Source organism: Rissa tridactyla, chromosome 3, assembly GCF_028500815.1.
Source record: "Rissa tridactyla isolate bRisTri1 chromosome 3, bRisTri1.patW.cur.20221130, whole genome shotgun sequence".
Lineage (NCBI taxonomy): Eukaryota > Metazoa > Chordata > Aves > Charadriiformes > Laridae > Rissa > Rissa tridactyla.
The window spans coordinates 34,250,876-34,537,448 of NC_071468.1; the positions used below are offsets into that span (position 1 = coordinate 34,250,876).

Sequence of the window (286,573 nt, forward strand, 5' to 3'; positions counted from 1 at the left end):
GCTGCAATCTGTTGTTTATTTGGAAGGACAGAAGGAACCAATAAACTGAATGTATGAGAAGAGGCAAAAATGCAAAACACTATGCAGCCTGCCTGAAACTAAAATTCTGGGTGGTTAAACTGGACTCTGGGAAAAACACTGGGGCACAAGATGAATAAAAGCAAAATCTACTGCCAAGGAAGGCAGAAGACTCAGGAGACATTTAGATAATAGGGAAAAAAACCCCATCCCTGGAAGCTGGAGAGAAAGGGAGAGAGAACACCACCTATTTAATTCTGAAGATACTTATGAAGATAAGGCTTGCTTTTGCTGTATGTGTAAGGTCACTTCCCAGTTTTCTTTCTAAGAATTCAGTTTTGTTCATTGGTCTTCCTTTGTGGACCATCAGATCAAGGGGAACATTTGAGCATAGTCCCAGTCTTGGTAACACAAGAATAAGAGGCTGAGTACCTCCACCAAATCTGGGAGAATTGCTTTGGCTTTACGTCCATACAAGTACGAACAAAATCTTGCAGATGGAGAATTCATATAACAAATGGTTCCAGATTAAACTGTGAGTCAGATGCTAAGCAGGAGGCAGGTGTGACATACATCTGAGCAGTGGCAGACAGCCAGTCTTTAGGGGGAGAGGGTTTATCTGCCAACAAAACTAAGGGCCCAAGGGAAAAGAGAAGACCAGGGTCTGTTTTAGAGAGCTAAGAGATTTCTGGGAACAGGGATGGGCTGGCGTAACCCCTGAAACAGAGTCTAAGAAAAAGCAGGAAGAGAGATAAGTCTACCGAGGAAATCTGGGTGAGAGAGTAGTGACTGAAACTTTGAGGCTAGAAAATAATCATTTTATGATATTTTATTTACTCCTAATCCACAACCCCCAAATCTATTGGAAAGCACCTTGTTGTGACATCTCTCCCACAGTATCACAAGAATGCTCTTGCTCTTTGCCTTCCAAACTGGGATGAGTCATACCCAGGTGTAGATTCGCACAAAGCTGAAGGACGTTCAGCTGATGATAGAGTCTGATTTAGCTTGAGATGGAGGTAAGGGAGGGAGACATTCACCACTGTACCTATGGGAGAGTGAGAGAAGTTCCAGAGGTTGGCTGCTAACAGACTATGTCCTTTTTTGTGCAGAGAAACCCTTGTTAGACAGCATTGGTGGGAGGAAACCACTCTTGACTAGAAAGGGGCTTTCCTTCAGGGTAGTAACACGAGTTGTTTGTTAGCTGGAATTCCTGTTTCCCTCCACCTGAGAACCTCCTCTCCTCCATGCAATGCTGGTATGGGAGGAAGCCGATTTGTCATTTAAAAGAAAGAAACAGATGGAATATGTGGCAGGGTTAAAAAGCTCCAGCTTGTTGCCACGGTAACTGAGGGGGATATATTTTTTAATTATTATTTTAAATTCTTCATTGTCTTCATTAAAGGTAAAAACCATAGTGGAGAATAAACAAAGTGATGGCCTGCTGTGCAAATCAATCTCTCAATAAATAAAATTAAAGGAGTGCTCTGCATTGCAAATGCTGATACAGTCACCAGAAGGGTGGAAGGACTGCAGGTTATCTAAGGATGATGAATTATGCATTCTGGCACATTAAGGACACTGCAGGGTCATTTGGTACCTCTGCCCTATAACTTCTTCTGGGTGGCTTTGATTGAATCTGTTGGACCACTGGACAAAGACCCAGCCCACTTGCCTAATCAGCCTCAGGGGTCAGGAGGGAATCCTCCCCAAGATGCATCATACGGACCATTGGCCCAGCCAGCAGGTGTAGTAGCTGTTAGCTCCCTGGGAACCGTTAGGGGATGGAGGATGTCTGACACCCTGAACTGAATCCCTGAGGAGTTATGTCTAGGCAAATGATGAGTGAGCGTCTTCCACCCAAGATATCTAACAAACTTCACCCAAGATTTCTAACGAACTTCACCAATTTACCTCATACGCATCGGCAGCACTCTGCCTGGCATGAAATTCAGTTAGCCCTGCTGTGAACTATAGCAGTCACTTTTCAGTTCATAGCTACACATACTTAAGAATACGAAGGGAAGAGGTACTCTTGGCCATATGAGACAATAGGATAAATCCAGGGCTGACTATAACTCTTCTGGCTTGGAATTTGGTCCAGGCAGAGAAGTAACTAGAACATCAGTACTAAAGACTCAGCTGTGTTTTTTGTGGGACATCTCATGTTAAAGAAAACATCTCAAGCTGCTTTGACCTTACTCATTGACTCGGCCGGAGTTAGGCAGGTGTGGTTAGGCACCGACAGATTAAAGAGACAGTTACAAGGGAGAAATGTTTATGTGTCTGAGTGAAGAACAGGCCACCTTTGAAAGGAAATGTTTTCCTCTTGATGAGCCCAAGGTCAGTGAAGAAAATGTCTGAACACAGCTCTAATTTGATCAAGAGATTACATTTCATGATAACAAGTTCATACACAGAAAAATCCCTGTTATTACTCCTTCTGACTGTGTTTGTTATTGCTGATGGAACAGATTAAAAATACATCCAAGCCTGGGGAGATTCTCCCTGGGGATGACAGTGGGTAGAGGTCCTCCAGCTTTCCTGCCTCTGCCCTAGTCCTTTCCCAGACTTTTTGCATGCCCAAGCATCCAAGCGTGAGGGAGAGACAGCTCAGATGTGGGATTCAGGGCATAGGCAGCTGCTCCCTCTTTCCTCAGACAGCAGAAATGAATGTGGTCTAAATTTATCGCCACTTCTGCTGCCTGCGTTTCCAGCGAAGTCTGAGTCTCCAGGGTCTGTGGAGTTGCCACCAGCAGGGACAGGACAGCAGCCCCAGCTCTCCCCAGTCTGTGAGCTCTGGATTTGCTGGGCAGCTGCGGGCACAAATTCCCTTAGTTAAATAAAGGGACAAGGGAGTCCATGACCCTCTGTCTTTGGTGCATCCCCACTGGGAGAAGAGTGAGTAAACATCAGTAAATGATCGTCTTTTCCCCTCTGCAGATATCTCTATGTTGGCAGGACCAGGTCAACTCTTAAGGCAGAAACAGTCTTTGGAAGATGAGAGCTATTTCTGAAATCGTATAAGCAAGAATGAATCTCACAGTTTTTACTGGCTTTACTAGTAAGTGACCTGGCTCTTCCAAGTACAGGAATGAGACAGAGTTGTCCAAGGGTCTCTCCAGTCACTCTCTGGGTCCTACTTTATTCACCCCTATAAGTGGCCACTGCACGTTAAGCTGCCAGAAAGCAGCTCTAAGCAGCTCTCTTTTCTCCAGAGACAGAAATGAGGAGGTATCTGCCTGCTCGGTGTCTCATGACTACAAATGCACCGGCCAGCCAGACCGTATCGCTCCGGGAGTCTTCCTGACGCAAGGGGAATAGTATTATCCATTTTGATAGCTGTTCACATGTCATTTAATCCTGACTCTTTTAGTAGGTCTAAGTATAGTATTAAGCTAAAGAGAAAGTAGGAAATATTATACAATAATCATTAGAGATAGAATACGATAGGAGTATAGGTAGTAGTTTCGCACATATGAGTACCCATTACCAAGACAGCTTTTGTCAGCTCAGCATTAGGTAGACTAAGTGGAAGTTAAATGTCCAGGAAATATTGGAGGTGTGAAACAAATGACTTGAGGCTTTCCATGGGCAAAAGGTCAGAAGAAATGGCCTCATTGCCAAGAAGCCAGTAGATACAATTTTTTATTTAAGTTATAACATAACTGAGGACATAGTTTAGATAAAGATAAGATGGTCTGATTGTAATTATATTGCATTGTTCCTGATTTACTCGTGGTATCACATTGTAAGATTGCTAAATATATTTCTTTGTACATATTACAGGAAATTTTAGTCTCATAGAGGAGTGTTCTTCAACCCTTTCCTGCTAATGTCTGTGGGGTCACACAGTGTAGCTGGGTCCAGCTCTTCTGAATGATGTAGTGTCAGTCCTCACACACAAATCTCTTCTCCTTTAATCTAAAAATCCCTTTGATTTTCACCTGATACACGTCAGTGCTGGGCTTATCTGAGAGCTGGCTCAAGGAGGGGATTCAGCTTCTATCTGGGAAAGGATGCTTGGGTACATCTCTATTTTATCCTATCCAGCTCATCCTTAGAGTCATAGCCCCAGTTACAGAGGGAGCATTTTCTCCACCTGCTGTATGTATCTTCTCACTCTTTTCTTCCAGGAAAAATGGCAGCAGGTCATGATCTGTTTACCTAGCCACTGGTAACAAGCACAGCAACGATCACTAGTCTCCCATGGCTGTTGCTGATACCTTACAGCGTCTGATAAAAAACAATAGCGTTCTGTCAAATAAACAGAAAGGTACCTTGGGAAAATACCCTCTGTCTTCTTGAACTGGGTTTTGTGACCTGATGATCAAGTAACAGGTGCTGGTGGGCCCATCGCACAGCTACTGATGTGCCCATTGCAGATCTTACAATTTCTGGGATCAGGTGGCTCATGTGGAGCTGCTAAGAGATGGTATCCCATCCTCCCAGCATCTTCAGAATTTCAGAAATATCCCTGCTTCACAGTGGGGAGAAAAAGGGAAAACCTTCAGTCTTTCATGTTTTTTGGTGAGAGATGACAGACTGGGAGTGGACGCTCGGAATAGGTCATGTGCAGGAGACTGCAGCACTGACCAAGGATGAGTAAAACTGGTGTCCAGGTTTCCAAACTCAATTGGAGAAGCCATAGTTTTGAAAGTCGGGCCCTTCCCATTGAGCACTGCCTCATGCTGAATGTTCTGAGCATTGCGTTTATTCACTTGTACTGTCTCACATTTCCCTTAGATATCCCACCCTTGAGACAAAGAAACCGCTCCTGAGGCTGGGGTGTTCTTCTGTAGACGTTCAGTTTTTCAGAATTAATAATTGGTTACAAAAAATTTTTGGAGTTGAAAAATTCTCACCTAGGCCTGGTTATAGGGATCCCCAGTGAGCACTATTCATCCCTCCAAAGCAAGGCTGACTTTGAACTTTGACAGCGCTTCAGGATTTGGTCTTACTCGTAGAGGGAGGAGGAGATCACATCCTTTTATTTCTATGAAGTTAGTTTTAATGTTTTTCTTGGGCATGCATGTTTTATATGTAAAAAACACGCATTATATACATATATAAATGTACTATATATATTAAAATAAAATTTTAATATATATACATATACTCTATATGTATATATAAACACACAGAATCCACACTGAGCTTACCCTTCCCCGAGATCAGCATGTGGTCCCTCTGTTTAAGCATTCCTCTGGAGCAATGAAAAAAGCTCTAGGGATAGAGATAGATTAGTCTTTGTGTAAATGTTTTTCCTGGTCCTCATTTCCAGGAAGGCCCATCCTGTGCCTCCATCTGCCCTGTGAACTTGAAATTTTCCATGTGGACTCATTCCCCAGGTCCTTCCAACATGGTACTTACAGAGAAGTGCAAATGAGTGAGCTGGGAGAAGAGAATGCATTTTTGATCTCTCTTTTTCCCCTGACCAACTTCAATGAAGGAGCAGTTTTCGGAGGGTGGAGCATCTGACCTGTCTAATTTTATCTGTAAGGATGCAGATCTATCTTTTCAAAGCTGTTTTCAAAGTGACTCTGATAACAGGACTGCCTACAGATAGGGCTGCAATGATTATTCAAAGCATTAATCAGGGAAAAAAATTATGCCAGTTACTGATTAACTAATTACTGCAATCAAATATTCGCTCCTCTCTTTGGAACGATGGGCACGGCACTGGGAAAAGGTGACGACGACAACAACAACAACAACAAAAACCCTCAAAACAAAAAATAGTTGCTTTAATCTTTTGTGAGCTGGGGGGATGGCCCAGCTGCAGGAGGCTGAAGGGGCTGCGGGAGGGCAGAGGACTCCAGCTGGGCCCCTCTCTCCCTGTTTTCACTCCAGTGCACCTTCGCTTGCTCCAGCGTGCGCTTTAATGAAACGCCAGGAAGGAACAGCCAGCGCTTCATTAAGGGACAAGCGTTTGAAAGTGACCCCGGCTAATGGCAGCGAATTAGAGATTCAGCAAGGCCACTCAGCTCCCTGCTTCTGCCCTCTGAGAACCGCAGCAGAGGGCGCATCCCTGCAGCAGCGGAGGAAGATCCTGCACTTGCAGAAAGGAAACTTTCCAGGAAACTTCCCCCACGCAGATCCCCCAACTGTGCCTGGCAGAGGGTAATGCGGAGTCAAGTGGGAATACAGGAAGAGGGACACGTGGAGCCTTAGCGTCACGCTCTGAGGGTGTTGCACACACCCCAGCATGTTTCAGAGGAGGTTTGAAAAGTATAGGTGGAGGCAGTATGTTAAACAGGGGCAAGGAGATAAAACAAAAGCAAGCTGCATTATTCAGTCTAAAGGCAAATCTTGACTGAGGATCTTTCTGGCTGTGGAGCAGTCTCCCACGGAAAGGGGCGGAAGATCGTCTGTGGTTATCTTAAAACAGCCGTCACACGGTCTCAGAATGTTTGCACCACTTGCTCAGTAAGGTTAACGTGTTTCAGGATCAAGCAGCCTGTAGTACCGCTGCTTCTTCAGAAGTGAAACTCGTATCAGTCCTCTGGCAATAGCACTTTCTGTTAAACAGAGGGTAATACTGAAATATTTCGTCTGTTCAGAAGCTTTCGTACCTGGCTGAATACCAGTCCAGCTGCTGCTCTGCAGCCAGCGTATCTATTCCCTACACATCACTGCAATGGTTTTCAGTCTGAGCTCGACGGATTCCTGGGGGTCCACAGACTCCTCCTGCAGGACTCACAGATGATAACACAGAAACATGAATGTGGCCAATAGTCTTACACTTGTTCTACAGGAAATAAATAACACTTACAGTGGAATTTTTTTAAGGAGCTCATAAACTGAAAAAATGGTATCATACATTGGTGTGGACGTTTCATCTCATCTTCAAGGCTTTTTTCTAATTGTAGACATTAGACATCCTGACCGGAGACATTAGAGGAAGAAGGTGGGTCAGAAAGGGTTTTCCAGTGAAAGGAAATGTTATCATCTGAGAATTAGGTTTGTTTTCTTTGGTAACTACATTTTCACTGGTTTTCAGTGAAATGCCTCCTAGAGCACCAACACAGCCCTGGAAGGGTGACCTGAATCTCCAGCTCTCCATGTTTCATTTCCACAGTGCCTTTACGCAAGTTCCAGTGGTGGTGGGGGCATCCCATGTCTGCTGCTTTGGGCGCAATTTGGAGCCCGCGTGCATTTGTATCACTGGCAACGAGTTGCACAAAGTGGAGTTGCTCAGATGCCACTGGCAGTAGGAACATGGTCTGCAAAACTTATTGTAAAAGCAAGGGAAAAAAAGAAAAAGTCTAAACTTGGCAGTGAGGCACGAGAATGAGAAGCTGAAATACAAACCAACTGCAAAGTCAGTACAAGATTAGCAGGCGTTTTGCACTGCAATAAATGACAACCCACAAGTGGTCAGTGCATGTCAGTCCAGGAAGATACAGCAAAATCTCAAAGTTGGACAACACGCTTTGGACTATTTTTTATTTTTTTTTTGCCGTTAGTGGTGATGTAGGCGTCTTGATATTCTCTTCAGAGGTATTTGAATTTTAGAATGGCTTAAGTTTGTCTGTTAGCCAGGGGTTTAAAAAAAACCCCATAAAATAGAAAAGCCTTAGATGTTAATTGCTATTTATTCAAAATGTAATAACTGCAGAGCCTGAAATTCATACCAGATTCAGAAATGAGATCACGCTTCATAATAATTGCTATTTCATACTGTTAGCTCCTTAATGTTTTTTATTTTAAAAATCATCAAGAATTCCTTTCTAGTGCTACAGACACCCACTCAGCCACCTACTCACTCACATCCCGCATGCACACACACACACACACACACAATTTGCCCTTAAATGTTACTGAACATTTAAAATCTCTTCCCTCTTGGTAATTTTCAAAAATCAAATATTTCAAATATTTCCTTTTTTTTTTTTTAGTAGAAAAGGAAATTTTGCCTGGGACTCACCAGTAAGCTCTCCCTCTTCTGACATGTACGCAATGCATAGCATAGGACTGCAGAGGACACATCCAGGATGTGGATTTATTAGGGGCAGGTCTGGAAAGCTGACCTGACCATCAAAATGTGGGAAGCGATTATTCCATTTTATTTGGCACTTACGAGGGCATATCTGGTGCCCAGTGTCCAGTCTGGGATTTCTCAGTAAAAGAAAGAATTTGGCAAACTGGTGGGAGCCCAGTGCGGGGCCACCAGGATGGTTGGGAGCTGCAGCACGTGGTGCAGAGAGAGAGGCTGAGGGAACTCGGTGCGTTTTGTCTTAAGGAGGGAAGGAAAAGGGGAGATCTAATTGCTGTTTTCCACAGCCTTAAAGGGTTGATAGTGAAGATGCCCTTCCCAGGGGTGAAAAGGCACAAGGCAGTCATCACAAGTTGCAGCATGGGAAATTCCAGTTGGACATAAAGAAGAAATTTTTCATCATGAGTGTGGTCATGAGAGAGGTGCCCAGAGAGGCTGTGGGATCTCCATCCTCGAAGATATTCAAAACTCAGCTGCACAAGGCCTTGAGAAACCCAACTCAGATTTGAAGTTAGCCATCTTATGAGTAGGAGTTGGAAGGTCACTTTCAACCTGGATTATTCAGCAACTCTTTATTTCGCACCTTTCTCCTCCCGAGGTTGCCACTACACAGTGTTGTACCCATGGTCACATGGAAACTGCTGAGAGAAAATGCCTTTCTGAAATGCCAGCCTGCCTTCCTCTCGGGATGCAGGACCTGAAACTGAGTTGTGGAAAAACATGTTAAGAACAATTTACAAAGTGGGTGCTTTCTCCATACACATTTGATTTTGCAGGAACTTGCAGAGGATTATCTGATCCAGAGAGTTTATGAAGGGAATGCGGTAGAGCAGCTCCTTTGTCCAAGCCTCTGGAAGCTAATGCCACTTGTGACAAACATTTCAGGTCCCAGAGTGAGATTTTATCTGGATCCATCCTTTTCCATTGCAACTTCTCTTCATCCAAATACACTCATGTAATCTCAGATACAGGGATACAGCCTGTTGGTAACAGTTCTCCCCCTCCCTCCAGTTGCATGCAGTTAGCCCTAGACTACTAAGAAGAAAACTAGACCAAGCTTGCGCTTAGAGAGGGAAGAGGGCTGTAGACACCCTGCAGGTGTCTCATTCCCTACTGTATATATAAGTCTCCTTTTGTGCACAGGTATTACCTGCCCTGCATGAGCATGGCTTGTTAATTTTGGTTTATAACCGCAACTAAAAATCAAACAAGGGGAAAAAGGTTTAAAATCCAGAATGTTGAAATCCCCCCCTTTTTCCACGCACACAGACAAAATACTCCCACCTGCACACATCCCAGGTGCTGGCTCCTGCATCCTCCAGGACGCACACACAGCATCTCTGCCTGTCCTTCTCTCTCTGGCCAGTCCAGCCCACCGGCAATCTGTCTGTCCCTTCCCACTCTCCCTAATGTCCCTTTGACCCAGCCTGATCACCAGTATTCATCATGCTGGCACTGGTCTGTGCTGGGAATTCCTGAGTGGAGCCTGGCACCGGAAAGCGCCTGGGGAAGAGGAGGGCAGAGAAATTGTCTGGGGGATGCAGAGTATTTTTCAGGAGAGCTGTGGTCCGTGCACTCTCCACATGAAGAATACTTTTTTCTGCTCCTCACAGTACTCGCTAAACCCCCAGACAGAGGGGAACGTGGACTGTGTTGCAAAAAGTGCAAATTGGTTTTACTTAATTTTAAAGAGAGTATTACTGTATTACAAATCCATAATCTCTGCATGATCCTTCCCGTGGAGTCAAGGGGAGTAAGAATAGGAACTATAGCCAGGGCTACTGCTTAAGCAGACTATATCCTTCCAACAGGGCTCTGTGGGGTTATGGATATGGTTGCCCACTGAAAGGACTTCCTCGTGCCTCAGGTGTAGCTGCACACTCACCATCCTACTGGGGGAAGAGGGGAATCTTTGCCTGTCGGAGTCACATTTTGCATCTGCCCTTTATGCACTGCTCCCTTCTGAAAGACACTGTAGAAACATTAGGGATTATTAGAGAGGATGAAGCCGCATGACCGAGTATTAAATATTTATTCCCTTGTATTCTTCATTTGGATTATTTGAAAATCCTTTCCTTAATTGTCTTGCTCTGCTCCCAAAGTAGGGCTGCGCTGCTGGCTGCAGCTCCCACTCTTCATTGTTATTCTTACTTATCTCTCCTGTAGAGCAAGGCCCTGGCCAGGACTGGGGCAGATTACACAGGGGACCCTGTAGATACAAACAAGAAGACACGGTCCTTTTGCTGCTGCAAATTCACAGGCTATAAAAACAAACAGATGGAGCATGGCAAAAGGGGTCAGAATGTACAATCAAAGCAATCAGGGCTGTTGCTGGCAGCCACAGGGGCAGCATAATTCTGGGCTTTTTGTGGTGTTTTTTTTCTCTAAAGATATATTTCACTTGCACGCCATTTGGAAGGTTTGTCTGTATTGCTCAGGGATGGAGAAAGATGTGCAGGGGCACTGGAGGGACAACAGTAGAGAGGAGGTGGCAGGAGGAGGGAGCAATGGTCAAGATCAGGTAACAAACAACCTAAACAGAGCCAAGAAGAAGAAATAAGGACACGTTCAAATTGCTGAGATGAGTAAGGGAGCTGAGGGGGTGGTGTTGCTGGCCCTGCAAAAGGCTGAGGAAGGCTGCCAGGGTCAGTCCGGCTCGTTCTGATGAACTGCAAGATCCTGGAGCCTCTATTTAGTGGTTCAAAGCACCTGTGGGCCAGAAGTGAGTACCAACGCACAAGCTTTCTATAGGGCGACTATCTGCATACACTTTCCTCCTTGACTCCTGTCCCAAGACTACCATGCAAGGTGAAGACAGACCCTAAGATGATGGGCTGCCTCCAACTGTCTTTGTACATACAGGAGCACCAGGGTCCACAAGCATGGGGACAACATGGCCCCCAGGGGGTGAAACAGAAGGGACCATGAAAGCAGAGTGCGGGAGGAATAAACTGGAGATTAACCTGTGTGAATGGGAATGCCTGAAGGGAGGAGTTGAAAGGGTATGGGGACATATCACACCAGGATAAATAGGAAGGCCCTGCTCCCTCACCCCAGCTGGGAAAGGCTGGGAAGGACTGGTGGCAGGGGAAATGGAGAGAGCAGCGAGTGGGGTGCGTGGGAAGAGCTGAAGAGGCAGAGGCTTACAGTGGTAATAAAGAGGAAAATGACAGATGAAAAATAAAGCCCTAGAGAGGGATGAAACAAGTTCTTTAACTAATCAGCTTGTCCAGCTGAGCGGGAGGGTTAATCCAGCTATGACAGAGTGACTGTCATAAGACTAAGCACATGGGGCAGAGCCAGCCTGGCTGGAGGAGCACACCATCTAGTCCCCCTCCAGGGGTGGAGATGGTGGAGAAGGCAGGGCTGGGGCAGGGCTGTGAACGGCTCAAAGACTCAGAAGCTGGAGGTCTTCTCCTGCTCTGAGCAGTATGGGGCAGAACAGTCCCTATGTGGCTGTTGCCCTCCCTGCCTGAGCAGCAGGCAATGCCGGCCTTTCCTTCACAGCTGGCAGAAGGCAGTCCTCTTTGCGGCTCGCTTGTAGCTAGCATTTATGGGCTTTTCTCGGGCAAAACAGAGTGACATCTTGTAAAATCTGCCTTGGGTTACAGTGTGAAGACTGAGTTTGCCCAAGGCATCTGGGCAGGGCAGCTGGCAGAGATCTTGACTCTCTGTAGTAGGTGGATGTGGTCCCAAGGAGGCTGCTTGTGCACCAGGCTTTTCCCCCAGCTGCTCCTACAGACAGGGCATGTGCTCAGGTTACTCCAGCTGATCTCCATTTGGGGTGGTTCCCCTGTCTCAGGCTGTAATTCTGCCCCTAGGACATGTAACCAGGCAGACTGGGGAAAGGAGGGGTAGGTCAGAGTAGTTCACAGTGGGTTTAATACTTATTGTTCTCACAAATGATAATGGGTTGAGTTTGGTTAGGTTAGGTTAGGTTATTATCTTTTACAGAGTTCTCCTTCAGTTGCCCTGAGTGCCTTCAAGCCAAGTGGGTCCCATTCCCCCACCCAGTGGTGATACCACTTCAGATGGACTGGGCCACACAGGGAACTGGCTACTTCTGCCAAGCAGGGAGAAAACCACTGTTGAGGACATGGGAGGGAGCAATCTCCCAAGCCAGAAAGGAAAAGAGAAAGGGTGCTGCCTTTGGACGGTCAGTTGCCAAAGAAGAAATGTGACAGTCAGTCATTCTACTGTTTCTTTTCTTCTGTGAAAACTAAAAGGGAAAAAAGCCTCCACCAGGGAATCAGGGCAGAAATGGTTATTGTTTTGTTGTGTTGGGGTTGTGTTATGTTTTTTTTTCTAGAGCCTATAATCAGCTGTGCTAAGAAGGCAAAATCTACAACCATAATTTAGGATATGGGACTACATCCAGGTCCCTAATTATGCCTAAGGCTGACGGGTAAGATATAGGAGATGTAATTACTTGTAATACAGTATTTTTTTGCATTTGCTGCAGGAGATATGTCTGAGAATGAGAAGGCTGGAATCTGCTTTCACCCACCCTGGAATATACCCATCAATCCCCAGGAAGACTACTGCACCAGCACAACTATGAGCAGAAGTAGCCCTCCAGTACGCGGCGTTGTGGCTGGAGTGCGGTGCGCAGCGTGATGCAGTGATGGAGAGGAAATGTGGTCTGCAGCGGCTTGAAGCAAAGTGCCGGATCTTAGTAACCAAACACACACCAACCTGTCTGCACAGGGGACCGGCCCCGTGGGTGACTTTTAACACGCCAAGTGGATAACGCACAATTTTCTAATAATGGAGCCAGCAGCTGTGCGCTAGAAATGTTTTTTGAGCACAATGGCATGCTTCTGTAGCTGCAGCCCCAGAGGCACGAAGGAGTGAATTAGGATGAGAGCCTCAGCAAGGAATTCTCGCTCTGGGAGGCAGGCTGCAAGAGAGACGGCTCCTCTTTTTGCTGTTATTACTGCTTCTCTGAAAGGTTATCAGACCTTCTCCATCCTGTTGGCCTGCCAGAGGGGATGGGTACCTGACTGCTGAGGAGTTCCCCATACTCAGCTGGCACAGATCTCGTGGATTAGGTCGTCATCCACAGCCCATCCCTGGCACTGTACATGTGAGGGATGTGGGGAGGAAAAGTGGGGAATCATAGTGCTTTCACCATCTCCTGATGGGGGATAATCCCTTGAGGACTACCTAAGATTGCCATTTGTTGATCCCCAGGGTTTCTCTTCTCTACCTCAGGACCACAAACAGTGAAAAAATGGTCAGAGAATTACTCTATTTTAGCCACTTCCTTCACTGTCTGAGTTGTCAGAGCACATCTGCAAATCTGGGTCAATGCATTATCTGTCCTTCCTCCAGAAGTTTCAGAGAGATATATAAGCAATGTCAGCCTTTCCTCACAATGGGAAAAACAAAGGGCACAGACCGTGTTTTTCCTTGATCTCAGTCGCTAAGTTGGTGACAGGGCTAGGAAACAAATTTTGCAGTCCGGATATAACTTCACCATCCCCATGACGTGGTCCTCGCACTTTAATTAGAGGTGGCAGACAGCGGGTAGGAGGAAGGAGAGATACAGGGATTTGAAAGAAAAAGCTCCCAGTCTTTGTGTTCAGTCTTCAAGATTTTTGTGACAGTGAAGAACAATACTAAGGAAAAAATGCCTGGACGGCACCAGCAGGGCTGTGCAGCAGGTGGATCTCTGTCAGCTTCATAGGCATGAAGCTCTGCATTTTTGGTTCAAAGTCCAGTTACTTTTTATATAAAGTTCCAGAAAGAGCTTGGGCAAACCTGTAGCCTTGTAATAAGATATTGCTATTGCTAGTAACAGGTCACGGGCATTGCAATGAGCCTCAGAGACCTCAGGGCTGAGGTTTGCCAGGCCTGCTCGGGCTGAGCTTTTCTTGACCTCCCTTTGGATTCGTTTTACTTGGTTTAGCTGTAACAACAACTTTGCTAACTGACCAGGAAGCTACAGCCAGTTTGTTTTGCTTTTGTTTGTCTTTCCATGGTGTAACCATATTTCTGACTATAGTGTCATGACGTAGCACAGGGAAGTGTAAGTCTGGTTTGACAATAGGCCCTGGGAAGTTGGGGCACAGAAAGGGTTTAGAAGAAAGAATACAGGTGAGTCAGAGGTTGGCACTGGAAGCCACATGGCTATAAACCATCTGGCAAGAGCCAGTTAAAGAAATGCAGCTGGACACATGTCCTGGAGCTGGACAAAACCAGTTATTCCAGGCAACAAAGGAACAATTATTTAACATATGTAAAATGTGCCATACATAATAAATTTGGACATAATGTGGAGTTGCAGACAGATGACGAAAGGGCACGGTGTAAAAGCAGACATATAAAAGAGACCTAGACAGGACCTAGAGTGAGGAAGAAGAAAGCAACAACGTAGACATCATATTCTTCCCAGTGAAGGACTCCATATCATAGAATCACAGAATGGTTTGGGTTGGAAGGGACCTTAAAGATCATCTAGTTCCAACCCCCTGCCATGGGCAGGGACACCTCCCACTAGATCAGGTTGCTCAGAGCCCCATCCAGCCTGGCCTTGAACACTTCCACGGATGGGGCAGCCACCACCTCTCTGGGCAACCTGTTCCAGTGTCTCACCACCCTCACAGTAAAGAACTTCTTCCTAACGTCCAGTCTGAATCGTCCCAGTTCTAGTTTTAATCCATTCCCTCTAGTCCTACCATTACCCAACATCCTAAAAAGTCCCTCACCAGCTTTCTTGTAGGCCCCCTTAAGATACTGGAAGGCCACTATAAGGTCTCCTCGGAGCCTTCTTTTCTCCAGACTGAACAACCCCAACTCTCTCAGTCTGTCCTCATAGGAGAGGTGCTCCAGCCCTCTGATCATCCTCGTGGCCCTTCTCTGGACACGTTCCAGCACGTCCATATCTTTCTTGTAGCAGGGGCTCCAGAATTGGATGCAGTACTCCAGGTGGGGTCTCACGAGAGTGGAGTAGAGGGGGAGAATCACCTCCCTCAACCTGATGGCCACACTTCTCCTGATGCAGCCCAGGATACCGTGACAACCCCCATCCCCTTGCATCAGAGAGAAACCATCACCATCAAGACCCAGAAGAGCAGTGGAAGGGTGAGCATAACACTGGGAAAAAGGGTGCAGACTGTTAAGATTCAAATGAATTATTACTATTATTGAGGGTTTTTTTCTGTACAGAAGTATACTTCCTTTTTCTCTTATGGTCAAATCTGGAGTATTATTCTTGGATTACACTGTTAAGATTTCGATTATACTAACAACGAATTCTTGGGTTTATATATATATGTATATATATATTTCTGTGCGTGTTTCTGCTGTGCCCATAAACAAGAACTTGGATATAATATTTGATTTCAACTTCCTGCAGATGGAAGATTATTCTGGAATTTAAATGTATTCCTTTTGCTACAGACTAACTAATGCGTTCAGCCCACAGGAAAATCCAAAGAGGTGTTACATCACTAAAAGAAGAAAACTGAACTGGAAAGGGTTTAAAAGGTAAACTTTAGCTGCTCCTTTTTTTTTTCTTTACTGAAGAGAAATGAATAGAAAGACTGTTTCAGAAAGCGACCCCTGCACTTTCTCTGAAAAGACATAGTTATATCTAGGTGAACAGGAGCAAAAATCATCTGCATAAGAGCTTAGATGGAATAGTCCTCAGCCTCATGCAAATTGAAACATATGTCATTTAGCTGAGATAAATTCCTTAATACTCCTTAGTTATTTTGACACTTAAATCCTCTATCACATGCTCCTGAGAGTCCTTCTGTCTGGTGCTGGGAGGAGTCCAAGTACACTTGAGCAAGATGTGCCAGGCTCTGCAGTGGGGTTTCCAAGGTAGGAGTGACCTATGACGAATTTGCCCTGTCGCACCTCACTGAGTGAGCAAGTGGTTGTTTCTGAACAAAGGAGGCATAACTATGAACACGTCCAACCACCAGCGCTTCACTTAAGATTGTTCTTCCAAAATTACCCAGGCAGCAGGACAGCCTTACTGCCTTGCAGGAGGCTGCTCCATAGCCCTAACAGCTCTCATCGCAAGCCTGTGTGGTTCGTGAAGTCTGGTGGGATTTTGGCCGCTGCGTAAACTGGCTGCAGTGCAGGCAGGGACTTGGAGCTTGGACATTCTTTTTTTCCCCAAACTCCCTAGCTCCTCCTTGAGCTGACTGCCAAGGAGGAGAGGGGCAGGGCGGTGGGTGCTACATCTGTTTGCCGTCCATCTTCTGCTCCGGTCCTCCTTGCTCTTTCCTTGGTACTGCCAGTGATGCCGGGATGCCGGGCGAGATGGGCTGCAGCACTGCCCCTGAGTGAGCTGGGCATTCCTGTACGTGCTGGGCGCTTGCTCTGCTGCTCCCCGCTCCCTCCCGAAAGCAGTGAGCCAGATGGCCGAGCCTCTCCCGCCTCGTGCGCAGCCACCGGAGCATTCGAACCATGCAGCCTGTCACTGTAGCTGTGTGTGGAAGCGAGGGCAAGGCAGGAAACATAAGGTTTGAGCTTATCAGAGAGACTCCTTCGGATAGCAGTCGAAATGGGCAACATTTGTGCGCAGAATGAGCACGCACGTGCTGCACCATATGCATTAACCATGAGGTGGGGAGCAGGGGGATCCCGGTTGCTACTAAATCTCGGCTCACTCAGCTGGAGAGCTGTTCTGCCTCGTCCTTTTGAAGCACGTGATGGAAAGCTGGAATGCCCAGTGCCCAGCACAGAGAGCGCTGGGTTCTGCCCTCCACCCGGCTGCTGACTTGCGGAGTGACTTTGCCTATACCTGGTCAAGAGCATCCATCAATCATCTGGCTGCTTCGTTTTGGGGGGGCTACATGTGAACCCGATGCTCGCTGGGTGTCCTTCCTTTGGTATCGGAGAGCCTCTGGAGCAGAACTTGTATTTTTTAGAAGAAGCTTTTCTTCTTCTGCCACAACACACTACTTGTCAGCCAACGGAGAGGGAACGAGCACTTGTCAGCAAGCAGTGCCTTCCTGGTAGCCCAAATGTGCGTGTGTGTGTGTGTGTGTGTGTACATGAGCCAGGGAAGTGCTGTTAGGCAGTAGCTTACACTTTTCAAAAAAGAAGTCGCGTGCTACCTCAGAAAGGTCTGCTTAAATCTCTAGGTAAATAAAGACTCTAATGTCTGTTATCTGACTTCACAGCCTTTCAGTTTCATTAAGTTAATAGCCTCCATCAAGGGGCCAGCCCGGATGCTTGCAGTTGATTTAAAACCTGTGAATTCATCAATCTTAAATCGCACTTCAAGCAAAGTCGGTGTACCATGCCCTGGGGACACATGGAAACCCTTATGCTCAGCACAGGACTTTGATGCCAGCACAGGGACATGGACCAGATAACCGGGGTCCTTTGTGCAGTGCTTATCTGGGCTTGTTCAGCTGAGGACTCCATCTCACTGGTGGCCCACGTTTTCCCTGCTGCACAGCGGGATGATTTGTCTTTGCAGGCAATGTGTTAAGCAGACGGTCATGGGGGGCTGTTCTTGCAGACGGCTATTTAGGGACATATGAGCAGAGGTGGACAGGTCTGGAAGATGGGTCATGGCGCAGCTAAGCATTTTCCGTGGCAACTTCTTAGTTTTGGCCTGTCCAAATTAGCTTCCACTCTTGCAAAGACAATGCTAGCTTCTCTTCTGTCACCACATAAATAAGGCAAAGGTATCTTTCTTTGTTGTTCCCTAGAGGCTTCTGAGAGGTGGTTCTTCTGCAGAGCGCAGTGTGGCTCTCTGTCCCTGGACTTCTATGGAGATGCAATTGCTGGGCCCAGGGACAAGGGGCAAACAGGATCCTGGAGAAACCTTGGAAAGAGTATTATTCCTAATCTTGCTAGGTACAACAACATAAACTGCGTGTCCTTTGGATAGGCTTAGGCACAGGTACTTTTAGATCTGGGCCAGCAGATGAGGCCTCAGCTGGCTTGTGGTGACCCACAGACATGGACATCAGGGCACTATGAAAAGGATTGGCAATATCAGTCCCTTAGTGCACGGGGAGGACTGTTAGAAGAGAAGCAAAGCTTAAGTATACATACATATGGACAAACAACATTAATTGTATTTCATACCTTTAGTTATTTCAGCGTAAATCAAGAGGATATGTTTCTGCTGACAAGCTCTGTCCTAGTTTGACTGAGACTTACCATTTGTCACCCCTTCTCTTCTGCATGTGTGCAAGTCCTTCTGACTAACCGGATCATTGAGACAGAGCTCATCTCTTGCCACCTAGCAAAGGTTCCTCCTGTTGACTCTGAGACATTTTGGTACTCGTACAGGAAGCTTCTACTGCCACTATCAATACCAGGGGTATAAAAGTAGTCATTCTCTTGTCCAAATTTCTTCACACTTTGCAGAAATTCTTTACTGTTAATCCAGACTCACGGTGTGGATTTGGAGGTGCGGTCTGGGTTTCGGGGTGCACTGCAGAAACAGAGTCAAACCAAAGACAGAGCAAAACTCTGGAGTGAGTTCAGTCTTGGGTCCTTTGGGCTGTTGATATTGCATCTTTCACAGGAACAAAGAAACTAAAACTAAATCCGAAGAAGAAAGAGAGGAACAAAGAAACTAGAACTAATTCAGAAGAAGAAAAAGAGGGAGAGAAGGAGAGAGAGGCAGCCAACTCCACATCTAACCACATGCAAAGCTCCCTATGTGAGCTCCAGGCAATTTCTGAAAGTGTCCAGACAGAGGAGGAAGGAAGAGTGATATATGCCTGTGTTTTTATCCAACCTCTTTCTAATTTGTAGTTTGTAATGATATCTTATTTTTTATTCTTGGATGCTTTTCCTCCTTGCCAAGTCCTTGCTGCTGCCTGCATCTCATACATAGCAAGGTCCTCATCACATCAAGAATTCATAATCATCCAAAAATATTCAATAGGAATATAAAATATTTACATGTGAAAGACTGTCAGACAGAATGAATCACTTGTGTTACTCTGCTGGAAATTGTTCACTTAGAGAGGGCATGAGTTGTGCCAGGGCACAAGATAGTGTTGTCTTGAATGAGCACTGTGGGTATGATGTGGACAAGACCCCAGGGTGGTCCTCGCAGCTCCTGTCCTTGGCTGCTCTGTGGTGCGTGAGGGTGGCTGGGAGCCAGGTGTCTCTCTTCCAGGACGGGGCAGGCTCCAGGTGCCTTTGCGTAGCCGGCCAGCCCTTGTTCTGCTGAGCGCAAAGTAACGATATGAGACAGAAGGAGGCCAGGTGGCCAGGCTCGGTCCAGACATCTGACACAACCAGTATTTACATCTCAGATTCTCACCTTCTTTTAAGTGCCTTGCTGACTCTTTTTCAGCATAGGTGCACTTCCACTCTCCTCTGTTTCGTTGCTGAATCTGGCCCATGCACATACCTTTCTCCTGCACAATGAAATCCCCATAGAGGCTGTCTCCAGTCTCAGACTCCTTTCTAAGCTCTGCTCATGCTCTGGCTTTCTTGAACCAGCCCTTCTCCTGTTCAGGCTCCTAGAGACTGTCAGTTGCATCCTTTTGTAATCACCCTCTTTTTCAATAAGTGCAGCTGGATGCTCCACAGTTGCCATGGCGTGAGCTGGGAGGAACTCGCTGACTTTGGCAAGTGACCCGAGGGCACATCCACACGGCAGAGTGCGCTGAGAGGGCCCAACAGCAGCGTGCTGCATGGAAATATTAGCTCGGGTCATGGAAGTGGTACAGCAATGCCAGCAGACTGCTCCCAGCGGGACCACCTCCCTGGAGCCAGCACCACATGGTGCAGCTCCTGTGCCTTCGAAACCACAGCTAAGGCATGACGTGCAAGCTTGGAAATTTCTGCATGAGCTGCATGGCGTGACGGAGATATGCTCTCTAGCGTAAGTGAGAGCAGAAGATGCCCCGTGTTTTTTAACACGCGGTCTAGGATCCATCCATGTGCAGTATCACAGCAATGAATGTCAGTTGTAATTCCCCTACCGAGCACACCTGGTTACTGTTTGACACTAGCCAGCTAAGGTTCTTTTATAAACCCAATGCATAGAATTAAACGGCAGGAACCCAAGGGCTAACCAAACTGGATCATGCCTGGGACAGTAGTCTTGGCCATTTTATACACTGATGTAATGCTCCTGTGAAGATGAGGGGGTTCAGGGTGCCTCTCCAGAGGAAGCTGTCTAGCTCAGGTCTGTTCTAGCACAAGAACTGGCAGCAGGAAGGGAGTCTGATAAGAAAGGGTGTCTGGTAATTGCTGCTGGCTGTTGAAATGATTTGTAAATACAAGATTTCGGAAGGGAGATAAAATGCATCTCTGTAAAATGGTCATCCCTAGTGTAGTTTCTGCTCCCATTCCCATTCATGTACTAAATAGCAACAGCTGTCAGAGCTCTTCTCGGGAGGCTAAGCAGGCTCCGGTTTTCATCTGTTTGTTGATTTAACTTTGACACAAGGGAAGGACATATTCTGGAAGAAATACCATCATGTTGCAATACTGGGGCAATAAATCTAGCACTTTGGCAATATGCAAGGGGAGAAAGGTCTAAGAGGAGATTGGAATGCCTGGAAGTCTATGCAATGCAGGATTTTATTAGGACTCTATGTTCCTTGTATGAACTCTTTGGGCCCAGGGCTCCTCTGGTCTTCCTGCATTGGTATGGGACCACTATCCTGTTATGCAGACAGAGATTGACTGTTAGTTGAGTTTTACTGATCCAGTCCCCAAAAAGGCTTTAAGGGATTGGGCTAGAACGTAGGGAGGGATTCAGACTCATTTTAGCCACTAGGAGCTTGGACAAGTCACTTAATGCCTCTGTGCCTCAATTCTCTTTCTTTACACAAGGCAACATTGCCATGATGAGTTCTAAGGCTGCTTTGCTGGTGAAAAGGTGGTGGCCATCCAAACAATGTCAGTAGTTCATTAGAATTAGGGCAAAGAAAAGAATTTTGGTTGATCTGAAGTCTCCTTTCAGGAGGCATCTCTGAGGAAAAACATTGGCCCACAGAAATTGCTATCTGATATTTTCTCAGTATCTTCCCTGCTGGTTCCAAAGTCTCCTCTTGCCCCTTCTCTGATGAACTCTTGGAGCCTGAAAGATGCACGTGCACATCTTCACACACACAGGGGTTTTTCTTACAATGTCAGTATGGGAGAGACTGTAAGGATCAGAGCTGAGCAGCAAAATGGAAGAGATCTAGAGATTTGTATTTAAGAGAGGGTTTGGGGGGGTGGGGGATAACGGGGAGAAAAAAATCACTCAAGAATATATTAAAGAGAACAATCCTGTGTTGACAGAGGGATGAACTACGTGACCTAATAAAAACTGTTGTTACAGATTTTTTCACTTCTGTCACATAATAGAGGACTTCAGTCTCCAGAGCTGTCAATCCAACACCTTTCACTAGCAGAAGTATTCACTCAAAAATAATCTTGGTGAAAAGAAAGAACCTCAGTTAACTGCTTGCCTGCGGCAGATAGAATGCAGCCAGGAGGCTTGTTTGGCAAGTAATTATAAATGCACTTTTGCTGCCCAGGTGCAGGAAGCACAGCTTAAGCTCTTATTCATTAACATCATTAAAATTTCCATTTCAGCTGTCGCTCTGGCATTGACAGTGCTTACAAAATTGTGACCAGGTCAAGTCAAAATTGGCAGTGAGCCTGACGCTGGGCGCCATGAGTTCAATTGCTTAAAAGAGCCAAAAAAACACCCATAGAAATGTTAAATGATTCAGGGGTACCTCCATGCACTTTAGATGACAGGAAGGGTGGCCTTGAGGATAGAAAAAAACAGGAGAAGAAGGCTCAACAACATGGGAAATGCCGCGTCTGATCTGACCAATTATCCATTTGTTTGGTATTTTGTCTTTGATACCGGTGAGTTCCAGAAGCTACAAAGGAAGGCTCACAGGATTTCATGCTGGACAGTTAAGGATAACCATTGCTTAGGGAAATATCTTCCCTAGCACCCTCATTAGTGGTTGGCTTGCATGCTATAGTGTGAAGCTTTTATATTCATCATTTGTATCTTAACTTCTCTTATTGTAAATCTGGAAAATTTCAATATCCACAAGTATCTCCTTCTTATTTGAATCCTTCCACACCTTGCACCGCAGAGATATCTTGTAGCAGAGATTTCCACAGGTGAATGAGGATGCCTGAGGAAAAGTATTCCCTTTGATGGAATACTTTCCCTATCGCTCAGTTTAATGAAATGTGCCTTTGGTGCTGGAGTGTGAAAGACAAGGTAAATAGGAACATTGAATTTGCTTTTCTACATAATTTATTCCAACTATTTTGAATGCCTATTTTATTCATATGATTTCTAAAATAAATACACCTTCCATTTAATTTGCTTCCTACATGGAAGTCATGCTATGCCTTGAAACAATCGTGTTGACTATTTCTGGACCCCTTTGATTTCTGCTATAATTTTATTTGAATACAGAGCTGAACACAATGTTCTGGACATAATGCACTTACATACTGATCTCACACCAATTTCAGTAAGGAGCTCCACACTGTTCCATGTGCACGCCCCAACAAATGGAGAGCACTGTTTAACCGCAAAGGAGCACAGTGCCATGAGTATGTAGAAGGCAGCCTAAGACGACATCAAATCTTTCTCGTTTTGAACCTGGGAACACGTATGGATACTTCAAATGAATCCTTCCAAGGTGCACTTGTTACCAAGAAACTTTACACTGTTCTGTGGTTGATTCCTCACATCTTTCTCTAGGTTTGACAAAGAATATTTACCATTTGCAAATATTGCCACCTTACTGATATTCACCTTTACCCGTTAATCTGCAAACCAACACAGATCTTTCTAGGAGCTAGAAGCATGCTGCTGCTAATATTTTGCTGTGTTGGAAATGGCAAACTTGATGCTAAATTAAGTATTTATTTTTTCAGATGCTTAGCCAGCTTGCCTGCTTGCCGTGGCATGATGTTCTCATTAATAGAGTACCTGATTGCCTACCCTCTTGTTTGGGTCCTGTCGAGAATGTTTTGAAAATCCGAGTGAAAACAGGCAGACAATTTTCATTTGTCCCATATTTGCTGACACGCTCAAAGAGTGCTAATAGAGTGAAGTGGTTTTGCAAATGCCCTTCCAGAGTCCCTGTTATATCTGCAACTTTCAGGTATTTTGTCATTCCAGTCTTGTTTCCGTCGCAGGTAACCAACTCTCCCCTCTCTGCTTTCCCAAACACTTATTTCAGAGGGCTGCTGCTACATCTGCCGCCCCCTGATTCTCCTTAGAGCTGATATCAGCCAGGCTGTGTACTTTCTGTGGCAACTTCGCAACTCCATTCTTAAATTCATTCAGACCATCAGATGTACCGTGCGACTTCTGTCAAATCGCTTAACTATTCTGTGTGGCCGTTTCCCCTCCTCCCTTTTGTATAATAAGGTAAGAGTAGTTATCTCCCTCTCGGTGGGTTGGAGAAACTTAATTCATTCATTTTTGTAAAGTCCTTTGAGTCCTTCAGAAGGAAGTTGCTACAGAAGTGCAAAGTACTATTATTCAAGGACTTGAGCAGTGTTCCTAAGTATATACTTTGGAAAATTTCAGTCCACCTTTAAAAAAGTGACTGAATGCTTCTGTGATCAGCCCTGTTTCTAATGTATTCACATGATACTACACATATGAAAGAATTGCCTCTATTTGGATGGATGCTCTAGATTAATTGTTTTATCCTATCTTTTCCTTGCAAGCATCCCTTACATATTAATATGTAATAATGAAAGGATTATGATACCAGGCCAACTGCAACCTCTGGTTTCAATTTTTTTTTATGTAATCTCCTTTTTTTTTTCCCATCCCATTTTTAATGCCTTTCCTTTACTCTTTTGTTCTTTTCTGCTTGCTGAGTAGATTATGTGGTTTCCCCCTCGAATTTCCAATGAAGCTGAAACTAGGATATGATTTTTGCCTTTGATTATGCCTACATTGTCACAGCAGCAATCACATTACAGTGTCCCATCTTGGGGAACAAGGCTTACCCTGCCACTGCACACATTGGTTCTTGGAAGTTACTCCAGACTCAACCAACCTCCCTCACCGAGAATCTTCTCCTCATATTTTCCTTCTGTTCCTTTGCTCCTAAGTGCATGTTCCAATAATCCTTTCTTTGTATTTACGCATGGCCAAACAGCTACCTTCTGACCCGAGAAGTAATGTCTTTTCTGTTGTCATCTCAACGTCTCTGATAATTGCTGTTGCATTTTTTTCTGAGACACCTTCTTGCTATGTGGTAGAGATACTGATGACCATTAGGTCAGATCCCTGAAAACATATTGCTCGTTAACCAGATGAATGGTCCTGTTGCCATTCTGAGACTCAGCCAGATGCCCAGTCAGGATAGATGATTTTCCATCCAGCTGCACCCATCTCTGGGGCTTCTTCCAGGAGCCATTTCTGAGCTAATGGCTCTTAAAACTGGAAAATCATAGGGCTTGTTTGCCCTGAATTCCACCCACTCTGTCTGGACTATCCCCTCAGCAAGACATCCAGCTATCAATGCAATTTAAATATGTGTTCAACTGCAATTAACAAACTGTATCGGTATTGCTTCATCACATAGTGCTGCCCAAGACCAGACTGGATTTTAAGTTCGCCTTCCTCCAGTGCTCCGCAGCAGCTTCCCAGACCATGTGTTACTTCAAATTCCTTCTCTTTGCTTGAGAGGGGTGGACATACCCTCCACAGTTCTTACATCGAGGGTTTATTGATGCCCTCAGATGCTCTGGGTAGGCAGGCTGGGGACGTGGCTGCAGGGAGACCCTCTGCTCCCGAGATGCCTCTGCCACGTGCTCTCCTGCTCACACCCAGCCAAGCCACGCGGTCCTCAGGGACTGGCCAGCATTAGCTCCGCAGTAGTTGCCTTTTATAGCTTTTTGTGGTAACTTGGTAATTGACATCATCATTGAAGCTCCTTGAAGTGGTGTTTTCTGATCCCATCTATCCCTCTCACGAGAGGGATAGATGGGAGCAGGAAAAGCCAGGTGTCTGTGGCACCAAGAAGCAATTTGTAAACTGTGGGTATTTTGTCTGTTTACTTGAAAGCACAAAATTTGTCACTTGTATGTGTAATTTACTGCTAATTATGAGCTTACAATCTGCAGATAGGAAAATCAGAGCCAATGCGCATTTTCAGAGGAAAAGGAAAATTACTCCAAGTACTATATAATTATGCACTTAGCTGGGACTTGCTCCTGAGCCTTTCTAGAACATTGCTTTTCAACTTGAGCAAGTTTACATACAATTGCATTAGGATGTATGTGAGCAGGGAGGGTAGCATATGCCAGAGAGAGCAAAAAACCAGAAGACTAATCACAGAAAGAACAGGAGGATAAAACCCAAGGTGATAAACAGTTAAAATTTCCTTCTCAAAACCCAGAAGAGCCATAACACTTGGCCGAGACTGTACGGCACTTACACATCGCTGCTGTGCATCCTGCCACCCTTTCACCTTTTGCTATTCTAGCCCTGAACTCCTCACGCATGGTTCTTCCCCTCCTCTGGCCCATGCCGTAACCTCCTCCTTCCCATCCTGAGCTCCTGAATGCACTCTGCTAAACTCAGCCCCATATAGAATGGTTCGGGTTAGAAGAACCTTAAGGATCACCTAGTTCCAACCCCCCCTGCCGTGAGCAGGGACACCTCCCACTAGACCAGGCTGCTCAAAGCCCCATCCAGCCTGGCCTTGAACACTTCCACGTACATAGAATCATCAATATGTCATACCCAGTAAGTGAACATAAACAACAGAAAAGAAAACATCGTTTTCATTCCTGACTTAACGTAGTGTTGGACTGGGGTCACCAGAGCTGCCAGGCCAACGTGCTAATCTCTTGCAGCGTGCGACTGTGCACCCAGCAGCTGCAAGCTGGGCTTTGCTAATGCAGTACGCTTCGGCCTCATTTTGTCTCTCCTTTGCGAGAAAGTGAAAACCCCAAATATTTTAGTGGATTAAATCACACAGTTACTGAGTTAATAGTCTAAGGGCAAAGAAATGGGAGCCCAAGAGGTAAGAGATGTTGTCAGCTGAGATTTGAAATAGGATGAAGAGTCAGTGAAGCAGGGAGCTACAGGAAGGAAAATGTTAAATACTTAATTGAATTTGCATAAATGATTCCTTAATGATAAACTAGGGATAGGTGAAGCAGAGAAATTACAGATGGAAGAGACTTATTAGGTCATCTAGTCCATAAAGCAGTTCAGATAAAATAACAGTCTTTCCTGCTCAGCCATACCCCCACTCATTCATTCTTGCTCCTTCTGCCTTTTGCATACACATATGAACTCCCTGGATTTCTCTTGCCCCTCAAACCTACAGCAAATATTTTCAGTTGTTTTTATTATTTCTAATTTTTCTTTGAATGAAGAGAATATGGTGCAGAATTAATGAGCACCCTTGGAGATGGGTGTTGTTTGCTTGTTCCTACTCCAGAGAGAGCAGAGGCGGGGTGCATTTCTGTGTTTCCTTCGCTGTCTGTCCCTTCTGCTGCAGAACAGTCTTCTCTAGATGTGGAGCAGAGACTGACCTGAGCCCTGAGGCTGCCTGCTGGGATCCCTCGCTTGGCAGGCACCTCAGTGCCAAACAGGGCTTCTGTTTTCACTACACAGACATTTATCTACCTGGAAATGGGCAGGCACCCCAGACAAAAATCATTAGGTACGGCCCTCTAAGAGCCGTAAAATTATCAGGATTAAGGCGTCCTGCTGAGTCAGTCACAGGGACGGTCTCTGGGCACCAGAGCTCTGCCATTAAGCAGCGACAGCATCCCAAGACCCGTGCTGAGCTCTCGCCAGCAGCTCCAGCCGCTCAGAGAAATCTGGTTAACTTTTGCAACTGGTTTTCTCTGGGAGTCTGTGGGAAGGGCTGTGCCAGTTCTCCTGGGTGTCTTTCATGAGCCGGAATGTGTCTGGGAGACTGCGGGGCTGTGAGGAGGAGCACATATGTTTGGGTACTTAGCAGAATCTACAGGGATTTTCTTTGTTTTGCCCATGACAATAATCAGCCCCTGGATAAAGCGTCATCTGTCAGGTTTCACCGCAGAAATGTGAATGACTTAGGCAGTTCTTCTCCTTCCTACTCATCAGAAGGGTGGTTTGGATCAATGCCAGCTTCACTGGGGACAAGCTAACACAATAAACTAATTTTTCATGAATAACGGTTTGCAATTTTTAATGAATCTGCTTCATTCACGGTCACTCCAGTTTTGCTCTCTACTTTGTACCCACGCAGGATGAGCAGGGTGAGCTGGCAGGTCTACCTGGGGAAGCAGACATTTTAAGCAATTATTGCAGGAGAATAAGGAGACGCTAAATTTAGATTCATGGCAAAAAGGGCTTGAAGAGACAGTCTGAGATCAGAAACGCACTGGGAGATGACCTCCCCATCCAAACCTGTTTCCATTTTGCGCAGTGACTCCTTGCAAGAAACCGTCCACTCAAGGGGAACCATGGACCAGATTTATTCCAGTGACTTCAAACTATAAGTGCATTTGCGAAAGGAACAATCTGCCCATTAATGGCCTGAAAGAAAGGAGAAATTAATCAAATGAATGATTGAATATGAATTATTCTTCCAGTCCTTCAAATCTCCCAATGCAGTGCAAGTCCTTTCTAACCCAACCTCCTTGTCAAATCTTCTCCCCTTTAAAAGGCTGTTGTATTATTTGCCTAAATTATTCATGTGCTGAAATAAACGTGTTGGTTATGGAGTTGTCCCATCTTCCTTTCCTTCTGCTGAAAATATTATTTAACTTAAAGGTGGCAGTTATATAATTTAATCCTTGCCTTCTATTATTAATGAATTTTAACATGAAATATGTAGGCATTTTCCCCATTCTGCCTTATGGAGCATTGGCCATAATTATGTCAGATGGAATTTTTTTCTCTTTTTTTTTGAAGAAGTATTTATTAGAAACTGTCCTTTGTGGTGCTGACAGAGAAAGTTTAAATGGAAGGGTAATTTCTTCCTCCTTATTTTTAGCCTTCTTGTAGGCCATTTTCAAACATGGACCTTTACAGTGCCTTACGGCCTATTGGCTTGAGTCCTACGGCGCTTTCTGGGGTGATGGACCTCTGTCCCTGCAAGAAATTCTGTTAAAATCGACTGATACAATCGTGAAGGTAAGCTTGGCTAGACCCTTTCCTGAGTTTTCTCATGAATTTTCTCAGATGGGGAGAAAACGGCTACAGTTCCTCTTTTACATATCTGGAAATGGAGTGTGGGGAAATTATACGCCCATTCACAACGTGATTGCTGGCAGCAGCACCTAGAGTATCTTATTAGCAACCCCACTTCTCAGGAGCCCACCCCCCTTTTCACAGCAGCCAGCTCCCCCAGGACTCAGAGCTGTTCCTACTGGTTGTCCCTGACACCCCTGGTTCCCTGGGAGCCAGGAGCCCCAGGGCTCCCACCATTTCTCCTCCTGCTTTCTGGTGTGATTATTCTCACTCCTGTTTGCACACACAGATGGAGCTCAATGGATCCCTAATAGCATCCTTTACTTAATTAACATGCAATTAGCTTAATGAATATTTTAACCTCATTATGTAGTTACTCATCTTTATCTGTTGTGGGTAAGTCTAGTGCCCAGCTCTGGCCTGTTATAAAGACAAGCCAAATTAGTCTGGTTCTTCAATTATGTTCGAGGCGCCTGTTTATATGGTTCTTTCTCCCTCCCTTTGTTCATCACATCTACGATGGAAGAGCTGGGGACTATGGAAGCAGAACATGTCTTTTTCCTCATCTTCTCCTGAAGAACTAGAAATTTCCTTAGAGATGAGAGAGGGGCAGGGGGTGGTGATATTAAATTCTTGTGTGTGGGTGATGTATTCTACTGACTTGGTGACGATGAACCCTATCACTCTACCCATGGGACAGGCTTTCTTGGCAGCTACATCTCCCAGCTGTGGGTCTTCCCATTTTCAGCCTGCTATATGGTGTGGTGGTGTGGTCCACACTTCACAGTGTGACAAATGCCCTTCTCTATCATGTTCTTCATATCCAGGATTCGTACCTCAGCAGAAGCAACATCTGTGCCTTGCAAGCATGGGATGGTTGTCCCTCAAGCCACTGACCAGCATGTGGAAAACCCTCCTGAGGAAAGTGTCTGAGGCTGGCAAGCAAACCACAGTCCTTTGGGCCCAGACGAGGGAGGAGATGGACTGTTGCCCCGAAGTACTGTAGCGGGAGGGGAACAAGGAATGGTGTCTGCTTTCCCTCAAGGGATCTTGAGAAGATTTCACCCTCTTCCACCAGGTAGGTATCTTAGCAAAGCTTGGCAGGAGCCTGCCTTCATGTGAAGTTCCCATCGCTTCCTTCTCCAGGCTGTAAATGCAGCTGGGGAAGGGGAGGGGGGAGAAAGTTGTGGTGGGGAGGCGGGGAAGAAAGTTTATTTGAGTCAAGGGTGACCTCTTGAGCTGACTGCAAAGCAATATGAAAGACGGACTTGTTCAGTCTTACTAGATGGGCAGAGTGGTGACCTAATAGATCATGTCCTGGCTCTCTAACTGGGACACATGTGTGAGGGAAGATCTTGCTCCCACCATCCCCTGGGAAGAAAATGAAACACATCTCTGTGTTGACTTGTTTACTGCTGGCATCTCAGCAGCCCCCTCACTGACTATTCCTTCTTGTTATGACCTGGGGAAGGCGGTCATGCTTCCTACGCCATGCCTCGGGAAGTAGGTTGGTAAGAGCCATTTCGTCTCAATGGGAATCCACACATAAAGAGAGGAGTGGACTTCAAAGATCTTAACAAAAAGAAAATATCTCCAGTAAAATGCCACTGGAAAGTTAAGAAAGCAGTGAGCACTATCTCCTTCAGGCTATGTTTTTTGTTGTTTTGAGTCAGCAAGGTTAACCAGAGAAACAGAGCAGAAAGCTGAGATTATTGGGAACGACTACAGTTAAGTTTTCAAAGCCTTCCCACATACTTCAAAGGAAAACAACAAACTTTATTTACACAATGCATATTCCTGCCATTTTAACCCAGAGCTGGCTGAGCAGAGAAGGAGAGAAGTGAAATAGTAAGGGGGTGTTAGCAAAGAACAGAAGTGCAGAAATAATGAGGGATGTCTTAATGATAGGAAAGCTATGTCCCCTCCTCCTCAAAGCCAAGGGGCCTGTCCAGCAGGGCTGCCACGTGTCCTTCTTGAAGCTGCATTTTTCTGATGGGGTCCCCCTCCCTGCCAGGCCAGGCCCAGAGCTCTCAGTCAGCTATTTCCAGCTCTGACTTAGCATGTCGTGTTCAAATTCTGTCGAGGTATCACCCAGCTCCTGTCCTTACAGAGGACCAGCCGTGTTCAATGAGGTAATGAGCTGAGAAGATTTGTGGGTGTGCATATTGCAGCAGGGTCAGCCCATGCAATCCATGTAAAGAGCACTAAGTCTGCATTATTTGTCTTAATCTGGCACTCTTACAGAAGCAGCTGTTACTGGGGCTGAATATTTTATCGGCAGGACAAACACAGCTAGAACAGCCATCTATCCCAAAGTCAAGTGGGCAGACTCGTATCGCTCAGCGCTGTGACTGCTGAAGCCTAAGGATCAGGATTAACATTCATTTGCCCACATCCTTTGGCTTGACTGAAGCAGCCTTGTGCTGCAGGGAAGGTTGGTAGCTCAGTCCCCATCTCCCCCTGTAGCTACCGTGAATAGTCCCCTGTGCTTCCCCAGCACTAGGGAAGGCCCTGTGCCCCCACTCAAGGCAAAAGAAAAGTATCTTTCCAGAGACAGAGGAGGTAACTGATAAGATCCACGTGTCGCAGAACTCGAAGACCATGATCCCTGGTTATCGTTGATTTCTACGTGGGGCTTACCAAAAAGTTTCTGCTAATGTGGTGTAACTGAGCCAAGTTCTCAGACAGGGTAAACTGAAGTCAAGCCATTGACTCCAGTGGACTTGAGCCACTTCAGCCCCTGGCAAATCTTTTTGCCTTGCAACACAAGACAAAACACCCTACTATAGTCAGGAAAAGGACTCAGCATTTTGCTGCTGATGGAAACGGGGCTATATCCAGCTGGCAATAATTGTGCATGTGCCAGAAGGAGCAAAAGCCGCCTCTCCTCTAGGTCAAAAGGGTAAAAGCTTTCATTTTGGGTGTGAAAATCACACCTTGTAAGCTTTCTCATGATCCTTGGATGTGACTTCAGAGCCAGATAGGTACTGGAAACCTTTCTGTGTGCAGCACAAATGTGGATCCAACCCAGCAGACTAGCTGTTCCTTTTTAAAGGATTTGGGGTTGCCTTTGTAGAAAGTTCACAGGGATTCCACATCCACAGCACCACTCTGCATCAGCTGGCAGGCTCAGAAGAAGCCAAGGGCTGGCATCCTCACTGTTGGCCATGGCTGGGGAATAATGTCAGAGCTTTGTGTGGGAAGCTGTTCTTCTCCTACCCCCTTGCTAGAGAGATGACTTTATTCACCAGGGCTGTCAATTCAACACCTTTCAGCAGCAGGAATTCTGTTTAGAATAAAACAATAGACCCAAAGTTGATAATCAGATGCAAATTATGTACCAGTATGCAGAAGACAAAGATAAGATTTGCATAAAATGTTTGTATGACAGCAGCTAAGTATCCCTAATTTTTTCCCATAAGGTATCAAAGCACGGAGAGCAATAATTCCTCACCCAGCTCATCTCCCCTCCTCTAGCACAGCCCTCAGCCCGCAGTCTTCTGTTCGAGGGCACCGGAGAGGTGCCCCTTCCCCTCCCACGTGTCAGGGGGAGCAGCCTGCTGCGGGGAGGCTCAGGTCAGGCTGGGTGGCAGAGAGAGCAGTGTTTCTTGCTTTCCTCAGGAATCTTTTTTTCCAGGAGGGGAAGCCATTAGCTAAGAAGGTGAAATGGATTTGCTGCTGCTCTTCTGTATTAACAGAGCTTGTTCGACAACTGCTCTGTGTGGAGCTCAAAATAGTCTTTTGAGGATAGGAAGCTGCTCACCAGCTTCAAACCAACGGCTAACTCTTGTGTAAAAAGAGCAATCCAGGGTGCCATTGCTGGCATGGTTTCTCTTTTGCAAGCAGCCGTCAGTTTGTTGTGCGGTGGGACACACTGGGTGCATGTTCTGGCCAGTCTCCAGTTCAAAATGCACTCCTCCCGCTTCCACTCTCTGTTGGGGTTGGGGCCAGTGTTGGTCCGGGGCTGGGATGTCTCCCAGAGACAATGGGGACTATTCACCAGTGCTAGTGGGTAACCTGGAGTTTTAAGTGGGTTCGGCCAAATCCTGAAGTTTTGCAATGTGGCTACTGCACATCCTTGGGTTTGCAGGTGGAGCCTGCAGGTCTTCCTAAGGAGTGCAAGCAAGGTGGCTTCAATGTCAGTGTCCTCAATGGCTGCTTCTGCTCAGCTTGGCATTCGCTCAGGACTTCTGGTGCAACACTCGGAGGATGCTAGTGGCACCCGTGCTTGGAGACTGTGGGATTCCCTCCTGCACGATGCCATCCGGCCACGCTGTGCTCATCGGGGCTGGCCGCAGCTCAGACACAGGGGAAGATGGAGTGAGAGGGGAAAGGCTGCCCGTAAGTAGGGGCTGCGCGACTTGTTTCCAACCCTGAAGCTGCGTGACACAAATGAACGGGAAAACCTGGGGTTCTCCAGAGACGCCTGAACACTGCGCACGAGTCTGACTCATCTCTGGCTGCCCAGAGGCCCTTCTGTCAGGTGGAAAAGAGCTGAGCTGTGGCAGTTGCAGCAGTGGCTGCAACAGCAGCAGCGTCCTGTTCTCGTAATTCACTGCCATCTGCTTCTCTCAGCCAGAATCTATAGCTATTTCCCCCCTCCCTTTCCCCCGAGACGGTTAAAAACATGCCCTAGTTTTTGTCTTCCGTGCGGTATTTTATTTCTGATAGTTCTGGACCGGTCTCGGCTGCAGTTCAGCAAAAGAATTGCAGAGTAGTCCCACCTTTCTCCAACTCCAGCTCCATGTATTAGCTATTTTCTTCCAACAGTCATTGATATGTGTGGATGTGGCCTCTCCCCCCACCCCCTCCTTTTTCTCTATCTCTCTCTCTCTCTCCCACTGGATGTGTGTATATGTGTGAACCAGGGCAAGAAACAAAAAAGCTGATGCTTGGAACAGATTAGTTTGCATTACACAGCCGACAGGCTTTCTTGGAGAAGGCTAGATACTGGGAATTCAGCATTTCCCCTTCATCAGTGATTGATTGTCTCTGCATCGTGGGGGGATTAGAATTCTGCATTTTGAGTTACTCTTGGCAAGTCCAAAAGTCATAAAAATGCACCTGTGAAATGAAATCAGGCCTAAGAAAACTTACCCTTTCCTTCCTTGGCTTCATAAATGTGCCTTTTTCATCTGCGTTGTTGGCCACTTTACTTTAGACATACAGGGATTGTGGCCTTTTTCATCCTAAAGCATTTGATAAACAACCTTGAAAGAAGTAAATACAGTGTTTGCTGGACAGGTGAACACAGATTAAATCCTGCAGTCATGTGCCCAAGACTACAAACCACCCATTGACTGCTACTGTCTTCCAACAACTCCGCTGACAATGTTTTTGTGTCCTTTCCGCCATACAAAATATTTTTAGATTGGTATTAACCTCTCTGTACTTATGTGGGTGGATGCAGGTGTGTGTATATTATTACCCTTAGTATTAACAATTGCAAAATGTACCTGCTCCATTCACTGTATAAACAGCAGAAATTACTGAACATCAGTGAGCTCCGTGCTGAACACAGGACAGGCTGTGTACCTACAAGGAGTCCCAGCTATGAGGAACGTATAATCTTGCATTCAGGTTATTGCTTTTAAAATATAACAATAAGGTCACAATCTATTCTCTTTTAAAGGTCCATTACAGTTCCTCTACAATTTTGTGTTGTGAAATATGTTTGGCTTGAAAAAGACCAGGCCAACTCTGCAAGCAAGGGAGAATATTTGTGAAACATCTGAAGGAGAGCTTATCAAACCATATTGGAGCAGTAGTTTATTAAAGATTTAACCCCTTTGACATTTTCCTTTTTGTTTACTGTTTGCTCACATCCCTCTAGCTCACAAATATACTGTTTATTGTCCTTCAGATTTTCCGTATCATTAATTCTGGCTGGAGGCTCCAGCAACAGCTGTATTTGAAGAAACTAGGTTATAATTGAGAAAAATTATTAATGATTTTGTTGATGCCGTCTACCTTTCTTATTGATTTCACTGGAAATCATCAGCTTGATCGTATTCTCATGAAGCCGAAATGGGGAGGGGGCATACGTGTGAATGTCACGATCTGATGAAGTTTAGGTGTGCGCGCCAAGGGCACAGGAGAGGTTCTCTTCTGCTTGGGGTGAGTAAGCCACCCCCGTTCCTAACACCCCCCTTTCCAGCCTGGCACACTGAGGATGCATCATGTGTACTGACTACAGTTTATAGGGCAGAAGAATTTGTTTTATACAAGATAACCCAATTACCTGCATCCTTTCATTTAAGTGGGAGGCTACGTTTGCAGCTATAAGATAATGATTCCAGGCTGGGCTTTGCAGATGCGAGTTTCTCTACCTCATTACAGACAGGGCTGGTTTCAGACACAGGCAAAGCTATCAGCTGCCAAAGGTGGGAGCTTGCCAGGGGCAACCAGCACCCCAGTTTGCCTGGGCTGGAAGAGACGGGGATGGCTGTAGCTGCAGCAGGCACAAGCCGACTGTCCAGCCTTTCCCCCCGGCGCCGTGCGGTTTCAAGGGGGTAGAAAAGAAGAAACAGATCCCGGGAGGGACCCACTCTGCGGCTGCCACACAGCTGAATTTTGCTTGCCCAAGGGTGAAGAGAAAACCTTTGGGCTGCAAAATTAAATTTCGCCTACCCTGCTGATAAGCCTTGAGACAACTCTGATTATGGGGGTATCTTCACCTCCTTCTATTTTGACTACAAAGAGAGGCTTATTGAAAAGTTGATTTTTATCCCTGTTAAGAAAAAAGTAAAGAAGGAGAAAGACAATAAAATTCCTCTTGCTTCAAGATTTTAGATATAAGTCTCACTGACAATACAATATTTTCTGAAAGTGTTAAGTGACTTGCGGAGGAATATTTTGAATCTAAAGTCATTTACATTACCCACATTTCAATATGTTTGCAGCATCTGCCACTTGTTTTTGTGACCCTCTCTGAGTCCAACATAAACACATTATTCTGCAATGTCTTAAATAAAGGTAGGTTAGACACTGCTTCTGCAAGAGGCAATTTACTAAATCAGGGATGATAAATGTAGAACTGTGGTTTGAAAATGAAATGTGATTCTCCACCAAGACAAGCAAGGGGGAAAAAAAAGCTCTAATATGAGAAATTTCTATTGGTAATTTCTTGATCATTCAACGCTCGTTTTCCAGAGAGACAGGTATCTCTTTGTTCCTGTAAAATATTCTCTCAGGCATCTTCCATCAAAATGTCTGCTGTTTTCAGGGGCTCAGAGGTACTTTTTCCAGACGTGGTGAATGAAGAAAAGTATTTAACCCGAGATACCTCACGTGGGATGTTTGGAGCAGGGATAAGCTTACCCCCAGTGAAGCGGTCAAAATCCATGTTTTCCCCAAGACCAGGTATGTCCAGGGCAGCCGGACCAGCTCCTCAGGCACATTCACCCTCTTCCTCCCTCACTTTCCTATCAGGCCCTCCAACCTCTCTGGATCCCTGCAAGGGCAGGACCATAAGGGAAGCCTGGCAGGGTGAGAAGCAAGTGAGGGGGTGCCAAAAGGTGGGATGGAGAAAAATAAGGGCTGACTGAGCAGAAAGATGGGGCAGAGCTGCCAAGGTCCTGGGGACCCTGCTCAGCCTCCCTCCCCAAGCCTCCCCCCATGCTGCCCGTGGCCCAGGGCCATCAGTCCCTACCCCACCAACACCACAACAGTGCTGTCTTACATCCTGGCTTTCCCCAAGTTTCATTTGTCCACTTGCCCCCAACATCTTTCCAGCAGTCCTTGCTTCTCTTCCCAGGTTTCAAGCTGCCCCATTGTCCCTCTTTCATCCTTCCCCCAGGGCATTTCCCACCCCCTCCTTTCTCTGCCTGCCCCCATTATTTCCTGAGTCAGTCCTGCCCTGGCTTCCCACCTGCTGCTCTCTCTCTCCTGGATCTTGCTGGCTCCCCCAGTCCCTCCTAAACATGAGTGGAGATGTGGCTCCTGTCTCCCTCAGTCCTGATGCCAGAGGCAGGGAAAAGTCAGAGGGGGGAAATCAGAGGCATTTATTTCTCTGTGCCAGCCTCACATGCCATGAAACCTTCCAGCAAGTCAGATCTTGTGGTTTACCTGCAAATCTGAAGGCTACTGAACAGCTGTAAATCTGATCCCAAATGCGTATTGTTCCTTAAGAATAACAGTTTGTGCATCCTGATGGAATACGGCACTGCTCTGTGCGAGATACAAATGAATGGTTTATTATTGGCTTCTCAGAAATCAGGACTGGAGGTTGCTGCTCACAATGCACTCTGATTAGAACGGGAGGTCAGACCAGTAGTGTTTCCTTCTGCCTCCATCATCTGTGAATGATTTGGTCCGTATAAAAATTACGTTATTTTCCACTAATTTTCCTGCTTTACTTCGCTAATAGGGAAGACTGCTGCTGCCGTTACTCAAAACCCTCATCTGATATTCCTGGGGAAGTCTGGATGCAGGGGTTGGTTTAGCAAGGAGAATCGCTTCACCCTTCACCGGAGCACAGCCACCCCGGGGAGCTGCAGGGAGAAACTTCTTAGGAAACCCACGGGGTGAGCGTGCAACGCTTGAGACACGAGGGGACATGCATGAAAATACTGCAGCTCCTGGTGAGCCCCTAGAGGGAGGTTGCAACAGAGGGGATTACATTTTCAAGCTTTAATAAAAAGTGCCACATATACAATATGTAAACCAAGCCCTATCTTGACTCCAGCGGCCCTGTATTTGGCTTTACGTCAGGCTGACACTCTGTGTTACATTCCTCCCTCCCCCTCTGTGAGGTACTGAGCAATGGTGTGTGGTAGAGCTGGTCGCTCCCAACATCTTCACGGCTCAATGTGAGGTCACCCGTCAGGCACATCCGCTCAGCATGTCACTCCGGAGGCAGTAATAGCCACAGCCATCAGAGTCCCTGGCTCTAGTATCATGCTAGCATGATTAGCTCTTTTTCTCTTTCTTCTGAGGACTAGATGTAACTGAGAAATCAATCAGACTTCAACCTCTGCCAGCCTATAAAGGGTGGAGGAGGTGGAGGTTCCCAGCAGGTTGTACGATCTGTCGTTTCTTCTCCGGTCTGAAAGACAGGGAGAGGAGAAACGTCTTTGCTCCACGTTCCTCCTAACTTTCTTGGCATGATGAGCTAGCCAGCTAATAAGCAAGTAATTATACATCGGAATACACAGTTCAGTGGCAACGCTGTCTGCCTGCAGCCGCACTGAGAAATGAAGGAAGAAAGTATTCTGTTCCAGCTCTGCTCGTGTCTCCGCCTCGCTGTCTGAATTTGGGTGAGTCACACCTCAACTTTGCGTCTCATTCCCCCCCGCCAGCCTCACACAGGGGAGTGCTCCCTGACGCTCACTTTTGATCCGGGGTGCGATTCCTGACTGAGACAGCTATGCCGGCAAAACCCGCCTGTGTGAGTGTGGATTCATTTGCTGCTTCTCTTGGGAGCAGCGGGGAGATGGGTGCCCATCCTGGCAGGAACAGCCCTGCTCCACCAGCAGCGCTTCCGTGCTGCACAGCACCCGCACACCCGTACCGTGTCCCCAGGTAGCCCCAGCCCCGGCTTTTCTAAAATGATTAGAGCAGCCCCAATGAAAAACACATGGTTAGTGTTTCTATACTTTCCTCCCAATAGGTTTTCTTTTTTCAGTTAATTTCTTGTATGTACCATCTCATGTTACTTGGTTTTACAGTAATGGCCCTTCTGACTCTGGTTTGCCGGAGAATTGTGTTATAAATAGTCACGGTAAATTGAAACAGTCTTTCACTATAGGCTTTCTGAAATGGATCAAGATACAGAGGAAAGACAAGGATGTCACTGTGCCTTAAGGATGTGAGTATATTTAATCATAGAGGCAACATGGAATTGTGGTTCAGGCCCACCTCGAAGGTAAGGAGGGAGCAGCAACCCAGGGAGGGTGGCTGTTGTGTTTTAAAGCATGCTTGCAGCAGGCGCAGTTCCAAACATTTTCTCTTTCCACATTTCTTTTGCGACTTCTGGATTTGTGCAAAGAATTGTGTAAGATATTTTGACTTGAACAGGTGGTTTGTTAAAAATGTAGCTGTAGTGTGTCACTGGACATGAGGTGAAAGGATATGTGTGTGTGTGTATGTACATACAGGTTCATACAAAGACAAAAATCACTGGATTCTTGAGTCGAGTGCTCCAGCAGTGGTCAAAAACACCTGGAAATGAAGAGGCAATTGTAACTTGTAAGGGTACCTCATAGACTATATACAGCATCCAACAAGGAAACTACTTCTGCGCAAGTTATCCTAGAGGCTTCATTCCCAAACTCACTTAGAGGAGCTGAGCCGTATGGGCTAGTTTTGCACCACAGGCTACACTTGGGTCACAAGAAGACACTGACTTTTGGATTAACTCAGAGGGGCCAACTGTCCTTGGTTTTTTTGTGTTGCACATTTCTCTTGACACTTGGACTTCAGGCATTCAAGTTTCCTTAAAGTCATACAGGCTCAAAACACTGAGATGAAATAGTGTATATACAAGCGGTATCCGTGCACAGACTGCTGGGCAACGTAAATGAGGGCTGAGAGACTCCTAGCAGATGGGCTCAGAGAGTCCACCCTCATGGGGGTAAGACTAGCAACACTCCATCCCTTCAGACCGCCACCAGCTCACAGACCCAAAGCAGGGAATTTGGGTGGCACTGAGACATGCGCGGTCCAGTGAGGTAGCTCCTCGTCTTCTCTCCTTAAGCCTGGAAACCCTCTGATGGATTCACCCACCACCCTGGGCTATAGGTACGAGCAGAGCAAGGTGTGACAGTGAAACAGGCCATAAAAGTTATTTTGAATTAAAACACCACTGTCCACATCCAGCTTTGAGTACCTCTGGAGGAGATCGGTACACTGGGGCCACTATACTTCCAACAAGAGCTCTGGCTGCAGCATTTCCAAAACTCGGGTTGGACCTGGGCTCATTTATAATTCTCCTGGAAGGAGTCTGGGCAGGGGGAAGATGGGTCAGGACCAGAAAGTGGATTTGTGGTAGTGAAGGGAAATAGGGATCGGTTGGAGAGCTGCCAGAAAGAAAGCCGGAGCAAGCCTCCACCGGCAACTGGGCTGACTTGGATATTTCCAGCCAAAACAAGCGGCGATGCCCAAGTGAGCTGGGGACTGCGTGCCTATTCTCCTGGGTGGAGCAAAGCCCATACCAGTAAAGATCTGACTGCCCAAGCTGTTTGCATGGTGGCAGTGCACGTAGACTCCTGACAGCTTTGGATTTCAATTTTTTTTCGTTGTCATGTTACGGTGAGAGGCAGGTGGAGAGCTGTACCACTGATGGACAATGTATGATTCCCCAGAAAGCAATGGGGCTACTTCAGGCATTGAATTGCATGCTCTTGCCCGCAGCCTGCCTGGCACACTGTTGAATGTTTCTGTAACCATCTCTCCCACCTCTTGTGGTCCAGGATCAGTAGTGAGGGAAGATTCTAGTGGAAAAAATAGTTTTTTCTGCAGCTTCCCTTTTACATCCAAACCATAGATGCTCACCTTCCTGAAGTGAGGTTAGCTCCGTCTGGGGACAAACAGGGTCTGGGGAACTTCTTGTGTGCAATTTTAAGTCAATGCATTGATAATGGATCGGCTTCCCTTGCAAGGATCCCCCCAAAAAAGAGTGTGGCCACTGGGGAAGTGAAGGGAGGAGGTACCGGCTGGGGTGTTTTCTCACCAACAAGAGGTGTCAGGGCACGTGAGCCCATAGCCTTACCTGAGCACTCCCACAAAAGCGACTCTGCAGGATGGCCTCCTCACCATGTCCGGCTGTGGGAGACATAATGTGCTGTCTGTGGCCAAAGCTATCTCCACCAAGGTCCAAACAGCAACGTCCCACCTGAGAGCTGTCCTACGCAGATTTTACTTTGACTCCAGTCAACCAGTCATCCCCATGCTGTGAGTTGTGTTTAAAAGCTCTCATGGGAAATTCAAGTAGCACAGTCTCCTGGGAGTGCTGATAACTGGTTCAAACACAACCCTCTGGGTGAAGGCATCTGCTTCAGGATTAGCTCCTTTACCCTCCCCAGCACCACCACCTCCACCGCAGTGCAGAGATCACACATTTCAGATCATCTGCCTGGCACTGAGCAGATCTACCGTCGATGCGCCCTTTGCCGGCAGTGGCAGAGAGCAGGAACAGGGGAGAATCGTGCCCAAACCCTTTGTGTCTGCTCTTTGTGAAAAAGCATCCCTCTCCAGTGCACTTTGGGAGACGTGTGCTAGGAGAGGGAGGCTGAGGCAATGAAAGGAAGTGGAAGAAAGGGAGAACAAGTTCCTTTGACCAGCACCAGCTTGACATTTTCTCAACTCACTTTTTACACATGAAAGGGAGGGTGGGAAAGAAGAAGAAAGCATGAATGCAGGAGGAGAAGGAGGCAGAGAGGAAAAAAAGATCAAAGTAAGGGTGAAAGAGGAAAAAGATGCTCCCAGTGATGCTGAGACACTTGTCTGTGCCCCTATACCAGCCCCAATCTGTCCTAAAGCACAAGAGCAAAAAAAAAAAACAACCAGCAGGGTCTCTGGCAAACTAGATACATAGGCTAAAGAGCATAGAGATTGGCAGAAAATGTTCAGTTAAAAGCCTGTGTGTTTAGTGCACAGGAAGTAAGAGTGGGCACACATTGAGATCACAGGGGCAAGGGGTTGCAGTGGATCTCACATAAGCCTTAACGAGGAAACAGAAGCTTGTCAAATTATAATTGGGGAAAGCAGGAATAGCAAAATCTGCTACAGTAGCAACCAGCTGCCAGAAATCCCAGCATGGCCCTGGGACTGGCTGCATCGGGGAAGCGCAGGGGGCAGGGCGGTAAAGCTCAAGTGGGCTGAATACTCTGGGTGAGGAATAGAGATGGACTCCCTCTTCATCACTCCTTTCAGTACCAAACACTCTCTGTGATGAGGAGAGCTAATCAAAAAAGCAGAAAATACACAAGAGGCTCAGAGGTACTACCAGTGCTGTAAAATGCATCTGGGAAGAAAGCGGATACAGCATAGGTGTATTCCCCAGAGTGGAGATGAGGAGAACTGAAGACAGCAAAGCAGAGCCTTGGGGATTTATAGCCCTATCTTGACATGCTTCATACTGGAAGCAGGAGATACCTGGGAGGATCTGGGGCAGGAGCAACACCAGTGTAAAGGATGGTGGGAAGCACCGCTCTAGGCTAGGGGGATTTTTTTTTCCACAAAGAGATGCTGATTCCAGCACTTTGAAATGATGAACTAACATTTTTTAGTATTGTTTTTTACGGTTTTCCTGTGCAGACCAACTAAACAGAAAGAAACCAGACAGTGGAGAGTTTGCCTGCATGCTGTCGTTGTAGCTTGGCCCACACTTTCCCATCATCCGGTAGCTTATGCTTTGCAGAGTACTCGCTGCTGTTGCCCCTGGTTTGTTTACAGTGGTCCGCCAGGGTTCCCCCTCCCCACACACACTGTGTCTCCCCCTCTTGGGCTCTCTCGCTGCCCCAGGGGCGTCCCTTGCCCAGGCCTGTGCCACACTGTTTGCAGAGATGGCCCCAGCTCAGCCTGGCACAGAGGCATGGCAGGAGCAACCCTGCACGCTCAGCTCCTCCAGGCAGACCTGAGCTGCAGTCAGAATTCCCCGGGTTTCCCATCTCCCTGCTAGCATCTCTGCCACAGGGCTACAGAGTCCTCTGGCTTTCCCCTTCTCAACTCTCACCTCTCTTGCAGCATTTGGAGTCACCCCGGCTCTGCCCGTTGCCTCTCAGGTGCCCCGTTGTGTTCCTTTTCCCTTCTTACTTTCTATTTCTTCTCCCTTTTAGTGAGCCATAGCAAGGGAAATGCCGCAGCAAAGCTTCCAGCTGGGCTGTACTCACTTCCTTAAGTGTGTAGGGAGGGAGGGGAGAAAGAGATCAAACTTCAGGGATCCTGGAGACATCCTTGGCTGCAGTGCTGAGAAGAAAATGAACAGGAAAGAGGTGACAAGAAATGTCAGGCCACAAGCTCAAGAGATCACTGGGGCCCACAAATAGCTGCATCATCCCAGGAAAGAAATAAACGACAGGCTGCACCAGACTATAGCACGAAAACATTGACACAAAGAGAATTAATGTTCTTGCAACTGGACCTTGGCCTCACGCGGTTCTTCAATCGTCTCTTGCCTGGTGACATTGTGCTATATATGATTTGCTCTCTTTGAACACCCCGTCTGTCCCAGAGACTGTCTACCTCTTAACGTAGCTGTGAAATATAGGTGATGTGGTATGTATAAATATTTCAAAGAGACAGGACTCATTTGACAAGCAGGGTCTTGAGGAGGGACCGGAGACACCGACTCCCAGCTGGAAAGACAGGACAAATACATTCTGTGGAAACGGTCTGGGGGGAGGAAAGTCATCCCTCATCTTTGCTTTTTGGCAAGTAGAATCACTACAGAATCACTACAGGGTATGGTTTCCTTATGACAAGTAGATTGCTTAGTGAGTGTGCATAGGAGCGCTGGCCCATTGGAAACACCATAGTTATGAATGTTATGATTTATTAGGCCTCAACCAATAATTATTAATTACCTTATTTAGGACATGCAGTGATGTACTTGGTTTTTGGCAGTATTTTTTTCCACTCAGAATATCCATGGACAGATGACAGCTCTTTCTAATTATTTATTATCCAATTATTTTTCCCTTTAATTCAATGGACAGATCACAAACAGTCTCACTTTATGTTGTTTCACTGTTCCCTAATTGGATAAGTTCAAAGGTACTTTTGGCACAAATACTTTTATTTGCTAAGAGAAAGCTGGGTTATTTCACATACTTTGGCAGTTTACTTTGAAATTCATTTTTCATAAGCATTTGTGCCAGTGAAACATGAGCGTGTGCATTGAATGTTAACACAAAAAAGGGGTGTGAACCACACATTTTGGGGATTTTTTTTTTTTAAGACTCATTATCCAGATCTGTAACTCCTTCAAACTCTGAGGCTCTATTCCATAATCTAATGAGAATCACTGAAAAAAAAAAAAAAAGGAAAGGCTACAAAATGCTTCATAAATATCCTTATTTCAAAATTATGAGTAGAAAACCCAAGACTTGTGTCTCCATGATTTTTTTATCACCGTGAAGTCTCCTGGATCTGCAAACATCTCATCATCTCGTTCCCTTGTGTCGCTTTCTGCCTGCTTCATGCAGATGTGGACCATTTTACTTTGTCTCACCAGTGTCAGCTCCTGCTTCTCCCCATGCCCTGGAAAAGGGGCTGCTCTGCCTGTCCCTGGTGCTGGCTGCCTCCTTCTACCTATGTGCCCTTTATTAATGTTGCCACCACCCACGGCGGTAAGGATTAAATCCTTCTCAGAGAAGGGTTTATTGTATTAAAAAAATAAACTTGCTCACATCAGGTGCTTTCATAAGTGCCCCACTCCATGCAGTCATCTTTGGAAAGGACACCTCAGAGTGTGAAGCCCGCAGTTTCTTGGCAAGCGTTCCCTTAGCTCGGTTATAGGAAAAAAAAAAAAAAAGGAGAAAAAAAAATACAGAGGGAAAAAAAAAGAAAAAAACCAAACCCAAACAAAGCAGTTTCATACTGGCGACATCCTGACAAGTGATTCTGTGTGAGGGTGTAGCGTCCAGCAGGGAATCCGCCTGCCTTGCCTCCCGCAGGCAGGGATGCTGGTCACTGGGGGAAGCTGCCCTGTCCGTGTCGCCGCTCTCCTCCTTGGCCCACGCTATTGCTTTTCTCTCCCGCTGAGCACCATTTACAATAGAAATAATTGCTTACTAATTAGCGGCTATATCTATTAATTGCTTGTTTATGAGAGCATGACCGAGCAGCCAGCCGCTCACTGGGACATATCTCACAATTTTTTTTTTTAATTTTTATTTTAATTATATTTTTATCCAGGGAGTGAGTTGTTCGCACGGCGACTGAGTGTCTGCTGGGGTACGTCCTTCCATCCGCTTTTCCTTCGGGTGTAGCACCCATCGCTAGCCACCGTGGCGTTGGGACACCGATGGAGAGCCGCGGGGCAGGGCCGGGAGCACCCGGGACGGGGGGGACTGGGGGTGCGCGGCACAGGGGCACCCTGCGCGACGTGGGGCCGCCAAACCCACGCGTGGCCGAGGCGGGAGGGCACGCAGGGACGAGCCCTGGCGAAAAGGCGCTGTCGCTAAGGGACGGGGAGCAACAGCCCGTCCCCGGGAGCCTCCCTGGGTTTCCACGGCGCTTTACGGTCTGGGCTCATCGCTACGGCCCTCATCCAGGCCAGGGGTGGGCTCGGCGGCTTCGGAGCCCCTCAGGGCGAGCGGGTCTGGGCTCCCCCGAAACGGCGTTTATCCCTCTAGCAAAGCAGCTGGAGATAGGGATGGCAAAGCAAAGCTCCGCGCCGCCACTCCCGGGGCGCCGGCGCAGTCCCCCGCTGCCGGTGGTGATGCCCGGGGCTGTCGCGCAGCATCTCCTTCCTCCTCCCGGCCGGAGGTCTCCCCCCAGGCCCTCCGCTGGGGGGGGGGGGGAAACCCACAGCTCTCCCGCTCCGGCTTTTATGTACCAGCATCAGCACAGCCCGGGGCGGGCGGTCCCACGGGCAACGCCGGCCCCGGCAGCCACGCACCGGGCTGGGGGCCCGCACAGCACCACCGCCACACCGGGTGTCCCCCCCCGCCCAGCCGCTCCCCAGCAGCATGCACAAGGCAACCCCATCAGCCGGCAACCTACCTGAGGGGGCCCCAAAAAACTTTGCTGGCACCAGCCAGGGCCGGCACAGGAGACACACACACACACACACACCCCCCGCCCGCTCCCGGCAACCTGCGTTGTCCCCCACCACGGTCGCTGCCCATACAATCCAGGAGGCGACATCCCCCCCCAAGCTTGTCGCATCTCAGGTCCCAGCTGGGAAGCCGACCTTGCCGCGAGTGTCCTGAGGAGGAAGGGACCCCGGGCTGATGGCTGATCTCTCCGCCCGGAGCGAGTCCCTTTTCCTCCCCAGCCCTGCGGTGCTGTCTCTAGCGGGGCCGGGGCGAGGGGAGGCTGGCAGAATTGGGCAGGAGGCAGGGCTCTTCCGAGCACGGCCGCTTTAATTGGCTCCTTTTTCTGTTGTTTTTTTTTTTTCTTTTTTTCTTTTCTTTTTTTTTTTTTTTTTTTTTTCTTTTTTAACCGAAGGGGAATGAAACGGTGAAGAGGGGAGGCGAAAAACCTGGAAAGCCAAAGGGGAAGAAAATACGGCGCGGCGGGCAGAGCCGGCAGGGGTGAGGCGGCGCCGGGCCGGCGGGGAGCGGTGCGGTGTCTCCCCGGACGCCCCGTCGGGGCGCTCCCGGCAACTTTTGCAGGAGATTTTGGCGCTTCAGGAAAAAAAAAAAAAGCGGCGGAGCAGGCACCTGCCGAGCGGTTTCCAGCCGGCGTCTGGCGGAAGTAACGCAACTTTCTCCAGCTTCTCGTCCCTCCTTGTCGGCTCCCTTCCAGCTGCAGCCCCTACTCGTTCCCACCAGGAGCTCCGGCAGCCGTCGAGGAAGAGCGACACAGACCTCTCCACAGCTGCAAATCATCTGGGAGGCGGGAGGAGCAGGCAAGCGGCGGAGGCGAAGCACCCGCCCGAGCCCGGCACGCAACATCGGGGAAAGTTTTGAAGGGAGAAGGACCTGGCAGGCTGGGCAGGCGGCGAGGAGAGCCGGGCTGAGCTGCAGGCGGAGTGAGGGTGCGTGGTCTGTCTGATCTCCGTTTGCTTCTCCCTTCAGGCTGGCTGGGGCGATGCAGTGCAGCTGGGGGAGCTCTCGGGAGCCGCTTTGAAAAAAAAAAAAAAAAAAAGAAGAAAGAAAGAAAGAAAAAAAATCCTTCCTGGATTTGATTAATTACAACAATCCCCTCCCCAGAAGATCTGGAAAAGAGGAGAGAGAATCACCTATCCCTCCCTCCGCCTTTCAGCAGCTGGCTCCTACCCCCCACCCTCGCTTCCCCCCCTTTTTCTCCACCTCCTTCTCCTTCCCCCGTTCGCTCCTGGGGCTGCGGCCAGAGCCTCGTCGGGAGGAGGGAGGGCGAGGACTCTCCCAAGTTGGCCCCAGTTGGCAGCACGGGACTTCGGGCAGCGCTCGGCGGCTCCCGCTGAACAAAGAAACCCCCTTTCCCGCAGGGGCCGGGGGGCAGCGCTGGGCTGGCCCGGGCCCGGCTCCTGCCCGGCGCCGGCCCGGTGCCCCCGGGGCCCGCCTTTCCCCGTACCCCGAGTGCGGGCGAGGCTGCCCGTTTTCCTGGAGATCTTCGAGCATCCTGGCGAAGGGAAGTGGGAAGCGGCGCTCCGCTTTCCTGCCCTCCCTGCCTCCTTCTCTCGCTCTCTCCCTCCTTTTTTTTTTCCTTTCCCCTTTTTTTCTTTTTCTTTTTCAATTTTATCTCCAGGCGGCCTCCGTGTGTGTGTGGGTCCCTTCCACCGCCCCAGGGGCGCCGGTGGCCGGCGCGGAGCGGGGCGTATGGGGCGGCGTTTCGGGAGGTTTTCGCCTGCTCCTGGCTCCCCCGCCGGATGCTGCCTGGGCTGTTTTGGCTGCTTTTCTTCGCCGGCGATGAAGGCTCTGCCTTGAAGATGGAGATGATCTGTTTTTTATTCCTGTCTCTGGTGCCCGTGTACAGCAGGGGACAAGGGGTTTACGGTAAGAGACGTTGTCGCGGTGGCTGTTTTGGGAGGGGGGAGGGGGGGGAGGCGAGGGCGCAGACGGCGGCGACGGGATCAAAGTTAAAAAGGACCTGCAGGAGAAAGTAAATGATGCCGGCGAAGCTCGTCGCAGCCTGAGCGGAGAGATTTATGCAGCAATAGGGCTCGCAGCCGCCTGTAGCTACTTCATAATCCCTCGCCGTAACCCCTGGCCGCCTCCGATGTACGAGTCCGCCGAGCTGGCACGCAGGGACCGCCGGCCAGGCTGTCTCCGGGCCGGCCGCGCCTGGAGCCGGGGGGCGGGGGGGGAGCGACCCCGGGCCCCGGCCCTGCCTCCCCGCTCCCCCCACCCGCCTCGCGTGGGGATGCCGGCGTGCGAAAGGCGGCGGCGCGGCGCCGGGAGCCCCTCCGAGTTGCAGTTTCTTTGGGGCAGGGGGAGGACGGAGGGTCCCTTCCCCTCCCTTCCCCACCCTGCCCTGGCGGGGTTGCCGCCTTGCAGGAGCACCGGCACGGGGAGGCGAAGAGGAGGAGGGCGGCCGGGGCTCCGTGCCGGGGGTCCCCCTGGCTGCCGGGGGCTGCCCCCGCTCCCCGCCGCCGGCGTGCGGGGCGGTGCTCCCCGGCTCTGCCCGGCCCGGCGGGGCCGGCTCCCCCCGCACAGCCCACGGTCAGCCCCGCCGGGGCTCCCTCCCCTCCCGGGGGCGGGGGGCGAGGGGTGAGGCTGCTTTTGCACCCTATTGAACTTGCTGCCGATTTTCTTCTCAAGCCCGCGGGGATGGGTGGGGGGTGGTCTGTGGCAGAGATGATGTGGAGCTGCTTGACTGTTTTTGTTTTTTTTCCCTTCTCGTTATTATTATTTTTTTCATAATTATTTTTGCAGTTATGGTGCTTACTTCCCCTCCTTGTTTGCAGGCAGGGTAGCAAATGGCAAGCTCTGGTGTCCCCCTGAGGGGTCTGGCTCCCGCAGCCCCTCCGCATTCGAAGGCAGAGAGGAGGGCTGGGGGCAGAGGCTGGGGATGGCACCCCGTGCCCCCGCCGAGCACAAGCCCTGGGTTGAAAGAGCAGCCGAGATTTACTTTAGCCAGCCGTGCAGCCCCCCTTTCCCTCTCCCAGCCCTCTCTTAATTCTTGCTTTACAAGATCTGCATTTCCAATACACTGGGAAAAAATAAATAAAAGCAACCCACAAGACTTGCCTCTCATAACAAGCCGGCTTTATCTTGGCTTACAACTCAGTTGTGCGTTGCTGTAAAGTCCTTCTGGAAGGCATGCCTCTGCCTCTAACAAGCCAAGCTCTCTGAGCTCTGAAGAGAGACCCCAGTGAGAGAATCCAGCCCCCCCGCTCCCCCTTTTTTAACAGCACGCAGCCAGTCCCTTGTGTGAGCTCTGGCAAAGATCAGTTCAGTCTCACTGACTATGGGTAAGTCTTTGTAGGTCACTTTTTAATGATGTATTTCTTTAATGGAAACAATTCCGCCTTTCTCCTTGAGGGCTGGGATGTTAATTTGAGTTTGGGTCCGTTTTGTAAAATAACCATTTTAAATAGAGGGTATTTAGCTTCCTCTCTTTTTCTTGCTTCCTCACAGTATATGTGGTTTCTCCCAGTCTGCCTGTCCAGAGGAAAATTGTAGGACCCTATGAAGGCTGGAAGGATGAGGAGTAGAATGAGTTTGTGGTACAGAAACCTGGTCAGGGCAGGTTATTTAATCTTTTAAAACAGGTAATCTGCTTCTAGCTGAACTTTTACTATTTTGTTTTAGTGTGCTTGCTGCTGAGTAGCTGTCACTTGCTGTAGAATGGCCTCTCTGCTCAGGATTGTAGCAAGAGGGACAGAGCTTAAAACTGGTTTTGCTTAAATGTGCTTTAGAAGGTCGCCTGTTGTATTTTTTTCATCCACTTCAGTAAACTTGCATTTGATAGAGTTGCTGCTAAATTAGATCTTCAGAATAACTTACTGATGTTTTTGTCTTTTTCTCTCAGAGAGAGATTGGAGAAGCTGTGTACAAAAGAAAGCACAGATATAGATGTGCACTAAGATGAAGGCATCCTTTTAAGCCAAAATGGTACACTACTTCTATCTAGTCTCCTACTTAACTACACAAAAGAGAAATCCGGTCTCTTCCCTCCTCTCCCCTCCCCTACCTCTTCAAACTATCTATTGAGACCATCAGTAGCCTTAATACGCAGCTGTCTGAGTGCAGCCCAGAGCAGTGTCTCGCGGAATCAGCACACTGCAAACTTCTATGGTGACTAATAGTTTTCATATTGTCTTTCTCAACCCTGCCTTCAGTCCGCTATCCTGCACTGATTTCACGCCTCACGCAGCCAGCACTGTTGGTTTGGATGTGAAATTGCTGCTATCCATGGCTCGAGCAGAGCCAATACACTGTTATATTTGCAAGGATAATTAAAGCAGGATTAGCAAATAGTCCTACTGCCCCCCCCCTTTACTTTGGTTTTTCCTAAATGTTAGTCTCTTACCAAGGCTTTAATCTGTACTTGAGCGTTCTGTGTTGTGAATGTCCGTCTCATGTGGCACTTAATGTAGAAATTGTGGCAACTTGGGTATCATGTTTCAAATCTGGTTTTCTGCTTTTGAATATTTATTTATGGCAATGGAGATGGGGGGAGGCATCTATATGGATCTATAAATATATTTTACTTCAGTAAATCTGCTGAGATTAAATGAGATTAAACGAGATAAAGTATCCATGTGATGTACCCTTTAAATAATACACCCACATGGATGCGCACAAAAGACCTCTGTCTGGGAGAGCGGAGTTGTTGGAGAGGTTTATTGAGATGAATGGTATAAATAAAATGTGTGTAAGGGGGTTTCTGGGAAAGGAGCATTTGCAATGGAGGTGCAATTTAATTAGGAGTCAAGGTGCTTTTAGCCTGCTACCTGAAGAGACTTGTTATATAAATTGGCATTTGTTGTAATGACTGAAGTGCGTCTGAAACCCTCTTCTCATTAGCTGATCCCATCCTTTCAGCCTTGTTTGTTGCAGTAAGACGAGGCCAGCCTGATACAGAAGGCAGTTCAGCAGACTGCCAAGAGGCAACTTTTATTAGCCTTTGTGGTAGCCCGTTTCCCAAACTGCACGTGCCTTTCAATCCTGGTGCATTAACGCTGCTGGTCAAGATGAGGAGCAAGCTATAATACCTGTCTGGGAAATGTCAGAATTTGGGCGGAGGGACGAAGAGGTAAGGAGAAAGGGGACTTGCCCTTCCAGGCTTGGAGTTACCAGCGCTCAAAGACTCTAAGTTAGACTGAAAGGTGTCGGATGGGGGAGGGGTTCCAAAGGGAATAATATGCCTCTTGCTTCCCAGTCAGCCTTGCAGACCTGGGGACTTGCCTAGCTCTGGTTCAGAGCTTGCACAGGGCTGCCGCTTTGCTTACTCCATGCGCAGTGTGTAATTAGCATTTCTGGGTTGTCTCACAACTAGCAGAGTCCGGCGGATCAGCAGCAGCCTTTCGGGCTGTGTAAGAGAGTGGGATGTTTCATCCCCCGCATCTCGTAACTCACCTGCAGAAAAGGCGTTTCAGGAGTGGTCATCGTGCTGTGTGATGAGGGGCTACAGCAAGGTGATGGAAAGGGAATTAAAAGGAAGGCTTAGGCTGGGCAAAAGGAAAAGCTGCCGGCGCTGTGATCCGGGGGCTGGATGGGCTCCGTTACTTCAGGCACTTGAAACTGGTGGGGGTGATGCACTTGCAGTACAGAGTAGTCCTGCCCTGGCCTCTGAGGTGGGGAATAAATGACCCAGTAAAGCTCTTTCTTTAAAGAGACATCGTCACACTGAATCACCCGTGAGATGCCGTGACAGGCAGCCAAAAAATCTAGTGGAAGAATGTTTTCTTGCGTCTGTGATGGTGGAATGTCATGGTAAAACATATCCTGGGTTTAGGCCATAAACATCTGCACTTTTTCATTTTGTGTACACATGACATGATTCGTTTCCTGCTCCTTTTACCTGTAAAGCAAAAGCCTCTTTTCCTAAAGTTTTCAATGCAGCGTTGCCAAAGCAGGATTCCTCACGCCCTCTTTGAACTTGTGTATGTTTTGCTGCCAGCTTCTGGGGGCACAGGCACACTCTAATGTCACCCTTCAGCCTGGTGACCTGGGCCAGTCTCTCTCTCCTGCCCCTGCCTGTGGCTGTGTAGCCAGTGGGAACAGGAGTCCAGACGAGGAGCTCTTCGGCCTTCTTGCTGTTATCCCAGCGCACCCTGTGCCCTCAGAAATGGGCGAGCAGATCGCTGGCTGAAGTAGTGGCGGAGCTGGCTCCTGTGAGCCACTTCTTGGCTGATTCTGGTTGGAGGATCACTGTGCTCATACATTGCATTTTTTCCAAATTTTACATAGATATATATGTGTGTGTATATACATGCGTATACACACACACACGCATCCTTTGGGCTCAGCCATTTCTCCTTGTTGTCCAGCCCTTAAATCTGTGGTGGCTTAGGCTGTAGCCTTCTGGTTACAGGAATGAGTTTTGTAACTGGAGGGCTATAGGAATAGTCTCACCTAAAGACTGGGTCGGTCCGAGGTTTGCATAGCTCTTTAGCAGCTCTTTAAGGTCAAGGCATTAAATCTGTCCAGCCCTGTGCTTCAGTGTGCCTTGCTCTTCTTCAGCTTTAGTGCATCAGATTCACCCTCCTGTGACACCAGAGCCTCTGTTTTTAGGTCAGGTCAGTAGTTTCATACACCACATAAGCCCTCAATTGGCTTTAATATGCAGTACTAGAAAACTGACATTATCCTCTTGACAGGTTGTTTGCAACTTGCTGGTAGAAGTCAAAATATTTCACTATAGGTGTCATCAGAAACCACCATCCTATGCTAATTTTTGTGGGAACATGAAGACAGATGTTGAATAATTTGACATGAGCAGCATAGCTTTTAAAATTATCACCGTGTCAGGTTTGTGCTGTTTTTTTTTTTTTTTTTAAATATATATCTGTATTTCAGATGAGTTTAAGAGAGAGGGGAGGGAGATACAGTGAGTGGCTCCCAATAAGTGGAAGATGCGACAGAAGATGGCCTTGGAGGCTCAGTATTCAGAGGGCAATTCAGCAGTGGCAGTAAAGGATGCTGTGCTGCTGAGGCTGCTGTTCTTATTTTTAAGTAACAAGACTAAGTGACTTCCATGCTGGTAACTCAGAGATTTTGTGACACTTCCCATCAACCAGAAGCCCTACTGTTTTGCCCGTGTTTTGACTGGAGATACTGCTATTCTGCTTGCTTGAATAGTGCAGTTTCAGGCTTCCAATTCCTACCTCCACACGTACTGTGCTCTCTTGGTTCATTAAGCGTAGTCTGTGCCTAAGAGCCCTGCCCGCATGGCTGCGGCTCGTTATGAGGAGGGCAGAGTTGAGGGGTAGGGAAGAATTGCATTCTGCCCAATGTCAATGGGCTGGCAAAAGCAATATGGAGAGACGCATTTCTACTAGTGAAAGACTGCTTGGGGCGGAGGGTGAGTCTTGCCCCGTTTGTGGGAATGTCCTGAACCCTACCTGCGAAAGGGTTCTTTAGCCAGCATAAGGTAACCCCACAGTCAACTGGTTTGCCTGTGTAGGTCTGGAGAGACAGTTCACAGGGTGAAGTTCTCATCAACGTAGGTGAGATGTTGATATTTTTTGTGTGGAGGGGTTGCTGTGTTGTGTCCTCAGAGGGAGCTGCATCTTGCTGTGAGGAAGATGAGCGTTCAGCTTGTGATGGGCTCCTTCCAGACAAGACACAGTGGAAAATGTTGGCTTGTTCTCAGAGGTGCCATGGGTACCTGCATCTGGTAATACAATGAGGGTGTCTTTGGGCTTTACTTGGCAGCCCAGGTCTCATGTAGAGTGAAACTGTTAGGAAAACTTCGAGACCACTTTTGCTCTCGAGCAGTCAAGGCGAGCACATGAAGTGCCCGTGTCCCAGGCACCTTCTGCCAGTCACCAGCTGCTGGTGTTGCACAGGTTTAAATCCAGAAGGGGAAAACGTGCCAATGTCCCCCCGGCTTGTGGAGGAAGGGGAGGGGTATGGCGCTGACACTGCACAGCAGAACGCAGATCTGGCAGGGCCTGCGGGATCCACCAGAGAGTGACGAGCTGCGAAGAGGTGGGAGAGGAGGGCGTGCGTGTTTCATGTCTCTGTGCCCATGTTTAACTGGTGAGATCTCTGCTCTGTTAGGATCCAAGTACTCGCTTTGAAAAGAAAAAAGCTTTCATCTCCCCTTTATTTGGGGGAAGGGGTTGAAGGAACAACAGAGGTTTGTTTTTGTGTGGGTTTTTTTATAGCCAAGCACTTGTTTAGCGTTTAAAAGAAGAAATTAAATGTGTGATAACCCATGGAGCTGGCGATCAAAAGTGCCGCATTAAAGAGTTTAGGAAAGAACTTGAGAAGTGGAGCCAGGAAAGGGAGATCCCGGGCATCAGCTGATCTTGGCTCAACAAAAGTTAAGTCAGAGAAGGGCTGTTACCACCAGGTTACCTGGGACAGGAGTTGCTGGGGGTCAGAGAGTTTTCCTGCCCGGTGTCAGGTGTTTTTTGGAACGAAGGCTTGCTTTCTCCCCGCTTGCTTTCGTGGCTTCTGCCCAGGTGCGACGCGCCGGCTGCCGGCCACTCCTGCTTTCCCAAGGGAAAGGCGGCCGAAGCTGCCGGTCCTTCACCGTCCTGCCCGCGGGCTCCTCTCCAGCGGTGGCTGGGGAGCACATCTGGGCGCGGGGGGGGGGGGAGGGAGGGGGGAGGCCACATCTGGGCGGCGGGGCAGTGCCGCTCCGCCGCTGCCCGGCAGAGGGAAGTGTTGCACCGCCCCGGGGGCGGAGCGGGGGTGCCCGGGGGTGAGCCCCTTCCCCCCGAGGGGTGGGTGCCAGGGCAACCCTCCACCCTGGAAACTGAAAAGCCGCTTCGGGAGCGCCCGGCTCCCGGCGGAGCGGGGGCGCGGCGCCGCCGGACACGCGTGGGGCGGGTTGGCCGGGCGTCCCCCGGGTGAGGGGCTGGTCGGCCCCGGCTGAGCGCGGAGGAACCCCCGGGGGCAGCTCGTCCTCTCCTTTGCCACCTCGGCGGACATGGGGAAAACCCCCGCCTGTCCCGGCATCTTCCCGAGGGTGGGAGCGAGGCCGGAGTTCGTGGGAGTGAACGTCCGGGATTGAGCTGCTGCTTCTTCCAGGTTTTTGGTGCTGGCTGCTCGCGCGCTGCTCTGCTTCTCGCTCTGGTTTGGTTTAGGATCTGAAGCTCTGTCACGTTATACACAAGCGGTTAATTATTTTTTTTTCTTTTTTTTTTTTTTTTATTTTTCCATCCCCTCGCTCCTTTGTATTACTCTCGTGGAATGGGAAAGTGCTATTCTTCCCTTCCCGGACCATCTTGTTGTACATTTCCCGTAAAAGATCATACAATAAAGCGAGTGCAGGCCTCTTAAATAGCTTTTCAACCATAGTCTCCTTTTTTTTTTTTTTTTTTTTTTTTTTTCCTTTACATGTCTGTGTAGTTATAGTTTTGGGATTTTTTTTGTTCGTTTGGGGTTTTGTTTGTTTGGTTTTGGTTCTCAAAAATTAAAAATAGCATTAAAGGAGTTCCAGGGATCTGAACAGATATGAGGGAAGAAGGACCCTTGTGCGTGGCCTTGCTTTGGCAGCAGGAAAAAAGATGACAGCAAGGTGGTGGCTGGCTGTCAGGGCCTCTGAAGTGTTCAGGTGAGGGCATTAGTGCTGCAATGTATCTCCTTGGCTCTGTGAGGCAGCGGAGCTGAGGATGCCACAGCAGAGATATTTGATTGATGCTGGTGCTTTGGCTCTTGAAAAACATGACTTAGGGGCACTAGCTTAGGGCAATATTGTCTTCTGAGCATCGTGGCTGCCTACAGGGAGATCTTTCCACTGATGCACTGGCTGCACCGCATCCCAGGTCAGCTTCTGACTACTAATACCTTTAGTTTTAATGTCCAAATACTCTGGTCTGTGGCTGGTGAAGGGACATGCCTGAAGTTAACCAGAGAACTAGAGAGAGAGAGAGCGAGCTGAATATAAATGATTAGTTCTTCAAATTTTCTACTTGTTCTTCTAGCCTAGGCAATATGGTTTACTCCAGTGTGTGCTTGTGTGACTGTATTCCCAAAATCTACAGAGAGCTTTATGGTCTAGTAATGTTTAAACTCCTCTGAGAACGATGCTCCCTTTGCACGCTTTTGTAAAGCACTCTGTGTTCTCAGTATCGTGTGAGTAATGAACAGCAGCGTAGACACAGTCAAATATTTCAGTGTTTGCAAATAAGACAGGACAGCCAGTTGGGGACAGCCATAGTGCTGGAGTGGCCCGGTGATTTGGAGTCACCAACACTGCTCTGTGAGCAGGTCACGGCTCTCTGCTGGGTTGCAGACCTCCAGAGAAGAGGGTGCTGGTGAGCAGGGATCTCAAGCAGCTTTTATGGATCAGGCCAAGCCTCTCACTTTCCTCTTGCTCCTTTCACGCGTGCTGCACATCGCTCGTGGATGAGGTGTGGGCTGTTATCCCTCTGCTTGAGCTTTCACAGGGGAGATATTACTGATGTAGCTAAAAATCCGTCTGACTGTGATGTGCTGGCTTGTGGTTTCTCTCTGCTGTGAGCTGTGGTGTAGGACAAATGGTGTGCAGATACTTTTGCTGGGTTCGTGTAAATGGAAATGATGGCAGGGTGAGGATAGCAATTGACAAAGAACGGCAGTTTCTAAAGACAAATTAGTGAATGTCACCTAAAGAAGAACTGACGTAACATTGAAAGCTAAAGTCAAGCTGTGAGAAAGGCTTTAGGATGTCTGCAGGTGGACATTTAATACAAGAGTAGCTGTTTGCCGTTGCTGCTCCTGTTTCAGAAGGAAATGGTCCTTCACTAATTGGCGTAAATTGTTTTAAAATAAATGTGGATGGGAATCTTGAGCATCTCTTGTGTGCCTTTGTGATGAAATAAAAAGCAAAAACAAAGATGTGATTCAGACAGATGTTTGAGAAATGTGGCAAAATGGCTTTTGCTTACAAATGCCGTTTCACCTTCTGGTGCTTGCTCCGTGCCTTGCACGGTGGGAAAAGGCATTTGTAGAATTAGAGTGAAGAATGGCTGTCTCTCGCAAAGTTTAATAAATGGATTATTCTGACTCAGATCATCCCTCGAAATAGTGGAAATGTGAGAAATTGAGGCTCATAAAAGTAACCTGAGCAGCAAAAGCCAGCTGGGGATGGGAGACTGATCTCCCCTGCGACTCAAGTGCATCTAGCTGGGCTGTTAAGAAAACTTAGCTTTTCTGGGGCATTTCCACTGCAATTGTTAGACCCTGAACATCCCTCTCAGAGCACACAAGTAGGATTTCTTGTGGGTTTCTGTGTTTCCCATCACTGTAATATCTATGAACTTCCACCTTTACAGTGCCTCTGTTGCCTGCAGTTATTCCACTCTGCATGTGGGGAAATGAGATGGAGATTAAGTGATTTGCCCGTGGCAGAATGGAGAATCGAACATCAGCAAAGTTTTAACCATCCTTTTCTCTCTGGTAAAGTGCAGTTGGTATTAAGTGCAATCCCTGTGGCTGATAGATCCAAGGTAAATACATCCTCGATAAGAAGGAATAAGCCATTGAAAACAGTCTCTGATCCAGTTATCTCAGAATCAAGCTTTTCTTTAATAAGACAGACAAACAGGTTTGTCTTTCCGTACTAATTTAGCTCATTGTTGTTCACAGGTTAGGATTTAGTTTAGGGCTCCTTTTGGAGGTCGTACAGAAGTTGAGCCTTACTGTACCACGCTGGGGGAGAAAGAGAAATCGTTCAAACATGAGTACATACGTGGCTTTTCTGTGCGAATCTGCAGGTGGCTTGAAAAATTGCTCTGAGGGAGGTGCGGGACTGGATTAGCTCTGGAATCTTTTGACTCATTCTGCAACAATTGAAATTATTTTGCGCTTGATCAAAGAGGCAGTACTGCTTACTATGAAAAGCTGTTGTCATGAATGGAGGAGGTTAAATGACTATTGCCAGGGGAAGGACAAAAAGTCTGAGGTTGCCGTGAAGAAGCAGAGATGTGGGATGGGTGGAAAAAGGCCGGGCACCATATTGTAGGTGCATGATGAGGGAGGGTGTCTGAGACAGAGGAGAAGTTATGATAACAAGAGCGGAACTGTGGCTCTAAAATAAGGCTGGATGCCAGAGCAGAGCACAGCTTTTGAAGAAGCAAAAGGAAAGTCTGAATATTCCAACACATTTTGTTATTTTAAGTGTATGCTAAGCCGTATTCCTGTTTTTCTTACAAGTATGAAGTTAGGAAGAAGAAATCTCTAGTGTTTGTTTCCCAGATGCTAACGAAGGCCGAAAGGAATTAATGTGAGTCATTTTTTGGTTTGGGGGTTTTTTGTTGTTTTTGGTTTTTTAAAAAGAGATTTTTCTTTTATACTTACAGCAAGTAAAATTCAGGAGTATGGGTTTGAGAAGGGGATTATCTTGATCAGTCCTCAAATAATTGCTGAATAAGAAGACCTTCTTATCTCTGGAAACTGTGACTCGGAGGTGGGCAGTGATGTTAGCTGCAGGTTGGGAAGATCCCCATTTTAAGGTGTAGTGAAAGACGGCGCCTTGCTATTCCTCATAGCTCTGCAAATGAGGAATATGGGGAAACTGGATAGGAATACGGGAGCTTTCCAATGCTGTGAGACAGTAGGATTAAGGGAATGTTTTCGCAGACAAAACACCTTAAGGTTGGATGTACACTATGCCTACGCAAAAGCAGGACTGTAACTTGTGGGTGCACTCTTGAGCTAGCTTTAGATGAGCTCTTTTGGTTCCCGATCACAGGACATCCGTGACCGCGTGGAGCTCAGCCTGGCCTGTGCTCCAACCACCTCTGCCACGTCCTGAGCGGGCTCTGCGGCACGTGGGTCACCCGGCAGCAACACACTGCTCTTGACTCCTTGATAAATAAGCCGTGGGGCACCTAAGCCAGGTTTGCGCTTGCTTTTGGGTTGCAGCACGAGTAAATATCCTCGGCCTCCTGGCTGTGCAACCGGGTTGCGATCCTGCAGACCCAACTGGCTGGTTTATTGTGGGGTGCAGTCTGAAGCTGAAGGGCTACAGCAGCTTAGCTACAGCAATCCCATAGCTGCTAACTCTAGCAAGACAAATGCCAGGGTTGCTCTTGCTCTGTGGCATCTTTCGAGCAAGCATAGCTTGCGATGCGGGAACGCAAGCTGGCTTAACGCAGCTCGCTGTCGTGAAAGAGATCCTCTAGACAATGGGTCTAGAATTAATCTTTGATTTTGAAAAGCCCTTCCTGAATAACTCCTTGCATAGTCAAGCCCTGCATTTAGCTGTGATTAAGTTTCTAAATTGCTTTTCAAAATGGGATAGTCAAGCTCCTGAACCATGTAGCTGCCGCAACTGAAGACGTTACCCATAGAAACTAAGCTCCCGCTTTGGTTAAAATAGCACAATAATAGTTTGTTTTCTGGTTGGTCAAATGATAAGCAGCTCAAGACTTTCATCCTTATTCCAGCAGAAAAATGCAATTGACAGTAGAGAATGACTGTTTACTATGATGTGCATGATTAATACCATAAATCTTTCATGTTGGGATGTTGGGTGAAAGGCATGAATACCACCGCAACAAATTGAAAGGAGCACTTTGTTACATATTTGTGATTGGAAATCAGACTTGAAACTCCATGTACAAGGAGAAATTAGCCAAAGGGAACGGGAACGGTAGTTCTCGAAACTAGAAACCACTCTGGCACTTGCTAAGCCTTGGCAAAGATGCCATGCTGATTTTTGCAGATCACAATGAGCATATGTACCTACTTGTGGCTGATGGTTATTCCAAGTGGCCAGCAGTAGTGTGTGTGCTATTTGACAAACAGTTCTGCTTCTCGGATTATTATGGAGACATTTCAAAGTATGTTTGCAGCATATGGCTTGCTTAAGGAGATGGTTTTAGATAAGAGACATTCGGTAAAACACAGTAGATCAGCTGCTTATCACTCAGCTTCAGATGGGTCAGCGGGGCGTTTTGTACAGACACTTAAAAGAGCAGTAAAGAAAAATGAGGAGCGAGCCCTGCATCGCAGCATCGCTAACTTTCTTGCCTTGCGTGGAGCAGCGTGCAGGAAAGCTCCAGCAGAGCTAATTCTTCATAAGCAGATTTTAATTTAAGAATTGCATTTGATTGTCTCAGAGCAAGTCTAGAGGAAGTAGTAAGTGAGGAGGGTGGGGGAAGGAAACCACTGTATGAGCTCTTTGCTTGTTAGGCCTAAATAAAAGCTGCGCAGGAGGAAGCAGGGGAAGGTGCTAAAAAGTACTAGGATCTGTGATATGCTTGGTGAGGTAGACGGGGAAACGAGAAAGAAATGTGTCTAGCTATTGCTAGATTTAAAAAAAAAAAAAAAAATGAGAGAAAGAGAAAAGAAATGGATGCTGTTGATGGTGTGTAAATTCTAGGAGTGAGAATATTTCTCTCTTTCATTGGCCTCATGATAATACCCGTGACATTGTTGCTGTTGAAAATGAGGGATTGGAAGAGCAAGTGAGAAGCGCCGTCCCCGCCAGGCAGGAGCCTTGCCTGAACAGGATTGCACATCTCCCGGAGGGCTATAGCTGTAATTCCGGGGTCATGTAAAAAGGGGGCTAGTCTTAGCAAGAAGTCTTGCAAGAAACAGGAGTTTTTAATGTAGCTTTTGCATATGTAATCCTATACACCTTTTTTTAAGGTCCTGGATGCTGTGTGAGCGTTGCCGTTGTCTGGGGGGGAAACAGCTGTGGGTAACACGGATAGAATCATAGAATTGCCTAGGTTGGAAGGGACCTTTCAGATCATCGAGTCCAAATGCTGGAATCCAAATCCCAGGGTGGTATAGAGTGGGTGATAGCTTGTAATTAAGGGGTTCATTTGCTGAACTAACCCTTCTGATTTTTCCTGTATTTTATTTCTCCCTTTTTGTTGTATCCAGTTAAAGTTGTTATAATTAATTTTCAAGGTGTATTTGGCTGTTTGGATTTCTGTTGATATAAAGTCTTATTTCTTGCATGTGCTGTGTCACACCTGCTTGCCTTGCTGACACAGATGACTTTTTACTCCTTAGCCCAGAAGGAAGCGGTGCAGCCATTGGGGTGCGAGCAGGTGGCCACTGTGCCCGTGATCCACCACCAAAAGCTGCTGGCCAAACTCTGACTCCAGCCTCCGCTACTGGATGGTGAGGCACTGGAACAGGTTGCCCAGGGAGGCTGTGGCTGCCCCATCCCTGGAAGTGTTCAAGGCCAGGCTGGATGGGGCTTTGAGCAGCCTGGTCTAGTGGTAGGTGTCCCTGCCCATGGCAGGGCGGTTGGAACTAGCTCATCTTTAAGGTCCCTTCCAACCCAAACCATTCTGTGATTCTACTGTCTGGCTGGGAGGAATGGTTCTGTTTCTTCAGATCCTCTGTGAAAACAGAAGTTAAAAGCAGGGTGGTGGGGAATCTTAGAGGATTCGCTTTCCTGGCTACAATTTCTGGCTCGGCTGTGCTACTCATGTAGATAGCGTTTTAATTCTAAGGCAAGGGAGTTAAATCCAGATGAGCTGTTGCTTTGGTAAAAATGCGGGCCTGAAATGCTGAACGTAATGGCTTGGATCCTGTAGCTGTCAGTCTTTCTTTATGACTTTTTTTTTTAAAGACTTCAGTGCCAGCCAAATATGGGGTTTTTTATTAAAAAAAAAAAAGGAAGCCAAGTTTGTTAGTTTCTCCTAGTCTTCTGCTTGTGCAAATTGAAGGTGGTGCCATTTGTCTGCCTCATACAGACATTTTGAAAATGACGCTGGTGATTACAAGGGGGTGTTTCCGTCTGGATGTGAAGGGAGGGCATAGATAGGCAACCTCTTTTTTTTTGTCCTGTCTCAGTAGTTTACAGGTTTTCGCGGACATCAGTTGTTTGTTTGTTTTCCCCTCCCATCATGATTAAATTTTGACTCTAGTCTTTTCCAGTTTTGTGGCAGTTTCCACATCGATGCATTGGTGAGCATCTTTTCATTGACGGCTGGTTGCTGTGGTCACTGAGCTGCTGCCGCTCTCCTGGGCAACCTCTGAGCTGCTGTTGGAGAACCCGGCAGCAGATCTGTCATCAAAGCACAGAAAATCCTCGAATGTGAACCTTCTTCATAAAGCAATAGGATGCTTGCGTTGTACAACCAGAGTGCAGTGCCTCAGGACTCGGGCTGGCTAGGTAACACGCTGCCGGAGAGACCAAGCTCTGTAGTCAGGGTTTTCTGGATCTAATCTCTGAGATGGTGGCGTCTGTTGGGGGAATCCTTATTTCTCTGTGCTTGGAAGGTGTCTGGGTGCCTTGGTTTCAAAACCCCACTACTCTGAAGGACTTGGATTATGCTTGTGATTATTCCAGAATGGGATAATTCATGTTATACTTGAACTATAGCTCAACTCTCAGCAAGTCATACTTTTGTTGGTTAGTGTGGAATAATGGGGAGAAAATCAATCTTTCCTACCACAAAAGGTTTTGACTGTTTTCACTGATATGTGATATTATTTGAGCATCCTTTCCTAGAGACTGCAGGCCTGTCACTCTCGTGACTTGCTGCCTTAAAGTGAATTGGAGGTAGCTGGCATGCGTTGTTTGGGTTTGGTTTGGTTTTTTTTCCTCCATCCTTTGGTTTCCTGCAGGATTGTTGTGTTGGGATAAGAGGAATTTTTCCTTCCCATTGCTTAATTGCATTACACCGATTGAAATCTTTTCTCCTTGCCTTTGTCACTTACTTTGTTCCCTAACTTTTCTGGTGGCCTTAAAAAGTACAGCTAGGAGGAAGGGACATAAATAGAGCAAGTGTTCAGGATCTCACTCGGCTTTGGAGATAAGGGCCGGGTGGTGGGGGCTCTTTGTTCCATTGTCTCCACTGCCTTCCCCTCTGCCTTCTCTCTTCCCCTGGTTCCTGTTGTTTCACCTTCAGAATCCTTGCTGAATTCACTTTGCTTAAAATAATATTTGTTTGAACAATAAAAGCTGTATTAAAGGGATACATTATCACTTAGTTTAAATACACATATTGGCTCTGCGAGAGAGGTCTTTGCAAAGAAAGTCTAACTGTATGCTTTTGCACATAAAATGAGTATGCAAACAAAATCCTGCAAGAGGTCTGCAACTGAAGAAAGCCCTTTTCCGCTGCTTCCCCGCATGCAAATATCCAAATACAACGGCAATTCCTACCGCTGAAGCAGCAGCAAGGGAAAACCAAGTGGCATTGAAATGCTGCCAGCGATACCTTTATACTGAGTTATAGCACTGAAGGCAAACAGCAGCTGGAAGCTTGGTTTGATCTTTTTGTGTGAATAAGATTAAGTAGCAGGCATGGCGCTGGTGAGGGGCATTTTCCTGACCCTCTTCCACAAAGCTTTTGAGTGAACACTTCTGAAGCGCAGAGTATCTTCAGCCTCTGCAGAAGGAATGGTGACCGGAGAGCTCGGCAGAGCGGAGTGCTTTACCTGTGTCCTTCTCCCTTCCTGGGGTATCGGTCTACCTCGTGGTGGTGGTGTGTGTGGCTTGACCAGCTGCGCTTGTAACCGACCTCCGTTTGGCAGGGTTGATTATTTGCAACTTGACTCTCCTGATCTTAATCTGAAGGGTTGACTTTTAATGAGTTAGATACGGACCGGTGGCATATGGCAGCTGAGGGCGGGGGGAGCTGCCCTTGCAACCAAGAGGTGGTCCCCCAGGTAGTGCCTTGCATGACAACTTTCTGTCCTTCTCCTGGGTTTATGGCTGGTTTGTGGTGGCTCACATACTCTCTGTGTGGGAGGCGTAAGGGTCTGAGCAGTGCTGTAGGCCCTCACCCTGCCTCTGCTGCTTTGGTCTTCATTTTCTGAATAACTTTTATGCTGGGCAAGCTGTGTGGGTGCATACAGGCCTCCCAAAGTCGCTGTGAATCTAGGCTCTTTCCGTCAAATGTAGCCAGATTATATTGTACTTGAGAAGGACCATAATGACGTGTTTCACAGAATCACAGAATCTTCATGGTTGGAAAGGACCCTTAAGATCATCGAGTCCAACCAGACAACCTACAATCTCTGCCATTAGAGCATGCCCTGAAGTGCCACATCTAGATGTTTCTTAAACACCTCTAGGGATGGTGACTCAGCCACCTCCCTGGGCAGGCTGTTCCAGTGCCTGACCGCTCTTTCAGTAAAGTAATTCCTCCTAATATCTAACCTAAACCTCCCCTGCCGCAGCTTCAGACCATTTCCTCTGGTCCTGTCATTATTCACTTGGGAGAAGAGGCCAACACCCACCTCTCTCCAACCTCCTTTCAGGTAGTTGTAGAGGGCAATGAGGTCTCCCCTCAGCCTCCTCTTCTCCAAACTAAACATGCCCAGCTCCCTCAGCCTCTCCTCATATGACCTGGTCTCCAGACCCCTCACCAGCCTGGTAGCTCTCCTCTGGACACGCTCCAGCACTTCAATGTCCCTCTTGTACAGAGGGGCCCAGAACTGAACACGGTACTCGAGGTGAGGCCTCACCAGTGCCGAGTACAGAGGCACCATCACTTCCCTGCTCCTGCTGGCCACGCTAGTCCTGATACAAGCCAGAATGCTGTTGGCCTTCTTGGCCACGTGGGCACACTGCTGGCTCATGTTAAGCTGGCCATCCACCAGCACCCCCAGGTCCTTTTCTGCTGCGCAGCTTTCCAGCCGCTTGTCCCCAAGCCTCTAGCGTTGCTTGGGGTTGTTGTGACCGAAATGCAGGACCCGACACTTGGCCTTATTAAACCTCATACATTTGCTCTGCTAACTACTCCAGAGCAGATGGACTTCGCCGCTGTGTCCATCTCTCTCCTTTCATTCCTGTTAATAATTTTGGAGTTATTCATACGTATTTGACATTAAATGTGTCATCTCACTGGGGCGAGAACCTAGCCTGGTGGTCGTCGCGGGACTGGGAGTTTGGGTTCAAGGGCCAGCTCCTGGGTCTCTGGGGGACTGTGTGTGAGACCAGATGTGAACCGAGGCCGGGCTGCAGTCTTCCAGGGTTGCTTCTGTAGCCACACTAACAATCTCTGCTCTTGCATTTACTCTGCTGGTGTGAACTGTCATTGCTCCTTCCGTTTTAGAGCAAGAGAGAGAGAGAGCAAACTTATGTTCAGCTGGTTTTTTCTCCTCTCAAATAGCTTTTCGGATTCCCAGTGCTCCCTCACTCTACTTTTCATCCTAGAGACATCTTGCCAGCCTTACCCTCTTCTTTGGCCAACTAAGTGGGTAGATTTACACCCATGAATTCAGTCCATGATATTCCTAAGACAGGCATTATTGTTGTCTTTGCCTTTATTTTTTTTATTTATTGCCTCTTTCTTGGGCAGATACATTCCCAGATTACTTGTCCACCTTCCCGTCACCCTCCAGGGAGAAGTGCTGGCTCTAGGTCTGTCCGCGCTTGAGTGCTTCTGGAGTTGGTGTGTCTCCTGGAGCACTGCCCATCCTCGGGACGGGGGGGGGGGAGCAGTTGGGCTAGGCTGCCTGTCCCCCCAGTGCTGATGCTGAGATGAAGCCAAAACTCAACTTTGCCGTGTTCCAGGACACAACAACCTTCAGACACTAAACTTCCCAGAGTGGAGAGAGGAAGCTGTTTCCTCGTGATACTGATGTGCTCGTAATGTGCATCGCTGCCGGGTCAGTGTTGTTTTGTTTCTCGAGTAACTCATGAGTAATAAGTGCAAAACTGCAGTGCTTCTGCAGCTCCTGGGGGTGGTCGGGTTGAATAGAGATAAGTGCAGTCCTTTTTACTGAAGAAAAGATTTGCGTGAAGCCCTCATCTACTTAAAGTGTAGAGTGACCTTTCTTTCTTTCCTTCCAGTCTCTCAGGAGTGTGACTCTTCCCCTTTCATAGCTGGTCTAGTCATCCTCTCCAGTATTTGGTGGCTCTCCCCCAGGAGCATGCATGCCCACAGTGAGGTGCCTTAGGTGAGCAGTACAGTTGTAGGCACTACAGCAAAGGCATGATTCATCCATTTAGGGAAAACTGCATTGTTCTCTCTGGTAATTTGCTAGAATCCCCTGGAATCCCTGCCTGGGGAAAGCTGTGACATTTTGCATTGTTTTGGGAGCTCTGTGGCCACCTTCCCAGAAGCTCTTTCTGGGTTTTATGGCCCTCAAGGGGTGAAACAGTACAGTAACTTCATAATGGTGAAAATCACCGCTGTATACGGAGGGGAGAGGGAAATCTATGTTTGTTTTTAAAGGAAAAACAAACCCTACTGTTCTGTTTCCTTGGGACTGAGCTTGCATCTACTCTGTGGCATCTTTCCATTCCTTGTACCCTTTTTCTGGGAGAAAGTAAGGCCCAGAGGTTTAAATCTGCACCAAAGTAATTGTAATTGAGGATTCAGTCTACTGCCGGGACTGCAGCCTGGTTTAGAGGCCCTAAACCATAAAAAACCTTGTTCATCTTTGTCAACATCTCCAATAATGGAACAAATCTTAAACCAAGCAAACAAAAAAACCACAAATGCAAAGAAAAAAAACCAAACAACCCAAAACAAATAAAACCCCAAAGAAAAATACATTATTAAGAAGTCTGTTGTCCGTGACAGTCCTTGTTGGTGGTTTTGGTAATTTACCTTGCTCCTACATCTCCAAATTGAAACCTGTTAGCTTAAGTCAAGGGTGGGGGCAGGGGTGTGTATTTTTAAAGTGGTATGGCCTCTCTTCCCCACTGGGGGAGGCAAGGGCACAGAGCCACCTTGTCCATAAATAAAAGGCACCCTCTCATCTAGGTGGTGCCGATCTAGCACGTTCTTGCCTTTGTTTCCTCATGGAATAACTGAGGTTGGAAGGGACCTCTGGAAGTCCTCTGGTCCAGCCCTCTACTCAAAGAATGGCTAGTTTGATGTTAGAGCCAACTTTGAAGTTAAGGCAGGTTGCTAAGGAACTCATCCAGTTGAATTTTGAGCATCTCTAAGGATGGAAGGTCCATGAGCTCTCTGGGCCCCTCTACTGGTGTTTGACTACCTTCAGGGCAAATAATTTTTTCCTATATGGCCAATGGGGATTTCCTGGTATGCATCTGGTGGCTTTTGCCCTTCTTTTCACCATGCACGTCTGAGGAGAGTCTGACTCTGTGTCCATCTTCCCTCTCCCCTGCTCCCTCTTAATTAGGTAATAGCAATAGGATCTCCCTTTTTTTTTTTTTTTCAAGGCTTGGGGAAAACCAACCAACCAAAACAACAAACTAAACCACCTAAACTTTTCTTAGCCTTTCTTCATACACTGTATGTTCCAGCTACCTGATCATTTTGATGGTCTCCCACAAGACTTGATCCAGTAAGTACCAGTTTCCGAAGAAAACGTCTCTCCTGGTTTCTTCTGATGAGATGGTCCTTGCTACAAGGTATTTGTGGAAAGGGTTGCTTTATGGTCTATCACCATCTTTAAAGTTCTTTGATAAACACTGCTGTAATTAGCAGACTCCTGGTGTAGCCTGCCACAGGCAAGCAGGGAAGCTGAAGATGCACTGGTAGGCATTTGTACACTCTTCCATTATGTGCTGCATAATCTCTGGTAATACTTATAGTTAGTATTCTTCTGTGAGTGTAACGTAAAGGTTAAACCAACGTGGGGTTAGAGATGGTGGAACAGGGTAATAAACCCAATGACCACAAAGCACAGGGACTAAAATCTTTGTGTGTGATACATATATGTATACACACATGTGGATGTGTGTGCATGTATATGTATTACATGCATACAGATGCATTTTGCAGGATCTCTCTTGGGATACCTGGTCAGTTTGCTTGATTAGAAAGCAGGGAGTGTCCAGTAGGTGCCCTGTGTGCTGTCTGCCATGTCAAGAGAAGAGGGTCGTGTCCCCGGTGCGTAGCAGTAAATGACCGGGTAGGAAGAAAGATGTGCAGATTCTCAGGGAAGCTTTGTAAAGGAGATGTCAGGTCCCGCTCAGCCTCTTTAGTTCGAAGCCACTTGCGGTGTGCTAATGTGACAGGGGGACCTCATCTCACGTTGAATGCTCTGGGGTTTCTTTACGTTTCGAGTTCTCCATAGGCGCCCGGTCGGTGGCTTCGCTTCACAGCGTGACGTGCTGGAGCAGGAAGCTGAAGATTGAGTCTCGCTTTCTCTCTTCATTTGACACAATTGTAGGTGGCATGGAGAGCGGGATGCTGGGGTAGGAAGTAGAAGGAATTATTTTACTCCCACTGAATTTTATCTGGGCAATATGCCCTATCTGAACAGTTGGTTTAGTAGCTTTTTTTTTTTTAATGTGCTTAGTATCTGTGTTCTTTTCCTCTGTCTCTCCCCCTCTTGTAGGGCCATTTCCAGATTAAAATGAAATAGGCTCTGAACTAGCAAGAAGGGATTGGGAAGTTAGGAAGGTCGTTGTGTTCAGCTGCCAGAAACACAGTGCTGAATTGCTGTGAAAGGCATCAACTTTGCTTGTTCCCTTGCTGGTGAAGTCTTTCAAAGAATGGGATGACTTCTAGTGTCTGTCTCACCCTCTGTGCATCTGAAATCTGGCCCAGGTGTAGTTGCACATCTCCATTCCTACCAGTATCGAATGAAAGGACTGAGCTGCTTTTTATATATATATATATATATAAATTTTTTTTTAATTCCCAAGGTTGAAACCTTGCTACTGACCTCTTGGGTTTTCTGAGAGGGAGCGTGCAGCCAGTCCCCATTCCTGCCTTGCAGATTTTTTTTGTGTTGTTTGTGTACAGCTTTTTTTGAGGGAGGGTGTGTGTGAAAATCTCACTGTTGCTCTCGAGCCATCTCCTGTGAGGGAGTGGCAGTGCTGCAGTTTCTCTAGGAAATATTAATGCATGTAAACATTTTTCAAAAGGCATTACATCTTCCTGCACGTACTTTATTATATTCCCACAAATCTGACTAGATTTGATAGATAGGTAACCAGGGAGCAAGGACGGGGGAAGCATGCTAGAGAGGGAAGGAGGGAAAAGGGAGTGAAATAAACACAAACCTGCTGTAACTCAAAACAAGGCAAAATCAGATTGTGCGCTTTAGCTAATTTTCTTATTCAGGTATTGATCCAGTGGCTGCTCCAGAGTCTATTAGCAGTCAGCCAGTGAAAATATTTCCCATCGGGGGCTCTGACCTGAGACGGGGGTGAATCTATAGCAATTTGTTCAAACAGAGGAAAGCTTTTTCCTCTGATTTGTATTCCAATTTGCACAGTGTTCAGAGGGGGGGCCCATCGTGGGGTTTTGCGGGGTGGTGCTTCTCAAGTGGGAATCAAGCTTGAGCCAGGTAACTGGCTGGAAAAAAACCCAAACAAACCCTGATTAAACTCTGAGCTGGGCACCCTCCATCTGTCTCTTCGGGTTATCTGGGCACTGCGGCAGGCTCGCGCGCTAAGGGGAACGGGGCAGCCCTTTGCATCGCCTTGGCAGGGAGGAGGCCCAGACCTGCCATGTCAAAGCTGCCCCAGGGAGGAGAGGAGGTCCCTCTCCTGGGAGCAGTTGTGCCATTAGGGCATAGGCATTTGCACACGTATACTCCCCTACATCCTATTGCATTTTCATGCTGAGGTATAAGGCACCAGCCTGGCAGCAGTCCTGGAGTCTGAAGTCCTCTTTACTGCAGTTGAGTCCACATACATCTGCCTGCCCTGAAGGGCAAGGCTTGCAGGAGAGGGTTGAACCTCTTTTAAAAAGTCTATTAAAAAGCTGGGGAGAGAGGACAAAGGTGGACTCTGCCTCCTGCCTACACCTTCCCTCCATGTGCTGCCAGTACTGGCTGAAGAACAGATTTCCTCTGAGGATGGCTCACCAGCTCTTTCCACCTGTGGGCTTCAGCCTGGACCAACTGGGCTCACCACTGGTTTGATCGTGATTGTTCCTGCTGGAAAAGGCCAGTGTGGGTGCTGCTTCTTGAGTTAAGAGCCTGCTACAGGAGCTGCTGTATCCCAGCGCTTTCTTGGGGTCTGCCAGAAGTCGCCTGATAACAACAAGCTTCCACCCAAAGCTGTGCTGAGGCTGCCATAAGGACGTGGGGCTCCCCTTCTCACTCCTCCCAGTTGGCTGCTGGTTGTGTTATCGCTTCAGTGGTAATCCATGTGAGGAAATAGCCTCAGCACCCTTTAAATCCAGTTGCTCTAGCTATCGAGAGCTGCCGGAAATCTCAATAATAGTGAAAAAACGTGACAAGGTTAGTAAGGCTCGTGGTTTGCAGTGTTTGTTGGATCACCAGCAGGTCTGATGCCAGCTGCTTCCTGCTGGTCCCCGTGCCAGCCTTGAGACCTCCAGGTTTGGGGGTTTATCCCATCTATCTCGGTGACAAGGCAGTTGTAAAGTCATGGTTAGAGAAGGTGACGTGATTTGGAAAGCCCTTGTTTATGCATCAGAGCATGCACTCTGCCTCTGAGAAGGCTAGAAAAGTCAGTGTTGTATCTCGAAATAAATCATCCTGAAATATGTAAGAACTGGAGAAGACCTGTAAACTTCAGCTGACCAAGCTCCTGATCCTTAAGTCTATATTGGGTTTCCACATTAACTGGTGAAACCACGCTGCCTGTTTTCCATTACTTGCCCAAATATGAGAACCTAAGGTGGAAAAATCCTTTAAGTAAAGAGGGAAAGAGAAGAAAACCTTCCTTTCTATAAAAGCAAAGGGTAAGAGTAGGGGGGGTAATAGGATGAGTCTATTCTCTTTATGCTGTTTTTAGCTTTTAAAATTGGCTGAAATGCTCCTCAGCCTTGTTGTACTTGCTTTAATTTAGTGATGGTCACAGAAACACTTATGGGGAGGGCGGGTAGGAAGGCAGAAATAAATAAGCATCTTAAATCTGTGCAATTTTTAAACCACAAGTTTATTTTTGGCTTGGCCGTAACTTTCAGGGAACCAGCCTCGGTCGCAGGGAGAGCAGTAACTCCAGGTTTGAGAAAGAGTGGGAGAGTTTATGAGACTTTTAAAGCAGTCAAGCAGAGGTCCCTGCAGTCGATGGCATGAGGTGTATGGGGACAATGACAGCAGTGTTTTGTAATATTTAGGGGAGTATTTGACAGTACCGGGGCTGTGGAGCATGCTGTTTCTGCGTTTATAGTCAGTGGAAGGCTTGTTAGGGTGCTGGAGGGAGGGCTGGCGGAGGGCAGGCTCCTCTGCCCAGCTGGCAAGGGTGCTGGCTGCTCCGGGAGGGCTGCCGGCTACATTCCCAAGGGAAGAACAGCCCCGTTCCTCCAGCTTGTAGCATGGCTTCCTGGACAACAGGCAGAGCAAGTGCTGTGCCAGGCTTTCTGAGCAACCTGGGCTACAGGGGGACAATTGCAGTCCAAGGTGCCGCTTGCTTGACATGCACCAGTGATTGGCTCCTATCAGGTGCAGGATCTTAAGCCTTTCAGGCCAGCTAATTGGTCCAATCCCTGCCCTAAGTGTGACCGGTTCCCAGGGCTTCAGCAGGAAGAAGAATGAATCATGAAACAGAGTTGTCAAGCTGCGGGTCCTTGGCATTGCTTTGGATATGTTGCCCTTTCATTTCACTGTCTCCCTCCTCCTGGGCTGTGGCTCAGGCCGTAGGAGGGAACTGAACCGTTTCTGTTGTCTTTAACATTTTGCCTGTCCTCTGCAGCGTTGGTTCCCGCAGCAAAGAAAGCAAACTACTGTGCTGGGGAGATGGAGCCAAGCTGGTACTGAGTTGTGTGCTTGCCCCCATGGAGGATGCTGTGCACAGCAACAAGCGGCAGCCTGGCAGGAGGAGATTGCTGGGGTAGGACCACACGAAAAGGTTGTCAGGGGCTGCTTTGCTTTGGTTGTAGGGAGAAAATGCTGTGAGTTGACTCTCCCCTGCCCAAGGAAGGGAGGATACGGAGGGATGCATAGTGTTCACAAGTTATCATAAGGACTGAGGCAAGCTATTTCCTCCAGTTGACATTTAAAGTTTTGTAGCGTATATTGTGGAGTATGGCTTGGAAATGGCTGCTGGGGAAGTGCACAAGGTATCTATAGAAACCTAGTGTGTCCCTGGGATGCGCAGCAGAGTCTGTGATGGGTCCCCAGAATAACAGCTTCTTGGTGTCCCTGCTGTTGTGCAAGACTGATTCATCTTGTTTCTCCTAGAAAGCGTATCGGGCTCCGTCTGATTCAGGACTATGGAAAACAGCACCTGCTTCCCTCCACCATCTCTTTAGATATGTATTCTTGTGGGGTGTTTCTTAATGTCTTATATGGTGTGTTTTATTTTATGAGGTAACACCGCTGGCAGGGTTAGTTCCCCTGAAGTGCTAGAGGAAGCCTTCCTTGCAGGCTCCACTCACATCTGCCTATTTATGCGCTTGCCTGCCCACGTTGCTGGGGTCCTGGTGTGACTCAGGAGGGGAGGGCACCGCTTGACTCAAAGTCTCTTCCAGCTCGGAATCTCATGCTGCACAAGCCTCTCTGCATGGGTGGGCTTCAGGGGCTGCATCTCCCCCTCATCTGGGGCTGATGCCATGACACCAGAGGGATCGGCTCCCTCCGCCAGCCCTCGCTGCTGGACCTGGCAGCTCTCCTTGGGGTGAGCAGAGGTTTACATTTCAGGCCTGAGACCATAGGTTCCCATCAAATGTAGTGGTAAATTGGAGTCAGCTCAGGGAAGGTGTGTATTGTCGTCATCTGCAGTGTGTAGCGTGGCTGAAATACTGGCTTCCAGCAAGCCAGGGAAGCGCAGTGATGGGAATTTTTCCATTCTCTCCCCGTGAGCTAAGGGCGAGTTTGTGTGAGGAGCAGACGGGACTGAGGGGAGCAGATTTGCCAGGCAGATGGGCTCTAGTCCAGACAGCTGTGGTGGGTTCAAAGCTGTCTCTCTGGCCACTGCACATTGCAAGGAACTGAAGCTTTTGGGCTCCCAGCTTCAGAAGGTTTCTGCTTTCTCACCAGCCTTCTATCTGCAGAAGAGGCATGATTCAGTTCTGGAAGGGACTGGTGGGGTGGGGGGAAGAAAAAGTTTGAGAAATGCAATCTAAGAAACCCCAAGACAATTATCACGCTACAAGTTGAAACTTGCTCCTTATACCACATCCATTCCTGTTTTAAAAACTCAGTTCTGTGCTCCGTATCTAACTGCTCTTTGGTCTTTGAACAAAATACCATCCCCCAAGTGAGCAGAGTCTTGCTTTTCCCCGGGCAGGTCTGATGCTGCTCCCTGATGTTTATTCTCTGAGAGTAACCTTAATTCTCTCCGAGCAAGTGGAGCGAGTTATTTCTTTTTTTCTAACTTTCATCAGAACAAATCCCCTTATTTTCCTGCCTCATTTGGGCTTGGCAGCCAGCAGCATTAGGCAGGAAGGTGTTGGAGGAAGGAAAGCAGCGTGCGTGTCTCCAGCCAGATGAACCTGGAGTTTCTTGTCATGGTGTCCTGGGAAAGCCATTTACAGACTTGGCTGGTTCTGGTGACCTCCGGAGGCCAGAGCACTCTCACACCCATGAGCTTAGGATGGGGCTGCATCTGGGCTGAAAGTCCCTGCTGCTTCCCATGCTCCTCAACCACTGAGACACCAGCTGTCCCTTATATCTACTGAAAAGCTGCCTTCCCTGGGTCTCTAACTCATGCATTTTATGTGGGAACCAGCGTAACAGTGTCTGCCCAGCAGCACTACTGCCACCAGTACATACGCAAGGGCACTCTGAGCCCTTTGCCATTAGCTTTGTTGGTTTTTTTTTGTTTGTTTATCCTGCCTTTTCTCAGCTGCATGAAGTAGAGCTGTGAGCATCCTATGCAGTGCTGCGGGGCAAGAGTACAGGGTACAGCAGGAAATCCCTGATTTGGGAACAGATGGGAGCATCTCCCAGTGCTTTGGTAGCATCAATGGGAGGTGAATGGTGAACTGCTGTCTTGCTTACTGTGCTGGTGTGAATATCCAGTGTTGCACTAGTCTTTTGGCTTGCCTGGTTACCTAGAGATTTGAAGAAAAAAAGAAAAAAAAACAAACCAAAAAACCACTGTGGGTTTATGTTCTGTTCTAGGCTTTTTTTTTATGACTGCAGAAGGATTTTAATGTCTGATGTGAGATCACGTTTAATGTTCCTCCTTCTCCTGCCCTACTCAAGTGGTGTTTGGTACTGCAACACACCATTAAACTGCTGCTGGGCTCTGCCCCCATGTGGATGCATTTCTCTGGCAAACGGACTGATCTGCGTGATGCAGACCATGAAACAGCTGACACGTGTTTGGTTTTATGAGGAAGGAGGGAGGATGCAAAGGGAGAAGCAGTAAATGCTAACGTGCAAGGATCGACCTCTACTTCGAGCAATGTGGCTCAAGCGATGACTAGGAGTCTATTGCAGGTCGCGTGTTTAGTAGCGTGAAACCTGTTGTTGAAGAAGTTATGTGGGAGACCTTGTGCCTTCCCTGTTGAAGGATCCAGCCTATTGCAATGCGCATCACTGGGATAAGGGGAGGGCAGTGCTGGCAGCTGCTGTGGGGTATGGCCTCCCCACCTGGTTTTCATGGCTGGGCTGGCCATGCCACATGTCGAGCTGCAGCAAGTGTCCTGCATCTCCAGCTGCCCCTTCCCCTGTTTCCTTCCTCCCAGCCACCCGTGTGTTTCAGACAGTGCGAAACTGCAGCCTTTCCTGGCAGGCAGCAGGGGCTGCAGAGCTGTGGGGGTGTGAGACAGGACTCCAGGAGGCGGAGGGCCTCCATGTGTTGGGGCAGTTTGGAAGCGAAAGATCTGCAGCTTGTGGAGGCCACCGGCAAGGATGCGCTCGCAGCCTCCTGCGGGGACAAGGCGTTTGCACTCCGTGCCTCTCAAAGGGGTGCTGGTGTTACTCCAGGAGCGCTGGCTTCCGCCTCAAGGCGCTGCTTTACAGCATAAATGCCACTGCTGCCAAGGAGGTGACCAGCGGACACTATTTTAATAAACACAAAGGCGGCTTTCTGTCTCCACCTCCTACTGCCTGCTCATCGCTCCTCTCCCTTGTGTTACTCCTCAGGGGCTGTATCTCTCCAGCAGCAAATCGGGCTGCTCAGCAGTGGAGTAAACCCCTCCGTCTCGTAGCACCTCTCTTTCTAGGCTCTCGGGGTGTTGTGTGGCACGAGCTGTTGTAGCGAGCGGTTACCATGGGGTGGGGATGCACCAGGCAGCCCGTGCTAACGCGTGCTGGATACCGTACAGAAAACAGGCCCCGAGGGCCGCGGTGTTTGCTGTGCTGTGATTCCCTTTGTGGGAGGCTGGCAGACACGCGACTGGGGTTGTTGGACTGGAAATTGCAAGGCTGAGCATGAAAGAGGCTGTTCCTCACCATACATTGCTGAAGAATGCTACAGCAGTATGGGAGCAAGTGAGTGCCGTGAGCTCCTGGACTGAACCCCTGACTCCCAGAGCATCCCAGTCACAACCTTTAATCTCTCCGCGCCTGGTTTCCTGAGCTGTGCAGCTGCTGACCAGCCTGCCAGGAGGGCCACGAGCATCTCTCCCTTTGCAAATGGGGGGCCTGTGTAAGGCTGGGAGGAAGAACAGTGAACCAAATCCCTTCAGTCTGACCACTTGCCCTGCACAGAGGAGAGATGATGTGTCTGTTTCCCTCTTCTCACACCTCCCTTTCTCCAGGTACGGCCAGGTGCCACAGCGTCTCTTTCTGCTCTCTGTCTTTCGAGAGATAAGCAGCGTGCCATCAGGAAGGCCCGCTCCCCATCCTCGTTGGCCACCATCACTATGGCCAAGAGCCAACAAAAATGATGCAGTTTGTGGCTAGCGTGCCTGCTAAACAATGTAATTTCTGCACAGCAGGAGCAATGTATCACCCAGGTCCTCAGGGTCCACTGGTATTGAGTTACTGTTAATGGAGAAGGGATGCTGAATTGAATGCAGTAACGTTCCCTGAGTGCTCCCGAGGGAGGAGGAGAGACGAGGCTGTGTCCTGCCAGGGCAACAGGAATTGCATGCCAAGATCTTGCTTGAACACTCTTAATTGATCTCTAGGACTCTGGGGCATCCTTTAGGTCTGGAGCAGGCATTGCTGTGGGGTGGCACTGTGAGGTGAGCCCCACTGAGCTCACAGCCTGTGGCTTGGTGTGGCTCCAGTTTCTCCTCCCCGCTGCTGCTGGGGGAGCAGGTGGTGTCTCATGAGCTCTTCCAGCGTGGTGAGGCTTCCCCTGCCACAGAAAACATTAAATGTTGTGGCAGAAAAGATCTAGGTGCTTGTCCTCACGCCTCAGGTCTTTGTCCTGCCCTCTTCATCAAACTCCCCAGCTGCCAGGCACCTGCTGGCTCCGGCAGCAGCCTCTTGCCCTCGACTTGTGCCTCAGAAGCTCGGTGAGGAGAGCACAAAGGGGAGCAAAGCTGAGGAGTCTTCCCATTTCCCAAGGGTGCGTCGATCAAGGTGCCAAGACCCACTAGCGAAATACAAATCCATGACCTCTCTTTGCTCCTGTCAGGCACTTCACAGTCCTCGACGTGACACCGACTAAGTTGCAAAGCCGCGTCTCAGCAGGTGACAGCTGCTCCTGCTGTCTTTCTCACTCTTTCTGTCTGGTAACAGGATCTCCTTAAACACATCGTTGCGTTTGCACTGTGACAAGCAAAGCTTGCAGAGTAAAGTCAAACACCTTGATGTGAAGCTTAGGCTCAACTCTTAGATGGGAATTGTAGCTCTGTGTACACATCATCCCCTTTGCATTTTGCCCAGGAGCAATGGAGTAGCAATAAAAATATCCTTTAGGTAGCAATTCTCGTGACATTAGTCCCTAGCCTGGCTGGAAATGTCCTGATCTGTGATGTTTCTGGCCCAAGGTAATTTAGCAGAAGCTTGTGATTGCGTTGAGCTCCAGCCACCTCTGAGCTTTGCTCAGTGAGGCAGTGTTTGTGGAATCTCAAAGACTTCATTATCTTGGGGTTTGCTGGATTTTTATCTAAAGTTATGTGGGCTGGAAATCTTGCAGGCCCAGACACCTGAGATCACAAAATCAATTCTGCCGTCTATTAAATAGGTGTAATTCCCATCGACTGCGGTGAAAGTTACAATTTTGCAGCGGAAGGTGGAATTGGATCCGTATGTATTAAAGACAGAAAACCCGTCACTGGCTTCCTCTGGACCTTTTTCCAAGGTCAATGCAAGATACTTTCCAAGTGTTTATGACCAGTGCTTCACTCAGTCTACGGTGGACTGGAGATGCCACTGTCTCCTACCACCCTGCTTTACCATTAAGAAATGAAGTGGGACAGAGGGTGGAGGGCAAAGCCTACTGCCGATGGTTTCCTTTTTTGGTACATGTTTTTTTTAAGTCTCTTAGCTTGGGAAGTTTTTCATTCTATGAAGGCTTAGATTTATTTTTTTTTTGTTGGATTATATTAAGCAGTAACACTGTTGAAAGTAATTCCTCCTGGCAGACCTCCCTATCCCCCCCCCAAGCTGCCTTCAGTCCCACCTCCTCCATCTGCTACTTCAGAAGAGGACAGTGATGTTGTCAAAGCTGTGTGACTGGTATTGAACAGCAGAAATGGTGTTTGCCTTCTCTACCCCCCTGTATTCCTTCGGGTAGAGGGCTTCTTCAAGCCCATGTTGGTGTAGCACTAACACTGGGTGTAATTTATACTACATCCCCTTATTTCTGTGGGCTTAAGCACTTGCCCTGGGTTTTTTGTGTGGATGCACCTTGCTGAAGGAAAGCATGGGGATCAATTTCAGTGCAATTGGATCAGCCCAAATGCTGCCCAGCGTTAGCCCATCTCTCCTTGCTATTTAACAGTGGGGCAAGGCTGGCTATAATGGGTAGGTGAAACTGGCACTTGGCTAGGACCAGTAGGGATAATGGGGACTGTGGCCTTGGTGCCCGCTTTGTCCCTGTCAAAGCTCTTAAAGTTAGGGCTGGTGATGACTGCTGTGGGGCAAGCCAGGGGAACAGGAGAAGTAGGCTTTGCTCTCCAGGATCTGTGCTCTCCAGCTTTTTCCTGACATGTCTGTGACAGGAATAGCCAAGGCTCAGAGCTGAGTTTTTCCTCTGTTTCTGGGTAGGCTGGAGCAGGAGGGCACCAGCCTTGTCTTTACTTGTTGGCAGGTGCTTGTGAGGTTGCAAGTGGAAAAGGGCCAGTCTGGCATTGCGGGCAGCTTGTTATGAGTGGTGTTTTAGCCATGACCTGTTCCACATATGGACTTCACGTGAGCTGCAGGCAGCTGTGTAGTCTTTCAGACCTGAGTGAGAGTCTGGCTGTCCTTTAAAACAGACTAGATTTGGCTTGGCTGCTTCTCACAGCTTGTAAAATACCAGGGAAGCTTCAAAGTAACAGTGTGCCAGAACTAATGAGATTGAAGACTTTCCTGCCTCGATCACAGATTTCACAGAATCACAGAATGGTAGGGTTGGAAGGGACTCTGGAGATCATCTAGTCCAACCCCCCTGCCAGAGCAGGGTCACCTAGAGCAGGTTGCACAGGAACGCATCCAGGCGGGTTTTGAATGTCTCCAGAGACGGAGACTCCACCACCTCTCTGGGCAGCCTGTTCCAGTGCTCTGCCACCCTCAAAGTACAGAAGTTCCTCCTTATGCTTAGATGGAACCTCCTATGCTCAAGTTTGTGCCTGTAAATGCATGCTTTTCTGGTCTGTTCTCTCTGTGACACCAGCGCTGCTAAGAGCTGTACCAACATGTGCTTTGGGGATGCAGGGTTTGACCAAGCCCTTTGCCACCAAGGTCTTCTGCTAGGGCAGAAGCCCAGGGCAGTGCCGCTCTCCTACTGCATGGACTCAGAGCTGTGCAGCTGACAGCTGGCCATGGAAAACCTGCTGTTCTTCCGTGGGTACTTTGTGAAAGAGTCTTGAGGTGACAGATATGGGATATTCTGAAAAGCTACTGGCTGCAGTTGGTTGTTAGTCTGTACTTACTTTGCTGGAGGATTTAAAAAATTGTGAAGTTCAAGGACGGAAAATCTGCATATTCCCAAAGTTGAGGTCACCTGAGTGATGTGAGACAGTATGGTGTCTCTAGCATGGCGCCGCAATGTAATTGAGAGCTATGTTGGTGTAAATCCAGTGCATCTTTCTTTACCTCAAAGCTGCATCTTAAAGAGCAATGTTAGTGTGAATGAGATCAAATACATGCCTGTACCACTCTGGAAAGTTGCTGCTTCTTTGTGGTCATTAAACACCAGAATCGCTTTTTTTTCCCCACAAGTTCTGGCCAAATTCCAACTTAGGTAATTATATTCTGCTTCCCTAATTCCCTCTGAAGCTTCAAATCAGTTTAGATTGCTTTTCCCTTTCTAGCCTGAGCAATTAGATAATGTTCCTGAGCCCTGTTAACCAGCTATGTTCCACCTCAGAGGACGCTGTGTTTTATGGCTCATAGAAGCAGCCCCTTCCCCCCTCCTGTGTACTTATAAAGTCTTTTTGATATGACAAATGATAGCGAAATGTGAGGTAAAGTGACTTCTCGCAGCAGGGGTGTCTGGCATCTCCGCTCTGCTGAGGGCAAACTGAAGAAGGCGCGGAATTCTCTACTTGTTCCACAGCGTGTGCCAGCTGCCCTGGATGGTTTTGATGAGAGTAACACGCTCTACAGCAGTGCAGATGGGAAAGGGGTGTCACTCGTGTTTCAGTGGAAATGGTGGAAATGGCACTTGGAGTGACAGGCTGTAGAGCAGACAAGAGATAAAGGCTGCGTTGACGGGGAGTGCAGTGGGCATGACATGGGGAATTAGGAACTGCAATATGGGGAGGGGGAGGTGTTTGAGGCAGTTCTTCCTAATGGCTCCACACTGCATATATGCATCCAATTTTCCATGTTGCACTTCCTAGCAAAGCAGCTGGTGATGCTAATCCTTTGCCCTTATCGGTCACGTTATAGCAAGGATAAGCAGAGCATCCTCCATTGGAGCATACCCCCTCCAACTCCTTCATGTGAAACTGAAGATGGCAAGGGGACGTTTGGCTTGATCCTTTGCACCGGGCAGAGAGAAAAGGAGGGATGTTACACTGCTGCATAGTGCCACACGCATTTTGTATTCCTTTTGAGTCTCAAGTGAGTCAGTGTAGAGGGGAAGTGGTTTCTCAGGATTTAAAAGTGAGTATTGAGTGGAGCCTCTTATGTGAAGGGTGTTTGTTTCACTTCTCATGCTCCCACCCCATCCCATGGACTCCTCGAGTGGCTGTTGCCTGTCTTGTGGTGGTGTAGTCTGCTTTCCGTCATCACTTGAAGCCCTCTAAAGAGAGAGGAAGGGTGTCTTCCTTGCTGTGGTGATGTATCAGGCCCAACCAAGATTGTTGATAATCACACCTATTACTGTAATGCCTGATGTGGGCTCAGATCCCCTTCCTGTGTGCCTTCAAGTGATAAACAAAAAGATGACAAGTCTGCTATGAGGCAGATGCTCTGGGTGCTGTTTTTCCACTGTGTCTTAAACCTCTGTCTGTGGGGACAACTTGGGCTGGATGCCAGAGCAAATTCCTTGATGCAAACGTGAAAGCGGCTGCGGAGATGCTTCTCTGGGGACATTTTAAAGCTTGATCACGCTCATCACTGTGGAGTAGGCTGTAGGGAAGGCTTGCAGATGACCTGGCAAGTACCATGGGGCTCTCCTGTCAGCAATATGTGTGGTTTCTTGAGCTCTTTCTGTAGCTTATCTGAGTTGTGCTGTTGGTCCGTTTGCCTATGGAAAGTGTTGGCATATCTGCACGCAGGGAAAAAACAGTATCGCTTCTATTACTTTGGCGTTAACCAAAGAGAGTTGGCACCAGAAGAAACCATGTGGGCAAATGCAGTAAATAAGAGTGAAGCCTAATTAACAGTTGCACAAAAAAAATCTGAAGGGCTTGGACATCCTGTTGATTTTGGAGTCTGCCAGGCAGCTACTGTTGGAACCTGCATGTGTGAAGGCAGGATGGCCCGTACCACTACTCCCCAGTACAAGGGCGTGTGTGGTGGGAACTCAGTCACGTGAAGTATCTGGAGGGCTGTTTCGGTTAATGCATGTGTGGGGGTATTGGGGGGAGGGGGTACTCTGTCTGCATCTGCTGTGCTGGGGAGCAAGCTGGTACTCAAGCAGCTAGAGCAATTGCCAGAAATTTTCCTTCTCTGCTGGTAATTGTTCTCCAAGAAACTCTCCGAAGGCTTCTCCGTTCCTGTTGCACATGAAAGTGGCTGCGCTGCAAAACACTTCAGCAACCACATTTCTCATGCTGGAGAAATACAAAGCCGTTGGTATGTATTTTTACAGAGCCGTCGAGCTTAGTGGCTCTCGACGCGCAGAACTGGTAGCTCTGGGAGACCTGAATCCTGCCAAAGAAGTGATATTTCTCTTCTCCTCCAGACTACTGACTGGTGACCAGGACTTGGGGTTTATGGGAGGGGGGCCCTGTGGGTGGGTTTCCAGCTTTTGTTTTTTGGCTCCTTTCTGGATGCTAGTGGGGTCCCTGAGCATACCTGCACCTGTTTGCTCTCTGCCCATCCAATTCCCCCGGCAGCAGATGCTGCGTAAAGGGTTGTGGGGCTCAGAGCCATGCTGCTTGAGCCACGTTTGGTGTTCCTCGCTGCAGTGCGAGTCTTTCTGGGTCATTCAAGAGTTCTGGTTACTCAAAAGCAGCTTTAAGTTTAATGTGTGATTATCACCAGGAGCAAGAAAATACTTGGCACTGTCTTGTAGACTGATGGTATTGGGCTTAATTAATGGAGAGCAGTCTGTCCCCACACGCATCCGGCCCTGCCTCCTCATCCTTCCTATCAGTATCAGCTTAGGTTTGGTTTTAATTATTTTTTATTAAGTGTTGCGCAGAACAGTAAAACCCACATCAGATTACTGAGGATATTAATCCTTTGCACTTCTCTAGCACATTTCATCCGATGACAGAGGTTTGTTTTACAAACATTAATTACGAAGCTTCATAACCCCCCTGTGAGGAAGGTAATAACCACAGTAATATTTAGCACTTATATGATGTTTTGCATCTTCAAAAAGTTGTATAAACAATAAGCTTTAAAGGACTCTGCATGACACGGTCGTGCAATTATTCAAATGACACACGGGGAGATGAAGATACACCAAGGGGAGAACGCGCTTGCCCAAGGTCACACATCAAGTCAATTACTGACTAGTGCTCATAGAAGATTATTCTCAGTTTCCGGGTTTCTCTCCCCCCCTCTGTCTTCCTTGGCGGCGGCATTAAGCAGCGATACATGAGAGTGGTAGAGGGTGGAGGCCATGAGCTGAAGACCATTAGGTCCAAGTTACCGCGCAAAAATACAGGATGCCCTGTCTCCTGGGTGGGATTTGGGGTAGTTTGGCAGAAAAACTTTGTGGTTAACAGGTCCCGAAGAGCTATTTGCTGTCAGTGGTCGATGGCGGCCAGTCATTTCTGCTGCTGCATGTGAAATCCTTTGGTGTTTAGTGAGTAGCTCCCCAGCTACTTCATTGGCTCCCTGCCCCCCCTCTTTGGCAGGCAGCAACAGGGAAAGCACATGCCTGATAATGGAACTTTTTGTTCCCCACCTGTTTTAGGACATGATCAAACAGGGGGAGAAGTTTGAAGGCATGGTGACTGTAATGTGTGACGGAGTGGCTCATTTTGGGGTGTTCAGCAGTACTCGTGCTTGTTGGCCTGTGGAAGGTGGAGCAGCCCTGGTCGCACCCATTGCTGGAGCAAGGCATGACTTATTTTTTACCCCAGCCAATTTTATAAGCTTGTCCAGGCCAACTTGTGTTCCTCCAGATGAGGATTACCAGAAGTGAGTTGCAAGAGTCAAATGGTTCTTGGTTGTTTCCCCAATGTCATCTGTAACAGAAGCAATCTTTTGTCACAATAGGGCTTTGAAATGCCCCGAGATAGGCTTGCTGCCCATCTCAGTGAAACAAACAGGTGGTGCATTGGTAATTGGTGACATGTCTTGTAGGCCAAACACTGGGACATAGTTCCACTGTCCCTGTCAGCCATCAGTCTGGTGGGCTGCTGGGGAGCTACGCTTCTCTGGGACATAACCAGATCTGGAGTTTTTCCCCTTTGTGGAAAATTTGGAGCAGGCTGAAACTGGGGGCAAAACTAGCTTTTAGAAGGTAAACCAGTTCCTTGCCTGATAAGCAGCACAAGGGACTTGCTCAGCTAGGGGATGGCAGTTCAAGTTTGCACGCTATGGAGCTTCAAGTAAGTGTGTGCTTTCAGAAGCTGCGCCTCTTTCCGTCTTCAGACACTTTTTTTTCTTTTAAATGGGAAGCCCAATGTTTAGTTTTGTGTTAATTTGTCCAAGGGTGTTCTGCAGCAGGCTGGGTTCATTAGGGTCTTTAAGAAAGGAGGCTGGTTTGAGACTTTACTCTCCTTAGGAGTTTGCTTTCCTCCTGTCCCTGCCAGAGACCAAGGGACTGTTCTTTTCTTGTGGGATGGGCTGTTCTGTGTCATTCCACAAACAGCTGAAGGCTCAGGAGTGTTTTAAGTAAAATGAAATTTCTTACTTATATCAAGAGAACATCAAATGGAGCTGAGGATAACTGATTTTAAAATATGCTGAGGCCCTAGCCTGCCCTTGGCCTTGCCTAAGTAGGTCAAAGCCTTTTCTCTTGCAGAAGAGAGTTTGAGAACAAAAGTCTTTAAAGAGCTTTCCTCTTCAGACACGCTTTGGCTTTGAGGCTGGTGCCTGTCAGCATTTCAGTCTCTCAGAGCTTTGTTTCCTTAGTGTCAAAGATCATCTTGCTTCCTTTGCAAGGCTGTCAGCTAGACCCTGGCTGCTTTGATACGTCTGCGTTAGTCCCCGAATCCCCTGTTGAACAAGCTGCTCAACAATGTTTGCACAAATGCATGATCTCGGGTAGAGAATTAATCTCTGTCCCTACCTCCCGTGCAGTCAGCCAGCTGAGAAATTATTTTAAACACCATCCCATGTGCATTAGCACTTCCCCGATTTCCTCTGCAAGTCTCTGGTGTTTCAGATGATCTTTTGACTCCGCACAGATGCAGAGTAATAAATTCATAACCTTGCTTTGTGGAACTTCTGCTCCCAAGTTCATTGCTATCTGTCTCTCACCAGGGAGTAGCCAAGCCAGCATCAGCCTGCCTTGCTTCTCCTTGCCTGTGTTTCAGTTGTAATCAGGATTTTTTAGCTAAACTCTTTCCTAGTCCATTTTCCTTTTTCCCTCTTTTTTTTTTTTTTTCCTTTTCTTTTTTTCCCCACCTTCCCCCAGACATTATAATTCTTGGAGCTGCTGCAGCTGTTTGTCAGAATGAACTCCATCAGTGTAGCCAGGCTGTGGCAACGCCAGAGCTACTCTCTTTTTGCAGGGGTTGGGGGATGCTCCTGAGACCTGGCACTTGTGGTTGAGGAGACCTCTGTGTAGGAGTGGCCCGAAGCCCATCCTGTCTGCAGGAACAGCCTCGCCGTACTGCATGAGTTAATCACACAGACGTGCCTAGAGCAGCCCTGTCTTACTAAAAATAGCTGCAAGTGGAAGGGAGACTACAGAAGGCCAAAGCTGGTAACTTGGTGCCGAAGAGGCTGGAAACAGGCTTGTGTTTTATTGCCTCTGAAAACTCCCGGAGGTGCAACTTGTCCGCTGGGCGTTTAACCCCCCCCCATCACCTCCTAAGTCTCCTGAACAACAATAAGCAGAATATTGGGCTGAGGAGTACCTGCCCAGGAGAGGCAGTGTGGCCAGATGTGTTGCACGGCTGGAGAGGAGTAGATGGATAATCTGTTAAAGGGAAACGATGCAACCTCTTTGTTACGGTGTCAAGAATATTTCAGGGCATGCGGCAGATGCGGAGTGGCAGAAGGTGCTGCCTGTGTGCGGAGCCTCTTAGAGGCAAGGAGGGGTTCCCCATGTTCTGCCAAAGCGACTGGCAGGGGGTACCCCGACTCTAAGTGGGTTGCAAAAGAGCCTCCTCTTGCACTGGCGTGCAAAGGGAGATAAAGTAGCAGTTCCTGCCTCCGAATTTCCCCACCTTAAAATCAGTCATAAAAGTATAATGGGCTGACTCTGGTGCGTGCACCACTGCCCTCTCCTGTGTGCAGGGGGGGATGCTGGTTGTGAGCAAGGCTGTGTTGCGCACCTCTTGTCACTTCTGGGCAGAAGGATGGGTGCTCTGCCCTCTCCCGTGATCCTGAAGTCCTTGGGTGCTGTTGCACGTGAGGACACCCTTTGCCATGATGGCCTGCCTGGCAGGTCCAGAGCGGTGCCTTTCAGTGTTTTGTGGAAATGCAACGAGCTGCTCTGCTGTTAAGGATGAACTCAACTTTGCACATAAACTGGGAGTTTGATCTCTTTGTTACGTGTGAAAAATGCAGCTCGCCCTCTACGGATTTACAGTACTTGGTCCTCACTGGAAGAATGAATTTGCAGAGAATTTGCAAGTCAATCTATTAATTGGCTTGAATTAAGATTAATTTTTTTTTTAAGTGTCCTCAGTAAGGAATTTAGTGTTTGTCAGTCTCTTTCTTTGTCTGAAATTAACTTAATAATGCAATAGCACAGGATCTTCAAACGTGGCATGTAATTAAAATTCATTGAAATCTTATGTCTAGACTAAATTTGAAGAAAATAGGTTGTAATTAAACTAAGTTATTAACAGTTACTATATCTAATTATTCTGACTACATGGTTCTGCTCTGGGTCAGGTGGGAGATCATTATCCCAAACTCAGACCAATCCAGGACTTTAAATGAGAGCTAATTAAGAGAGAAGGTGTGCACAGTTAAAACAGCTCAAATCATACCAACTCTTTGTAGTTGTGATGCCATACACCAGCACCGTTATGACTAAGATGTATTACTGCCATTGGCTCCAGCTGAGATGAGATTGAGGTTTAAAGATAACGTGCATTTTCCCTCTTGTTCTCAACCCTTGGCAAAATGAACCAAAGAAAAATAAATACGTGGTCCCCTACCCTGCTACACCTGGAATTTTTATTTTAGTGTGATCTTCAATTCATTTCCTGGAGTAGTTATCCTTGCCCCAGGGAATTAATTGCAAGATTTCTGTGCCGTTTGTAACTCTTCAATTATCTACGTGTACTTTTTCCTTTTAGCTGTTTTCACCTGGTTGCGAGTTTTGCAATGACGCGTGAGAAGGCTTCTGCATCCACATCTGCACTGTGTGACGTGGGTGCCGGTCACCAGTAGCGGCACTTCTTACAGGGAAGGATTTTTCTTCTATTCTCTGCCCCTCCTTCCCCTCCCCTCTGTCTTTATTAGGAGAAGAGCAGAAGGGAGAGAAAACAAAGAGCTGACAGAGATGAATACGCTCTATGAATCAAAGCCTCTGGAAACGCTTCTATGAGTTAGTTACCTTCCTAGCAAGAGTAGGAGACTTGTACAGAATTTCTCTGGAACTGTTCTTTCCCATCCCTAGAAAAACACCAGAGAACTTGGACGAGACCATTTTAAATGGCATCTATCTAGCACTCCTTTGTTGCCTATTTTGCTACAGCTAATTAAGAGAGAAAAGCCTTTTAATATTTAAGCACCATTAACTCAGCTGAATTATTAAAAGTCAATTTGCATTATGTGCATAAAAGGATCAATAAACAAAGAGAATAAAACAATGGAGGTGGCTGGGGTTAGAGAGATGTCAGCTCCTCTTATCGGAACCAGAGGGAATTGCTCGCATGTCTGCCAGGTTGTGGTTGTTAATTATTGGTACTCGAGAGGGAAAGAACTGGGGACTTTCTAGGATTCTGCACACCAATGGCACTGCAGGGATGTAAAGGATGCTGTCAAGATAAAACATTACTTGGCTTGATTTCCATTGGTGTCACACAGCCCCCATTGCCTCAGCTTTGATGACAATTTGTTGGCATTTCCTTTTGGTGTTTCTCTCTCTTCCTTTGGGGTGGAGTTGAGCTGTCGTATTTACTTTTCCCTCTCCAGGTCGTTTTGCTTGCTGGCAGTAGTTTTCAGGCTTGAGTTCCTTGTGCTGGTGAAAAGGGATATGGGAGGAAATCCAGAGGAAAGCAGTTTTTCTTGAGTAAACCCTTCTGTGTTTCACAAGATGTTTTCTTCCCCCACTCCCTGTGAATCTGAATTTTTAGTGCTGTATCAGGCAGCCTTGGAGGCTAAAGTTTGGCCTTTGCATTATAAGGCGCTAGACTGGAATTAGGTACGGATTGACCCCTGGCCGTGCTTCAGGCTTCCCACCCGACGATGGACAAGCCATTTCATTTTTTTATCTTCCCCAGCTGGCAGCGTGCAATAGCAGCATTTCCCCACCTAACAGCACTGCCTGGGGGATAAAAGCATCAGTGTTTTGTGAGGGCCTGTATGGGAACCCATTTGAGCACAAAGGCTTCTTTCCACCGTGGGGCTGTATCACCAGCAGCATCCCTGTATCACCAGCAGCACCCTGTCTCTGATCCTCCACTTGCCAGGAGCAGATAAGCACCCAGAAGAAGGGTGCCAAGTCTGTGCTGTCCCCTGGGACCTTGGCCAGGGTTGCCAGTGAGTGGTTGTGCCGGGGTTTGTGCCGCTGTTGCCTGTCCCCCATGAAGTGGCTTGGGGGCTGAGAGCTCAATCCGCGCAGCTGCTTTCATCCCCTGGGAAGTGACTTTGCTGCGGGGGACCTGGGGTGCCTGTGGAATGGGTACTGCTGTGTGTCAAGCTTTGGACAGAGGCAAGTCCCTGCTGCCCGTCACTTTTCAGTAGCCAAATTGGATTTTAGGTACTTGAATTAAGGGTAACGTGTGTATTTCCAGCTCTCTCTAACTATGGTGAGAACAAAAGAGGCTTTCAGTGAAATTTTATTTCAGTGTCTTTCTTGTGGCTCTTATCACCCTCTGGCTCCTGCAGTGATTTCTCCCCCCCCGCCCCTACTCCGGTTCACAATTGAAATAGCCTTTCGCTTTCTGTGGAGGCTGGGTATAGCAGCAGGTAAACACGGTCATTTGTTGAATCTTTCCTCTCCTGCATGGAGGGAATGTTTGCACTGTCATCACGGCATGATTGCCCTCGCATCCCCAGCTCCCTCCGAGCCAGCTGGATGGGTCCCTGGAAGCAACAGAGCCATGACAGGTGACAGTTTAGCATAGATTCAGTGCCTGAGTGTTTACCCAGCTTCTCAGATGGGCTTTGTGGTCTGCACTGAGCTCTGCGCCTCTGCAGGAGCTTGCCTGGCAGCAGTGGAGCCGCTTTGGTCACGCGGACAAGGAGGTCTGCAGGAGAGCTGGGGTCACTGGCTAGTCAAAGACCCAAGCACCTTGCTTTGCTGAACCCACAGCCATGCACCCACCCTCTGGGGTCAGCAGCCCTGAGCATACAATGTCCCCTTTGGGTCTCCACATAGAGAGAAGTCCTCTCCTCAGACAGCTCTTCTCTGCCAAACCTCCTCCTGCTCCCCAGACCCCAGTTTCTGCTTTGACGTTGAAGAATTTGGGCCTCGAGGTTTAGCATCTTGAACAGCACCAGCTGGAGTTTCATGGAAATACTCCCGTTCTTACCCAGCCTGTGTCAGTGTACTCTGATTGCACGTGGGTTTCTTGTCTAATGTTTTCAGTATACTTGGAGCTTGAATCTGTCTCTCTTCCTGTGTTTCCAGGGGTGGTGTTTAGCACATACATGTGACTTCAGTGGAGTTCTCAGCAGCAAAGTCTGGAGCATCCTGCCAGCCAGGGAACCCAGTTTGAAACCACTCCCTCTACCTTTCCTTATTTTTCCTGATTCAGGAGCCACAGCTGTTGCCCGATGTATTGGTTTTTTTCCCTTTTGATATTAAAAGGAGCCTGTAGTTATTAATTGATTATAGTTCATGCAACTTTGCTGCTAATCTAGTTGACAGATGATTAGCAAATTGACATTTTTTTTCGCTCTTTGAAGGGATGAAATGTCTATGTTGTGGCCTCCTTTTATCTCCTATGTTAAATGGTCCAGTAATGAAACAACAGCTGAGTTTCAAAGTACACTGGATTATAGATCTGTGTGCATGGATCTCTTTGTTGAAGAGTCACTGTTGTACCGAAGCGGCTTGAAGTATAAAAAGGGAAACGAAGTGGAACAAGCAGCACTGACGGTGACTTTGGGAATGAGCTGATCTCGAATTCAGGGAAAAGAGGAGATGGGCAAAACCCTTGGGACCATTCGAGCAGAGCCTATTTGCTTGCAAAAGTTATTAGCAGCAGATCGTGGGGATGTTGCCTGTTGGGCTTTGCTACCTGTGCTGGCAAGCTGCAGCATGCCTGTGAAAGGCAGTTTTCCTGGCTGAGTGGGGATGTGCAGCTTCAGTGGCTCCTGCGTGCTGCGATGGAGGAGAAGAAGGGAGAACAGAAGCACAAAATGCATGAAAAGCAGCTGACTTCATCTGTCCGAGGCAGGCTTGGCTCTCCCATGAACTGGCTTCCTGGAGGCTCCTGGTGATGGGCACGCTGGAAGCTGGGAACACGAGGGCTTACAAAGGCCAGAGGCTCAGCAGGTTTTATGGGTGCCTGTAACTGTTCATCCTCCTTTAGAGGGTGGTGGGTGCATGGAGCAGCTGGAGATTGACTCAGGGGACTGAAGACCTGGTGGGGGAGGCAAGGGATAAAACCTGCCAATGGGCTTGGTGCTGGCCTTTGTCCTCTGGACACTGTTCCTGCAGCACATGGGCAGGATAAGCAGGTGTCTGTGCTGCCCATGTCCAGTTGAGCTCCTCTCTTTGCAGCCCTCTTTCCTCTGACTGGACCATTTAATTTTGAGGTGTTTTACCAGCTGACAAACAAGTCGGTCTGTCGGTGGTCTCCGGAATAGAGGATGCCCGATTCCTCCCCCAAGCTGCTTGCCTCATTTGTGTTTTCCCCTAAAATGCTTAGGGGTTTTAAGTAGCAGCCAGGCACGAAATGGGTTTTTAAGTGCAATGCTTTGAGCACTCAGCATGGCAGGGTCACCTCGTCTGAGTGTGGCTCTGTGGCTCATTGGATTTTGCAGTAAGATTTACAGATAGAGCTCGGGCTCTGAAGCTGGCACAGTAGGAAGTGGGGTGGGAAAGATGATAAAGTCTCATTGATGGCCATGATGAGACAGATGTGTTTTTTTCATTTCCTAACCAAAGGTGGGAGCTTCCAGGTCAGTATTGCTGAGGTGCAGGCTCTGACTGCCACCATACCTGGAGCCCCTAAAGATTTGAAGACAACCTACTTCATAATGCTGGCATTGAGTCATCCATGCAAATTCCACTTGGGCATATGAGTTAGGCAGTGATGCAGAGTCTATGCCACCGTAATGTTGTGTGTGTAACATCGGTCACTTGATTCTTGCCAAAGCTGCCGATTGATTTTGCTCTGCTGCTAGATGCTCTGGTCTTAGGTGGACCTATGTAAGAAAATTGTGGGAACACCTAGAAAAACTAGTGACCAGCTGCGGGCAGCGGAGTCGGGGACTGGGGGGAGTGTGTCAGTGATGATCTGGTGACTCTGATATTTTAGTAAAGCACACAATACCTCTGTAGTTTTAAATTGAACGGAGGTCTTGGGAGCAGGTGTTGCTGTCACTGGGTGGTGTACCTGCTGTTCATGACATCTCACATGATTTTGTTGCTGGCATTTTTCTAAAAGAAACAAAACTATTGAGATGCTTCAAGGAAGTGACATTGATTAAGCAAAAAGTTATTTTAAGACCGTGCAAATCATCTGGCTGAGCTTTGCAAAAGGCAACTCTGTTTCTGGAGATGTAATCAGCCAGAGATGTAAAGACATAGTCTTGGTCTCTTCCAAGTTAAAAAAAAAAAAAAAATGTCCCATGCTATTTTAAGTAGGCAGGTTTCATGCTCTGTGATTACTTTCCACAACTCTGTCATTTCTCTGAGCACTTCCCATTGAAAATTATATTCTTCTCTTCTTGTTCAAGAGTGCTATGGAATGTTGTGCAGGGGCAGACATGGTTGCTTTGCGTACCTTGGAAGTGGCTGTGTTTCTTTTGTGGGTGGGTTGGTGTTTGTGTTTTAATCATGATGAGTGTACAAATACCAAAGGAGTCAGAGACATTTTGCTGCTGAAAAATGACATGTTGCCTGCTGCAAATTTTGTCCAGGAGTACACTAAGGAGAAATTTTTTTTTTTAAATTTTGGTGGTTTTTGAGTGTACGTGGTTTGGACTGCAGTGAAAGCACTGATGCATGGGAGCAAAAGAGCCTCAGTGGAGATCTGTCTTGCTTGGGGTTGTAACCCTTAGGGTCAGCATGCAGGGAGGGCTTCCTGGTGGCTTTTGGTGTAGGACAGCCTTGTGGCAGCACAGAGCTGCCCAGGCAGCACACCATCTTGGAAGAGTCACCAGGAGGAGCTTGGGCAAGGGAGAAGCCCAAGAAGTGGGAGGAAACCTGGGACCGTGGATGCGCTTTGCTCCTCAGCTATCCCTGAGGGCTTCTGCATCGCCTCCCTCTCTGCTATGGGACCAGCCTGACCTTATGCTAAAATTTGGAGCCTAATCAGGCTAAGCTGTACCGGGCAGCTTCAGCTGTGCACCCTTCGCCGTTGTTCTGGGCAAAGAGGCCGGGAGAGGGTGAAGTGTGGAGGAGGAGGCCTCCAAGCAAGCAGCCAGGGAATGTGTTCAGAACATGGTGGTGACGGGGGTTCCCCTGGGCAGGCTGGGCAAAGCTGACCAGCGCCTGGGCTCGATTACAGCTGCCCACCGCCATCTCTTCTCCCTCTGCTATTGTGCTGGTCTTAACTGCTGATAGGTACGGGTTGGTCTTTCTTCAGCCATTAATAAGCTATTGATCCACAGCCCTGCTGACAGTGTTAATGGACACTGATTGTGTATTATTATTTCCATAATCGTCCTCAAGCTGGAGTGAATTTTCCTTTTCAAATGGCCCATCGATATCATGCCCTGCATTGTGGGCTGGAGCTGGCCTGGGTAATTTGTTTTGTCAAAAGTTTCAGCAAAGCCTGTGGTCTTCATCCACTGTGGAGCAATCGATGAGACCAGCTGAATAGTGATGGAGCACAAGGCAGCTGCCATCCCCTCCCAGAGCAGGCATGAGGAAGGTGTTTTGTTTGACTGTCAGGACGCAGCCCCTGCAGACCCTTCCCATCCTACTAGACCTTCCTCGCTCCTGCTGAGTGTTGCTAGCATGTCTCTTCCCTTTTCTTGTGTGCCGGCTTCTCTTTGTGCTCTGCTAAAGGGACATGACCCCTTCTTCAAAGGTCTTCGTGTTTGTGTGGCCCTGCTCTTCAAGCAGAGTTGTGCATTGCATGAACAGACAGGATAAAATGCTAACTAAAGCAGTGACTTCAAGGCCTGAGATGCTCCCTGGGTGCTTTGCCGTGCAGGGTCTGTAACTCATGGTGCCGCAGGGCAATTCCACCCACGGACAGGCAGCTACTGAGAGTGGTGTTCAGCAAGGAATGCCACATATGGATTTCCTTAATGAAATGGTTATTCAAGCCCACGTGCTCCATAAACACCATGTATTTTTCCCCTTTATGTGAACTCCTTTCAAGATGCGTCTCTTATGTGCCACTTGCTCAGGACGGGGAGGGTGAGGAAGGAGACAAGCATGTTCTTGAGGGGTTTAAGCAGTAGTTTAGCAGCCAGTGCCCCCCCTCCTCTTGCTCCCACGTAACCAAGCAATGTGAGTCCAGGGAGCCTGTGAGCAGGGATGGGGAAGGAACCTGGCTTCTTTGCCTAGTTTATGTGCAGAAGAGGCTGAATTATAATTGCAGCAGATGTATGGGAGGGCATCAGTTGCCTTGCGAAACCAAGTGCTTGATTAAGTCTGACGAAGAGGGAAAGCTCCAGGCGCACCTTTACTCTCTCACCACCCTACAGGAGGGTGGTAGCAGAGGTGGGTGGTTTCGGTGTCCCTGTGTGTGTAGCTGCAGGTGTTCTTCATCCCTGAGGCCATCTGCAGGATGTGTGCAGGTGGCAGAGGTGGTGATGGGGCAGAGTCTAGCGGTGATGGCTAGTGTTAGCCTGCTGAGAAGGCAGCAGTAAAGTGCAGTTGTTGCTGTGCTGCAAAAAGGGCGCGCAGACTGGCCTTGCGGTTGCTGGCTGTGACTGAGGGAGTGTCAATGCAATATCTGTCTCTTACCACCCTCTCTGTGAAGGAGGTCTCATCGTTGCCATTGTAGCGATGGGATCTCGGGCTCAAAAAGATGAATGACTAGACCTGTGAAACAAATAAAGATTACGCATTCCTCTACAAAAAAAAACATTTCTCTCTTCTTTTCTGCATTCTAATGATATTAGCAACCTCTAAGCACCAAGAGTCTCATAAACTTTCCAGATTATGGTAATAATAACATTGTACAGTACACTGCACTGGGAATAAAGTTATTTTATCCACTCCAATTTCCTTTTGTTTTAATGTGTAAATATATCAAGTGAAAGCACAGTAGGAAATCTCAGTGCAGAGGCCAAATGCATTGCAAGCCAGGCCTTTCCCAAGGAAGGACCTAATGCTGCAGGTTCAGAGCCTGAATTTTTTCCTTTGTAAAGTATCTGGCACTCAGTATTTGGCTGGACCAGTTTCTCTGGAGGACTCTGTGTTGGGGGCCTTCCCTTAGTTGATTTCTTACCTGTAAGTGGAAGGGAAATGATGATGCATCTGTCCCTCAAAATGCTGGGAAAAAGGGGTAGGGAACAACCTGTCCTCTCTGTCCCTGCAGAGGTCATCAGAGGTCTTCCCTGCAACTTTGCTTCAGGGTTTTCCAGCCTGAAGAGAGGGATTCTGCTCAAGCAGGACTTAGCAGGGCAGGTTCTATCTATGCAAGGGTCGTTCTTTGTGGAAGACGGCTGGGAATGTCTGAGATTACTGCTTCATCTCTGGCACCTGGCCTCATGCTTCAGCCTTTCTTTTCCCTCCTAAGAAGGCCCTTCTGTGAAACTGTTTCTTCTGACAGGCACGGTCCTGCCAGCCTGTTGTGCTGGCAATGCGCAAACTGTCTGCATGCTGAAATCCTCCAGGAGACCTGGGATGATGTCAAACAATAATGTATTCTTTCTGTTCAAGCACATTAAAAGTGCAATTAATCCTCACAATCTCTCTGCCCATCTGTAATACGGCATGAGGTGACTTTCCCAGCCTTTGTGTGCTGTGGCAGGCTGGGCTTGGAACGGAGACCTTCCCAGGTCTCATGTGGTGATTTAGCGCAACCCCGTAAGAGCTGGGCTGGTTCGTTGCTCAGCCCCCACCACTTCGCTAAGGTCAAGCTGTAATCCAAGGCTGAGTTTCTCAGGCTCCTATGCCACCCACCCAAGTGCTTTTCTCTCCAAGACAACCCCAAGCTTTCTGAGCTCCCTTTTAAGAGATCTGGGTTCATCTGGGGTTTAAGACATGGAAAAATGGTGGTTGTTCTGCTAGGAACCTGGTGCTGTGACTGCAAGAGAGATGTTGTAGCTTAAGCAGTGGGGATTCACTCACAGGAATGTCCCTGTCCAGTGAATACAGCTGAAAGGTATTAGTGATGGTAAGAGAAGCAAGTTAAAACATCTATGAACAAAGCTGGATGTGCACGTGCTTGCTTGTAAGCTTCATTACGGCTCAGTGGATTCAGGGAGAATTTGGGAGAGGAGGACAAAATTATGACACAGGGCTTATCCCTAGGGTTGTTGTTTTGCTGTAGACTAGTGCCCTATAATGTTTTGTAGTGCCAAATAAGCATTAGTTTAAATAATATTTCTATTGAACTTGGAGAGACACCAGCAAATAACCGCAAGGTATTTTGGCACCAGAATAGTTGCACAAAACCCCTCTAATCCTGTACCACCGTACCTAATGCCAACGGCATGCCAACAGCATTCTGGCTTGTATCAGGAATAGCGTGGCCAGCAGGAGCAGGGAAGTGATGGTGCCTCTGTACTCGGTACTGGTGAGGCCTCACCTTGAGTACCGTGTTCAGTTCTGGGCCCCTCTGTACAAGAGGGACATTGAAGTGCTGGAGTGTGTCCAGAGGAGAGCTACCAGGCTGGTGAGGGGTCTGGAGACCAGGTCATATGGTGAAAGGCTGAAGGAGCTGGGCATGTTTAGTTTGGAGAAGAGGAGGCTGAGGGGAGACCTCATTGCCCTCTACAACTACCTGAAAGGAGGTTGGAGAGAGGTGGGTGTTGGCCTCTTCTCCCAAGTGAATAATGACAGGACCAAAGGAAATGGTCTGAAGTTGCGGCAGGGGAGGTTTAGGTTAGATATTAGGAGGAATTACTTTACTGAAAGAGTGGTCAGGCACTGGAACAGCCTGCCCAGGGAGGTGGCTGAGTCACCATCCCTAGAGGTGTTTAAGAAACGTCTAGATGTGGCACTTCAGGGCATGCTCTAGTGGCAGAGATTGTATGGGGTTTTTTTGTGTGTGTATGGTTGGACTCGATGATCTCAAAAGTCCTTTCCAACCATGAAGATTCTATGATTCTAATGATTTTGCTGTGGAAATGCCCCATGTAGAAGTGCCTTGAGGCAGGTGACAGGTAAGGGTTACAGAAGACAGGTTAAATTATGGAAGCGGGATGGCCAAAGGAAAAAGAGTATAAGTTGAAAGACTTACATTGTGTACCATGTTGGGTATAGCAGAGCAACCTAAGGAAACAATTTACGGGGAGCTAAAGCTGCAGATAAACATTCCGATTCTCCATGGGGTGGCTGGAAATTAGTTTTTGCAGCAAGGTCATGTTTGCAAAGGGAGGATGGAGCCACCAGCCGGCAAATGCAGCCCAGAGACTGTGAAGAGAGGTTAGGAGAGCTTTGCTGCTGCAGGGTGCCAGAACGCCACTGAAATGCAGGCAGCACAGGTCAGGGATGGGGCAGAGGGGGATGTGGTACAGGATGGGAAGGGACAGAGACTTTCTTTTAATCACAGAGCAGGGATTCCTCAGCATCACAGCCTGGGTCTCGGCACTGTGGACAGTGCTCTGCAGTGCACGTGGGGTTAAAGGTGTGATGGCAGGTCTGCGTGATGGCAGGTCTGCAGAGGACTGATCCGAGGGCTGAAACAGAGGAGGGACTATCATTTGGATTACGTTGTATTGGCAAAGGTTATACAGGCATCTGAATTACTCCTCTGCCACTGTTTGCTTGACAAGCATTCACAATGTCTTTTCCTGATAAATCATTATTTTACTTAATATACGTATATATCTGTACGTATATCTATGCGTACGTAGAACCCCTACATGTATGCATATACAAAGGCACACACGTATATAAGGTTTCTGCTTTCTCCTGGGTTCAGCAAGACCCTTCTGCCATCCAGGCAGAGGAAGGTCGTTCATCTGCTCAGTCATATCCATGAAGCTTTGACAGTTGGTTTCAGCATTCTGTGATGCTCGAGCGATGGCAGGCACATTCCTGGGAGCCCAGCAGAAGGGGAAAACGGGAGAGGCCGAGGGATTTGTCCATGTTTGTGCCATCATATTATTCAAATACACGGGTTGCTTCTGTTTGGACAGTAATAATCATTTTAACAGAGTGCCACCATGCTGGAAAGGCAGAAGAGATGCAGAAAGAGGGATTAGCTTGCTGCATGTGCAGTGCCGCTGCCTGGGTGCTGCTTGGCCGTGGCAGGCTGTGGAGCCCCAGCAGCAAGAGCAGCTTGCTGCCCACTGGGTCCACTCTTGTGTCGGTGCTGCTTGGTTGGTGTGTTGTGGTGACACCAGTTTGTACAGGCTGAGCTCAAAGGCAGATCACTGCCGCTGCCCGCACCCAGCCTGCCCAGCACCCAGGTCTGTGCTGCTGGTGGATTAAACCAGCATAAATCCGAGCACTTCCCTTGCCCAGGTGATTGGGTTTAGAGCATTTTGGTCATGCCAAATGAATGAAATAACTAAAGAAAGACTAGTTTTTGAAACTTAACTAACCTTGAGGAAAAAGTGGGTGCTCAGTTCAGCTTTAACAGGTTGTGGAAAATCTGTGCTTGTTTCAGAAGGTTTGCAAAGGCTCATTGCTTTAAACCCTTTGATCATCTCCTCAGTGATTTGTTCGTTTGTGTAGTATTTCACTAATGGGAGCTGGAGCTGTGACTCCAGAGTCACCTGGAAGCATTGTACCAAGACGGGGGAGTATCCCAGGGGGATTCTCACCGAGGCACTGATTCTTAGACGTGTTCGTGGGTTTCTCTGTTCCTTGAAGTGCGACTGGAGTTTTTCCCCTCGAACAAGCACAGGTGTCCCACTGGGCTACGCAGTCACCTTCAATACATCTCAGCCGCTTCAGTGATCACACAAACACTTTTGGAGTAGGGGCCCAAGGACTGTTTGCACAGGACCCTGGAGCTGAGGCTTTTTTCTTTAAAAAACTGTGTTCTCCTAGAGCTTGTCTCTCCCTGCTGTGGGTCAGGGCTACAGTGGGATGTAGTTGACATTTGCAGGGCATGAAGTTTTTAAACTTTGTTCTGGGAACTTTCTTTCCATGTATTTTTCCACAGTGCTGGTCTTCACTTGTTTCCCCGGCCAGACTGGCGGTAACTGGGCTCTGCTTGGAGTGCTAGCTGGAGAGATTCCTAGAGATGATGGGTCGCCTGATCCTGCAGAGGCTGTTCCCTCTGGCTCAGGGCAGAGATAGGTTGCTGTGTAATTTGGGAAGGATTTTTTTTATCCTGCAGCGTGTGCTGTGCCTGTTCTAGGGACGTGTGCTAAAAGCTGTACAGAGCTTTAAGGCCCTTTCTTGACTCTACTCAGCAGTTATCCCAGTTTCCTGCAAGGCAAATCGTAGTGATCGGGCCTGTTTTAGACAGGTGTAGAGCAGTTGTGGTTTGACCAGCTCCCTGCTTTAACCAGCTCCCTGCTTTAACCACTTGCACGTACTGCTGTCTGGGAAGAGATAAAAGCAAGGAATTCTTGGTCCTCAGGCCGTGCAGGAGGATCCCCCAAAAAAGCTCCATATTCTGCTTTTCAGCGCTTAGAGCTGCTCACCCCGACAGGACTAAAGGTTTTAAAGCAGCAATTGATGCCAGCCGCCCAGGAAATGAGAAAAATCGCTCAATTTTATATCTTCTGAGACCTTTGTGTCTCATATGAAGCACTGTCCATCTCCTCCTCTCCGTGACTCAAGAGGTGGCTGAGAGGCTGGGATGCTGCTGGTTTCCCTCTTTACCTCTTCTTTCCTCTCCGCAGCTCCTGCTCAGGCCCAAATCATCCATGCTGGGCAGGCGTGCGTGGTGAAGGAAGATAACATCAGTGAACGTGTTTACACAATTCGGGAGGGGGACACGCTGGTCCTGCAGTGTCTGGTCACAGGACACCCCCGGCCACAGGTAAGCTTTCAGTCTTGCCTGTCACCCGTGCTCCCCATGGCACTTCTTTGTAGTCTCCATGTAAAGGAAAACTGTGAGCAGCGGGGTGCCCAGCTTTCTCCTACGTTTTGGAGTCAGATAGGGATGCCCCATAGCGCAAGCATTAGCTTGTTAAGGTATGAAGCATCTAGCCTTTTGTGGAAAACAGTCCACAAAGCTTTGCAGGAGCCTACCACCTTCTAGTCGTCTTCAGTATGTGAAGTCTCCAAAAAACCTCAAAGTCCAAACTGAATCCATTATACAAACCACCCTCAAATCTTCAGCCCTCTTACTACAAAGCAGGAACAGCCTGAACAGACCAGAGGAGGCTTCCCGCATGTGCTGCCCGTAGGACTTGGTCCTTCATGGTCTACCAGTCTCTCAGCTTCTCTGGATGCACAGACAAGGGGAACCTGCTTGGGGGAGCTTGGGAAGTTTTTTTGTAGTGTACTTCACTGAGCCTCGCAGAGAGCCCACTGGCGGCCTTGTGGCCACCAACCAGGGGCAGATTCAGACTTGCAGTGCTGGATGTGTCCATGCTGTGGTCAAAGTCACAGTTCAGTGGAGAGGTATGGAGCTGAGCTTGGTTAACTGCTGCAGTCCTTCCCCAGGGTCCCTAGAGCGTTGCCTAGCCTCAACCCCATACAGCCCCTTCCCCACCCTTCAGATACTCAGGCAGGCTGGTTCAGTGTCAGTGTTGATGTGTCTGTAGAGATACTGGACCAGAGCAAGGGTCTGCCTGCTCTGGGACAGAGCATGGTAGGAGTGGCAGCTGATGCATACTAGGAGGCTGGATGTGCCAGAATACACTCAAGGGAGCCAAGTACGATATATGTGCCTTCTTGGCCCCTTTCTCCAATCCTGCCAAAGATATTTGTGCTGAGAAGCCATACATGTGCATACACTAATCAGTGCCTCTGTGGACTTGCCTGTGATGAGCTATTTGGCTAAGAGGTGATGACAAAGGGGACCGAAAGAAACTCAGCCAGCAGGATTTGAAATGGTTTATCCATCAAAGCATATCTTGGAAACAATAAAAAGGAACTGATCATAGCTGAGCCAGCAAAAATGACCAGCCTAGGCTTGAGACAGTGATGAGCAGATGATAGCTGTGTACATCAGAAAAGAGGAAGATGGCAGGGCTGGCCCTGCCTGAGGATGTTGAATGGGTGGAACACCACAGGGAAGGTGTTGGCGGGTTGTGGGGATTTGAGCCTGAGTAGCCAGAGAGATTGCTGGAGCAGAGCCTGATGCAGACAGCATGCTAGTGGGCAATGTTGTGGCTTATCTTTGCACGGATGTGCACAGGAGACACCAGAGTGTGGCAGGAGGTGTGACTGGAGAGGCTGGAACCCATGCACATAAAATGTGGCATGCATCCTATCTCTGCCATCCTCAATCTGCAGTCCCTCCTCATGGATAGATTTCTTCCCCAGCTAAGCTCTTATCCTAACCTTTGTTTAATCTTTTCTTTTCCCTTCTATCAGCCAGTCATTAAAGCATGAAAATGTGGCCAAAATACTTAAATGAGATTGAAATTGAAAAGATTAAAGAGCTGGCTGAAGTGTACTTGCAAACAGGAGACTTTGAGAGTCTTGGGGCCCTCAGACAATTTCATAATAAGCCTACAAAGGCTAAATAAATCCATGGTCATTAGCTCCGAAAATGCGCTCAGCCTAGTACTCTGGGTGTGGGATGTAGACACCCCTGCTCTTTTTAGAGCATCAGCATCAATCAGGTGGTGGCAGTGAGCTTTAGGCAAAGCCTGGGGAAGGAGTCAACGTATCTGGTCCATCTCATCTGTGGCCACTGTTGAATGAAAACCTATCTCCTTTCTGTTGGGCTGATCTTGCTGGATCTCGGTCCCAGAGTCTGGATGGGCACCAGCGTGCGAGCCCCACCAGTCAGCAGCCTTTAGAAGGGAGGTTGCAGATAGAGGAAACGAATGGGCTGAGAAAACTGAGAAAAGCCCCCTTTCTCTTTCATTTTCTGGACTGCAGAAAAAAGGGGGAAGCTTGTACCGCAACTGCTAGGACTGTACCTCATTCCAGACATAAGAATAACTATTCAGTCTTTAGGAGTGCTGTCCTTTTGCCACCATTTACCATGAAATATCATGCAGCTCCGTTGCCCCTGCAAGCCAGGTTCTTAAGATGTGTAACATAAGGACAAAAAAAATGCAAGATAGCTTGAAATCCAAAGGGATGTTTTCTTTTCCTTTTCTGTATCTTTAAAATCAAAGCAAAAGCTTGTGTACTGCAAAAGGATGACTTATAAAAATAACATACACAGGGGTTCCCTGTGGGAAAGGGGCAAGAGCCAGATAGCAACTGCATTTTCTTACTCTTACTTGGAAAAGCAAACAGCAGGAATAGCTTTGCTGTCCAGAGAAAGATAAAAGAGTGTTGACTGCAATAAAAGCTCTGTAGCTGTGAGCTGATGTCTGATGCCTGCCGTAGCCCTGCAGCCTGCCAGCCACGTGGGGTCCCAAGGCTTAATGGTGAAAGTCCTGTGCTGAGCAGGTAGTGGTATAAAACTAACCAAGTTCTTGGGTTTACAGGACCAGAGCAGGAGTGGTAAATAAGCAGTGTGTGTCTGGGTGAACTGAGGGGCTATCCTGGACACTTGGACGTGGAGACTGGTGATGGATGAGAGTCAGCAGCTGGTCTACTGAGACATAATGAGGTCAGCAGTTGAACTTTGGTAAGGTCTGGTGGTGGTGCTGTAGGACCCATTTTTGAGAATGGCTAGGGAAGAGGAGCAAAGGGAGTGCTTCTGTCCCCTGGGATCTCTGGTTTGTGTAACTCATTGCTTGCATTTCTCTCATTCTTCTTGTGCAGGTGAGATGGACCAAAACCGCTGGCAGCGCGTCGGACAAATTCCAAGAGACGTCAGTGCTTAACGAGACCCTTCGGATTGAGAAGATCCAAAGGCTGCAGGGGGGCCGCTATTACTGTAAAGCAGAAAATGGGGTTGGGGTCCCTGCCATCAAGTCCATTCGAGTAGATGTGCAGTGTAAGTCATTTAGCGGCAACCCAGACCTTCCCACAGTTCTACTGCATGTCTCTGCCTCGCTGCGGGGCTGGCAGGGAGCTGCGTTGCCCTAGGACCACGCGTACCTGATTCAGGAGCAAAGGGACTGGTGTGGTCTCCGCAAGGTCCCTTTCCCTAAGAGAGTAGATCCATCCACAAAAAAGATAGCTCTGCCTGTCCATGTGAGTCGTTCTTATTGAGGTGCTGTGATGTCTGTCACTTCCAGAGGTCCCTAGCACTTGTCTGGAGCGTAGCGTTGTAGATGGCTTCCGCTTTCTTTGTCTTCGCTTTGAAGGTGGCAATGCTTGAAGCAAACCAGTGCTTCTTGAAACTGGTAGTGCCTCAGATGCTTGGGGCATTCCTGAAACGAGTGCCCTGCCCCCAGCATCGCTGCCTCTGCGGCATGGTGGAAACAGAGCAAAAGACTCTGGGATGCACGTGAGGAGGCTGAGCTGTGAAGGAGTGAACATGAAGGAATCTGTGAGGACCCCTTGGTTTCAGTGACTTGATGTTTCTCTAGCTGGTTGCAATGTCCACCACAATGGTTCTTGTGTCCTGGAGATGCTGTTAGTGGTTCTCCACCTTGGGCCCCAAGTTTTGAATATTTCTCATGCTGGCTTAAGGTTGTTTATTTTGGGGATGCTGTGGCCAAAAGGGAGGGAAATGAAGCTTATGCCATAATCTCCATATGGGAGGAATCCAAGATTTAAGGTCTAGGCAACTCTTCAAGAGATTTGCTCTCTTGGGGAAGATTCTCCTCGTTGTCCTTGGCTATCCACTATTCCAGTTTTCTCCAATCCGAAAAACACCAAATCCCTCTCCTCACTCATATCTTCTGAGAAGACCTTAGCCAGCAAGAGGTTGATGCTTAAAAGATGTAAAGTGTGATAAAGCAACTTGAACTCTTCCTGAATCTGTCACCACCTGTTCCCACACTCCTAGCCAGACAGTCTTCTGTGCTGAGGCGCACCATGGTTATCTGTCAATGGAGCAACCTCCAGGTTTCAAAACCCCAGTACCTGTCTGGAGTCGGGCAGGGCTTTGCTGACAGCTACTGGTGCCTGGCTGCTTACTTTTAGTCCTACTGTCCAGCCCTACAATGATGTGACCCTCACAAAGTATGCCGTAGACTTGAACATCCTTAGGGTTTGGTAGGTTCATGATCTGCGCTTGTATTATATGGCTTGGAGCAGCTCCCGTCTCTGTTTCTTCCTTGCCCTACCCTGTATTGGGTAGGCACCATCCCACAGACTGGGAAAATAGATTGCTTCATCAGCAACCACTTTGGACAGGATGGAGATTTCTTCACAGGCCTTGCATAGCTTTGTTTGAAGGAGTTCTGACATCCACCTAGATCTGCTTGACTTCTCTGCCCATTTCTTCTGCTGTGTCTGGTGGAGGCATATGGCAACTCTCCATTTCAAAGGGGACTTGCTTTTCTCAAGCCTCAATAGGACACATTGCCAGGGCCTGTGTCTCTAGGAACAGCACTGTGGCATGAATCTCTTTATGCCCTGAGGGTGCTCCCTTTACTTCTGGGGTGCAGGCTGGAGCTAGAGTGATGTAGTGTCCCGTGGTCCCTCATGCAGCTCTGACCTGTAGAACTATGGGGCGGCCAAGGGCTTTCTCATACTAACATCTACTCTGCAGATGGACTTGGTAACGCACCTCTGTTCTGCTCACTTGTTTTTTGGGGAGGAGAGACTATTTTCTGCCAGTATTTGCAGTAGGTACAAGGGAACACATAGGAAAAGCCACAGTTTTTGTTGAACGCTCACCCAAGCAACCTTCAGCTGAATGAACCAGAATTTGAAAACAAACCCCTTCTTTCCCCGCATTCCAATTTGTAGTTGGAGGTAAGTAATCACCTTCATGTGAACCTTAGTGACCTTGACAGCTAGTGCTAGTCCTCACTCATACTTTTAGTATTAGACAGCAAGGTTGTGTGGAGAGCACCACTGCTGCCAAGAGGATATTAAACTGGAAACACTAATCCGTGTAGCAAGTTATTCCTTTGCCTCAAGTAGGCATCAAATGAGGCTTTAAAGTATTGTTTAGATACTGGCAGAGCTGCAGATGCTGTTTGGAGTATTTCCATGTGGGAGAGAGGGAAAATAAAGAAAAAGAAAGAATGGATGTTTACAAGCTTATATTGCGCATGAAACATCCCATGTGATCATCTCCATGAGCAGCCTTGGGCCAAATTTATCATTTGTGCAGCTCCCTGACATCGGTGGCGTTACTTGTACATCAAGCATATACATATCGTCGTAGGTCTTATTTTAGCTTTTCTCAGGAGGGCTAGAGTTAGAGCTGGCTGCTATGAAAGAAGGCTGGAAGATTTGAGGGAGGAAAAGTTTAGCAACTGAAAGGAAGATGTTGTTTTCTGTGTGGGGAGTAGCTGGGAGCCAGGAGACCTGAATGGTGAGCATCTTCCTTGATCAGTAAGGGAAGTGTTTTGCCATGCATCCCGCTGAGAAATGGAGCCTTAGAAGTATAGTAGCTACAGAGTTACTTGTGTAAAGCGTGAACAAATAAAGGAGGATTAAGGGCAAAGAAGGGGGAAAGAGGAGAGGCTGTGCCCAAGGTCCTGGTCCAAGAAAATTTGGTGTAAAATTCAGTCACCCTGTGGCCACATGGAGACAGCACTGTATGGAGAGGAGCCATTTTTTCTTTACCTGTTTTTCTTCAGCCTTGGGTTTGGTTTTTTGGGGATTTTTGTGTGCCTTGTCATTGTTCTGCTAATGGCTCGACTCATATCTCTGAGCTATGGTGTGGTCAAGCCAACAAATCCCGGGTCCCATTACAGTTGCTGTCTACCAAGCATACAGCTCATTAAAATATGCAAATCCACAAGCTGACACTTGTGATTTAGCAGAGAACGTGCGTTATTTGGATGACACGTTAGCAGAAACTCATCCCTGCTTCCCCCTTCCTTATTGTGAGTCAGATTTCCAAACTTGCAAATATCTTTAAAATAAAATACCGTGAAAATTAGGTGCAGGAGGTGATGAGCACGTGTCCTTTTCATCTCTGCTCATATGTGCAGAAGACAGTGCTGGCAGCAGTTTCCTTGCAGTTGAAGGTGGGGTCATAAGGCTGCTGAAAACACAGAATTGCTTCAACTGAGCTCAACAGGTGCCTTATAAGAGATGCTTAAGGGCAAGGGCCAGTTGGTCCCATCTTGTCAAATGGGATCTTTACATTTAATCATAATCAGTCTCAAAGTGGTTCTGGGAGGAGAACCCCTCTGAGGTTTTCCCCATGGTTCCTTGATGTTCAAACATTGGTGTCTGGTGCAAAAGCCCATAAAAATGATCCCTTTTTTAGCAGGAAGGCATTCCCTGGGGAGCAGCATGCCCTGGGTGGATAGAGAAAGTATGGTCGCTGCAGGGCTAGTGCTTGTGTCCTTGCAAGTGAAGTGACTGGTACCCATGGATCCAATCGTGACAGCTGCATGTCTGGTGCAGGTATGGTGAGAGAGTATGGTGAGAGAATTGGAAGGAGCATTTTCTTAAGGAGCATTTCATAAAGGGAGAAAACAGAGATGAATCTGATCAGTTTATGGGTGAGTGATAGGGATGCAGTGAGTGGAAGTGGCTGAAGAGGGAGAGTCCTTACAGACCTTGAAAAGAAGAAAATACAGAGGATATTTTAATAGGAAGAGAGAGAAATTGTGCATATCTTTCACAGTGTTTTGCATCTCATGTTCCCATGGCACCCCACGAGACTTGCTTCTATCTAGGAGATGACTCTCCATCTCAGCTCCTTGATCTTGTCCTGGCTTCTATGCTAGCCCCTTGACTTGAAGGTTTGCCATGTCCTTTGTGTGGGCATCTCAGACCGAGGGCTTAACCCCATGACGTCAGGAGGGATTTGGAAAGTGGGAGCAGAAGAAACGATGATGGAGCAGAGCTTCCTGGGATCCTTCTGGCCTCTCACTGAAGTAAAGAGCAGTGATTTGTGGTGTGGGGTGTCACTGGGGAAGGTGAAGCAGCCCACTGGTCTGAGAGGCATGTGGCAGGCAGGCAGTTTGCTCGAGGGCCACAAGAGACCTGCAAACCAGAAGATGCTTTCTATTCTCTGAAGGTTGTGTGGTGAGCGGGAGAATTTTTGCTTCTCCTGTCTGTTCCCTTTAGGTATTGTTTGTGTTACCTGCCCTCAGATCAGCTCTTAATTCAGCAGTTGTCATCAGCCAAAGGTGTGGGAGCTTCCCCTCTCCTCTGTGGCGCCTGGAGCATCATCTGCTCTGCAGGCTGTACGTGCAGACCAAGCTTCACTAACAACTGCTGCGGCACTCCTTACCTTCCTTCCAGATCTAGATGAACCTGTTCTCACCGTTCACCAGACCATCAGCGATGTACGTGGCAGCTTCTACCAGGAGAAGACTGTCTTCCTCCGCTGCACAGTCAACTCCAACCCACCAGCTCGCTTCATCTGGAAACGGGGAGCTGAGACGCTTTCCCATAGTCAGGACAATGGTGTGGACATCTATGAACCCCTCTACACACAGGTGAAAAAAAACAAAACTCCAACAGCTTGTGTTGACTGTCTTGGTGATGCAGGGCACTCTGTAGTGGATGGTGTTTCTTTTCCTGTGTAGACTACAATGCTGGGGAGACTGTGGTGGCCACTGCAAGGAGCACTGTCTCCAAAAGGCCTGGTAGAGCCTACTTCTGTGTGCAGGTTCCAGGGGGAAAAGAGGAGCAGAGCAACAGGATGGAGTATGACAACCTACAAGTTGCTTCCCCATTTTGTCACTGTCCCTGAGAGCAGGTCACAGCTCCCCTAATGAGGTTACATGGCTGTTGGATGGTGAGACGAAAATCCAAGCAAACAATCCCAAGATTGGGTCTGCTGTATCTCCCATTACTGATTTTTTTTTCTTAATTGAGTGCCCAAGCTCCTTAAATCAGGGGAAATGCTTCCTGTTTAGCAGTGTGAGTGAATGGCAGGAATTGCTGTGGGTTTCATGAAGCAAATCATGAAGAGCTTTTCCTAATGGCCATAAGCAACAGAGGCAGCCCAACTGCCTACACACTTTCTGACTGTTGTCCTGTGACAGGGTATCCACATTCTTTCTGCTTCTCCTGTTTGCCTGTGCTGGACTTGCTTCTCTGAACGCCACTTTCTTCACAGTAGTTAGCCCACCAACGTGGTGGGAGACGGAGGGGAATTTTTCTTTTGCCAGGGCACTCTGGGCATGTTATCCTAAACTGAGCTCTGGCTCTGAGTGTCCTTTAGATGCAAAGCAGCCCCAGCACTTCCAGCAAGGCTGTTCGGCAGCACGAGGCTGTGATGGGTGGGAAGGGAGGGCTGAAAGGGGCTGCTCCCCACGGCACCCGTTTCATCCCACGCCCCTCCTCGCTCTCGCGAAGCTGGGCCCTGAGTGCCTCCCGGCCGAGCTGGATTTCTGAGCCATGCTTCAGGCAACCTTTCAGTTAATGTAGTCGTGTTCATATTTTATTGAAACACGCCATCTCTGTCGGTCACGGAAACGGGCAGCCAAATGGAAACGTTCAGGGGGATGAGGAGAGAGCCGCAGGTTAGCGGCAGATTTGCAAAAATGCTGTTGGGCCCTGAAGAGAGCTTTATCTAGTCCAGTGCTTTGTGGCATCCAACCAGGACATCCCTGGCCTTAGAGGAAGCCACCATGGGCTCTTCCAGCTTTCACTAAGCTCAGTGTAATTAACAGGAGACATTGCTTAATGAGAGGATGTCTTAGGACTTGAGATATTTTCTTCAGCTAAGTAAGGCATCTGGCAGGATTTCACTGTGTTGCAGTATTAACGTGTAAATGACCCAGCATTGGACATGACCCATCAGGTAATGTTCCCACCATGACGGGTCATTCCCAGCTTTGAGGGAGGGTGTTAGGACTGCTGTGCTCACACAGGTATGTATGCCCTTATGGTCCTCTCCTTGGCACCAGAATAAACCTCTGAGTTTGGGTTGGTAAGAGTTGAAGTTAACAAAAACACAATTCTGCCACACTATTGGTAGGGGAATATCTTGCTGGAGCTCAAAGGCACTACGTTTAACAAAGCACTCTTTGCAGGACTTTATAATATTGTCTTAGAGAACAACTGGTATCAGTGTCAGGTTTGGGTAGGCTTCTACATTAAAAAGGAGGTGAAGACTTTCCTGTTTAAGCTTTTTAAAAGTTATTTACGCTGAAGGTTTATACATGTTTACCCAACATTTACTAATCAATAAACAGGATACATATGACCCCGTAAGTAAGTATTTGACGTGCACATTGTAAATGCCATTATTTGTGTGGCATAGCAACAAATCTCTGGGGACAGGACTTTCATAGGGTTATTGGTCTCCTAGGTATTTATCTTTCTAATTTACTTAGTTCAGATCTTTGTTCTCTGCACATTAGCATGCCTGAGCTCATCGTCCAGTCCCTTGAGGTTGTCCTCAAGAGGATTTGTCATGCTGACACCTTCTCACGTTTGCAGGCAATTGTGGAATGGTTTCTCCAAAAGAGATTTAGACAAACACAAGGAGAACAACAGTGACAAGCTGTCGTGGGAAGACATATGAGTTGCAGGGTGTACAAACCACAGGATGCATCTCAGAGCTTTCCACATTCCATAAATAAAAACCTGCAGGACGCATCTATTGTTAATTTAACAACTTGATTCTGTTTCTGTAACAAGCCAGTAACTAATAGAGTACCAGGGAGTGATTTTTGTTGGTTTGTTTCTTACCATAGTATGAGAAAAGGCTATCAAAGTCTGTGCAGTCACTCTGGATTTACACCAGCATAAAAGAGATTAGAATCTGGAGAAGAGACATCGGAAAGTTTTGGGAGGTTCTTTGAGTGTTTCTCTGAATAATCTTTTTTTCCCCTGTACTGCAAATTTTTACAGCATAACTGTTGAACTTGTTATATTTAGGCCAGCATTAATGTCTGAATCTGCTCTGATTTAATTTGGTTTTGCAATGTTGAGACCCCACTGACGTCCCTTGGGTTCCTACCAACATCTTGGTGTAAGATCTCAAGGTCTGTTCTGGGATGTTTAAGGTTTTTTCAGATTCCACAAGATGATTCTGACAACAGTCGATGAGAAATTATGCTTACACCTTTTCGGCAGTGCTTTCAGGTTAAATGTCAGTCAGTTGCTGCGTGTTTTGAGAAATCCTGGAAGTGGAGTTACTGCTGCAAACATTTTGTGTCTGCTTTATACATAGCTAGGGGGGTGTGGAGTCTGCACAGTTCCCTGAGTTTTTGTTGGGAGCTGCTGGTAATCTGTAAACTTTGGGACAGGTTATGGACTTGCAGTGATGAGCTGTGCTTTGGACACCTCTGGGTTTTTCCCCCCCACTTTTTTCCCAACTCCCAGGGTGAAACCAAAGTCCTGAAGCTGAAGAACCTGCGGCCCCAGGATTATGCCAGCTACACGTGCCAGGTGTCCGTCCGCAACGTCTGCAGCATCCCTGACAAATCCATCACCTTCCAGCTCACAAACACCACAGGTAAGAGAGGACGCAGAGGGTCCCCGCAGCCCTCCAACCTCTCACCGTCTAAACAGCCATTACCCCTCCAAGAGGGTGACACGCAGAGAGTGGCCCCGGTCCAGGGCCTCCAGCACCACACGTCCACATACACGGCTGCTGGGATTGCAAATCCTTCACGCAGCAGTTTTGTGGCCAGGGATGCTCTAATTTCATGTCGCTCTGTGTGTAGCCGCTGCCTTGGCCAGGCCTGCCATGAGATCATTAAAGCAGACTACGTGTAGGTGTTGAGGCACTATGTAGTTTTTAATCCAGACACTGTTTTATTTATTTATAATTCTAAGTGACTTTAAAAATAGATTCGCCACAGTCTAGAGCTGGGCAGATGCTGCAGCAGTTCTTACGAATAATTCATTCGTGTGTGACTCTGGCCTGGTTTGCCAGGCTGTGCTCTCAGCACCTCCCAGCCGACGGGCACCGCTGGTGCCGACGTTTGTGGAAAGCAAATATCTCCGGTGCCTTCCCTATAAATAAATTTTTATTCATACTGGCAGCGCGTGAGTGCACCTCCAGTTGTGAACAGAATCAGTTTGGTGCCTCTTGCTTGACCTGCCATAACTGACTGATAACGGAGTATCATGTACGAAATACTTGCAAAGACCTGATCGCAACCTGTCCATTAAGGAAAAAAAAACAAACAAAAAAAACCCTAACCCCAAACCCCCCCAAAACCCCGCACCCACAAAAACCTCCCACCCACAAAGCCCGCACATGTGTTGAAAATTTTCAAATAATAAGTAAATGTCAGGAAATTGCTTCCAGCCCTGGAGTATTCCATGATCAGAAAGAAAGGCATTGTAGTTGTTTGAATTATTCACCTCTCTAATGTAACACAAAGCAGTTTGTATCCCTTGTGTCATCTTTGTGCAGTGGAAACAGAACTCTTTTGATGTTGCCAACTGTTGATGGGGTATTGTTGATACTGTATAAATTATGTTTATTGATCTGACTTGAGCCCAAGGTGCTGAGCAATAGTTGCATCATTTTATGTGGAAAGAAGAAAAATAACGAGCTTAAGAAAGTGAACTATAGCTAACGTCAGAAAAAAATATTCTCTATATAATAAGATCTCTGAACGTGTCTTGAGCAACTCACACCACTGCCTGAGTTTATCTCAGGATGAGACTGTAGCAAATGCTGGAATATTCCCTTTAAAAATTTACCTTGTGCTCATGATGAAGAAAGGGATTTCATACAGCTCTTCTTCCCTGTTGTGTCTTTATCTTTGAAGAGTTAGAAAATCAAATTTCTCTTCGTGTCCGCTCCCCCCTGCCAGCCCAAGCACAGGTAAACTACCCTTCGTTTCGGTCCAGCCCCTTTACTGGGTGAACGGGGAAAATGTATTTTCAGGTTGTAGCCGGATCAGAAGCCATGATACGGCTGAATTTACACCAACTTCAGCTCTGAATTTGGTCCATGTAGCACATACATCTAGTTCTTTTTTCTTGTTGTTTAGCTATAGATGCATATTTATAAATGGTTACAGTGGAGCCTGACACCACAAGCTCAAAGGGGCCATGGAAAATGTGTTCCTAGAAAATTGCATTAAAAGCTGGAGGTGAAAATGAAGCTGGCATTGTGCTGTGAGCAGGGTTTGTGTTAAATAATATTTCATGTTAAATATACTCGTGTTATCTGGCTTACTTGCCTGGTAGGTAGCATTGTGCATAGATGAGAAAATATTTAAAGAAAAATCTTTAATTCTCTCCTTTTTTGTATAGGTCTTTTCTTTCCCTCTTACGCTCGTGCTTTAGCAACCTCCGTAGCCTTGGCTGTGCCCAGAATCCTGAGCAGCTTCACTCAGGATGCCTTCGCCTTTGCAACCAAGGAGGGCCCAAAGGGTGCTGAGGTGCATGGGAATAGGTCTCTTCAATATTTATAGACCCAGCTACTACAGACCTTGAGGGGAATTGGTGGGTCAGGTGATGTCAGGCCAAGGGAATCTTCTCTTCCCAGTTCATTTGTTGTTCCTCAGCTGGTTCACTTTGGCTCCTCTGGTAGTGGCCTTTGGGCAGGTCATAGTCTCCAGCAAGGAGATGTGCTCCTGCCCAGCTCTGCGTCAGCAGCTTCGCCCTTGCAGCAGGGGATGGGTTCTCAGTCTGTAGCATTAACGGGAAGGAGGTTTCCCCTGTTCCTCCTCTGTCCTGCTGCTGTTGTATGGCTCTAGACCAGCAGGTTGGGTCTGCAGAGCCACAGGACCAGCTCACCACCGGGCTGTCACCACCTGCTCCAGCAGGGTCAGGCTGACGTTTTCCCCTTCCTCAATTTCTGCAAAATTAAGCAGCCCAGCTGGTTAATTCTCCTGCAGTTTTACTGCAGCAAATTGGACTTCAAAGGGAATTGAAAGCGACTCTTTGTTTTTAATGGTCCCCTTGCTGCTCGGCAGACTCCGCCAGCAGGTTTTCTGAGCCAAGAACAAAAGGAATTGCCACAGGTTACAAATAAATGAGATTCATCTCCTGCATAACAATGTCTGCAGACTGTTAACCCCTGTCGGCTGACAGGAGTGGGAGTGGGAGCCCGAGCAGGCTGCCACAGCCGGGGCTCTGTTTTGGGGCACATCGTGGGAGCTCGCTGCCTGGAGCTGTGCGGGTGGCAGCTTCGCAGTTTCCCTGCCTTCCCTCTTGCGTGCACGCACACGCAACCTGCCCTGAGGCAGTGCTTCCACCAGCATCTCGCTTTTTCCCCCGCCGCGTTGCCTTGCCCGGAATGTGACACTGCTGGCCGAGGTGATTGTTGTGCAGATATGTGCACATCAAACACCTCAAGATCCCAAACTCTTAACCAGAGCCTGCAGGACCTCTGGTTTGTGCTCCCCAACGCTGACATCTTCTTTCTGGGTACAAGCTGGTCTCAGCCTTTCTCTGGCTATGACAGATGGAGATTCCCAGGCAAGATGCTGCATCTGCCAGCTTGTCTGTGTCGTGTGAACATGGGACCAGTTCAATGTCAGAGGGCAGGAACAGGTACTTGGTATCAGCTATGCTCATCTGACAGCCTGTAAGTGACAGGAATGTGTCCTGCCTGACCACCGGGAGTTGAGCTATTGCGTTCCTGGGCTTCAGTGACTCTCATGACAGCACCTGGAGCTTAGAGAGGACATACAAATCCTTCCTTTGCCGATGAGCGCGCATTAACCCTTGCACAATCTTTCCAAGACTCCAGCAAAGAAAGAGACCTGTCAAAGGCTCCGAGTGCAGGCTGTGGCCTCCCAAAATTCAAGGACTCCAACCACTGGCCTCAAAATGACAAGCGCGGGTGCCAGAGGAGCCACCTTCTTCCTTAGGCACAGCTGGCCACCTCTGGCAGAAATAGCATGCCCCGTGGCCAGGGAGAGGACATTTGATTCAGTGCACCAAAGCAATATCCCAGCATGGCAGTTGTTTCGCTGCTAAATGATGGCGCCAGCGCTGAGGGGAGAGCAGTCCTCCTCGCCGTGTTTGTATGGGCTGTAATTCAGAGATCCAACACAAATCCAGCACAGCTCATTAACGCAGGGTCCAGGGAGAGAAGAGGCAGAAATAATGATGCTGTTAAATCAGGCTTCATGAATATGGAACAATGTCTTATTTTGCATTATTATGGCTGTTACTTAAAACATACTCCCCGTCTCTGTGCTGGGGACTGCTGCGTTCTCAGCTCTGTCTGGATGGAGCCAGTGGTGGTGCTGACAAGGGCTTTTAAAAGGCTTTTCGTGGGATGAAATAGAGAATATAAAGGGAAGGGGTTTTTTGATCAGTTCCTGGAGGGGGATGTAGTGAGAAGGGTGCACAAGTAAAATAAACCAAAACAGGTACTAGGGTATTCAAAGGAGGAGTTGTCTAGACATTTTGAATCAGTCCCAGTTGTTCAGTTGTGCATGAAAGACAATCCCTGTGACCTGGTCAATAGCCCCCCAGTCTATGGAGAAGCGTATTTGACACCCGTGGAGGTGAAGGAGATTAAGAGCGGGTGCAGAGCTGCTGTTCATGATCTGTTATGGTGCAGAGAGGTCCTGGTCCTCCGTGTCAGGCTCTGAGCTGGAAGGGCCAACTGCCAGGCAAAGACTTTGCCTCTCAAAGACATCTAGTTGGGTGTGAGAGATGGAGAGGCATATTATGGGATAGCTGAGGTCCTTTTTTTAATGGTAGACCTTCCCCAAAACTCCTTCTTGGGATGGCAACTCTGTATGGGAGGAGTGGTTTTATGCCAAGTGTCCTCAAACACAAACAGCTGTTGGGGTCAAGCACGGTCCTCTAAGTCTGTCCTTTCTCCTTCGCCTCTCCATCAGGGTGGAGCTCTGGTGGTCAGGCAGGAGGAGCAGGCTGTGACTGAGCATGCACCTGGTGTTTTGCCTGACCTTCCCTTGAGATCGTGAGAACCAGCCAGCAAACACTGACATCCATGAGCTTCCCAGCATGCTTTTGATTGGGTCCTGAGATGCTAAGCTCAATCCATGGTTGCAACTTGCCATGCTTTATGACAACATATCTCTTGTTCTCCTGCCTTTGGTTTTGTTTTTTTTTTTTCCTTTCTTTCTCAGGGCTTAGTCCAGTGTGCTGCTTCTGTCCGAGACATAAGCAGACTAACCGCGATTCGTACAATAGCGTTGCAGCAAAGGAGATACAGGTGCTCTAGTAAGAGCTACCAGTTGCACTTTTTCTTCAGTGATTCTTCTGCAGGGCCTGTCTAGAGTCAGAGGAGTTACATATAGGGAGAACAGAAGGCACTGTGGTGTCTGCAGGGGAGTGGGTTGGGTGCAGTGTACGTAATGCAGGGACGCAGAAGCTTTCCATCGCCCTTCTGCCTTGCTGCAGTTGTTTGCATCAGGAGTCAGGAGGCCTCTAGTCTTGGGTGTTCCAATGCCAACTTTTGTTTGGTTGCTGCTCCGACCTGGGCAAAGAGACTTCATCAGGCTTTTTTTCTGACCTGAGTCCTAAGTCTAGGGAACCTGCACTAAACACTGCTGAGTCATACCTAGCTTGTGCCCCAGCCCTAAGCACTAGTGGTGAAGTGTTTTAGGTATGACCTCCATTCTGGGGCAGTGTGAGGTCTTGCCTGCAGTGATTCCTAGCCATGACAGAGCAAGGTGCTCTAATTCAAAGACATGGTAATGGTAATGCTTTAAGTTCACAAACACCTTGTATTTGTAATGAATTCATGCATCCCTCTAGCTCTCCCTACTCATAGAATCATAGAATTGTTAGGGTTGGAAGGGACCTTAAAGATCATCTAGTTCCAACCCCCCTGCCATGGGCAGGGACACCTCCCACTAGATCAGGTTGCCCAGAGCCCCATCCAGCCTGGCCTTGAACACCTTCATGGATGGGGCTTCCACCACCTCTCTGGGCAACCTGTTCCAGTGTCTCACCACCCTCATGGTGAAGAACTTCTTCCTAATGTCCAGTCTGAATCGTCCCATCTCTAGTATTAATCCATTCCCTGTAGTCCTACCATTACCTGACACCCTAAAAAGTCCCTCACCAGCTTTCTTGTAGATACTGATAGATACCCCCTTAAGATACTGGTAGGCCACTGTAAGGTCTCCTCGTATCTTCAAGAACAAATCCCAAAAAGTATGAAGCTGTGCACAGGCAAGTGGGTGGTGGGTCTTTTTCAAGCTCTGAAGTGTTCCTCTTTGTACTCTTCCAGCCCCACCTGCTCTGAAGCTGTCTGTCAATGAGACACTGGTGGTCAACCCTGGTGACAACATCACTATGCAGTGCTCTCTGACGGGTGGTGACCCGCAGCCAGAGGTGGTTTGGTCTCACTCTCCTGGCCCAATGCCTCCCAACAGCCTCGTGCAAGGAGGCAACCTCACTATCTGGAGGATCCGTGTGGAAGACTCAGGCTACTACAATTGCACGGCCATCAACAACGTGGGGAACCCAGCAAAGAAGACAGTGAACCTGCTGGTGCGGTGTAAGTTGCTCTCTTTCTCAGAGGATGGGTTTTCAGGGTGGAGAGGCTAGATTTGCACTCCTCCTGGCTGTTTTTGTTCAGCTGAGGGTGAATATGGTACTTAGCAGAGACGAATATTTTGAAGAAGCTGCTGTGCAAGCTTCTTTGCTCCCAGAGCAGCCCGCCATGCTAGCACTGCTTGCAGCCTCATCCTGGGCTGCAGCACTTTCCTCGGCTAGAGAATGATCCCAGACTGTGAGATGTGAGGCCCTGGGGATCTATTGTGGGAAAATAACTGGAGGAGGTCTTGAGGCAGATTTTGCATGGAGATGTTGCCTTCCTGAGGAGCAAAGAGCTATTGTCCTATCCCATGCAAGACACTTTGCTGTCCCTAACCAGTTTTGCACTTGTATTCATTCCAGCCATGAAGAATGCCACATTCCAAATCACCCCTGATGTGATCAAAGAGAGCGAGACCATCCAGTTAGGGCAGGACTTGAAGCTTTCGTGCCATGTGGATGCTGTCCCCCAGGAGAAGGTTGTCTATTCCTGGTACAAGAACGGGAAACCAGCCAGGTTCTCAGACCGGTTGCTCATCACCAGGAATGACCCCGAGCTCCCACCTGTGACCTGCAGCTTGGAGATTATTGACCTGAGGTTCAGTGACTACGGCACCTACCTATGCGTGGCCACCTTCCTGGGAGCACCCATTCCTGACCTCAGTGTGGAGGTGAACATCTCCTCAGAGACAGGTGAGCCTTTCTGTGGCAGCTGGGGACCTCAGGAGAGTGGTGGGCTTCACTAGCTGCTCCCCACCACCATCCCTCTGTCTTTTTGGAAGGACCTCACATGAGTGTCTTGAATCCCAGTGGGAAAAAGTATCACATCCTCAGGCAAGGATTTGGCTGAGACTGGAGATGGGTAATAGACAGAGATCCTCTGCCAGATGTGTTGTGCACCAAGCAGATCTTCCTTTATGTTTTTTCCCTATGAAAAAGTCCAAAGTGCAGTCCAGTGAAAGCTACAGAGACAGGTTTAGTGTGGTTGCTCCAAGAAGCCTCCAAATTGTGAAGGAAGAAAGAAGGGGTGGTGTTTCACCAAATTTCAAGCATTCCTTTGCTTAGAAGGGAGTAAAGGAGAAAGAAAGCTGCTTTTTCCTCTCTTTGGCATTGCTTGTGAGGAACGTCCCTTTCTTCAAAGCTGTGGCTAGGAGATTGGTATCATCTGTCATAGCAAATTGTGTGAAGAGCTTTAATGTTTACTGGATTGCAATGGCAATTTGTCTTGGGCACTCTCTGTAGGAGTCCAAGTCTTCTAAATGCCTCCCCGCTTTAAAATCGGGGTCAAAGCTTCACCCCATGGCTTGGTGAGGACATGACTAATCCGAAAGTGTGTTTGTCAGTCACCTTGGTGACAGAAATACAGGGTCTCAGGGCTGCCTTTTTGCTTCTGGGGAAGCGGTGGGTCCAGCTCTGCTCTCTGTTACATCCATGTCATCTTCCTGCCTTTCCAGGACCTTGAGGGTACGGCACAAAGCAGCATTGGTGTATTAATCTTATGAGGACTCCTGAGGGGGCCAGCTGCCCACAGATTTTGTCCAGAACCTTCATGGAAAGTTTCTTCTCAGTCCCTGGTTGTGCTGGATCCATTGGTCAGGCTGATCCCAGTCTTGATTCTGGACATTGCTTGCTTCAGCTCCCCAGCAAAAGGTGGTGTGACTGCTTTTGATGCTTTGGGAAGACCCTGTCTCCTAGCAGCAGTGCTGGGGCCAGATTGCTCCCAATGGGACTGTGCCCAGTGCTCCTTAGCAGTCTGAAGGCCAAGCCCTGACCATGCCATGGGCCTACTAAGCACCAAAGGGTGGTGCTTCCCTTCTGCTGGCAGCCCTGGCAAGTAGGACTCTTTCTGTACCAGCAGACACCATCCCCATTGTACCAGCAGGGAATAAAACCTGGGGAACCCCCCAGTCCTGGTGCAGAGCCATCTCTCCTGACCTTATGTGACTGCTGCCGCCAAGAGCAATCCTTTTTGCCCAAGATCACTAGATGGCAGAATGCATTTGTGTTTAAGACTGCAAGGGGAGGAAGCAGACAAGGGCTGGGAGACCCTGGATGATCCCGCCAAAAGGCTGGGTGATGTCTGTTGGTGCAGGTGTCGGTCCAGGTGCCAGCCGGCTGCTCCTTCAAAGGAGGTGTCTGCGGTGGCAGGTTGCCCTGTGCTCTGGCCTGGAGGGTGAGCCCCACAGGCTCATGTGGATGCCGCTGATGGGGAAGGACAGGAGGGCAGCCTGGGGCGTTTTGACGCCTCTCTCTGGCACCCTGGGCCACCAGGACCACTTTGTGACCCAGGGAATGAAAACGGCCATCCCCTCTGGAGCAGCTCTTCATGCAGCAGCTGAGGCTGTCCAGCGTGCGGCATCCCCGTGAACAGACATGAGCCTCCTCCGACATATGGTTCCTGTATGAAAACCCAGCGAGTTTTCCCCAGACCACGGAATCAGAGCAGGAGGGCTATAGCGGTGACTCCATGTTTCCCTGCTGAGCAAAGCCTGAGCTCGCCAAGGTGGCTGCCTCCACTGAGCAGCCCTGAGAAGACAGCTTTAATTTAAAAAAAAAAAATAAAAAATCTTCAAATACAATTTACAGATTTTCCCCATGGAGAAAATTGCCTCTCACCGAGTGAGCAGCTGCTGGTGGTGCTGGGTGCTGAGAGTTGCTGTCGTCCCTTCACGCTGTGCGGGACAGGGTGTGATGACATTCCCCAGCCCACAGGAGATCTGCAAATTGAAAATGTGTCCTCCGTGTTGCGTAGGGAGGTCACTGCAGAGGGAGACTGGGCTGAAGCCATCCTAAATTTTCTCTTAAAGCAGCTGTGGGCTGGAACGTGTGCAATTACTGTAGCACACTCTCCTTTGCTGGAGTTGAATTGAGCTAACATTGGTCACGCCATCTTGTTACAGCCTCTGTAGTTCTAAACTTTGATTTAAATGGAAATAAAGTATGTGGCTCTTACAGTTACGGAAGTGTCAATCCAAGTGTCACCACTGTCAACAGGAAGGGCTGAAAGAGGAACTTTCAGAAAATGATTATGGCCCTATTTACCTCAGTTGAACTGTTAACTCTGAGGCCTAATACAAATAAAGTGCCAATATTACATGGGGTTTAGCACCAATGTCCCCTTCCTCGGTTCTTGGTGGAGTTGGGGACGTGAACAACAAACCTCTTCCCACCAACGCTTCTGCACCCTTTAGCTGCTGTCATTGGGTTTCTTTTGAGCTTTGTTTATCGGCAAAGTTTTGCTTGTCAGTTGATAGCTGGATATTTCTTGAGCATTGCTGTGCCGCCAGCTCTAGCCCCAGCTCGGTAGCAGTTCTGCCGAGGAGAAGCCGGGCCTGGAAGGCATGCCAGAAGTGATCTGTGCTGGGACCCATCTCTTGCTCAAGCGAGCCAGAGATTACTAGTGCACTGGGAATCTCAACGTAAAGAAAGCAAAGGCATGTAACAGAGCTGGCTCCTTGCTGTGGTTTAGAAGTGAACAGGGATCCTGGATATCTGATAAAGATGGAGATGCAATCTACAAGCACTAATCCTTGAAGTCTTAGTTTCAGTCTGACCTGGAAAAGGGAACAAGGTACCTTGGCAGATACGATTTCTATTTCTTGGCCAAAAGACTGCAGTTCCATTTGGGAAATTCACTTATCACAAGCAGAGAAACAGATCAAAGAGGCTTTTGCCTTTGGGTTCCTCTGTGTTAGCCCTGCTGCTGGGCAGCATTTTGGAACCACTGGAGTGGGAGCTGGGAAAATGTCCCGATACAGCTAGTATTTGCCATTGGCATTGGGATACATTGTTGGATCTTCCTTGACACCCTGTGGCTCCAGACCATGTAGAATGACTTACATGGACAGTTTTTTCCTATAGGGGTTGCATTGTGTCAAGTGGAAACCTTTGGAGTTCAGGGCTGTTGGTCTGACTTGAACACAAGCGTCTCAAGCATATTCCTTGCTTGCTGGAAACTTGCTGTAAAACGATCCCCTTCTTGTCTCCTTTGTAGTGCCACCAACCATCAGTGTCCCTAAGGGGCAGTCCACAATCACGGTCCGAGAGGGCTCCCGGGCTGAGCTGCAGTGCGAGGTTCGAGGGAAGCCCAAGCCACCCATCATTTGGTCCCGGGTAGATAAGGAAACCCCCATGCCTTCGGGGACAATGACGATGGAGACATACGATGGGAAGCTGCGCCTGGAGAGTGTGAGCCGAGAAATGAGCGGGACCTATAAGTGTCAGACAGCCAGGTACAACGGCTTTAACATCAGACCCCGGGAGGCCCTGGTGCAGCTCAACGTGCAGTGTGAGTACAACCATGCAGTACTGTCTGAACGCCTGTGTACACAAAAGCCTGTGGGCTAAGCAGGGCTGACACCCTCAGTGCTGCTTTCAAGCAGAGTTGACCTTTCTTACTGGGCTGAGCAGACACATCTCTTTTGTCTGGCGACCTTTGAACACTTTGTATTTAATTGGTCTGGCTCTACAAGGCCAAGGATGGGATACCCTATGGCCAGCGTGTTGCAAGTGGAAGGGAGAGGTGTTGTGTGTGCTTGTATACAACGCTTTCCATTCCCCTATCAGTGCATTAACATTAGCGAATGTTAATTACGCCATTTCCACCCCACAACTCTTTCTTCAACTTCGTTACCTCAGCTGTCATTCCTGGACATGCCTGAACCATTTTGCCTGAAAAGCAGTGCTAGGTAGACCCTAACTGGGACTGCGTAATCCCAAATGGTTTCCATGCAATAAAGCTGTGAGTAACAAAAAACTGATTCTTAGCGTGAGGTGTGTGGGGTGATTTCAGCGATGGGTGGTGCTCCCAGCCCCGCTTGAAGGCAAAATCTGTGCACAGAAGTGAAAATAGAAGGAGGGATGCTGCTGGTATCCACGTTGGGTGACTCTCCTTTCCCTGCAGTGGTTTCTCCCTCCAGAGAAGTGAGTGCCTGCTGAGCTCCCATGCTGTTGAGGTGTGTTTTGACCTGCGGGGGTCTGTGCTCTCTCCTTCAAGACTTTGAATCAGGCAGGGAGAAGGCAGCCGGGTAAAATGCCTTGGTCTGCAAGGAGTCGTGACTGTAGGAGCAGCCCTCCTTGCAGGCCTCATCCCACCTGGGTAGTGCGATTGCTGAACTCTCGGAGAGTCCCCTGAGCAGCATGGATCTGGCAGGTGTTGGGATGGGTTAGGGAGCAGGTTAATTTTGCACCCGGGCACGCTGCCTCTGGGCTGTGACTGACGAGCCTCCACGCACAGCACTCATTAGACATGCTGCCACACTCCTCCCAGGCTCGTTCCCTGGGAAGAAGAGAAGCGAGACCGGAGCAGATAACCTGGCTGAAGCCAACCAGACACACTGCTCACAGAGGTGAGCTGCTTGGAGCACAGCAGTAATGGAGGTGTGCGAAACCCTGCAAGCACTTCGAGTGTTCAAAGATCCCCTTTTAAAATTATGTCTGTCCCTTCAGGAACATGGCAGGAATTAAATTACACGATGGGGATGGGCAAATGTGTGCAGATTTCCATGCAGGTAAGTATGGGTGAAGGAGATTCCCTTAAGCAGGGTGGAAATGTGTATCTTGGTTTAAGCTGTTTTGGAAAGCAGGCTGGGTCAAGCATATGGGGAATGGCAGGACTTGGCAGGGAGGGTAACTCTTGTTTGCTCCAAGAACTGATGGGAGGTACAGTAAAATATGACCCTGGAGCAGCAGAACCATCAGACCTGCTGGTGTCCCCAGTTTGGTGTTGGTGTTTGAAAGCTGTGTGGCCCTCGCTGACCGGCGTTGCCCCTGCAGAGGGAGCAGCAGTGCCGAGCCTGGGATGAATTCAGGCTTACTAGGTGTTCTGGAGTGGGATCACAGCTCTGAATCTTGGGCTAGAGTGGGAGGATATGACTCCCCACACAAGAAAAATGGTAGGTACAAGCCAGAAGCTCTTCTGGGGCAGAGTCTTTGATGTGACCCTAAAGAAAGCAAAGATGTGATGAACATCTGTGTAAAGAGCAACTCAACATACTCTTCCTGTAGCTCTTCCAGAGGCCAAGAAATGCTTTATTGTGATCTCACCCAAGTAATGGTGACATGGTCCATGCAGCAGTCCACCCAAATGTCCCTTTTCCCTTCTCCGTCAGTTCTGTGTGCCCTTATCTGGAGCTGGGTGCGTACTGACTCTTTGTTGGACTGAGCTGCCGCCTCCTGCCTGGAAACCGTGGAAGGAGCTTGTGGTGGCACTGCCTGTTCTGTGCCTGAGCAGGCAGCTTTTGTTTCAGGGCTGTCAATTTGCTCCATCCATCTGCATGAAAATCAAACTACGAAGCAAGAAAGTAGGGCAAGAATTGCCCTCATCCCCCTTATAGACTCCCCCATTTCCCTCTGTGCGAAAAAAACAGACCCAAGGGAACAACACAGTCCCTGTTTATCCCTCTCCTCCTTGTTCACGCAGCTGGAAGGAGGTGGGTGCCGCGGTGGGGGCTGCTGTGGTTAATTGAAACGCTGCTCTCCAGCGTGGGTAGCTCATTAGTCCGGTGGCTTGCTCTGGAATTCTCATCTTGTCGGAAACGGGGATCGTGTGGCTCCTGCAGGCTCCGTGATGAGCACTTCCCTCGCCCCCACCCCACCCCAGCCTGTGCCTCCCAAGGGAGAGCTGCTTGGATGGGGTGTGCATCCACAGGAGCGTGTGTGTGTGTGTCCGTGTGTGTGTGCACGCAGGCCTGCCTGTTCGCATGTCGGCGTGAGCTCCTTTTGAACTGCCTCACTCAAGGGAAGAGCGAATTCTGGGTGATAATGTGATTGTTTCTCTGATTTGCTCCAAAGCTAAAGTTGCAAAATCAATACGGCAGATCTGATTAGATGTCAGAACCTGTTTCTGTGTTTCTCTTTTCTTTTATTTTTTCTCCCCTCACCCTCATGCATATAGTGCTGTATTTGTAACAAACTAGCCCAGAAATAGGGTTTGCCAACTGCACTGCAGTAGTGGAAAGAGAATAAGAAGACAAAAAGAACAAGTGGGCTGTCCAAAAAAAAAAAAAAAAGTGTTTGGGCTTTTTATTATTTTTTGTATTTTGCAAGCAGAAAAAGTTGCTCTCCCTTTATCTTATGAGCTGTAATTGTCTATCATCAGCTCTCTGACAGGCTGGATGGTCTGTTCCTTGGACTTTTTGGTCTGAACTGTAGAGCTTTGGAAGATTAATAAGTTCATGAAAGTCCTTGCAGCCTTATAGCTCTGTGGTAAGGATGAAGAAATGTTGTATACTGGTTAGAGTGAGAGACTGGGCTTGTCAGAACTCCTGGGAATCTGGCTACCGCTTGGAGTGGCAATGTCTTGTCATCTTTTCCCATATCCTCAAAGCAGGAATAAAACTGACCCATCTCTTCAAGGATTTGTGGGGCATAATAAACATAGCGCTTTGAAATCTGAAAATAAAAATAGTAATGGAAGGGCAGAGTATTGTTGTTAATAATAATCAATGCTATTGCTGATGCTGTTGTCAAGGCTTTCTTCAGGACCAAGTGCTCGCTCAAGAAAATCACAGCAGAAAAATGAATCCTCTGCAGAGGTGGGTTTCAAATCAGGGCTGGGTTACCCTGTGTAGGTGAGATAGTGTAAGGCTGCAAAACACACACTGGGCTTGCAAATGTGCAGCACTCTGGGTTTTGGAATACGAAGTGTTATTTGAGCCAATATGTGCGAAAAGACGAAAGAGTGTATGTGTGGATCAGTGAAAAGGATGCTACCTAGATACAAATTTAGGAAGTACGTAATAACAAATTGCAAATAAGATATTAGCCATGTATCCTAAAAGCCTGGTCAAAATAGCATCTCCATGAATTACAAAGATTAGTAGTGTCTCTGAACTCTAGCTGTTGCTAGAACTGGACTTTGAGATGACTGTCTTATCACAGTGAATAATAATATTTGCTCTGCTAGAGCCTGATATAACAGCGTGGTGTAAATTGCAATCCTAGTACATTATCCTGCTTGAATGATATGGCGTCAGCTCTGATGCTTTGTCAGTCCCGAACAGCATGTCATAAACTACTGGAGAGCTGGAAGTCCGGCTCAGCCCTGCGCTCCTCATCACACCTGGTCCTTGATACATCTACTCCAGTATTACCCACAGATAGGTTTATGCTCCCTCACACACTTGCTGCTTGCTGTCTCAGGCCCTTGTTTGGTCACCTAAATGGGTTCTCCCTCTTTGGATCACCACCAAAGCCTGGTAGCAGAGCACCCGTCTCCTCTGTTGAGAGATGTTAACGAGTTCACCAAATTCTGATGATTGGATAAGCAGACTTTTGCTGCTGCCATTTTTGTCTTTGGCGGAAGTCTTGGTGTCTCTGAGTGCTCAGAGAAAGAAGGGAAGAAGGAAGAGGAGAAACTTACATAGGGCTGACCTTGTTTCGGGTAGTCAAGACTGAAAGATGATCCTGTTTCTCACCCTTGGGTCACAGAGCAGGTGAGATCTTGGCAGGAAGAAAGACTAGAAAAGGAATTAACCTGAGTGTCTCCTTCCCTGGAATAACATGGTCTGCGAATTTGGCCCCTTCTGGATCCAAAATAATAGTCCACAGTCATTTGGGATTGATCTCCAAAGGATTATGCTTATTGCCCTTAGGTAGAGTTTTGCCACATTAAGCAGCAGGTGAATTATTGTGGTTTATCTTCAAAGCATAGTGAACATCAGGTGTAATCAAGAAAGCAGACTGACATTCTCTTTGGAGGTGCAGTTATTGCAGTTAACAGGACTTCAGGTGCAATTGCATGGTCCTAGACATAGACATTGCCATAGGGCTGGTGACCAGCAGGTCTGGCTCTGCCCTGACCTGGAAGGCAGCCAGAATACGTCCTGCTGGGACATCTGTTGCCCTTGTCACTTAAACTAATGTTCAGGTGGGCACAGATACAGTTTCCTGTTCAAGCTCATGCGCGGGTAAACGTTATTCCTGGTCACACGCTGTTGACTCATTCCTCCTTAAAATCCTGCTGAACCCATCGGCAATGCTGTACATCAGGCGGGCAGTAGTCAGCATCAATTTCCTCTGTTATCTATGCAGCAAATAGAAGAGCAGGGAAGAGAGGAGGGGGTGGTACTGTAAATAAGTAAAAAGCATTGCTGGATCCACAGAACTGGAAATGGAAATGCGTTAAACTGTTTCGATCAGCTCTTGAAGCCATCGCTCAATGTCAGTGCTCTTTGCTGGTGTCCTGCTCCCTCTGAAACATAAGCTTCGATATTAACTGCTCCATTAAAAGCGCTCTTGAGACATGCTTCTGGCATGGAGATGTTTCTTGAGAGTTGCTGGGACGGGGCTTTTGGCTTCTGGGAACTCCTTGCAGTTCTCCCTGCCTATGTGAAAGGAGTCTAAGAGAAATGAGACTGTCTGTGGCCAGAGCTGACCCATATCTGTGGCTGAGCAGGCTTATCTATCTTCCAGCTTGGACATGTGAGCTGGAGTATGGAGCCATCTGCTAAGAGTTTTAGACTTGGCTGGTTTCATTTCTGAGTATATTTATTATTAGTTACTGGTTTAATATTTTTTTTCTTTTTTATTTTCATCAGCGCAGTCCGTCCTGACACCCTCCTCCAAGCTGAGGAGTGCAGTTCAGGATCTAACATTGGGGCAGAAAGTGATTTATTTATTTTATTTTTTTCTGCCCTTGCAGTGGCAGGGGCTTTCCTGCCCTTCCATTCATGCTTCAGTATCGTTGTTCTACATGGTACAGGTCTTGTTCCCAAAAGAGGGAAACACCAGGCTCTCATACCAACCAGAGCTCTGGGATGCTCTAATTCACTTTAAACTGTCAGAGGCTTATGAATGAACTGATGTTCTGGGGAAGTTGTTTCGCTATTCAAAACCACAGGAGAAATGTGCCTTCTGCAAGTTTAGTGTTTGCAAACCTGGAGACTTTCATTAGTGAAAGGAAGAAAACCATTTGTAGTCATGGGCATGACCTCGAACCAGTAGTCCGAACAAAGCCTGACGCCGTCTCTGGTCCCACTTTGATGGGAATCCTCCCTGTTTATCCCCTAATTTGTCCTGTGGAGGTTTGTGTGACTGCACTGAAAGCATGCACATTCTTTCTGTGTTTCTGCCAATACACAGAACCCCCCACTCACCCCGTTAAGAGCAGAGAGTTTTGTTCCTGATGGTCAACACGCTTTCCGCCAGTGCTACTGTGGCTGGGATTAAGTTGCTTAGAGCTTGTGTTTGTGCACATAGCCCTGTCCTCAGCAATGCGGCATTAGGATTGCTCGCGCTGCTTCCCGGTGCCTGGGCCGCTAACAGCTAATTAGAATTGTCAGTCTAAGGACAGGCTGGAGGAGGAATCAGTTTTACTCATTCATGGCTGTGAACCCAAATGGCTATGGTTCAGAGCACAGTAACAACCACAGAGGCTTGGCTGGCCTCAGATTTGTTTTGACAATTACCATCTATTGGTCCTGGGGCCTGGCAGACGGAGGCAGTGGCGGCACTTACATTGCTTTCGGATTGGGTCTTCAGATGGGGTTGTACCTAATGCGCCTGAAAAGAGGATGGCTCCTGTTCGTCTAGGACTTGGTGGCCCTACCCTCCTGCCAGTCTCATGGCATCGAGGGGCAGGTAATCTAACAGGATGCTAAAACCTTCTTCTTTGTGACCACCTTAAAGACCACCAGTCTTTGTGTTTGCAGAGCAAAGCCCCGGGGCTCTCAGTGCGGCTTTCTTGTAGTGTTTGGTGCACATAGCTTTGGAGGACAATGTCTTTCACAGGGTAAAGCAGTTCTATGAATTTTGACCGGCCTGAATTTTTCCCCTCAGTGTGTAGTGATTAGGACTTGCTCTGCAGGACCCTGGTCTCTTCTCTGCTTCCTACCTTGTGGGGAAGGTTCCCACATGCTGCCATTCACCGAGATTTTCTTGGGAAGTCCCCCTTGCGCCCTGAGAGCTTTTCCGGTTTACCTCTTTGATTGAAATTGGTCTGACAGAACATGCCTGCACGCTGTGGTGGCCAGGAGATATGGGAGACTTGAGACATAAAGCAAAAGGCCCAGATGGCAGGGAGAATTCACCGGAGCAGTGGAGGCTGGGGAGCAGATTTTGCAAAGGTGGCATGTTCAGTCTGTGGCACCACACATCGGATGCAAAGTACCGGGAGGCCTCCTCGCTGTGCCCTGAGTAAATACCCGTGGAAGAAGAGAGGATGATACCCAGATATGTGTGTCAGGAAGGTAGAAGCTCTCCTTAAGGAGGGGACCTGGGGCTGCTACGTGAGATTGCAGCCTGCCTGCGCTGCTGTTCAGGCTTTGTGCGGCTCATTCCTCATCTCTAAACACCTCTGTGGTTGCAATGATAGGCTGAGTAAAAGCTTGTGTGAGAGCTCCTCGCCTAGAGAGATGAATTTGTTTGTTCAGAGAGAACTGGTTTAAATCAGCTAATCCATTTCTCAGATATTGTTGGGAGAAACAAATACATTTTCCATAAGCTGCCATTATCCTGTTTTTTGGCCAGACTCTTCAGGAAGAGCGACTTAATTTTATCAAGAGAGAGAGACATCCAGGCTATACAATTTTGTCAGGAAAGGAGAGACGAGAGCTGCGTAGACACAGTAGATGGCAGACAGTCTTGGCCATCTCTGTGGACCTACCCTGTGGCCCTTTCAGGGCCGACCATCACATCTTGTACTGTTCTGATTCACGTACTCCTTTTAAGGTTTTCCTGCTATGGCAGCTATTTTCCCTGAAGGACCTAGCTACACATCAACTTGTTGCAATAAAAAAACAACTCCACAGTCCTCTCAAACGCTTTGTGCTGGGCATTCTGCAAGGCTGTGCATGTTTGGGTCTCACCCAAGCGTGTCCTCATCTTGAAGCCACAGGAGCATACTGCTGCTGAAGTACTCTCAGACGCTTTCCCAGTGCTTCCCATCTTCCCGTTCTGAAGAAACTGCTTTGTTTTTTAGCCCTCTTGTTGTTGTCTGGGCTTAGGCCACAGGTGAAACCACCTTTATCAAAGATCTCCGAACTGCAATACAGCTGGTGGTACCCAGGCTGTGTCGAGGCAGCCTGGCTGGAGGGAGAGGTTGTCCTGGCTCTGCTTCTGTTTGCACAGGGGTGTAACACAGGTTCCTCTTGAACATATGTCGTAAGTCCTTCTGCCGCACACTTACCTCCAGTCAGAAGGTCAGAGATGGTGAGCTTGGCACAGCAGCCGATGCCAAGCTTTCTCTCTTTGTCTGCGCAGCACCAGTACGTGTCCAGGGGATGTGGGAAATGGGCCAAGGCAGAGAAAGAGCCATGGACCCTGGAGCATGGAGTGGTGGGATATTCTCTGCCAGAGGTGGTAGACGGGACTGGGATCTGAGTTTATGGGGAATGCTGTAGGGAGAGGAGAAGACGGTACCTGCTTGTATGGGGTCAATATAGTTCAGTATTTGAAAAAGAAAAAATCTTGATTTGGGGGCTCTAAACTGGTGATAGGAGAGCTAAGAGAATGGGAAGGTTTGTATATATGTTCTAGCAAAAGAGACAGCTGCTCCTGACACCTGAGCAAAGTAGGTTTGAGAAGGCATGCTCTATGTGTGGTAACGCTGGCATCAGGAGCCGTGGGGCAAGGGAGGTGGTAGATGGAGGGAGTTAGAAAGCTGCTGTCAGCTCTCATGTTTTAAGGCTGGGGGTCACAGGAGAGGAAAGGAGGGAATGCTCTGTCCCTATCAAATCCTGCCTCTCGGTGACCAGGAAATTAGCCATGTTGAGTCTTCAGCTATGGGGAGAGAGACACCACAGACTAGGACTCACTGTGGGAACCAGGGAGACACCAAGCAGGCAAAAAAAGCAATTCATTTTCTCATGATAACTCTCAGCCTCCGCACCAAAGCCCTGAGACACAGAGAAGTGAAAACAGCTGTCCACACCTGCAGGGGAGCGTAGGACATCAGACCTGACACAGGACATGTGCCAGGGGAGCAGACCCTCGCTTCCCCCAGCTTCTTTCCCAGAGTGGTGCCACGGCATCGTGCCTGTGCCTTTGCTTTTCTCCCAGGATTTTGGAGGCCGTAAACCATGTCAAGCAGCACCTATGAGGGTGCAGGAGCAGGGTCCCATGCCTACCCCTCACTTACTCCCTGTGCCCTGGGACCGGAGCAGGGCTATTTTCGCTGCCCCACTGGAGGACTATGGCAGGCACATGGAGGCAGCATATGGAACAGCGATGCCACTTTTGAGGAGGGGGCTTATGCAGGAAAGACTCCGAGTCACTCCTGATATGAACAGAAGCCCTAGTAGGAAACTGAATATCTTGGGCGGGGGGGGAGATGTTGAATTTTAATTAGTTATGACCATCCTGACCCCAAGCTCTGAAACAGAACAAATTACGTTCACTCCTACAGGGAAACTGTTTGAATGTGAGTTAAATTTCGGAGGTGCTCAGGCTCCTCTATATCCCAGCAGGTCTTCCTGCTGCCGGGTCTGTGCTAGGATACTGTACTGGGAGGCTGAGGGTTCATTTTTTTGGAAGGGTATAGGGGCCTTTTGGAGCTTTCTGCAGGGAAACAACTGTTCAGTTACTAGTTTGTGCTTTTCCACCGGGGCCGGTGTCTGAGAGAGAAACTGTTTTTCCTTTGAAGCCAGGAAACAGTGTTTTCTCAACGAGCAGGGATCACATTTCCAGCATGCACCCCTCTCACCCTGTTTCACTTCATATAGTTCCTGATTTCCATTCCTCTTTGCCTCTCTACTGCAAACACAAATAAGCATGTGTGTGCACACGCTCCCACCTTACCTCAGCTTTTGCTTCTGATTCAAATTTAATTGGCTACAGGACTTGAGGTAAAACAGTCGGTTTTTTTTTATGAACCCAGTGATGAACCTGCAAAACCCTCATTGGTTCCAGGAATTGACAGACGTCCTTAAATTTCCTAGTTGCGCGCAGACCTGCTGCATTTTGTATGATTTTGTAGTCCTTGTTTGTAGGATCGCAGGAAACCATGGAAATTTTTCATTACTCTTGACTGGGAGGAAGCTGACTTCTGAGACTGTTTTCTTGTTTGCCAAGCTGCAAGGGGCTGAATGGGATGTAGAAGAGACTGAAAATTACTCAATTTCTGTGGGGAAGAAGCGTCTGGGATAAATCCCTGCTGACTAAAGAAAGAATGGTCCGGTTGACCCTTCGTAGGCTCTTGATCTGTTGTGACCTGCTCTCCCGTCTGATCAAACAAGTGCTGTAAATCTCATCTGTCACAAATACGCTACAGCTCTGGGCCCAACTCAGCCAGGTGTTTGATGGGAGGAATCAGTTGGAGTGCCAAAACTAACAGGGGTTCCCAACAGTGGCTGTGATTGAGGTCAAGAGAACAGTAAATAACAGTGGCATTTGCATTGAACAGGGATTTTTTCTTACCAAGGGCTGATTGCAAAGAGATATTTTACTGTCCTAATCATAAGCTAGAACGCAGTTGCTAATAACAACTTAATGCAATATAGATGGGCTTAATAGTGTTAGGCCTGCTGGGATTTTCTAAGCAGTTCATAGCTTATGCATAATACAGGCCTTTTAGCCAACGTCTTGGTATGCTGTAAAACGGGGAACTGGGGCTTGAGGGAAAGGGAGCAGCCCTGCATCTAAGGTGGTTTGCTGGAAAGAGCATAATGGGTCTAAAGGGATGAGAAGATGGTGGCAGTTGGCGGGGTCAGGGGAAAACAGAGCAACACTCAAAATGAGGTTTTGTGGTTTGGGGATTTTTCTCTTCCCCTTGGGCTGCTTGTAGTGAGGCCTTGCAAAAGTCCAAGCTTATGCATGGAAACGGGCAAGCTTTCATTCTGATTAGCTTTCTAGGAACCGACTCACGTGTATAAAGAAAAGATGCAAATGAAACTACTTACAGGTTTTAAAGAGAGGAGGAAAGACGGTTGGGTAGGAGGAAAGATGGCTGGGTTTTGTGGTGTGGTTTTCTTTTTATTTTTTGTTTTATTTTGTTTTTTAAACCAGTTGGAGAAGCTTATATGCTCCAATCCACCTACCTAGAATGCTGGGACTCCAGCTTCCTGATCATTATGAGGAAGCAAAAGCTCTTTGAATCTCTTTCTAACCATTTCGTGCTGCTTGTCTAGACAGGAGAGTTAGTTATATGCCAAGCATAGTCTCTCTCACTAGTGGAGCTGAGGAACAAGGTGAGTTTACCTTTGTGGATCTAAACTTGGATTATTTGTACATTTTCAGTGCAGCTTCTACTCACAGACTGAAGTGACGGAGAATTCAGTGTGCGCCTCAGTAATTTGTTCGAGTGGTTTTTTTACTCTCATGGTTCAGTTGTCATGACTTAATCTAAGCCTGTCTCATTTCAGTTTCCAACTACAAGCTCTGTTTATGCCTTTGTCTTCTCGCATAAAGAGCTATTCGTTATCAGCAGTCTCTTCCTTGTGTAGTCTCAGACACCAGAACAAGTAATCTCTCAGCCTTTTTTTCTGTATGTAATCCAGAAAGAGTCTCTTTAGCCATTTACCGCAAGGCATGTTTTCCAGCCCTTGATTCATTTTTATAGCCCTCTTCTCAGGTTTTTTTTCAACATCATTCTGGCAGCGTGGTCACCCGTATTAAACAGATTTTCAAAAATGATCTCACCGACGCAGATGCAGAGGTGATGCCCATCTCACGATATGTTTAGTAAGCTTTGGTTTAATCGTCCAAGGATTTGGACATCTTTGGACTACCGCTGAAAGCTGATGTACGCTGGGTTACATCGATTCAGTCTCCTCTTGGAGTCGTCGTTTCTTTCCTAACAAGAGCAACCCATTCTTTCCTCAGCAGTTGTTTTCTTTTCCCAGACCTGTACGTTATCCAAGATAAATTGAATGCAGTTACCGTAAGCCCATTCCATCAAGCAAACCAAGTTGTCCTGGTGAGGTATCTCTCTAGCATGTTATTTACTGCTGCATATTTTGTGTCCTCTACAGATGTTGGTATCTTATCCTGACATAGGCACTTAAGGATGGTGATTGTCAGTTATTGCACATTAAAGTGCTGCCTCTGGGCGGGAAGGAAGGAAGCAAAGCACAAGCCCCATCACAGACCTGTGCCAAAGTCTGCGCCCAGTCACCCCAGCTGCAAATAGATGTAAGGTCATTCAGACACCAAAGGTGGTTATGTGTGATGTTGGCTGCACAGCCTGAACGGGAAACTTTATAATTGATGTGCTTTAGCTATGCCAACTTGCTGGCTGGATCTTTGACCTTGATGAAGATGTGAAGTAGCATTAGTTTAAGGGGTTCATATGGGCTCTCACTAGAAAGGTCTTTCTAGAGGAGGTCTTCCCTCTCACTAGAGAGATCTCAGTGGTGCGTGTGCCCATTTAAAATTTCTTTTTGAACTCTTTCAGTTAATGTGTTTTTAATTTGCTTAATGTGGGCTGCATTTGAACAGTATTACATCTTCAATTAGTCTGTCGTGTGGAAGCAAGCCAGGATCTTTCCAATGCCTGAGGATGTTATGACAAGATAGTTACTTTTCTTGTTGCTTTCTCAAACACTACCCAGTTTGTCTGCCAAGGACACATAAAACTATATTAATCATCATTCATTTTTTAACTTGTAAAGTTGCATCCCACATTCATCTTCCATGAGTTGTTTTTTTTTTTTCTGGAATCATTGAGGAATAAAAAGATTTATTGCTGTTTGTTCTGAGGTCTCCTCTACTTACATTGACCCAATTGGTTCGTGTTTGTACTCCCATAGGCAATACATGCATGGAGGGTACAAAATTATTTTATCTCCTCTGGTGCTTGCAGGATGCTGTCACAAGCTTCCCCTCAAAGGCCTGGCTAGATGAAGTTTCCCCCCATCTTTTCCTACTTTCTATGGCATTTTGAAGGTTTTTATGATCTGTTGCTGGTCTGTTATTCTGCCAGTTTTGCACTGATGAATTCAGATCAGGGTACACAGATCCGGCTACAGGACATAGAGAAGCCTGTCTTTTCATCATCTCTGGCTTTTGTCACAGATTTAGCCACAGATATTCCCAGATTTAAGTCCACATAGGTTCTTTCCAGAGCTGTACACAGAATTATACCCTCTCTCTGCCCACCACATTGGGATGGCTCAACAACCATTGCTGAAACTTCTTTTAAAATGTTCTTTTCGCCTGGGATATCTGAGTGTGGGAGGTGTTCTTATCTATCACGGAGAGACTGGAAGGAGCAGGATGCCACATTACAGCATGTGCTGCCGCAACACCTTGGGCTGATAATTGCTGATGGACTGAAATCAGGATCCACTTTCAGATCTTGCCGCAATGGTTGAGAATGAGGAAGGTAACGGCCTTACTTTTTGTGTCCCAGAAGAGTCGGGAATGGGAACAACAGAAACTTTATGGAACCAGCTTCAGGCATTTATCTGTTGGACCAAAATCCAGGGATCAGGACAAGAAATGGAGTGTATACTTTCCACTTGTACAGCATATCACCTTTGCTGCTGCCTGAGTCCTCCGCAGTCAGCATGAAAAGGTGTCTCTGTGAGATAGATGTGTGCCCACATTACGGGGATGTTGCTCCTCCAAATGGTTCCTGTAGTGCTGGCCCAGTTTGAGGTCAGCAACAGAAGCTGCCTGGAAAATCGAATGTCAGAGCAGATTTATCCAGTGAGCGGGACTGTTCATAAATTTCCCTCTCCTGGTCCAAGTCCAGAGGAGATGGGACAGAGCTGATAGCCAGATGGGGAGGTCGAGGGAGCAGGCTGCTGTCCTTGAATGATTGCCAGTTCTGTCATTGGCCTCCTTCCTGTGCCCTCTGCTGCAGAAGAGACCCCGAGCCCCGGAGAGCGATTTCTGGGAGCCCACGACACCTGCGGCTGTCAGAAGTGACAGTGCTCTTCCTAATGCAGGGAAAGACGAGAGCTGCAGGGCTGGCTCTGCTTCAGCAGCGAGGCTGGTGTGCTGCTGCTTCTCTGGAAACACGGTGGCAATGTAGAGAGGAGACATGAGGTTTCCAGCGGGGGAGCAAGTCCTCTGTACCTCGAGTCCATGCCCTTCTCTGAGACCAGGGGTGTCATCCAGGCCTGAAGAAATGGGGCTGCCAAATCCTCTGCTGTCTCCATAGGTAGTTAGCAGTTTTGGGAATAAGGTCTAGGGAGATGATTCTCTAGATGAGCAATCCGCTGAAGATACAGTCATGAAAAGCTATGATAGTTACTGATATGACAGATAAAACAATTTTTTTTTCATAATTAATTAATAGAGGGGGAGATGGACACAGGCACTTAATGAAATTCACGCATTGTAAATGCATACAGGCAATGGTGTGAAGGATGGAGAGGGAAGGTAGGACTTTCAAGTGGCAGAGATGGTGGCTATTTGACAGCTGGCTTTTTGGAGCTGGTCACTATTCTGAATGACTTCAGCCATTTTATCTGATGGACCGCTTGAACCTATCCTCGTTTTTCCATCCTTCACACATGATTGATTTGATCTATCTTGATTCATCTGAAGATGATGATGACAATGATTAAGAGGTAACCATCCAGAGAGTGACAGCAAAAATGCTTACAGTAAAAAATGTTCTAGCCTCTCCTTTCTCTATGCTGTACCTACTGATCCTGTGTTTTTAAATTGCATGCGTTTCATAAGTTCCTGTATGCACCACCCCCCTTGTTACATTAATTCTTTTGGGAAAAATTGCTTCGATATCTGTTGACCTCAGCTGCTTCATCTATGAGACTGAACGTTTGCCATAAATCTTTTCATTTGAGCATCCTTTCAGCCTCTTTCTGAACGGTTACGTTTTCATTGTCGTCATCTTCCTCAGATAATCAAGATCAATCAAGGGTGAAGGATGGAAAAATGGGGTAATGATGACAGTTAAGAGGAGCAGGATATTAAACGATTGGCAGTAGAACTCTGAGGCAGCAGATAGAGAAGTGATGGAGAACTGGGTGTTGGTCTATGCTGAGTTCTTCCTCCTTGGTCCAATTCCCTAGTAGGCCTGAAGGAGAGGCTGAGGAAGAGCCTGGTTTGTATAGGGAAGCTTGTCTTCTTTCCACTCTGCAGATAAATGGAGACCCACTGCATTAACTCTTCCTGGTCTAGCTTCACCCCATGCATCCTTTTTGCTTACTAATACAGACAAAGAATTCAAAGTGAACATATTAAGGGGTGCTGGTAAATATTTGATCATTTTAATTGCTTTGGATGGCCCTCCTTCCCCTACCAGGCTCTTTCTGTCTTGGATCTCTCCCCTTTCCAGCTCTGATCCTGCTACCCCATCATTAAAGCAGGTCTGATTTGTTAATCAACATTTCTGCTCTTGGCTATGCTGCCTCTTGCTTTCCCTGCCTGTTTGGAAAGCAGCTGTGGAGGGATCATCTAGTGCTCCCAATTTAGCTTTCAAACTGAAAACAGAAGGTGAGGTAATGCTGTAACCCAGCTGTAAGCAGAAGGCTCTGACCACCTGTGGCCCTGACAATCATTGCATTTCTAAAGCAAGGACTCTTCTCTGTTTTGACAGCATCACAGTTCTCGGAGGCACTTTCTCCTGCAGCCTGCCTGCTCTTAACTTTCAGTTCTTTTATTAAAAGGGTCTAAATGTATGGAGGCAATTGAATTGCTCACGCAGATGGTGATGGAACAGAAGCCTGTTATTATTGGATTGCTGCTTGGAGTCAGCGGTCACCTCTGCCTGGTATCTCCTCAGGTTGTGGGTGAGATCCTCCATAGGAGGCTAGGGGAAACTCAGTCAGTTCCTTGTAGGTGGCAGCTGCATACTCTGGACATGAGCCCTGGCAGTGTCACTAGTTGGATGCTGTCTCACTATATTTGCTGTGGGGAATGTGCAGGCTGGCGTCTTTTTTTCTTCACAGGGTAGCTCCGTTGTGGCATGCAGCAGCTTGACCACAGGAGGTGTCTTCTGTCCAAGAGCAGGACATGCTGCCCAAGTTTCAGATGCGTGTTGTGTCTCACCTTACTGGTGAACTCAATAAACAAGGCACTGAGAGTTCATGGAGAGGTCCGTGTAGAGGAGTGGCACTGGCCACTTCTGTGCAGGTGTCGCACAGACATTTACTGTGGTCTGCATTCATCCCACCTAGCAGAGATGTGAGGGCTGGGGTCACCTTAGGCTCCTTGTGCAGGCATAGGACAATGGGAGGTAATGCCAGGTAGAGACTCCTACCATCCGAATCATCCTCTGGATATGTCTCTTTCACTCAATGGCTTTGGAGGAAGGTGGCATTCCAAACTTGGGTGCCTCAATGAAGAGCCTGGAGTTAGATGGGAAAAATTTGGGCTTTAAAGTCCTGTTCCAGCTAGCTCCAGATTTGCTGTCAAACCTGGGAGGATGATCAGTCCTTTCTCAGGAATTTCTCTCATCACAGATTGGCTGTTTTCCCTCTATTTTCCCTTCTTTACACTGTGGATGGAAGCGTAGGGAATGCGTTCTGCCGTGATGGGTCAAGCAGCTCTGTTTCTGCTCTCAAGGTTGCAAATGCTGCCTGTTGATCTTTGCCCCATTATAGGTCCCCGTGCCCTGCTTTTCTCTGCCAGGCACACAAGGAGAGTCAGAGCTGTACATTCAGGTTTCTCTTTTATTTTCTCCTTTCTCAAACACTTTGCATGCAATTCCTCTGGTGTTTTAACCTCTGGTTAAAAGTCTAGGACTGTTTCTTCCCAGAGAAAGCAAAATCTAAATAGGACCTAAAGCTGTGCTTCTGCCACTTGAAAAACAGAGGAAGAAGAGAAAGGGGAATTGTAAAGATATATATACATACACAAACACACATATAGAACATCAACATCGTCTTGTCAAGGACTTTGGGCGAGCAGAAGAGGACTAGGAATTCTCTCCTAATGTTTGCTGAGATTGAGGACTACTGGGGTTAGGACAGAGTTGATTATGAGGACATAAAAACATCTGTGGGGAGTAGTTGCAGTACGCTCAAACTGCAGCAAGGGAACTGGATTAGAAAAACTAGTGATAAACTCTAAAGTAAGAGGAAAGATGTGGATTCTCCGGTTTAGAAAAAGAATCTCATTTGTTTCTTTTCGCGGGTTGATCATTTTTTTCTTTTCCTTAGTTTGCACTGGCAATGAGTTGCTTTATTCCCAGAACTACCCAGCTGAGTAGCTCACCTATGAATTATTGAGTAGTAAGATAACTGGTTCTCTGCCAAAAGTTAATGCATAAGGGATGCTTTTGGGGAAAGAATATCATTGGCTGACTGTTAGTGAATGTTTAGATCTAAACTATTTATATGCAATTGGGAGCGGCATGTCACTGCCAGCCCAATTTGTTAAACAGAAACATGTAATAACAGCTGCATGGGTATGAGCTGACATCTTCTTATCTTCTAGAAGACAGAGGCAGAACCTGAGGGGAGAGTTGTTGGTCTGACAATGCTCCCCTCTTGCGGGTATGTGGGTGGGCAGGAGAATCCCAGATCCACCCTAGCCGCCATCCTGCTTCACCATGCTATAACTAGCAAAATTGGCTGTGAATTAGAGACAATATTTTCATGTTAGTCTGTGGCAAAAATAAATGAATAAATAAATAAATAAATAAATAACCCAAATCCAGATTGATTTATTTATGCCATTGGTCTGGCAGTAATTGAAGGTATTAGGTCTGCAATGCCCACTTTCTCACCCTCTTCATTTCTCTTGTGCTTTACTTTGCTAATTGGGTGGTATGTGGGTGGCGGGAGGATTATCAGCACGCATTTCACATACAAATGTGTATGTGTCTTCTGTACGTACACCATCTTTCCCCACTTATCTTTTTCAATTAGGGGAGCGTACTGTTTTGAAACCAGGCACTTGAAGGTAAGTGAGGCATGGGAATGAGGTGGCTTTACACTGCTGGAAAATACTTGTCTTTGTAGTGTCTTGTTAGCATTAATTAATTGGGCAGTGAGTCTGCGTGGAGTTCCAGCATGTCTGGGACAGATCTCTTTTGAGGAGGCATGTCTGTGAGGCAGAAGGTCTGGAAATTCCCACCCAGGATGGACTTTCTTCAAAGCCCTCTGTAAAGTGAGCTAGGGGTCTCATATATTAATCAGCACAGCTTGTCATGCAGAAGAGGAAATCCTTTAGTAACCCCCTCTTTATTAAAACAAGGGGAAGACTGGTTGAGCTAATTGGCTTGGGAAGTTCAGAGAAGAGGAAAGCAGAAAAGCTGGTAGTGAATACATTTCATTTGCTCTTCTTTTAAAAGCAGTCAACTAGCACAGAACTAAGCCTTCTCTGCTCTGAGCCCTGCTTCTGCGGTCCCTCCACCCACTTGCCTCGCAGAAAATGTACTCAAACAAATTTGTTTTGTTCGAAATAACAATACTTGCAACTTGGCTTTCAATCAGTTTGGAAAAAAACCTGCATTTTATCTCCTTATACATGGGGAGACTGAAGTGCCAAGGCAAAAGGCATAGAAGATGAAAGAAAGAGATTCTGGCTTTTAACTGAAATAGGTTGAGCAACCCTTCCTCCATCTCCCCTCTTCTAACTACTTAATTATGTCATCTCTCAGAAACAAGCAGATGAGGCCGGGCCTGTAAATATTAGTTGTATATTTTTCTCCACATGGAAAACTGCTGGTACCTACTGTGCGTTCTTGGTGTGGGGTGCGTGTACTGTAGCAGGGAACAGAATTGCTCAGCTGTGATTTCCCAGCCTTGTGACAATAAAAAAGCTTCCCACTTGCTGGGGTAGAGAGCTCTGGTCTTTTCTGGCGCTGAAACCATGGAGTTTTCTACCTGCTGTGAAAGCAGGGGTGCAGTATCTTTGATGCCTCTGACGTCTTTATTACCCTGGATTATGGGACCGGGGACTGGATAAGGAAAACACGCTTTGCTGGGATCTCTTTGGTTGTCTAGAGAAGATGAGGGAAGACTGCATCCAGTATGACTGCAGAAGGGTACCTGTCAGAATTTAAATGGATGCTGGATGAGGTCAAACAGGTCTCATAAGGCCTTAGCAGCAGTCTGTCCTGATTTGCTTTCCAGAGGGAGAAATTACTGCCTAGTGTCGTTAGCCACTATGGATAACAAATCACAGCTAATAGTTGTAACTAACCACAAAGTGCAGTCTTTCATACCAGTTTATCTGTGTGTCCTTTGCAATGTTAATCCAGCAAGTGAGGCATCAGTTACCTCTTACTCGTGGGCTAAGGTGAAGACTATAAGCAGGAGTCCCACCGGCGCTGTGATTGCATGGCTGAGCTTGGAGGGAGTCGTTCAGCAGAGTGGGTTGAGAGCTGCTGAAAATAAAGCTGCTTTCTAATCTAGCAAGGCTTGCTATTTTCAGCACTTGAGTTACGTGTTGCACTTCCTAGATTTAAATAAAAATGTATGCGATGACTGAATCTGGAGGGTAGAGCTGGAGGGTGTTTTTACATGGAAGGAAGCCCGGGCTAAGGACTGGGTCAGGATATGGGACTCCCACTCCGCTTCTGTCTGATGCTGCTGGTTCGTGTGACCTTGGGCAGGCCGTCTTTCTGCTTGTGCCTCTCTTTCTGCCTGGACACTGCTGCTCCGCGGTGCTCTTTGCAGCAGAGGAAGCGTTGCGGGAAGTAAATCCATGTAGAAAAATGAGAGTGCAGCAGCCCATGGCAGCTGCATGGACCAGCGGTACAATGCGGGCAGCTGACCACCTACAGAGATGGCTGTTGTCAGCTGCCGGTCAGGGTGGCTAGAAGGTGAAAAGGGCTGCCTCTGAGTCGGAAAGCAGGTTATGAGTGAGCTCCTTAGCTCCAACAGCCCTTTCAAAATGAGCCAGCATTTGGGAATTGACCGGGATATGCTCTTCACGGTACTCAAGCTGTGGGGAGGCAGACTTTGCATGCGTCTTGCATAGTAGTGTTGTACTGGGGTGTCTAGGATTTTTGACCGTCTCAATTCTTGCCTGAGCTCTTAATATGAGGTCTGTTCATTCTGCAGATGCTGGTTTGTGTTTAAGCTTGTCACTGATTCCTGTGCATCAGTCCATTCCAGTATGAGCCTTTCTTTGCCTTTCATCCATATCAGATTGAGCAGCTTCATGACAACTCCCCATTTTTTAAAATGAAAAAAAAAAAAATTGCTTGTGTTTTTTTTTTTTTTTCTGTATTTGTCTTACAAGTGAAAAACTTTCCACAGTGCATCGCTGACATCCTGGGATGCTCTGACTTCATCGTTGGTGAAAGAAAGCATCTCTGCCTCCTGGAGGCATCTGAATTTGATGGCAACCTGCATCAATTGGACAACATTGCAGGGATCGCTGAGTGCCCCTTCTTGAGCTGTGTCCAAGCAGGACAGCACAGTAACAGTGCAAGGAGACCGTGGTCTCTCCGTCAAGCACTTTGGCTCTTGTAAGGAAGAACACTCCTCCCTTCCTCAAGGCTAAAATAAATACAGACTTAAAAAAAATACTTAGAGACTTGACCACAGCTCAACAGCCAGTGCCCTTCTCACGCATCTAGTAGGATGAGCATTTCAGCCCTGGTTACTTCCAGTGAAACTAAAATAAGAGTTTATTGGGGCACAAAGCAACACCCCTTGACATTTCTCTCTTGTGCTTCCCTTGCTCTTGCCCTTCATCATCGTGAACACCGTGCTAGCTTAGCAACCCTTCAGTGCAGAGCATCTGCTCTGGCTCACAGCAGGGGAGCTGCCTACAGCTCGGCTTTGCTTTAGGGCGCCTGGCACGCCGGAGTAGGTTGCCTGCGTTCGGCTGATTTGATTTGCTCCTAACGAGCAGGTGAGTGATTATGTTTTCTCCTGTCGCGCAATAATTCTGCTGCAAAGGCAGGCTGCCCTGCCTTGTATTTCACAGCAGCCGCATCTTAACAAGGTTGCTGGAGGAGCCTCGCTCCTCCAGCATTGCCTAGAACGGTAATGCGCTGCCCTCTTCACCCCTTTCGTCACTCCTCCTGCCAGCGAGCTCTTCTAGAGTTCAGCAGTGTGCTGAGAGAAAACAGTAATCGTCTATATTTGTTTGCTGTGTTTCTTACCAGGGGATCCCGAAGCCCTGTGTACGCAGAGAGGCTTTTCGCCTCCTCCTTGAAGCGTAGCAACCTGCCGCCTACAACGTGGCTGCTGCTTCAAAGAGCACTTCAGCTGCGTGAACTGGAGTTCGGGGGTGATATAAGAAGGTATTTGAGGAGCCTCTGGACAAGGACCTGCCTTTGGAACTGGGCTAAAAACTGGGGCTGATACCCAAGCTCCCCAAAGAGCACCGTGGCAGCCTAGTGATCCAGAATAGCCAGATACTGCTCCCTTATAGCCAGCAGGGATGCTGCTTCCCTGTGGGTATCAGAGACACCTGGAAAATCATTATCATTTCCTGCAGCTCCCTAAAGGTGTCTGTGCAGGAGTCATGTTGGAGGTTTCTGCTCCAAGACAGTCACCATCTCCGGTGTGCTGGAGCTGTTCAGTTCCCAGTTCTAGGGAGTCGGAGCACCAGCTCATTTAAGCAAGCTTTCTTTTGCATTTAAGCCAAGGATGAGAAAAGGCCGTGTTGTTATCTGCTAGGATTTGCAGACTGATTCCCTGCTTTGGTGGCGTGTCTCCCTTTTGTGTATAACCTACCTGAAGAAGTGTGGGCTCCCCAGTAGGCATTGGAGGCCGGAGCCGATGTCTGGCTCTGTAATTGCTGTTGACCTTTCTTTGCTTTCTTATCCATTGGCAGCCTTCAGGAACAGCTGCCCCTTGCTGTAGCGCTGCGTGCATCCTTTGCAGTGGTGGGATGACCTGCTTCAGCTATCTCTCCAGAAAACCCAGGGCTCCAGGACTACCTGCAGAGTTAATGCTTGTTGGGTGTTTCCTGGTGCCGGAGACAAAATGAGAAAATGTAGTGAATTTTTACTGTATAGGCGCTTTCAGACATTCCCTTCACAAAGTGATAACATAGGCCCAGAGCCTCTCCCAGTGCAATCAAGTAAATTCCATGTTCCAGCTGAATATCTTCTGCATCCTTGGCTGTCCTGCTGTTCCTGTGACCTAAGGAAGCATCTGGAGTGTCCCAGCCCCAGACACTCTCTCAGTGAGGTCCAGGGGGGGCACCTTCCTTGCAGCACGTGTCCTTGCAGGGGGCACTTTGTCCTTTTTCAGTCATTTTCTCTTCCTCTGTCCCAGCTCCGTACACAGCTGCTGCTCAGTGTGGTGAGGGAAGAAGCTGCTCTCCCACCCGTCTCTCTCCTCCTCGTGAGACAGATTGCTTTGAGTGCATCTGGAGCTGCTGTGCCTTTTTTTTTTTTTATTAAGCCTTCCTTTCTGTTTTCGCTCCCCTTTTTATCTTTTCCTTTTTTTTTTTTTTTTTATATCTCACCAGCTGGACTTGATTATAATGTGAGACCCCACCGGCTTCAATTAAGGAGCAGATGTGACCCAAGAAATGGGATAGCAGCTAGGGATGGAGATGACACATTCATGGCACTCTAGGTCTAATCAAACAACTTCTCACATTATTCTCACCGTGAGGTGGGAGACGTGTGAGCCAAAGGCAAGTCAGCGCTTGGAGCACCCGCGGAGACACATCGCTAGCAAAGCCATCTGTAATGAGCTGACCATGCCACTCAGCACGGCAGTGTGAGCTCAGTCAAGGGCTGCTTTTAATCTACGTAAGTGCAGCAAAGGGCCGCGAGGCTGAGAGCGGGTGCCTAGAAAACAATCAGCCCCTGTCAAACACGGGCCACCAGGTGGAGGGGACACTTGTACGCTGCGTACCCACGGATGCATCTGTGGCCGTGGGAGAGGGGACACTGCATGCAGACCTATGGGGCGGTGCGTGCACTCTGTCTGTGGTGAAGAGGGAGATGTCGCTAGTGGGCCTGGCTGTGCTTGGCAGCTCTGCAGACCTTTAGAAGAGATAGGTGCTTTGTAGATCTGTAGTGCATACGAGTTGTTTGTGGACAGGAAGAGCAGGTGCTTTGAACCTGGAGACGGTGAGTTGTGATTGTGCTGGAGCTGCTATAAATCTGTCCTCCCTCTTTTAAATTCGGGCTAACAGCTGGTTTGTGTTCAGGAAGCCTTTCTCATTTTAGAGGGAGAGCTTATGGTTATTCCCATGCTGCAGTGTTTTAATTCAGAGTTTATTGCAAGTGAAATATTTCCATCAGATGGCTGTGGATATTGAAGTCCTCTGCCATTGCATTAAATAAGAGGTAACCCAAGCAACACCAGTCCAGACTTTCTCCTTGCTCTGCCTCAACCATGCCCAAATTGCAAGGTTCCTGTAAATTTTTACAAGTGCTAAAGAACAAGACTTAGTAGCCTCCCTTTGCTAAGGAGATGGCCACACATCGCCATTCTCACACTATTGGCAGAGAAGCTGCCATGGAGAGACGTGACTCGCCTCCCAGTCAGGGAATTGTTGACAGAGATAAAAATAGGACCCAGAGTCCCTGTAGCCAGTCCCTGATGTTTTGTATTGATTTGGGAGAGGCCCTCTAACACCCCTTGAGGTCTGTGCTCAGTTGGGAACGGCCAGTGCGTATCGCTCCATCTGAACATGGTGTCCCTGAATACCCTGTCGGACTGAAGGGAACTCTGACCAGAAGATGACGAATGTAGCTGCTTGGGAGCGTACCTGCCTGCTCAGGGAGTGCAGTCTATGCTGGGTACGGGGACTATGGTTATTCTGATTAGCATCTGAGGATTGAATCCAAGCTGTGGCACTCAGCTGCTGGAGTTGCTCTTCTCACATGCAAGAACAAGGCTTGGTAGCTCCTCCAGGCAGTGTCTCACTGTGGGATGAGTACTTGCTAAAGGCCACCCCTACCTAATAAATGGAAGGGGGGTGGGAGGTCGCCCCAGCCCAGTCAGAAGGGGATGTCAGATGAGTATTGCTGCTTTTGGTTTGATGAAACCTGGCTCCTGCTGGAAAATAAATATCCTCATGGAAGTCACAAGTGCCTGTCTCCTCAGAGGAACCGCTGGGGTGACCATGCTGAGCCAGATGGCTGTTCCCTGACGTTGTCCCCATCTGTTGCTCTGTTCGGTCTCCAGTCCCCCCCGTGGTGGAGCCGGCCTTCCAGGACGTGCGCCAGGGCATGGGGCGCAGCGTCACCCTGCGTTGCACCATGCTGAAGGGCAGCCCCATGAAGGTGGCCACCTCCGTCTGGCGCTTCAACGGGACCCTCCTGGCACAGCCGCTGGCAGAGCAGCAGGACCACTCGGAGCTGAAGGTGGACAGTGTCAGCCGGGAGACCAGCGGTAGCTACGAGTGCAGCATTTCCAACGACGTGGGGGTCTCCGCCTGTCTCTTCCAGGTGTCTGGTAAGTCCCAGAGGGGCCATCGGAGCGAGCTGTTGGATGGGGGAGATGGAGGTGGGAAGCTTGCTCCCCATAAACTGGTGCCAGTACAGGCAACCTCTGCTGCCTTCTCTGTGCCTGGTGCTGTATTCAGAAGGGATGACTTTCCGTAAGCCAACAAGGAGATCTGCCTCCATCATTCAGGCAGTCCTTTAAGTCAGGGGTGGGCCTGAGGCAGTTAGTGCCAGCCAGTGGTACATTTTAGCAATGTTTGACCACCTGCCTGAAAGATACAGGACTTAAACTCAAGGCTGCCATCAACTTTCAAGCCTGGACAACCTGTACCTTAGATAAGTATTGACCAAGGGGGAGTGAAAGGCTCTCTACATCCACCCAACAGGCTCCAACCCATCTAATTTCCCCTTTTAAAACAAACAAACAAAGAAAAACTGTATTATGTGTTCCTGTACCTTCCTTATGTCTCCTGTCTGTCTGTGTCTCATGATGCCTGCTAGGACAAACATGAGCTGGGAATGGGCACAGGTACCCAGTGCGTGTTCTGCTCACAGTTTTCTGTGAATCCAGCAGGCTGTGTAACGGGACTCCTTTCCAGCACCTGCATCCGCAAAGAAGGACAGCAGAGTTATAGCATCTAAAACCACACATCTGACCTGGCCTCTCCAGCTGATCATTAAATCTGCTTTTCCCATGACCCCAGAATTGACTTGGGCACCAGTTTCTAGAAAAGCTATCAGATGCAGTTGCCTTAAGAAGCAGTAAATTCAGCCAAAATATAGGCTTTTCTGTCCGGGGCCAATTTATAATACTTTTCAAGCCAGAGCTGAACAAATGAGAATAAATAACACCCAGAGAGGCCTGATTTTGAAGCAGATCTTTCCCAGGATTTGGAAAAGCTCATGTATGCTGTAACTCTGAGATGCTCTCAGAAATGGGGAAGTCCAAACCACTTCTACTATTCGGGCCCCTTTTCAGGACCTTGCTCTCACCCCTTGAGATTTTCTGGAATTTGTCTGACAGTGGATATTGCTTGAGAGCTTTGGCCCTCTCTACCCTTTCTTCATACGCTTGCAACTCTCATGGCACTAAGTGAAGGCAAACCATATCCCGCTGTGAGCCACCGCGGCAAACTGTGTCCCTAGCAAGCTTGGGAATGCTCCCGGGCTATGAATTTCTTGCTAGAGGTAGTAACAAGGACATATTTTCACCAGCACCATGCCGTGCCCCATGAGATAAGATCCCCCTCAGCAGAAAGCAGCATTCATCCTTAGAGAGCACTCATCAGGAAAGTAGCAAGCATTTATTTTCCTGCATCCCTTCTCCGTTTCCAAGGCGTTGATATCTGATGGTGGCTTTTCAGCTCCAGACGTCTCTGCCTGTGTCCTGGACAGTTACAAATCAATTAGACCTTCTGAGCCTGTAGAGCAACCTGAAAAATAACCCAGTGACTAGACTGCCGCGCTTGTGCTCGGGGCCGCTCGAGTTTTAATTCCCATCAGCCACAGCCTTCCTGTGTGAACAGGGAGAATAGCATAGTCTCTTTTTGTTTCTCATTCTTCTCTGTGAAAGAAGGACCATAAACCTTCCTATCTGACAGGGAGGCAGTGCCTCATTTGTAGCTGTGAGGTGTTCAGATGTATTGGAAGCAGAGCACATAAACCTGCCCAGGATGGGATTAGTTTCTTCTACAGATGGGAGATTAGCTTTCCGGGATGTTTTGGAAGGACAGTGAGACATCCAACCCACTCCCCGTGAGCAAGTTATCAGGGCAGCCCATACTGGTCACCACCTGCACTCCTAGCAGCCACAAGCGCAGAAAAGCCCTGAAAGATGGAGTGAATAACCTTCAGCCCGTCTCTTCAGCTGTAAGGAAAAGGCAAAACTTTCCAGCAATGGTAAAATTTTCCAGAAAGGAAGTTCCAAAAGTATCTTGATGTGCTGCATTTCTATTAGAAGCCTTTTTTTTTTTAGCTTCTGTTTCCATCTTGGAGTCAATTAATAAGGAATTAATATCATGAGAGATGATGATTATCATCAGTTCTTATTTTATTTTGGGATCCATTATGAAGCTTGACTTCCACAGTCAATACAAGTTGAATAAGCAGCAATTAGTCTCTGAGGTGGTTCTGAACTTCTTGCTTGTGCAAAAATTCAAGTCAATAAAAATAATAAGAAAAAAAGGACTTGGAAATAAACATCAATATTATCCATCTGAGTTCATAAAAAATAAACATTGAATCCTTTCAAGCCTAATTATAACCACACAGAATGGCAAGGCCTGTGATTCAAGTGGAAAGGCGCAGCAGACTGCCGGGGGAGATGGTGTTTGCACCTGTTCTGCCCTCCATCATCCCTTGCTGCCCAGGCATCTTTCTGGTCTGTGCAGGTCAGGATTGGACTTGAACCCAGAAAAGAGAGTTTTGTTTCAGGTCCAGCTCCAGATCCAGCCTGGCCCAGGACAGGACCTGCCAAAAATGGAAGTGCACAGGGTGAAATGAAGGTAATTTCAAATACAACAAAACCAGTTGTGGGTAAGACCTCAAGTTGCTTCTGGGTCCTGTGCCACCATCCCCGGGCTGCATGGCAGTAGCCGTCGAGCCCTGTTTGTTAATGGTTCAGGACAGCAGCGGCCGGGAAAATGATGGAAAACCCCTTGTTCTCTGAACCGTCCAGTTTCTCTATGGTACGTCATTTCTCCTGTGTTTCCCTTCCTCCCGCAGCCCTCTCTTTTTTAAGGGGAGACGTGGGTTAAGAAAAGACATCTCTGCCCCTGGAAAAGCTCCCGCTGTTTTTACCCGGGCTGAGGTCAGCATCCCCTTTGCTGCCGAGTTGACTGTCGTGTTACAAAGAGGCTGGAGCACTGTGTTGCCCAGGCAGGAGAGATGCAGAAGGAGCAAGGTCTGCTTTTTAATGCCGTGGTCCCTGTGTGATAAATAACACTTTTCCTATGACCTACTGGCCAAACGATCTTTCCTCAGGGTTTGTTAGCAGGAGACTCTGTAAAGCAGCAGATGAAACGAGAGGAACGCCAGTTTAAAGCTGTTACCTCAATCTAAACTACAAAGCAAGAGAGAAAAGATTAGCGCTGGTTCCAGCTGGAGAACTGAAGCTGTTCCCACCTTCTCTGGTGTTGGTCGTGCCCCACTGGTGTTGCAGGGCAGCTAGCCCTCCCAGTAGTTTAGGCTGTGAAAGCAGTAGTGATTCACAGGCAGTGATGGCACGTCAGTGCAACACCAGCTACAATAGTAAAGGTGTCCGTCACGTCAAAGGCGAGCGGATGAGCTGGGCGAGTGGAGCTGTTCCACTCTCACATCTCTTTGTAATTTATGTTCCCCTTGATCCCACTCTTTTACTTTCCTCCCTTTATCTTTTTTTCCCCCTCCAGCAAAAGCTTACAGCCCAGAGTTTTACTATGACACTCCCAACCCCACCTTGAGCCAGAAGCAATCCAAGAATTACTCTTACGTCTTGCAGTGGACACAGAAGGAGCCCGATGCTGTAGATCCTATCCTCAAGTACCGCCTGGAAGTCCGGCAGGTAAGGTCTGCTCTTCTGGAGCCTCAGTGCTTGCCCTCGGGAAGAGGACCTCTCAGGGGGCGGTTACATCAATGTCTCCTTGCTGATTAAGAGCTGAAGGTGATGAAATTGCCAGACCCTGGTGGTCTTGCACCTTCCCCACCAAATGGAAGAGACAGGCCAAGTGCACGGCATTCATTTTTAGGTCTGGTGTTGGGTGTGATCAAGGGCTTTCGAAGCCCTGCTGCCTCCCATCAGACTGATCATGCTCAGTGTTCTGAATGGGGTTTTAATGTGAGCAAAACCCCACAGTCTTTACTGGGTATGGTAGATTTTATAGGCCAAAGACTCAAGCGAGTGGAATTCCACCCTCCTCACTTGTATGAAATAAAGGGAATAAGCTGAAGAGCTCTCCAGGCAGGAGCTGCAGGAAAAAGTCATTGGCGGTTGTGTTGCAAAAGGGCTTTCATATTGTCACAGTAATGAAGCTATTTGGACTATATAAACTCTGCAGGAGAAGAGAAGTGGGTTTGAAGGTTTCTGAGGCTAAAGAGAAATCATACCAGAGGGGAGGGAGGAAGAACTGGGGGGAATCTGAAGGGATCTCTGGTTGAAGAAGGTTAGGGAAAAGAGTCTGATGTTTTTAAAGAGCACATTAACCTAGCAGGATTGCTAGGTACTTTCATCCACGCTCAGCAAAGTGCCTACGTTCAACATTTTTTAAAAATGGAGCACTTAAAATTGGTGTTTCTTGCCATTCAGTGGTAGCTTGGAAGCAAACGTGTTTTGCAAGGAAAAGTTTGTTTACTGTAGAATGAAAACAAAATAATTAAAAAGATCCAAGTGTGTCTTTCCTCTAGTTCTGCACAGTAGGCTCCAGTTTTATGTCTCCGTTTGATTGTGAGCTCTCTGGGGTGGGACAGCCTTTGTTTTGTTACTCAAACTGTGTGAAGCACATTGTCAGTGCTTAATAATAATACAGGACACAGGGGAGCCTCTAATAATGAAGGCAGTTTGTCATAGTACCCCTTCCCTCTTAGCCGAGCTTCGCTATTATCAGCACTGCAACTCAAGGAACTAATTTGTGATTTTTATCCTTCTCCAGTGATGTCGAGGGTTTTTCCCTTTTGCACAGTGCCTAAAAGTAATCTTGGATCTGTTCCTCATTGAGCTCCTACTGAAAGGGAAGATCACATTTCTGCTTTAAGTTATGACATGAAGGAAGCTGAGTGCCCGTGCAAATTTAACCCTCCCTGGTTTTGTTCATACCCCATCGGTTACTGCTGTTAACGTTTCTTTTGGAGCATCTCTACATAGTTGTGAGTATTGAGTGGTGTGTTTTAGAGGCGTGTTATACCGTGGCCCCTCTGTAGCCTAGTCTCATGTATGGGCAGGGTCTTAGACCTGGCTACAGGTGGCCTGGGTCTGAATAAGGGAGGGCAGAGCGAGGAGGAAGCAGAGGAGATCTGTTCCCACTTCTGTCAAGCACAAGCAGGAAACACTCTGGAAAAGGTTTTCTTGGTATTGCCTCCTCCTACAAAGATGCTTGCGTTTCGGGATGAGGTCTCTGCCTCCATGTGCCATACTGAGGTTTCACTGAGAACTTTTAATTTCCTTGTTCCAGAGGATCACATCCCCTCTTGTCTCCAATTTGCCGCTTCCCAGAGCTGCCTCTGTCCTCCTCTCCTGCCTTCCTGGCGTTTGCCCCGCTGTATCTCACTTGGGCTCCAAGCAGCCTTGCAACTGACATCTTCCACTTGTTCCCTTGTGCCATCACCCTCTTCCACATCCCATCAGCTTTGCTGCTTTGTCACACCTTCTTCTCCATGCTGGGGCGCCTGGGCTGAGCTTTGTGTTTTGCTGTTCTGTCGTTGGACCGCAGAACATGGTGACATTACTGAATATAACTGTGAAAAGCTCAAAAGCTTAAAAGCGTTGCTGACTAGAGAGCTCTTAAGAACAGGGATTTGTCTGCCTGAGTGAGGAGCCGCCGTTTGTCTGTGTGCCCTCCTCGCTGGATACACTGGCTTCCAGTCACTGGCTGTGGTGGCAGAGAAATCCTCCTGGAGAGCTCGGGTTGAAGTGGAATATTCTCCTCAGATAAAACAAGCCTTACACGTGGCCAGACGCGACTGATTTATTGCCAGCATCAAGTTGATGAAAGCTTATCCAGCCAGCCAGCCCAGGTCACCTTCTCCTCCAGCCCTGGGAGCTCCCCAGCCTCAGGGGTCAGCAGCAGGAGCTCTTCAGCATCGTAAGCCTGAATGAATGGGGCAGCAGCAGCCTGCACTCTTGGGGGCTGCTGAATCCCCCCAGGGGCTGTCTGGGGGGATTAACTCTTGCTGAGCTGGAATCCAAAGGGCAGCCAGCTGGGGTGCCCGCTGGTTTGTAAAATGCTTTGCTGGTTTTCATTTTGCTCTCCCCAGTTTGCTTGAAGAGCTCTTGGCATATGTAATACCAAGATCCCTAAGTAGCAGGATGCTTTGCAAGGCACCTGGGAACCCTCGAATTAAATTTTCTTGCTGCAGCTGCCAAAAATGGGGCTGCGTGAGAGTCAAAGTGCTGCTTATTAATTGCCTGGTGCCGTGTCTCCCCTCACTCTTCCTGTTCCACAGCTTACAAGGGCTGGTTGGGCATTCCTGGGGGGATTGCAAGCAGTCTGGGGGAATCTGGTTTCCTAAGTGATGCATGGGGACTCCCAGCAAGACAGGCAGGTGCATTTCCACAGGAGCTGATTGTTCCCGGCGCTGGGGAGCAGGCCGAGCGGCACAGCAGACGTACCAGTTCCAGTAGAATAAGAACTAACCTTCGATTAAAACCAAGTAAACAGCCTGACAGCTTGGAGCCACTGACCCAGGCAAAGCACGTACGATAGCAATGTGGAGCAAGCTTCTTGTAAAGCCTCTGTTGTATGTCTCAGCAAATAGGCTGTTATTTTCCGGAGTGTATTGGTCAGGTGGGCTAGGCAGTGGCTTCTGGTTGAGTGGCAATTCAGAGGGGAAAACATCCCCACCAAGGAACTGCAGGGGCTCCACAGGCATCTGTCCCGACAGCTTGGGAGGTTTTTCCTTTCCTGCTCCAGGGCGACTGGTCCGGACACCAACCCACCTTACTTCACCTTAGCCAGTGAACTCAGGAGCCTTGGGTGGTTTGGTCAAGGGCAGATGCCATGAGGCTTTTGGGCTACTTGTTTGGTCAGCTTTTTTTCTTCCATGTATTCTTGTAGCATAGAAAAGCACTGAGGCACTGCACTCCAACTGAAAATGTTTTTTCATTGCTTGGGGATTCAAAGCAGCCTCCTCAAACCAGATCTTTGCTTAAAAAATAAAAAGCCTTTTAAGTTGCTTGTTTCTCTCTGTGTATTTTATCCCCTCCCAGAGCTCTGCTTTAACATTAAAGAGAAATGAAAAGCCATCTAATATTGCAAGCAGGTTGCATCCTGGAGGAAAGATCTGAGCTGGGCTGGTGGTTACGGTTACAGGGGATCGTGGCAGAATTACTGTGCACTTAATGAGCTGGAACCCATCCGTGACCTGAGGCTGCAGGAGAAAGAGGAAGGAGAAGGTATTGGTGCAGTAGGGAAGCTTAATCTTCATTGTGCCCCTCAAGGAGACCTGAGGCTGCCGTCTCCTCCTCCGTACCTTCTCATACGCAGGCTCGGGCCAGAACGGAGCCAGCTTAACACATTCCTGCCTTTCCCCTCCTCCGAGCAGGCTCAGCTCTACCTGCCAGACAGACCCCTGTAATTTGCACCGGGCCAAGCCCTGGACCCATTTGCTAAATTAGCTCACTGGGTTGTCACTTCAGATTAATTCCTGTCAGGGAGACTGTCTTTAATGAGACTGGCCCTGTGCAATGCCTGAGTAATTGTATGGTCTCTCTTTGTTTGTACTTTCATCCCCTCCATGTTGGATAAACATCCCCTGCTGTCTACAAAACTCATCTGGGCTCTGGAGCCGGCTGCCACTTGCCTCATCAGCCAGCCCGAGTGGCATTAATGAGAGCTGCGGCAGTGGGGAGCCGGGCTCACCGTGTGGGGAGGTGACAGATAACAGAGCTGTTTGGACAGACATAGGACAGGGGCGTTAGCAGGAATTTAATGATTGTGATTAGAGCGGAAGGTTAACTCTGCTGATGGCCATCGCAACGCAGCGGGAGAGGTTTTGTGCCGAGGCCCACGGGCTGTGGATCTGTATCGCTTCATTTCTGCCTCTGAGAGTTGTTCTTTTGCTCTCCTTGGAGCCCACTTTAGCAGCATCTGTTAACTGCTGTCTGTCTGGGCTTCATTACCACACGGAGCCGGACACCCTGCCAAGGGCGCGCAGACCAGGACGGGGACATCTCTCACTCGCTCCCTTCCCACCAAGCAGGGATGGCGCTGCGCGAAAGGGAGGATGAGCCAGCGGTGCACTGGCCCATGGTCTTTTACATAAATGTTTAGTTGAGGACACTGTTAACTCGCATCATTATCCTTCCCCCATTCATGCACCACCATGGTTTGATGAACCTGCATGCGTGGCCCTTGGCGCGTGAGGAACCAGCCTAGTGGAGTTGGATGCATCTTCCAATGCTTGTAGGCGGCCCTGTGAGGAAATAAACAGCTGCTTTGTGCAGCCAGGGCTGAGTAAACTTCCAGAGCAAGCTAATCCACCCAGCCCTGCGCTCATCAGTAGTGAGAACGTCCACGCCAAAAGGCTGTCTCCTCCCATCTCCAGCAGTAGCCAGTGCCTGGAGAAGAGTATAAAACAGACACACACGGTATTGATTTCTCTGCCTCCAGATATTATAAGCCCGCTTTTTTATTAGGTCTCAGGTTAGGGAAGGCTGTGAAGGCAGAAAGGTGATGTACTCAAGCTGCTGTGGTGGCCCTTGCAGCAGCCCAGCCCTGTGCTCTGGGAGGTGAACGTGACCCCTTTTCTTCCACAGATCGCAACCGTGGCTTCAGGCGAAGCTTCCTGGGAAGCCGAGCAGCCGGTGCCTCGGGGGGTGTCACCTGAGGGCTGCACCTCAGGGCCGGGGGGCCACCGAGGGCTAGGAAGGAAGGCAGCTCTGCGCCAGGCAGGCAAGGGTGGCCCAACTGGCTTTACGAACCAAGGGGCTAACATTTTGCTGGCTCTGGGGATTACATGCTGTCTGGGCAACGCTGCCGTCACCAAGGTAACCGCCTCATGCGGGGGCTGCCGACAGGCCTGGGTCCATAGCCCTCGCCCCGAGGCTCGATGGGGCACCGTGCCCCCGCTGTGTCGTCCCCCCCCCGACTGGTGCTGGGGGGAGGCTTTCAGCTGGGGGATGCTGCAGGAGCTGAGGAGATGATATGAGGAGATTTTAGGATAGCTTAGCTAAAAAGCAGTCAGGGCTGTCCTCCTAACTCCTTTTCATACTAGAAGATGAAAAGCTTAAGGGATGGAGTTGTGGCTTGTAAAGCGGGGAGGGACCCATCCTGCTCTGGATAAAATGTGATCTGTGGTGCACTGGCCTGGAGTTACATGGAAAAAGGGAAAGGGCTTGTGGTGCTGCGTCTACCCAGAAGTCCTCCGGCTGAGAGGATGCTTAACTGGACAGCCCAGTTTGATGTCCCAGTGTGGGGCATAGACAAGGCACGTGGAAAAAGGATGTACGAAGCCCTTTGCTCTTTGCTGGTAGAGCATTGCAGTCCCAGCCGGCTGCAGCGAGGAAGGGAGTGTGACTTCCCATGAAGCAGCAGGCGGTGGCCCTGGCTGCATGCGAGATGCTGCATGGATCGAAACACTTGTGGGGTGTGACAAATGGCGCATCCCTTTACTGTTCATCATTGCACAGAATCGTAGTATCATAGAATCGCCTAGGTTGGAAGGGACCTTTCAGATCATGGAGTCCAACCATCAACTTAACTCTGACAAAAACCATCACTAAACTATATCTCTAAGCACTATGTCTTTTAAAAACCTCCAGGGATGGTGTCTCAACCACTTCCCTGGGGAGCCTGTTCCAATGCTTAATAACCCTTTCAGTGTAAAAATTTTTCCTAATATCCAGTCTAAACCTCCCCTGGTGCAACTTGAGGCCTTTTCCTCTATTTCACTTGATAATGGGTCCTGTCTCACTGGTGTTAGGGCTGGTGATTGCAGTGACTTGGCCTCCCGATGTTTGCCCAGGACTGAAGCTCAAAGCAGACCTTCTGTTGTAGGGTGGCATATAAGTCACGTCTGCCAGAAAGCTCCTTTAGTCCTGTCTTCTTTTTTGCCTGCCTTGGCTGCCAGTTTGATGTCTGATCACAGGCTGCTGCCATACGGGACGACGTCAAATCAACGCAATTCCACCTACCTGCTGAGCCGTCCTCTGTAGCGGGAAAAGGTGTTTTTTTCAGCTCTAACCCACCTCCCCCACTGATGCTCTTTTTTTTTTTTTTTATTTCAACTTTTGTTCAGGCAGGGAGAATAGACAGGTTATTTGTGCCCTCAAGTCAATTGCCTTCGGTTGTGCTAGTGGTGTACATGATACTGTGCAGAACTCAGCTCTGAGGGAGGTGGAAAAGGATGCAGAAAGAAGCCAGCGTGTCAATGGGAGGTGTGCTTGGCGGACGGTTGGAACAGCCATCATGATGCAAAGCCAGGGAAAGTAAGAGAAGGGAGAGGTGACACTGCCTTTTTAGGCTGCAAGAGGAGGAGAGGTTTGGGACGTACGGTGGGATTGCGTGGCAGCTGCACAGTGGTGGAAGGAGACTGGCTGATCAATAGCATTTGATGGACAAGCTGTGTTTGAAGCTTAATGAGAGTGCTGTGTGGGACCTAGGGGTAAAGCAGCAACTTTGCCGCAGGCGTTTGGGAGCGGAGAGGGCAGGATCCTGCCTCAGCTGTGCTCTCTGCTGCCTGAAAATGGGACACAACGTCAGTCACTGAGGCTGACAGCATGTTGAGCCATCTCTCCTTTTGTCACCAGGAATCTGTCTTGGGGCATGATGTGTTGATGAGATCAGCTGCTAGAACAAGGTCCTCTCTACCTGTGCTGTTAGGGAAGACTTCGGGACAGCCAGATCTTTGGTGGGGGTGGGAAATCAGGAGCTTTTTCCACGTTTCATGTATTCTTTACTGGCTAAATTGGCATCAGCAGAGCTTCCACCCAGTGCAAAGGAAGCGAGTTTCCTTCTGGCTGTTGCTCACTGCAGAAACAGATATCTGCCCGACCACGGTTGTTGTTAGCCCTGTCAGCCAGAGGTTCAGAGTGATTCCTACAAGGCTGGCCAGGGAAGCCCAACACAGGCCTGACCAGCACAGATGGGTCAGGTGAGTTCAGTGGAAATGGCTGGGAGCTGTGGGATGAAGTTTCCCCCTTAGGTCTCCGCCTAACATCTTCCAGTGCCACTATTGAGACCTCCCTTTGCCCATGAGAGCTTAGCAAACGATACCTAATTAATGAATTAGTCTAGCAAATCCTGTCTTTTTGCATTCACAAATTGCTCTTCAGTATGATTCATGGTTTTCCTGAGCTGTTTATCCCTGGTCCACAGATCATTTGTAATGAGTTAGTTGGGAAAATTGATAATATGAGCGATGGCAGGTTAGTTATGCATCATGGTACCATTTCTCTTCTCTGATTATACAAAGTAAGCAAGGTAACCTGCCCAAAACAGGGTAGCTGAAAGTTTTACAACGTAGCTTGCCATTCATAAGGTGCCTTGCAGCAGAGATTTTGTCTTAATGTTCACTTTTTGTAAGCACTGCTCCTAATGCAGTTCAAGTACTTGACTGTGGAGGGAGGGAAAGCAGGATATTGTTTAGCTTGCCTAGTACAACGGAATAATTACGAACAGTTTTCCCACTCTTAGCTCTGTTTGGCGCCTGAGAAGAACCGTACAAATAATCTCGCAGGAAAGGCTCATATGATCTTAAAATACACCTAGTAGCAAAATCTCATCTTTCTCTAGCTCCTAACACCGCTGTTCAGTGCTCATTCAGGGTAAGGAGAATGTGAGAGAAGAGATAATCACATTCCCCCAACCAATATACCCCTCATATCAGCCTGGCAGGCTTGAGATGTTTATTTCACACCATTGTGCTTGTTCGTATCCAGCAGGCTATTGGCTTGTGTTTTACAAAGCGGAGCACAGGATGAAAAATGCTTGCCAGGTATCAAAGATAAAAGTGAGTCCTTTGTGTGCATCTCTTACCCACCCTCCTTCGGTGGCTTCAAGGGGTACATGCTACTTATTGAGTCTTTCTGAGAGTCCCTGTCGATAGGCTGTGATGCAGCTTCCTCCCATTTGCTCTGCTCATCTGTTGTGTTCGGTAGTCAGCCCGTGTTCCTCCTACTGCTTCAGAGTCTTTTCTTTGTGCGCCTTCTTCCCCTTTCCTGTTCCCCCTCCTATTTTCCGCCTCTTCTTTCTTTTGTTCCTGTTTCCTTTTTTGCTTTTCTTTCCTGGCTTTCACTTCCTAGAACATGTTGGAGATAAGAGGGGAGAGTGTGTGACGGGGGAAGAGAGATGTAATCTCTCCCGTAGCTGGTGACAAACAGGCAGGAGTAAGCACTAGATGGATGTTTTGACTGTGTTTTGTAAAGAGATGAAACGCACGCAGTAATGCTGCCAGTGCAGGCGGCTTGGAGCAACGTGAAGGACTTTCTGTCTCTCCTCGCATATGCTGTGCTGCCTGCCTCTTCTTTAACAGAGACGGGACTGCAAGTGCGGTCGAGTTAGAGGTAGCCATAGGCTCTGGAACGATACTTACCTGGACACCTTCATTATGTGTACCAGCCTGGCAAGTCCAGAGTCCCACACAAAAGCTGTTTCTGCTCCGATAAGCAATAGCCCCATCCTTTGTTAATTGTTGTTTTTAAGGGTAACGGTGCCCAAACAGAGGGCTCTGCCAGGGTCTGTAGACAACTGAAGTAAAAAACTCAACTCCTGTTGGTGGAGCGGGTTTCCCTTGTTAAGTCACAACCGTATTATAGACAAAATGTCCCAGAACGCAACCTATCTGCAGCTGAGCAAACCTGGGCTATGCAGAGTCTGCTCGATTTTTCTTCTTGGGGCCAGAAGTCCTGACAGCGTGGTGCAGAGACACATACACGGCTCTGGCTGCGGGTAGTTCATGTCCAGTGCAAGGAAATAGGTGGAAGAGGAGACTTTACTCACTGAGATTAGCCGTGGGTATAAAGTTGGATTCAGTAAGGCCCTGAGCAGTGATGAGTTTCAGATGTGAGGCTCAAAAGGGACTGGAACCATTGCTCTGGGTAGGAGGGGGCTGTGAAGCAACGTGAGGGATATTGTCCCTTACTCAGCTGATGCCCATGCTGCGGACAGAGAGGTGATTTGAGGCTCTGCAGTGCATAGTCAAGTACAGGTAGGACCTTGCAGCAGCCGTATAGAGATTCCAGTCGGAACAGAAGGACCGCATGTGCCTTCAAGATCGAAGATATGTCTGCAAGACAGTAGGAGAGAGATAACAAGCATAGCTAGACATACATGTAACCTGCCTAGCTCAGTATAAACCACAGTGACACCAACATAGGCTCCTTGCACAGACTGGGGAGAGTGTGGCTCTCCCTCCCTTTCCCACCCATCACCAAATTCAGGTGCTAGTTTAACCCCTTCTTCTTCTCCAACTCCCGGGCTCCCCCTCCTCAGGACGTGCGGCCATGAGATGCCCCAGTAAGCCCATGGCTGATGAAGTTGCCAGTCATACTGTGCCTCAGGTAAGGCTTTTACTTGACTGTCTCCCTGACAGAGTGAAGATTAGGTCTGTTCTTCTTAGACTGGGGAACATATGCTAATAAAATACATATTGCTTTCTGATCAGCCCCTAATGAAAGACATTATTGAAGAGTGTGGAACAAGCACTTACAGTAATTCATGACAGCACCAATTTGGCTTCTCTAGGAAGCTGTAAACTGCTGCTCTCGGCACCTAATGAGGATGGGCAGCTGATTGTGTGTGCGAGAGGAAGAGAGAGAGACTGTCTCCTGGCTTAGATGGCTCCAGCTGTCCTCGGTAGCTACTGAAGGTCACAATCGCTTCGCTCTCTGGAGCTGGGGATGTCTCAGCCCAGAAAGGGAGCCTCCTGCTAAGGACAATTTAGGAGGAAAAGCTTCCAGGACTCCTTATTTAGACTGAATAATGGATTCGATTTGGCCATCCATGCCGGCTTACCCCCAGGATATGAACCTGTGTGCTTGACTGATAAACAACGTAGGCATGAATGCCGGTTCACTGGTGTGCTTGTCTGGCAAATGCCAACTTTATGTTTGCAATGTGATTATTTGCTGCGGAAACCCCTAATGAGTAATGGTCATCAAGCAAGGAAAATTAAATAAATCCAACTTTAAACGTATCCTAGCGCTTTAATTGATGCTGTTAATGCTTGACATCATTTCCATTCAAGGTGGTGATGAAGTACTAACCCAGGAAAATGTTTTAATCCAATCTGACAGGCACAGGAATTTTGATGAGAGATTGTAGAGAAACATCACAGTGACTGTCTTCATATTCAAACCAAATTTCTCCACTAACCAAAACTTACCCAAATAGCTTTTCCAGATGGCACCTACACTGCTGAGTGGGCAGGCGTCTTCCCCATGGCTGATACCAGCCAGTCAGATCAGAATCCCCTATTAGGATTGTGCTGCTGCAATGTTGTGCAGCTGACACCAGATTGGGATGTAATGCCATCTCAGTGAAGAATCAGGATATCGTAAAGAAGATCTGAAAGACAGAAAACTACTTGAGTGGTTCGGGTGGGATGAAATGCAGCAGTACAAAGGCAAGGTCATGCATGTGGCGAGCGCTATCAGAGGAACCTGCTGCAGGCTGGGAGCTCATCAGTGGGAAATCACCGAAGTGGAGGAATGATGTGTGTGAGTGCGTGGACTTCAGGGAACTGCTGGTAAGATGCAGGTGTGAGAAAGGGCAGAGGTACTCCTAGGTGAAGCCTGAGGTACTTCCAGGCAAGGTGGAGAAGTGCTGCTGCATCCTATACGCAGGGCTGAGATACTGAACTCCAGCAAGTGGGATCATGCAGAAAAGGATTATAGAGCAGATCAGGGAAAGTGAGAGTCTGTGTTACAAGAGGAGGCACAGAGTGCTCAGCTTGTTTAGCCCAGCAAAGCAAAGGCTGAGAAGGGGGTGTGATTGCTGTCTTTAAAAACATCAGGAGGTCAAGCAGCAGGGAGGGAAAAGAGCCATTTAAGCTAAAGGACAATATTGGCACAAGATCAACTGGGTGCAAGCTGCCTGTGAATAAATTCAGGCTGGAAATGAGAACATTAGGGCGGTCGGGCTCTGGAACGGCCGTCCAGCAGGAGGAGCAGGCCAAACGGGAACGGCTTTTAAGATGGGATGTGGTACATTCATAAAATGAATAAGCAGAGGTAGCCCCTGTGGTGTTAGGGGACTGGACTCTGTGAGGCAGGAGTGTACTTCCACTTCTTTGTCCCTGAACGTGGCTGTGCTTTTCCCTTTTCTGAACTCCTGGAAGATAGGAGGGGGCTGCCAGTGCAGAGGGGTTTTCTCCCTCTGCCAAAATACAAAGACCAATAATCAAATCTGTGGTGTTCAATTGCAATGTCAAAGACAAACCATCTTCCACTGCTCTGCCCTGTGGTGACAAGGTGACATCTGGTACCAGAATCTCAATCCATTGCTGTGTGTCAGAAAGTGAATGGGAAGAAGTGAGAGATTTATGGCACATTTTTGCATCATTGCGGAAAATATTGGAGGCTCATATTCAGGAGAGGTTCCTAAAGTTCCCTGTCCCCACCTCCCTCCTGCCCCTGTTTCTGAGCAATTTTCATTCCTCGTTTCCCAAGGAATTTGCAGTGATCTTATTTCTACCTGTGGAACTCCTCTCCTGGGTTCTCGTTCTCCAGCAATGGAGAATGGGTCCGGCCCTTGGATAATTTGCTTTCAACCTTTGATGCTGTAAACTCTGCCACACATAAATCCTGTCATCATATTTTCCTTTTTGTTTTTTTTTAAAGCCCATGGCATCTAAACTCTTTGAAGTTACCTCTCTGCAAGGCATCCTGTAGTTTTGGAGGTGCAGTTGGGGCAGAAATTGAGGGCAAGGCTGGGGTAGCAGGGTATTTTGCGCTGCAGAGCTCCGTGTTCATCCCAGGAGTTGTTACCAACACCGTAACAAAGCTCAGCCCCTTCCAGTCCTTAGGATGGGGTGCTTGGAAGTATCTTTCCTGGCTGTCACCAGTTTAAGGCCACAGCCCCAGCATGTTGAGGGCAACGGTGTGATTGTTTCTGGCCTTTGTGAACGACACTCCCTTTGGAAGTCAGCAGCTGTGTCTTAGGTGGGCTTTTTTGGGGATGAGTTCATGGCAGTTGCAGTCACAGGGGAAATCTGATGTGAGCTGGTGCCTGCAGCACTCTAGGGCAGAGCTACATAATGTGTCCAAGACTCTTGGCAAACAGGCTGACCTGGTAAAAATGGGAGCCTCTGTCACAGCCTGAGTAGTATTGCCTGTCAGAGGAAAAGTGCCCTTCGCCTGGCCCCTGGACCACGCTAAACTGGGATGTCTATGCCTGATGAGAAAATGGGCAGCTTGGCTGAGACTGTTCTTCTGGGCATGTGAGAGAGATGGACGCCCTTGCACCTACTGCTGCCAGGACACTGAACTTTGAAGACCACCTTGATTGCTGGTTGCTTAAAGAGTGCAGCTCACCAGCTGCACGGGCAGTTGAAGATTATTTTGTCCACATTATTGCCCCGTGCTTCTTTCAGACCTTTTCGAGATACCTGTGCTTCCTGCACCACCAGGTGCATAGTTGGGCTGGGATGGGGGGGGACTCAGCCTAATGTCCCACCTGCACACTTGCCAGAGATGCCATTTGTCTGTTGTGCTCCTGCGTGGAGCTGCATGGGGAGCGAGGAAGAGCCTGTCGGAGGGAGGGAGCCTGCGTGCAGGGCTGCTGTGCCTTTGTCTGCCATCTCCTCTCCCTTTGGAAAGGCCGGGATGGCTGGGGATGGGAGACGGGAGCTTTCCCAGCGCCCCATATCTGCGGTTAGCCGGTGACGACGGAGTGGGAGCACGGGCAGCCATCCCCTGTCTCATTTGTGCTGCAGGAGTGAGCAGCTGGGGGAATTTGAATGAGGCTGAGAAAAAAGGGAGAGAGAGGAGAGCGAGCGTGTGTGGAAAGGATTTGGAGGGGAGAGACTGGAAAGCAGAGCTAGACGCTCCGGCCCTGTGCTGAGAAGTTGCTGAAGAAGCGGGACAAGTAAGGAGAGAGTGGCAGGAGTGAATAGCGATGCTGGGAAGCTGGATGCTCGCAGAGCAGTTCCTTTGCTCCGATCAGCTTGCTGGGGAATCTGCATGACTTTAACGTACCTTTTTCTAGCTGGAGTTTGCAACAATTCCCTGGGGCCTGGTGATGAAGCAGGTTTTCTTTCTAATTTCTCCCTCAAACAAGCATGCAGCTGCTTAATGTGCAGCTGGTTGTGAGACCACATGTGTGGCTACGCAGGTCACACCAGGTCCCAGCGCAGGTAGGTTATCGTAGTCTTGTGAACGCGTGGTGTGGTTTGTTGAGCAGGACTGCAACATTAACAATTGACAGGTCTGTTGGTTAATATACTTTGACTTTATTATGTCTGTTAGCTGATACGTACCTGGTTTAAACATCATTCAGTCTGAAAAACACATCCTTTTTTCCTTTAATAACCTGCATAAACAGAAAACGTAGATGTGGTGCTGTCATACTTTGGACCCCTCTGCCATGACAGTGTCCCAGCTGGGAAGGGGACACTCTCAGGGGCAGGGGTAGTCCTGCTTTTCTCTCTGGGGCGTGTGTGCTTTTCTCTCTTGGTGTGTGCTGCTGGACCGTAAGTCGGCTTGGCTGGCTGCAGTGGGACGAGCACTCTCAAAGCACCACAAGCCGGCTCAAATGATGAGACGGGGGATTGGGCAGACAATACCTACCACCAGGGTGTGACGGTGAGGAATGAGAAAGGGCAGACCTAGTTTGCAGGTCCCGGAGGCTTGATGGCTAAGTACATATGAGCATGTGAGCGTGCTCTCCCTTGGTTGCTAATACTGCTTGCAAGTGACAAGGGAAAGGGACAGGTTGCACACTGTGTGTGTGAATACGTATGTCCCACGTGGGGCTGATTTTGTCCTTTGTAAGGTGTTTCTAGCAAGCCCGTTCTGCAAGAACGCTCTCCCCTCTGCAGCCTGTGTGATATCCGCAGGCAGCTGGTAGAAACTGTGGGTTTGTTTGTTTTATCTCTTCCCATCCCCTCCCTCTCATTATTGGAAATGAAAGGAGATGAAAGTAGAGATGAGGCTGTGCGCTGCGCTGGGCTCTTGTTCTGGCCCCACTGGCAGCATCCCGAGCCTGGTGATGAATGAGCCTGTTGCGTGAGATCCTCCACTGAGGCTTCAGCATCTCTAATAAGGAAGGTGGCCAGTGTTTCACTGTCCTCTGCGCCTGCCTCTGCTTTATTAACTGCACCACAGCAATATTAAGCTGGAGCACTGGGCCAGCGTGATCAGGAGGAAGGAGGCTGAGGAAGGGGTGGAGGGAAGAAGATACCAGGGTAGCATGGGAGAAGAGCATGCACAGAGCAGGAGAATGAGTGCAGCAGCCGGCTATTGCAGCAGAGGATTAAAAAAATGGGTTCCTGCTGGACTGATGCATGCAGCTCTGCACAGACTTACTGCTGGCCATCAGGGAGGCAAAGGATGTTTAGGGAGGGGGAGGCAGAGCCAGAGCCAGACCATGGCCTTAATGTCACTGTCTGCTGGACCTGTGCTAGCAACTGGAAGCTGGCACGGGCTCCACGTGCATAAAGCAGGCTGGAGCTGGCCCCTTTTTTCTCCCTTGCACTAATTTCATGCCTTTTAAACTCTGCTGGCAGTGCACCTGGCCCTTTCTCCTGATGGCTGCAGTTAGCCCAGGAGACACATTTGGCCCATGCTGTTTTTCACCCAGAAGAGCCCATCCTTCTAAGGACATCCCAGGCCAGTTCTGTCGGGATGCCAGGGCTGTAGGGACTGTAGGAGGGCAGCCTCTCTGGCAGCCCGTTGTTGTGTCTGTTCACGTTGTGGGTTGAATAGAGCCAGGACACAGGCAAAGAGAAGAGTTGGGTCTGAAGTGTTTTGTTGGGGGGTAAGACCCACTAGTTGTCCTAGGATGGAGGTGTGAAAAGCTATCAGTGGTGGCTGAAAGGCCAGTGCCACCTCCAGACACATAACTGGGCTCTGGGCAAGGCTTCAGCTGGTGCTAAATGTTGATTTTGCCCGCAAACTTCTGAAGTGCAACTATGGCCTGTATGGTGGGAGATGATGGGAGACCCTAAAGCATAAGTGAAATTAATGGGTTGTTGGAGCGTTCTCCTTTGAGGCCTCAAAGGCATACTGCCTTCTGTAGGCCCATGGGAATGTTTTTCCAGCTGCATCCCAGCAGGAATGGAGTTGCATATTGATGGGCCAGTGGATTTTTCTCAAAGGGAGTTTCTCCTGGGCTCTGTGTTGGATGGTTTCTCGGGGGGAAGACAGGCATGTTTTTCTGCACATCAGGGCCAAACGACTGCGAGAAGCAGCCTGAGAAGGTAGAGGAGAAGGTAGGGGAGAGGGGGGAGCCAAGATGCCCCCCTTGCACCCCCTCACACATTTTCCCCAAGTGAGCATGGCTGCAGTTTGCCTCCTCACAGGGCTAGAGCTGGACTCCAGTCTGCTCGCTCGCTCTCTGTATTTATTTGGTTAAATCGACGTGCTGCTGAGGATAGACTCGACTGGCGGATCTAGGGCTTTGCAGGCCAGACTGGAGGCTGATTTCTCGGTTTGTCCTGGATTAGGTGATGCGGGAGTGTAAGTGATTTGACATTGCTCCCAGAGGCTTTAGATACCCAAATTCCAACTAACTCCCAGCTGAGGTGGAATTTGCACTGTCTGAATCTCACCCTTGGGCTTCTCTCCAATTCTCCATTTTGTTTCTCTTCTAAAGGTTATGTCCAGACAAGGGAAATGGCTCCTGACCTCCTCCAACCTGCTGGCTGCCTTCTCAGTGCCCCAACTCACAGCAGCCTGTGGGGCAGAGCTGCCACCAGCCCCCCCACCCCCAAATCAGGCTGCGCTCCCCAAAAAGCCCCATGCCAGGAGCCATACTGCACCAGCCGCCTGCTTCTGCCTTGCGACCCCTCCTCTCCTCCCAGATAATTGGGGATCTGGTGCTAATGATCCCAGGTGAGGTCGCTGCCACTGGGAGCCGGCTCCGCTCTTGCTTGGCAGAGTGGCGGCGCGGAGGGCTGGCAGATGGGAGGGCTGAGCAGTGGGCATGCCAGTTGGATCAGCGCTCACCTTCCGTGCCCGCAGATGGGGCATTGTTGATGCGAATGGATCCTGGCAGCATCCCGGTGCCAAGTTCATGCTTGGTTCCCAGGGGCCTTACCCTGGTCCTGCCCACCGGCATGGCTCCTAGGTGCCTTGCGGGAAGGGACCAAGCTAGGGGAAGGCACCACAGCAGTTCCCAGACCTCCGACCCATCTTGCCTATGGGGGGAGGAGGAGGACGGTGCAGAAAGCAGTTGCTCAAGCAACTTGCACCCTGATCTGTTTAAGGCAGGTACAAAGTTGTTGTCTGCTGTGAGAAACACATGCAGCCATGGATTCCTGGGAGCCAGTCCCTCCCCCAAAATGATACCATAGCAGGATCACAGAATCACAGAATGGTAGGGTTGGAAGGGACCTCTGGAGATCATCTAGTCCAACCCCCCTGCCAGAGCAGGGTCACCTAGAGCAGGTTGCACAGGAACGCGTCCAGGTGGGTTTTGAACGTCTCTTTCCCCACACTCTCCACACTGACAGATTTGCTGTAAACCTTCCTCCCTGCATCCCTGTACCAGTCATCCTGTAACTTCAGAGTTAATGACAAACGCTGAGCCTGCCTATAAGGAGAATTGCCTTTCCGATGAATCCTGTCAGCCTTGAGGCTATATCAGAGGCAGGGGGAGGCTTAGTGTCTGGGACAGTGAACAGTGGGCCACAGAAAGCCCTGCCAACCGTCTTTTTGCCAGGGCCATCATCCTCAATAACATACCAAGACCAAATCTTGCCGCAAGGATCCAGACACTGCGCAGCAACAGGCTGGAAATTGTATCTTCACAATGCAATCCTTGCTCTTGTCCTTCCCCCGCCAAGCAAGCATGACTGTGGCAGGGAAGTTTCACTGACACGTAATTCATCATTTTTAGTGGTGGTGATTTTGACAATATTTTTCCATTGTTTTCTTGAAACTTTCCTGCTGCCTTAGCAGACTGAACAATGCTCAGGCTGGTGTGGTTCAGCTAGCATGGTTCAGCTCCTTCCTCAGAGGGCACCAGAGAAAGAGGGAGCCTGTTGGTGGCTCTAGAGGACGCTGACTCGAACTAGACCCCTTGCTCTGGCCTGCAGAGGCAGCGTGGGCTAGGATTCAAGGGTGGATCCTGTGGAAGGGTGCTGAGGAAGCATGGCAGGAGTTCCAGCAAGGCACCAGATGAAATGCCACAGGGCCCAGGCAGCAGATGAATGAATTCTGCAGCAGTGATTGCGAACTGAAGGGTATCTTGGTGAAATGCCAAGCACTAATAATAAGCACTAATGCTTAGTGCACTAATGGAGGTAAGCTGGGTTCATTCCTCCCCTCTTGGAGACATTGGTTCTGACAGAGAGTTGCTCCAGGATCCGTAGTTCAAGTTGTCCCCCCAGTCACGAGGACTCCCAAGGCTTCCCTTCAGGGAGAGCTCAGGCTCCTGTTCACTGTTTTGTACCAGAGGTGGAAATTTTCAAACTGATTCTGCATGAAGATCTCATTGATAAGCCAAGTGTACTTGTTTGTATAGGAAGAGGAGGGTGTTAGATGGTGGATAACATCCCTCAGGTTTCCATTTTCAGGACTTTCGAAACACTGTGGTTTCTTTTTCTATGCAGCTGTCTCAGAGAAACACCATCCAAACCTTCATTCCTGTGCAGAAAATGGAGAAAGGCCTGTTGCTGGAGCACATCTTGCCCAACCTGAAAGTGCCTCAGAGCTATGAAGTTCGCCTGACGCCCATCACCAGCTTTGGGGCTGGAGACATGGCTGCCCGCATCATCCGGTACATGGAACGTAGGTGTCTCCTCCTCGGTCCTGGCTACAAGAGCAGGTCCGAGCCTCAGGCCTAGGGACATGGGCATGCATAGACATCGTCTCCTGTGACCTTTGGGTGGATCTTGCTGCTCTATGGAGTTTTAATGGCACAGTGCTATCACGTTTGGCCATATTTTGGCTGTTGCCATCGATACAGAGCAATATGTAGAGACGTCCAAGGGCCAGTCTCCACGCATCCTTCACTCAGCAGCACTGACTTGCACCCTCTGCTCTGTGGGCAGCAAGAGCCCCAAAACCCCAGTCCCCAGTAAAGCCATGCTGCAGCCTCCTGTGGCACAATGGTGTGTTTTAGAGGACAGCCACTGGACACTGTGTATTAGCCACATGTCCATAAAAGTCAGAGGATTTCAGGGGGCTTCGGTTCTTTCCAGATGTGAATGCACGGTTCCTTTCCTGACCAGTCACTAGTAAACCTGTAGCTCTGTCCAATACCCTGAATCCCAGATCATCCCATTGATATACATTGACCGTGCTTCTCTCCCCAGCATCCCAACAGCTCGGAAATCTCCCCATTCCCACAACCCTATGATTTCTTTACTCCCCTCAGGAGTTTGGACCCTGTATTTCAGCAGGAAGTACAGATCCCCCTCCCTCCTGTGTTTGCATGATTTCACACAACCCTCTTGTCCCGTGGAGTGACAACGGGTCTGGTGTCCCCAGTATACCTGTTGTCTCAAACTTCCACAGTGCCTCAAACAGTTTTGATGTCCCTCTTAGCCACCAGGCTTTGGTATCTAAGTGGGTGCTATCCCAGTGGGTGCTCTAGAAAGAAACTGCCAGAAGGGCTCCCCGGGGCAATCCTGGGGTCACCCCTGAGGTGAAGTTTTTTTAAGGTCTGTTGCTGCTTACATCAGAGAGTCAGCATCTTGTTCCATCACCAAGGCAGACCACCGAGCGCTGCTATTTCACAGGGATGCTGCTAGGAAATTAGTGCATCTATGACCTTTCTTGATGTGTTTGTTTTATTTTCAGACTTTGATTGTGATTTGCGATTTGAGAGAGTACTAGCTGTTCTGACTTGTTTTTCTGTTTCCTCTTCCAGCAATCAACTATCCCAACCCAACAGGTAAGCAACAAGACCTTTGTATTTATGTTTTGAATGTAATGCCTGTTAGTGAAGTGCTCCAGCAGATCAGGAAAGCCAAACAGCTGGAATATACACAGCTGGCTTTGCCAAATCTTTTTCCCCAGAAGAGGATGAAATTGCTTACACTGCTGCTTCCAGTAAGCATGCTATTTGTTGGACCTTGAATTATTGTGAGGAGATACACACCAGAGATATGCCTCCCACTCACACCTGCTGTCTCCGTGGCTGGATGGGCTGTGATCCTGAACCCACCCTCCCCCTAACACTGTCAGTCTGCGTCCAGTGATCAAGTTATTATATGTTCCCCAAAATATCCGTGTTTGAGGAATGCATGCCCCCCATCCTCTTCTGACCAGGAAAGATACCACTTGACATCTCTGCAGGGTGGTATAGAGCATTATCCAGCTCAGATCTGGTTGTTCTTGCAGACTCCTTGAGCACAGTCCCTTTCTTCTTTCCATCCAGTGTCATCACTGCTTACTTGCTTATTTAATTTGTCGTCATTCCTACCAAGATGCAGGCCCATCTTTATTGAGCACCCAGAGTTCCCATTGATTTTGAGAGCAGAATACACAATGTTTCAGAACGATGGTCTTGAAGAAGAACATGATGGTGCCCATCGAGCATAAAAGAGGATTTCTAGCATGCTGTAAGTAATGGTGGAGTGATCTTCAGGGGATGAAACAAAGTCCCTTTTCTTCAATTGTTGGATATAAGCCCAGGCAACGCTCTTGGGCAGAGACGGGCAGACTACTTGCTGGTGGTCCATGAGGAGCAGGTGGTTCCATGTAGCTGTTTTTTTCTCCCTATTTCCAGCTGCTGAGTCAGCATTCAGTCTTTTGATTTGTTACTCTGGGTATGTGTAGGCAAGTGCTACTGCTGCACTGCAGTGTAGCAGTGGGAAGGAGAAGCCAGGAATCAGGGTATGGGGTTATCTTGTAAAGGCAGCCATGAGACATTCACCCTTGGAAGGTCACAGTCTGAGGATGGTTTGATGAACCATGCTTTGCCTGAGAGCAGGAGCTTCTTACAGTCAGAGGGATTTTGTGGCTCTCATTCCTCATTCCCTTTGCTTTGCTTGTCCCCACTTTCTGATCCTCTTTAAGCATTCTCCATAGAAGACTTGCTGGGAAACACCGAGCGGATTTGCCAGGGACCCACTCCAGAATGTCTCCCTCAGTACTCGCTGGATGAGGCAAGCATGCCAGCCCGCAGGAGGACGTGACATAATCTGGCCTTTTGCCACTTGCTCTTTTACACTACATAAATCACTGATAACGCCAGAGCAACTTCGGTCCTAATTGTATCAATCTCTTGGGATCTTCGTAGACTGAGCCTTCATAGTGCTCGCCTGGGATTGCTTTGGCAGCTTGATTGAGACCAGAACGACTGCGTGAAATTTGCCTATGGCAGAGAATAACTCAGCCACGCTTGTACTTTCATGCAGTAAACCCAACACTTAGGGTTTCTCCTTGATACGAGTTACTCAGCCTGTGCTGGATATTGGGACTTCTGGGCTAGTCATCAGGGTCTTGCCTGTGAGTTCATGCCTTGAGACTGACTGCCTAAAATTGCACCCACCACACTTGCTTTCAGAGATGCCCCTTCCTTTCAGGCCTGCTGCCAGTGAAATATGAGCCCAAAGGCTCTTAGCTCTGTCTCTTGGGCCACAGCTCGGTTCCCAGACTCTCATCTCAGTGACATGGAAATCCCTGCTACTGCCTCTTATTTTCCCACTTCCCCTGCTACCACCACCCCCAGGGAAAAGGGTTTGGACAGGATTGTAACGGTATCCTCACGCTAGGCTGCCCAGCCAAATTCTGGGAGCAAACATTGAGAGCTCTCAAGTGAAAGGCAAAGATTAGATGATTAATGCCTCTGGCAGCCTGATCCAAGGGCATGCACAATGGTGATTAATTTACAAACTCTGCGAGTCACTTAATACAATTATTTCTTCATGCATTTTCTCTCCCAGCCTAATAAGATGTTAATGACATTGGGGCAGGCATGCATGTGGCGTGGTTACAGAGCCAGGTACTGGGGTTATAATGCAAAAGCAAAGTAAAAGCAGGGGAAGTGAACAGAAGACATTGAGGATTTCAAGGATTTAGAGGTTAGCAGTAAGACTGACCATAACTCTTAAAAATCAGTTAATCTGGTTCTAAAATCCAGAATTTATCTTTAAAAAACTGTCTTAGAATTTTCTTAATTTCGAGGTATTACCTTAAAGGTCTCTTAGAATAACTGATTGTTTTAATGTCATGACTAAATTCCAGTGCTGGGGAATCTGCTCTGTCCTTCTTACCTCTCCTCTGCAATTTTGTTTGGATATAGCCTTCACTTTCTAAACGAAACCCTGCGGTGCTGCCCCTCAAGCTATTCCTACTCATCAGCAGTGGATGGTTTGGTTTCCCTGGTTCCAGCAGATGTAGCCTTGCAACCTTGGTGATGAGGACATTAAGAAGCATATGAGATTGACGGTGTTTTTTTTTTTTTCTCTTGGCCAGTGTGTCTTGCCCTTCCTGAGTAGCAACACTGCTACGTTTCTCATATATCTGCAGTCTGGCTGCCTGTGGTTCTAAAATATTTCAGGATCATGGATGAGTACGGTGGGTGGTGATCAGTACCAGATGCTGTTTGTTGTAGATTACCTTGGCTCATTGCTTACTCTCTAGTGCTTGTGTGTCCCGTCTCTGATAACGCCTCATAGTCCAGAGGAATCTGAGCTTGTTGACCTCATTTGAAGATGTGGGAATGAGACGCGAGCCTGGTGTTCAGAGTGGGATTCCTCAAATCTGTGCCCATTCCTCAGGAATGCGTGTAACGTAACACAGAGGTTAAAAAATGTGACTGCCACCAATTCCTTGTATCATGATGGCAAATAGAATTGTCTGGGCCATATTATCTCCTTGTCACAGATGGAGATATTAAAGCAGATGGCAATCCAGTATGACCCAACCAGTTACAGTATTGTGAAGCTTTCTTCCATGACTGGTTATAAATGCTTTAGAAACTTACCGTGGAAAAGGCTGTTAAATGCTGTTTCTTAGATCCCAACATACTTTGAGGTCGCAATACGGTTTTCCTTGTCTTCATCTTCTAGATGGGGAAAGTGATCTCCAGAGAGAAGGTGCCAGCCTGTGGGTCACGCAGCAGGTCTGCAACAGAGCTGAGGCTCGGAGCATGGTCCCTTGTGCTCCAAGCCAGTTTCAGTCATCAGACCACAACTAAATGACGAAGGCAATTTTATTCAAGTGCGCTCCATCTGCTGTTCACCCATAGTCTGCAGCTAGAATAGGATTATTATTTTTTGCATTCATCTGGCAGCCAGAATTTTAGGACCAGGCATGGCTTCCCCCTAAGGACTTGAAATGAAAACCTCCATTATGTTTCTCAAGAAGGCAAAGCAACAAGAAATGCTAATAGCCATGGCAGAGGGTCTCTCCCCTGGGAAGGCAGGGAGGTGTCTGTAACCGGGAGCAAACATCTCTGCACTTTGAGCTGCCGCCACTGCAAAGCCTGCCAAGGAAATCTGTTTGGTGAAGACGGCGCTAACTCCAGCCTTTGAGGAGCCAGCTCCCCTGCCACCTCCACCTCGCCTCTAACAATCCAGAGAACAACTTCTGTGTTCAATATTTAAATCCACTGTTTAATTTTTAAACGGGAAGCTTCCTTTGCGCCGCGGTGCTGAGCCAGGATCCCTGGCAGATGGTGTGAGCCTGCAAGAAGTTTTGCTTCACGCAGCCGAGGTCAACAATTAGATCACTGCTGTGGCCTCGGAGACACAGCAGGTCATGTAAAGGTTTTATTTTCAGACGGCTCTTTCAGGTTTGTCCTGGTGAGCCTTGCTGATAACCATCCAGAGGTGAGGCATTGGTGGGGTCCCAAACCACACCGAACACCTCCTAGTTATTCTGGGCACCTCCACTTCTAGCTCGGAGAAACGCCGGAGCGTTGCCTTCCTGTGGCTTGTTTTAAACCAAAGGACCAGGAGTCAGAGCACTTGGGTTCTGTTTCCAGCTTTCGCACCACCTGCTGTGACCTTAAACGTGTCTCTCTATACTTTTGTGCATCTGTTTCCCCGAGCGTAGTGCAGGAGATATATAGAAAGAGGCATTCCTACCTCACAGAGATGTTAAAAAGCCTTGTTCATTAGTTGTCACAAAGTGCCTTGAGATCCCAAGCTAAGCAGAGGCGATGTGCTGCCGTTACAAACTCCCGCACAGCAAATGGTGTTGCACATAAGCCTGATCCTGTTGTGGTATCTGCGGTGCGTAGGACCCTTCTCTGTTTTATGTTCTCTGCCAGATGTGTTGCCTCCTGGAAGTAGCTGCACCCAAGTGAAAGGAGAGGATGGAGTCAGGGCCCTCTTTTGGCATTAAAAGAGCTCTCTTCGAGCTTTCGAGTCTTCTTCTCTGAGCAGACTCATCCCATAGGTGTGTGGGGCTTCTTACAAATGAGGCACAGTAGTCCATCAGCTGGCACGATCAGGCCTTGGTGCTAAACTGGGAATACTGTCCTCAGTCATCTTGTCTCGCACAGGTCGCTCTGATCTCCACCCGGGCTTGGCCTTTCTCCTTAATCTGCCTCTCCTTTGGTTTCTGTGCCTTGTCCTTTGTGGGTTTGCTCCCTCTCAGTCAGTTACCTGGCTGACCTCTGTGTTACAGCTTTCAGCTCTGCTTTCCACCTGATATTCCCTGTTAAGGGAGTTTTGAACTGGAGAAAGGTGTCACCTTTCTCCTCTGAAGGTCCACATGCACAACAGGGTCAGAGGTGCAAACTCTCCCTTTGATTGCAAAAGGACAGTCACGGTGGATCCTGCTGCATAGGATAATGCCATTGTAAGAGAAAACTTGTGTCTTCTAACTGTAGCTGGCAACCTGTGCGCAGAAGCCATGCAAATGCTTGTCTTCAGTCCGATGGAGAGAAGCCAGGGGTGTTAGACCAACCCAGCAATATCAGAAAGCTTGTGGGCTCTGGTCCCTCCTCTGAGGACCAGTGGGTGTCTGGTACAGCCATGAACTCCCTTCTCTCAGCCACGAGGGCTGGGGAAGAACCTTTAGAAGCTGCTTTTAACCCTTTTCTGCCTCCATCTCCTTGTGCTGGGGATGAAAGAGGCCCCCTCCAACCCACCTAGTTGCCCTGACTCAGACCTCACAGGCATCTACCCCACCATCCGCTCCCCACTCCTCCCTGCTCCTTCATCTCCAGCTGCCATGTGGCCCCCTGTGCTCGGCACCACAGAGCAGTGGCTAATTTGGATTAGGATGCTAATTAGAAATGAGCGGATTGAACGGAAAGCACTTAGCCAGGGTTAATCAGCAGTTAAGTGGCCAGCCCAGCCGAGCTCCCGATGGCTGTGCTCAGCTCGCAGGAGCGGCGTTTCCTGCTGAGCTTACAGAAAAAACAGTTGCCCTGGTCTGTGAACCAAGCCCTTGGCTTGCAGCACAGTGCCCAACCTGTGGTGGCGAAGACCTTTTTGCGGGCCACAGCAGGAGGCTGCCTCCTCTTTTCTCACTGCTTTGATGTGATGCTGGAGAGAGCCAGGCAAAGAAGGGGGAACAACAGCCTGGAGACCCCATGAGGAGGGCCTTAGCTGCAGGGTAGGAACCGGGAAGTTCTTCACTCTGGGATGCTGTTCATTTCCTGGGTAATCTCTCCTCTCTGGTACAAGAAGGCAGATTTTGGTGTGCATGGTGGGCGTGTGAGGCTCCTACCATCACAGTGTACCATATCTGGAGCTTTTGGCCCTGGCATTGCAGAAAGCAGCCCTTGCCCATCCCATCCTTGGCGTCCAGCCCATAGGTTGCTGACCCTGCTCTTCCCTACATGTCCTGCCAGAGTCACCCATGCTAGGGACAGAGAGCCTCCTGCCCAGGGACCAGAGCAAACCACCACTGAAGATACAGGAATGCGGGAGTCCAAGTGGCATTTGGTCTTCTCCTCATCTGGGCATGATAATAGGAACAGCATGGGGGGTAAACCCCAAAAAGTTGAGTCTTGCGCTAGCATGCTGTGGATGAGCTTTCTAGCACATCCCAAGCCCTTAGCAAGAGTCTTCTTTTCCTTTCTCTATGTGTTCTTTCATGGGTTTTAAGTACTTTATCTTTCGGTTTCATAGCACACCTCCTTGCTCTTATATAAAGGCGGCAGATAAAGAGATCTGTGCTCACTGTGTCTGTGCCACTCGTGAGGTCTGAGATCCCACTCTCAGCACATTCTCCACTTCTGGTTTCTGCCCAGGGACCTTTCAGAACACAAACCAATTTTCTCATTGGGCCTTGGACCTGTTTTTGCTTTCCCTTCTGCCTGTTTCCTCCATCCTTCCCCTACTGTATCAGCAGCGCAAAGCGGTTTATTGGCCTTTGGTTCTGTGGCTCAGGAACCACCTTTTTACCACAAAGGTTAGAGATGGAGGACCATCTTCAGCCTGCTCAAGTCCAATTCTTTCCAGTCTCTGCAAGTCCGTATTGGGTTATGTCTATGCACAAGATTTTTCACCCGTCTTACAATATTGCTGTAGGGTGTGACTGTCTGGTCGGGTAGTAATAAAACTGAGCCCTATTGCACGTGTGGTTGATCCTACATAAAAATCTTTTACCTACATGACTCATTTTGTTAGGGGAACCAGCATAAGCTGCAATATCAAATGTGCCTTTTAGCTGGTATAAATTGGACATACTCTAGCTAAATGACACATTTGTAGCACTGAGCTGACCTCTTCTCCACAGCTGATTTTTTTTCATGTGTGCCATAGTTTAGTTTAATGTATATAACCCGAAGGCGGGGTCATCTGTCGGCGCTTTTTCTTCTCTCCTGGGGGAATTATTCTCCCATCAAGTTGTTCTGGTTTAGAAGCCCTTGTGGCCTGTTTGCCTTCAATGCTCTTTTCCCCCTCCTCTACGTTTGCCCCCTCAGACCTCCCAGCAGAATCTCTCTGTCTCTTTAGCCCTAATAGCCTTCTTCCATTTCGTCAGATCATCACATCCATCAACCTGGATTAGCCCTTCCATAATCATACTAATCACAGGCATATTCCTTTCCAGCTTCCTCTTGAGGTCGGGGGCTGCCCGTCTGTCCCCAGCTTGTTGCAGAGCCGCAGTGGTGGCATAGGAATGCCCTCCGTCTTGCTGCCAGCACCCCGGCAGCCTTGGGGAGGGGGTTTGAAAAGCTGCCGCTGACCAGTCCCTTCCCTTACCCGCAGATAACACCTGCCGCTTCGAGGACGAGAAGATCTGCGGCTTCGTGCAGGACAAGATGGACAACTTCGACTGGACCCGGCAGAACGCCCTGACCCAGAACCCCAAGCGCACCGTCAACACCGGGCCCCCCACAGACATCAGCGGTACGCCAGAGGGTAGGCACACATCTGGGTTTCTTTTGGCTTGTCGGGAGTCCTGTGGCTCTGGGGGCTGGTGGAGCGCTGATTTGCTTTCCAAACAACACGCTTCTCCTCCGCGTGGGGTGCAGGGAGCAGGCAGTTAATTTGCATGTTACTGATTGGCATTAAACACACAACTGAAACGCCCACGACTTTGTTTAAGGGAACGGTGTGAGCATTAGTTCCTGTTACCAGCTAATTGCCTGCTGCCTAATGCCCTTGTCCCATTTGATGCTTATTTTGAAGTCAAAAAAGGATAAACAAGTAGGAGAACATCTCTAACACCTAGAAGCGGCCCTGCTGGTTTTAGCCAGCTGTTTCCTCAAAGAAGGTCTTGGGGAGGTAAATAGATCTTCTCAGCACCAAACAGGAGCATGAGAGACCAGGTGGGAGCTGCCTGTGGGGTTACAGCTAGTGCCTCACCCCGGATGGAGGAGACTGGTGTTGTGTATTGCTCATGCTAGCTGTGCATGGAGATCATGCTCCCCTTTTAGCTGGGTATTACTTTCTCCCTTCTCCAACGAGGAAAGGGAATTTATACGCAAGCACAGATCTTTGAGCACAGAAAAAATGGGAAACATCCAATGGCCAGCTCAGGAAATGGCTTTTCCCATTAGCACTCAGTACACCAGCCTGATTGAGCATTGAAAACGATGCCAACAAATTAAATAGCTAATCTGTTCCTCCCTAGTTTGTTAACATCTACTTTGGTATTGTCCTCTTTAGATAACAATATTGTTTAGGCCAGATATACCGAATCCTCTCTTCCTCTGCTTGAGGCAGAGCAATTAGGCTGGAATGGTTTCTCCCTCCGTTTTTTCTCTCCTTCCGTTTTTCTCCTTGCACAGAGCAGTCGGCTCTGGGGCTGCTGGTGCTGCAGGAGAAAGGCTCGTTCTGCAGCTGGCTGGATGTGTGTCTGCATGCTCGGGGACTCTTCTGCTGCATGGGCTCACAGCGGGTCCCCTAGATGCTGCCGAGGCAGGGGAGGCGCCGCAGGCATCCCGCAAGTGTCCCTGGCCGGGATCGCAGTGGGTTGCAGAGCGGACGGGGAGAGCAAGGCCATGTCTCTCAGAGGAGCAGTGATGATCTCCCAGCCTCTGGCATCCCGTGGTTTGCAGGGAGGGAGACGCAGTGCACACTGCCTTTCCCCACCTTTCCCTCTCGTTCTGTAGGTTATTACATGTTCATTGAGGCTTCCCGGCCCCGGGTGACGGGAGACAAAGCCCGGCTCATCAGCCCCCTCTACAACATCACTGCCAAGTATTACTGTGTCTCCTTCTACTACCACATGTACGGGAAGCACATTGGTGAGTACCCTGCGGGGAAGGACAACCCCAGCCTGGTGTGGGATGTCGGGGAAGACCTCCAGCTTCTGCTCCACTAGCTATGCCTGTGTCTGGTGATTCCAGAGGGTGGGAGTCCTAGTTCAGTCCTCAAAGCGCCAGGGTGGGCTGTTGCTTTTGGATACTTGTCCCTTACCCGCACTCCAGCAACGTCAGGGTTGTGAGGCTGTTGCAGCCCATCCTCGGGGCAGTATCTCGCAGTCTTCACCCCTTCCCCCCGGCCCCCTCCTCCTCTGGCGTAAGGCTCCCTACCCTCCACAAAAAAGAGCATTGTACCTGCGTGCACTTATTTTCCCTGCTCACAGCCACAACCACTTGCTCCAGGCAGCAGGACACCAGTCTGTCCATCGGAGAGGAGGCAGAGGTGGAGGGGCTTTGTGGCACCAGAGTGCTCTGTGGTGGCTGCAGGGTGGGCCACCGCGTGGGCAGGACGCGTGTTCCCTCAGCTGTGCCGAGGACCTGTCTGCTCTGCCTGACTCCCTCCCCTCTAACCGTAAGCCTCCGAGTGCAGCGAGCACCCCAGAAGCGCCTGGCACACTAATGAGTTTCCATATCCAGTCAAGGAGCAATTGCTAATTCGTCACCTCTTGATTATAATTTCATTAATTTGAATAATAGATGCACTCTTCCCACAGCACGCTAGGTTATTAATCACCTGCTGGACTGGAGCCTGACTGAAAAATCAGGGCCCAGGCAGGAATGTGTCCGCCCTTCAATAAACGGGGTTAATTAACAGCTCTCTGCTTGGCACCGTTGATGTCATTGGGAGGGAACGCGCTCCCGAGCCCTGGCATCACATCTCGGCGTGTGTGTGGCACAGCAGAGCAGTTAAGCTGCAAAATCTGGGATCTCCTTCTCTCAGTGGGGGCGAGGCTGAAACCCTGACCCGGTGGGTGCCGGGGGGTAGGGGCTGGGCTGAGGTTCACCGAGCAGGTCTCCATCTCTGTCTTTTCTCTGAGGGCTCATATTTTCCATCTGCCCTTAGAGTCTGGTCGGAGGTGGTTTGCACCCCCCTGTATTCCCCCTGCAGATGGGCTATTCTGCACTGTCTTTGTACTGGCGGTGGCAGGTCGCTCAGGCAGAGCACTGTCTGCGTTGGGTCACACCAGGCTTTCCTGGACCTGCTGGTCCTGCTTAGCTGACAGAGCCCAGCTGTTAAGGCTGGCTGGCAAATTCCCTTTTGTTCCCTGCAGTTGTGGTCAGTCAGCCTTGCCTTCTCCCTGGAGGCTTTTTCCAGTACCTGAAGGGGGCCTATAGGAAAGATGGGGAAGGACTCTTTACAAGGGAGTGGAGTGATAGGACAAGGGTAATGTTTTTAAACTGAAAGAGGGGTGATTTAGATTAGATATTAGAAAGAAATTCTTTACTGTGAGGGTGGTGAGGCACTGGAACAGGCTGCCCAGGGAAGCTGTGGATGCCCCATCCCTGGAGGTGTTCCAGGCCAGGCTGGATGGGGCTTTGAGCAGCCTGGTCTAGTGGGAGGTGTCCCTGCCCATGGCAGGGGGGTTGGAACTAGGTGATCTTTAAGGTCCCTTCCAACCCGAACCATTCTATGATTCTATGATTCTGTGAAAGGGATCTCATCCTTTGTGACTGCAATGAAGGGTGGCCCAGACCGGTGGGAAACCAGCCAGGAAAGAAGATGATCAGGGAGGAGGCCTCTCTTGCTTTGTTTCCTTTAGGAATACAGCTATGCATCATATTTCCAAGTTCATTTCACGGGCAAAGTAAAAGCCCGTCAGCTTTTGCTTGCTTTTGGAAGAGAACCCTGTTTTACAGCTCTCATGTGGTGGTCTGTCTGGAGATGGGGTGGACTGGACATGCCAGGGAATCAATTCATTACAAGCTTTTGGCTTTTAGCGTTTTAACTCTTTATTCATTTGCTCCACCCATGAATTGCCCAGAGCAAAAGATACAGTGACTCCCAAGAGTTACTGTGACCTAAGAAAGCTGCTGAGTGCCATTTTCTGTTCCTTGGCGTCAGATGCCTTTTATATCTGTTGCTTTTTCCCTTCATACTCAAGTTTGCTGCCCCTTCCTGCTCCCCATTTTCCCCTTATTGCACAAAGGGGCTGCGAAATTTGTGCAAAGTGGATAGACTCATTAATGCCACATGATGATTTCTAGGGTGGGTGCTGCTGAGCTGAGAGCGAATAAATTATTTTAAAATTAGACTGGCTAGATAAGAGTCAGAGAATGAAAGAGAAAGAAATGAGAAAAAAAGTTCTTTTCCTCTTGGCCCGTGGAATACATGGCTTCATCTAGCGAACCTACAATATATCTGTCTGCAAATTGAAATTCAGTACCTTGTATCTGCTCTCTACTCTGGAGTTTCTTTCAGGGCCAGTCGTGATATTCTGTAATCTCTTCTGCATATTGGGGCACCAGGGTGAGACTGAGACCTCTCCAGGAAAAATCAGAATGCCTAGTAATCCTAAAATTGTCTGGTTTTCGTCATTCTCGCTATGCTACTTACTAACTCTTACCCTACTTGGTCTTTTCCCTTAGTGCCACGCTGGCGGCACTCTGGCATAGCTGTCCTCATCCCTGCGCACGCACGAACGAACCCGCGTTTGGGACACGCTCTGTTTCACCAGCAGGTCTAATGGCTCCATCTACATTTCTAATGCACGTTGCTTACTCCCTGGCTGGTTTTGCTTCTGCGGAGGTTGTGAAACCCTGCCAGAAGGCTGTCACTTGTTCGGATGGTGCCAGGCTCGATGCCCTTGGTGGCTGAAGTGCTCTCAGAGTCCCCTGGGGAAGTGGCAGCCTGCCTGAGAGCAAAGCAAGTTTCTTCAGCTCTTCTTATTTAGCCCTGGGTTGGAGGAGAGCGTCCCCTCTCAGATACAGGGCTCCTCACTCGGACTTCTACTGTCTCATGAGGAGACAGACCCTGGTCTCCTACCTGTGTCACATATGCGACAATATGAATGTAAAGGTGGGGTGGCTACCACCCTGGGCCATGTCTTGCTTCCCATATAGCCAGCAGTCCCTGACGCCTGCAGACACGGCCCCAAGCCCTGGCTCACCTAGTGGCAGCCCAGTCCTACCAAGCCAGACGCCAGCCCTGCTGAACCGGCTGTAGCACTTAGCAAGAGCGTATCAGATTGCTCCTGTTGGCAGGCAGTGCCAGCAAGAGGACATCTCCCAGCCCAAGGCTCTCTTAGCAGCTCCAGCTCCATCGTGGAAGCTCCACGAAGCTGGAAGCAAACCGAAGCTCTGTCACTATGAAAAGCAGCCGTATAAAATCCCGACATTTATTTATTTTTTTAATAAGCCTTTTATTACCTTTTCCCCCCCCTCTACAGAACTTGAAAGCTGGTTTACTCTCACAATTTGACTATAAAATATCCATAGCCATCCAGGCAAATCTTCCCTGGGAGAGTTCCCAGACACTACTCGTTTATAATAGATATGACGAAAGAGAGAGACAGAATACAAATGGAGCGTTTGTAGCCATGGTATAAAATATTCAGCAACGAGCAGAGCAGGGTGATGTCGAATATCTCTCAGCTGATGAAAGAGCAGGGTGAAGGGGAGCTCCCTGGAGGCAATTCCCGTTCTTCTGGAGTTATTCGGTCATTGGTTTTCCTTCCTCCAGCCCCCTCCGGAGCGAACATTCGCATTACCCTACAATCCTGCCAGCCCAAACACAAAAATCAGGAGGAGGGGAAGGAAAGAAATCCCATTTCCACTGGGCTTTCAAGAACGAGGGTGTCTTGCTTGCGGCAGGCACACATATATATCAAATGAGGAATTGCTTGCTTTCTTCAGGAGAGGACTGCTCCCACTACTGTCCCCTGACACCCGTCTCTCACGTCTCCTAGCTCGGTGGTGGCCGAGTTATGATCTGCACGGCCTCCTGCCCGCTGCTGGATGCTCTCACAGACCCTGCAGCAAGAGATGCATTCAGGGTCAGACCCCAGAGGGACGGTTGCTCAGAGGGAGGAGGAAATTTCAGCCACAGAGGATTTAACTTTTTGTGCTGCCATTGTGGTCCCCACGGTACACGGTGATAGCTAACGTTCCCTATCCCGTGAGCCAGTGACCGTGCTCATGGGGAAAACACTTGTGCCAAGGAGTTCCTTTGCTCACAGGAGTACCTACATGCAAGCAGTGATGTGGGATGTACTCAAACAGCTTTTTTTAGCCTCCTTCTGATTTTTTAATAGAAGTAGTCACTGCACAAAGGCTTACGACGAGATACAGCCTCAGAGAGGGGAGAAGGCAAAGACCCCACCTCAGCCTGAGGTACCTCCCAAGATGGGACTGATCAGCTGCATCCTGTAGTGAAACTGGCAGGTCCTGGGCTTCCAGAGCTGGACCTGGTTGAAAGCAATGTTGAAGACCCTGCTTTTGGCTTGCAATTTTTTGTGCTTTGAGGCTCCCTTGTGCTCTAGCAGTGTCATGGTCTTCTGCACTTTGCCATTTCCTCTCCAGCAATCAGAGAACAGGCTTATTTTCTAGCATGTGTCCAGCATCCGTGAAACTCATGGAGGGTTAAAGGTGCTGTTGTTCCAGCTTAGTGCTGACACAGACCTTATCTGATCACCCCAGCTAAGTTTGGCCTATTAATAATCGGGATGGGAAGCTGCCAATGAAATTGTAAACTACTCATGAAGGCATCCTTTTTGTAAGATTCAACACCATAGCTCCCTCGTTCCTACCCAAACCTCATTTATGAATGCAGCACCCTGCTGCTGCACACAGTTATCCAGGTGGTGCCCTGGAGGCAACTACATTGTGTTGGATGTATAAAGTTTGCCTTATATACAAATGCATCGTTCGTGAAATCCATGCCATTATCTCCAGTGCGATAACTCTACACGGTACAGATTACATCACTGGATTGATTGAGGGGAGGCTGATTTTCCTAATGAGTATGATTCACTTCCTTCTAGGCTCTTGAAAACAAGTTGCAGTTAGAGTTAAGTGAACAGTTTGTAATGAAAAAATGTATTCAATGTTTTTATTACTCCTTCTTTTTCCACTTATTCAGATGGGTTCTTGGCTTTTCTCATTCTTCCATCAATAGATGTGTATTTGACTAATGTTTTGTGCAGACATCCAGCAGCTTCCTGTGGGCTATGGAATGGGCCCTTTGGATAAACTGTGGTCTCTTCTGGTAGTATCTGCTTTTTTGTGGGGGGGAAGTTAGTCAAATACCATGATCATGAGAAAGGATTGTAAGTACCTGGCAAGATAACCACATATTTGTAAAGTGTCATTCAAGTTCTGTAGGTTCGATACAGTGGCTCTGAACCAAGGACCGTTGAAGTCATTGTTTCTCTAAAGACTTCAGTAAACTTTGGAGTAGAGCCATAGACTTAAAGATTATTAAGACCAGATGGGACCAATACATCATCTAATCAGACTTCCTGCATAACTAAGGGCAGAGAATTCTCTTCAATTACTCTCGCTGGAGCCCAGTAACTACTTTGTGTCTACACCTTCATTGGATGTTTACTTACAAAGAGCACCAACAGCATGCTTGATGCGCCTTGCAGAGGTGGGACCTCATCCCTAAGCCAAAGAGCTTGGCCTGTAAAGCTGAAGAAGACATGGAGAGGAGAGAAAGGTATTCAGATGTGGATTGGCTATATGTAGTTTTTATTCCATGAGTAATGTGTCTTCATGTTGATGCAGGCATTGTGCTTAGCACCTTGAATCTGGGTGCACTGATCCCTGCCTTTTCTTGCCCCTCACTAAAAGGGCATCACTGAATCAAGTTCCAGGTGCAGATAGCCACTGAAAGGTTGCCACCTTCCAAAGTCCTCTTCTTCTGTCTTACCAGTCGTGATCTGACCACATTCCCACTGCAGAATTTGTTGGGAAGGTTTTCACGGGCACACCCGTGACACCGGGTGTGTGGTGACACCAATTCATTTGCACATGGCCTGAATTCCCACAGATCATCTTTGCTTCTGCTCACTTGATTTGAGTCACTGTTACTCATCTGGTGGGGAGCTGCTCTATCTCCCTTCCCTTCCTCGAGGCTCTCAGCAAAGCGTCTTTCCATTCCGACGTTGCTCACAGCAGCAGCAGCAGCAGCAGGAGCCTTGCGCAAAGGTGGGTAGCTGTAAGGATGTACTGCTGCAACCTGATCGTCTCCTGAGACATCAGGTGTTGCATCAATTATTCAGACCCTGAAATTGCTAGATACAAAACTTAACAGACACTTAAGAGGAAATGGGAGCTCTCAGTGCATATCCAGCTACTCCTTTAGCACTCCCAGGTCACTCTTCTGTTCTCTCCATGGACCATTACCTATTTCACCAGAGCCATAACTGTTCAAGTGGAGACTGAAGTTGGTCATTCCAGGTGCACATCTGGAGACCCTCCTGGCTGCTCTGACAGGATAAAGGCCGGGGGCAGGGGGGGGAAGGCAGAGTGCACAACTATCTTGCACTACTTGTGCAAACATCTGAATCTGTTCTTGAGCTTCAACAAGACATGATCCTGTAACATGTAATGAAATGCTTCCCAGAAAATAAAAAAATTCTCAACAAGTGTCAGTCATCACCATTACTTCCAGGAGTGACTGCATCTCCCAAAGAGAGCTCTTCAGGGATGACAGGCACACCAGCAGTTGAACTGATGGAGTTTGCAGATCCAGGTTGGGAGTCTCACTGCCTCAGTGAGTCCCCTGGAAGTTTTCTGATGAAAGTACAGCCAGGCCTGAAACGGGAAAGAATCCTCTTGCTATAATGCATCCTGCCTCAAAGCTGGGAACACAGCCTACTCTAACAGCCTTCCTGCAGCAAACCACTTCCCAGGCCTGAAACATTCACCTCTCACGTTTCCTTGGGTCAGGCAGCGGAGGAGGCCAGAGAACGGATTTTGAGTGGTGTCTTCAGTTCAACAGGAAGAATATGCGATCTCAGCTGCTCGTTCCTGCTGTCTTGCTGCCTTCAGCATCGGACTAAAACAGCCCATCTGCTCCAAGCCCCGCAGCCGTGCAGCTGCCCTGTGCTTGGCTCCTGGGACTGAGAGACCACAGGCTGGGAGATGCTGGGGAAATAGGTTGCTAATAGGGATAGAGAAGAGACACGCAAAGTCTTCCTCAGCGTAAGTACATCTGCTTCTGCAGTGATTTTGTCAGGAACTCCCCCCCCCACGTGTATTCTGGGGGCTCTGGGAGGCTCCCTCCTCTCTGGCGGAGGTCTTTGCAAAGCCTGCCCACAGAAGGGAAGCAGACAGACTCCCCCTCTCTGGCTGTTGTGCTCTTTTAAACCTGGCAGTGTCTATGAAGCAGACTTCTGTTTCAGCTCGTCTGAGAGAGCTGAGCACAGTGCGTGCTCTCAGTCTGAGAGCTGAGCACATGAATTGCGCAAAGGACCCAGCTGCCTCTGGTGGCAAAGATGAAAGGGTCCGTTATCAAAGCTGGGAGAAGAGAGCATTTGCCTGGAGTCATCTGGGCATGTCACGAAACAGAGGGTGAACAAGGAGCAAGCAGACCTCACAGCAGCTATGGCTCGCTCCACTTCTTGAGTCTGCAAAATTGGTGGGAAGAGTTGCCTTCAGGTGGTCTCCTTCTTGCTACATTCTTCATAGTCCCATTTTTCCCCAGGCTGGCCTCTCCTCCCTAAGGTTGTACCCAGCACCTCTGGTGACCACCAGGTACAGCAAACGTAAGAGGGAAGGAGCTTCTTGGCTGCCTTCAGACAGGTTGGTTCCAGAAAACGTTGTAGGAGAAGAAAAATGGGCTGCTGCCGCTCACTTGCCTGAGGTACAGAGCAAGCGTAATGATCCTGTCCATGGGCTGGCCAGCACTACTGCCTAGGGAGGCTCTTCTTCACAGCTGCTTCACCAGAGGAGGTCTCAAGCCCTTCCTTGGACTTGGTCTTTTTAGTGAGAAATCATGGTCTGGCATCTCCAGTCCATTCTGGGGTTTGAGATTAATTTAGATGCTCTAATCTGCAGTGCTCAGCTTCAGGAGAGTGGTGAGTGATGCGGGCTGCCAGGTGAGAAGAGAGGTTGGTGTGTCTGACAAAGACCAATGCTGGCTGTCTTCCTACTCAGGACAAATAGGCATCTGATCCCACTAAATCACCCCCTGGATCTCCTTTGGAGCCCCAGAAGAGCCCCATCTGGACGTACCAAGCTCCTGTGCAGGTGGTTTTGCTAGCAGCTGTAGCTGGGGCCAGCCCCTCTTCCACATCACATGCCCCATAAAGGCTAATTTGTGTACTTTCTGTTCCCCTGCCCCACGTGCCCACCAGAAATGGCACAGAAATAGTCCCACAATTGCTCATTAAATTAAGGGCGAGATGGTGTGGTGTTTGGGAGGCTTAGGGCCACAATAAAGGCCAAAGAGGCAGCAGGGCTGGGCTGTTTTGCTGCCCAGAGGAACTGCCTGCCTTGCACTGGAGGAGTCAGGGCTTTGCAGGTGCATCCCCACCGACATGACGAGGTGCATCTCACCAGCAGGCTGAGGGAGTTGGGGTTGTTCAGCCTGGAGAAGAGAAGGCTCCAGAGAGACCTTATGGCGGCCTTCCAGTATCTGAAGGGGGCCTACAAGAAAGGTGGAGAGGGACTTTTTACAAGGGCATGTAGTAATAGGACGAGGGATAATGGCTTCAAACTAGAAGAGGGTAGATTTAGATTGAGAAGATAGATTTAGACAGAGAAGTTGTGGATGCCCCATCTCTGGAGGTGTTCAAGGCCAGGCTGGATGGGGCTTTGAGCAGCCTGGTCTAGTGGGAGGTGTCCCTGCCCATGGCAGGGGGTTGGAACGAGATGATCTTTAAGGTCCCTTCCCATCCGAACCGTTCTGTGATTCTGTGATTCTGTATTGCAGCCCAGCTGCTCAGATCTGCTGTGGATTGCCACAATGGCTCCTGCGCTGGCCGTGGGCAGGCACCGTGCAGCACAGCAGTGCGGCGAGCTGACACCTGGGAGCACAGCTGCCACCCACAGCAGCATTCAGGGGCTGTGGCTTGGGCTGGGAATCAGACACCTCATCTGTCCTGTAGGGAAGGCCGTAATCCATCCGCATTGTGCCCTGAAAAGCGTTTAAGTACAGGCTTAAGCAAGGTGGCACAGTGAATCAGACATGAGGTTGGCGAAAAGACTGAGGACTCCTGATTCTTGTCCTCTAAATGCCAGACTCTGTACCCTCCCTCTTCTGTTTTCTGGCTGAAAATTGGATGGGCTTTTGTTCTTCTGACATAGCATTATTTTAATGCTATGGAGCGTGGAGATTTTTTTTTTTCCCTTTTTTGAATTCCTTAAACCATATCCTGTTGTCCGCACTTAGAAAGCCTGTTGCAGGTCGCAAACAACCTCTGAGGGAATTTTCCGTGAAAAGGGGTGGCAGGATTTTGTTCTGTACACACAGCATCAAAGATAGAAGTCTTGTATCATTCATCTTTCTATGCCAACACTTTCTCTAATTAGACTGTGGATCAAATGAGCAAAAGAGCTCAAGCATAGCTCCATTGCAAGTCTGCTTCTGCCACATCACCATCTGCTCTCCGTTACACAGACAGGTGGGGATATGCTGGAGAGAAGGAACTGGAGCTGTAGTTTGCCTGCCTTCCTCCCATTAGCACTCGTGTTCCTCATCACGAGGCAGGCATGACCATACCTTGCGTTTACCCCACTGCCTGAATGCCCCAGGTGTCCCCCGCCACCAGCGTGTTCCTCCCACCACCACCAGTTGCCAGCCACGTGTCCGCTTTGCCTCTTTACAGCGCAGTGATGTTGCTTCTCTGCTGGTCCATTCCCTCCATCCCAAAATTCATATGCATGCCAGACAGGTCAGAAAGTGATGGATCATAGATCAATCTGTGCAATTGGCTTTGCCGCGTCAGGGGATATTGCTTCAAGCCCATCCTCATTTGACGGTGGTTTAGGAAGTCAGGGGTGGAAATGTGTTTGTTTCTTTGATTTTTTAAATCCATAGTAAAATCCAAAGAAAATTCCCTGTAGCCAGATAGAAGTAATTTTCACAGGTTTGCTGTAGGGGATACGTTGCCAATCAAAACTTACCATATTGCTGTTTATATCCCCAGAAAGTCCCAGCCACAGCAGGGAACCGGAGGCTTTGATTCCCCTGATCCCTTTCACTATAGCCTTCTCGCTGTAACGACGCAGAAAGAGAATGTCCCATAGCAATTAGCCAGCCTGTGACACGGCACCGAATATGCTCAGTGCCTCTCTAAAGCCGATGGGGATGCCTTGTAAGTAGAGGTGGGATAGTGGTACTTTCCAAACTACGATCAAGACTCCGTTTTCTCGCTGTTGATGAGCTCTCTGAACCTTTCTGCTTTGAAGTTCCTGAAGCAAGTGGCTGCAGGAAGGAATCTGTGTAGTGACCCTGTGACACAGGGGACCCTGCACACCAAGCTGGGATCAGTTAAAGACATGTAGAGATAAAGTTCTCTGTAATCACGAATGGAAAGCAGCCGAGAGGCTTTAATTGTCTTACTCCGCATATGTTAATGTATGAAGCATCGTTAGAGACTGTGAAAGGGTAAATACATCCTATCATGGCATGAAGACAACTTACATTCCTAGAAATTATGAGTCAGTACAAGCTGATGTTATTTCTCCATGTCTACCTGTGCTATGATTATTTTTCCACCCTCTGCTTTCTCGCTCTCAGAGCAGTAACTTTCCCCCACCGCACTGTGACTGAGAACACCAGCCTGACTCTGACTGCTATTCATTAACATCCATTTAAGTGAGAGAGGGAGAGAGACCTGTGTTTGTTGCGGGGATTATGAACGGTAATAGATTCTTTCTGGAGACTGTCGTTCACTCCTGGGATTTGCCTGCAGTAAGCTCTGGGCTTTTAGTTTGTGATCAGTGGTGTTACACTAAACCACGCTTAAGGGAGTGCTCAGAGCCCCTGTTAGAGAGGTAGGAGCTCTTTTCCCCCTGGCCTGGTTTTAGCCCTCATGTTGGGTCTGCAAGTGACTCTGCCAGGCCATACAAGGTCCAAGTTCTCTCCGCTCCATGTATCTCTTTCCATCCACTGGACATCTCTTGCCATGAATCATTTTCTTCATATTATCTCAGTCTGTCTTGCCTGCAGTTGAAATGCCGTGGGAATTTCCTCAAAGGCTGTCAGCCCTGGCTTTCCATTTGGATACCAAACCTAAACTGGGATTTCAGCCAGGATTTCTCATGGAGAGCCGATCTCCTGAGATCGCTCCATGCCAGAGCAGGGATCCTGTAGGAGCACAGTGGGGAGCTGCAGTGAAACCCAGCTGTGTGCAAGCCTGCGGCCAGCCCACCTCCTGGTCGTGGATCCCAACAGCCTTCCCTACCCATCCCACGGAGCTCTGCTGCGCTTGGCACAGCACCCCGGCTCTCGGCATGCAGCGTCATCCTCCCTTCGCTTCGCAGCCGCTCCAGCTGCCTGCTCTCCATCCCAGCCCTGTAAACCAAGCTGCGCCTCCACCTTGGCAGGCAGTAGCTTTTCCCCACCTGTCACGCTGCATTCACACCCCCCCCCAGCTGCCCCACGGAGAGCTCTTGAGGAAACCTCTGCCTTCTCTGCCATCCCACATGGACTGTGCCCATGGCCCTGCCCTTACAGACCCTGCCTCCCTCCCAGCACTGCCTGCACCAGCTTTTCTGGATCTACAAAAGCTATTCAATGAGACAGTGAAGTCCCCATCCTGCGGAAACTGAGAGAAGACCTTTTCTTGTTGGGAGAAGGTAACATTTAAAGGCATCCCTTGGGCTACTCTATCTGGCAGCCCAGCTGGTGCTCTTTTGTGTGAGTGCCACTCTTTTGAAATGCCAGCTCTGGTCTTAAAGGCAGCCAGCAGAAGGTACGGCTTCCTCTCCCTGTAATTGATTCCTCGTCACTCATCACTGGCCTTTATTCTCCCTTTTGATTGAGAAGAAGGGATAATACAGATTACAAGACAAATGCGAAGATTGCCTTGTATGGGGAGAGGTAACAACAGGCTTGCTGGTGTCCTAGGATTTCCCTTGTGTTTGTCTGTCTCTGGGCAGCTGGAGAGATTTAGCAGCAGATCGATGGCCTGCCTTTGTCTGTGCCTCACCAGCAGGTGCCCTTAGACAGGTGCCAGACACATCTGGTGGGGGGCATGAAGAAGACAGAAACAGGTAACAAAAGAAATAGGTAACAAAACTGGCCAGCTGGATTTGGACTCTGATAGAGGAAATTGGGCATGTCTGTAGTATAAAACCAGGCAAAAGGGGTAGCTGCAACAGCTGGCATTGGAGAACATCCCAGATGGGCCTTTCGTATCTCGACTGATGGAGGTCTGGGGGTTGGAGAGCAGGTCCCACTTTGGTTCTTCTTCGGTCTGTTACTACAGGAAAGGCAGAAGAGCTCAGGCACTTCCGTTCCCTAGTGTCTTTTTTCTCAGGTCTCGTCAAATGTTTGCTATGTTTCTGAGTTCCCTTCTAAGTGAGTGAGTGTTATTATCCTCCTTCATTATCATCATAGTATCACGTCAGCAGATAAAAGTAGGTAACAGCAGTTTGCTAAGGATCATGTGGCACATCAGTTCAGAGCTGTTAATGGGCTCCTCACATCCCACATGTGCCTAGACCATGCAGTGGCCACCTCCTGCAAAGTGGGATTTGGACACATAGTCTGTGCTCTTGGAGGGGCATCTTTCAGGCATCAGGTAGCTGGTTTGGTCTAAGCTTGTGTGACATGCTGAAAGCTACACAGGGAGTGAAGATAGTTAAATAAGGCATGAGATGGGCATTGCTAGATTGCATGGAGGTAGCTGTGGGCAGGTGTGAATTCACCAGAGGTCCGCAGCTACGGATGTCAATGTCTACATAGGTTCCACCTCTCTTTTTAGCCAGAGACTTAATCTATGGATTTTTATGACTGTAAGTGGGATCCTGGAACAACATTTGATTTTTGGGCAGTGGGCTGAACCCAAAGCTTTCCCTTGGAATACACAAAGCCTTGCAACGCTTGTTCCATCACACAGTTGGCTTTTGGGGCCAGACTGAAAAATGGCGATAAAGAAACTCTGAGCAATCGGAAAAATGACTTGGAGCTTTCTGTAGTCCAGGACTGCAATGTTTTATGGCTGTGCTTGGAGCTCAGATCTGAAGGTTCATTTCCAAGTACCTCCATCACAGGCTACATGCCCTTAAACTTGACTGACAGCCTGTGGCAGACCGACACACGGTAGAAGGGAATAAAGTAGAAGACCTGCACAGTCTTTAACATCTACAACATGGCAGACCCAGTTCAGATGGGGTAGAGGCTTCATCCCTGTTTAGTTTGAAGTCCTGGAGACTCTGCCATGCCTCCCAGAAGCACATTCCAAGTGGTAACATTACTGGGAAAGGGAGGTGGTGTGGTTCTTTCCCAGCCTCAGGAAGGCTGGGAAACTTAGAAGGGATTGCAGGTAGAGTGATGAGATCTGTCTCCCCTTCGCAGCTCCGACTGATTTGTAAGACAGTCATGGGCATGCTATTCAACGATTTTGACCTTTGGTTTTCCACGTGTAGACATGGGTGGTGAAACACTGCATGTTGTGGGCAGATAAGGGAGCTTCCTTTCCAATTGCAAACCTTTTGAAGAATGCCAGCTCATATTCAGTGCTGTTCTATTAGGGAATTTGGGGGCCGAAAGGTTAAAACTTTTTTTCCTGATGCTGCAAGGACACGGAGCTGTCAGCCAGAATATGCTCAGGCTTGGTTTGGGTTTAGGCCAGGCATTCACAGCCAGTCCTTTGAGGGCACTAATTTGCATTCCAGATGCTTCTCTGGGTCCCTTTCTATCTCGCCTTCACTTTTTTCCTGGGGCATCAAAGTTCATTTGCCGCCTGATTTGTCCCAGTGTTGGCTGCTCAGCCAGACTCTTGCGCAGCAGATCCTAGCTGCAAGTCCCCAGATGAGGGTAGAATAGACAGGGGTTGTTTTTAATTCTTGCTTGCTGGCAGCTTCATGTTAATGCTTCACTCACGCTCAATCCCTCACCTCACCGGCTCTGGCATCTATAATCAGCTGCTCTGAACACACTCCTGTTGACAATGATCTGTGGGGTTGTGCAGTTCCTGCATGGGCCATCACTTTGGCCAAGGGCCTCTGTGAGGACCAGGTATCTTTTCTAGAGAGACTTTCCCTCGTAGGAAGCTCCTGAGGGCAGGAAAGACACCAAGAAACCAGCAGCTCAAAGCTGAATTTGCCAGAGGCTCCTGTAGGGTGTGCTCATGTAGAGGCACTTCAGGGCATGCTCTGAAGGGCAGAGATTGTAGGTTGTTGGTTGGTTTGGGGGTTTTTTTTGGTTTGGTTTTTTTTTTTGTGTGTGTGTATGGTTGGACTCAATGATCTCAAAGGTCCTTTCCAACCATGAAGATTCTATGTAATGTCTGTGTAGTGACTTCTTTTGTCCTTGGCACTGTGTTTCCTGGAGGGAGATCCCGCTTGCTTAGCTCTGTCTCCCCAGGGTTGTGCAGTGCCAGCTGGTCTTGAGAGAGAAAGAAACAAGCTATTTCATCTTGTGTTGTGGTGTGCATCCCAAACTGGGTACCGCTGGGGAAGGGAATTGGATACTCTCTCCGTGTCCCATCAGGCCTTCATCTATTTTTCTCAGCTAGCCTTAGTGCTAAAGCTTATGAATATTTCCAGGCAATAACATGCCCCTCTTTCCTCAGTTCACTAAATTACACACATATTTCATTCTTTTAACCTTTTCTTGTAAGTCACCCTCTCAGAATCTAAACATTTCATCATCTTTATTATGCATCTCTGAACTCCTTGTGATGTATCTCTCGCCTTCTGACAGCCAGGCGCTCGATGGGGGTACTTCCAGGTCCCTGTCCTTCACACAGGGCCCCCAAGGCTGATGTGCCAAGAATGAAGAATTTCAGGGGATCATGAAGTAGGGAGGTTATATAGGAAAGCCTCTTTCCCTGTCTCATCCCCTGATCTCTCACTGCTGCCTCTCGGAAGGGTGGATCCATGCAGGAATGCAGCACCCCAAGCGCAGACAGACCATGGACATAGAAGTGAGGGTTATTATTGCCTCTCTGCTCTCAGGTGTAATATGTCTGTGTATGGAGACCAGAAACACTGAGGAGCAGGAGCGTGACTAGAGTTCTGATTGATTTTTTGGTTCGCCAGCTGAATTGGAAAAAAAAAAAAAGAGAGAGAAAAAGTGTTTCAGGTCAACCTTGAGTGAATGTTTAAAAATGTTTTTCCACTGAAACAAAAAAGGAAAAAAAGTCAGCTGAGGGGATTACTAAAAAGATGCTGCAGGAAGACAAACTGAGATGGTTTCATTTGTGGGTGGAAGGTAGGGGGTTGTGACACAGTTTTCAAAGTGAGAACTGGAAATGCTTTGAGATTTGTTGGCTTTGGTTTTGGTTTAATGGCAGACGAAATCTTTTGGGAATTGCCTTTTTTGAAAGAACTTGAAGTCAGTGTTTATTCACAGGGTCTTTGCGTCCCTCTGAAAACACGGGGCTGGGATGATAGAGGCAGTGCAGTACAGGCAATGCCAGACAGCTCCAGCAAGGACCAGCTGCTTGCTCCAAGGCTGCTTCCAGGCCAAATGGCAACTGAGGACACAGGTTGTATTTCTGCAGCTGATGGCCAGGGCAGAGCGAGGGCTGTAAGCTACATAGCGTACATCAGGTGTTAGGGGTGAACAGGGAGAGGCAAACATGTCTCCTGGGCTCCCCAGTTCAAGTGGGGTGGGGAGAAACTGGTGCAGGTCCAACTGAAGGGGCACCAGGATGGTCGAACCAGGAGGAGAAGTCCGGGGGAAGAGAGGTTGAGGGGGCTGGACTTGCTCAGCCTGGCAAAGTGGAGGCTGCTATCAGCCCTCAGCCCGCTACTGTTTGAAGGGCAATTTCACAGATAATAGGGCCAAAGTCTTACCAGTAGCATTAGACAATATAACAGGGAACAGCACCCACACCTGGTAGCCCTGGAGGTTCTTGCTGGACATTAGGAAAAGCTGATTTCCTCAGAGGATTTGAAGACTTGGCCAGGCAAAGCCATGTTGCCCTGATGTAGAGCTGGAGACAGCTTCATGCAGGAGGTTGGATGGGATGCCTCTGGAGGTCACTTACAGCTTGCATTTCTGCCACCCCCTTCTTGTGCCACCCCAGCCATGCTATGGACCGCTTCTTCCTCATTCTGTCTTCATCTGGGTCTGTGTCCTCCCTTGGATAGCCCAGATGGATGAAACATTGCCAGTGGCGCTTGCCCATCAACCCAGGAGAAAGCTGACCCCTTCTAGAGGTTACTCCTGGTGCTCTTCAGGCTGTCCCTGGGCCGGCTGGGGCATAGAGCTGTGGCTTGAGGCTGAGCCCCAGAGCTATGCCAGGGGTCAGCCCAGCACCTCTTTTTTCTCTTATAGGCTCCCTGAACCTGCTAGTTCGCGTGCGGAACAAGCGAGCCATCGACACCCAGGTCTGGTCACTCAGTGGGAACCGGGGGAACATGTGGCAACAAGCACACGTGCCCATCAACCCACCCGGGCCTTTCCAGGTAAGTCAGGTCCGCAGCCAAGCAGCCGCCTGCCACCTGTTCTGTCCACATGCCATGGGCTGTAGGAGACTTCCCAGCAAACATCTGCCTCCGTGGCACAGGGGCTGGTCAGGCGCAGGGAGGGCACTGGGAACTCTCCACCCCCAGGGCTCACTGGGGCCAGGCAAGAGTTAGTGGATGCACAGAAATCAAATCCACTTCTCTCCGAAGCCGTCCAACTTTGTTATATGCTAGCATCAGTTTGGCACTATACATTTTTCTGATTATTCCTGGTCTGGCAACTGCTTGTCAAAGAGCACCTTCTGGTACCAGGTCTGTGCGACAGCTCTGTTGGTGCTGGGGGACGCTGGCCTGTTGGTGTACAGTGACTTTGAACGCTAGAGGTTTTTTCTAGAATGTCCTGTAAGAGCCCACTCGCACTGTCCCCCTGGTTTAGGACTGTAGGACAGCCTGTGAATATGAACTGGGCACTCTGTGTCTGCTCGTTGAGTATTTTACGCGTACCCGGGCAGTGGGCTGCTTTGTTACTGAATGTTTTATTGCTGATGTTTTTGCCCAACATGCTGCTTCGCTGTTGTAGGGCTGTTTGTGAGAGCTGGGTCTGTGCAGGCTGGTAAGTGATGGCACTGTGGCAAAGCACCCAGCACGATTTTGGGTACTTTAAAATAACAAATAAGAATTTAGTTACTCTTGCAAGCGCTGTTCGGTGTTGGTTGGTTTGTTAGTGCAGCGCGCTTAATAAAGCAGAGGTCTACACGCTCATTTATTACTCTACAGATGCTCAGCACACAGGGGTAGGTCCCGTAAGCAGTGGGGTCCAGCTCTCCAGACCCTATGAGTACTGGAGAAACAGGGAGGAATCATTCACTTGGAGACCTGATAAGATCCGGTCTGTGCCCTGCTCACTGCTGCAGAGCTCCGCAGCTCAGAAAGGGTCCTCCACAGCTGCAGCTTCACGCCGCACTCTGAACCATGCTCTGCTTGCAGATCATCTTCGAAGGTGTCCGGGGCACGAGCTATGAGGGGGACATTGCCATCGATGACGTCACTCTGAAAAAGGGAGACTGCCCAAGGAAGCCAATTGGACCAAATAAGGGTGAGCATGTGCGTGCCTCAGAGGAAAACGAGTCGGTGGGAGGAGTGCATACATGAATGCACGTGCTAGCGATGTGCAGCTAATTTCAGAGCACGTTGACATGTTGGTGGGACTCAACAAGATGGCTGACTCCATCAGCAGAAGTCATCAGAGGGGCTGTCAGACTCTTGAACTTTTCTTTACAGTTGTGAGTTAGCAAGAGCTCAGAGGAACAACCAGATCCTGTAGGGACTGTGCTGCCAGACACCAGCATGCTGAAGTGTGCACCAGTACGTTGGGTTGGGGGTGTCATCACCAAGCAGCTAAAGGCTTCTGCAATATCTCATTTCCTGAAAACCCTGGATGCGGGAGCTTTGGAAAGGGAAAGACTTTCTGCAGGCTGTAATGGCCTCTGCAGCATTAAGTCAGTCTTTCTCCAGGACAAAAAAAATCTGCCTTTTGCGGAACGGAGACAGGGTGGGCTGGGATTCTTCTCATTGACCTCTGAGCAGAGAGGCACAGCCAGGCAGGGTATTGCCCATGCAGGATGGGGGCAAGCTACCTGAGCTGTACATCACCTCCCTCCCCATCCTGACAGTGAGTGCTTGAGCTAAATCCCACCAGCCCCTTTCCAGTCCATCCACATCATCCTGGTGCCAGCATTGCCAAAATGGAGACAACCCCGCTCCCACTGAGGTGCACTGTAGGTTGAAGCCATAGCAAGGCACGTAAGCAGTATGTAGGCGTTAGTCCTTGGGTGGGAATCACTGGTGTGCCTCGTGCCTCAGTCCTGCCTGTCCCCTCGATAACGTGCCTCAGGTGAGCAGGAGAGCAGAAGTTCAGAGCATGCAGACCAGAGCCAGACAGGCACTTGTGAGCAAAGTTCAATTTGTCTTATTTATCTTTGAAGGAAAAAAAACTTGTTGAGGAACAGTCACTTTCAGCAATTTTCTTAACTCCAAAGGTGAAGGGGGAAACAAAACATTAAAAAACTCAGAACACCCTAAAAAGTTCAAAATTTCAGGTGCAGTTAAAGGTCTGTTTCAGCCTAGGATGGCCAAGCTGTAACCAAAACACAAGCAGAACCTTTTGTTTGGCTGGAGTTCAGTCTTCTGGGGAAGAGAGGAAGGTTGGATTGCAACAGTAATTAAGATTCAACCTTTTCTCCCAAGTTGGAAAAGAAATAATTTTGGGAAATTAAGAATGTCCAGGGGAGGCTAGAAAGATCTCCCAATAGATCTGGGAGGTGTTTTGTGGTTTGAGGCGGGGGACATGGAGGAAAGGCTGCGACACTGATGCGCACTAACTTATTTGATGAGGTCTGGATCCGATCCATCACTAATTCTTTTTCTCTCTTCTTGGCTGGCAGCGGTTGCTCTTCCAGGAAGCAGTGTCCCGGCCCTGCACAGCCCTTGTCTTTGTGGCCCATTGACTTTCTTCCTTTACGTGCTGCTCAGATGATGGCAAGCGAGCGCTCCTGTCTTCAGACCGAGACATTCCTGCTCCTTTCCTACTCAGCCACCTCTGCTCCTCTTCCTCCCCTCCTCACTGGCACACCAAAGTGTCCATATGTTACCAAAGACTAACAGGCATGACCACGCAAAGGGATCTGGTTCAGAACTGGAGCACTCCTTGAGAAAGTCATAATGTCTAGAACAAAATTTAAAAATAAAGACAAAAATTTTTTAAAAGCACGTGCACGAGAGAGAGAGTGAGAGAGGAAGGAAGGAAAGAAACAGAAACACACAGAAAAGAAGGAATGAAAGACAAAAAATAGGAATGAAGAAATGTGAAGAGCAAACGAAGGAGGAAAAAAACACCCCCATGTTTCCTTGGGAATGTCGGACAGGGCGTCCTCAGGGAAGTGGGAACTTGTTTTAAACAAACAAACAAACAAAAATATATTAAAGCACAAATTTCTACCAGAACAGTTACCTTCTTTACTGCAGAGCCCACAGCTTAGTGGATGATATACCGCAGTACTCCCCTTGTCTCCCCATGCTCTCCCGCTGGCTGGGGCTGCCCCGCTCCGGCTGCAGCTCCCTGCAGTAACGCCGGCCTCGACCGTGGGGCAGCAGCCGCCCCCTGTGCCGGTGGCCGGAGCATCTTGCCTCGCACCGCATGTGCTTCAGTGTCTCCATCCACCCGTATCTTCCAGGCTCTCATGTATTTAATTGCCCCCTGTGTGGTTTGCTTTGGCCTTTCCCCACCGCTCTGTGCTTCTCACTCGCCAGCCTGAAGAACATGGAGCAGGAATGGACCCATCACATGGACCACGCTGAGTGGTGGAGAAGTCCCGGCTGGATCCGGCTGCAGCATTGGCCTCTGAGCGCCTCTTTCTCTCTCTCAGCACCTCTTGATAGGTGGAGAAACTGAGAGAGCAGGTCCGAGCTGGAGGCAGAAAGGTGTCTCTGTGGGGCTGAGGGATGGGGTGGGGGGGTTGCGATGGGATAGGGTGGGAAGGGGGGAGCAGTTGCACATTGGCTTCCCCCTGTGAATGCTGGGATGAGAGTCACCTCAGCCCTAAGCCCAGGATTGCTTCTCTACCTTTCTTTCATTACCCGTTTATTTTGGTCTTTTGTTCCATTGCTTAACTTCCCCCACCTCAAACTTTTTTTGGATTATGGGAAAGAAACGGGCATTTCAGTCTTCTTCAGCCAGACAGCAAGTCCCGTGCCCATGACCCAGCCCCCGGGCCAGCAGTTCAGGCAGCTCCGATATTGTCCTCTCACCTTCCGAGGCCTTTTAGGTCGCACGGTGCATTAGGGGCAGAGTGGGTGAAGCACAGCAACAGCATCGCTGCTCAGGGGAGAGGTGGCAGAATTTTGTCAGCACGTGCAGTCTTGCAGACACTCACCTTCCACTGCCAAAGTGGTAAGCAGAGGAGCTGAAAGGTGGAACAGGCAGGAAAGTGCCCCGAGAAGGATGGAGGCAGGAAAGTTGACCCAAAAGAGGGGCTTGAGCTCAGTTGTGGCCCTGTTTGCCACTGAAGAACAGGGGAACAGACGGGGATGGGGGAAATTTGCCTTTTTCCTGCTGACATCATGAAAGGGTAAAGCTGGTGTCTCTCTCTGCTGCAGACCTGCAGCAGGTCTGGCCTGGCCTCCTCAGGGTGGAGGCACGTGCTGCTCCAGATGAACCCCCAAGAGAAGGGTCTGCCCTGCGCTGGCCAAGTGGGAGCTGTGATAGCTTTGTTGCAACTGGAAGCAGCTCTGGACATGATTTCTCTCCCTGCACAGGGCAGAGTCAGCCCCACAGGACTGTGGACTGGGGCTTACTAGCCCGCGCTCTGGCATTTCAGTTAAGTGGGACTCTTCCCCCTAAGGGATACCCCATCCGAACTCTGTGTCTGGGGCACCACAGATGTACGATAAGCTCTCTCACCGGACCCCCCAGTATCCGTAGCTCCTTCCCCATTTCTGATGAATACATCAGCTTCTCTGACACAACTGTTTGTCTAAAATCACCTGAATGTATAGTTGCCTCCTGCATTGCTCAGCTTCCAGCAACAGGTAGTGCCCCATTTCCTCCACTGATGGGGAGGGGAGAGCTCTTAACTCCCAGGAGATCCAGTTTGAAGTCTTGAAACCCAGCTCTCTCTAGCTCCTAGAAGGGAGTTCATCTGCACTAACGCTCCTCGTTCACCACTGGAGAAAGAAAGGACATCTGCTCTGAGGGACAAGGGGACCTCCTTTACAGGGGGCCTTGCAAGACTGCGAGGGGATGGTACGGGTCTCCCTTGCTCCTGTTGCTTTTCTCCACTTCCAAGAATGAGGAATGTGTCGGTTCTGCTTCCACTCCTCCCTCCAGAGCCTAGACCTCAATCACAGTGAATATTTGACTGGGAGACCTGCATCTGTCTCCCAGGACCAGGCAGCGTTGTGGGATGCTGCGGGTGCCAAAAGCGATTCTGCTTCTTGCTGTCTGTTGCCATTTTCATAGGCAGCCAGTGCCACCATCATCTTTTAGCTGAGCTCTTTCAGTCTGATGCTCTTCCTTTCCTCCATGTTTGTTGGAGGCCAGAAGTCATCACCTCCCTCCTGATAAGAGTCCGCTTTCATTCCTAGGAGAGGGATGCTGCTTTCCAGGGGCCCTTGGGTGCTTCCTGATGGCTCCTGATCTCAGCAGCAAAACTTTTGTTACGTTGCTCGTTCCAGAGTGCTTTTGCTGGGCGGAAGTTGAAGACAGGAGCATTTACCCATTGGTAAGAGATAGCCCAGGGCAACCATCTCACCTTCTAGGCTCTGAGGCAGAGACCCTTGTGGCTTTGCTTCCGCTGGCTGCCTGGCCAGGGTTGCACGAGCGCGTTTTGCTGATGCTTGGTGGGCAGGGGAGGTGCTGCCTGAAGGTTCAGGATCACGGACAAAGCATTTTGTATGACGCAAGTGGCAGCAAAGGGTCACTACATTTTTAGAAAGGGACACCTGCAGGAAGGGTGTCCATGCCCTGCTGCCAGCGAGGGAGGATGTAAGTGCCTCGCCAAGCCGACCCGCTGCACAGGGGGCAAGAAGCCCGTTGGTGGCAGTGGGTCCAGGGCAGAGCAAGAAGATCGCTCCAGCCAGAGGTGAAGCCTTCTCCTGCCCTCAGGTGTGAGCCCATCAGCTTCAGTAAAAGTCTCAGGGAGCCCCTTTCCACCTAGACCTCTGCTCCTTTATTGCTGGCTAATAAGCATCTGGTGGTGAGTTTGGGGGAAAGTCATTAACCTAAGTGCTTCAGCTTGTCAGAAATACCGAGGATGAAAGGAAGGACCTCATTTCCCTGGCAGATGTGCTGAGAGAATGTAGCGGAAGAAAGAGGCACTTCAGCAGCAGTGATGAGAAGCTGTGCAATGATGGGGCAGGGGCAGGCAGTGTCCCTCTGCTCTGGGGGCAGTGGTATTTTGCGTTTATTAACCCAGCCCCATGCTTAAGGGGACAATTCTCCTTGCGGTGGTAATGCATCCCAGGTGAGATATAAAGCCATGCTTCTTACCCCGTGCAATTAAAGATCCCCTCACACTTTTCACAGTGTTCTGGCTAAATTACAGTCCTTAAACTTAATTACAGACTGTCGTCTTAAATATCTGTTGTAGTCCCAACTGGGTACATTATGTTTCTCTTCCTGGTGTTTTATGTTGCTCTGTGCCTATCGAGTAGCTGCTTTATTCCACTCCAGAAGTGGCTGCATTTCAGTGATGGTGGAGATTATTCCTGTACATAGGATGAAAGTCCCTGCAGAAGAAAAGTGCAATATAAATTTAAGAGACTGCTTTTATTTACAAGGAGACCTCTGCTTGGTAGTTGTAGAAATACATTAGGAAGAATGCTGTGTGGGTGTTAGCCGACATATACTCAATTTCTTTTTTTTTTTTCAGGGTATAAAACAGAAAATATGTGAGTGTGCAGGCTCCTGGGTATAGGTTGTAGATATTAGAAGTAGTGAATGCTACTGTGTAGTTACAACTGGGGCTTACAAAGAAACTTTCATTCGAAACCTCTTTTGGTAGCTGTTCGTTGTATTCTGTACCTTTTTTATTATAATTTTCCACAGTTCAGTGCAAGTCCCAATAACAGGTCATCAACAGGACTTTAATCCGTGGCTTTTAACAATATGAACATCAATTCCTACCACTTGCTCTGAAAAGCAGCTCCTGGCTGGTAATAGTAATAGACTATTTTTCTCCCACATAGATCAGCCGCTGGAAAGGGATGGAGCTAATGTGTTACATGTGATGTGGAGTTAAGTAATTTGGAACACCTGAGCGCAACTCATCCCAGCTGTATGGGAGTGAAAAAACGTTTCATCTGTATGGAAAAACTTTGCATAGTGCACACAAAGGGTTCGGAAACTCCTCAAGTGAAGTGTTACAATTGGCATGCGTGCAGAGATGCCCCGGCACAGCCTGAAGAGCAGCTGTACCAGCAGCAACATGGAACCCTTCTAATGGGAAGTAGCTTTATCCTGGAAGGAAATAGGGCGGCAATCAGGGAAAAAGCAAGGGGGGAAGTTCAGATGTTTAGGCTGGTAAATTTCTCACAAGAATAATTTATGGATGTATGAATGAGTGTAGTAAACATGATACAAATTGTATTTTATTCCCTATTGCTATTCAAAGTACGGAAATTTAATTTCTTTCTATACAAAATCCTGTGGGCGCACTACACCAGAACAACAGGAAAATGCTTTAGTACCAGAGGGAGAGCAGGGTCTGGATTCCTCCTCCCCCTCCTCCTCCTCCTCCGCAGCCCATCCCAATCACCCTGTGCCAGGAAAAGCACCCTGCTTTTGGGTTGGTGCCCTGCACTTCTCAGCCTGGGAGGGACAGTGACCGGGAGCAGCCACCAGCACTGGTGGGAAAAGCATCCCTCCATGGCACCATCACTGCCCTGAGCTCTGTCTCCAGTGTGAAGTGGTCCCTGTGCAAGGCGCTGGCAGGAGCAAGCCCTGCTCCCCCGTAGCTCTCAGCGAGGCTGAGGCAGGGAGTTTTACCTATGGGAATAGCCAGGGGGTCCGTCACGCTCCCCTGAGGGTCCGCACCTGCCCCAGGCAGTGACAGGCAAAGGAACCAGGGCATTTTCCTTCCTAGATGAGGTAAATGGTATCACCTCACCCCCCTCGAAGAGACAAACTTTTGCCTTAAAGCAGAGAGCTCAGGGAGGTGCTGTTTCAGGGTGTTGCTGTTTCAGTCCCCTCCGTCTGTCGGAGCCATGCAGATATCCATCTTTCCCTGGAAGTGCCGCACCCGTTTGCTTCCTGGGTGCCTTTGGATGGCCTTCCAACAGCATTCTGGGGCCCCTAACATAAGGAGGAAGTGGACCTGTTGGAGCGAGTCCAGAGGAGGCCATGAAGATGATCCGAGGGCTGGAGCACCTCTCCTATGAGGACAGACTGAGAGAGTTGGGATTGTTCAGCCTGGAGAAGAGAGGGCTCTGGAGAGACCTTATGGTAGTCTTTCAGTACCTAAAGGGGGACTATAGAAAAGGTGGAGAGGGACTCTTTATCAGGGAGTTTAGTGATAGGACAAGGGGCAATGGTTTTTAAACTGAAAGATGGTATATTTAGATCAGATATTGGGAAGAAATTTTTCACTATGAGGGTGGTGAGGCACTGGAACAGGTTGCCCAAAGAAGCTGTGGATGCCCCATCCCTGGAAGTATTCCAGGCCAGGCTGGATGGGGCCTTGAGCAGCCTGGTCTAGTGGGAGGTGTCGTTAAGGTCCCTTCCAACCCGAACCATTCTATGATTCTATATTGCAGCCCAGCTGCTCAGATCTGCTGCAGATTGCCACGACATCAACATGGGTACAGCCCTGTTTGCAGAGGCACCAAGCAGCAGGACCCTCTGCGGGCTGCAGGAGAAGACAGGCGTTGCCGCCATTTGTATTTGCTTTAGCCCCACTGATAACTGCTCATCCTGTTCAGGCTGGGAAAACATTTAATGCAGACAAAAGGCATTTGCAGCCAAAGAAGTGCTGGAGAGCTCTGGAAATTGCATTTTAACAGGACCCAATTTACACTATGTGGTAATAACTGGTGGCTGGTGGTTTCCAGCAGGGAGCTGAATAGCCCCAGTACACTCAGCATCCCAAGTGATAGCTGTGGTATATATGTGTTCTTCAGTACTCCCCTTGGAAGCAAGACACATGCCAGTTTGACTCACCATCTGCCACCACCTAAACACGCTGTGGGGGGATTCTGGCGTCTTCTGATGGCTACTTATGGTCTGGTATGGTCACATCAAACCAGAGACAGCCACTTGTGCCCTGGAGGCCTTACACATCCCAAGGAGTACTGCAGGACAGCCCAGGGCCATCGTCACCCAACCTGCCTTTCCAGAGAGGGCAGGGATGCAGCTTGTAGGGAGCTGTAGTCTCCAGGGCATCTCTTGCCCATGGAAGAGCAGTGCCACCCCACTCTGTTTTGGCTGTGTGAGGTGTGTAGGCACACACCTAGGCATCTAGACATCTAGACCCTGGGTTGAGTATAAGGTGCATGCTCAGTTGCTCTGCCATCGAGCAGCATTCCACAAAAGCAGAGCGAGCTCCAGGCACTGACAGGAGGTTAGCGAGGTTGACCATGTCCCTGTGCTGTGTGGCTGCTGGGGATGGGGGTCTCAGTCCCACTCATAACTGCCTCTGGCACCTGTTATGCTCTGCATCACCTGAATCTGGTCTGGCACCTTCTTCATCTCACTCCCCCCCGCCCCAGCCCTGGCACAGCCTGAGGGGCTGGTGAGGCTGCCTGGGTGGTGGTGGTGGAGTGGGAAGACAGGAACACTCCAGGGCATGTGTTGGCTCCATGAGGCATCTAGTGTAGGTCACATCCTGGCTTCTTCAAAGGAAAAGAGGGCTCATAACAGCCCCCTGGGTGGCTGAAAGGATGGAACAGGGCCTGTTTGTGTCATTCTTCAAAAGGAGAGGGGAAACCCAAGCTCCACGCTGCGTTGCCCTTCATTTCACTGGTAGCAGACAGTAGTCTCTGGCCTGCAGCTGCTGAGATGCTAGGCGATGGAGACTAAAGAAAAGTCCTCAGACTCCAGGTTTTGCGTGGATTCAGGATGACATATAAACCATTTTTTCCTGTGGAAGGAGGCAAAATTTTGTGCTTTCATTAACTGTTGGCCTAAAGGGGAATTTGGCTATGAATGCTTAGCTTACAGTGGAATTTTTTAACCCCAGGGTGGCCTAAACTCAGGATAATACAGGGGCAGCTGGACAGCCCTCAAACAGCACTGGGACCCCCAGGAGTGCCGGTGCTCAGAGCTCACAGCGTTGTCTGCGCTCTGTGTTTTAATGGCCAGGTCCTTGCCTGAAGCATTGAGCCAAGCGAAGGGTATCTGGCTGCTCTACCACCCTGCGCATGCATACGTCCTGTCTACCAGCCAGGTCCACAGGAATATCGGAGACCCGCTGCTGCTGCTGCCGGCCAAGGGCGGTCTACTTTGGCCGAGGGACCTGGGCTCCGGTCCTGCCATTCAGGCAGCAATGTGACTCTCAGTTGCTTAAAACCCAGCTGTTGTAATGGAGAGTTGCTCCTAGGTGTTCAAAACTTGCATAATTGTGGCGTGCCCCAGATGACCAGCAAAGGCAGGCCCCGGGTAGGAGCTGGAACATGCCAGACATCAGCAGTGAGTCCTTTGCTGTCGGCGTTACAGCTGCTCGGGGCACAGGCTGAGCCCACACCAGCGAAGAGCCAGCGCAGCCCCAGTTCCCTGCCTGCATCGCAGCCGCTGTGCGCAGGCACCGGCTGGTTTTCCTTTGGTGACTCTGATATATAACACGAAGCTGAGATGAAGATATCTCCAGGTGTTGCATGCGCTGTATAGGTCCAGCACTGGTGAGGCATTTATCTTAGCAGATCCTAAAGGGATGCGAGCTGAAAACGGAGGTGTGAGGGTGTTGCAGCTGCCAGCAATGCAGCAGGGAGGAGACAGGACTTGAAAGCCCCTTTTGGAGGCAGCAGCATCGCCGGAGAGTCCCCACCTTTCCCTTCTCCCGCCGTCCACACTCCAACCCTAAGCACCCTCCAAGGTGGGGGCATTTGGTGTATCTTCTGTCACTGGGCCTTGTTCTCGAGAGCCAACTACAGGTATCAATAGAGCAACAGCCAGGAGAGGCCGTAGCAGCACGGTCAGCTCAGACAGTTCCTAAATTGTGCTGAGAGGAGAAAATCAATTTTGTTCTGTCTTTGAAATGCCACAAGCATTGACTGGGGTCAGTATTTTAGGTCTTTTGTATAGCTGGCAACATGTACTGCACAGAAGTTGAGCAGCGAGGGACTTGTGAGCGCTGGAGATTTCCCTGGGAAAATTCAGATGCTGATGGGGACAGGTTTTTACAGACTGGGAGCAAAGGAGCTTTCCTGTGCATTTATTTGGTTGTTTCCTGGAGGCCCTGGTATGTAACATGCTGGGACAAGAAGACTCAGAATTTGCTGGAGGTGACTTTTTCCTCTCATCAAACCTCGATGCTCGTCCTTCTCTGCTGCCCATCCCCAGCTTCTCAGTGCATTGATGTGGTGTCAATGCTGGGTAAAGTGGCTTAGTGTCAGTGCTTTCAAATAGATGAGCTTGGCCTGTTTTCCCTGTTCTTGGGATCTTCTAGATTTACCATCTCACCCCGGAGGGCTTCACAGCATGCATTCATCTCTCAGGACATTCCCCAAAAGCTGTGGATGCTACAGATACATGTCTCTTCTTTGTAGTTTTGGCCACAGCCCTTGCCTGACAGCATGGAGACAATCTCTTATCTCTAGGTGGGATGGAAAATTTGGTTCCAGCATGGTTTTCCTTTTTCCCAGCCAGAACCATCCTGCCTGTATCACAGTGCACATAGTGAAAGAAAGGGGCCATCACCCAATATACAACTGCCTCATGGGGAAACAACTATGGCACCTCCTGCCTTTGGTCAGAAGTGAGCATCAGTGTTTTCCACACTCTTCCTCACTCCATCCCCTGGCTCTGTACTTAGCCTCGCCAAGTGTTTCATTTCCAGCCTGGAGAGATCAGCAGCAGACTTCATTCCTGGATCCCATAGGAGGGGATCACACCAAAATCCCGTCCTCAGCTTGCGAGGGGCAGGGAGAACCAGCTCAGGCCCAACGGTGAGCCACTTCAGTGGGATCCAGTGCCAGTGGGACTATGCCACCCTTGTGCTTCCAGGTCACCAAGGCCAGTAGAAAGTATATGTTGACCTGAGAGAAGCATTTAGAAACACCCCTCCGAAAGGAGCTATACACAGACTCTGTGTCTTTGGGGATACTATGGAGGATGGGGAGGAGTCCTCTGGTGTCTCTTATTTCTTTTCCCATCAGTATCCTGGATGGGGACCCTGGGACAGAGCCCCATTCTGCACCCACTTCCTTCATCGCCACCATGTCTTGTCCCATCCCGCTCCACATCTCATAGGGTGCCGTCTCTCACTGAGCGGAACCGGGACCCTCTCGCCGCCACGATACCAAGCCGTCCTCGACGTTAAAAGCACAAAACACAAAGGGACTGAACTGAAACTTTTAAACAGGGTGAGATGTTTTATAAGCGTTGCCTCATCCAACCTCCCCCCGACCCTGACGCACCCGCTGTGTAACCTATAGACTCTCAACGTGGATTGTTTCATTCAAATAAAGCTGCAGTACTCGAGCGGGTGAGCCTGCGTGTCCCTCTGTGCCGGGCCGGGATGGCGAGGTGCAGCCTGCAGTTTGTGCTCACAGTGGCTGGGGCAGGGAGGAGCTGGTATTGCTGCCCGACACTGAGCTACATGGCAGTGTTTGACCCTGGGGTCTTCCCAAAACCTCTGGTTATGTTCCTGGGGAAGGCTTCTCATTTTTGCTCAAACCCCACCACAGCAGCTGGGCATAGGACGTGGGGACACAGCACAGGCACTATAGAGGCTGCTGGCTCCTGCTGCCGCTAAGCAAAGCTGGTCCTCTGCTGTTCCTTGCTCTTGACCTCTCCCACGAGGAGAGGAGGTGGGGCAGCAGCTCCAAAACTAGTAGGTTTGAAAAAAGCCAGCAGCCGTGGGCTGTCAGTGTGATGCCAGGTCCCCTTGTGCTGGTACTCCCCTCCACCCCAGGGTCTCCAGCATGGGTCCAACTACTCCACGGACCCATCAGGGAATGGGCAATGCCAGCCACGACCCATGTGATGCCAAAGATGTTCTTACATGAAGGTGTCTTCTCTGCGTTGTGAGATCTGCAGGGATACTCAGCTAGAGCCTAAGTAAAAATTGCCTCATCCCAGCACTGTGATTAGAGCAACACTTAAGAGAACTGTATGTGAGCACCAAACATAGTTTCGTTTTACACGCCACAAGCTGCAGCTTGTTGACTGAAGCTCCACAGCTGCTCACACACTAAAAGAGCACCCAGGTACCTGCCCTGACTGTGGGCCAGTGGATCCCATAAGCTAAAGCCATACCCTCAGCTTCTGCTGGTGTTAATGAGGCTGAGCCAGTATATTCTTAGGTTGCCTGGAGAAAGTTTGGGATGGGCTCAAAGCAATGCAAAAGCACCCTGCAAGCTGCCCCAGCATTTCTGCATCACCTGCTTCCCTCGCAGCAAGCAGTTGTGAAACCCACTGGCAAAGCGGATGGCTGGTTCCTCCAGAGGAAAGTAATTGTGTCCTTTTTTCTCATAATGAAAATTAACTGCTCCAGACAGGAGTGGAGGGAGCTGGATACTGGAATTACTGTGGAGCTTCAGGTCTTAGTGAAGGAAAGTACTATTAAACAAATACATATATATATATGTGTGACATATATATATACACACACGCAACATACATATATATATACGCATAGATATGCATGCACATAGAGTTCATCTCTGTCATCGCTGCACAAGTTCAGCTCACCCGCGTCATGCACATGTTGAGACCCAGAGTCCAGCTCTGCTGTGACTTCTCCTGAGGGTCCCCCTCCTTTAGCTGCGGGGCTGGGCAGGGGCTGGGCAGGAAAGGGGCTGCGGCTGGCAGCAACCTGTCTTCATGTCTTGCACAGGCTGGGAGGTAAATGAGGTAGGGGGGGCGGCCAGAGAAGGGACATGTAAAGCCGTCAAATACCACTCAGAGAGCTGGAGTCTGCTCCAGCTACTGATCTTATGTCCTGTCACTTTGTATTTTTGTCATTAATTGTTAATTCCCCCCGTTCTAGATGTCCCAACAGTTGGGTTTGCTTTGCAGAAATACTCACACCTTTCAGTGTGTTGTCAGCTATAAAACGATACATACTCCAAAACCATGGGCTCTGGCTCTCTCTAACAGGGCGCCACCGTTGAGAATAACCTCTGACAACCCAGACTTTACTCTTTAGTTTGTGTCTATGCCTTTAACCGCATCTGCGGTCATTCTCACAACCTACACACGAATATATTCCTGGACTTTATGCTGTAATTCTTCCCTGAGGGAGAAGAGGATGTGCCGGCAGATTAGAAACTATACTGAGGTTCAGGCTGTTCCTGCAAGGTGCTCTGTACTATTGATTGTACAGACGCTATGGCTCAGCTCCTCCTGCATGCACCACAGACAGCAATATCGCCTCCAAAGGTAGAAGCAATGCTAATTTTGTTAAAGCTTGATCACTGGGAATGCCCACCAAAAAAAGGCCACAAGGGAGCGAGCCATTTTTGTTTATGGCTCGGTGATTTGATGCTGTGCAATAAATAAAGCCTGGAGCCAGACAGTGAGTGATGAAGATGGAAAGGATTATTGACTGCATGCTCAAGTGAGTACAGCCCTTCACACGAAACCTGCAGAAACACTGGTTGTATGGTCATTAAGAAGAGGACCGTAATGCAGATACACAGGGATGCTTCACTGCAATTCTGCAGGCTCCAGGCTGGCTGAGAGCAGGAACACTATCTTTGCACCATTACACACACTGTGTTGGCCGGCTCATGATGCCGTGCAGGGCTGCCCTGGTACCTGGTGCGGAGCAGAGGCTATTTCCTGCTGTGCCAATACGTGAACCAAACTCTCACAGAGTCTCTTCCCCTCCCCGGTCAAGTGGCAGAGGAGAGGGGCTGCTCCTCCCAGATGGAGACCCAACAGCATCTTACAGGAACGGGTGAGGAGCAGAGTTGGGTAAAGATGTGGCTGCGAAGGTGCTCCTGGCACTGGGGAGCGTGGAAAGCTGCAGAGCACTGAGCTGGGATGTCAGGGACCTTCTTGGTCAAGGGGGAGGATAGGAATCACTTGTGTGGTTCCCTGACAAGTATCTGGGGGTGGATATGGTGGTCAGGGATGGGGGAAGAGAGGCAGCTCTGATCCGTGCAAAGTAGTGACTCAGCAAAGGCAGGTACATGGTGCCAGCAAGGTTGTAGGTGTGTGAAAGCAGGGAAGGCAAGGCTGTGTGCATGTAGGTGCTACACGCATACATGGGATTGTGCCTGTATATGAGGGCTGTGGGAGTGGCAGATCATTTCAGCACATCCTTTGGATCCCTTTTTGCCCCATTTCTCTCTCCCCGCAAATTCCCAAGCAGTTCTGCCTGGCCATGAGTCTGTGGCAGCTTCCCAGAGAGGAAGAGAATACTTATTATGAGACAAAACTGCAGAAAATGCAACAATATGGATTTTAAACATTCTGACCCTGTTATTTTAACAAGACCAGAGAAAAAAAATAAATGATGCTGACTGGAGAGGAAGATTTATGGCTTGTACGACAAGGCCAGGATTTATAAGCAGAACAAAGTGACCTAAAAAGCAGAGAAGATTTAGAGATACAGGCTGTAACTACAGCCCACCACAGCAGCATCCTGCCAGCCCATGTGAGCCCCAGAGCAGAGCAGGGTCATGACTCTAGCTGGAAAGCCTTGTCCATCAGCTCAGTGTGCAGGGGAAGGAGAAGACATGTTGGATTAGATTATGTTTGGGTATCCACTGATGGAGGGGGCACCTCCCTCCAGCTGCCTTTCTCCACGCACATTGTCATGCTCTTCCATCGTGTGATCCCTTATACCCACCCCATGTCCACCCCCATGAGGATTCCCTGTCCCTGACTCACTCCCCCAGCCTTTTTCTATCAGCAATAGCCCTGTCCTGATGCCAGCTACAGATCTGCTCCTGGCCTTTTGCTCCCATTGGATCTCTTATCCCTCTGGTGAAGCTGGGAAACCCTCCTCCCTCCATGTCTGCCACCAGCACTGTCCCACCTTGCATAAGGACAGCCAACTTGACTTCCTTCAGCCTCTCACAGCTGCATCTTGATCCTCTTTGCTGCCCTGGGGACTCTTGCTGGGAGGAAGCAGATGGTACAGCCTGGTCCCCAGGGCTTGCTGCCCTGTCCCCTGCTGCACCGGGATGCTGGAGTCCTCCACATCAGCTCCACTACCCCATCTACTGTGAGGTGAAATTGCTGCCTGCTCCCGTGTCTCAGGTTTAGCACAGAGGCAGTACTCTTCCCTGCCATGCAGAGGGAATGGGAATTAATTAGCTAATGACTTGACATCACCTTGAGGAGAGACTAGCTAGCCCAGCGTCTGATACCTCGCAGCTGGTGGCTGTGGGGGACGCCAGGGCAGGCTGAAGGTTTCTGCAGCTGGATCCCGGAGCTGCCCTGTCCATCCCTGCTCCCTGTGGGAGTGCACTGACGGTGAGGGCCATCGCTCCCTGGGGTGACAGAGATAGCTCAGCCCTCACCTGCTCACCAAGCCGATGTGTGTGCATGTCACAGGAGCCCACTGGGGCAGGTGCCGACATTTCCCAGGGTGCAGAGTGCTGCGTCTCACATGGCTGCTGGTCATATTTATGTTATGGCTGGGGCTCACAGGAAGAGGAGGAGTTGGGGAGGGAGGCCTTCATGAATGCAGAGGATATAAGGTCCTGGCTGCTCTGGCCAGCCCATAGGTGCCCCCAGCACACCCACGGCAGACCCCTGTGAAAAGCCCTCAGGCAGACACTGCTGTGCAGCCTCTTCTGGAGCAGAGCAAGCCACAGACAGGCAAGGGGATGCAGCAGCGATGAATGTGCATGGGATAGTACTGTGCCTATATGCAGCTGTAGGACTGCTGTGCAGATGGTACTGGATCTGGCCTGGAGGATACTGCATGAACTTCTGGTTCTTCTGGGTTTCTCTGCAGCAAACCACAGGGCTGCCAGCACCTCTGATGAGAGGGGAGCCTACAGGCCCACAGAGCATCTCTTTTCCTTCCCCAGTGGCAGCTCCTTCCCCGCATAGCCCTTTTCCCCATGCACTTCTCCTGCAGCCCTGTGATTATGTCCATCATGACAGCCCAGCTATGAGTCCAGAGAGAACAAGACCTTTCCACATCCCTGGGAGCAAGGGAAGAGTAATGCAGCACAGATTGCTCCATGCAAAAGCCAGGCTGACGTGCCTCCAGAGGCTTCCTCGGGAGCGGAGAAGGCAGGAGGGTGAGGGCTGTTCTTGCAGGATGCAGGGCTGCAAGTCAAGTCTGGCAGAGGACCACAAACCAGACCAAGGTATCACCTCCTGCCTGCACAAGCATCAGAAAATGTTTCTCACTGCTGAGGAAGAGGGGGTCCCACCCCAAGCCTGATGGCTGAGCTACAGCTCTTGGCCAGGATCCTGTCTGGCTGTCAGCTCCAAAATACCAGGGCCAGTTTTTATGTTCTAATGGGCTTCCCTGGCTGCTCTCAGCTTTCTCTGCCTCTGAAAAGAGCTGGTCTGTGGAGAGAGATCACTGGGGTGTCCTTTTCCCAATACGTTTACGCTCACAAGACTCAGCCTCTGCCAACCCCATGTCCTGAACGGGTTTTTGAGCATGCCTGAGCCCCATGCCCTGCTGTCAGTACTTGAGCTGTGTCTCAAGCTCACTGTATGTTTCCTGTGCAGCTCCAGCTGTGCCCACGCAGCACCAGCTGTGCCTAATGCGCCGAGCCAGAGGCAACACCAAAGCCAGAGCCACACCGTTGTCTTAAGCCTGACAGTGGCTCTCCCTGAGCCAAGCGCAGTAGCCAGATGCACTGGTTGCACAGCTCTGAGTGACTGCTTACCTCCCCATGCCCCACATAGATAGTTCAGACAGACCCCAACATCTAATCAGAAAGGGCTGAAGGCTCATGAGGAGACGTAGGATGCTTGGACAGCTGCAAGTGGGCAAGGATCTGCCTGTCATACCTTCCAGATATTCAGGCATCACATCCTGATAGCACGAGCACAGAGATACCAGAGCTGACCACAAACTGCAGAGGTTGGGCGCCAGAGCAGACTAGACAGCAGAAAAGCCAGCAGCACCATGTGGTCTGCCCAAGGTGAAGGGCTGCATCTCACCTGGCTTTGCACAGCCTCACTCACAGCCACTTCAAACAGCTCCATCTTCCACAGTGCAAGCAGCACTATGGACTGAATTCCCCAATCACCAAAAAATTCCTCCTGCTTTTGGCAGTGAAAATGTTGCCTTTCCCAATCTTGCCCATTTCCTGCCCTGAACATGGGCTTCCCCATGGTATTTCAGTACCTCACCCCAGCCCTGTCCCTGCCTCTCGCTCTTCTCCTGCACCCATTGCCAATGCCATTTCACCCTCACTCCCCATCCCTTGGTCTTGATCAGGAGCAACTTGGAATTCATGCCCAGGTCTTCAGAAAATCGGGGAGCCTGAACTTCTTCTGAGAAAACTGACAGCACCACCATAAAAATGAAAAATTCTTAAAATAACATGCAATGTGGAGAAGCCGTGTGCCTCCGATGCCCACCGCCTCTCCCTCCCGGCATTCGTGGCTGCGTGCACCCGCCTCATCAGCCTGCCCCTTCACTGTCTCCATGATTTATGGTCTTAATAACTGAGCCTGAATCCTGCTGCCCGTCCCCCCCCCCGGGGCTCATAACCAGCCGCCATTCGAACTCATCACGTGGCGTATTCTGGTGCAGTCCAGAGAGTCTCTTCAGAACAACTCCATCCCTTGCTCCTCTCCTCAGAAGGAGTTGCTTTTTCTGCAGGAGAACTCTGGACTGGCCTTCTCCCTCCCTTTTTATAGGACCCATGCTGTTACCTTTTGATGGAAGTCACCATCATCCCCCTGCAGCAGCAGGGGTAAAAGGCTGCTTCTCCGCATGCGTGTACATGGTCCTCCTCTGCAGCAAAGTGGCAAAACACCAGCTCCCCCCACATCCATAAATGTCTCCCCCTACATGTTCCCATCAGAGGAGATGGTACAGGAGAAGGCGGGTGGTCCTTTACAGGTTTTTGTTGGATGAGAGTCAACCCAAGGACCTGGGCACAAAGAAGGATGCAAGAGCAGGGAGGCTCTGGAGGTGACTGTGTAAGGTCTGAAAGCTGGGGGTGGGGAGCCCCATTGCTGAGTGCCTTTGCAGGCACCACTCTGCCACACAAGGGTCTGTTCCCAGCTGCAGAGCACCTCATAGAATCATAGAATCATTTAGGTTGGAAAAGATCAGTGAATCAAACCGTAAACCTAACACTGCCAAGTCCACCACTAAACCATGTCCTTAAGTGCCACATCTAAATGTCTTTTAAATACTTCCAGGGACAGTGACTTAATCACTTCCCTGGGCAGCCTGTTCCAATGCTTAATAACCCTTTCAGTGAAGAAATTTTTCCTACTATCCAACCTAAACCTTCCCTGGTGCAACTTGAGGCCATTTCCTCTTGTCCTATTACCTGTTATTTGGGAGAAGAGACCAACCCCCACCTCGCTACAACCTCCTTTCAGGTAGTTATAGAGAGTGATAAGGTCTCCCGTCAGCCTCCTTTTCTCTAGGATAAACAACGCCAGTTCCCTCAGCTGGTCTTCATAAGATTTGTGCTCTAGACCTCTCACCAGCTTTATTGCCCTTCTCTGGACCTGCTCCAGCATCTTAATGTCTTTTTTGTGGTGAGGGGCCCAAAACTGAACACAGTATTCAAGGTGCAGCCTCATCAGTGCCAAGTACAGCGGGAGGATCACTTCCCCAGTCCTGCTGGCCACATTATCCCTGATACAAGCCAGGATGCCACAAGCCTTCTTGGCCACCTGGGCACACTGCTGGCTCATATTCAGCCAGTTGTTGACCAACACCCCCAAGTCCTTTTCTGCCAGGCAGCTTTCCAGCCACTCTTCCCCAAGCTTGTAACGCTGCATGGGGTTGTTGTGCCCCAAGTGCAGGACCCAGCACTTGGCCTTGTTGAACCTCATACAGTTGGCCTCAGTCCATAAATCCAGCCTGTCCAGACACTCTGTAGAGCCTTCCTATGCTCAAGCAGATCAACACTCCTGTCCCACTTGGTGTTGTCTGCAAACTTACTGAGGGTGCACTCCATCCCCTCGTCCAGACCACTGCTAAAGGTATTAAACAGAACTGGCCCCAATACTGAGCCCTGGGGAACACCACTTGTGACTGGCCACCAGCTGGATTTAACTCCATTCACCACAACTCTTCGGGCCCAGCCATCCAGTCAGTATTTTAACCCAGAGAATAGTGCACACATCCAATCCATGAGCAAAGTTTGTCCAGGAGAATGCTGTGGGGAATGGTGTCAAAGGCTTTACTAAAGTCTAGGTAGGCAACATGCACAGCCTTTCCCTCATCAACTAAGCGAATCGCCATGTCATAGAAGGAGATTAGGTGTGTCAAGCAGGACCTGCCTTTCATAAACCCATGCTGACTGGGCCTGATCACCTGATTGTCCTGTACGTGCCATGTCAAGGTGATCTGCTTCATCACCTTCCCAGGCACCAAGGTCAGACTGGCAGGTCTATAATTCCCCAGATCCTCCTTCCGGCCCCTCTTGTAGATGGGAGTCACATCTGCTAACCTCTAGTCAACTGGGGCATCCATGATTAGCCAGGATTGCTGATAAATGATAGAAAGCGGCTTGGTGACCTCAGGGCCACGTCTCCCAGGTCTCTTTTTCTATTACCTCTCAGACTCCAGGGCACTGGTAAAGCCCTGCTGACTCCCAGTCTCTGGCAAACTAAGCACCTCCTCTCCTGCTTGCACTCCAGAGTGCATCGCTCAGAAGCAGCTAAAAGGAGGTGAAAGACCCCAATTAGTCTCCAAAGAGTCTGCTTGCAGTTTTGAGAGCTGCTGCTGGGTTTCCTGGCTCCTTGGAGGTAAGGTTAACCTCTTGGACTAATTGACAGCAAGGGAGAGGCACAAGACAGTTCCCTCATCTCTGATCCAAGCTGCACTCCCGCCTGCCCCTGGAACACCACGCTTCAGCCCTGCAACAGCAGCTCACCAGCTGGTGCCCCTCCCGCCCTCCCTCCTGCAGATTAATGACTCTCTAATTGTTCTTTATCTAGTGCTGACAAAGGTGGGGTCCTTTGCTCATCACAAGGGAGAGAGAGCAGAGGAAAGGCACAGGGGCATCCCCAGAGAAGCAGGAGCTAATGAGCCATCTGACTACAAGCATTTGCTTTGCTTGTAATATCTGGTAATCGGTATTGCCTGGGAGGCTGGCTCAGGAGGATGGGGCACGGAGAGGGATGAGGATATGATCAGAATCTGCAAGAGCTTCTGATTTTGAGCAAGTATCATTTTCACAAAAGCCAAGTGTCCACCTTCACAAGCATGAATGCTTTGCTGAGCAACAGAAACAAAAAAAGCCCTGGCCACAGCATGGGGAGGTGATGGGTCCCACCAGAAATCGACCCCTGAGGTAAGAGGTGGATGCACGGCAGTCTGTGGTGCAGGTGGGAAACGTGTTGGGGGGAAGTCTGCCTGTCCCCCATGAAGAAAACAGCAGGCACAAAGGGGGAAAAAAACCCCTCTCCCCAGTGCTGGCCATGGGAGGTGAAATAGGAGCATCCCTAGAAATGGATGCCCTGTGTTCCCCAAACACTGAGTCATGGTGGGGATCTCCTGTCCTCCTTACCATTTCCCGCTCGGGGTGCTGGCTTTTCCCCCAAACCACCACACCCACCGCTCCCCCAGGACTGCTGTGGATCCCGGGCTCCCCGGGGGAGCAAGGCCCGGTCGCAGCACAGGAGGCAGCCAGCCAGCTTGAAACAGTTAACAGCTCTCCTCAGCCACCACACGATGATGGATGAACCCTGCCCCATGGAAATGTCACCATCTGAACAGAGCGTGAGCTCATTCACTTACGCCTGCGATCTCAGGATGCAGCCAGCCAGGACAAACAGCCCCCTGTCCTCACGGAGCGGGCAGTCGGGCCTGGCCTCCCACCTTTTGATGACGGTGTCCAGGCATGAGAGGCAAAAGGAGCCATAAATTCTCAGGGTGTAACCCCACTCACCCCAAGGCCTGCTAATTAATAGAAGAGGGACTCCCCTCCTCTGCCAAGGAGAGGAGGAAATGTAAATGGATGAGGGATGGTCTGGTCAAGCATGCAACCTTGTTATCTAATTTGAAAAATGGGCAAATGAGGTAATTATGGTGAGATATCGATTCATAGCAATGTGCTCCATGAATGCCATAGCAATAACTCTCAGCGCTGCCACAGCTCCCCCAGCCCCTCCTCAACTGCAGAAGGCAAGTTCAGGCTTTTTGCTTCAGCCTGTACGTGTTTGAGAGATGGAGCCAGCCAGTGCAGGCAGGGACAAGGCCACCTTCTTCCCCTAGGATGGGCCTGAGACTGCTGTCCCCCACTGGAAAAACATCTTCAGGAGCTTGGCTCTGATGGTCTGCGTTTCTTGTGTCTGTCTTCAATCAGGTCCAGTAAAGGCAGCAGGTGGGGCAAGAGGGAGGCATGTTGGTGGAAAGAGTCAGGAGCCAAGAGGGAGGCTTCACTAACACTACCAAAGGTGTCCTCAACAGCTTTGGCCAAGCCACTTACCTGTGCTGTCCAATTAGGGCCTGAGCCCTTTCCCACTGAAACATGAATATTTTAAGCTTTTGCTCTGCATCTGGAGACAGCCATCTCCACAACTGTGGACAGCTGCTTTTTAGGGAAGTTGCCTGCTACATTGGTAGTGCCTTGGTAAGTTCCTAGCAGGCTTCTTAAAGATGTAAATACAGATAGGTTTCCCTATCAAATTTACATTTAAATCTGTATACTTTTTATGTGTTGCACACTGTGACCCATATCTGTGTGGAGCTATGTCATAACTCTTTAATATTTGGTCTGCTAGCAGAAGAGCCAACATAAACACCAGTTATAGTCAGACTGAGGTAGCGGACCCCCAGTATTCTCCACGCTCTCAGGTGAGACCAACGACCCTTGTCTGGCTCATGAATTTCCCACTGCGAGTGAGCAAGAAACCAGCAAGTGTGCCCAGGAGGAAGGGGACAGAGCTGGGGTCCATCCATCTAAGTCTGTTTCTCAAAGCAGATCTGCAGCTGGGGCACCTCTGAATGGCACTGGGATCCATGCCACGTAGCACCTGGGAACGCCCCACCCGGCACAAGGCTGAGCGGACTCAGGTCTGCCCTAAAGGTGCCCTGGTGTCTGCCTTCCCCACGTCGCAGTCACATCAGGAAGGTGCGGCAGGTACCCCCTCCACACCCCTTGCGATGCCAGAGGCTTTTCCTGGCAGCTGCTGCAGCTTTTTTCTTCTCAACCAATGACTTGGGAAATTGATGCTGTCGGAGGAGAACAGTCACAGCTCTGTTCACAGCCCAGCCACTTACCCTCCATTTCACCACGTGTAAAGTAGGTGATCATTATAATCCCCTACCTCCCTGGGGACATAAAGAGTCAATGAATAAGTCATAAAAAGGAGTGCTTTGAGATCCTTGGGTAGAAAGTATTCCAGGGCTGTTATTGTTATTGGTAATGGCACATACTTATTCCACTTATTGGCACTTCAAGCTACATTAAAGTGCAGGAGACTTCACACGAAATATATGACCTTCTGTTCCAGAAACACAGGTACCTGCCAGTTGTACTGAAGCAAACACTACCATCTTCCTTTCTCCAGGCTCCTTCACAGACACCGTCTTGTGTCCTCATTTTTCAGCAGCACCTCTGCCTCATCCTGTCCCTTCAGAGAGTCCTAATCCCATTTCCACAGCCGAATTGGAAAGCCTTTACCCCTTCGTCAACCTCCTACCTTTCTCCATTGCATTCAATCCCCTGTTATACCCTCTTTCTCCAGACAGTGTTGCCTCAGCCTTTGCCCTGTGCATGTGTCTCCTGTCTTCTCTGTTTGCTTCCTCAGTAGCTCCTGTAACATATATTCCTAGACCCAATCCCACCATCTTCTTCTGTGAAGAACATGGAAATCTCTGAATTATTTCATGACTCGGTTTCCCCCCTCCCTTTTTCCTGCCACCCCACTGGGTACGATGGGAGGAGATTCCTTTCCCATGACAATAAGTAGGAATGTCTCTTAGGACCTGTTAGCACAGGAATAAAGTTACCTCAGAGCTGTAATAGAAGACCACCATCAGGACCATTAACTTCAAATAACTGCCAGAAGGAGGGGGAAGACGCAGAATATGGGAAGGTGGCATGACTGGAGCTGTGTAGTGTGGAGTGTAGGACACTCAGGGAAGGTGCTGCAAGCAGATACACTGGATGCTGATTATGCTCTGCCACTCTGGCATCATGCCCCTGCCCTCCAGAGGAACAGATAAAGGAGGTTATGATTCAAAAAGGCTGTCCTGTCACACAGCAAACTTACTGAGAGGGCAAGTCCTGAAGGGTCCACACTGGTCTGATCGCACTGGAAGAGCCACTGTGAGAAAGCAGATGGATGCACTCTTCCATTGCTCACTCTTCTCCTCCAATGCAGTCTTTCCTGGTGATCGCATCTCCTCAGACCTCCTTATTCTCAGGCCTCAGACCTGTCAACCCACTGATATGCCTGTGCACTTTTGTTGTCCAGTTGTGCATGTGTGTGGCCACTGTAATGACTTTTCATGGTTGTCTTACTGCCAGGTGAACCTCAACACAGTCTTAGCAAACTACTTAGTATGGAGTACCAGCCTACCTACTCACAGCCTTTTGTCACCAAGAGACATGTCCATTTCCTTACCCCACACAGGCACGTTGCCCATGCGTATAGCTGTGGCCTGTCCCCTCTGTCCTCCTCAGCATCCAGGTCACAGCTGCTCCAGCCTTGTCCACCTCTCCTGAGAAAGGGACCACAGTTCTCCAGCTGGACAGTACATGCCCTACCCATTGGGTTCCTGCAACCCCATTGCCACCAGGAGATATCTTCTCCTGCCTGATAGCTCTCCTGTGGGCCATACTCTGATTTCTGTGCAGGGACACATCAGCAAACTGACTCAGATCTTCATCTTTTACTACTAGGTCTTTCTTGAGGTACAGGGTGGGGAGAGATGTCTCACCTCTTTTTGTCCGTCTATAATTTAGACATTTAATCTGGGATGGCCACCAAGGTGCTCTGTCTTGATGGAGAAAGAGAGGAATCTTGGGCCAGCGAGGTTGGTATCACCGCTCTTAAACACCTATTTTAGAGGGCATAAACTCCCTTTTCTGCCACTGACTACAGCAGGAGTGCAAGGAACTGGTCAGAATTCTGGATGGCTGATGTAAAGGGGAAGAAGGCCATGCTGGGCACCCAGCAGGGGCCCGAGCCCTCTCCACAGCCCAGCAAACCTCGTGCAAATACAGCCTGCAAAGTAATTTCCGCCCTGCCCGCCCTCCACCCCCAGGAGAATTAAACTACCAAAGAAGAAAGGCTGGGAATTGGTTCCCTTGACACCTCCTTGCAAGGGTGAGCATGGCAGTTACCAGGTTATGCTCAAATGTGTCTTAAGCTCTTTACGCACTGGCTGATGTCTGCTATTTGAAATTTTAAACTCTAAACACTGATTAAAAGCTACCCACTGACAGAGAAAATATTTGTTAGTTTACTCCAAGTTTATTAGATGTTAGACCTAATTAAAAGTTCCAATGCATGGTAAATGCTTCTTTAATTACAGTGAGACAGGAACATTAGAATTGTGGTTTTGTAGAGAAAGTACATCTAATTAGCCTGGTATATTTAGGGCATTATTTCTATCTATTTGAAATACACTGCACTACATGTTGCTTATTCCAGTCAGAGCTTTACAGAAATGCATTCCAATCAAAAAAACACTTTTTCTAATTTCCTCCTACGTTTTTTTTTTAATGTTTAATTTATTCTTAATGAAAGAAACTAGACTGAGAGTCCCCGGAGGATGAATTCCCTTGTTTATGCACAGACAGATAACAGCCACTGCATGTATCAGTACTGGGATCTTTGTTAGGAGCAATTGAGGAACTGTGAATTCATCATTCAGTCCGCCATCTCGTCATGTGCGTCACCAACAGGGTAGGCAAGTTTTTAGGACACGGGCACTTGTTCTGTGAGACCGAGACGATCTTAATTGATCCAGCGTAACACATTTCTACATGGTTGTACCGCCAGAGGTACGATTCTGCCCTTCTCCCATCTCTCCCAAATACCTTTCCTGACTTCCAGGGTATCCAAGCTCAAAATCCTCCACTGGCTCCACAAAGCTAATAGACCATTTAATCCAGCTTCATGAGACCCAAGCCTTGCTTCAAACTCTTTCCATAGAAACAACCTGCACTCCCCTGATGCCCCTGCCTCACAGAAAGCCTTGGCGAGCAGCCGTGTAGAGTTGGCTGGTGTAGTCCTTGAACTGTGGCTACATCCTGTGTGGAAAGTGGGATTGCTCTAGCACCATGCTGTTATTCTGGGGGTGTTATAATGTGCATGAAGGGGAGAATATGCTGAGGGGACAGTTTTAACCATGTAAGGAACACTTAATGACTTTGTGGTCTGCATTAATCGTAGGCTTTGTTCTTGCAAATGGGGGGTGGTGAAGTCTAGTAGCTTCAGTAACCTGTGTCAGGATATAGCTTCCTTGGTATCATTTGTATGTATTCCTAGCCTGGTAAAAACTTACTAAGTAATTCTGGGATGTTTCTGTTTTGGAAGGAGCTTTGAAATAGCCATTGCTACGACTAAAAACCAGACAAACAAACAAACTCTCAAAACTCAAAACCAACCAACCAACAGTGTTTATTAAAGAAACAATTACAGCAAAGTGGGGATAAAAGAGGGAAAAAAAAAAACAAACAAATCTCTGCACGCTGCCAAGCTCCATGTTAACACCCTGAAAGTGTAAATTTAAAGGGAAAGAGAGTGCAAAGCATTCATGTGGTCTGTGAATAGCTTTGCTCACTGTTCTGCATTAAGCATTCCGAGCCAGTTGCTCCAAACCAAGTACCAGAAACCATGAAGCTCAAATTACACTAAACCAGGACCCGCTTGCCCTCACCTTGCACGTACCAAAGCAGAGTGCCAAGCTGCCACTGCCCCTAGCTGCCCAGGCAAGGGCAGTGATCACCCATGGGGAGAGCTGGGGTCTTGCTGAGGCGTTTCTTTGGGTGCTGTCTCTTGCACAAGCGCTGTTGCATATAACGGCACTGAAGTGGCTGCTGGAGCATGAGCATGGTGTCCTGGCAGCAAATAATTCTAAGCCTTAAAAAATCAGACAGCACAAGCCTAAAGCCGTGAATCATAGCTTTCAAGTGTCCCTGCTTAACTCTCTGAGACCCAGAAGGTTCACACCAAAGGCCAGGAGAAAGAAGAGGGAAAGGGCTGGTACGTGGAGAGAGCATCCCTGGAGAGCCAGTGATTTATCTTCCCAAGGGCTTTAATGCACTGGGGTGCCCAGCCAAGTCTCATGTGTTAAGACTCCTATGAAAAACCTGCTCTCCTCCATTGGGCCATGTGGTAACAATGCAAAGCCCCTGACCCCATGATGCAGGCGGTCAAGGAGTGAAAGCCACCTCCTCTGGGGGCTGCAACAGGACATGGAGGGCGGGACAGATTGGGACAGACCTCACCACACAACATGCTCACCGCATGTGTCCCAACATAACCCCTTGTCCCTGCCTCTCCTGATGTGCCACATGGGGTACAGCCCCGGTGCCAGCAGAGGGGAGACATGAACAGAGCATCCAGAGGGCTGACAGCAGCTGAGCAGCCAAGTGCTCGCCTCCCTGGGGCACCTCCAGCGAGTGGGCACAGCGAAGCAAGCAGGCTGCAACTGCTGCCCGGGGACTGCAGTGCTGTGAACCCGAGCGCGTTAAACAGGTCGGTGGAGCTGTGAGCCATGGCCAACGCTTTTACAGGAGGGGTGTAAAGGAATAGCAATAAACTGGTGTGGCGTGTTCACCAACATCAGTTTTGTGAGAGAGGACACAGGGGGGCAGAACAAAAACACTTCTGTTTGCTGGGCATGTAAGCCTGCAGCTGGGGGAAATCACAGAAACGGCACTTGGAAGCCACTGGCACTTGTGCACATGCATGCATATGTGTGCATGTAAGGGGATGGGAGTTCCTAGAACAAAGCCCCTCAGTGTGTTCAGTAGTCTCCATCAGAGGAACTGAACCAGCTGTGAGGCAGGAGGTCCCCCATGGCTTATGCTGCCACTTCCCACGCAGCACTGAGGAGTGGGAAGGTCTTTCTCAGGGCAGTCCCAGGCTCACCTCTAATCAGATCCATGGGGACTTTGCCTAGAAATCCTATCAGATCAGAGTTTCACCACCTCTGTTTTCGTAAGGGGGCCACCTAAGCTGCTGAGAAATCTTCCTGAAGAGCACTCTGCGCAGAAAGCCCAGAGCAACTGTCATTTACGGCCAAATAAAGCTTTGAAAGTTCTTTTATTCCTTTTCATTTTTCTCTTGTTGTTTGATTTTCTTGTGCTTTGGGTATGAATAGATAGTGTGGCTTTCCCATGAAGAGGTCTATGCACAGCTCTGTAGATCCCACTCTGGTATCTTACAGATCACCATCTTCAGGACCGTCAAAGGCCTCTCAGGGTAACGCTGCACTCTATCAACTTGCTCAGTAATTGTCAATCCCAGATGCTTGTCTTCTGCTCCTGGGATCCTTCCTCAAATTTATTTTCCCTATTCAACAGCTCTGCTGCAAACAGAATGGAAGCAACAGGACCAATGTCTGGATCACCTGCAAATGCTGGTATAGACTTTCTGGTTGGGCCACGTAGCATTATTGTTCCTTCCATGAGTATCCATGGCAGTGGTATGTGGATCACCTGGTTTGTTCTTCACAATCCTGCTAACCCATCCTCCAGGAATGGTCCCTCATAGAGAAGTGTGGTGACACACTGCTCGAACTGCCTACCCACACTTAAAGGGAGGCATTTAAAACTGTGGGGTGAAAAATGTATGAGCTCTCAGTTCATGGCAGTTAGATGTAGCTACAAAGGGTATAGCCCGGCCCCACCTTGGACTGTGCTTGTCTGCAGCAGCACAGGGGTTAGGGACGTATTTCATGGGTCTACGCTTGCCAGAAGGGTTGAAGAGCCCATAGCACACCCAGAACAGAGCAACTGGGGAGGAAAACGAGCTGGGCAAGCAGGTTACATGAGCGAAAGTCCTTCTGGCTGCAACATCAGCCAGAGCAAAACTGACAAGACCTCTCAGTCTCCTGATTTCCATGTGTAGGCTGATCAGCAAATGGGGTCTGGCAGGAAAAGCCCTCATGGGAATACTATCACACCGATGCCCAGATGTGTTGTTAAGATTGTTTTTGCAGCTCTCTCTGGAGCATCTGATATCAGCCACTGTCAGGGTTGAGATAAGGGCCTAAAGGGACATTCATCTTGTCCAGTGCGGCTTCTCCTCTGTTCACAATGGCCGCCTGTTCTCCCTTCCCTCATGCCTTCTGTTTACTGCTTGGCTTCACGGCTCACGTGTTTTTCCAGGCAGCAATTGTCTCTTTCTGTATATCTGAGCAAGGCTGGGCACACAATAGGCATTACTGTCATATAAATGCTGGTCACCTGCATCTTCTTCAGACGAAAAGCTGCCCCCTCCTACTGCTGTCTCCCCTGGGGGTCACAAGCCCCACAGCTCCCTGGAGATCTGCGCAAACCTTCCTCTATCCCCACTGCTCACCTACCCCCTATATCTGTAAACATCTGCAGCTCCTTTTTACCCACAATCCACAACATCTTCATCCCAGAGTCAATTTCCCGACAACACACCTCCCTCCCCAGGCCCATGTTGCCTCCCCTTGCATGCCATCGCATTCCCACCCAGCACAGTCCTTTTTATTTTCCTTTCCTTCCCTGACCATTTGTACCGACTCAGGCTTTACTTACCTCTGCAGTTTAAAAAAAATAAGCAAACTCCCTCTTCTAGGGAGAGTGTTGGGTTCAAAATTCTCCAATTTGATGGAAAAATATCATTGGCTGAGAAATTTGCTTTGGATCATACCATGATCTGGAGAGATACCTAGTCTCTGTCAGCTGATTTCCCATCTCTGCTGCCCTTCAGATGAGAGCGCTCAGCCTTCTTGGTATAGTTTCTCTTCCCGTATCAGACATACAACCCCCCTCCTTCACCTGGCAGAAGCTCATCCTCAAAGAGTTACCATTTATTTAAAAGACAAGGCTCTAAATGGATAATGCCCAGCTTTGATAGTGGGCTCAATACTTGAATGCACTATAAAACATTCAGCAGGCTCAATAGCTGCCTTTCTGCTCAGCTGCATCACAGCCTCAGGGCCTCCCGCAGCTCAGGCAGGCTCTGCCTTAACCCGTCTCTCCCAGTTCTCCAAAGGTCAGGATGGCTCAGCAGAAAGCAGGTCAAGCCAGAGCCGAGAGCTCTCCAGAGGGACGGCTGTCCTGGGATGTGCACAGTCTCCTCTGCCCAGAGATCAGGGGCTGAGGGACCTCAGAACAGTCCTTCCTTCTGCTTCAGCTTTTTCTGCCTCAGAGACCACTTGGCCAGCCCAATGCCTCCATCTTACAACACAGGAGTGAAGGCATTTTGTGCCCAGGTTCTTGACACTGAGCAATACCGTAACTCATAGGTCCCACCATCTGCACAAGCAAGCTTCTGAGGGCTATGCATCTCACATCCATCCAGCTTCTGCTCACCTCCCCATCCCTCCATCCAGTGAACTGACCGCAAGCTGCAGAAAAAACAGAAGGAGCAGAAGAGCTGACCAGGAGTGAAACACAGCTGTCAGAAGAAATGTAAGGTGAAGGCAGTGGGACCAGAAGGCAGGGAGCGGGGAGGTGGTGAGAGGGCTCAGAAGCTTTCCTGGAGTTGTGCTACTTGGATGAGCGTTTGCAGCTCCTCATCAGCCAGCCTGCAAAACGTAAGGAGGTAGGAAGCTTTCTCCTGACTAGACATGGCCAGGCTCACAGAACAGCTAGGCAGCACCCAGCCATCAGAAAGAAACCCAGGAGGAAGAAAGTACATTTAATGCCTCACTTGCTCAGTTTGCAGCCACCCTCCTCTTCAAAGATGCTCCAGCTAAGGCAAAAACCTGCACAGAGTCCATCAGGCTCTTGTTTTTTCAACATGGAAGTGGCAGCAGCTTACTAGCAACCTGCAGGCAGGTTAATGGTGTTTGAGTCATGGCAATAACTGGGGTCCCAGCCAAGATGAGAGTGCTGACCCATGCCATGCAAACCACCAGCAGGAATCAGCGGAGCTTCTGCTGTAACCTTGCAGGACAGAGAAGGAGGGGGGAGGCCTGAGTGGCATCACACGAGATGACAGTACAGCTCTTCCACCCATACAGGTGCACAAAACCAACCCTTTGCAAAGCTGTCGGTACAGAGCAGCCCTCAGGACTTACGGCTATTCCTTCCTCACTCATTTTTGTGGTCCAGCTCTACCCTGTTCCTGGGCTGCTGGTGAACGAGGAGAGCCACAAGACCCACTCGCATGGCACAGGGAGCTGCATGATGCAGGCATGGGGCTATGAGTAATCCACTCATGCAGAGGGAAAGAGGAAAGGATTAAACACATCCAGCTGTCTGGGGAAAATGCGCTTTTCCACTGGCTTGCGAGAAAACTGCTCCCCGTATGCTATGAGAGTGAACAATGCATAACACCTAAAAAAAACCTGGCAGTTTACTGATTGTTATAGGGGCTAAAATTTATAATCTGCTGCATAGCCTAACAGTGTCTATTAAATCTGCAGACAAAGCATTTGCTGAGATTGTGGAAAATCTACAAAAATCACCTATCCTCAGAGTCACTGGAGATGATAGAGCATTTCTGTTTTTATAAAGAGAATCTGAAAGAAAATGAACATTTCTGAAAACGTGGCTGGAATAGAGAAATGGCCAGAGCTTTACCGGGGTGCAGGGAATATAAATGATGCATGAAGGAACTGGGTACTCTGTGTTCAGGGAAATAAAACAACCCCCAACCAATAGTTACGGAGTGAGGCTGATTTGACCCCAAACCTGCTCAAAAAATTGGAATATCACCGGAAACAAGTATTAAAGATGCCAGGGATTTGTGACAGCATTGTAAGATCTGTGCAATGCATTAACGAAGAGCCTTGCAAAAAGCATAGTGTGGACAACTGTCAAAAGCAAAATGCTTTCGTTGCAAGAAATGATGCTGCTATGAAAGTGTTGTCAGTTCTTGTAGGAACGGCTTGGGAATGTATCCAGGTGAGTGCTGAAAGCATCTGGCGATAGAAGCAATTGGCTCTGATTGCACATCCCTGCGCTCCGCTTTCAAGTTTCAACCCAGGCAAGTGAAGGCTTGTAACGGCAGCAGCCTGACTGTAGAGAAGGGAAATACTCCTGGCTTCTTACTGCTTTAATCCCAAGCCTGAGAGTACTGTTGGGAGAAAACAGGTTGTTTCTGGTGCTGGCTGCTGGCAGCAGCAGTTTTAAGTGCAATGAAGAGGAATCAGGCAGTCAAGTTGTCTCCTCTTGTGCGCCACTGAGGGGGTGCCACGAGAAATGCTGAGGAAGCTGGAGTGGGTACTGCTAGGATGGATGAGATAATGTCTGCACGCTAATGACTGCCTTTGTCTTTCTTTGTCTGAAAACAACAGTTAAGTGTACATCAAGGGTGCCTAATGCACAGTGCCAGAGCACTTCGCTCTGTAACGCTCCAACGCTGTGTATCTGTGGGAAGATCCCAGCAAGGAGTCTTGTGTGGCAGCCAAAGACTGACACAATAATGGAGAAAATGTCCTGAGAGAGTCTGGGTACCCCCTAAAGACCCCAGACAGGCTGCTCTGCGCTCTGTGCATGGCCCAGGTCCACACCACTCCATCTGGCCTTTTCCAGGACACGTGTGTCCCTTGTAGGGAGCTGCCTACGTTTCAGCTACTTCAGCACTGCCCAGGCAGTGTAGGGCTGAGGACCTCCAGGGAGAGGTGACAAAGGGACAGGTCCCCTCTCTTAGCAGGTGACACTGATGCTATCAAGGAGAGGACAGGCTCAGCAGGATGTTTTATAGCAGGGTCATGATGGAAAAGAAGCTCATAGCAACACCAAAGATGTGCCAGCAAGACATAGGACCTTACTACAAGTGACCGTAACAAAACAGAGTAGACATTTTCTCCTGTAGCTATACTGGGAGAAGGAGACTCTCTTCCACACACTGGTGCCACGTCTCTGAGATGTTATTGAGAGAGATACTGTACATTTCCTCTCTGAGTGTTACCCTACTGCACGCTTCCACCAACTTGCGGCCCTTTCTCTGCCTCAGCATCTTCTTGCCCTGGGCACCTGGTGAGGACAGCACTGCTGTAAGCACAGCTCGGGCTGCTAACAGGGTGGGCAGTGATCCACCCTGCTACCAGAGGAGCTACGGGGCTGCAGATGAGTCAAATAGAGATTGCTGAGCATGCATGACCTGCCCGTGGTTTGCTACAGAGAGCAACAGACGTGAGGTAGCATTATTATCACATAAAAGTACCCTGTCTGCCCAGGCCAGGGTAGAACTGGCGTCTCCCTTGAGGCGCTCCATTTAAGTACCCCCAGGGCTAGCCCTGCTCTGAGGAAGGACTGTCTGATGTGAGATAGGACACAAAAGGCTTGTTGGCCTGGGAAGAAGATCTTACAGAGAAACCCAAGAGTGGGAAGACCCTGTACAAGTCCAGCACATTACCTTCCTCAAGCCAAGCCTAGGTATGATGGCTGGGGAGGGATGTGTGCAAGGAGAAAAGCCCCAGGGTCATTGCGCTGTCTGTCCTTTTCTTGGAATGGTTCTGGAGGTGAGGCATCTCCCTCTGCAGCCAGCCTGGCCTCAACGCTCTGGAGCAGTGACAGGGAACATTAGGAGACCAGAAATGCTGGGCTAGGACAAGACACAGACACCCTTTCTCCTGGTCTCAGAGATTAGGGGCTGTTCTCTGGTGAGGAAAGCAAGCAGCGTGGCCTCGTGCTGACATCCATGAAGCTAAACTCTCTTCTTCTGAAGCAGGATGGCCTCACCCAAACATCCTGCTGGCAATAGTCCCAAGGCCATGCTATTCCTTGAACTGAGCACAGAAGTGTTTTAACCCTGTGGGCCCTGCCAATTAAAAATGCAGAAGAGATAATATCTGAGAGATGTTTGGACTTCAGAAGCTAGAAGTCGAAAGAGAGAAGGAAAGCAGTGCCTGGAGCTGACGTTGCTTTTGGAGTCCAACCAGCTTTGGGAGTTTCATTCAATTAAAGATGTTCTTATTTAATAAAACGCATTTGCACTCAGGCTGCATACAGAAATAGACATATGGCAGAGAGAGAGCAGCTGGTCCACAGCAATGGTCTCCATCAAGGCACTACTACCGTACCTTCGTCCTCAAGGGACTCCCACAGGTAACGGGGTCCCTTAGTGCCACAGTGCAGCTGCCCCTGCGCAGGGGACAAGGCAGCACTTGCAGAAATCGGGCAAGGAATGATGAATATCAGCCCCAATGGGAAGCCTGGTGCACAAAGCACTGGCACAAACTTGGTGGTACGATCACAAACGCAGGGTTAAAAATTGTCAAGGCACCACTGAAGTCTGCCTTTCTGGATTTAGCTGCAAGATTGCTCATCCCACAGCAAAGCTTCCCTTCATGTCAGACCACACCAGTGACGCAGAAAGCCACTGCTTTTTGCTTTAGCACTTCACACATGCCTTGCAAGCTTCCCATGGGGACACTGACCAGGCAAGATCCTGCTTATTTTAGGAGATCTGGTGAAGTCTTGACTATGGAGAGACCCTCTGGAGACGTCAAGTGGTTTAAAAGATCTAGTTAGCCCCCCCAAAGCTAATGAAGGGAGCAGGCAGAAGTGGGTCCCATGCCTACTGCATTAGTCTGAGATATACGTAGTCTCTGTAAACTGCCGTGAAGCCCAGCGCTCGCCACAGAGCGAGGAGATGCCTTGGTGAGCTAGGACTGGCAACAGGCACCCACATAAATTCAGAGCTGTGATTCAGCTGGCTTCCTCAGAGGCGAGGGAAGCAGGGGGGGAGAGCCTGTGCTCCAGCACCCTCTGTGCCCATGGTAGGAAAACCAGCTGTGGAGCAGATGTTCCCTTGGTTTTCTCACCCCCACCAAGCAGGCAGGCACAGCTACTGCACAGTGGGATCCCTCAAAAGAATAGGGACATTGAGGAGCTCTTGGGAGATGCTTTGAAGATCTCTTTGCTTCCAGTAGAAGCTGGAAGCTCACAAGTCTAAGCGGGGATCAGAAACTCACTGGTTGGGTCTGTTCTGGAAAACACCACTTTAGTTCCCGTAGCCAAGGTATTCCTACATAAAACTTTCTGAGGGAGCAAGGAGAAGAGCTGGGTGACAGCTTCCATCTTTGTGATTTACTTGTGTAACCAGGGGCAAAATCTGCCATATCCTGCTCACCCTTTCGATGTCTGCTCTGCAAATGCCTCCATGTGAAATAATTACCCCAGATTCCTCTTACAGCAGAAGAACCATTTTAAGGACAAGAAAAATCTCATCTATTCCAGATGAAGAGAGCAGACGAAGTATCCTCTGAAAATGCTTATCAGTGCAATGAATTGCACAGTCTGTTTTTGAGACCTTAACCCTGGGCTTTATTGCTATACATTTCTTCTGTTATTAATATTTTTCCTGATGCTAAGTGGGGTCTCAGACATTCCTGACAGACCCAAGACATACTGTCCCTTCAGAAGGAACGAGCCCAGAGATATTTGTGCAGAAAAAAAGAAGTTTGGGAACCAGATGCAAGTTTTGAAGGAGGTTACAGGAGTTGGTCTGAGGTCCCCAGGGAGGGATATCCTTGTGTTCCTTCTGGATCCCCAACTTTTGTTCTAAGTTGCGTTTGTTCTAGCTGTCTTACACAAAAGGAGCTCAGCTGATTACAAAGTCTGCAGGAAACTTGCACTGTTGGGAATATGGTGCAGCTGGCTCTGATATTGTGGAATAATGCGACAAGTAATGAAGTTTCCCTTTTTGTCACTGCTTGGGTTTTGTGATCAAGAACCATACCCTTATTTAGCAAATATAACTCAGGTGATTAGTAAGCCAGCACACAGGTATCCAGAGGGACGTGTAGCTAACAGTCAGTGCATGTGAATAAAGAAGCACAAGCTGAGAGTTTTCAACTCGTGACCCATAGCAAGAAGGGAAGCAGACAAAGAGATATCTGTGGTCCCCAATGACCCAAAGACAGACCTGGCACTTGGCAAGGGAGGCTACTAATAGGTACAGCAATCATTTGGGAAACTGTCGCGTTGAATATCTGAATCCTTCATTAAACTGTTAGTTAAATCTCTGCATTTGCAGGTTCTGAGCTGGTCTCTTCAGTCTAAAAGGCTGTTTGTAGCTGAGCTCCTATGTAAAACTCACACTCTCTGGTAAGAGGTAGGTAGTTGGGACTGTTGTATATGCGCTCCACAGGAAAGAGTTTCCAACTCTGGCCATAGAGCACAAGGAGGTCAGTACACACCAGGCATTTATTAACTTGCTTTAATATCAGCCGCTGGCTTCTGAGCTCCACCAACAGTATTTTTTATATTTTTCAACATGGTGTGAAATTTGCTGGTGTTGCTCATGCACCCTTCATTCCACAGGCTATCTCAAGGCAATCTCTACTCCCTGCTTCATGTCCCGGTCTTAAGGCTTTTAAAACTTTAATGTAACATCAGAAAGAAGATTTCTTTCTAATTCCCTTGTCTGCTGTGGTATTCACTCCCCATTGTTCCCTGTTGCCCTTGAAAAATGGTTCAGACCCATTGTGAACTCCCAGTCCCTGAGCAGACTTTCTGAGTTCTCTTTCAGTGTGCCTATTTAAAACTAAAAGCTAAACAAACACACAAAAGTCCACAAAAGCTCTGTGTGTACCTTGCTACCTAGAAAGCAATTCAACCCATTAGATTTTCTCCAGTAGTTTTAACGTGCAGCGTCTCAGGGGTTAGTGCAATGAATGTTAGTCATAAGCTAATCGGAAACAGAGGTGCTTAAATAATTCATAGGCTGCCTTTCTTCCCCAAGAACCTCAATACACAGCCCTGTCATACCATCAGTGCAGTGCTACCAAAAGGCAGCTCACTTCACAGAGAGTGTCAGTCAACTCAGAGACGACGGAGGCAATTTCTGCGAAAAGCCATACTTGAGGAGATGTGGAGCAACCCAGGGAATTCCTGCTTAGGGAAGCACATCTTCCTCCCAGAGGAGCTGGGGAGGGCTCTGCTGTACCTCTGCTCTCCCAAGCGCTTAAGTAGCTTTCTGAAACACAAACCCAGAGCAATAACCTTCGGATAAGGACCATGCATAGGGCCATCCCAAGGCACAGACCCCTTGGGAACTGGGAAGAGAAAAAGGAGTTTGCTCCCAGAGGCACGATCCAGGTCTGTGCATGCATGGAGTTGCTCTGGAAGCACTGCTGGGGACCATTGCCAGTCGGCGGAGGGAGACCCCTCTGCTGCCCAGTGCAGGGCTGGAGCTGGACTCCCAGCCATTACCGGGCAGAGCTGCACGTACCTCCTTGTGGCAGAGATGTGTGTGTGAGCTTTTTTCCATGCCATCATCGCCCAATGACCCCTGAATCACTGCATCCCCATTGCCTAATAAAGGTCGCTTTGTTCTGAGAAGGCTGGCTTGCACGACTGCAAAATATCTTCTTGCTGCCGTGAGAATAACGTCTCTGACAGGGCAGGGACATTTCTGACCTTATGGGAAGAGTAGCTGTAAGAAAAAGTGATGCTAAAATTAGAGGCTAAGTCCAAAAGGAATGGGGCTGCCTGTGACTTGCAAGCAGGGGAAGTCTAATGCTAATGGGTGCTCCTGGGACTGTGTAAAGGGAGGGAGACCAACACAACCGCTGGAAGTAGCATTTAATAAGGAGAGGCCAGGGAGAAGGCAAGGAGAGAAGGCAGTGTGACACCAGAGAGGTGACAAGGACACAAACGATGAGCAGTAGAGGGGAAAGAAAAGACAAGAGCCCAGCTCACACCAGGGAACAGTGCCTTGAATCTGGTGTGTAACCACAGTGACAGGGATATGAAGGAGGCAGCCGAGCGGGCAGCAAACAGTGTCTGTTTGTTCCAAGTTGATGGGCAGTGTCTGACAAGTGCTAAGTTTGGGATGAGGGAGCTGGGATGTAGACAGAAAGGGACAAGGAGTCTTCTAGCAGAAGAGCAGGGCGTGCTCTTGACTGTCAGGACTGAAGAAGGCCACAAATTCTCCCAAACAAGAGCCAGGATGGTTAAGGGGCTTGAACTGTAGGATGGTGTTGGATTTACTGACAGCTCTGGGAAGGAAAGGGAAGTGCATAGACTCCTGTTGGTTACATTTACACTAGCTCACATCTCTGATTCAGGGTGCATCAGTCAACCAGCATCCCAGAAATGAAAAACATTTGTCACCTCTCTCTAATACCTTGCTAAAAAAATGGCAAACAGGAACTTGCCTATGGCAAAGATGTATTTGTTCAGCAGGCTGAAAAAAAGCTGGGAAAGCTCCCCAGACCTAACAGCTAGAAAAGAAACTCCTTATGCCATGGATCACAAGATCGCATGTTGGTTTGCCTGGCTACATGTGTCATCAAGCTTTGTTAAGTTATTCTCACCATTAGCAGGATAATTTCTCGTGGCAAGGAGTTCCACAGCTTAGCACATGCTGTGTGCATCAGCACAGCTTGATTTGCAGCATTGGTTTGCCTAAAGGAGCTGAACTTGCTCTTATTTGCGCAGTGAATTCTCCTTGCTCTCAACATGCTGAGAATAAAGGTGGTTGTGAGACACCCATTAGCCCTCAAACCTTGTTGGTATCACAGTTTAATTCCCTCATACCTGCTTGCTTCCCAGCACATGCAGAGTACAGCCAGCAAGGGGTTTCTGCAGGTCTGCAGATTCTCCTCTTGCTACCTGAGGGTGCTGTGTGCAGCTAGATAAAAGCCTCCACGCTAAATATGGTATTCTCAACTAATCACAGCAGACAACCAGTATTTCCCCTGAAAAGCACCTTTCAGGCTTTAGGTTCCGGTGGACTCTTCTATAAATACTGCTTTTTCATCAAACGCCTGAGTCATCCAGTACTCAGGGGCAGGCTGACTGCAGTCCCTGGCCTTCTCCTGCGAAGGAGCTGTATTAGTATCATTCCCAGCGCTAGCACACAGGCAGAGGGTGCCTGGGGAGTGAGGGCAACCCCATCCCTACGTGCTCATGGTGGCATCCGAGGCTTCACCTACACCACACCTACACCACAACAGAGCATGTAGTCCTCAGGAGGAGGAGGATGGGCTAAAAGGCTGGTCATGAGCAATTGAGGGACTATCTGCAGTATCTGAATGCTGCTTCGAATGTGGCACCACCTGGGGACACTGCTTATGCACCCCTTGCTGAGCCCACCAAGAAACCAAGCCTGTGCCTTCTCATTACAGTACCCTCTCGGGAGTCTAGCTTCCTCTCCGTCTAATGTCAAAGCCAGATTCATATTGCAATATCCACACGACCTATAATGGACCTTGGTAAAATCAATCAATGCGCTTTCCCTCATTTCCCCACGTCCCTCTGCTTAATGGAGGAAATTGCTACTGCCCAAGACCTTGAAATGCAATGGGTCTTTTTTCCCCCACGCAAATGTACTTGACTGTGAGTTTAAAAAAAAAAAAGTAAGAGCAGAGCCTCACAATGACAAGATTTTTCTTTCTGTTTTTCAAAGGGAGAACGGAGTGATCTAAGTGGCTGGTACAGCATGAATAGGGATCTTCACTGGGTGAAATCCAGCAGGATCGCGCAAAGATTTTCCCTGAATCTATTAGGCAATTAACCTGCAATTCCACAGATTTCAGGATCCCAGAAAATTACTGGGAGATCAGCAGTTCAGAGGGGTTTGCAGTTTGCCTCATCTGTTGTCACCTATCTCCTTTTCTTTTTCTATAGCATGGGAGGAATGAGCTTATAGGGATGGAGAAAAAGATAGGTTCACAGCTCTTTCACTTTCGTGTTTCTTATCCTCTGCAACGTAATTGCTAGGACCATGACAGAGACCCCCTTCTTCCTCTGTAGGGATACAGCTTGGTGCCAAACCACTGGCAAGAGTGAAGATACAAGGACAAACCAACAGGCCGTGGACATTAGTCACTGTTCTGTGCTTTGCTGAAAGAGCCTTACACTAAACAGGGGGATCTGCAATCTGATGGGACAGGATGAGAAAGGATAGGATAGGATAGGATAGGATAGGATAGGATAGGATAGGATAGGATAGGACAGGACAGGACAGGACAGGACAGGAGCAGAGCTGTCAGATCAGGTGAAGCAATAGATCCAAATTCCCAAACATTTGGAAAATTCAAAGGAAATCCATAGAGGGCAAATGCTTAGCCAACATGCTGGGCCAATCTGGACCTCCTAGTAGGCAATACAGCAGACAATACAAAAACAGCAGCCAGAAACTAATAAAACAGCAGAAGGAAAAGGCTAAAGTGCAGTTAAAACACTAGCTGATCAGCTGAGCCAAGCAGAGAGGAACCATGTCAGGAGAAGGTGACGTTCTGTTGCAGGGGTAAGTAGATGATGGGACGACCAGTGTCAGCTAGGCACAGCATAGCTTGTTGGTGCTACATGTACAGCCACTGCAGCAGGATTGTGCAGACGCTGTACACTGCAGCCAGTGGCCCCAGAGTCTTTTATTCACATGGCACCTGTATCTTCTGTGCCTTTTCATTTCCACCCACAGGGTGACCTCTCTTACTGTCCCCTTTCTAGGCTTTATTTATCCAGGGCCATTTGATGCATCTATCCCCATAAATTCATCTTCCTTTTATTCTCTTGCACTTCTCCAGATTCCCATTAGCACAGGCTTGAAGCAGAACATCAGCTCTTACAGCTCTTTACCAGGTTGTTTACTGCAGCATCTCTCTGAAGTCAGAGAAACTGCAGCCCTGGTGTCAAATTCCATTTTAACTACACAATCAGTTATCAGCCCATTACCATAATAAGGAGATTAAAAGCGCTGAGAAATGCACAGTTTACTCATGGCTGGGGACTTTGCTGCTGTCTTCCCGAGTCCCACTGGGTCCACTTTGCTCTGCCTGTCACTTTCCTCCAGGATCCCTGGGGAGGGAGGCAGTGGGTAGAGGCGATGGGCAACACCGTGTACCAACGGAAGCTGTAGCAGGTGATTTCTCATACTCAGAGCCTTTCAGAGGAACTAAATCAGGCCAGGTCACCTTCCTTGGGCCCTTGAACGTGTCCTTTCTTCTTTGAGGGTGTAACTTGAAACATTTCTCCACCAGTAAGGTTGGTTTTAGAGGTCTGTTCCCCCTGCACGCGTTCTTCTGCCTATCATTCTTCTGGGACCAGCCAGGGAATCATTTCAACCATCCAGAGTAATCCTAGCTGGATCCAACCCCATTTCTGCCTCCCATCTGCAGAAGGCAGAAGATAGGGTTTCAACAGCATATACCAATTCCCATGTATTATTTCTATTTAAAAGAGGCTCAAGGGATATTTCTGAAGTAACAGATGTGCTCCAACACAACAGGGGGAAGGAGGCAGAGACCAGGATGCTGATGGATGCCTCCTGCGAGCATTTCTCAGGGGTGTGCTAGTCAGACTTGCCTCCGGACTGCAGTAGCTGAGCGCAAGTGCAAGCGCAGAGCAGAGCATTGGTTGCAATTGTGAGTCACCTGCCACCAAAAGCAGATGCCTCACCGAGAGGAAAGCAGTATCTGCGCAGACTCCAAATTTATTCATGTGGCATCACCGGGAAACCTTCAACCATTACATTGAAATCCAAGCATTTTACTAAAGCAATTATCTAACTACCAGGTTGCTGCTAATTTATGTAAGATCTGTAAAAGCCAGATTTACTTCCTCTCCCCAGACTCTCTGGTTTTATTTTCTGATCAGTCGTTCATTCCCGGCTCCCAGATCTATTGCCAATGACCTCAGCTTCTCACTCCGGGAGGCAGAGAGCCCTCACTTCAGGGCTGGGAAGCTGCGTCAGGGCAGGAAAGATGGACAATTTTCCCTGTTTGAGCACTAGTAAAGCTGCTCAGCTCCCTGGCCAGGTCATTGTCATATTGTCACATTGTCACAAGCAAGCCAGGTGAGCTGGCAGCAAAGGCTCTGTGAGCCTCTGCCCCCTGAGCTGGGGAAGAGATGCTAGGTAGGGGAGGGTTAAGGGAGGAGAGGGCATTTAGCAAGCAAACACACACATGGATGTAACTATAGCAATGGGAACAGCACTGGGAGCACAGAAGGACACAGCCTCTCAATATTTACCTTGTCTGTTGTATTTTCTGTGGCCTGCAGACACAGAATACATTTGCTGCTACAGCATGAGAAAGGACACCATTGTCTCAGGATCCAGATCCTGAGCCAGGATGGGAAACTCACATTAAATCGCATGGACAAAATGAAGTATTTTATTCAGGTTATTTGATAAAAGTCTTGTAACACTGCTATACTTCAGAGGAAGCACAAAACTCCAACTGTAGGTGGTCATTGAGTTCCCCTGCCCGGTTTTAAAATGTTTAGCTTCAAATCCTGCCCTGCTACCTCCTGTCCTGTCTTTCCAACCAGCTGCTGTGGTCCAAGCTGGGGTCATTGCAGCTCCAAGCTGCATTTCAAGAGGTATAATAGCAATCCATAAAAACACACACCCCCACCCCCTGTGCTGACCCAGAAACTTCTAGCTTTACTTGCTAGCAGAGTTTGAGCCTGTCAGCACTAGTCCCCCAAGGCATTTCTATCACTCCCAGAGGTACTAGTAGTAGGATACTCTGACATCAGAAGTGGTCCAGGAACTAGATACAACCCAGGAGGGGTTGCACTGGGAAGCAAAAGTGGATTCAGCAAGGCAGTTGAGATGCAAGCAGCTTGCAGTGTCACTCTGAGCAAGGGGTGTCACCAGCCTGGACTATATTTTCCTTACACACACACACACACACACACACACTAAGTATTGACTCTACTTTCCCCCAGCAACGCTTGTCTTTCACTATCGGTGCCAATGCAGAGTTTCTTCCCCAAAACATCCTGCGATGGTGTGGGGCTTGGTGCATGCCGATGAGACTGCAAATACTATTCAAAGGTAACGTGGTAGAGTATCACCCTAGGGAGAAGAGTCACTGGGCAAAAGATGCTTGCAGGAACAAGCGCTGGGTCTGTCTCAGCTGTTTATGGCTGTGCATGTAATTGAGATGAGACAGCAACAAGTCAGAGGGAGGAGAAAAGCTTTCCAGGGTCCCTGAAGAACATGGCATCTGCTGCATGTCTCCCTCCGCTGCCTGGTCCCGGCAAAGGTTCAGAGCTGGAGTAGGGTGTGGGGGGGCTTGGTGTTCCCCAAGGGCATTTCCCTCCTGCACCTCTCCAGTTAAGATATCAGAAGTGAGATTTGTCACTTAACCATCTGGAATAGGCGATCACAGGAGGCTGCCGCTCCTCAGGCTGTCACACTCTTAAAAACTGTGCTAATGTCATTCAGATGTTTCTCAAAGCAGCCCTGACAAGCAAGCATGAAATTAAGACATTTGTGGAGCCGCCCAAGTGGGAAATGACAACAGAGGAACAGGGAAAGGCAGGGGAAGGGGACAAATTCTGAGGCAGGAGTCTGCTCTGGGGACTTTTTGCCTCCTTTCGCCCCCATAGATGTGCTCCAGCTTGGACCAGCTCGGACAGGAGGGCTAATGCAGAGGCATCTCCATGACAGGGAAAGCCAGGAAGCATCTCCCCTGTTTGCCCTTTGCGGCTCTCATTTTGTCCAGCCTCAGGATGGAGCCCACAACAACCTCTCATGTCGTCACTGAACTGGGATTTCTATCCAGGGGATATTAATTCCTGGGGAAGTACACACATCCTATGGGACAGTTCCATTTGGAAATGGGCAGAGGGAAGGTGGGGTGCCTGGAGGCAGATGGCACCCTTGAACAATGCCACATCCCTGTGGGGTTTCTCTGCAGGCAGAGGACCGGGCATCCTGCGCTCCTGCCTCAGCCCGAGCAGTGCTGCAAGCTGCTGGGGCAGCTGATTCTCATTTCATACTGCAAGGCAGTTTTATCAGCAGGGAGTTGACATGGGGCTTTAAAACACTTTCTAATTAAGGAGCAGGCTAGCCTGGAGAGCAATTAGGTTTGATGCATCCTGTGTTTGAGAAAGTCTGCGTTGCAAGCTCTGGAAAACATCCTGAGCTCCAGCAATTAAATCTTCTCCTTCCCGTTCCTCCCTGGCCTCCTCATTTGCAGAAATGTCCTTGGTTGCACAGCTCTTACCCAGTGTGCCCACTGCCCTGAGAGCAAGAGTGCAGCCGGTGCTGGGGTGGGACGCAGCCAGAGCAGGTGAGGTGCAAATATACCGTGTGTAGCAAGGAAAAAGCACGGTGCAATTTAGACTGGAAAGAGGTTAATTGTCTCTAAGGCAATTAGCCACAGCTGACAAGGTTAATCCAGCCCCTTTCCCATTCCCCCATCCTCAGGGGAAGCAAAACTCTGTTCCCCTCTCCTCCCTGGGCTTTGCAGAGCTGGTGACCTGCTAAAATGGGTGGGATTCATGGCCAGCAGGAAAGACATTCAGGTATGGTACTGCCTGCAAGCTAGGATCGATGCCTTGCTTTCCTACAGACTCACAGCTTGCCTTTGAGCCAATCCATGAAGCTGCCTGTGCCTCAGTTTCCCCTGCTGCAAGATAGCAGTGAAATAGCTACAGCAAGGCTATTTCCCTTTGTCTATTCAGAATGCCAGCAGAATTCATCAAAACTGTCTTCTTTTTTTTCCCTTTTGCTCTGCAACCATGACAAAAAAATCACTTTCTTCAAAATAATCCATGAAAACATTTCACTTTTTCAGACATGTCATTTTTGTTGAGCTTTCTCTCATTTTCCTCATGTGGAAAAGGGGGAAGAAAAGAGAGTGCATATTTGTTATACATATTTGGGGTTTTTTTCCATCTACAAAACATAATATTTGACAGAAACAACAATCTGCTACCCGAAAAAAAGTATAGAGAAAAGGGTCATTTTTTTAAAACCACAAAATCTTTCCAAAGAAAACAAGCCAACCATTTCCAATTAGAAGTTCCTGAGAGTGGAGTCTGTGATGCCGAGCTCACCCCATTGCTGGTCGGCTCCTTCCCCTCCTCTGCAAGGGGCTGCCTGCTTCCCTCCGTCGGGAACGGGGAGGAAGAAGATGGGCTCAGGAATCCAAAAGCAGGGAGAGAGACACAGAGAGAGAGAAGGAAATAAGGCAAGAAAGAAGAAAGGAAGGGAAAGAAAGAAAAAGGAAGGAAAAATTAAAAAAAAAAAGGAAAAGAAAAAACGCAAAAGGAAAAAAAAGCAAAAGAAAGAAAAGGTGCTGCTCTTACTGCTGTCAGAAATTAAAACAAAAGGCATGTGAAATCTCCCAGATTAAAAGTCTGCCTGATGCTGCCCAAGCCTGAGGAGGGAAGTGGCTGCAGAAGGGGGACTGGGGGGAGAAGAAAGACTGGGGAAGTGGCACGAAAGGGAGGGAAGAGGGGTAGAAGAAGCCGACAGCCACAGGGCTCCAGCACAGCACACTCCAGGGAAGGGGCTTGCAGTGCTCCTGCTCCTTGCTTTTGGTCAGCATCTGGTCTTTTTTTCTCATCCTCTGACATGGAGGCATCCTTCTTCCATCACACCCCCTGTCTCCCTCATCCATGCTCCTTTCTCTCTCCTCTCCCTTTCTCTTTTTTTTCCTTCCAGCTACTTTCACCATATTTCCATCGTGTTTTGCCCACACCTTCCTTCACTCCCTCCTTGTCTCCTCTTCTCACATTGCCTCTCCCTCCCTCTCCATCCTTCTCACTTTGTCTACCCTCCAGCTCCCTCAGGAACTCTCTAATGACTTAAATGAAACACCAGCCGCCTTTATCTTCAATAGCCCTCCTTGCTGGATCCCCAAGGGGACCCAGCCAGGCACAGCAATTAGGAAACCAGTGCCTGGGGCTGCTGCATTTGCAATGTCAGCATGGAGATCCTCCCTGCCCTCGCAGAGAAGAGGAGGAGGTCTCCATAAAGTTGCAAGCACTGCCAGCACAGGGACAAAGGCTACTGCAGAGCCACAGGAAGGCTTTTCTAAGCCAGACAGGTTCCTTCGCCTCTCTTTCTGCCCTCCACTGGGCTGCCAGCACGTCTCAGCTCACCAGCAGCATGGTGCTTTTCATGTTCTTCATGGTACCTACAGCCCTTCAGAGCCCAGCCTCGGAGCCAACCCCAGGGCTGGAAACATGCAACAACTCCAGTGTACCCCAGGCTGGGCAGGGTCTGGCTGGGGAACCATCTCTGGGCACATCAAACCCAGTTTCAAACTTCATACAAAATGAGACTCAGCATTGGCAGGCGAGGAGGGTCATAGCCCCTACTGTGGTTTATCTGCTCAAAGCCCCTCCTCATTTCCAGACACAGCAAACTCATCACAGCCTCCCTCTTCCCAGCTCCCACTGAGCTGCCCTCCCAGTGTGCCAGTCACTGTACCCAAGGCACACCACTGGGAAGTGACCAACACTAGGATCTGAGGCCTCTGGTCTCATATGGGATGGAAGCGGTGGGTAAGACAAAGCTTTTCTTCTGCCCTTAGAGAGAGCAGGATGGCTTGAATAGACCTGTTCTTTCCAGACATGCACAAGGTTACTTCACAAAACCCCTGGCTCTCTTATGCCTCTCCCTCCCAACCAAGCTATCAAAACCACCACTGTGCCAATGGAGCTGAGTGTGCCTCAGCATCACTTCTGAATTTCCAGGGAACTCAGCTCCAGTGTGACCCTTTCAGCTACTGCTTTCTCCAAAATTTTGGCTCTTCGTGCCCTCATTCCTCTTGCTAAAGCATCCCAGACAAAGCCAGACAAAGCCAATGCCTCTCTTGTGTGCTGATGAAAAGCCTCTTTTGAAAAGTCTCTTGGGAAATGCTTCCCATTATAGTTAATTCTGTTGTTCTTTAATAGTAGCTGCCCCTCTCCCCTGCTTTGTCTTGGTTAGCCTCTATTTGTGGGAAAACAAGATCTCAGAACAGGATTCATTTCACTGTTGCTTTCTTTATCTGAGCAAGTCACCCTGGGGTCTCTGCTTAGTCAGTGAAGAAAACAGGCTCTTCCATGACGTTATTTGTCTCATGCTAAAGTCAATGTCTAAAATAAGTCAGATGAATCAGGTCCTAAAAGTACCTTGTCCCCTCCCCTACGGAGAAGGGGAACAAGTGGCTCATCTGGGCAGAGATGGGCAGACTGGAGCTGTCTGAGGCAGGCGGTGAGTCTCTGCTAGGTCTCCTGAGGACCTGCCCCAGGGACTGTCCTCCAACCACCCTGTCCCTGGGAACCTGTGGATGCTTCCTGGGGGGGATGGATCTGCAAGGAAGGGGCCAGGGTGAGACGGGGCTGCACATGAGCACGACCAGCGGGGATCATCCCTGGAGGTATTTAAAAGGTTGGTAAATGTGGTGCTGAGGAACATGGTTTAGTGGTGGGTTTGTCAGTGTTAGGTTAATGGTTGGACTCAGTGATTTTAAAGGTCCCTTCCAACCTAGACTATTCTATGATTCTATGATCACAACAGGATAATCCAAAATCTCAGGGGGAGAAAATAAGCCACTTACTTATGCCCGCAAACCTTGGGCTCCTGGCAGCCAGCAGCCCCTTTCCTTGCTCTCAGAGCTTGCGTGGGGCTGGGGAAGGCATCCCTGTTTTTACTCTAGCAACAAAATGAGAAAGGTTTTTACAAAGCACCATCTGGTCTTTTTCTTTTTTTTTCTGCCACTAATGGGTCATTTCTGATGGATTTAAGACTTGTAAGCCCTCTTTAAAACTGGTTTTTATCTCACACACGCCCTGGTGTATGCAGGCAGCAGGCTCACTGCATGCCAGCGCTCCCTGAGCAGCCCCAGGATGAGCAATTAAGCAGCCGCACACCAGATCGGGATTAACCGCTCTCCTGTTTGTTTTAAGACCTTTCTAATTGCTCCTCCCTATGCCTCTCCCCAATCCAGTCCTCCCGTCCCCTCACTCTTTGCACCCTAGCCCAGCTACCAGGTGCCTGGACAAGGAGCCAAGGAGCACAGGTGAAACCCCAGCACCTGCCCTCCAAAAACCACCCCGTGTGCCTGGGATGCTTCAGCTGACAGATGTCACTCACATCCCCAGTTCAGCAAAGCGAGGGATTTTGAGCTGGCTCTGGCACAGAGGCACTCAGGTATTCACCAGGAGAAAGGTAAAATAAAAGCGGAGAGGAGGAAAACCAGCCAGCTCTGGCTTCAGCTGGAGGAGGGCAGAGAGGGGGAATGAAATCCTAATTTCAGACGCTCATTGTAGGGTAATTATCAAACAGCAACAGTAGGCTGGGATGCTTGCTAATTAGGCCACATTCTTTATGACTAGTTATTCTAAGATGTCATTTGACAGACTTGGAGGGGGGGGCATGTGCACATGAAGTTGTTTTTAATTACATTTGGTATGCTAATTTCTGATATAAAATAAATATTTACCAGAAGCAATATTTCTTCATTTCACGCTGGCTGCACCATGGCATTTATCGAGGGTTACAAACAGGCTGCTATCACCCGGCCCTCCCTGCCGTCATGTCTTCCCCTCTCTCCTCCCCTCAGCCAGAGAGGGAAAGGGATGGATCCAGCTGTGACTTGGTAGGGGAAAGCAGCAGGGAAGGAAGCCGCAGCATCTTTCCCTTTGCCCATTGGGAACATATCCTTTTCTTGCCAAATGGCTCTTTGGAAGGAGGGTACCCAGGAAAAGCCCTTGGCCAGCAGCTGGCTGCCACTCCGAGGCTGAGAGCCTGCTCTAGTGCTCCGAGGAGGAGATAAGAGATATCACTCCCCTGCCAGATAGCCTGGCTCTTGTGTGGCGAGTGTGCCTCTCACACAGCTCCAAGGCTACAGACCTTTATTTGTACAGCCTCTTCAACCTTTAGAGCTTTCATGGCTTTTTTTTTTTTTATTATTCCTTCTTCTACATATGAATTAACTAACATTTCAAGAATGGAAAGCTGCTGCAAACTGAAAGCCCTGAATATATCATCATGTTCTTGACAATCTGGAAACTTTTCTTTACCTGCAAATGTATACTCTTGCGCGTATATTTTTTTTCCGTTCACTGAAGTCAGCTCCTATTGCTACACACTCTGGGTTTCAATAAATTGGAGCTTTCTGGTGGAAAACCCCATCGCTGTGGCATTTTCGTGATAAAATATTAGCTCAAACTGCTCAGGTTATTGCAAAACATACTTCTTTCCCGAGCAGGTAACTTCTGACCCAGTGCAAAGTAGTAGCTCACTGCTTGACCTGACCTAGGCTGTCTACCAAGAGCTAACACAGTCAAGAGACACTTGCAGATCCATGTCCTGATGTTTCTGGTGATATATCATGGAAGAAGTCAGAGTTACCTGAGTTCAGGCACTTGGACCATCTGAGGATGTGTATTACCCCCATCCCGTCCTCTGGATGGATTATTCCCATCACTTAAATCACTTTGATCTCTCTGATAAGTAATGGACTTCTGTGGGATAGAGGGAGCTCATATTACCACCGTGCCATACGAAAAAGTATGTCAGATGCTCCAGCCCAGCAGCTGGAGAACCACCCCATTATAACCAAACCACCCAGGTATTTTTTGCATGTGAGTCGCCTCTCAGAAAATTCCTACCCTTTTGCAGGGTCAATATTTGAAATTAAACCGTTCAATAACTTACCATCTCAAGGCACTAAGGGAAAAGACAGAGAGTCCTGGGGGTTGAGAAACTGTTTATGTGGGGATCAGAAACAGAGGGAGAGAGCCCATCTGCAGAGCAGAGCTCTGGGGATGATTTTGCCTCGCACTGTGTGCACAAGCGTGTAATCCACTCTGTTGATGTAAAGTACAGTTTGGCATATAATCCACTGATTAGCAGTTCAGTAAGTTTTTACACCCAAGCTGAAATTTCTCAAAAGTGCTTAATGGCTATGCGCTACTTAAATATTTAATATATACTCTTCCTTCCCTTGCAGGCTAGTTGTATTTGGGCTGATAGCACAAGCAGACTGCTCTTAGTCTAATGCCTGGGTGTGTGTTGGACAAGGAGCAGGAGCGATGGAGGCTAGAAGCATGGCGATGGGTGAGTTAGCTGACATTGTCCTGCCTTGCAGCTTGGAACACAGAGCAGAGCCAGGGCCTGCTGGAGTTCCTTTTTTAAATATGGCATTCCCTCCAGGAAGGCCATTTGTCTCTTCCCTCCTTTCTAGGAGGGAATTACAAGATGGGATGCTGTGACGGAGGTGGCCCATTTATTTAGCCCTTTCGGGTCCATTCCTGGGTACCAGGTCATGGTGTTCCTCAGCATCCTTCCAGTCCTATCACCAAGCACCCCAAGACAAGTACCCCCGTGCCTTGTCTCCTCCGAGGGACCAGGGAGAATGTTTCCAGACTGAGGGACCATAATGACAGGTAGTCTTTTCCCTCTGCTCACATTAACTCCTGTTGCTTCAGTCCCCACAGTTTTGCCTCAGCCTCTCTGGCTCTGGCTCATTCACAGCCATCAACAAAGGATAAAGCCCTTCCTCAAAGCCTTTTCTAAGTTCTGCTCATGATACTGTTTGAGTGCCACAGGTATTAATGAATTATTCATCAGCACTTTCCCTGTTGAATCGGGTGGTTTTATTATCTTCATACCTGATGAAGTGAGGGACAGAAACAAAGCCAAATTCATTCAAAATTATCATTAATTTGGGATGCTAGATTTGCAAAAATCTTAAAGTCTGATTTTTCAGGGTTTACATGGGATTTCACGTGTTTGAAGCATGACACCATCTGGTTATAATGGACAGCACAAATCAGGCTTATTACTCAGAAAAAGAGGAACGAGTTCCTCCCAGTGAACGTCTTACCTTATGCAACCTTTCCCTGACAGCAAGGAGCTCAGTGACAGAGGAAGAAAGCAAGCTATTCCCTCGGGGTGGGCAGCGTGAGATCATCCTTCTGCTTTTTGCATTTCCCTGATTTAGTCCTTCCCCACATTCACCATGTGCAGCATCCAAGGCACCTCTTGGAGAGGGAGACACCTCCTGCCCTACCTCACCCCACCCTGCACTCCCAGGGGAGACTACCCCTGAGCACAGTGAGGTGGGGAGATGTCTCTTAGCGGTAGTGCTGTAGGATGCTTTGTGGACTGAAAACTTTACCATGATACAACAGAGTAACAGCTGCACGAAAAAAAATCGCCCTGTAGATGTTGGAAGTGCTGTCAAACTGCACTGCAGGAGCCATGGGAAGGCAGAGCTAGCTCAGCATACACAGACGCTTCAGAGGACAGAATGGTCCAGATGCAACCAGTCTCCACAGAAAATAGATGGGTCAGGAAGTTTTCAAAGATGCATGGCTTTTCACTGGGGTAGCTCTAGTTAGGCTGAGTGGTATTTTACAAACATCGATTCCCGTCTCCAACATATAAGCCTGCACTTTCCAACCACCCATCCGTCAGAATTTTGTTCAGTGTGGTCAAAGCAGCAGTGTTTGTTTTTTCCCTAATCTTCTCCTCAGAAATGAATGACCCACTTTAGATGAAACATTAAAACAGCCTAAGGCATATTTCCAGCTTTGAAAACCCCAGCTTGCACAGTTAACATACAGATCAACTTTGGAGCAGGCACAGAGGAATCGAGGTTTTGAAACTAGTGGCTTTAGTGTAGCAATGAGGCTGGATTTAAGGAAAAGACAGCAGAGTCAGGCTAGTGGTCAGGCTACAGGATTTCTAGCTTTTCTTTTTTCATTTGAGTACCGCAGATGTGCCACTGTGCTGCTGTTGGAAAGCCCAGAGGTGACACAAGATCTGTACTGCACCAGAAGGCTTCTCTGGCAGAACATGGACATCCCCAAATACTATTCTCTTACTCCCGCCCTCTCCCAAGACCAAAGCAGGCTCCAGCTCACTTGTGCTTTGGTTCCAGACTAATTTTTATTTCTTCCCTCTGAAGAAGACTTTAACATGTAGGAAAGACGTTCCCATACAGATTCCCATGCTCACCCCTATCTTCAAATTTCATCCCTTACTCCTCATAGTAGCCCTTTAATCTGACTCAGAAAATAAGCCTTTATCAGAAAGCACCTGCTTGCTTTATCACCAGGCTCCCCAGCAGAACTACTAGGCATCGGAAAGTGTAGAGCCCTGGCTCTACCAGTCTTAACGCTTTGAGCATTGACCTACTGATTTCCAGACATGCAACTGCCCTGAAAGCCAGTAAGACAAATGTCAGGGACATAAGTCCCCGTCTCGTGCCTGCTGATGACGCTGTCCCCTCAGCAGATGGCTCGTCCCTCATCCCTTGCTGTCCTCATGTGAGGGAAGCACAGCCCTGGGTCAGCAGCAGGAAACTGGCATGCAAGGTGGACTGCCCAACTTTCTGGGCATGCTGGGATGAAGCATCAGTAAGTAGTAGCCAAGGTGAGGAATCAGCTCAACAGGGTGAAGGTTTTTCCTCTTGAACTGATAGATTCAGACTCCCTGGTTTTATAAATTCCTACAAAACAGTGTCTGCTGGGAAGGGGGGGTCTTTTCCATTTTTTAACTTTTTTCTCCATGTTGAAATCACTGAGATGCTGAACACAGGTGGGAGATAAGTGGAACTGAGTAGAAAAGGAGAAAATCACAGAGACAGCACTAGAGAGGAGAAGGACAAATGTCATAAGGGATGGTAGTGTTTGTTTCCACCTCCTACAGGAAGCAAAGAAATAAATAGGAGCCCTGCCAGTAGAGTGGTATGGATGGGAACCCTTTGGCTGCAGAGGTGGTGTAGGGCCAAAGGGACGTTCATGTGGGATCATACCAGAATGAAATCACCTGGTCACCCTGAGGGTCTGCACCCAGCTGTTTGCAGTTGGAGGGTAGCGAGTGTGCACTGGGACCAACCAGACCAATGACTTTGATGCTAAACTGGCCACCTATGTGCCAAGTTCAGGGAGGGAAAACTGAGTCTTGCCACCTGCTTTGTGGGTTGGGAGGAGGAAAGAGATCTGATCCTGCAGACAGCTTTCTTCATGCTCATGATTTCCCTTGGTTTAGAGGTTCTCCATTCTTCCACTTCAATCTCTGCCAAGTCTCACTCCATTTGAATTAATTTTAAAGGCACTCTTTAAAGCCTCTCACAAGGGTTTCATAACATGTTCCAACAGGAGCCATTGGAAAAAAAAAATCCCCTCCTTTATTATCCCAGCTGGAGAATGCTCTGTTTCAGTGCTCTATAAAACGGTTGTGTATCATGCCCAGAGGGTCTTTGCTGCATGTTAAAGCCCAGGGTGGGTGAAATGTCAGCTGCAGTTCAGCCAAGATGGGATCCCTTAGGCTTTGAAATGCAGTCTGCATCTCCCTTAATGTCACCCTGTCCTCCTAATGGCTATAAAAAGGACACAGGGGGCACCAAATGATGAGAAATTAACATCAGAGGCTGTGTTCATCCTTCCTCAGTCTGGAATGTCATTGATCCTAAAGCATTACAACTGGCAAACAAGCCAGATGCAGAGGCCAGCTCTCTTAGTAGAAGCCTGAAAGCACATGGAGATGATACGTATCATTGCCCCATGTCTGCTAGAGGCTAATTTCATAGGAAATCTCATAGAATTTTACAGGTACCAGCTGGTTATACCAAAAGGTTGACGACTGGGATCAACCTCAGTGCAACTCTCCTATTCATAGACCTCAGATACTCTTCTTCCCAAGCAGGATTGTTCCCAAAACACCATGTGGAGGACACAAAGCACATTGAAGGAAGATAACTTCTCTGTAACAGTCAAGAGGCAGGGAAGAAAAGCCACACTGAAGGAAGATAACTTCTCTGTAACAGTCAAGAGGCAGGGAAGAAAAGCCAGGACTGATGAGAGCTAAGCTCCTGTCCTCAGCACTAGACCGTGGCCAAGTCAGAGCCCAGGAGCTCATTCCTTTGAGTCTGGCTGTGACATTGTCCTGTCTGAAGCCATGCCCAGTGCATTGCCTTGGACACGTGCCTGGCTAATGGATGGGACCCACCGTCCCCTGATGACAGGAGACAGACATGAGGAATGAACCTCACATGGCTAATCCTCTACCTTTCAAGTGAACAAAAAGCTCTGTCAACAGCCCTCAAACAAAAGGAAAAAATAAAAGGATGGTTTATATTTAGCTGATGCTGTGGAACCTGCAGGCTGCATGCTAATTAGCTGGGAAAAGTAACAAGCTCGACTTGAAGCATGGGGAAGAAGAGAGGGTCTAAAAACAAAGATTTTATCCAAACTGTTGAGACTGCAGAAAATTATTTCTGCCAGGTTGTTTGTTTGTTTCCTTGGTTTTATGGGAAAAAAATCATAAGGGACTTCAATGGATAACAACAGTCTGGTAAATACCCAGTCTTCCAAAGAGCTGTTCCATTTAACACTCACTGTTCCTGTTTGGGGTTGCTGTTGGACACTTCATTGTGTGGAGACCAGCAAGGCCATGAATCAGTGCTGCTGACTGTGATCATATGGTATAGGCACACAGCTTCCTAACCCCTTCATTTAGATCACAGCTGTGTGTCACCTCCAGGTAGGAGGAAATCAAGGTTAGCATCTGGCACCAATCATAGCAGAAAAGCCACAGTCAGTGTTGTGATACTAATGGGTACCATTTCCCATGTCGTTTCCAGAGATTCCTAAGGCTGTAAATTATGGGTAAGGATGAGTCTCTGCTTTCATTTGGCTTTTGCTACAGAAAGAAAAGTGGTCCACCCTGAAATGCTATGGCATTGTGGCAAGCTCTCCAAGCAACTATCTCACCTCGGGGAGCTCTGCTCCTGAACAGAAGGCCCACTTCCCAGGGAAAGCAGAGCAGGGCTCCTCCTGGAGCCAGTGGAAGTAGGAAAGAAAATGCCTTTCTATTCCACTGCCCAAAGGCCTTTCTATTCCCCTTAACTCAAATATTAATTCAAATGTCTGGTCTGGTCTGCTTAAGTCAAGGTAGGTCTCTGGTTTGGCCTGGCTGAGGCTGTTCTGATGGGGTCTGTTTGAATCTGGTCTGGTTTGTCCCTAACTCAGCTTTTTCTGATTTCATGGAGTTTGGTTTAGTTTGATTTGCTTCAGCATCCCTCAGCAACTCATGACCAAAGTTTTTTTTCCAGGTTGGCAGGTTCCTCTGCATGAAACCTCAATGAACATAAAATGAGAAAGAAGTTATTTTCTGAGCAGGCTCAAAACCATAAGAAAAAGAAAAGAGAAAACCCCCTAGGATAAATTCAGATCATTGCAACCAGCCAAGCTAACAATGGGCTCAGCAGCAGTCTTGGAAAACTCAGGACTGATCTGTTTGGAATGACAATAAGATCAACTGCTGTTTTAATCAACAGATTGAACACAGTAGGGGGGCTCTTCCAATTTGCTTTAGGCTGACAGCTTCCAGAGCATTTTCTCCAGGGCACAGTGAAACATAACCCCTCTGTTCCTTGCCTGGAGGGGGAAGATGGACACCCCCTGAGGGTGCCAGCGTGGGACTCTCCACAGCTCAGGGGCAGAATCACCTCGTCCCAAGGGCCAGGGTGAGATCATGGAGGACACCACAAAGTTTTGAAAAACCCAGTCAGGATTGACCATATGCCGGACATATTAGAGCGTAGCAGGGAAGAAGAACACCACGTATCTGTGATCTACCACACACTCAAGTCTCACATCTCCCAACCACACTTAGCAGGTTCCTGCCATGGAGACAGGAAGGAGTCTGTCCTCTGGACATCACTGGGGAAATAAATGATACAATAATTACAATGAAAATAAACCCTTATTCCTTCTCCATCTGCCAAAGAAATGATGCAGTGTGTGGGTGCTTGAATGCACCAGCTTAAGGACTCTGATAACTCTAAAGTTTGCAGAGCTCCTTTTTGCACTGTGTGAATGTGGGCCGCCTCATATACACACAGGCTTAGGAGCTCCTTGGATTGCAGTGACCTTGCTGTCTGTGAGACAAGAGTCCCAGCTCAATTTGAGATGTTCTGGCACTTTGTACACCGGACCAAGGCAAAGGGAATTGCAGTCTAATGAGATGCCAGTCCCAACTGGGATGCTGCTCAAGGAGGGAGCGGGCAAAGGAAGCTCTGACAGTAAAAGGCAGAGAAATTAATAGGACGAACAGCAAGGCAAAGTGACAGAGACCTGTTGCCTCCCCAGATAACAAGGGGGTAAGGAATGGAAACGAGGAATGGAAGGCACAGGGATAACGTAGTAAAGGTTAATGTAGACAGGATGCTTCCTTGAACAGACGGCACAGTCAAAACCAGCTGAGCAGCTGGTGCGCTCTAGAAATCTCCATGACTGCTGAAACAAGAGACATTGTAGTGCGGGAGAGGCTGCTGGGAACCCAGGGCCATGGGCTAGGAAACAAGAGCCAGCGCGGGTGGGAAACTGCAGCCCTGTTGCTGAGCATGCAGTGTCACTCGGGTTACACTCCTGTTGGGGCTGATTGTTTGCCCAGGAACTCAATCTCTGCCAGATGCTCTGCCACAGCTCAGGGGATCTCTACAGCAGACAGTGGGGGGTACAGGGGCCAGAGAAGAGTGGCCAGTGAATCCAGTGTGTGAGTGCACTGAATCCAGAGGCATCCTGCAAGCCTCCTGCAGCAGAGCAGGGGCTGGGGGCAGGGGCATTGCTCAGGAGCTGGGATAATTGTCAGGACAGAGTGGGACTGGTACGGAGATCCCACCATCTGCTCAAAGAAAAGAGGTTTGGACAGAGAGTTGTGGGTGAGGCGAGGGGAAAACAAGACTGGGACCAGGGTTACACTCACTGAGCACAGGATCCGCTCCCTGCCTCCAGCTCTGGCTCTCACACTCCCAAAGCCTCCTGCCTCTGGGATCCTGGGCTGGCAGGGTGCAGAGGGGCATTTTAAACAGCAGACTTTGTCTGCAACAGTGACTGACTCTGGGGAGCCTCATCTGGCCCACGACCCTCCCCCCAACCTTTCTTCTTCCCTCCACAACAGCCCCTCCAGACTGCACTTGCTGCCTGGCTCCTCTCCTGCACAAATCATTTTCTTGAGCAAACACAATTTGCGGGGATGGCGAGGGGGGGGGCTGCGGAAGGTAAGGCTATTACTGTTTTCTCTGGGTAAAGTGGGCCTCATTACGAGCTCTCTCCATGGCTGGTCAATACTGCTTCCCCAGAGGCTGAGGGACATTTCATTATTCTTCACATTACCTTGTTCATCTCCTCCACATTTCAGGGGGTATTTATTGAACGCTTTGCATAAGCAGCTTTGGAGCAGAACAGCACACAGAAAGCACGGACAGAAAATACTCTCAACTAGCATGGAGTAAGCAAGTGGTGTCTTCCAGCATCATCCCCCCTTGCCAGCAGCCACCACCTCCTGCTGTGGGTGGTACCACCATCCTTCTCCCACGCTGCTGGAGAAACCAGGTTCAGTCCCAAGCCACAGAAAAAGTCTTTTGTCTACACTATGGACAGCACACCACAAGCCCGAGATGGGGCTGAACACAAACTCATAAAGCAACTTCTGTTCAGATTACAATAAAATGTGTTAAACTGCTGCTCACCATGATTATTTTCCAATTACATTTCAGTTTAGCTCAATTACTTTCCCATTGCTGCTCAGTGAATCTTCTCCATTTTTCCCTTTAAATGGCTGCTCCGTGTTTTTCCCCCCCTGAGGCCAGCTCTACCATCTGACCCTCTGACGGGGCAGCAAAGTCCAGGTCCTAAGCAGCCCATGGGTTTTCAGCTAGGCACCTACTCCTGGAGGGGCTGGGGTACCACACCAGCCACCTCTCTGGGGAGGGAGTTTCCTTTATTCACCCTTACTTAGGCCCTGGGAGCTTCCCTCTTTCTCCATTCCCAGTCTTGGGTCCCTCTTTTCCTTGGCATTGGATCCAAGGGTCTTGGTGCAGCACTGCCACCTGTCTGGGAGGCTCCTGAGGCCAGAGGGCTCAGAGCAGCCCTTCCTCTTGCAAGGCAACAACAGAGCTCGGTGGACATTAATCCCTCTTTCCTTTTGTTTAATAACCCTCATCTCTTTCTCTCCCTGCCTTTGCAAAGGCCTGGGAAACATAGGGATCTCTTTTTGTTTTGGATGCATCCCTATTTAGGAGGTTAATTACGAAAACTGTAATTCTATGGCCCTCCTAATGTTAAATGGAACAAAGGTTAATTGATGTGATTACGGTTCATGAGCTGAATTGCAGTCCTTAGTGGGATGGATGATTTCAGGCATATGGGCTGCAATTATTTCTCCCTCTTGGCTCATCGGGGTTTTGCTAAACCCATAGTAGGGACCTAATGATACTTAATGGCATGAAGATAAAGCAGTTAATAGTTACGTAACTCTTTAAAGTTTAGTGTTCTTAAAGCTGAGCTGACTGCCTTAGGGTGTTTTTTGAGCAATGGACATGAAAGTCCAATAACGGTCATACCAGTTAAGACCAGAGCCCCATCTCACTCAATAGCCTGTCTCCAACCAGCAGCAGATGAAGGCAGAGCAAGCATGCTGTGAGATTTCCCCAGATTACTCTCCCAGCCACTCGGCTTCGAGACGTCCTGGGTCACACATGGCATTCCTGTGTTTAACACTTCATGATGTATTTTACCTCCACAGAGTTGTCCGGTCACATTTGGGATGCTCCAGAAGCTCACCACCCAGGTGTTTCCCAGCTCAGCAATGCCCCTGCCATGGAGCCACCTCCTCTGGTCTCTTCTGAAACTGCTGTGTGCCAGTTCCCTCTGACCCCTCTCCAGTCCTGATGCTGGAAATGAGCAATTGTTCTTTCTTCTCCTTCTCTGTACTCACAATTTCATAGTTCCTCACCTGTCTCTTCCAGGCATGGGAGTCCTAGCCCAGCTAATAATTTTTCACACTCAAGTTATTCGCCACCTTTGGTCATCCTTGCTGCTGCCCTGCTCCGAGCCTTTTTTAGCTCTATGATATAAACCACATTTGAACTGGAGATGCCAGAGCTGTATACCCTACTCAGCACATGGGCAATGGCATAACGATGTTCTCTGCTTTGCTTTATTTTCCTTCCTACGGCAGGGCTAGCAGGAGTTTCCTCCACCTCCTAACCATCTCATTGAACTGGCACGCAACAAGCTCAAAAGGATCACATCAGGTTTCCAGCAGATATGTGACCCACTGTGGTGTGAGACGTGGATAAAGAGCTTCAAGAAACATAAGACACCCTCCTAGCACTCAGATATAAAAAGAAACTCCTGCACTCAGGACTTCCAAATCAATTAATAGTGTCCCCACAAACAGCTCATTCATTGCTGTCAGTTCTCCATAAGAGCTGTAAAACAGCTTGAATTAGAGCAAAATATGCCTGACTGGTGCTGAGTTATACCTGGATATGATTCTTACAATATACATAAAGCATAGTTATAGAAAAACCTATAGATCTTCCTTGGCCCTTTCCTCTTTATTTTAAAATCCTCTCTGGGCAGAGAACAAGCACAGGGACTCTTAAGCCTCAAAGGAATCCATATGCAAGAAGTAAGAAAAACTAAGCAACTGTACTTTCTCTCACAGTGGGCACATTTCAACATTACAATTGCAGTCACTGATCCTTCTATTATAAGAACACAAGTAGTCATTCTGGATATACAAATATTGAAATTCCACACAGTATTTCCATGGGTTGCTGGGAAGACCATTTCCTCTAGCCATGCACTAGGATTTCAGTTGCTTTCTCTGAATTTCAATGGTGACTATGCAGATGAACAAAATAATGCACATTTTTGATGGCACATTTGGCTAGAATAGCATTAAATTTACAAGAATAAATCCAATTAGCAGAACTGTTCATTCCCCAGCATTTAACTTATTTACACTGAATAAACACATCAGACAAGCCCCACTCTAGAGATTATGCACAAATGCTTGGCAATGGGAATGTACTCTGTGGTGCATGTGAGTATAATGGAAGGAAATGAATATTTTTTTGCAAAATAATATTTATTTTGCATTTATATCAAATGTTATTTTCAAGGATCTCAAAGCGCTCAACAGGTGAAGAGTGATACAATGCTGCCTTTTTTTAATCTTGAGCACTTCTACCTCTAGCATCCCAGTATTTCACTGGCTGCAGTACACAGGCCCTGAACACAGAACTCCAGCCACCCTGCGGGCACCTTCCCTCTGCCCAAGCAAAGTCACTCCACGGCCACAGATGCCACAGAAAGAGCAAGCAGACCTGAGGGCACACGCTGTCTCTTTGTTAGGGCAGAGCTTTGTGCAGGGGAAGGAGCCAGACTTCACTGCTACTGGAGGAATAGCGATAATGCTCAGAAGATCCTGACAAACTGTCCCAGTAGAAGTTGTCTCCAAATCCAGACATCATTTTAACCTCAAAGGGCTTTAGCACAGAGAAGCAGGGAATACAGTCCAATCTTATTTTCTGTTCTTGTATGCAGACCTTTTATCCTTATTGCTAGCAGTGACCAAGAGATGAGATAGATAGCCTCACACGCAGCTCCTGCTATGTCAACAAGGCAATGTGTTTTTGTTGGGGCAATACACTCATTCTCACCTGTTTTCTAACAACCCGAAAGAGCCAGGAGCTTGCCAGCCTCTGCTGTCACCTTTAGAGTTCTCTTAGGTCCCTCCTCCTCATGCCCACAAACCTTCATCTCTCCTCGCTCCCAGCGAGAGCTGCTGTCCTCTAGAGGAAGAAGAAACCCCAGCAGATGCTCAAGCTTCTCATATTGTGGCTGAAAGGAGGGGCGGGGGCAATGTGGCTGGGGCTCTGTGAGTTTCTGTCTTCATTAGGGAATGCAAATGGGACTGTTTGAACTCATTTCACAAATGGCTGTCACAGCGTGGCTGATTGATTGATGCATAGCAAGGGGGTCACTCTGAACTTGGCAGCGGAGAAGAGCTGTATAATACAGACCGGGTCTTCCCTCCCTCCTCTCCACCACTGTGCCTTTTGTTTTCAGCATCACAGGCTTCCGCTTTCCTTCCAACTAATGGCTTCTTTGGCAAGTACCTTCATTAGGCTGCTTGAAAGGCACAGCTCCACTGCAGAGGGAAGATGAGATTAAACGGGAGGAAGTGACAGGAGGGAGGATAAGGAAGGCAGGCAGAGATCAGCAATGAGATGGGAAGGAGAGATGGAGGGATGAGAAAGCAGGGTGCAGAAGGCAGTGAGGGAGGGACAGGAGGAGGGAAGGAAGGATCATTTTCAAACTGTTAACAGCATGTTCCTGAGCATGCATTCCTAAGCATGTCCACAGCCACTGGGGACTTTGGCCATGAGCAGAGAGGGAAGCAGAGAAGGGAGACAGGCAAAGAAGTCACAGTCCCAGCACCTGGACAAAGGGTGCTTCCCAAAGAGATGCTGTTCTCATTCCTGCAAGCAAGGTGCCGATCACTTGGTGCTCTGGTCTCCCAAATGAGGACTCCCTTCCCTTCTCCCCCCACTATAAATCTGGTCCTGTTCTTGGCCCCCCAGCCTCCCAGGAAGAATGGTGCCTAGGGGACCCACTCCTTCAGGTGCCAGCAGCATTTGGAGGGAGGACAGCCACCGCAGAGCAAAACCCTGGCCTTTTCTCTTCTCTGTCTGCAGGTTCATTTGCTCAATCAAGCCTTGGCCACGGCTCAGCAGAGATGCCCAGGGTCACTTTATCTTGCCTGTTTGTTTGGGCAGCCAGTCAAGCAGCTAGTAGCAGAAAGAACGGGATTTTCTCTTTTGTGCGTGCGGGCAAAATTAAATGCGATTTGAACTCACTGCTGGATCTGCACCAAATAAGGCCCCCAGGGCATGAGCTGTCAGGCAGTCGAGGAGGGGCTGCCCTTCCCTGCACAGTGAGAACTTTCCCCACCAGAGCAGCATAAGCAGCAGAGCCAGGAGATCGCCCCCGCTCCTTCAGATTGCTTGCTGACAGAAGGCTGCCAGGGCTGCTGGCCACAGAAGAGGCTGGTGGCCTCCATCCTGCTTCCTCCTCCCCTGGTGGCAAGAGCTAGAGGTGTGGAAGCCCACCTCTGTGTGCTCAGGGATGCACCTCCAGCACACACATGCCCACCTTCTCCCCAGCCTCCCAGGGAACTTGGGTGTCTCCCACAAAACTCACGGGACTCAGGCCCCTCTCGTGACTTCTGCTTTGGGCCAACTCCAGGACCATAAGGGTCTCCTTGGTCAGCTCCAGGAGGAACACTCGGCATTGTCCGAATGCAAGGTTTGCCTTGCAAAGAGGCTGGTGGTGGTTTCCAGGAGTCCAAGGCTCCCTCCTCTTGGCTGGCTGCCCTGGGAAATCCAGTCCCTGGCTGTCTCAGCAGCTGACTGATGCCTTGCTACACTGCGCCCTGAAGTCTGCAGTGGAGGTACTAAATATGGATCTGCTCTGCAGACATGACTCACACTCCAGCAGGGTCATCCTGCTCTCTGTACGTGCTCAGGAGTTGCTTTTCTGAGCCCACTGTTTTCCCCTGCTGCTGTCCTTCCTATCCACCCACCCGCCTGCCAGGACTGCCTAATGTGACCACGAAGATAACAAAATCTGTTCCAGTTGTTAAAAGCACTGCTTGTGGACAAATTTCCTGCTCAAAACACCTCCAGCAGGTGCCAAAACTTGCAGCTCCTGCCCTTTCCCAGCCAGGCTTGGTCCAACAGGCAATCTCTCCTTACCTGCCTCCCACCTGCTCTGTTAGCTCCAGCTCAAGTACTGAACCCCAGGACTAACGCCTGCAGTGCCAGGTTCCCCGTGTGCAGGTAAGGAGTGCAGGCAGGAGACCCCCTCTACAATGAGGGCTGTCCCCCTAACTTTGTAGCTGGAGCAGCTCAGGGTCAAGCAACGGTCCAGACAGGCCGCGTCAGTTTCTGATGAAGATTCTTGGTCCGTAACCCCAGCCTCGTGGCAGCCCCACATCCGTGAGGTTCCTCTGTGGAGTAGATAGCTGGGAACAATCTCCTCCTCCAGCCCTCTGTGCTGGCAGGAGGGCCTGAGGACACCTCAGTCTGTGGGAGTGTCAACAAAAAAATCAAAGATTGACCAACTCGCCAGGCTTGTCAGAGAAAGGACCATGCTTCTGCCAGCTCCATTACTTGGACAAGCAGTCCCTCTTACCCCAGGCCCAGGAGAAGGAAGGAGTCGATAGAAGAAGACCTGGCCAAGCCCTCCCCTCACCTGCCTCCCCACCTCACAGCACAGTGCCATGATGACCATGAGGCTAAGAAAAAAGGCCAGGGTTTTTTTTTCAAGCACTTGCCATATTTCTAGGGCAGGAAGGCTGCAAGCCTCTTAGGAAAGGGTTCAGAGATGTCCTAAGGCAAAGCCCCCCAGGCCACCCTCTGTGAGGGACCCTGAGTTTGGACTCCAAGGACCATCCCCTCTTCCCAGGGCCATGTACAGGAGAAGTTTTGTTGGAGGGAACAGCACCTTACAGATGGAGAGAGGCAGCGAGGAACACATTAGGGGGAAAAATCAAAGCAGTGTGTATGCTAATGGGGGGACGAGGTGAGGGAAAGCAGCATCTCAGACAGGCAGGAGAGTCCCCTTCCTCCTGCTCCCTCGGGGGTTCATTACAGGTTGGTATTTGCGAAGCGGCACAGCCATGCGATCTGGTGTCACTCCCCACCACCCTGCATATCGACAAATCCCCTCCCACGGGAGCCCAGTTAATTTGCTTCCCGTCTATTGATCCCTGTGGCAAGTCACCATTAGCAGCAGCTCCGCCTGCCTCCTCCTCCTCGCTCTGCTCCATGCTAGGGAGGAAGGGGAGCCGTGGGCTCATTACTGGAGAGAGACATTTAGGGGAGACCGGAGATGAAAGGTGCTGAATTGCTCCCTGGGCCCACTCCCCTTCAGAGAGACCCTTCTTATTTATAAGGCTGGCAGCGTCCCCCTATTAGTGATTGCTTTCAGGCTCCCTCTCCTCTGCACTCAGCATATTGATTAGCCTTTGTTCGCTGCTTTATGAACCCGTTCGTTAATGGGCTGGGAGCTTGTAAACGCGCATTGGATTTCCTTTTAAATCTGCCTGAATGAAGGAACCCCTGAGTGTTTACCAGGGGAAGAGTTACAGCCCTGCCACCACTGCTAGCAAACTTTGCTGGTGGCTGAGAGCAGGGTCACCTCTTCCCCGCCTCAGACCCCCATCCTTCTGCACCTTGGCCAGGGCACAGTTTGCTGATGGAGACGAGGGAATGGGACCAAGGAGGTTCAGGTGGCTCCTGCCCTTTGTGCCTTAACCCATGTCACAGTCCCTTCTGGGCTGTGCCCCAGCCAGGGCTGCAGAAGGGACCAGGGTACACCACAGCTTTCAACCTGAGTGTGGGTGACATCTTTCTGCTCTCCCTGCTGGTCTTGCTCTGTTGACTCTGCCCATTGGTGTCAGCATTATGGTGCCACTCGTGAGATGTTCCTCCACCTCTCACTGACGTTTCTTTCTGCAAGGTACCACCAGCATCCCTGTCCCATGCCCCATCCCCTTCACTAGGAGGAAGGAGAAGGTACTAGTCCCCAGGGAGATAGATGGGGAGCACTCCTGGACAGGTTATCCACGGGAGGCAATTTTCTAAGCAGCCGACAGAAGCAAAGCAGATACTACTTGTGTCTAAGGGAGGCCCCCTTCCAGTGCCACACGCCACACTCCCCTGGGCATGACATGAGAAGTTTTGGGCGTAATGCCAGAGCCTCGCCACAAGCCATGACAGATCAGACCCTTGCAGTTGATCATTTTGCTGTCAATCATAAAAAATACATTTATCTCCCTGCTCTGCAAGTCACTCCCATTATTTTGAATGCTAACTGGATTCAGTGAAATGGCAGATGGCTGGCATTCCCCCCAGGAGGAAAAGAGGCTGAGTTGCCTGATATATATTACACGTTCAGTCGTATTTGCTTAACTGTAGATCTGCCTGTCCTGGACTTTACAAGGCCATCCATCCTCTTACTATCAGACACAGCCAGGATGCCATCACTTACTCCTAAAAGTTTGATAAAGATGACTCCAAGCATTACAGCCCAAGGTGCTTCTTCCGTTGGTTAAACCGTCCAGTTTCAGGCTTTGCAACCTCCACTTCCTTTCCTCAGTGCAGTTTGATTTATGAATCAAACTGTAAAGTTCCTTTTCAATGTCACTGAAGTGGATATTTCAGGGTCATTTTGATTGCAGATTTTCTGGTTTGGAAGTGTCAGAGTATCCCTCACAGAGCTCACAGCAGGCTCTGGTAGGAGGGAACCTCCTCTACCCAAAGATACATCTCTGTTGCTTGAGCTAAGAGTCATTCTTTCAGCAGAAAGTCAGTGGAAAGCTATTAGAGCTGCTTGAGCTGGCTATTGCAGGGAAACATTATCACTTATACTAAGCTAATGTATTGCTTTTTCTTGCAATACTCCAATGTATTGCTTTTGCTTGCAGCTCACTGGGTCTTTCCAGGGAGCCACAAGCCTAAACTAATATTGCAGATGCATTTTCCAGGTACACCATAGTGTTACCTGCTTCCCTTATTCAGAAAGCAGGACTGTAAATGTAATAGGCTTGATGCAGAGTTGTTGGCACAGTAAAGCAACAATAAAACCAGGGCTCTCTAGACTCCATGTTGCTAGGAAAGTGGGAATCTGATTTATATCATTTAAAACGGGCAAAGTTCAGGACTTTTACCACTCTGAGACGTCTTGGAGCTTTTGTCTGTGAGACCAGGGAAGCATTTCTGGGGCGTGACAGGCATGGGAACAGCATCCCTGTCAGCCAGTGGAGTTCCCACCTCCTAATCTGGGGTCTCTTTTAGTGCAATGGGCCCCAATTTGGCAGAGTCCTGTTTGATCCAAGTATTTATTAGAGACCTTCTGCGTTCCAGGCACCAGGGATTTTCATCCTCATACATCTTGCTCAAATGTTGCAGGACACGGCACATGGCAAACAGCATTACATCCCACCCAGAGGGACAGGAATATCCACAGTCATGACACCCTTTTCCCCACCACTTGCCATGTACCCAGCACACACCAAAAGCAGAGCCATTTTATTCAGGTATTTCCTCCCAGATTGCAATCACCTTCATTACTGTGGCAAGACACAGCTCCCAAGGAGTCCATTCTGCTGTCTTAAAAATCCCACTGCGGAAGTAGTTAGAGATGTGGGGGGTTTTCTCCAAGGCTGCCTCTACCTGTTATTCCCACTGAAGAAGGTAGTTTGTACTATTGTCTGGACTATGTGTGCTCACATCCTTGGCTGAGTCCTTGATTGGCTCTGGAACAGGAAATCTCCAGGAGAACCCAGAAGCAGCAAGAGGTAGCCTTGTGGATTCAGTAACAGGTATTTCCAGTCTGGTGGGAGTTTACCCTCTGGATCAGTACTGACCTGTGCAGGCCAGATCAGCTTTAGAGAGACCCATCTTTTGCACTTTGCATTTTTTGCATCTTTTGCACTTCGTGAAGTTATAGCACTGATGGTTGATAACTATCCAGGATCTCCTGGTGCTTTCTGGAAGAAGGACTTCAGTGCTCTCTCTCATCAAGCTACAGGTGAGGTGTTAACTTCATGGAGTCCTGAGGATTCTCACCAAAGGCACAGTGTTTGCTGGAACCTCCCTTGAATCAATGCCTGATTATTCATTAATGGGAAATGGGGTATCACTTACATCACTACAAGAGCAAAGACAAGCCAATGCAGAAATCATGCTGCAGCTAAGGCAGAGGATTTACAAGTTACTTACCAGATGCCATAGCTTCTCTGGGCTTACAGATGATGCCCAAACCCTGCCAAGACTCCCAACTCACCCTGAAACCCAAAGAGAAAATTTGACTGGAAGAAGTTTTGTTGATCAGCAGAAAACAAAGTTTTGTGAAGGCTTTCTGCTAGATCAGCAATGCCTAAGGGGACCTCATGAAGACTGATTCTCCAGATATGGAGCTGGAGACCTCATTTGGGGATTTTTCATTTTCCCATCTGGAGACATAACAACAGAGTAAAGATCCTCAATGTCAATTAATTTAAAGCTGGGACAGAAATTCACAGCCCTCTGTAGCAGAACTAGAGAAAAGTCATCCAGAGACTTGTACCAGGAAGCCAGAGAATGGACTTGTGGCTCTCTCCAGTGAAGTTTTCCTGTGCTTTGCTATCTCTCAAAAAATCCAAAAGACCTGCCACCTAAATTTTCCTTTTTAGTGCATAAGACATGAGGAAGGGATATGTTTGTGCATACGATCCGCAGATAACCCAAAGCCCAAAGTGTATCGAGATGCTTTTTAGAAGGGTCCTATCTGGAAGTCAATTGCATTTTTATAGACTTTAAAAACTTGCTGCATTCCCTCAAGGGTAACTCCTTTCCTAGAAGCTGCAGCAAGGTCTCTGGAATAAACTCCACCAAAGAAACACTGTAATTTGTCAGTGCCTTCATTTCTGTCTGTAGCCTGTCCTGCTGCAGCATCCCAATCCATCCACACACATACCTAGTCACATTGAGGCAGCAAAACGATTACACAAGTTCAGGGGACCTTCGGAGCTGACTTTATCAGAATACAAGTTTGTTCTTTATATCCATTTATTTTTCTTTGCAAACCAGAGGCAGAGAGATACTTCTTGCCACCACCCTTTCTTGCCAGCGCCCTTGCAGTGCTGCCTTCCTCCAAGCAGCAGCAGTGTGTTTTACCTGAAGTCTGCAACTTTGTCCTTCATAAGAGTACTTCAGAGTTATCACCATCAGGAGAGCCAAAGACCAAAAATAGGTCAGGTGGGGAGAGAGAAGTAGTTCAACTGCTGTAAGATAGGGGGGAAAGGGAGAGAGCAGAGAAATGTCTTTTCTTCACCAGAAATGACCCCATTCCTAGCAGTCCCATTCAGGAAGAGTCTGGCAACCGACTCATGTGCTCCAAGCCTGGACAGTGCACTATCCACATGTTCAAGGTGAAGAGGCTTAGCTCAGAACTCCAAGCTGAATCCTGCTGTAGCGTCCAGGGACACAAATCATCCCTTCCTGGTCAGCCTCTAGCCAAAATTAGTAGCTGGTCCTGAAGTAAAGAGCACAGAGCACAGAGCACAGAGACTGCCCTTGCATTGCCTTGGAGATGTCACGCAAACACTGCCAGCCTCTTGTGGGACTGCTTTCCATCTGGGACATCCTGTGAGTGATGGAAACACAGCAGAACACAGATCTAGGAACATTCCAAGAGGAAAGGGATAGCAAAGAGGTAGGTGAATAGTATAAGATTAGAGCATAAATTGGATTGGGGTAACACAGAGGTATCCTGAGTACTATAAAATGCCACAGATGGTGAGGCAACCACATAAAATGAGGTGGCAGTGTAAAAATCAAAGTCTGGCACTAATGGCTGTGATCTTTTTTAATCTATTGATTAAACTAGTGATCCTTTCCAGCCCTAAATACTACTAATCTGTTGCCCTGGGAATAAACCTGGAGCTGGGAAGGAATAAGTTTCCCTCTCAGGAACACTTTTGAAGCTTTTAGAGTTTTTATCATGCTAAAGTAGGCTTTTGAGCTTTCTCATATAGAAAAACAAAAAAGAAGAAAAAATCACGGAAAAGGTGACACTCCTCTAATAGCCAGGGAATCAGAATATATGGAGGGGAATAGTTTAATTAGTACCCTAACCACCAGGTTAGGGCACACTGAGTCTTGCTGTCTCTCCTGGTGGAGCTGTCCCATGTGATAACAAGTAATTAGGAGAGACCCAAGCCATGTACCACACACACAGAAACAGAGAGACAGATAACCTGGTGAGACAGGATGAGGAGAAGGAAGGAGGCTGGAGTCAGACAGGAGAGCTGCGACCCCTTTCACTGGAACCAAGTCCCCATCCAGACACATTGGGATCATCTGTGTGGATGTCAACGTTGCTAGAAACTTCCCAATGACAAACACGCATGTGCAGATGTTGTCCAGCATGAGCAGTACATTTTTGTCTCCTCCTTACTGCCTCTGAATCATCCCCTACAAATAAAGATTTTTCTCTCTCTCCCTCCTCTTGCTCTTGTTGAAGTCTAAAACCACCCCAGCTCCCTCTCTCCCCTCACGCCTGGGCCAATTTAGAGTGTTAATTAGTGATGAATTAGCAGCACAAATCCCATTCCGAGCCCCAGACCCACTATGATGAATTCCTATGAGAAACCTGACAAATCTTATGTTAATATCTTCCTTTTCTTCATCAAGCAATTACTTCTCACTTCATTTGTCTGCAAAGGCTGAGCTCACACCCTCAGCTCGGGTGCTGGCATGTGCGGTTTGACTTTGTCAATTAATTATTGAATGACTTATTTCACGCTGTTAGACTATTAAAAAAAAAAAAAACAAAACATGTGAAAGCACCTCCTTAATTATTAAATTTCAACATGTTGGGCATTAAAACTCTTAGAGGGAATGCTGACACCAGTCTTTCGCCTCCTAAACTTCCTGCCATCACCACCACAGCTGGGTCCCTGCTTGGCTGTTTTAATCACGGTGGCACTTCACCTTGCTATGAGGAGACCACAACAAGTCCAGCCCTGATCCAAAGCCTGATGAAGTCAAGGAAAAGATTTATAATGTCTTCAGAGGGACTTGAGTCCTTCCCAAAGACTTATGTGCTCTTACGACATGGGTGCTTTGAGGATCTACCACCTTTCTGATAAGAAACATTAGGAGACTAACTAGGGTAGTTGAGACCAAAGATCTTCCTGCACCAGAGTGATTCACAGAGGTTCAGGGCAGAAGAAACAGCTGATTATCTTCACCCTTCCTAATAGCACAGTTTGTCAAACTGCAGTCAGCAACCCTTGAATTAAGCCTGGAAAGGTGGTGTCTAGGCTTTTTCTGCTGATCAAAGAGCTGAGTCCCAACGTCAGTGCTATTTGTCCATACCCAAAGGGAAACACATTCTTTCTTCTCTGCCCAAGCTGCCAAAGCACAGGATTCAGTCCCAAACAGCCTCCTGCTCCTGGTACCTCTACCTTGGGTACCTCTCTTCCAAGGGGTGAGCTCTTGGCTGGTGACTTGCTGAGCTTGCTAAGAACAAGGATTTGAAGCAGATGTTTTGCTTTTGCCTGTCAGGTCTGCTCAGCATCCCACTGGTGAGCTGTGGGCAGAGGCCTGAGTCACTCTGCATCAGCACCAAAACATTTGACCCATCACTGCGTGCTCTCCAGCTGACTGCCAGAGTGACTGGTAGCTTCAAGTGACGGACTGCCCCAGGATACTCTGTGGTGGTACCCTATCCTACAACCTCTTTTCCTGGCTTCCTCCTAGGACAGCAAGGGAGAAAGATCTCCTGAGGACAGGAGCAGCCTATGTGCCTCCTATTGAGCACCCTCTCTGGTTTCACCCCATCCCCCTGGAGCATTCAGCAGGAGGAAGCATCATGGTCTTGCATGTCCATCTTCCTTTAGCAACAGTGCTGCCTACACCACAACCTCAAACGCAGGGCAGCTGCTCACACCTCCTGTTGGCATTTGCTCAGTCCCAGTCCAGCTGCTGAGACTACCACGCTGCATCCATTTTTTATGGGGAACCAGGCCTTACAAGCTGTTAGGAGGCCTACCTGGCCCAGCTAAACTCCAGAGAAGGCAGCACTTAGGTTCAGAGGAAGGGAATAATATCAGGAAAGGGCTGTGGGGATACCTTTAGCCTGGTCCTGCTGCCCTTTCCTATGCAAGCACCTGCAGTGAAGGTGGGCCTCCAGTACAGCAGCACCCATGCTGCACATTGGGGTGCCGAAAACATCTACATCGGCTCAAGAGCAGAGAGCGAGAAAAGCAGCAGGACTGTGTGTGGGAGGAAAGGGGTGAAAAGGAGCAAAGACAGACTAAGTTTCAGAAAAGACTACCTCCCTCTCCTCACCAATGGATTAAAGACTCCAGAGCTGTCTGCCCGCCGGTGGGCAAGGAGCATTTATCACAGGCACCAGAGACTGTAGGGGCCGCTTCAGCTGCAATAGTTGGAACTTGCGGAGACTTTTCTTTCACTGACTTCCAGTCTGCAGCAATAAAAATGCCCCTCTGTTCCCTGCAGCTGACTTGCAAACCACAGCCTGGCACATCAGAAAGAAGCAAGCAATTAAAGAGACAAAGTGCTGAAAAATACATAACAAAAACCCTGCAAATGGGTACTGGGAGCCTGGAGAACAAAGGCAATGCGTGTTAATGACGAACATGATTTGGTTAATTTTTAATAGTCCATAACAGAAGCGATGGATGGGAGAAGCAAGCGGGTGTCAGGCAGGAAAACCTTTCTTCACAGTGCACTCCTCATCGGAGATGACAGCCTGCCCCCTTCCTTCCCATGGGGGACTGTTTTCACATCTCTGACCCAAGAAGCTTTCAAGAGATGCAGTGCAGATGGGGTTTTAAGTTTTAGATAGAATTCCCTGCACCCAGAAATGCAGCCCAAGAACCCTGAGAAAACCTGGCAGGGAGCAGGAGGATCTCAGCTTGTGACGCTTTCAGGAAGTTTACGCTCAATGACATTGCTGCTTTGCCAGGGATGAAGGCGTGTGCACCACGGAGCTTGCTTGGGCCCCTTGCCCTGCTGTCTCACTGCTGGAGAGGTACCATCGCTATGCATATGCTGAGATATCAGACCCAAGGACGTGCATGCTGGCTCCTAGCTGGGCATGAACATGCATATCCCCGAGTTTGCATCAGCTATTTCTAGGTATTCCCCCAGTCTTTCCTCCTCCTGCCTTCTGTGATCATGTGAAGATCAAAAATACTGTCTTGCCCAACACAGAAATGCAGGATGAAGGAGGGCAAACAGGACATCAAGGCCAAAGGGATGGGGAAAGGGACATGCTGTCACTCTGTGATGGAAATGCTATTGCCTCTGTTTGCAGCTAGTGGAAACGCCAGCTGAGATCAGCCCTGACAACGCAAACAGGGCAGGACACGTTAACAGCACTTTGATGTGACATGGACAGATTAGCAAGAGTCCAGGGTGCTGCTGCGGTGGCGGACAGCTTTGCTGCAGACCTACGCCTCGGGGAGCCACTCCCCACCTCGTCCCCCACACCCACCCGTGCACACAGAGCTCACTGCCGTCAGGGTGCCCAAGGTGTTGGTGTTGTATCCCAGTGAGGGATAGCTGTGCAGGCTTCCCGCTCTTCCTCAGTGCCTTTGGTCACTCCTGAGACCTCCCTTGCTGACTTGCCGCTCCCCGCTGCAAGTGTCTCTCTCCTTTTGCTGGCCTTGCCCCTCTCTGCCCCTCCATGAGTTAGCAGCTCCAGTGGCAGACACCCTTCTGCGCCCTGGGCACCACCACATAATTCTACGTACATTTATAGCATTAGAACAGCACAGGTCTCCACTCACAACCCCTGCCCTTCACATGTAAGCCCTGCACAGATATTGCTAGAGCCCCCGCAGCAATGCCAGGCTGGGGAAGAAGGGACAGGGTGACTCTGAAGACATCCAGTGCTTTGCACAGGCCCTCAGCTTCTCTCTGAACTTCCCTTCATTCTCTCACCCTTCCCCGCTCCATCACTGCTGTCTTTCCCATGATAGCTAATGAGGCTCCTAACCTTGACTTTTGACTTGTGAAGCCATTTTTTCCAGACTAAACCCCCTACATCAAAATCCAAGACAAGCTGAAGTAAACCAAGTCCTGGGATTTTGGGCTGAATCCCTCATCCCTCACTTCATCTCTGGTGGGGGGTGAATGGTAGGGGGGGTGTCCTCCAGCAAGTGCTGAGCAACATGAACACTCTGCCTCTCCAGACTTACAGTTCACTCTGCTTACAGCACTGCTGAAAGAGTCCCACACACCTATTTTCTCCTCCAGCAATACCCCATCCCTTGCCCCAGCCTCTGCTGCAGTGCAGGAGTGCAGGGGCATGGCAAAATGTGGATGGGACAAGGGATGGACAGCTGGGTATGAGTCTGGTCTGTAAGCATGGACTGAGAGTTGATTTTGGCAATGGGACAGCCACATCCTGGAGAGCCATGAAACTTGGGGTTGTCATCGAGCCACTTGCTCAGGTCAAACAGGAGTTTGGAATGGTTATCACACCCATCCCCTGGGAGAGACAGTCACAGAGAGAGCCCACCACCTACCACTCATCACCCAGGCATCAGCTGCATGTTGGTGTGAAGCAGGCACGGGCCACTCACACAGCAGCTTCTGCACCCAGATGAGTTGGTGAAGCCCAGAGGAGCCTCCACATGTGCTGATGTAACTTTTGTGCTTTCCCCAGCTCTCACCAGGTACCTAAGTCTCCAGGACCACAGTGTCCCTCAGGCAGCGTGGCCGTCCCACCTCCACAATAGGAGAAACTGGCTCTGTGGATCCCAGCTGAGGGGGCTGCCGTGGGGATAGGAGAGGGAGGGGACACATCCTCCCAGGAGCTGCAGCCTGGTGAGATGCTGGGGAAAGGACTGTCAAAAACTAATTTAAAAATGTAGCGCTCCACTTGATTTCATGTCTCAACATGTTGCTTAACAGCAATTTAGTCATCCCCCCCCGCCTTTCGCTGAGGCACTGACACTTTTTTAATAAAAATACGTAGAGGAGCTTCAGGCACTTTATTAGCGCACAGCAAGGATGCCAGCACCCATGTCTCTGCCCCATGCGCCCTATTAGTGTAATGAGAGCTTTCAGGAGCAGAGAAGCCAACAGAGCCCCTTCCACAGCTCCTAGCTGAATCCTCACGACCTGATTTCCCAGAGCACATGCTTGGCTTCCTCTAGAAATCACATCTTCAGCTGGTGCCCAGGGGTGGGCCCTGCGTAGGGGAAAGGCATTCAGCAAACCTGATCTGCCAGCAAGCTTATATCATTATTAGAATTTCTAATTTTTTTCCTTTTTTTGTCCCTTTTCTTTTTTTTTTTTTTAGTGTCCCCAAGCCATGTTGCAATGCAGAAGCTGCTGCTGCCATGGTTACGGTCCCAGCCAGCCAATACCCAGCTCTCCACTACAGCCTCCGGAGGGTGCTGAGCCCTGGGAGCCCGTATTCCATGCTGACCCCCTTTCCAGGGGACAGGACTGTCTGGCATCATCCTCAGTCAACAGCTTCTCTGGCCACCCCTGCATCGGATCTCCATTTCCACAAACTTTCTGGCTTCAAGCTCAAAACAGCCCTGTTGCCCTGGGGCACCCGAGGGACGCAGTGGTGGTACTGCTAGCAGCCAGTGCAAGCAGGTCTGGCTGATGCTGGGGATGCCCATCAGGAGACAAGCCCCAAGATGGCATGCTGTGGACAGCTGTCGGTGGGCTGGAGCTGAATGGGCAACTTCCAGGGCCTTCTGGTTCACTTTCCAGGCTGCTTTTCTCTCACTTGCATGTAAGTGTTTCTCTCCTTGTTACTCTGTCTGAGAGAAAAAGCCAGTCAGTGGTCAAGGAGGTGTCACGGCACATCAGCTGCTGTGACCCAAAGGCCTTTTCTTGCCAGGGAAAAGTTTCTGCCCTTTCTCCATAGACATCCCGTAGCACGGCTCAAGTTTCCAGCTGGCTTTTCTGGGGCTCAGGCTCCTCCTCTCTGTCATTCCACTAATGGTTCAAGTAAAGCCCAAAAAATTAAAGCCCAAGTTTGGCTGTTTCCTTTGGCACCAGGGACTCCAAAAGCAGAGAGACCATCTGTGTAATCAAGACGGGTGAACAGTTTATGGGATCACCCATGCACCTCTTCCAGTGGTTCTAAAGAGATCTAAGCTCAGTTCCCCACCTGGACTAGGAGATGCCAGTTATCCTGGAAATCCCGACTTGATCCCAAACCAGGAATCTTAAGGGAAGTCCTATTTTTCCCTTCATCTTCCCAGGCCCACATCTACACCACAAGCAGCCCAGCTAAGTCTTCAACCAACCTCTGGATGTTCTTTGCACTCTTGCAGCTTTGCTCATCCCTTAGCAAAACCCGCCCGGTCCTGCATGCTTGACTGTGCCCCATCACCCTCAAGGCTGCTAGCTATAAGGTGGCAGGGACATTTTCCTTGCCCAGATCAACACAGCTAAGGGGTGAAGCCTAGGGCAGGCAAACTGATGTTCTCGCCAAGTTGCCTTCTCCTGCCAGCAGCACCCTGGGGCTCTGGAAGATACCTCTGCTCTTTGTGCCAAAGCAGTGGGCAGCTGCCTGAGCCTCCCTCCTTGCAGGGATGGGGAGTAACTATGGTAACTATCTCCAGCTGCATCCCAGCTCCATGTTTGCCTCTCCTCAATACTGTTTGTGTTTATCTTCGATGTTCCTTTTGCAGCTTACTCTCTCTTTCTCCCAATGAAAGGCAGAAAGTGTGGTCTTGCAATGGCTTCCAACCTCCCATCCCCACAGACAATGTTAACCACAGACTAGCTGATCTCTACAGGTAAGGCATTACCTCACTCAATGCTTTCCCTGCTCATCACCTGAGAACACCCACCAGTTCACAGCAAGGCTGGTTAATCACCAAAGCACAAAACGAGCGGCTGTGGCCTGGCTGGAGCCTGAAGGTGCAAGCAGGCATCAGCAAGCACCACCCGAGAGCCACGCTGGCAAGGGCTGGTGGGGTGGCACACTCGCAGCTAGTGTGTGGATGCACACCAGCCTGGGTTGTTTCCAGAATTATCCAATAAAGCAATATAAACGCCATCCTTAATCCCACCATAACTTCATCCCCCAGTTGTAGAACAGGCTGCGCTTCCTCCTGTACCTTCCATCATGTTCATCAAAACCTTCGGGGCACGGCCACTGCTCCATGCTGCAGCGCCTGGCACCAAAATTTATGCTCCAATCTCAACTGTGACCGTTCAGGTAAAAATTTTCAAAAGCATCTAAGTGACTCAGACATTGAAATTGGATTTGGGAGGCACTTCTGAGAATGGATCTTGGGCTCTTGACACTTTTGAAATGTTCCCCACAATAATTTAAGAATGTCTAAACTACCAATTAGTGCTTGATTAACAATGGTAAATAGGAGTCCTGTGTTCTGCTATCTCTCTTGCTGTTTCAGCTATTAATGACAACTACGCCACGGGCTGCCAGGGGAAACATTTAATATGGGAAGCCATGATTTTTTTTTTCCTTTTGTGTTTTAAAAATAAGATGATGACATTTCTTTTCCCATCTTTCTCTCTTTTTATTTTTTTTTCCTTTGCTTTGTCATGCCAAGCAGCATGTCTGACACCATCTGAAAACATCTGGAATGGTTCTGATAGGAGCAGAGCCAGCTGCCTTTTCATATTTCTCTGGGACTAGGAGATATACATCAGATGTGAGTCTCTCCCCTCACTAATAATATGTTATCTGAATAAATAAATGGTGCTGGCTCAGACCTGGCTGAAGTGTTTGCTCTCTGCCTCCTTTTGCAGGATTTGATTTGCAATGTCTTTTCTTGCTTCACACTGATTCTTATTTTACTTTAGGGGGTTTTTTATTCAATCATTTCTTTTCTCCTCCTCCTTTCCCTCCCCTCCCCACCTTAGGCATTCAATCGCAGCTGTCTGCAAGGGGGGGTGCAACCCAGCTCTTCACCTGCTTGCACTGCAAGCAGAGGAAACCTAAGAAGCAACAGTGGAAATATTTTCTAACTAGTCCCTGCCCAGATCCCTCCTGAGGATCAGGGCTTGTTTGGGAAGCATGGTTTGGACCTGAGCCTGCCAGCACGAGAGGATGAAGGGTGAGATCTAGCCACCGAGGTGACAGGGAGACACGGTGTGGTTATCCATGGGCATTAGAGATGCCAGCGCTGCAGTCCTTGTGGGACTTGCTTTCCTCTGCCCCCTCATCAAGGGTGCCACTGCCCACGACAGGATCACTCTTTGGTTCCACAGGGGACCCAAGACATCCAGTGCCAACCCCTAAAGGAGTCACCTTCCTGCCCGCTGCACCAGAAGCACAGCTGCCACCCCTCCCCATGAGCAGAGCAGAGCTCCCAGCCCACAGCAAGCAGGAGGCTGAGCTGCACAAGCACAAAGAGGTACCAAAGGCATCCCCAAATGTCCCTGGGACACCGGAGTCCCCCAGCCCCACTCCCTTCCCTCTCTCATCAGAGCCATTTGGTCACCTCCACGCAGACATCCCTGCCATGCTCAGATCTTCGTCCTGCAATGAAAGTCAATACCATCATCTCCAGCTGTCAGAAGCAGAGGGATGTGATGAATCCCTCCTCTCAAGGCATCTGGGGGCTCTGCAAAACTACAGAGGCACCTGACCCCAGCGGGCTGTCCCTGGCTGGGCGCCCACAAGGGAAAAACACACCTTGGGATGCCAAGGGCATTTCTGGCAGCAGAAACAGTTTCAGGCAAAGAGGAAAGCAAGTTATATGACAATGATGAAATGTGAAACCAGCTGCTTTTAAGGCCTTTCATCTATCATCCTTGTGAGCCTGTGACAGTGACAACAAGAGGGAAGGTGGCACAGAAGAAGAACAGAGAAAGAAGCATGGCAAAGGAAGTTGGCTCTGAAGGCTTGGCATAGATTAAAAATAAACAGCTCTCCCTGCTTGCCGCTGCACCTTAACATCCACTCCTGCCTGTACAAATAACCCACCTGAGAGTGACCCTTCCAGTGTCAGGCCTCTGCATGGGTCAGTTACAGCAGGGAATTGGGTTTAAGACACCATCCACCAAGTCATCTCACAGGTCTTCCCTCCTAACACATCGCCTTCCCTCACACAGGCTCAAATCCCCTGAGATCTCTATACAGGGAGCCTCATCCATTGCAAGACACCTCACCAGGCCTCAGCCCCGTGGGGCAGACCCACACCACTGCAAAAAAAACACCACCACAACATATGCTGGGAAAGCAGAGCCTCTTGACAGCATCATCTGGGAGCTCTGAGGGCCATGGCAGCTCAGGCTGCTCCTCATCCCCACCAGGATCTCTCATTGGTATGGCTAGAAGCACTGGCAGTGCCATTTTGGAAGAGGAGCTTGTTCGTGCTGTCCGGTATGTACTTCACAGAGATGGGGCCACTGTCAGCTCCTTCCAGCTGTTTGGAAGTGAAAGTCCGCTGTGGAAGAAATTGTATTCTGAGGATCAGAGCACCAAGGACACCCCAGCCACACCACATAGAGAAAACCACCATGGGAAGCACCAGACAGCAGGCAAGGGCACTGGGGCAGGTGGTGATGTTTTTGGGTCATTGACTAACATCCTACTTGGTGCCCCTTAAAAAGCTTTTACTGGAATAACTGGAGACTTGAGTGTGGAAGTGTTTTGCATCACCTGCCAGAGGATAGTGAAAAGCAAGGCAAGGGGGCAGCACGCTCCATCCTAGCAAAAGGCTTTAGATGAAAAGGAATGTCGGAGTTGTCATGCAACTGTTTGTTTGCATTATTTTGGGCTCAGATGTTTGCAAATACAGCCTGTTCTAAATTGATCTCTCTTTTTTTCAGACAGCATGTGATAAATGTGTTAATTTTGCATTCAGCTCTGGGAGGCAAGAGGGGGCTGAGAGGAAGAGCAGCTGAGAGAAGGGACTCCTTCTGCTTCCCTGGAACCTGGTTTAGCGGGCGCCCGGATCCCTGTGAGCGTGGGGGGATGTTTACAAGTGACTAATCACCACCCTGCCTTCCCCAGAGCCTTCCTCGCCGACACCGCTGCGCTCCTCGTGGACGCTAACGAATGCAGCCTCACAGCCCCCAGGGAAACAGGTTACCCTCCCTGCCCTCCGCTTGCAGGAGATGGAGCCGAGACACAGATGGAGGAAATTACTTTCCCAAGGACACACAATCCATCTGCAGCAGAGCATGCAAAATCTTGCTCTGCCCTGGCTCATCTCCCCATGCCCTTCCAGCGGGGTCCACCTTCAACCTGTCAGAGGTTCAAGCTGTCTGTGTCCACACCATCCGCGGGCAGGCTTCAAGTTTAAGGTGTAGGAGGCACAGTGCAAGTACCAGGGAGTTTGAGTTGGTGTGCAGAGTTAAGCCCTGGGCTACCATGATGGCATGGACAAACCCAGCGTGCTTGCCTGTGTGTGAAATATGCCACTGCTGAGTGAACCTCCAAATCCACAGCACCCCATCCTCTCTTAAAGCAGGCAAGCCCAGCTATGTAGAGCTATTCTGGGGTTCTGCGTGAGCACCATGGGATCCTAAGACCTCTGTCTAGGCAAGGCACATGCCATAATCCCTCCTAAACAACATGGGCCTCCATAAGGCTTTTCCAACCCTTGCTACTCCTGCTGTTCTTGCAAGTGCCACTTTCCACGCCAGGCAGCAAAGGCAGTGACTGTGGCAAGCCCAATGTGCCGGACAGCTGAAAGCATATCTAAAGCCACCCAGTCACTTCAGGAGCAAAGCAAGAAAGACCCTTGAGGAGGAGAAGGCTGAAATGAGGCAGACAACCCTGCAACAGCTTTTTTTAGATGACCTTCACCGCAGAAGTGGTGTCTCAGGGATGTGCTGAGAGACGATTAGTGGCAAGGACAGCAGTACAGCTGCAGCAATTGAAAATCAGCATGGCAGGAGAAGGAGTACATTTTAGTGGTGGTCCTGAGCAGGAGGAGTCAATTTTCAGGGTCACTGTTTTCTGCTGAAACATACATTTTTGGGTTGACCAGGCCAAGTCATGGATCACTGCAAAAATCAGTGAATTATTTCAACTGAGGGGAAGAAAACAGAGAAGTTCAAAGGCTCCATTTCAACATTTTCTGAATTACCTGTTTCAGGTTTTCTTGTTGAAATAACCATTTATTTTTACAGATTTCTAATAGTCCATTAGATTTATTTTATTTTTTTTTAGATCCCTAAGCAGAACATTTGCTTTCAAACTGAGTCATTTACTCAACACAAGATGATTTTTCTGCTTTTCATTTCAGCAGGAAAATGAAAAATAATGACTTTCACAATGACCCCCAGTTGTGGGGTTTTTTTTAATGCTGCTATTCCTGTAGCAAACCAAAGCAGTGCTTATTTGCACAGCTACAGTCAAATGCCACTTTCATCAAAAATCTCTACTGACCAGCTAAAAGCAAGAGACTGCACAGCTGGGAATGCAAGTGGCACGCTCTCCCAAGAAACACAGAAACCCAGGCTGCTCATTGTCTTAGCTAATTACCTGACAGAAGACGGTTAGTAGGCCTTTTGTTAGCCATTTTGTAACGGATGAGTTCTGGGATGAGGAAAATGCTATTCCCTCCATAAGAACATCTGTACAGGATCCCAGGGTCCCGTTCCACAGCAGAACAGGGCAGACATAATACAAAACAACTTCTTAATCTTCTTCCTCCCCACTCATTTTCAACACAGGGGCTTCCTGAAACAGAGGCAGTTTCTTCATGCTTAGTAACTACCCATGGGTTTTCCTCTTTAGGACTTCAGAAACTTTAGCATAACATCCTGCAGCAAAGAGTGAGGCAGAGTAATTACCTCTTTTGGGAAGAGATGCCTCTTTTTGCTTCTTTCAAGCCCAACTCCCGCTAGCTTTATTTGATGCTGCTTGGTCTTGAATTGGAGGATAGAGGGAACAAGCCAAAGTCTGGTGGCACTGTCGCTCCTCCAAAGATTTTGGGGAACTCTGCAACCTGAATCCCAGACCTGCAAAGCTCCTTTTGGGACACCTGGCTGGCATGAGGGACGTCTTACCTGCAACAGAGCAAGGTGGAGAGGCAAATTTGGGAGACCAAAATTTAGGCAGGGAAGCCTGCCAGCAAATCTGGGCACTAGGAAGGAAAAAAGGTCTTCCTTCACTGTTTGTGTTTTGTGTAAGGGCGCCAGGAGGCAAAAGGTACAGCTTGAGGAGCAAGCTCTAGCTGGAGATCAAGACAGGGACTGTTATGAGAAGGGCTGGTTATGAAATGTTGCCTCCGATAAGCACCAGAGTCAAGATAGCAATAATCAGGTAAGAATTCAGGGTGGAGACCTCTGGAAGTCACCCAGTCCAGGTGGGTGTGACCATCTCCAGGATGGAGACGCCACAGACTCTCTGGGCACCTGTTCCAGTGCGTGACCACTCTCATGGGGGTGATAATTTCTTCCTTTATGCCTGATCACAATTTCCCTTGGAGCAATTTGTGCCCCTCGTCCTTTGCTTTGCGTGTCTGAGAACAACTTGGCTACATCGTACTTGCAACAGCCCTTTTGATAGCTGAAGACAGCAAACAGCTCCCGCTTCCCCAGGCTCTTCTCACATGCCAGGTGCTTCAGCCCACAAACATCTCAGTGTCCCTCCTCTTAGCTCACTCCAGTTTGTTGGTATCTCTTCCTAGGGAGCCCCAGACTGGACCTGGTACTCCAGATGCGAACTCACAAGTGCCAAACAGAGGGCACTGCTGACTGAAGGTAGCATGCTTTCCCTTCGTTTGCAAATACTATCTTTGCTCTTATGTGAGCTTCCCATCACAATTATTGCAGGTATCAGTGCAGAGTCCATCTGTCAGCTTTGCCTGCCCATCTTCTGAGCTTGGCACCAGCCAGCTCTAATCCAGAACCCATGTAGCTGGGTTTTCAAGGTGTGACACTTAAATTCCTAAGCCATGCTGAGGAGACTGGGGCAGGACAGCTGAAGCTCAGTGCCCTGTGAGCAGGAGTTAATGCTAGGGGAGAGCTGGCTCAGGTGTAACCAAGAGGGGAGAACTGAAAGTATATGCTCACATCCATCTGCAAGAGGCTGCACAGACGCCCCTGTCCTGTGAGTGTGCAGTGGGATAAAGATTTTATCCCGCCTTACATGGGGCCTCTCACCCACTCAGTGGTGCAGATCAGAATATAATGCAAGAGTAGAGTTTCTGACAGGGAAAGTGGGTGTTTTAATGAATCACTTGAGATGCGGAGCCATGAATGTCCAGACATTCTTGGAGATGTTTTAATAAATAACAATGAAGATAACAATTTAAACATTGTGAGCAGGAAATGCATTATTGAACATGCATAACACAGTACAAACTTAGAGCCCTTTCAGAGCCTTCAAAAAACAGCCACGCAAAATTCAAATGAGCGGAAGCAGACAGGCACATTTGTGTTTTAAAGGCTGTCTGTGGCTTCCAGAAAACAAGTGCTGCAACATTGACCTGCAGCAACTTTATATATTCATGCATCTGCCTGCTCTCCTCACCCCTCTGCAGGAACATTCTTGCCCCCTAGATGGGCAGAGAAGCAGGACATGGGTGCACACATCAGTTTTGTGTGTCTGCAGGCTGTGCGCCAGCCCAGACTACCCATCGGCCAGAAAGAAGAAGTGTCAGGGCCAGGGACAAGCACAGGTACTCGCTGGGAGCTGCCTCTGGGTCTAGTCTCTTTCTGGACTGATATAAATTTTGGCAGCTTAACATCCTCTGCAAGGAGTTCCTCAGCTTCAAAGCCCCACATATCTTCACTGCTTTGGGTCCACTTAGAGAAAACCATATATTTTCACATTCCTTCTGACTCTATAAGATCTCCGGGGCCCTGATGGATCATAAAGGCCACAGGGGGATCATTCTTGAGTCATTTTCAAAGGGAAGGAAGGGTTGATACCAAAAACTCAGAAGGGTAGGAAGGTTACTAATTGCATGCACACATCTGCAGGGCATGCTGACTTTGAAGAATGTCACTTTGATTGCACAGCCTCCTAGGACAGGGGAGGATCCAGTGGATGGTGTTCAAAAGAGCCATGGCCAAAGCAGAGAGCTCTGCTGCCCCTACAGCCAGTGCAGGATTAGAAGAAGAATTCAAGGTTTGCAAAAAGTGCCAAGGGAGCTGTCAATGGGTCCATGTCCAAGTGGAGGCCAGTGACAAGTGAAGTCCCTCCAGGATCAGTACTGGGACCGGTCTTGTTTAACATCTTCATCAGCAACATGGACAGTGGCATAGATTGCACCCTCAGCAAGTTTGCCGAAGACACAAACCTGTGTGGGATGGCTGACACGCTGGAGGGAAGGGATGCCATCCAGAGGGACCTTGACAGGCTGGAGAGGTGGGCCTATGCCAACCTCATGAAGTTCAACAAGACTAAGTGCAAGGTCCTCCATCTGGGTCAGGGCAATCCCAAGCACCGATATAGGCTGCGCAGTGACTGGCTTGAGAGCAGCCCCGAAGAAAAGAACTTGGGGGTGCTGGTAGACAAGAGGCTCAACATGAGCCGTCAGTGTGCACTAGCAGCCCAGAAAGCCAATCGTATCCTGGGCTGCATCAGGAGAAGCGTGGCCAGCAGGTCGAGGGAGGTGATTCTCCCCCTCTACTCCACTCTCATGAGACCCCACCTGGAGTACTGTGTCCAGTTTTGGAGCCCCTACTGCAAGAAAGATATGGACGTGCTGGAACGTGTCCAGAGAAGGGCCACGAGGAAGATCAGAGGGCTGGAGCGCCTCTCCTATGAGGACAGACTGAGAGAGTTGGGGTTGTTCAGTCTGGAGAAAAGAAGGCTCCGAGGAGTCCTTATAGTGGCCTACCAGTATCTTAAGGGGGTCTACAAGAAAGCTGGTGAGGGACTTTTTAGGATGTTGGGTAATGGTAGGACTAGAGGGAATGGATTAAAACTAGAGCTGGGACGATTCAGACTGGACGTTAGGAAGAAGCTCTTCACCATGAGGGTGGTGAGACACTGGAACGGGTTGCCCAGAGAGGTGGTGGAAGCCCCATCCCTGGAAGTTTTTAAGGCCAGGCTGGATGGGGCTCTGAGCAACCTGATCTAGTGGGAGGTGTCCCTGCCCATGGCAGGGGGGTTGGAACTAGATGATCTTTAAGGTCCCTTCCAACCCTAACAATTCTATGATTCTATGATTACTGTGCAACAGCGATGCCAAATTAGAGCATGATCCTTAGCTTAAGGTCTCAGTTTTAACGTCCAAAGATCAGTGCAAAGTGCAGAGCGAGATAATTAAAATTTTGCAATAACACAAAGGGAGGGGAATTCCTGAAAATGGCTTCCGATCTCTCACTTTTCTTTTGGGTTTTTCTAATGACTATAAAACATGACCTGAGTGATTTAACTCAACACCTGTCATCAGCCAAAATCTAAGAACCTTAATGAAACTGAGCCAGGTACACAATCTCTACAGGTTTTCTTGCTTATATCTGCTACTACAGAAAAGACACCCTTCCTTCCAGCTTTCTACTTTTAATCACATCATGCTGCTCTCTCCCTAGAAGAGGTGGAAGAGAAAGGGGACTGTGTCCCCTAGAAGAAGGAGGAGTGATGGCGAGTGAGCTCAGGCACTGGCTGGCTGTTTTGGGGACCAGGGGAAAGAGGTGGGGTGATAAGTCTGTACCCTGCTGTGCACCTCAGCACAGAAATCAGCATGACAGACTCTTGATGGGTAAACGCCTCAGATGCTACCTTTGTATCAGCATAGCTCTGGTCTGTCTGACATCTCCGAGAGGTGGGTCTCCAAGACTGGGTTCACTAGATGGGCAAGATTTTAGGATCAGTCTCTAAAAGGTCACTGTTCTATTTATTAACAGCAGGGGTGCTGGGGCTACCATGCGCAGGGCAGCAGGAGACCATTAGGCTTCTCCAGCAAAGGCACAGTGTGCACTAGGCATAGTAGCTGCCCTCCTTGCAAATCCTACCAGGGGTCTCAGTGTTATCCTTCAAGCTTTCATAAGCCATCCAGGGGTTTCTTGGAGTACTGCCTGTGGCCCTGCTGTGTGCCTTCTCCTTCCTTTGCTCATGTAAACCACCCTACTCCAGTGGCTGGAGCTAGATGGGCTTCCAATCGCTTCGCTTCCCAGTGGGAAATAAGGCCAGACTTCCAAAAGACAGAGGCACAAGGTGAAATACCAGGAGTATCTCATCCCCCTGAGCTGAACTCCTAGCAGGTAATAGCTGGAAGGACCCCACACTGACTTTGATCCGAGCAAACTTCTCCTAGAGCCCTGGATCCCAACTTCCAGACAAGGGTCTGCAACACCCCTCCATACACTTGAAGGTTTACAGTTAAAAATGCTGCTTTGGACACAGAAAGCATGAAACAACTTGACCCCCAGCAGATTTCAGGTACTGAGTTGCCACGAGAAGCTCAGTTTCAAAGCAGCATGTCCAATTCACTCATGACACCGTTTCTTTCGAAAAAAAATCTCCTTTGCTGGAAGGTTCAGAGCTGCCTGTTTTCAAATGCCATTTTGTACTCAAACCCGCCTCAGGATCCCTCGGTTTCTCGTCTGAGCTGCTCGGTCGCACCGAGGCTTCCCCTGAGAGGTAAGTGGATTCCCATGGAGGCTGCCCTGGTATTTGAAGCCTAGCCCTGCCATAGCCTTGCTTTCCACTGAATAGCTGAGGAAGTTTTTGTTTAAACTTGGTTTCTATTGCCGATGGCCTCACTGTCTGGGTTGACAGAGAATATTCCTCAAGTAGCTACTGAAGCAGCAATCTCCGACATGCTCCCAGGATCTTATCTTTGCCAATTCTTTCTAGATGGGGCTTGATTTTCCTCTCACTTACACCTGCTTCACAGCAGGGTAACTCCATTAAAAAGACTCCTCATTTACACCCGCGGAAGGAAGAGAAGAATCGAGGCCATCCCCTGCAGGAAGAATGCACACAAAATAGCAGCTGCACGATGTGCTATAAAAAAACAATCCCCCAACTGCTTCCACCATCTCAGCGTAGAAACTCCTTTCTCCAGTGTTGTTTTTAATAAAACCTTACGAAAAGGAAACTGCCTTCCTGAGCCATCCCGCACAGACTCAGGAGAACCGTTGGGTTGGATCATGACAGTATAAACTGGTTTATTGCCAGAACAAGCAACAGATGCCAGCAGTGTGACATGGAGCGAGGATTTGGCAGTTTGTTCAAACACTCTGACAGCAGCAGGCATTTTAGACTCCGACAGATAAGAAATTGGCCAGCAAAATGCATTGATGGAGTATGTGGGCTGTGGAGTCTGCCCTGCCACCTCCTTGAAATAATGCAGGACTGAGTCCAGCGGGAGTGTGTGGCTTTTGCAGGGTAGCGGTACCACTGGATCCCGTACAGCAAATAACTTAGTTTCTGCAAGAAGCCATTGTTTAGAGAGACGGCATCTGCTGTATGTTTGTTTGGGGGTTTTCATTGCTACAAAATGGTTCATCACCATATTTCACAGGTGCAGAGCACTTTCTGAGCCTTTTCTTGTGTAGGCAGCTGATGCCTTGATATTGTGATGATTGCCACTACAGAAACACTTCTCAGAGGGGGAGATGCTACCACCAAACAGTGTAACAGGGCTTTTCTTTGCTAGAGAGAGATGAATGGATTGGTGTAACTGTAGAAAAAGGAACGTTGGAGTGAGAAATGGATAGATAGTTGGATACATACATACATACATAAATACATACATACATACATACATACATAAAGCCATTCCATCTACCTTCCTCCTATTTGCCATGCTGGCTGGCCAGCACCACCTTGATAGCATCTGTCCCCTTCTCACAGCCAGGTACCTACCAAGTCGGCTAGGAGATGGAGCACAGCTGGTTTATTAGGTCTTTTTGGCTTGAACCCATGCTTCCTTGTAACTATGGAGCCTTACAGGGTTTGTAGTTCAGGCTTTAGATTCTCTTTGAGAAGCTGAGTCCCTTCTACCTGGGCTCACCTGTATCTCCTGCAGTACAATTAGGAGAGCCTGCATGGGTTACAGGGCCTCATGGGAGGCACGAGGGCTGATGTACATCTAAGGGGGAAGCTGGATCTTAAACTACAGCTCAAAGGGGCAATGAAGCTTGGTGGGAAAATGAATTGTCTTACTGAACAGAATTGTACAGTGTGTCCAGGTGTTTGCCCTTTGACAAAAAATGGCATAGTAGTTCAAAAGCTACTCTGTTTCCCTCAAATATCCCCAGCTTCTACATTTCCCCTCCACCTGGGGATGTAAGTAACTGCTGAAATGTCAGAAGTCCCTGTATATAGCGGATGCTGGTTTTGCTCAGTGCCATGGTCTGCCACCGTTGGCGGAGGCTCTGCAGCCCTGTAGCACATCAGGAAAACATTTCCAAGAGAAACCAGCCCCTTCCTGTGGCTGGGAACAGCATCTGAAGCAAGACCACCCCAAATCCAAACCCACAACCCTCCTATTGGGACCAGACCATTGCTTTCCAGGTCTCTCTGCCCTTCCTAGAAAAATCTGCCAGCAGTGCTCTGCAGCAAGGCCGCTCACAAGATCCCTTTCCCTTTCACACTAGCTGCAAACAGCTCCTGTTCGTAGCGGGGGTCTTATATTTCCCCAGCACTGCAAGATACAGAGCAGAAGCATCCAGGACAGCCCTGTCCAGCCATATGCAGCCACTGACCAATCTTTACCTGCAGCCGCCCTGGCACGTGTGAGAAGCCCTCATCCTCCATGCAAACAAGTTCCCCACCCATTTCGCAGGCTTTGCCGGAGGGTGAGTGGCATAGCCTGACACAACAGAAATGACAGCCGATTACCGGCTTTAAAAATTACCCCCCAGGTGAGTGGGCTGCCCAGCTGCTGTCAGACTGATTTCAGGTTAGGCTGGAAATTGTCAGCTGGCTGACAGAGCCCCTGGTTAGCCTCCACCGCCAGGGAAGGATATGCCAGCACTCCCCACGCCACGCTCCGCTTGCCTTTTATTCCCAGCCCCGGCATTCAGGAGGAGGTTTTGGAAGGGATCAGAGAGGAAATGCACAAAGCCTTGCCAGTGGTGGTGGGGAGAGGTGGAGAGCCTGCAACATGCCAGAGAGAGCAACCAGTCAGGGAGAAAAACCTCCCTTCTGCCTGCCGGAGCCAGCCGGTGCTGGGCGAGCGTCAGGGAGCCTGCAAGGGAGAAAAAAGCCGAGGGACAGCTGGAGGGAGGTGGTCCTGGAAGGGGGCATGGGAAGAAACAGCACCATGGGCTGTAGCCACAGGCAAGCAGAGGGAAGGAAGGTAGAGCTGCATGGGCAAGGCTGCAGCAGCTGCACAGCCAGAGCCCCCCAGCATCCGGACACAAGGAGCTGGGGACAGGGTTGTGTTGGGACAAAGCCCAGCAGTGGCCCTAAAATGCAGGTGGCAATGGTGCCATTGAACACCGTGTGAAAGGAAGCACCACGAGTGTTTCATTGGGCATGAAAGACAATGTGGGAAGGGACTGAAACCATGGTCATGGGCAAATGACTCTTGCAGAGCAGGTCTTCCCAGAAGGGAGGTTTGGGGCACCATGGGGGGAGCTGGAGTGTCAAAGACGTTTGGGATGGAGATGCTGAGGGGTAGAGCCACAAGCAAGCTACATGTCCCATGACACAGAGAGAAGCACCAAGCCTGTTAACCCCCAGGGCTTAGGGTGCAGCAGCAGCCCTGGAGGGACCCCAAGCAAGGACAGGGCAGCCATGCCAGCGTCACCCACCTCCAGCCGATGCCAGCACTCCCTCCATCCTTACTGTCCCTTGCCCCAGCCCCAGCAGCAGCAACATGTCACATTTGCTGTCCAGGGTTTTCCATTTCAGACACTGTGATTCAACTTTTCTCTCCAGATAAAGTTATTAAAGCAAATTTGATCAAAATGACACATGGATTACAGTGTGTGTTGCAGACTCTAATTCTGTTTACTGTTCTGGGGGAATGGGCAATTATTACAAAAGCTGGGACAGAGTGTTTTTAATAACATTTCTTGTTAAGATTTAATTACAGGAAATTGTATTTTCTTAATCACTGAAAACTCAACTGCCTGGGAAATTTTTTTATATAATTTTGTTTGCAGTTTATTAAATCCTTAGGTTATTCCTTTTCTGAGGCTTTGTTTTAGTCACTTGCTAAGTGCTTCTTAACATGTGTAGGAGCAGGTTGCTCAGAAGCACAAAGAAACTAAAGGGAGCAGACTCTGGGAGGCAGGGCTGGCCTTTGACAAAGTAGATTTCTGAGCAGGATTTAGAGGTCCTAAGGCATTTTTTAAAAGGGAAAAAAAAACAACAAAACAAACCAAATAAATTCCACCACTTTTCCCCCCAAGACCTGCTTACCCTCCAGCCCAACTGATGCTAGTACCCATGCCTTCCATGGCTGCTCCCCCACTTCCTCCACTCCCCAGTGCACCCCTCTGAAGTAGGGGTGATTCAGGGGACTAACCAAACTAAGGGGCAACTTCTAAAACAACATGCCAGGGCAGGGGGATAAATGACCAGAGAGAGTGAATGGAGGCCCTGAAATTCATGACAGGGAAGAGGAAAAAAGTGGTGAATGACTCTGCCCTGAGCATCAGTGCACTCCGAGCCAAGCAGTGAGCTCCTCACAAACCACTCAGGGTGGGGGGCTGGGTCACCATTCTCTGTCCCTGATGGGTGAATGGGCACACCAGAGCACCAGTCCCAAAGAGACAAGCAAGATCTTGGCATTCAAACTGACAGGGGGGTTTCCAGGTCAAAGTATCCTCCTTGGCAGGGCTGCTGAGCACCCGCTGCCCCTCTGGGTACAGGCACAGGGAGATGCTGGCGAGGAGAGGCAATGACCCACCTGAAAAACATGCCCTTACATAGGGCCAAGATTTCTCCCCGACCTGGTCCAGCAGCTGTGTCACCATTTCAGTGCTGCAGCTCTTGATAGGAATGAGAACTGCTGATCCAAAAGGAGCCAAGTAGCTGCTTCAAATAACTAAGGCAGTAGATCTCCCAGCCAAGGGCTCCCCATCCCCAGGCTCACAGCACCCCAGGTTCTGCTCCCTGCCCCTTATGAGACTGCAGAAGGCAGCAAGGCAGCTGAAAGCAGTGAAAGGGGTGATTGTGCTGCTCAAAGGCTAGGCTAGCTCATGCTGGCATGCAAAGCAGCCTCCCTTTGTGGGCTGGACTAATGCTGAAAGGACACGAGACCCTGGGGGAGATGAGCCACTGATACTTTCCACCCACCCACAGCCCTTCAGAAAGTGGTTCAGTCCCATCAGCCAACTGCCTTATCTCTCCCCTGATGCATGTGCAAGGGAGAATGGGCTTATCTCTGCCTCATCCCCAGTCTGGGGCAGGGTATTCAAGCCCACAAGTGGCATAGCCAGACAGGGATCCTATCTGCTTGCCGGGTGCCACCTGGGCAAGGAGCCCACAGGAGTGTAAGAGGGGTGCGATACCAGGAGCTCAGCGCAGCTAGGGTCTCGCCAAGCCCTGCTTTGAGCCCTGCCTGCAGAGCAAGGATCTCATGAGCAGCTTGTGCTTTGACTCTAGCCTGGCATTTCATGAGAGCAGATGTATCTATCTGGTGAAGTCTCCCTCTCTTTGCTAAAGATGAAGCTGTAGGGTGACATCCGAGTCCAGAGAACTTGCAAATCCTAAAAGTGATGGGCAATCTACAGCCTACAAGCTGAATGTAGCCTAAGCCTGACCTTAAACTTGTTAGGGTCTAGGTTGGACTGGGCAGATTTCAATGCATTTGCCAAAGCCAGAGATATTTGCTGTCTCTTCTCATACCAGAACTAGGTGGGGGAGCACCAAATGAATGTAGGAAGTGGCTGATCCAAAGCAAACAAAAAATGGTGGTTCTTCATGCAACGCTTTGATAAGCTGTGGGACTCCTTGCCACAGGGCGTTTGGGGATGCTCAACATCAACATGGATTCAAAAGGCAGTGGACCAAAGTCAAGGAAGTCAAACCTATTGATGGTTTAACCAAGCAGCTCTGGTCAGAGTCCCTGAGCTGCAGATTGCTGGGAGCTGAGACAGTATTTTGGAGAAGCTGCACTGCACACTTGTCCTCACACTCTTCCCAACCAGCACCACCAGCCACTGAGATGGGCATTTAGCCAGATCCTGCATACTTGCATGAGATGTGAACCTGTACACCTGCAGGGCATGAATGCCCTGTTGTGCCTCCTCCATAGCAGCTGCCTTTCGAGTGCACACCATCAGCTCTGCTCTGCTGGTCACTCCTGCAATTCTGTCTCCATGGGAGCCACATATCCTCGCAAGCCTGGGGCAGGCAGGAGAAACAAAAATCCCTTGGCACTGGGATTTGAGTTGAGCCAGAAGTGGCAAGTTTATCAAACCAGCCAGGTTCTCCTCTTGGGCAGACCAGTCTGACAGCCCCATGGTCCCTGCTGTACTTTGCAGGACATCCATGACTAATGCCACTGGCAGGGAGCAGAGGACTGAGACAACTGCAGGGAAGATAGCAGAGGGGTGTATTTCTTTCATGCCCTGCTTGCTGTGGATGGCACTGCCAACTCCTCTGGCCTTGTAACCATTTGCACTCCTTTTGACATACTGATACTCCCCCTCTGGCAATCAGACTTGGCTGCTTTGACACAGAGGTAAGGATGAGGAGGGCTAACCCTTCCATCCTGACCTTTGCCAGACACTTTGCTTAGTGCTAAGACCTTTGGCTACCATCATTTTAGGACAGGGCCAGAGTTTTATAACAGCCTCCCCATTGCACTTGCCTCTGATTATTCTGAATACCATCAGCCTCAGTTCAGGTCTTACAGCTCTGTTCCTGCTCCAGGACAGCGACAATCAATGACTTGCCAGCTTTCCCAAAACACTGTACCCTTCATTTCAGGACATAAGCATTGAAAAGAGACAATACCTATAAATAAACATGCCAAACACTTGTGCCAAGCTTATCATGTAGTGTAGATCAGCCCCAGCAGATCCTGGTCAGGTCTGACATGAGTGTGTTAGTTCTCTGTTTCAGATCTGGCTGTGTGTTTTTCAGTCAGGGCTGTCTGTTTAAACCCATCACCATCTTTCTTTGTCTGGTTTCTTAAACCAGAGTAAGTAATTTCTCCCATGAGAAATTTCTCCTGTGTTTGCAGATTAGAGACTTGTACTTGTTAAACAAGGTGGACTTATTTGGGAGGGGCACAGAGAAAGAAGGAGGCAAAGCCCCGCCATCTCCTGTGCATTGCTCACTGCAGGTAGTAGGAGGGGAGAACAGCTGTGCAGCAGCCTAACTCCCTCCCTGGCTGCAGCCTGCTGCCCCACTCCCATCCCTCTCCCCGCCTCCATTCTATCCATCCCGTGGGGCTGGGGAGCCCAATGGTATGTGGCACTGAGAGCACTGATGCAAGAGTCTCTCTAGCTGTTCTGTGTGCACCTGGCGCAGATCACATCTGCCGTGGTTTAGCCTCAGATGGCAACAAAGAACCACGTGTCGCTCGCTCGTGCCTTCCAAACACAGGAAGAATCGTAAGAAAAGGCAAGACTCTTGGGTTGAGACAAAGGCAGTTTAACAGAACAGCAAAGGGAACAGGCAAACAACAACAACAACAACAACACGGATAGGGGAATATACAAACGCGATTACGGAACCGCCGCTCCCCCCGCCGCTCGCCGCTCGCCGGCCGGACCGGGGCCGCCCCAGCCCGCTTTTAAGCAGCAACTTCCTGCCCCCTCCCCCGGCAGCTCAGGGTGGGCGTGGCTCACATGGCATGGAATACCAGGAAAAGTTAACCCTATCCCCACCGGAACCAGGACATTATCCACCCCTTATTCCATACCATCTATGCCATGCCCAGCAGGTTCCAATGAATTGCCACCACTTTCCCCTGTTATATATATATATATACACACATATAATACCCTTAGTTTATGGGTCATCCCTCCAAAGTGTCCGTTGAGTTCTTTTAATCCACGGCTTTGGGCTCCATCTGTTAGAACAGTCTCTCAGGGCAGGTGAGATGCTGGGTGGTGCTGGTCTGTTGCATGCTGTATTTTTCGGAGCTTGTGACTGGTGCACCTGGTGTGGCTCATGCACGCAGTCTGTAGGCTGAAGATGTAGATCTTGAGGAAACTGCTATAACAGCACACAATCTGATTCATTGGCTATTCTCGCCCAAAATCAGATCTCCATGAGGTACACATCGGACTTCCCCATCCTTCCGCATCACCCACCAAGTGCACCCAGGTCCTTGGGCAAAAGCAATCCCACGGATGGGTTTGCCTTTGCCTGAGGCAGGACTAACCCAGACTGTCTTCCCTAGCATATTCTTCATGTGCACTACGGGGACTTTATCCCCTTCTACAGTACGTGGAAGTTTTGATTGGGCAGGGCCAGCCCGATTGTTAGATCCCCTGGTGTTAACTAGCCAGGTAGCTTTTGCTAAATGCGTATCCCAGTGTTTGAAAGTCCCACCACCCATTGCTCTCAGTGTAGTTTTTAACAGTCCATTGTATCGTTCTATCTTCCCAGAGGCTGGGGCGTGATAGGGGATGTGATACACCCACTCGATACCATGCTCTTTGGCCCAGGTGTCTATGAGGCTGTTTCGGAAATGAGTCCCATTGTCCGACTCAATTCTCTCTGGGGTACCATGTCGCCACAGGACTTGCTTTTCAAGGCCCAGGATAGTGTTCCGGGCAGTGGCATGGGGCACAGGGTATGTTTCCAGCCATCCAGTGGTTGCTTCCACCATTGTGAGCACATAGCGCTTGCCTTGACGGGTTTGTGGCAGCGTGATATAATCAATCTGCCAGGCCTCCCCATATTTGTATTTCAGCCATCGCCCTCCATACCAAAGAGGCTTCAAACGCTTGGCTTGTTTGATCGCAGCGCATGTCTCACATTCATGGATGACCTGTGCAATAGTGTCCATGGTCAAGTCCACCCCTCAGTCACGAGCCCATCTATATGTCGCATCTCTCCCTTGATGGCCTGAGGAGTCATGGGCCCACCGAGCTATGAATAGTTCACCCTTATGTTGCCAGTCCAGATCCACCTGAGCCACTTCAATCCTAGCGGCCCGATCCACCTGCTGGTTGTTCTGATGTTCCTCCGTGGCCCGATTCTTTGGTACGTGGGCATCTACATGGCGTACTTTCACAACCAGATTCTCTATCCGGGCAGCAATATCTTGCCATAGGTCAGCAGCCCAGATGGGTTTGCCTCTGCGCTGCCAGTTGCCCTGCTTCCACTGCTGTAACCATCCCCACAGAGCATTTGCCACCATCCATGAGTCAGTGTAGAGATAAAGTACTGGCCATTTTTCTCGCTCAGCAATGTCCAAAGCCAGCTGAATAGCCTTCACCTCTGCAAACTGGCTCGATTCACCCTGTCCCTCACTGGCTTCTGCAACCCGTCGTGTAGGACTCCACACAGCAGCCTTCCACTTTCGATGCTTTCCCACAATACGGCAGGACCCATCAGTGAACAGGGCATATTTCTTCTCATTTTCTGGCAGTTTATTATATGGTGGGGCCTCTTCTGCACGCGTCACCTCCTCCTCTGGTGACATTCCGAAATCCTTGCCTTCTGGCCAGTCCATGATCACTTCCAGAATTCCCGGGCGACTGGGGTTTCCCATTCGAGTTCGCTGCGTGATCAGTGCAATCCACTTACTCCATGTAGCATCGGTTGCATGATGTGTGGTGGGGACCCTTTCTTTGAACATCCAACCCAGCACCGGCAGTCGAGGTGCTAAGAGGAGCTGTGCTTCTGTACCAACCACTTCCGAAGCAGCTCGAACCCCTTCATATGCTGCCAATATCTCTTTTTCTGTTGGAGTGTAGCGGGCTTCGGATCCTCTGTATCCACGACTCCAAAACCCTAGGGGTCGACCTCGAGTCTCCCCTGGTGCTTTCTGCCAGAGGCTCCAGGTAGGGCCGTTCTCCCCGGCTGCAGTGTAGAGCACATTTTTAACATCTTGTCCTGCCCGGACTGGCCCCAGGGCCACTGCATGGACTATTTCCTGTTTGATTTGTTCAAAAGCTTGTCGTTGCTCAGGACCCCATTTAAAATCATTCTTCTTCCGGGTTACTTGATACAGAGGGCTTACAATTTGACTGTAATCTGGGATATGCATTCTCCAAAAACCCACAATACCTAAGAAAGCCTGTGTTTCCTTTTTACTAGTTGGTGGAGACATAGCTGCTATTTTGTTGATCACATCCATTGGAATCTGACGGCGTCCATCTTGCCATTTTATTCCTAAAAACTGGATCTCCTGCGCAGGTCCCTTGACCTTACTTCGCTTTATAGCAAAACCAGCGTTCAGAAGGATTTGGACTATTTTACTCCCTTTCTCAAAAACTTCTTCTGCTGTGTTTCCCCATACAATGATGTCATCAATGTACTGCAGATGTTCTGGAGCTTCACCCTGTTCCAGTGCAGTCTGGATCAGTCCATGGCAAATGGTGGGGCTGTGTTTCCACCCCTGGGGCAGTCGATTCCAGGTGTATTGGATGCCCCTCCAAGTGAAAGCAAACTGTGGCCTGCACTCTGCTGCCAAAGGGATTGAGAAAAATGCATTCGCTATATCAATCGTGGCATACCACTTGGCTGCCTTGGACTCCAGTTCGTACTGGAGTTCTAGCATGTCCGGCACAGCAGCACTCAGCGGTGGCGTGACTTCATTCAGACCACGATAGTCTACAGTTAGCCTCCACTCTCCATTAGATTTTCGCACCGGCCATATGGGACTGTTAAAGGGTGAGCGAGTCTTGCTGATCACTCCTTGAACCTCTAGTTGACGAATCAGCTCATGGATGGGAATCAGAGAGTCTCGGTTAGTGCGATACTGCCGCCGATGCACCGTTGTGGTAGCAATCGGCACCTGTTGTTCTTTGACCCTCAACAACCCCACAACAGAAGAATCCTCTGAGAGACCAGGCAAGGCAGACAACTGTTTAACTTCCTCTGTCTCCAAAGCAGCTATGCCAAAGGCCCAGCGGTACCCTTTTGGGTCCTTAAAATACCCTCTCCTGAGGTAATCTATACCAAGGATGCATGGAGCCTCTGGGCCAGTCACAATGGGATGCTTTTGCCACTCATTCCCAGTTAGGCTCACTTCTGCCTCCAGTACAGTCAACTCTTGGGATCCCCCTGTCACCCCAGAAATACAAATGGGTTCTGCCCCTCTATAGCTTGATGGTATTAAAGTACACTGCGCACCCGTGTCCACTAGAGCCTTATACTCCTGTGGGTCTGATGTGCCAGGCCATCGAATCCACACCGTCCAATAAACCCAGTTATCCCTTTCCTCCACCTGGCCGGAGGCAGGGCCCCCCTAATACTGGTCATAGTATCCATTACTCACTTCTTGCATAAATGACTTGGAAGTTCCTTCAAGAGGATCAGAAGCAAGATCAAGCCTTCTGCTTTGTCTGGGGAACGGCCCACTGGAAACTGGGGCGGCACTTTTCCTGGAGGGATCCCCTTTTGTGGTTGTCCTTCCTTGCAACTCCTGTACCCGTGTCCGCAGGATCGAAGTAGGTTGTCCGTCCCACTTCCTCATATCCTCTCCGTGGTCCCGCAGGTAGAACCACAGGGTGCCTCGTGGTGTGTACCCTCTGTACTCTCTCTCTTGAGTGGGGAAATGCCTGCTTCTAATAGCTGAGATGCTGGCCCGTGCAGGTGGGGAGTAGGACATATTCTCTTCAAGTTGCTGGACCTTCCGCGACAGTTTCTCCACAGCTGAGACAAGGGGGGAAGAGAGACTTTCTTCATATCGCCGGAGCCGGCCAGCTACCTCATCCACCGTTGGTCCCTCTTCACCTTTCCATTCCATTACTGCCAGGGAGTTGGCATATGATGATGGTGCGCTCCGTACAAACTTCCGCCACATGGGCCTTGTGCATCGCACCTCATCAGGGTCTGTGGGTAAGTCTGCATTGTCCAAGTCATAATAAATCATCTCCCGCACGGCTAATTCTCTCAGGTACTGGATACCTCTTTCCATGGTAGTCCACTTGCTTGGCTGACATACAACATCCTCGCTGAAGGGGTACCTCTCCCTCACGCCTAACAGGAGTCGTTTCCAGAGGCTGAGGGCTTGGGTCTTTTTCCCGATCGCCTTGTCAATGCCGCCTTCCCTAGACAGGGATCCCAGCTGCCTGGCCTCCCTACCCTCTAATTCCAGGCTACTGGCCCCATTATCCCAGCACCGGAGCAGCCAGGTGACAATGTGCTCGCCTGAAAGTCGGCTAAAATCTTTTCGCATATCCCGCAGCTCACTCAAGGATAGGGATCGAGTAATTATCTCTGGTTCTGCCTCTTCCTCCTGCTCTCGTGATGGCCCTGGTTCATCATCATCTCTTACTAAGCGAACTGATTTCTTTGTGTACTTCTTCTTCTGTATGGGGGCAACTGATACTGGCATGGGTTGGTTCCCTGGTTCAGTGGCAGTGGCTACCACGGGGGTTGCAGTAGCCGCAGTGTCTGTCGCAAGGATTGCAGTAGCCGCAGGGGCCGCCGCAGGGGCTGCAGCAGCCGCAGGGGCCGCCGCAGGGGCCGCCGCAGGGGCTGCAGCAGCCGCAGGGGCCACCGCAGGGGCTGCCGCAGGGGCTGCAGCAGCCGCAGGGGCCGCCGCAGGGGCTGCAGCAGGGGCTGCAGCAGCCGCAGGGGCCGCCGCAGGTCTGGTTTCCATCTCTTCCCCTTGAGGGTGCTGCATAATTCTGAGCAGTGCCTGGTAGATACTGGCCAGGGCCCAGCACAGCGCGGTGAGTTGTGCCTCTCTAGAATAGCCACAGCATTTTCCCTTCAAATATTCTACCACTTTATCAGGGTCCTGTAATTGTTCAGGGGTGAAGTCCCAGACCATTGGAGGTGAGTAGTTCTCTAGGTACCTGCCCATGCTCTCCCACATGCCATGCCACCCCTGACTATCCAGCCTCGGAGCAGATCTCCGGGTGGTAGTCTTAAATAGTCGCTTAACCCAAAACAAGACCTGGAACGTATTCAGGAGACATAGCACTACGAACACGCTAGTTTGAGTATCCCAAGGATATTCAAAATTCTCAAAAGCTGTCATACCTGACCCGAAGGAGAAAAGGGAGGCAAAAGGGCTGGGGAAATTATTAACAAATTCTGAGAGACGGTGTCCAATGTACGGACAGGACAGCAAAACCGCATAAACACCCCAAAATAGCCGTCTGAACAGTGATGTTATCATATCATAAACAGATATCGCACAGGACAGCAGAATGATAATCCTCATCCCTGTTCCAGACATGGTAAACAGCATCGCAGGGAGTACATAAGCCATATAGGAATTTATGTAACACAGCCATGAG

At 48.9% G+C, this 286,573-nt stretch overlaps 1 protein-coding gene across 1 annotated transcript; it reads left to right on the plus strand.

Moving 5' to 3' along the window:
- Nucleotides 1-46,617: 46,617 nt before the first annotated feature.
- MDGA1 (MAM domain containing glycosylphosphatidylinositol anchor 1) lies at nucleotides 46,618-191,994 on the plus strand. Its single transcript, XM_054195985.1, has 17 exons — nucleotides 46,618-46,744; nucleotides 96,629-96,768; nucleotides 99,627-99,801; nucleotides 104,136-104,332; nucleotides 107,175-107,307; nucleotides 112,978-113,247; nucleotides 113,649-113,978; nucleotides 117,280-117,573; nucleotides 141,197-141,466; nucleotides 144,846-144,997; nucleotides 162,859-163,036; nucleotides 164,121-164,144; nucleotides 171,370-171,522; nucleotides 172,719-172,853; nucleotides 189,214-189,344; nucleotides 190,332-190,440; nucleotides 191,789-191,994. Exons 1-17 carry the CDS (start codon nucleotides 46,618-46,620, stop codon nucleotides 191,878-191,880), a joined length of 2,910 nt encoding a protein of 969 aa, XP_054051960.1. The 3' UTR covers nucleotides 191,881-191,994.
- Nucleotides 191,995-286,573: the final 94,579 nt, after the last annotated feature.

Coding starts and splice junctions, on each gene's coding strand:
- MDGA1 (XM_054195985.1), top strand. CDS start 46,618: ATGCTGCCTGGGCTGTTTTGGCTGCTTTTCTTCGCCGGCGATGAAGGC. Junction 104,333..107,174: donor ATGAACCCCTCTACACACAG/GTGAAAAAAAAC, acceptor CCCAACTCCCAG/GGTGAAACCAAAGTCCTGAA. Junction 107,308..112,977: donor CCAGCTCACAAACACCACAG/GTAAGAGAGGAC, acceptor GTACTCTTCCAG/CCCCACCTGCTCTGAAGCTG.